Below are 248,870 nucleotides of genomic sequence, written 5' to 3' on the forward strand. Positions count from 1 at the left end.
ACACAGTCGTGACACACACGTCCACTCTGACGAGTATCACATGAGCCTCCCGGCTCTGTTAAAAAACTAAACAGCAGTTATCAGCTCAGCTGTATTAGTGACAGAGGCAGAGTTGGTCACTGGTCAGTCACACACATGGATCTAAATTAAGAATGGCCTTCAGCAAATGACATAGGACAATGTAATTGGCTGCACTATCAAAACAATTGCAGTCATGTATGACTCGCAACACAAATACTGTATCTGTTTACTCATAGTAGTGTGAGAACTATTGTGGTGTTTTGAACTAATGCATATGCAATGGCCTTGATAGGCTATCATATGTGGAGAATGGAATACAGATTTTTTTTCTACATGAAAGACTGGTACAATACATTATGTTCTGAATGTTTTGATTTACAGTGCCAGTCAAATGTTTGGACTTCTACTCATTCTACTCAAATACCAAGGTGGCTTAGCAGTTCAGACGTATTTTTCCGTGTTGTCGTGTCGTGTCCTGTATATATATATATTTACACCTTTTCTTCACATATCTTTTATTTATTTTATTATCCAAGAACTCAACTACAAAAGCTTTCCTGCAAAAGCTTTCCTGCAACCCGCTTCACCAATTACAATAAGTACTATTTACCTCAATCAAATCCATCGTGGAAGATAGCCAGGGGCTAATTCAGAAGCTAGCCTGAAAGCTAACCAGAGCTACTCCGATAGCTAGCCAGAAGCTAATCTGTAGCTGCCCCGAAATTAGCCGGTTTGCTGGCTAGCGTTGGTGTTTCAGCTGCCCACGTTTTGCGGTCATCAGCTATTCCTTTAGCTCGATAATCTACCGGCACTTTTGTGCAACGCGACTCGGACCGGAGCATTCCGGGACTTTTTTTCTCTCAGTTTCCCCGGATTCCAACCGCAGCCTCTGGACACTTGCACCTTGATTTCGCAGCTAGCTAGCTGCATACCGTGTGACTATTGGCTTACGTCGACCCCGGAGCTAACTCAAATCATGCTGGAGCTAGCCAGCTGAGGAGTTCCATCACCATCCGGACCCGTTTCTTTGTTGCTGCTGCAGATACGGAACCCCACCGGGCCTTCACGACTGACTGCCGACGTTATCTGCCCGAGGGATTTATCCAACCGGCACCTCCGTCCCGGCGTTACCTGAACGCTCATCTGAGGCCCGCTAATCGTTAGCTGTCTTATCGGCTGCTATCTGAACAAAACCCCACTACACGGAACCTACCGACGGAAACGCACGAGGTATCTACAAACAGACCTCCATCCTATGCTGCTACCGATAGCCATATACCCGGCCAGCTGTCTGGATCGCCACGACCCCAACCAACCTCTACTCACTGGACCCTTATTTATCACTCGATTAAGCTTGCCTCTCCTTAATGTAAATATGCCTTGTCCATTGCTGTTCTGGTTAGTGTTTATTGGCTTATTTCACTGTAGAGATTCTAGCCCTGCTCTCTATACCATATCCAACCCTGCAGTTCCACCACCCACATATGCGATGACATCACCTGGTTTCAATGATGTTTCTAGAGACAAGATCTCTCTCATCATCACTCAATACCTAGGTTTACCTCCACTGTATTCACATCCTACCATACCTTTGTCTGTACATTATTCCTTTAAACTATTTTATCGCCCCCAGAAACTTCCTTTTACTCTCTGCTCTGGTAGCTCTAGGCGACCAATTCTCATAGCTTTTAGCCGTACCATTATCCTACTTCTCCTCTGTTCCTCTGGTGATGTAGAGGTGAATCCAGGCCCTGCAGTACCTGGCTCCACTCCTATTCCCCAGGCGCTCTCTTTTGATGACTTCTGTAACCGTAATAGCCTTGGCTTCATGCATGTTAACATTAGGAGCCTCCTCCCTAAGTTTGTTTTGTTCACTGCTTTAGCACACTCTACCAACCCGGATGTTTTAGCCGTGTCTGAATCCTGGCTTAGAAAGACCACCAAAAATTCAGACATTTTTATCCCCAATTACAATATTTTCAGACAAGATAGAACGGCCAAAGGGGGCGGTGTTGCAATCTACTGCAAAGACTGCCTGCAGAGTTCTGTTATACTATCCAGGTCTGTTCCCAAACAATTTGAACTTCTACTTTTAAAAATCCACCTCTCTAAAAACAAGTCTCTCACCGTTGCCGCCTGCTATAGACCACCCTCTGCCCCCAGCTGTGCTCTGGACACTATATGTGAACTGATTGCCCCCCATCTATCTTCAGAGCTCGTGCTGCTAGGCGACCTAAATTTGAACATGCTCAACACCCCAGCCACCCTACAATCTAAGCTTGATGCCCTCAATCTCACACAAATTATTAATGAACCTACCAGGTACCACCCCAATTCCGTAAACACGGGTACCCTCATAGATATCATCCTAACAAACTTGCCCTCCAAATACACCTCTGCTGTTTTTAACCAAGATCTCAGCGATCACTGCCTCATTGCCTGCATCCGTAATGGGTCAGCGGTCAAACGACCTCCACTCATCACTGTCAAACGCTCCCTGAAACACTTCAGCGAGCAGGCCTTCCTAATTGACCTGGCCGGGGTATCCTGGAAGGATATTGATCTCATCCCGTCAGTAGAGGATGCCTGGTCATTTTTTTAAAATGCCTTCCTCACCATCTTGAATAAGCATGCCCCATTCAAGAAATTTAGAACCAGGAACAGATATAGCCCTTGGTTCTCTCCTGACCTGACTGCCCTTAACCAACAGAAAAACATCCTATGGCGTTCTGCATTAGCATCGAACAGCCCCCGTGATATGCAACTTTTCAGGGAAGCCAGAAACCAATATACACAGGCAGTTAGAACAGCCAAGGATAGCTTTTTCAAGCAGAAATTTGCTTCCTGCAACACAAATTCAAAAAAGTTCTGGGACACCGTAAAGTCCATGGAGAATAAGAACACCTCCTCCCAGCTTCCAACCGCCCTGAAGATAGGAAACACTGTCACCACCGACAAATCCACTATAATTGAGAATTTCAATAAGCATTTTTCTACGGCTGGCCATGCTTTCCACCTGGCTACCCCTACCCGGGACAACAGCACTGCCCTCCCCTCTGCTACTCGCCCAAGCCTTCCCCATTTCTCTTTCTCCCAAATACAGTCAGCTGATGTTCTTAATGAGCTGCAAAATCTAGACCCTTACAAATCAGCCGGGCTAGATAATCTGGACCCTTTCTTTCTAAAACTATCTGCTGAAATTGTTGCCACCCCTATTACTAGCCTCTTCAACCTCTCTTTCGTGTCGTCTGAGATCCCCAAAGATTGGAAAGCAGCTGCGGTTATCCCCCTCTTCAAAGGGGGGGACACCCTTGACCCTAACTGCTACAGACCTATATCTATCCTACCCTTCCTTTCTAAGGTCTTCGAAAGCCAAGTTAACAAACAGATTACCGACCATTTCGAATCACACCACACCTTCTCCGCTATGCAATCTGGTTTCAGAGCTGGTCATGGGTGCACCTCAGCCACGCTCAAGGTCATAAACGATATCGTAACCGCCATCGATAGGAAACAATACTGTGCAGCCGTATTCATTGACCTGGCCAAGGCTTTTGACTCTGTCAATCACCACATCCTCATCGGCAGACTCGACAGCCTTGGTTTCTCTAATGATTGCCTCGCCTGGTTCACCAACTACTTCTCTGATAGAGTTCAGTGTGTCAAATCGGAGGGTCTGTTGTCCGGGCCTCTGGCAGTCTCTATGGGGGTGCCACAGGGTTCAATTCTTGGACCGACTCTCTTCTCTGTTTACATCAATGATGTCGCTCTTGCTGCTGGTGATTCTCTGATCCACCTCTACGCAGACGACACTATTCTGTATACTTCTGGCCCTTCTTTTGACACTGTGTTAACAACCCTCCAGGCGAGCTTCAATGCCATACAACTCTCCTTCCGTGGCCTCCAACTGCTCTTAAATACAAGTAAAACCAAATGCATGCTCTTCAACCGATCGCTGCCTGCTCCTGCCCGCCTGTCCAACATCACTACTTTGGACGGCTCTGACTTAGAATATGTGGACAACTACAAATACCTAGGTGTCTGGTTAGACTGTAAACTCTCCTTCCAGACCCACATCAAACATCTCCAATCCAAAGTCAAATCTAGAATTGGCTTCCTATTCCGCAACAAAGCATCCTTTACTCATGCTGCCAAACATACCCTTGTAAAACTGACCATCCTACCAATCCTCGACTTCGGTGATGTAATTTACAAAATAGCCTCCAAAACCCTACTCAATAAATTGGATGCAGTCTATCACAGTGCCATCCGTTTTGTCACCAAAGCCCCATATACTACCCACCACTGCGACCTGTACACTCTCGTTGGCTGGCCCTCGCTTCATACTCGTCGCCAAACCCATTGGTTCCAGGTCATCTACAAGACCCTGCTAGGTAAAGTCCCCCCTTATCTCAGCTCGCTGGTCACCATAGCAGCACCTACCCGTAGCACGCGCTCCAGCAGGTATATCTCTCTAGTCACCCCCAAAACCAATTCTTCCTTTGGACGCCTCTCCTTCCAGTTCTCTGCTGCCAATGACTGGAACGAACTACAAAAATCTCTGAAACTGGAAACACCTATCTCCCTCACTAGCTTTAAGCACCAGCTGTCAGAGCAGCTCATAGATTACTGCACCTGTACATAACCCATCTACAATTTAGCCCAAACAACTACCTCTTTACCTACTGTATTTATTTATTAATTTATTTTGCTCCTTTGCACCCCATTATTTCTGTCTCTACTTTGCACTTTCTTCCAATGCAAACCAACCATTCCAGTGTTTTTTTAGTTTTTATTTTACTTGCTGTGTTGTACTCACTTCGCCTCCATGGCCTTTTTATATTTTTATTTATTTATACATATATCTGTTTGCCTTCACCTCCCTTATCTCACCTCACTTGCTCACATTGTATATAGACTTATTTTTTTTAATTTTTTATTTTTTTTTCACTGTATTATTGACTATATGTTTGTTTTTACTCCATGTGTAACTATGTGTTGTTGTATGTGTCGAACTGCTTTGCTTTATCTTGGCCAGGTCGCAATTGTAAATGAGAACGTGTTCTCAATTTGCCTACCTGGTTAAATAAAGGTTAAATAAAATAAAAAATAAAATTCAAGGGTTTTTCTTTATTTTTACTATTTTATATACTGTACAATAATAGTGAAGACATCAAAACTATGAAATAACACATATGGAATCATGTAGTAACCCAAAAAGTGTTCTTGTTCTTGTTCACTCTTGGCGATTCGCCTTCATGGTCGAATCGCTGCAAAGAAACCACTACGAAAGGACACCAATACGAATAAACTTGCTTGGGCCAAGAAACACAAGCAATGGACATTAGACCGGTGGAAATCTGTCCTTTGCTCTAATGAGTCCAGATTTGAGATTTTTGGTTCCAACTGCCGTGTCTTTGTGAGACGCAGAGTAGATGAACGGATGATCTCTATATAGACATCCGGTTTGGAGCGAGCGGTCGCATTTGCATTCGCTCTGCAGGTAGTATAACTTTTCATTACATTTCATTACATTTCATTATAGTACAACGGTTTAATTTGTCTAACCTTAGCAATTTCTTCTTAGCTAGCTACTTAGCCGTCTGTGTATAAAAGATAATTGCGTAATTATCGTATTTCGTCGCCTATCGTAGTCCACACTGCTATCTGCCCAGCAGCTAGCAAACGTCCACCGTCTACCGAATAGTAGTATAACTTTTCATTACATTTCATTATAGTACAACGGTCTGATTTTCATTTTCATTACAGTACAACGGTTTGATTTGTTTGATCTTAGCTAGCTACATAGCCGTCTTTGCATCAAACATAATTGTGTAGTTATTGAGGTTCGCCAGCCAGCTATTTTCGCCCTAACGTAACGCAACGTAGCCAACACTGCTAGCTAGCCAGCTTGCCACCGAATAGCAGCATTGTAGAAACGAGTGCATTACAACGGAACGACTTGATCAGTGTAGTGTTGGCTGACTACACAGTTGTCTTTGCTATCTTTGATTTGTATTTGTTCGATCTTAGCTAGCTACTTAGCTGGCTACATAGCCGTCTTTGTATCGGTGATAATTGTGTAGTTATCAAGGTTCGCTGAGGTTCGCTAGCCAGGTATTCTCGCCCTAACGTAACGTAACGTAGTCAACCCTGCTAGCTAGCCAGCTAGCCACCGATTAGCAGCACTGTAGAAACGATTACATTACAACGGAACGACTTGACTTGTGTAGTGTTAGCTAGCTACATAGTTTTCTTTGCTAGCTTTGTATCTAAGATAATTGTGTAGCTTTGAGTAATTATCGGTTAGCTAGCCAGCTATTTTTCGCCTGCCGCGCTGCCGTCCTCCTACCTAGCCAACACTGCTAGCTAGCCAACTTCTACCGAATAGCAGCACTGTAGAAACTTACATTACAACGGAACGACTTGATTAGCGTAGTGTTAGCTAGTTGTCTTTGCTGTCCTTGTATCCATGATAATTGTGTAGTTTAGAGAAATTTAGTGAAATTGTCGAGGTTACCTAGCCAGCTTCACTTTCAACAACGTAGCCACTGCTAGCCAGGCTACTTCACCAGCCAGCAGTACTATATCATTTTAGTCAATAAGATCTTGTATTTTATTTTTATTTTTTTGCAACGTAAGCTTAACTTTCTGAACATTCGAGACGTGTAGCCCACTTGTCATTCTAATCTCCTTTTCATTAGCGTAGCCTCTTCTGTAGCCTGTCAACTATGTGTCTGTCTATCCCTGTTCTCTCCTCTCTGCACAGACCATACAAACGCTTCACACCGCGTGGCCGCGCCCACCCTAACCTGGTGGTCCCAGCCCGCACGACCCACGTGGAGTTCCAGGTCTCCGGTAGCCTCTGGAACTGCCGATCTGCGGCCAACAAGGCAGAGCTCATCTCAGCCTATGCGTCCCTCCAGTCCCTCGACTTCTTGGCACTGACGGAAACATGGCTCACCACAGATAACACTGCTACTCCTACTGCTCTCTCTTCGTCTGCCCACGTGTTCTCGCACACCCCGAGACCTTCTGGTCAGCGGGGTGGTGGCACCGGGATCCTCATCTCTCCCAAGTGGTCATTCTCTCTTTCTCCCCTTACCCATCTGTCTATCGCCTCCTTTGAATTCCATGCTGTCACAGTTACCAGCCATTTCAAGCTTAACATCCTTATCATTTATCGCCCTCCAGGTTCCCTTGGAGAGTTCATCAATGAGCTTGATGCCTTGATAAGCTCCTTTCCTGAGGACGGCTCACCTCTCACAGTTCTGGGTGACTTTAACCTCCCCATGTCTACCTTTGACTCATTCCTCTCTGCCTCCTTCTTTCCACTCCTCTCCTCTTTTGACCTCACCCTCTCACCTTCCCCCCCTACTCACAAGGCAGGCAATACGCTTGACCTCATCTTTACTAGATGCTGTTCTTCCACTAACCTCATTGCAACTCCCCTCCAAGTCTCCGACCACTACCTTGTATCCTTTTCCCTCTCGCTCTCATCCAACACTTCCCACACTGCCCCTACTCGGATGGTATCGCGCCGTCCCAACCTCCGCTCTCTCTCCCCCGCTACTCTCTCCTCTTCCATCCTATCATCTCTTCCCTCTGCCCAAACCTTCTCCAACCTATCTCCTGATTCTGCCTCCTCAACCCTCCTCTCCTCCCTTTCTGCATCCTTTGACTCTCTATGTCCCCTATCCTCCAGGCCGGCTCGGTCCTCCCCTCCCGCTCCGTGGCTCGACGACTCATTGCGAGCTCACAGAACAGGGCTCCGGGCAGCCGAGCGGAAATGGAGGAAAACTCGCCTCCCTGCGGACCTGGCATCCTTTCACTCCCTCCTCTCTACATTTTCCTCTTCTGTCTCTGCTGCTAAAGCCACTTTCTACCACTCTAAATTCCAAGCATCTGCCTCTAACCCTAGGAAGCTCTTTGCCACCTTCTCCTCCCTCCTGAATCCTCCGCCCCCTCCCCCCCCCCCTCCTCCCTCTCTGCAGACGACTTCGTCAACCATTTTGAAAAGAAGGTCGACGACATCCGATCCTCGTTTGCTAAGTCAAACGACACCGCTGGTTCTGCTCACACTGCCCAACCCTGTGCTTTGACCTCTTTCTCCCCTCTCTCTCCAGATGAAATCTCGCGTCTTGTGACGGCCGGCCGCCCAACAACCTGCCCGCTTGACCCTATCCCCTCCTCTCTTCTCCAGACCATTTCCGGAGACCTTCTACCTTACCTCACCTCGCTCATCAACTCATCCTTGACCGCTGGCTACGTCCCTTCCGTCTTCAAGAGAGCGAGAGTTGCACCCCCTTCTGAAAAAACCTACACTCGATCCCTCCGATGTCAACAACTACAGACCAGTATCCCTTCTTTCTTTTCTCTCCAAAACTCTTGAACGTGCCGTCCTTGGCCAGCTCTCCTGCTATCTCTCTCAGAATGACCTTCTTGATCCAAATCAGTCAGGTTTCAAGACTAGTCACTCAACTGAGACTGCTCTTCTCTGTATCACGGAGGCGCTCCGCACTGCTAAAGCTAACTCTCTCTCCTCTGCTCTCATCCTTCTAGACCTATCGGCTGCCTTCGATACTGTGAACCATCAGATCCTCCTCTCCACCCTCTCCGAGTTAAGCATCTCCGGCGCGGCCCACGCCTGGATTGCGTCCTACCTGACAGGTCGCTCCTACCAGGTGGCGTGGCGAGAATCTGTCTCCTCACCACGCGCTCTCACCACTGGTGTGCCCCAGGGCTCTGTTCTAGGCCCTCTCCTATTCTCGCTATACACCAAGTCACTTGGCTCTGTCATAACCTCACATGGTCTCTCCTATCATTGCTATGCAGACGACACACAATTAATCTTCTCCTTTCCCCCTTCTGATGACCAGGTGGCGAATCGCATCTCTGCATGTCTGGCAGACATATCAGTGTGGATGACGGATCACCACCTCAAGCTGAACCTCGGCAAGACGGAGCTGCTCTTCCTCCCGGGGAAGGACTGTCCGTTCCATGATCTCGCCATCACGGTTGACAACTCCATTGTGTCCTCCTCCCAGAGCGCTAAGAACCTTGGCGTGATCCTGGACAACACCCTGTCGTTCTCCACCAACATCAAGGCGGTGGCCCGTTCCTGTAGGTTCATGCTCTACAACATCCGCAGAGTACGACCCTGCCTCACACAGGAAGCGGCGCAGGTCCTAATCCAGGCACTTGTCATCTCCCGTCTGGATTACTGCAACTCGCTGTTGGCTGGGCTCCCTGCCTGTGCCATTAAACCCCTACAACTCATCCAGAACGCCGCAGCCCGTCTGGTGTTCAACCTTCCCAAGTTCTCTCACGTCACCCCGCTCCTCCGCTCTCTCCACTGGCTTCCAGTTGAAGCTCGCATCCGCTACAAGACCATGGTGCTTGCCTACGGAGCTGTGAGGGGAACGGCACCTCAGTACCCTCAGGCTCTGATCAGGCCCTACACCCAAACAAGGGCACTGCGTTCATCCACCTCTGGCCTGCTCGCCTCCCTACCACTGAGGAAGTACAGTTCCCGCTCAGCCCAGTCAAAACTGTTTGCTGCTCTGGCACCCCAATGGTGGAACAAACTCCCTCACGACGCCAGGACAGCGGAGTCAATCACCACCTTCCGGAGACACCTGAAACCCCACCTCTTCAAGGAATACCTAGGATAGGATAAAGCAATCCTTCTGCCCCCCCCCCCCCCCCCTTAAAAGATCTAGATGCACTATTGTAAAGTGGCTGTTCCACTGGATGTCATTAGGTGAATGCACCAATTTGTAAGTCGCTCTGGATAAGAGCGTCTGCTAAATGACTTAAATGTAAATGTAAATGTAAATCTCTATATATGTGGTTCCCACTGTGAAGCATGGAGGAGGAGGTATGATTGTGTGAGGGTGCTATGCTGGTGACACTGTCAGTGATTTATTTAGAATTCAAGGCACACTAAGCTAACATGGCTACCACAACATTCTGCATTGACACGCCATCGCATCTGGTTTTTCGCTTAGTGGAACTATCATTTGTTTTTCAACAGGACAATGATCCAACACACCCCCAGGCTATGTAAGGGCTATTTGACCAAGAAGGAGAGTGATGGAGTGCTGGCCTCCACAATCACCTGATCTCAACCCAATTGAGATGGTTTGGGATGAGTTGGACCGCAGAGTGAAGGAAAATCAGTCAGCAAGTGCTCAGTGTATGTGGGAACTCCTTCAAGACTGTTGGAAGTGCATTCCAGGTGAAGCCGGTTGAGAGAATGCCAAGAGTGTGCAAAGTTGTCATCAAGGCAAAGGGAAGAATCTCAAATATAAAATTAATGTGGATTTGTTTAACACTTTTTTTGTTACTACATGATTCCATACGTGTTATTTCATAGTTTTGATGTCTTCACTATTATTCTACAATGTAGAACATTTACATTTAAGTCATTTAGCAGACACTCTTATCCAGAGCGACTTACAAGTACATACATTCCTACTTTTTTTGTACTGGCCCCCCGTGGGAATCGAACCCACAACCCTGGCGTTGCAAGCGCCATGCTCTACCAACTGAGCCACACTGGGCTGGTAGAGATTTTACTAGAAAATAGTAAAAATAAAGAAAAACTGTCCAAACTTTTGACTGGTACTGTATGCCAATTTGGAGAGACTATAGACTACAGAAAAAGTGTAATGATGTAAGTTCCCTTTCGAATGATATATCCAAATACATTCAAATAATATATAAGCGACATACATGTAAACTTCAGTGGAGGCGGGTGGGAGGAGGTATGGGAGGATGGGCTTATTGTAATGGCTGGAAAATAATAGATTGAACGGTATCAAACACATCAAACATACGGAAACCACATTTTTGACTCCATTCCATTAATCCCATTCCAGCCATTACAATGAGCCCGTCCTCCTATAGCTTCTCCACTCCAGCCTCCACTGGTAAACTTAAACGTGTAAGTGTGTGTGTGTGTGTGTTTGTGTTGATAGTAATTACTGTAGGTTGAGAGGGGTTAATGGTCAGGTGGGCCGGAACTGCATATGCTTTGGACTTGTGGGACCTGACACAGCTATTTGGAACCCTTACTGTAACTATTTGAAATGTGAACTTCAATGGGGTAGGGGACGTCCCAAGGATCCCAGATAGCAAAGACCGACGTAAAACTGTGGCAAAGTGGCGCATAGCCAACCAATATGCAAATCTTTACGAATCGCCAACGTTGTTTGGGTGTTCTGGTGACATTGATTGGTCACTGTAAAAACGTCACACATTTTATATACGACAAGAAGGGCGGTACCTCGGCGTGACGCAAGTCAAGTAGCCTATAAATTCAATGACCTGCGCAATTTTATCAATAAAATAATAAAATAGAGCTAGCTTGACCGGGAGACAAGCTGAAGGAGAATAAGACCAACACTTGAATAACTCTACAGAGTATTATTTTTATTCTTCACTGTGTTTGCTGTGAGTGTCACTTCAACTGGGACTTGGAGCAGAAGTCTCAAGAACACGACTCAAAATGAAATACGTTATAGGAATTGGCGGGTAAGTTGTAATTTGTCGTAAAAAAAATCGACATGTATTAGTTTATTATATAAAACACATTTTGCTTAGTAAAACATGTATAACCTCATTAGTTGATACACAACACCGACGATGTCAAAACAATAACACATGCCATGTGCTTAGCTAACTAGGAAACATAGCTAACGGTAACGTTAGTTGGCTACTATGAAAGTTGAATTTCTTGCCGGAATACTTTTTTTTTGTTTAAATAGCTCGAGAATCCAGACGAGGCTAATTTACTTACGGCATTAAGCTAGTTATCCGGGACTTGGTTTTGTAGCAAATCGCCTGACACGTTCGTGTTTTGTAGTCGGGCGGGAGATTTAAACTTCCAGCGCGGACTTTCACATGAAAAGTGGAGGGAGTCTGTTTTGAAATTGAGAGCCATACCACAGAACAATGTTTGGTCGTGCTGTAGTTACATACGATAGTAGGCTACACATGGCTGGCAACTAGTATTTATAAATGTTTATTTAAAACATTGATAGCTAGATTATAGACAAGCAAAGCTAACATTTTGCATGGCTGAATATTAGGTTAATAACTGGCTTGAATGTATGTTAATAATAACTAGCAACAGAATAACTCGCTAGAACTGTCAACATTTCGAGTTCTCGGCTAACCTCTGACTAAATTCAAAGATGCAGTTAGCTAACTACCTAGCTACACCCATTAAATGTTGTATTTGATTGCTATTCAAAGTAGTTAACATAAGCTGGCTAGCTAACACTATTTTCGTTAGCAATGTAATCAATTTGCCCTAGTAAAGCTGCCCAGTCCAGCCACAATGGCTAGGTTACAAGGTAACGTTAACTAGCTAAACTCAGCAAAAAAAAAGAAAAGTGCCTTTTTCAGGAGCCTGTCTTTCAAAGATAATTTGTAAAATCCCAAACTTCACAGATCTTCATTGTGAAGGGTTTAAACACTGTTTCCCATTCTTGTTCAATGAACATTTACATTTACATTTAAGTCATTTAGCAGACGCTCTTATCCAGAGCGACTTACAAATTGGTGCATTCACCTTATGACATCCAGTGGAACAGCCGTTGAACTATAGACAATTAATGAACATGGACCTGTGGAACGGTCGTTAAGACACTAACAGCTTAGACGGTAGGCAATTAAGGTCACGGTTATGATAACTTAGGGCACTAAAGATGCCTTTCTACTGACTCTGAAAAACACAAAAAGAAATATGTCCAGGGTCCCTGCTCATCTGTGTGAACATGCCTTAGGCATGCTGCAAGGAGGCATGAGGACTGCAGATGTGGCCAGGGCAATAAATTGCAATGTCTGTACTGTGAGACGCCTAAGACAGCGCTACAGGGAGATAGGATGGGCAGCTGATCGTCCTCGCAGTGGCAGACCATGTGTAACAAAACCTGCACAGGATCGGTACATCTAAACATCACACCTGCGGGACAGGTACAGAATGGCTACAACTGCCCGGCTTACACCAGGAACGCACAATCCCTCCATCAGTGCTTAGACTGTCTGCAATAGGCTGAGAGGCTGGACTGAGGGCTTGTAGGCCTGTTGTAAGGCAGGTCCTCGCCAGACTTCACCGGCAACAACGTCGCCTACGGGCACAAACCCACCGTCGCTGGACCAGACGGGACTCGTAAAAAGTGCTTTTCACTGACGAGTCGCGGTTTTGTCTCACCGGGAGTGATGGTCGGATTTGCGTTTATCGTCGAAGGAATGAGCGTTACAACGAGGCCTGTACTCTGGCGCGGGATCGAGGTGGAGGGTCCGTCATGGTCTGGGGCGGTGTGTCAAAGCATCATCGGGCTGAGCTTGTTGTCATTGCAGGCAATCTCACCGCTGTGCATTATAGCGAAGACATCCTCCTTCCTCATACCCTTCCTGCAGGCTCATCCTGACATGACCCTCCAGCATGACAATGCCACCAGCCATATTGCTCGTTCTGTGCGTGAATTCCTGCAAGACAGGAATATCCGTGTTCTGCCATGGCCAGCGAAGAGCCCTGGTCTGAATCCCATTGAGCACGTCTGGGACCTGTTGGATTGGAGGGCTAGAGCCACCCCCAGAAATGTCCAGGAACTTGCAGGTGCCTTGGTGGAAGAGTGGGGTAACATCTCACAGCAAGAACTGGCAAATCTGGTGCTGTCCATGAGGAGATGCACTGCAGTACTTAATGCAGCTGGTGGCCACCAGATACTGACATTTACTTTTGATTTTGACCCCCCCCCTTTGTTCGGGGACACATTATTCAATTTCTGTTAGTCACATGTCTATGAAACTTGTTCAGTTCATGTCTCAGTTGTTGAATCTTATGTTCATACAAATATTTACACATGTTAAGTTTGCTGAAAATAAACACAGTTGACAGTGAGGACATTTCTGTTTTTGTTGAGTGTAACTTCTGACAGCTGTATTTAGGATGCGTTCGTAAATTCACTCTGGCTATGTATGTACTCTGATTTCTGAGTGCAGAATGACTGATGCATTTACGAACACTGAACACCCGTTGAATATGGCCGGTGTCAGTAAGCATCGGAAAATAAGCACAAATAAATTGTTGCCAGCAGCACAGTCATCAACGCGCTGGATAACATACAGTCTAACCAGCCCTGCTAGGGTGACTAAAATTGTCAGAGATGTTCTCTCCCTTTGTCTGGCAGTAGCTAGCCAACGTTAGCTTGGGTGCTTGACTGCCGTTGTGAGGTCAGAAGGCTCGTATCAACCCTACTCATTGACCAGAGCCTCAAGTGTGCGCTCTGAGAGAAACGCTCCGAATTTGTAAACATACAATCTGATAATGCTCTGAATTGACTGCTCAAGATATGGCAGCCATGTTGGCGCCCCTTTTAACATTACATGGGAAATATTTAAACAATGCTATGCAACTGAATATCTAGAATTAGGACAATATTCTAAAAGTTGGCCTAACACTCAATTATTTGCACTGGTTAGGACTAGCTATGAGGGGAACCTAATATCTATTTATTATTTTTTGACATGCAATGTTGACTACTCAGACTTTCAATACACAGACCTTGCTAAATCAGACATTTGATGTTGATCTATTTTCAGTGTGACCAATGGTGGGAAAACAACTTTGACGAATAGACTGATCAAGTCATTGCCTAACTGTTGTGTGGTGCATCAAGATGACTTTTTCAGGGTAAGCGTTGTCCTCGGCTACAACATAGCTATGTGGTTATCTTTTTGCAATGCATGACCATGCCAAGGGAAGGGCTGCTACATTACCTCCTGGACTTTCTGTTTTAGCTAATATCCAAAACTCACAATATTAACCATGATGTATGCCAATGTAGATCATCTGTGCTCTTCCGCATGTTATTATCCCTGCATGTGTCAGCTGTGTGTCTGGCTTGATGTAATGGGATCTGCCCGTATACAGATCACCCTGCGGTTGCAGCAATGTGTTTTTGGTGACTGTTATTTCAGAAACCTGATCATATAGAAGTCGGGGCGGACGGCTTTAGACAGTGGGATGGTAAGCCTGGATTTCACTGTAGGAGAGTAACTGATCATCCAATGTATTTGGCCCTCAGTGTTACAAACCATCACTCAAAATGTCATTTGATAGTACATACAACATTAATATTGCCCCAAGACTACAATTCCCATTATTCAAGACTGAATAAATTGTCTCAGTCAGCTATATCCCTTCTGAACTTTGCTTTCCTTCCTGTCTTTCTATGTTCTGTGCAGTGATCACAGCATTGGACATGGATGCCATGGCGAATACAATACGAGGATGGGCTGAGAACCCAATGAAGTTTGCCTGCTCCCACGGTGTCAATGTGTCTCCTGCCACGGAGGTGGCTGACCCAGATCAACTGGTCCACATTCTGATCGTGGAGGGCTTCCTTCTGTACAATTATAAGTGAGTTCACCTGCACCACTGCTAACTGGAATTGTACTAGCTAACATGTCTTTTTTTTTAAAGGGGGGTGGTAATCTGATGGTTTGGTTTACATTGCGTAACAATCATTTAGCCCATTGCGTTTCGAAGGGCTTGCAAGTTTTAGTTGTCATGGTTAAGACTGTCAGGATTAGGTTCTGAGAATTGTATGAAAACAAATATTTGGGGCTGTCACATGTGGGTTGTTAGCAGCTAGCTAACTAAATGGCGCACTCCTTGCTGCTGGATTACGTGTTTCTCCAGAAGTGTGTTATCTGTATTACAGGCTGCAGACTACTAGTTAAATGCAGATCTAACCAATACTTAAGTAGACTCAGAACTGTACATTGCAGGGGAGTTTAGTAGAATTACAAGTGACCTTGTTCCCCACCCCAGGTCCCTGATGGATGTGTACAACAAGTGCTACTACATCTCCATTCCATATGAAGAGTGCAAAAGGAGGAGGAGGTGGGAACAAGGAGATCTCAGATCCTTAACATTCATATGTAGCTATAGTATGGGTGTTCTGGCTGAAAAGATTTGCATAATTTTGACTGTTGTGAAATTTGTAATTTTGTTTCCTTTTTAGTACAAGACAATACACCGTCCCAGACCCTCCTGGGCTGTTTGATGGCCATGTGTGGCCCATGTACTTAAAGCACAGGAAAGAGATGGTGGAAAGCGGTTTGGCCATCGGTGTGTTTATTTTAATTTTCTGTTTGTCAGTAAGCATTCTTGAATTTAAGCTGTACAGTTATGTAGATATTTTAGTGGTGTTAGGTAGTAGCGATCTCTTCTCTGGCAAATGTCCTGATCAGTGTTTACATTCTGCTACAGCGTATTTGGATGGTTTGAAATCTGAAGAGCTCTACAGCCAGGTCTATGAGGACATCCAGAATACACTGTTGAATCGTTTATAGGTAAGCGGTGACACTGGTTTGTTTTAGCCCATGTCCCCTTAGTGTTGCTTTTCAAATTGAGTGGTTATCTAACGTGGCCTTTCTGTTTGTACTTTACAGCAGGAACTTGCTCTCCAAACCTGTAAATAGCTCCAAGACTGAAGACTCATTGTTTTATACTTTTTTACGTTTTTCTCATTGTATTCCTTGTAAATAGTATTTGTAAGATGTACTTTCCAAGATCTCATTAATCTCCAATTAAATTGGGTTGTCACTATTCCAAGTGATAATGTTACTCCTTTGTCCTGTCTTTATTTACTGTTCTAAAATTAGGTGTGGTAGATGGGGCATGTATATAGACACCCCTTCAAATGAGTGGCTTTGGCTATTACAGCCACACCTGTTGCTGACTGATGTATACACTTTGGCAGTAGACTGGCCTTAAGCGCTCAGTGACTTTCAACGTGGCACCGTCATAGGATGCCACCTTTCCAACAAGTCATTCTGCCCTGCTAGAGCTTCCCCGGTCAACTGTAAGTGCTGTTAAGTGAAAATGTCTAGGAGCAACAACCTTGCAGAGGCAGACCACACAAGCGCACAGAAAGGGACTTCTGAGTGCTGTAGAGCGTAAAAATCATCCTGTTACAACGCTCAGTACTGAGTTCCAAACTGCCTTTGGAAGCAATGTCAGCACGAGAACTGTTGGTCTGGAGCTTCATGAAAGGGCTATCTATGGCTGAGCAGCTACGCAAGCCTAAGATGATGTGTACTGCCGCGTGTTGTATGGAGTGGGAAAGCTTGCTGCTATTGGACTGGAGCGGTGGAAATGTTTTCTGGCGGGATGAAACACTTAACCATCTGGGTTTGGCGGGTAGCCAGGAGAACGCTAATAAACATCTTAAGTGGCACAGCAGTCTAAGGCATTGCATCTCAGGGCAAGAGGCATCACTACAGTCCCTGGTTTGAATCCAGGCTGTATCACATCAGGCCGTGATTGGGAGTCCCATAGCGCCGCGTCGGCCGGGGTAGGCTGTCATTGTAAATAAGAATTTGTTGACGTGCCTAGTAAAATAAATCAGGTCAAAGAGATGAATCTTCGTTTCATCAAACTAGAGAATGTTGTTTCTCAGGGTCAGAGTCTTTAGGTGCCATTTGGCATACTCCAAGCAGGCTGTTGTGCCTTTTACTGAATAGTGGCCTTTGGCCACTACCATAAAGGCCTGATTGGTGGAGTTCTGCAGAGATGGTTGTCCTTCTGGAAGGTTCTCCTAGCGGCACAGAGGAATTCTAGAGCTCTGTCAGTGACCACTGGGTTCTTGGTCACCTCCCTGATCAAGGCCAGCTCTAGGAAGAGTCTTGGTGGTTCCAAACTTCTTCCATTTGAGAGTGATGGAGGCCACTGTGTTCCTGGGGACCTTCAATGCTGCAGAAATGTTTTGGTACCCTTCCCCAGAGCTGTGCCTCCACACAATCCGGTCTCGGCGCTTTACGGACTATTCCTTCGACCTCATGGCTTGGTTTTTGCTCTGACGTGCACTGTCAACCGTGGGACCTTATATAGACAGGTGTGCCTTTCTAAATCATGTCCAATCAATTTACCACAGGTGGACTCCAATTAAGTTGTAGAAACATCAAGGATGATCAATGGAAACAGGATGCACCTGAGCTCAATTTTGAGTCTCATAGCAAAGGGCCTGAATACTTATGTAAATAAATTTGCAAACATTTCTAAAAACCTGTTTTCGCTTTGTCATTATGGGGTATTGTGTGTAAATTGCAGAGGAATGTTTTTCTCCATCAATTTTAGAATAAGACTAACGTAACAAAATGTGGAAAAAGTCAAGGGTTCTGAATACTTTCCGGAGGCACAGTGCATTTTATTACATTCCAACCTCGTAAAATGAATTCTACACACAATACCCCATAATGACAAAGTGGAAACATGTTTTCAGAAAATGTTGCACATTATTAAAAAACTGAAATAGCTCATTTAGAGAGAGTGTGTGTGTGTCACAGGAGGTTGGTGGCACCTTAATTGGTGAGGATGGGCTCGTGGTAATGGTATGACTGGAATGTTATTCTATGTGTTTGATGCCATTCCATTCGCTCTGTTCCAGCCATTATTATGGGCCATCCTCGCCTCCACTGGTAGAGTGATAGAATCAAGACAGTCAGTGTACACTCACAAATATCCCCTCGGTCCTTCAACGGTTGATACTTTACAATGATACAAAGCATTGCACTTTTCACTGCATCTGAGCTCATTGTCTTGACACTGAAATTTAGAAAATGAAAAATTATACCTATGGACTAGTTTCAGGGCTTGAGCCAATTTATACAAAGGAAAGGCCATGTGAAACAACTATCCAGCCCTGTTACATATCAACATTATTGCTATGGAATGGTTTCAAGTGTGGGTCAGACTAAACATGAGATTTCACAACATTTCCACATATATAGGTTATTGTAATGTCTCATTTCTATAGGGAATACCTACAGTATAGTCCATATGAACCCCATATGCACATAATACAGTTAGTACAGGATACACATGATATACACCGTCCAACGAAGTGCTTACAAAGGTCCTTTGCCTTGTATTGTTTCTCACACCATTAGATTCACTAGATAGGCCTACAGTATATAATGACCGAGAGCCCTATATTTAGAGTTTTAGGACATTGAGGTTTCTGCGTTATGATGCATTTCCATGACATGGAAGCCATGTTAGATCCCCATGGCCAAAATTGGCCAATAGCAATTTAAATAATTTTCTGAACAATATTGCAAATTCTCATCATGAATGGATAAACGGAATGCTCAAATGCGCTAACTTGGCATCCATTTTAGAAGACATTAAATATATGGCTCTGGTATGATCTTATTCCTGTTCTAATGAAATGTGCATGTTGGTGCTGCCGGCCCCAAGGAATGATGCTGTAATATTGGGACAAGAGCTGCGGAGCCTTAAAGCCAATTTATGCTTGATCCGAAAATGTGGTCGGAGGCTCTGTCTGGAGAGTGTGATGCAATTGCGTAGCCTCCGGAGGCCTGCAGAGGCCAAACTGAGCTCTGTACCATATTGCCATGCACCTCCCAAATGTTCTAACAATACGGAGTGCTCCGCATTAACATGATTGGTTGACAGTAGGTTGGGGCGGGAGGTCCTATATAAACAAAAACTAACTTCCTTGACAACTTCCTTCACAATATATCTGCTCCGTTAAGCGCAATAAGTTTGAATGCCCTTCTACAGCGGCCATATCACCATAAATGCTGCACGGTCAGTGCAGATACAACGGCCATATCACCATAAATGCTGCACGGTCAGTGCAGATATCGGATTGACCATGCAGCGCCTTTAAGTAGGTGAAACTTGAAGTGTTGGCAGGCAACTTGTATAACCCCAGTTTACTTCTCAAACTTAGTGTCAAGATGATCAGCCTACTCATCTCCCTCTCTTTGAGGCCAATGTGTATGTCATGTTTGAATTCTCTTAATAGTACTGTAATAAATGCCACTTTTGGGTGCTTGTTGATGGGGCCCAAACATTTCCCTGGCTGTTACCATTCAAACAAGTGTTTCTGTCGAACATAGGACTAGTAACCGAAAGGTTGCAAGATTGAATCCCGAGCTGACAAGGTAAAAATCTGTAAATCTGTAATTTTGAAAATAAGAATTTGTTCTTAACTGATTTGCCTAGTTAAATAAAGAAAAAATAAAGAAAAAATGTATCCCACCTTCATTACCTACTTGGGCCCTGCAGCCCACGTTGGCTTGCTTATCTTACAACTCAGAGAGGTCACAAGCACAGCTTTGGAGGCATCAAAAGCTCACAACGCGAAGAGCCTGACCACTCGGTTTTGAAGTTTGACCAGGAGTACTCACTTCAGTTAGAGGGTGCATTATCAGGTATTGGAGCCTTGAGAGATGACTCACAACGGTTTCTACCACGAAACCACGATTCCAATAACCTCTGTGGTCAAAATAATTGTAAAGTACATCGCCATCGAAACGACTACCGCTATGGCGACCTGTTCGCCTGCACCCAACCCACACAAAGTGTCAGAACACAAGGGTAACAAAGGGTTAAAGGACGATCAAAACGTAGACCAATGTTCTCTAGAAGTTCCACTACGTGAAGAATTATGGCCTCCCGGGTGGCGCAGTGGTCTAGGGTGCTAGCTGCGCCACCAGAGTCTCTGGCTTCGCGCCCAGGCTGGGCTGGGTTCGCGCCCAGGCTCTGTCGCAGCCGGCAGAGCCTGGTTAAAAGATTAAAAGATAAGTCACAAGGACTAGACTGGGACACCAGGTCTGCAGGAATTAATACCCTTTGCAAGGACTTTAAAATTCAAATTTCTCTCGCTCTCGCTCTCACTCGAGACCCTATCCAGGGCCCGCTTGATCAAGAAACAAGCCCACAAGCTTTGTCTATAGACACTGATACAAAGGCTGCGAAGACAAAGGTCAAAAGCTTCATTAAAGCCAAGCCTACTCAAAACCCGAAAGTCAATCTGCTTTCACCTTGAACAGAAATGGCACATCACGTCGTTGTGAACGACCACTCCACTTTGTGGGGAATATGTCCACTAAATGGCGATACCTGGAAACAGTCCTGGAGGACTGCTTAACTTGTCATGCACTAATTGATTTGGGCGCAACAATATCGCTAATCTCTCAAACATTGTTCGATGATCTCAAAAGGGCTTTGAAGTCAACTAAACGTTGGTTAAAAGTGGAACGATGCGACACTACACTTCGAGGTTTCACACCTCGCCTCTCACATTGAGAGTCATGCCGAAACTACACTTCCAGGACGTATCGCTTGTTCACCCCGTGTATGTTACTAGCCTCGAATCTGTACCCCTGCTACTTGGAGCAGACTTGATGGATTGGAAAACCAACCATGTATGGTCACAGGCCACAGTGCCTTCTCCACTGACCACACTGTCTTCCCATAACGCTAGCTGCAATGCAGTTATTCACGAGGGGTGTCTGTCGAAAGCACCCCTTGGGATAAAGACGCTTCGATAATATCTCTACACATTCCATCAGCAAAACTGATTGACCATTCTTTTCATGATTTCGAGCCAGCTGTCTCTGTGAATAAGCAACTTCCCTCCTCCTTGCAGTCATGCAATACCGTAGATGAGATGAACATCTCTTGCTCTTCGGACACTTCCTCAAGACTGCGGCAGTCTCAGCAAGAAAAACATCAATGCGCAGAGCGTAATCTGCTTCCGATGATACAGCCACTGAGCGTTTTGAAGCACAAACACTAGGAGATTTGGTTGAAGGGTTACAGCCATTCTCATAACAACGCGTCCGCTAACAACTCATACATAGGGCCCGACCTTTTTGTTTGTGACTCGAATACCAACACCACTCGCTGGTGGGGGCTCCCGAGACACAAAGGGGGGGAATAGTAGTCCGGACCCATGATGAGCCTCATTGAGGCCGGTGGGGGAGTCGAGACTATGTGCAACACCGTACGAGGCCGCCAAAGCATAAAACAAATCTAGTTGTAAACTCCCCTATGAGAACAATGAGGCGCAGACAGGCCCCTAGACGGGGATAATCTTAGAACACATCTAAGATATTACTGCGGTGTACCACACTGGTCGTAGAAGAAGTCCGGTGGACTTCCACCTCAAACAAATGGCAAAAATAGTCATGCCTTGCCATGTGTAGGTTCAACTACAATACAACTAGTAAAATGCTCTAATCATGTGTCCGGTAGGATAATATTTCAGAATAAATCGGTAGGATAACTGGTCCCCTTGAGTACCAGTACCAATGCCAGCAACAGTCAGTCCAGCTACAATCAGTAAGAAGGTTAGAGACCTAACAAATCAAATTACCCTTGACAACAGTGACAGAGTAGTTAGGAGTCACTCAGAGTGCAACACAGGGAAGGGAATCTCTAGAGCACTCTTCCAATGGTTAACACACATGGCACAAATAAAAGAAAGTTATTAGAAGTCATGAACCATGATCACACCACGTACGACTGGTCCAATGCTTAAAGAGTACTTCCGTCGTGAGGTAAGCTCCTCCATGGATAATATAGCTATGAAATAGACTTCATACCTATTGCCACTACAATAGTGGAAGACACAGGGACTCGTAGTAAAACCACTACAGACTCCCTCGACACCAATTCTGACTGACCTCCAGGCATTGACGTCAAAATTACATGATTACGTCAGACTCATTCTGAACAAGTTGTAGTTTGCCAGGATACTTGGTTTTCTTCTCTTGACATGCGCGCTTGTGTAAGCTTAAACGCACATGTACAACGGAACATCCAATTAGGATTTATGCTAGGATCACTTAAGGGTCAGAGCAAAATACCAGCCTTAGTAAAGTTGAACATTTACTTTGAGGCCTTTGATTCTACAGCTACAGTACTCACCAGTCCATAGGTCATCCCTGTAGACTGCCCGAAGCTGGTACCTTGCAGCTGTAGACTTATCATGTAGTTATCAACTTAGGATAGTGCCTAAGCAATACACCAAGTAGGAAAACCCTAGACATGGCATTAGAGACAATGCCATGATAGTCATTTTGCCAGGACCTTGGACGTATATAGAATACAGTCCAATTAGATGATTAAGGTGTAATAACTATATTTGGTATATCTTTTGTTTATGCTTTCATTCCTTGTCGGTTCAGTTCCTTTGACATTTAGGAAGTGATAGAGCAATAAACAAAGTCCCCATACAACCATCACTTAGTGCCACAACGCCGTTCATTTGGGAATTAATGTAATTATATATTTAATGAGTGTGTGTGCGTTGTTAACATCTGCCTGGTCTGCCTGGTCGTCCAGATCTTCCAATCTGGACGACCAGACAACGGTTCTGAAATGGCTATCACAATCCGGACACCCGCTGTCCATCCTTGTGCCGGCCTGTTCCATTTGCAGAAATCCTACCAAGGTAAACCACCAGAGGGGGTTATCGCAACGGCAATCATCAACCAGGCCATTCCTGTGGTACTTTGCAGCTTCCAGGAAACCCACCAAGGTAAACCACTAGAGTGGGACCGCAACGGCGATCACCAACTGGACATCCACTGCCAATCATTGTGGTGGACTGCTCCGCTTTCAGAAAGCCTACCAAGTTTAACCACCAGAGGGGGACTGCAACGATGATCTACAAACAGGACATCACATGGTCATTATTTTTATATTGATTTGTAACTTGCAGGATAATCACAAGATCCAAACCACCAGGGGGGACTGTCATGACGTGGCCCTTTCTGAGTGTAGATCGTGGCTTCTCCCTCTCTCACCGACCTCATGGAGGAGAGGAAACACACATAACTATATCTCTGAATGTGTACATTTTTTAATTTTGGGGTTTGCATCTAATTCTTGTATAAAATGAATGAGTAAACATGAAACTATTTGTGAAATGATGTAATGTGATGTTAACCTTTTAATTTGAGAGAATTTAATTCTCTGTAAAGTTTCACTAGTCAGCGGCCACGCCCCCGTGAGCACAGACATGATCAGGCGTCATGGAACCGCCCTTTTCTATTGTTACGAATAAAAACCCATCCTGAGGAAATCCTCTTCAGACTAAGCAAACCCACAGCGTGAGCTGTGATTGCGAATAGTTGAGTATCAAGACTAGAAAACCATACCACGTGGTGCATTGGCTACACGACTGGCAATGGTTAAACTCTGAGACTATCGATCCCTACAGAATAAGAGCAAATCTTAGATACTAATTACTAGTCTGCAGCTAGAAATTATGTAAACCTGGGATGCAAATACCGGCAACCGCCGAAAAATCTATTCTAAGAACAATGGACGCCTGACGTATCCATTACAACAGACACTATCAGGAGCCGCCGATAGACCTACATCCACTCTCTGATGAACTGACTCTCCAGCAGACGGACCAACGATTCCAACAGAGAAAACAACAACGACATATGAGCGTAAATATATTGATTGCAATTATTCCCGAATGAGCGAGCGTTCATGTGCAAAGGATTAGCATTTCAATTAATATAATTATCCACTGTGTAGTGAAGCCATTTTGTCTTTCCCGCCTCATTATTGGTCTACACCCCCTGTGTCCAACAAGCTGTCATATCGGCTTAGCCCACTAGGGAATCTTCCCTATCATTGTTAGTAACCAATATCTACTGTTTGTTTGTTTATGCATTTGTGATTATTTATTTAGTTAGTTAGTAAATAAATGATTAAGCCAATTGGTGTATGGATGATTCATGGTTTAGGCTGGGTTCGTGCAGATAACCAAGAATTCTACAACGTTTGAAATTAGACTGACGGAAGGTAATAATAATGAATTAATAGAATACTAATTGATCAGATATTAAAATATCTAAAGTTATATTCGGAAAATTATAAATTTGTAATCTGAAGATTTTCCGTGGTGATTTTCCGTGAAGATTTTCCGTGGTTTTCCCCGACTTCCTAGTTAATTACATTTACATGATTAATTTAATCACGTAATAATAATTACAGAGAATTGATTTGATAAAATAACAGTCTTCACCTTTAATTATACTAAAGACATGACACTATTTGTGTTGTCTTATGTCCCCTATATGAATTGGTACCAAGTGTCTTGCAGTGTTGTGTAACCTGGAGACCATACCGTGAGGACGTGATAGGTGTCGTTGTGTGAACTGTTCTCTCAACACCAACATGGACCCTGCTAAGATCTCTACCGATCTCATGGAAATATACATATGTCCATGGTACATAAGCCAGCTTTAATCAGCTTTTCCACACACACACCCTACAGTAACAGTGCTTGAATTATTCAAAGCTGCTTTACAGTAAGGTCTATATTAAATCTTAACCTAAGCAACAACAAATCCTGTCTAGACATTTTCCTGGAGGAACTTTTCAGAGGGAAAAGTGTATAAACTCTGTTGTACATCCATCATTCTATGCGTGCCTGAATAGCATCTACAGTACACAACATTCTGTATTAAATCAAGGGGAAACTGCATGCCAATAGTTTGTGGTATGATGTTTGGCATGTGGTTAAGCTATTGAAGCACCAATACAGACCGTTGTATGGTTTTAATAATGTCACTACATGACCATGGTCGCATCATCATTTATAGCTACCAAGCTTGTCAACAATTATAACAGTCGTTGTTATTATACCACAATGAAGTACCAAAAAAAATTCTGAACAAATGGCTACAACTGCACCTTGTTTGATATAAATATAAATATCTGATTACAGATGACAAGGGGAGCTGTTTGCATAGCATATTTTCTGGTTACATAATTTGTTTAATTTATGGTAACACTTTACAACATAGAATAAAGTGGATTATTGTTGAGTAATAAGATTGTTAATTATAAGGTTAATAAAATCCATTATGGATTGAGATCGAAAGATAGAGCTTTATTTGAGATGTACTTCGCCTTGCATTTGTGTATAACCACTCTGTTGTGTGTATGTCCATGATGGGTTTGGTGTCCTGATGCGCTTTAATGCTGAACTACACCTGACGTTGGTAGCCGCATGTATTGTAGAGTTTACCATTAGTTTCCTTTCCAAAGAAAAAAAATCAAGTTTGGATGAAGGACAAGGGAGGTTTTGTAAGGGTTTTTAATTATTCCTAGGAGCTGCGGACATTTATTTTATTTATTTTACCAGGTAAGTTGACTGAGAACACATTCTCATTTACAGCAACGACCTGGGGAATAGTTACAGGGGAGAGGAGGGGGATGAATGAGCCAATTGGAAGCTGGGGATTATTAGGTGACCATGATGATTTGAGGGCCAGATTGGGAATTTAGCCAGGACACCGGGGTTAACACCCCTACTCTTACGATGTACTCTGTATGTATGTACTCTTACGAAGTGCCATGGGATCTTTAATGACCTCAGAGAGTCAGGACACCCGCTTAACGTCCCATCCGAAAGACGGCACCCTACACAGGGCAGTGTCCCCAAACACTGCTCTGGGGCATTGGGATATTTTTTAGACCAGAGGAAAGAGTGCCTCCTACTGGCCCTCCAACACCACTTCCAGCAGCATCTGGTCTCCCATCCAGGGACTGACCAGGACCAACCCTGCTTAGCTTCAGAAGCAAGCCAGCAGTGGTATGCAGGGTGGTATGCTGCTGGCCATCACCTCCGTTATCCTTCATTGGAGTGCACAGAAGAACACGACATAAAAAGTGAAAGGTATGGTAACCACAAAAAGTGAACTACATAGTTGAGGTAAGTTACATGGTCAGATGTTTGTATTACAAATCCCTGCTGTGACCTTTAAATACCTGGTTTGACCTGAAGGCATAGGCCTATGTAGGCCTACTTTTTATCTAGTGTGCCAATAACAAACATTTGTTTTACAAAACTTAATTTATTTAATTACTTACTATTTTATTTCGTATTCGACTCGAGGTAGAATAACTGGTGACCAGTTGAACAACGTGATCTGTTGCTTTTATACAACGGATGCAGCCTTCTTTAGAACGACACTGCCGTAGACTTGACGATAGGTCGTATGGCAGGAATTGTGTAATTTTCCTTAACCAGGTCAGGCGCACTGCGTTTTTTAAACTCAGTAAATACTTTCCCTGTATGTCCACTGCCATCAGGTGGCAAGCAGGTTTTGTGGAGACGTGCTGTAATCGAGGGACCAGAGTGGAGAGTCATAGAGAAACAGAACTCGATAACCCCTATTCTTATCCCTCAGCTGCATGGTACTGTATTTCAGAGAGGTGGTGTGAGGTAATACAAGCCCCGCCCCACTATGTGCTTTTCCAATGTGGCATTTACCGTTAAAATAAACAGGATGAATGGATCTCAAAGAGCCATGCAGCAGCAACGCGCGCCACCTGCATGTGTGCTTATTTTCATGATGCAAATAGCACCTATTATAAAACACATTTTCTATTCCCCTTATTATGAAGGTTTCAATTTAATCCACGTATAGAACGTATTGCTTATGATGACTATCAGTCAGTTGTTGTGACAGAAGTTCCCAATTGCCAAGAGGTCAGTGCGTCATGACGCAAAAAAAATAGACAAAAAAGTTGGATGACTAATCAGGGACACATTTGTTTTTACTAAAACCACTTAATAAAAAATAAAAAAATCTCAACGTGCTCTGAGAAAGGGCTACCGCTTATGCGGAAAATGTACTTATATGCCTACTGAACAAATAGCCTAGTTGTATAGCACGCCCGATATGGTGACGAAACGGTTAAGTTAAACACGGTGTCTGTAAAATAAGCCCTTGCTCCTCTCTGTGCATGCGTAGACAAGCTAATTATATGAAAGTGAGTGCCTACATTTCCACTCCAAGTAGTTCACCTGAATTTCACTATGGAGATGTGGTGCGCAACTCCCTGACAGAATCAAGTGTGTGTACAAAACATCACCCGTACCCCAGCATCACTTAGATTACATTTTTACCGAAGTGACAAATTTACGAAGTGTTTTGTGTAGTTCAGATACTTTTTGCCATGGAGAGGTTTTCTTTTCTACTGTTTTGCCTGCTTTATGTTCTGGTTAGTTTAAGCACTGGACAGCACCATTTACGTGCGCGAATGGGGCCATGGAGACACAGAATCCAATGGGAGAACAACGGTCGGATGTATAGTTTACTCAGCACGGGGTCTGAATATCTCGCACCGGCACAGGCGAGGAAACTACCTGCTCAGCTCTATCTGACCACCAATAATGATTTCAATATACGTCACCCACCTTCTCCGAGGGACACGGTGCCGGTGGCGGGATACCCAGGAGCGCGTCCCCCTCCCCAAGGAGGCACCGGTTCCACTTCCAACGGTACCGGTACAGGGGCTCTCCAGGAGTTCTCAGGCAGTGGGATACCGAGGGGAGGACGAAACCCTACTCGGGTTGATGTCAGCCTGCCGGTTCGGCGACAGGTCTCTGTGTCACCGGTCAGGAGCGCAGAGATTACGCATGGTCGCGGCACGAGCCAAGCGCGACATGAGACCCCAGAAGCATCAGCCCACCCACCCACATCTGGCTACATGAATAATGCCGAGGATGCAGGCAACAGACAACGCACCCAGCACATTGCCCAAGCGGCGGATTCTATTCCCTCGTCCAGAAGCATTCCAGCTCCAGAATCAAATACATCTCCAACTGCGCTGAGTGCGCTTTCTAACAATGGCGTGGAGGCGCACATCACCCGCTCGCAGCCCCAGCAACCGAGGAGGGTTGAAAGTAATAATATGATAGGTGATTATGGTGATGATTCCACGGACCCAAATAAAAACCACCAAAATTCTGTTTTTTATAACGGAAGAACCAGAGAACCTGTGCTTCTTCCAGCGGGAACAGGCTATGGCACCAGATTATTTCATAACGGTAAGGTAGACAGTATGTGAGAATTAGGCTAGCTTTTCTATATCTTATATAGTAGGGTGTTCTTTTTTACCCAGGGCCATTTGCTTTGCATTATGCGGACATATTTTTACATCCAGATAAAAGTACCGAATATTACAAACAATACATAAAACGCTTCAGACTCTCTTGTTGATAAAAATACAAATGTGGTAGGTTACAACAACCCTCACACACCCTTGTAAATCATACAGCTAACACGGATGGATTGTGATTCCTCTTCCCCAGGTCTCCCAGACCTTGTCCCTGACCCCTACTATATCCAAGCTGCTTCTTATATCCAACGGGTACAGATGTATGCCCTGAGATGTGCAGGAGAGGAAAACTGTCTGTCACGGTAGGAGTTCATGATTTATTATTGATTACACATATCAATGTGTAAGATCAATACCACTAAACCATTTATATTGGTATCATCAATGTAATATAACACTAATGAATAATATTTGACATATACAGTCATTTGTTTGATTAGAGGTAGACATCAGGCAGGTTGTGTCGACCAGACTTCCTTGGCACTGGCCCATTTGGAAGTAACAGTATAATGACAGTACCATACAATCTGGCAGCCGACCTCAATTTTTCCCTCTGTATCTCTGCTCTGCCAAGTAAAATAAACTTCAAATGAAAGGCTGTGGATTCCTGAGGTGAATGTTAAACTGTCCCAAATACACCTCAAACCTCCTCCTCAGTGTCTTCTAAAGCATAATACGTGAACTGTTACTAACTTGTTATTAAGCTGCCATTAATGACAATTCAAATGACGGTCCATACACTTATCTGTAATAATTGGGGCCAGGAGTTTTTTCTGACCAAGAAAGTTATGGTCATGTGACATTGTCAGGAAAAACTCCTGAACCTAGTCATTATGTACAGTCTATTATTTGCATTTTTAATTTCTCACCCCCAAGGTCAGCGTATCGACCAGGTGTCAGAGACATCGACTACAGGACTCTACTGAGGTTTCCTCAGAGGGTGAAGAACCAGGGGACTGCTGACTTCCTCCCAGTCAAACCCAGACACCAATGGGAATGGCACAGCTGCCACCAGCACTACCACAGCATGGAGGCCTTCAGTAACTATGACCTGCTGGATGTCATCACAGGCAGGAAGGTGGCAGAGGGACACAAGGCCAGCTTCTGTCTGGAGGACACGAGCTGTGACCCGGGAGTCCGCCGACGCTTCGCCTGCACAGCACACACACAGGTTCTGATAGTTTAATTGATCAATCGATCAACCAATCAGTTTGTTATATGTTTTTAATCACATGTTTGGTACAGGGATTGGGTCCTGGTTGCTACGACACCTACAATGCCAACATTGATTGCCAGTGGATTGACATCACAGACGTGCCACCAGGAAACTATATTCTCAAGGTAACACTATAGCCACTTTAAGGAAGAGACAGATATACAGTGTGCTCCAAAAGTATTGGGACAGTATTGGCTCTGTAATTCAGCACTTTGGATTTGAATGACTGTCAGCTTTAATTTGAGGGTATTTTCATCCATATCGGGTGAACCGTTTAGAAATTACATCACTTTTTGTACATAGTCCCTTCATTTTAGGGGATCAAAAGTATTGGGGGAAATCCACTTATATGTATAGTAAAGTAGTCAAAAGTTTAGTATTCGGATAGTCCTGAATTAATCGTGAATAATGATGAGTGAGAAAGTTACAGACGCACAATATCATACCCCCAAGACCTGCTAACCTCTAACCATTACAATAACAGGGGAGGTAAGCATTTTTTGGGGTTATGATATTTGTGTCTGTAACTTTCTCACTCATCATTATTCCCAATAAATTCAGGATTACCTGTAATCATGGTAGCAACCACATTAGTGTAGAAGTGTTTAGAAACATATTCTATTCTTATTTACAATAAAAGTGACTCCAAAATGACACAATACATTATTTCACATTCATTTCCATTGGGCACAAAATAATCTGAAACACAACCAAAACAAACAGCAAATGCATCCAACAAGTTTGTAGGGTTACAAGCTTAACGTAATCATTACGAGCTAGAAATATGGGACCAAATACTAAACTTTTGACTACTTTAATACACATAAAAGTGAATTTGTCCCAATACTATTGGTCTCCTAAATGGGTGGACTATGTACAAAAAGTACTGTAATTTCTAAACGTTTCACCCGAAATTGAGGAAAATACCCTTAAATTAAAGCTGACAGTCTGCACTTTAAGCTCATAGTCATTGTATCATTGCAAATCCAAGGTGCTGGAGTACATAGCCAAAACAACAACAAATATGTGTCACTGTCCCAATACTTTTGGAGCTCACTGTAAACCAGATAGATACAGCTCTTTGTCACTGGAATTTTTCAATTGTCCAAAACATATAGCAAAACTAGCAACATGTCATTGACCCATCTTGTCTCACGATGTACCTCAGGTGATGGTAAACCCAACTATGCAAGTGCAGGAGTCAGATTTCTCAAACAACATAGTGAAGTGTGATATCAGGTACACAGGAAGCTATGTCCATGCCAGGAACTGTAGGATCACTGGGTAAGTCACAAAGACTTTCTGTATATAATTGATATATACATTTAATTTGTGATACTGTGAAATATGTGTTTGTTTATCATTGGTTTGTGTTGATTCTACAGGAGTTAACCCTAAATTGCTCTGATGGAGGGGGCCATTTTCTGCTACCATACACCTGCCAATGATAACCAAGCCAGACGAGTAACATGTATGGATTTGTATCAATATTTTTTGTTGAAGTCAGTATTGACACCTGTCTTTCCTTCAGCACTTTCTGGCTTTTGTAAATCATCCAATGCATATGTTCTTAGGTGTGAGCTGTGATGTACTTAGCTACAGTAAGTATTTAACAAGTTATCCTCTTTGTAATAAAGACATGTACGTCCTGCATGAGAGCAGCGGAGGTTGTATACAGTATGTCAAAGTTACAGTAGTATAATGCTAGGCTAAAATGTATACTATGGTGCTGTGCAAACATAGACATAACAAGTCTTCGAAAAGGCCATTTCAAATCAAACAAATTTGTTTGTTTTGTGTCCCAAGTTGGCGGTTATTCCAAGAAAGTCAATGGTGCTCTTGTCTCCTTTAGGACATTTCTATTTTGATGGAGAATAAATATAGTAAACCAGGCACTGACCCAAAAGTGTTATGCTCATTGAAATGAGCCACATGTATGTACTGTATTTATGTGATTAATGTACCATATATTCCTATGTATGGATAATAAAATGCATGGATTTCTTTGCATTCTTTTATAGATTCAAACTACTAAAGTAGGCATAAGAACATTAACTGCTACTGTCAAACAGTGTATATACTGGGTTTAAAAATATATATATTTGGTTATTTTGTAATGAAAATAGATACTGTATGTTTTTGAGGAGGTTTTTCATCAGTTCTTCGTTTTAGAATTTGTCTTTTGTAATAAAGTTTGCCTAAAAATGTTGAGAAAAATATCAAATATGACTGGAGCCTTATTCTAAACTCAGCAACAACAACAAAAAAATAATTTCAGGACCCTGTCTTTCAAAGATAATTCTTAAAAATCCAAATAACTAAACACATCTTCAATGTAAAGGGTTTAAACACTGTTTCCCATGCTTGTTCAATGAAACATGAAAAATTAATGAACATGCACCTGTGGACCGGTCGTTAAGACACTAACAGCTTACAGACGGTAGGCAATTAAGGTCACAGTTATGAAAACTTAGAACACTAAAGAGGCCTTTCTGCTGACTCTGAAAAACACCAAAAGAAAGATGCCCAGGGTCCCTGCTCATCTGCATGAACCTGCCTTAGGCATGCTGCAAGGAGGCATGAGGACTGCAGATGTGGCCAGGGCAATAAATTGCAATGTCCGTACTATGAGACGCCTAAGACAGCGCTACAGGGAGACAGAACGGACAGCTGATCATCCTCGCAGTGGCAGACCACGTGTTACAACACCTGCACAAGATCAGTACATCCGAACATCACACCTGCGGGACAGGTCCAGGATGGCAACTCCGAGTTACACCAGGAACGCACAATCCCTCCATCAGTGCTCAGACTGTCCGCAATAGGCTGAGAGAGGCTGGACTGAGGACTTGTAGGCCTGTTGTAAGGCAGGTCCTCACCAGACATCACCGGAAACAATATCACCTATGGGCACAAACCCACCGTCGCTGGACCAGACAGGACTGGCAAAAAGTGCTCTTCTCTGACGAGTCGGGGTTTTGTCTCACCAGGGGTGATGGTCGGATTCGCGTTCATTGTCGAAGGAATGAGCGGTACACCGAGGCCTGTACTCTAGAGCGGGACCAATTTGGAGGTGGAGGGTCCGTCATGGTTTGGGGCGTTGTGTCACAGCATCATCGGACTGAGCTTGTTGTCACTGTAGGCAATCTCAACGCTGTGCGTTACAGGGAAGACATCCTCCTGCCTCATGTGGTACCCTTCCTGCAGGCTCATCCTGACATGACCCTCCAGCATGACAATGCCACCAGCCATACTGCTCGTTCTGTGCATGATTTCCTGCAAGACAGGAATGTCAGTGTTCTGCCATGGCCAGCGAAGAGCTCGGATCTCAATCCCATTGAGCACGTCTGGGATCGGAGGGTGAGGGCTAGGGCCATTCCCCCCAGAAATGTCCGGGAACTTCCAGGTGCCTTGGTGGAAGAGTGGGCTAACATCTCACAGCAAGAACTGGCAAATCTGGTGCAGTCCATGAGGAGGAGATGCACTGCAGTACTTAATGCAGCTTGTGGCCACACCAGATACTGACTGTTACTTTTGATTTTGACCCCCCCCCCCTTTGTTCGGGGACACATTATTCAATTTTTGTTAGTCACATGTCTGTGGAACTTGTTCAGTTTATGTCTCATTTGTTGAATCTTGTTATGTTCATACAAATATTTACACATGTTAAGTTTGCTGAAAATAAACCCAGTTGACAGTGAGAGGACCCTTCTTTTTTTGCTGAGTTTATAAGAACCAACGCTGATGATGAGAAGCAGGTACGCCTCCGGAGTCTTTCTTTTTCCCAACGCAGTTTAGCCAAAACCACGCTCCGTTATTCAGAGAGACGTTCTACTACGCTCCCATTGGCTAGCTAGTGTTGTCTCACTCACTGTCGATCAGCACAGAGACAGTGACCTTCCAAGGTAAGGATGGAAAGTGTAATTTAACAATTATCTGCCTACCATAATGCAGGCCTATTATTATCATGTTTGGTAACTTTTGTCCATGTATTTATTTTCAGAGTTTCAATGAGTTGTAAAATTCCCTAAATTGAAGGTCAGCAAAGTTAACCTAGGCTACTTAACATTACTAGCTAAGTATTTGAAGTTGTTATATCATCGTTAGTAGTCTATTATCAGGTAAAAGCATATGCTTATTGTTCATAATTTCTCAAATATTTATTAGCTAATCATTCAGTGGAATACGCTATGCTACTGTCACGCCCTGACCTTAGAGAGCCTTTTATTCTCAAAATGGGTTAGGTCGGGGTGTGACTAGGGTGGGTACTCTAGTTTTGTTATTTCTATGTTGGCCTGGTATGGTTCCCAATCAGAGGCAGCTGTCTATCGTTGTCTCTGATTGGGGATTATATTTAGACAGCCTTTTCCCACTGGGTTTTTGTGGGATTTTTGTGGGACTGCATTTGACTTCACATTTTGTTTGTTCTGTATTGTTTTGGTGAGTTTCATTAATTAAACATGTGGAACTCTACGCACGCTGCGCCTTGGTCCGTTAATTCTACAAACGATCGTGACAGCTACAGCCATTGAATCTGTCTTTGAGTGTTAACGAACATTAATTCCTAGCTCGGTCCAAGACATTGTCATTATATTTTTCAATCTTGAAATACCAGGGCAAATGTTATTAATCAGTGACTGAAATTTCACTCTACGTGATATTCACTTCCGGACTTGGAGACGTGAAGAGCACTTAAAGCGTTGTAGAATGCCCCTCTGAATAACGGGGCGTGATTTTGACTTAGCTGCGTTGGGAAAAAGAAAGACGCGGTATGGAGAGTGAACATTTAACTAGCACAGACATGGAACAAGACAGGAACAGCATCAGAACAGGTGATTGAGTCCAGATGAGTCCAATGAATCACTGTTGCGTGTGATGAGGGAAGCAGGTGTGCGTAATGATGGTGGCAGGAGTTTAACTCAAGCTGAGCTCAAAACCATTTGAGGGCAGAGATGTTGATTTCTTAAATTATTTAAGAAAACACGGCATGCCTCAGAAATGTATGAAATTATCCAACTTAGCACATTGTGTTTCTTGGAAAGGGAAAGAAATTAAAGGCTTGAGCGTGGAAGCTGCTCTTGCGTGTGTTTTGCCAGGTTCTCCCTCAGTATGTCATTAAAGCTGTCTGGAGGACCCACTCCCCTGGTGTCAACTCCATGTCAAGTGCCTAAGATTTCTTGAAATGTGTTTACATTCAGCCGCAGTGTTAACCAGAGCCTCTGTCTGATGGGTCCCATTCAGGAATGGAAAAAGTTTAACAAGTTCCGAATATCCTAGAATTATTAATGACAACAATTTGGGTGAGGTAATAATGTAACAGGTAGTGCCTGTTCTTTATTTTATAACAGGAGAATACTGAGCATGAGTTAAATTGAAAGGACTACGCGTTAAGCACATTGCCTCATGTCCTTGTCATCTTAAACATGCCATGGAAATAAAAGAGGCTCCGGTTTGTTCAGCTGGATGGGGTTCATTTATTAAAAGCAAATGGTCTATGGAATGGCTCTGTTGCCACTGCTTAACTTGCTCCATGAAAAGACCTGCTCCATGAAAAACCATCAACACATCCCCTTTCAGGACTTGACAAGAGGAAATACCTCTGCAGTATTTATGATAACCTTCTTTCAAAGGTGTGGAGGTCACAGAGTACATCTAGTCTCGCCCCATATCCCTAGTGAAACAGTGAAAAGCTACTTATTTTTATCATTAACGCTATTTTGTAACAAACCATCATTCAAGAAACACACAAATAAGTATAAGGGTTACTCACTCTGGACGAGTACATAGGGAAACTAACTGTATGCTTGAACTCCGTCCACAAACCACCAGAGGGATATTTCTGTCATCTTCCATCCAAAAATGGCCTCTCAGTTGTAGCTCACGCCATCTTTGGTAAAAACAGAGATGCTGATGTGAATTGAAGTGTGACAGAATGTCAGAGAGAGAGAGAGCGATGGTGCTGGTTGTTTGCCCAGGGAGCCCAATGTGCTAAGCCCCAGTAACGTGCTGCAGTTTAGGATGCTCCAGCCTGCCCTTTGGGTAATGGCGAGGAGCAGAGAAATTTCACGGCTACAGTGTCAGCCAGGAAACAGGCCAGATAACTGCTGAGATCAGCAGCAGGACTGATCCATCCTTCACGTACTTTCCTGTACACAGCCATCCCAGAGCAGACCAGACCTGGGGGAGACATTGGTCAAATGTACAGTAGTGGTTACTATACTGTCAATGTACAGACAACATCCTCAAAGATAAATAATCAATATTTGGGCTTGGGCTAAATGGTTATACCTATATGATAGGCTTGGGCTTTCAATAGGCTATTACTCATTGTATCAGTAAGAATGTAAAAATAAAGTAATTGCACCTTTTTGTAGAATATCTAAAAAACATGGAACATTGGGAACTCATGGTGTTTTTAAATGTAATAAATGTCTTATTTGTTTCTTTAGAGTTAAACAGCTGAGTGTCTGATGCCTCATAAAGAGAGTGTTTACTTGGGCAGAACAAGGGATTCTATTGGTTAAACCCATTTGCACATCAATAGAGTTTAACAAGTAGCCTGTTTGAAATAGAAAAATGTGCACTTATTAATGTCCCTGTACTTTTCCTTCAGAGCCCCTGTGCAAATACCAAACAGTCAATACGCCATCAGGGTCATTTATAGTCTTTTTTACCGTGGTGAAATCCTGTTATTCTATTATTTTTGGGCAGGGAAGAGGACATGGGGGGGAGACCAGCAGGATGGGGCTGGGGAATTCTTCAAACTGAACTGAAACGAATGATCCTGTTATTTTTTGTTTATATACAGTTCTAAATACTAGTGTTGTTCCACATTTATAGCATACAAATGAGCGTCTGCCAAGAAGTCTCCCACCTGTCTAATACGCTCAATGAAGAGGGCCATAGAGTCAGGTGAGTGCTGCACTTGTGTCTGGCTCAGGCTCTTGCTCTCTCTCAGACATAGCAGGGTAGTGCTGAAGAAGTGAAGACACGCAGGTTTGTTATTGAGCTTGGACAGGAATACACTTGTTTAGAAATACCGTAATTGTTAGCTTTTGGAAGCAATAAGAAAGTGTGACTCTTCTTCTACACACTTAAGCACAGTGTGCATTGTATTCTTGGCATTCATTCTGTCACATCCTATGGCCCTCGCCATATGTCATCACCACATGAATCATGGACAAGATCACAGTGAAGTATCCCTGAATTAGCAGTGCAGTTTCAGCCAGTGCACGGGAGGAACCTGAAACGGGCTGGCCTTCTATAGAGTGGAGGGAGAGGGGCTTGTAGGGGTGAGTGTATGAAAGTCTCAGACAAGACTTAAATAAACAGAGACGCTGGCCAGTGCAGATCCAGAAATACATACAGAGTCAACTGCTATACCACTGTTAGTTCCTATTACTATAGAACCAGGGCAGATGGGTTCATAACGTTGAATAGTCTACTTTCACAATACTTGTTTTATCATTTTCTTTACATTAATACTTATTTTATATTAAAAGTGGTAGAATTCTTGCAAAGACAGTTGAACTATTCATAATTGAGCTGTGGGCTGTTTTTTTCTCGATGATTTGTAAACAATAAAATACAATAATGTTTTATCTCAATGAGATCAAATAACAAACAATCAAGTAAAATAGAGGATAAATAACCATAAACAAAAAGGTTGAAACGTGTGGGTTCTCCTGTAGATGAACTTCAGAACAATCAGCTTAGTCACCAGTGCAAGATGAGACAAGAACACAGCCTCAGTATTCTTAGAAAATGGCGCCCTCGTGTGGTGAAAATGATATATCGCAGAGAGATACTGATTGGATATTTAGATTTATGCAGGGTGAAAAAGAACAATACATTAAACTGTTTAACCACATACGTGTTTGTATTTGAAAATATCAGGAAGTTTCGCGTATTTGAGAGCAAACGCGTGTTTTTCCCGAATTCCCTCATCACTTGAATTATTTAGAGTTCCCTGTGACAACACTCGGCAGAGCACTCGCACGAGTTGTCGGTCAGTAGCAGTAGACCAAAATGGCGCAAAATAACTTTGCATTTCTTGCTTTGTTGGTTGTAACGTCAACAGTTACATTGGCTAGTGCCGATGAGCGAACGCAAACTGTGGAATTCAACGTAAAACCCGGCGGAATGGTGCACACGTTCTCTGAGAAAATGGTAAGCAATATAGCTAGCCACAACATCCAGCCAACAAACAGTACTGTACTACTAGACAGCTAGTGAAGTCGTGTATGTTGCATTGTAATGTTGTAGTGGCACAAATATGCATACGAATTTCCCGAGTAACGTTATAGTTCCCTGCAAACTATCTTGCTGTTGATTCACATATGGTAGCTAATTCAAATAACAACCAAGAACATGATGGCACCGCTCACAAATTACATATAATTGAAACTCTATGTAGATAAAACATTTTTTTCTAAAGTTTCTGGTCGTCTCATGATGATGAGGAAACGACCTCTGATATGCTGACACGTCAGTACCGGAGTACCACAAGGAGGCTATTCATTGGTCTAGAATAGATCTACATTTTCCGACAGACGCAATCCATGTTGTCTTTTTGTTAAATCACAAATATACAATAGTAGCCTATGCATGTGAAAATAAAGTGTCCCGTTTTATTACAAATTGCAGATGTTTGAAATAATAATGAGCTAAAATTGTTTGACTCCCAAACATCCGATTTGACTTCCAAACACTTAGGCCTACAAATAAATAATGTGTTTTGTCTTTTAATGATCATTCCAGGCTCAATTTAATCAAGAGAAATGTAGATGTCTTAAATTCCTCCTACTTTCACAGAGAGAATATGAATGTTCATTCACGTATGCATCACAAGGGGGAACCAACGAGGTAGGTTGTATCCTGATCTAAGTTTAGGTTGTTTCAACCTAATAAATAGGACACTTTATTCTAGTCTAGAGTTGAAACATATGCTACCTGCGGTAAACTGATTCATAGGTTTTAGTGTGCAGTTTAAAAGTACATTCCAAAGTAGATCAACAGAAAGTACATTTCAACCTGTGCCATACTACTCACATACCTAAAGAATAAATGATCAAAATAATAATATTATAATAACAGGTTTTCATGTTATGTTGTTTTAACAGCAATGGCTGATGAGTGTGAGCCTGAGCGAGGACGACAGTCTGTTCTCCTGCTCTTTGTGGAGGTAAACTGTAATCCCTGGTGTGAGGTCACACTGAACAATAGAAGTTAGACTGCAGAGATTTCCATGTACACTGAATGACTTATTCAACTGTCGCTTGGTGGTCATTCACCTGAGAAATCTCAGGTCAATCAGTTCCAGTGTTTCATCTTGGCTTTGCCTAGTGAATAACTAATAGCAGAGTCAACAATCGTGCTTTATCTTGGCCAGGTCGCAGTTGTAAATGAGAACTTGTTCTTAACTGGCCCACCTGGTTAAATAAAGGTGAAATTGAAAAAATCAAATAAAACATCAGTAGTGATTTAATCCCTATCTTAATTTGTGTTGATTTCTCTGTTCCTCTATGTTGATAGACCCCAAGGGAAGTCCTACCTGTTTTTCACACAGTTCAAGGCTGAGCTGAAAGGAGCCAAGATTGAGTATGCCAGTGCATATGTAAGTATCCACCATATACAGATGGATCATGTAATTTGCTCACCTGTCAGCATTTCTACATAATAATGCATTGGAGCACAATCTTTGCTAACATGTTTTGTGGTGTAAAGTAGATAAGGTCCAATGTCAGCATATTGTCACAGCAGCATTGACCCGTCTTCTCCTCTGGTCTCCTGGTTCAAGTGCCCTTCTGTCTGTCTCAGTGATAATGATGTAGAACTGCATATCCCAATGGAAACATGTCTTCTACATTGACTGTATGTACCTACCTACACATTTTTAGACTTCGGTATGTTTTTATCCTGATTTACTGGCAAGCTACAGTTGAAGACGGAAGTTTACGTACACTTAGGTTGGAGTCATTAAACTAGTTTTTCAACCACTCCACACATTTCTTTTTAACAAACTAAAGGTTTGGCAAGTCGTTTAGGACTTTGTGCATGACACAAGTAATTTTTCCAACAATTGTTTACAGACAGATTATTTCACTTATTTTTATTTATTTATTTCACCTTTATTTAACCAGGTAGGCTAGTTGAGAACAAGTTCTCATTTGCAACTGCGACCTGGCAGTTAATTCACTGTATCACAATTCCAGTGGGTCAGAAGTTTACATACACTAAGTTGACTGTGCCTTTAAACAGCTTGGAAAATTCCAGAAAATTATGTCATGGCTTTAGAAGCTTCTGATAGGCTAATTGACATCATTTGAGTCAATTGGAGGTGTACCTGTGGATGTATTTCAAGGCCTACCTTTAAACTCAGTGCCTCTTTGCTTGACATCATGTGAAAATCAAAAGAAATCAGCCAAGACCTCAGATAAAAAATTATAGACCTCCTCAAGTCTGGTTCATCCTTGGGAGCAATTTCCAAACGCCTGAAGGTACCACGTTCATCTGTACAAACAATAGTACGCAAGTATAAACACCATGGGACCAAGCAGCCGTCACACGGATCAGGAAGGAGACGCGTTCTGTCTCCTAGAGATGAACGTACTTTGGTGCAAAAAGTGCAAATCAATCCCAGAACAACAGCAAAGGACCTTGTGAAGATGCTGGAGGAAACAGGTACAAAAGTATCTATATCCACAGTAAAACAAGTCCTATATCGACATAACCAGAAAGGCCGCTCAGCAAGGAAGCCACTGCTCCAAAACCACCATGGAAAAGACAGACTACGGTTTGCAAATGCACATGGGGACAAAGATCGTACTTTTTGGGGAAATGTCCTCTGGTCTGATGAAACAAAAATAGAACTGTTTAGCCATAATGACCATCGTTATGTTTGGAGGAAAAAGGGGGAGGCTTGCAAGCCGAAGAACACCATCCCAACCGTGAAGCACGGGGATAGCAGCATCATGTTGTGGGGGTGCTTTGCTGCAGGAGGGACTGGTGCACTTCACAAAACAGATGGCATCATGAGGAAAGAAAATTCTGTGGATATATTGAAGCAACATCTCAAGACATCAGTCAGGAAGTTAAAGCGTGGTCGCAAATGGGTCTTCCAAACGAACAATGACCCCAAGCATACTTCCAAAGTTGTGGCAAAATGGCTTAAGGACAACATTCAAGGTATTGGAGTGGCCATCACAAAGCCCTGACCTCAATCCCATATAAAAGTTGTGGGCAGAACTGAAAAACCATGTGCGAGCAAGGAGGCCTACAAACCTGACTCAGTTACACCAGCTCTGTCAGGAGCAATGGGCCAAAATTCACCCAACTTATTGTGGGAAGCTTGTGGAAGGCTACCCAAAACATTTGATCCAAGTTAAACAATTTAAAGGCAATGCTACCAAATACTAATTGAGTGTATGTAAACTTCTGACCCACTGGTAATGTGATGAAAGAAATAAAAGCTGAAATAAATAATTCTCTCTGCTTTTATTCTGACATTTCACATTCTTAAAATAAAGTGGTGATCCTACCTGACCTAAGATAGGGAATTGTTACTAGGATTAAATGTCAGGAATTGTGATAGAGTTTAAATGTATATGGCTAAGGTGTATGTAAACTTCCAACTTCAACTGTAAATCAAAGCTAATATAGGGCTTTATATGGGTAGAGATGATAAAATAGATTGTCATGGCAACACACAGTACCAGTCAAAAGTTTGGACACAGCTACTCATTCAAAGGGTTTTCTTTATTTGAACTATTTTCTACATTGTAGAATAATAGTGAAGATATTACAACTATGAAATAACACATCTGGAATCATGTAGAAGAAAAAAAAGTCTAAAACAAATCAAAATATATTTTATATTCTTTGAAGCAGCCATCCCTTGCCTTGATGACAGCTTTGCATACTCTTGGCATTCTGTCAACCAGCTTCACCTGGAATGCTTTTCCAATTGTCTTGAAGGAGCTCCCACATAGGCTGAGCACTTGTTGGCTGCTTTTCCTTCACTCTGCGGCCCAACTCATCCCGAACCATCTCAATTGGGTTGAGATTGGGTGATTGTGGAGGCCAGGTCATCTGATGCAGCACTCCATCACTCTCCTTCTTGTTTGAATAGCCCTTACATAGCCTGGAGGTGTGTTGGGTCATTGTCCTCTTTAAAAACAAATTATAGTCCCACTAAGTGCAAACCAGATGGGATGGCGTATCGCTGCAGAATGCTGTGGTAGCAATGCTGGTTAAGTGTGCCTTGAATTCTAAATAAATCACAGACTGTGCCACCAGCAAAGCACCCCCACACCATCAGACCTCCTCCATGCTTCACTGTGGGAACCACACATGCGGTGATCATCCGTTCACCCACTCTGCATCTCACAAAGACACAGCGGTTGGAACCAAACATCTCACATTTTCAGACCAAAAGAGAGATTTCCACCAGTCTAATGTCCATTGCTCATGTTTCTTGGCCCAAGCAAGTCTTCTTCTTATTGGTGTCCTTTAGTAGTGGTTTCTTTGCAGCAATTTGACCATGAAGGCCTGATTCACGCAGTCTCCTCTGAACAGTTGATGTAGAGATGTTTCTGTTACATGAACTCTGAAGCATTTATTTGGGCTGCAATTTCTGAGGCTGGTAACTCTGATGAACTTATCCTCTGCAGCAGAGGTAACCCTGGGTCTTACTTTCCTGTGGCGTTCCTCATGAGAGCCAGTTTCGTCATAGCGCTTGATGGTTTTTGTAACTGCATTTAAAGAAACTTTCAAAGTTCTTTAAATTTTCCGAATTGACTGACCTTCATGTCTTAAAGTAATGACTGTTTTTTGTCTTTGCTTATTTGAGCTGTTCTTGCCATAATATTAACTTGGTCTTTTACCAAATAGGGCTATTCTGTATACCACCCCTACCTTGTCACAACACAACTATTTAGCTCAAACGCAGTAAGAAGGAAAGAAATTCCACAAATGAACTTAACAAGGCACACGTGTTAATTGAAATGCATTCCAGGTGACTACCTCATGAAGCTGGTGGAGAGAATGTCAAGAGTGTGCAAAAGCTGTCAAGGCAAAGGGTGGCTACTTTGAAGAACCTCAAATATAAAATATATTTTGATTTGTTTAACACTTTTTTGGTTACTACATGATTCCATATGTGTTAATTCATAATTCTTATGGCTTCACTATTATTCTACAATGTAGAAAATAGTAAAAATAAAGAAAAACCCTTGAATGAGTAGGTGTATCCAAACTTTTGACTGGTACTGTAGGTATTTGAGAGAACATTTTATTGCAGTCAGAGAGTACATTGTTAACATGTTGCATTCAGATCTAACCATGTATTCTTCTCCCAAGTGAATGCTGCTGTGTTCAGAGTACAAACAACTCTCAGACTAGTGTCACATCACATGTAAGTTGCACACAGAGTTCTAAGGCAGTGGTTCTTAAACCAGTCTGTCCTGTGTCCATCCCACCATAAGTTTTTTATATCTCCCTCTGATCTACTATTTAAACTAGACTGATGTTTGTAGTCATGACGCAGTTTATTGCCACATCTTCACACAAATCAATGGCAACCCACCAGTGTTTACCGAAACACCATACAGGGAAACACTGTTCTGAGGAGTCTGTCAGGCGAGGAGGCTTTGTACATCGCCACACATACACTGCTCTCCCACAGGCCTCTTCTTGACCATCCTCCCTCGCAAGGACAAAGCCTCAGACAGACGCTGTCGTCAGAACAAAACCGTTCAACTTCTCCTCCTGACGGCACTGTCCCCTGTGAAAAGACAGAGAAAAAAACAACACTCACTAAACATTGGGATAAAAATAACCAGCACTCCTGAGAAGCAGAGCGTCTCCTCGACCTTGTCACTCCACTGTAACTCTCCTTGCCTCTGTCGTGATGAGTTTCTCTCTTTTCCATTCACACTTACATCCCCTTGTTTGTTATCCCTTTTCTCGTCAATCCCCTGCTCTCATCTCTCCCCGTCATCGTCTCCACAGTCCCAGACTGCGGCGGGAGGACAGAGGGATGTGACTTTGAAGGAAGATGAATTCACTGTGGGGGATTCTACAGGTGAGATGACTAGTCTGCTTGAGGCTGAGCTACTGCATTCCCGTATGTCTGTCACAACAGATCAAAACTCTTGTTTTTTACCTATTTGTCTGGAATGAAGCGTTTGCAACAAAAGTAGATAGAATTGATGATGGATCTATACTTTGGCACAATGTCAACAACAGCAATCTGAAGATTATATCAACCTACTAACCACTGGCTTAGCATATACCTCCGTGGGGGGTGGGGCCATGGGTAATAATATCTTTGGAGGAGGGAGTTGGCCCCCCCCCCCCCACATAGCATATGAACACGTTTTAAGCCATGGCCAAAAATATAGAATTACAGGAAATTTGCTGTCAAACTGCAAACATTTCAGGGGGGCCCTGCTAAATTGTGGTATGCCACAACTGAATGTTGTTTTTTCATTGAATGTTGTACTTGTGTTATGATGTTGTAGTAACTCGTTTCCTCTCCCATCACCCTTCCAGTGACCCACAAAGATGGGAAGTTCCGCGCTGAGCTCTCCAAACTGACTATTATTGGCCGGACACGACGCGATGAGCTTTGATTGGCTGGAAATCCGAATGACTGTTGTAATATCATCAAATGGTGACATCCAGGCGTGCTCTTAAGGCAGGCCATTGTGCTCTAATGTCGACAACAGTGGCAATTGAAGGACGATATTCAAGCACGAAGGACGATACAGTAATGAGTGACAGCTATGCTGTTGAATAAATCTATTGTTTTTTATGTTGAGGATTATGGCTTTATATTGAAAATTCATTATGTTCCATACTGTATGAGAATGCATCTTGGGATGTCTGATCTTAACGGGTGTAGAGAGATATAGGTTCAGAGGATTTATCGGTCTTATGCTAAGCCAGGGAAATGTGAGTAATCTTTCTCTTCATCGTGCGCACGTTAACAGATATACATTTTTCCAATTTGCTTCTTCTCTAAGCAAGTGAATGGTTAGTACAGACACTGTAGAGCATGGAGCCCCAGTTTCTCTGTTCTTTTGATCTAGATAGAGCACCTGATTCAACCAACCAATCATCATTCAATGCAGTTGATTTAGTTTTTCTCCCTCTCTCACTCCTACCAACAGTCTTAATGAAGCTAGGTGGAGCTTTAGAACAGATGCTTATTTGGCCCACCAGGATTAGAGACATATTGCCTTGATGTAGAGGATAGTTAGCTTGCCAGCACATACCAGGTTCATCCCTGTCTGTCTAGAGGAGGCCCTCACTCAGCATTGATAGTGGAGTCCCTTGGCTCCCAAAAGGAAATACCACCGGGCACTTCTTTTTTAAATATTTTATTTTCTACTCCTTGGCTTTCTAAATCACAATGTGCTCCAATAAAAGTCATGTTGTCTGGGAATGTGAAATGTGTGTTCTCATGTTTTGTTTTGACACAGCTAATTGATCAGAATGTCCTTGCTAAGAATTCACACTGCTGTCCATGCTCAGGTTTGATGGTTTTCAGCTTGGATTACTTTCAGAGTTCTGTGTGCTGATCTCATGCTCTTGTTTTATATTATTAGTGCACACATTTTCAGTTCAGCAGATTCCATAGCCATGAGTTACATTATCCAATATAACATTATTACGTTCCATATGAAAATATAGCTATTACACAAATACGAAATTTGACGTGCATAACGTTTTTGGACAGTTTGCAAACAATGTAAAAAATAAAATTTAAAAAATGATCGTTGAGTTAATAAAGCATAACACAAACATGGTCTCTTTTTTGCTTTCTTGAGTAAGGCAGCTCCAAAATGCAGGTGTTTCAGCCTAGCTCAGTGCTTTCTGTGGTGGTGGGACATTCAGCGGAAAATAAACTCCCCTTTTCAGGACCCTGTCTTTCAAAGATAATTCGTATAAATCCAAATAACTTCACAGATCTTCATTGTAAAGGGTTAAAACACTGTTTCCCATGCTTGTTCAATGAACCATAAACAACTAATTAACATGCACCTATGGAACGGTCATTAAGACACTAACAGCTTACAGGCGGTAGGCAATTAAGGTCACAGTTATGAAAACTTAGGACACTAAAGAGGTCTTTCTACTGACTGAAAAACACCAAAGAAAGATGCCCAGGGTCCCTGCTCATCTGCGTGAACCTGCTTTAAGCATGCTGCAAGGAGGCATGAGGTCTGCAGATGGGGCCAGGGCAATAAATTGCAATGTCCGTACTGAGACAGCGCTACAGGGAGACAGGACGGACAGCTGATCGTCCTCGCAGTGGCAGACCACGTGTTACAACACCTGCACAGGATCGATACATCCGAACATCACACCTGCGGGACAGGTCCAGGATGGCAACAACAACTGCCCGAGTTACACCAGAAACGCACAATCCCTCCATCAGTGCTCAGACTGTCCGAAATAGGCTGAGAGAGGCTGGACTGAGGGCTTGTAGGCCTGTTGTAAGGCAGGTCCTCACCAAACATCACTGGAAACAATGTTGCCTATGGGAACAAACCCACCGTCACTGGACCAGACAGGATTGGCAAAAAGTGTCGCAGTTTTGTCTCACCAGGGGTGATGGTCGGATTCGCGTTCATTGTCGAAGGAATGCGCTTTACACCGAGGCCTGTACTCTGGAGCGGGATCGATTTGGAGGTGGAGGGTCCGTCATGATCTGGGGCGGTGCGTCACAGCATCATCGGACTGAGCTTGTTGTCATTGCAGGAAATCTCAACGCTGTGCGTTACAGGGAAGACGTCCTCCTCCCTCATGTGTTACCCTTCCTGCAGGCTCATCCTGACATGACCCTCCAGCATGACAATGCCACCAGCCATACTGCTCGTTCTGTGCGTGATTTCCTGTAAGACAGGAATGTCAGTGTTCTGCCATGGCCAGCAAAGAGCCCAGATCTCAATCCCATTGAGCACGTCTGGGATCTGTTGGATCGGAGGGTGAGGGCTAGGGCCATTCCCCCCAGAAATGTCCGGGAACTTGCAGGTGCCTTGGTGGAAGAGTGGGGTAACATCTCACAGCAAGAACTGGCAAATCTGGTGCAGTCCATGAGCAGGAGATGCACTGCAGTACTTAATGCAGCTGGTGGCCACACCAGATACTGACTGTTATTTTTTATTTTGACCGCCCCTTTGTTCAGGGACACATTATTCCATTTCTGTTAGTCACATGTCTGTGGAACTTGTTCAGTTTATGTCTCATTTGTTGAATCTTGTTATGTTCATACAAATATTTACACATGTTAAGTTTGCTGAAAATTAACACAGTTGACAGTGAGAGGACCCTTCTTTTTTTGCTGAGTTTGCGTAGCGTAAGGGTTGGTAATGTTCTCTACTTGCGCCGTGATTGGCTCAGTGTTTTGTCAGCTCGAAAATTCAAGCCCCTTGTGTGCTGCCATAGAGTTACATTAGAAGTGCCCATCCAAGAAGGCTCAATGTCATTGGCCACAGATAAAATTACGTCAAATCATGTTATATCTACAGTACCTTTGATTGGACTGATCATGTCAACATCATACTTTCAAAATCTTTGCTCGCAGTCATCATCATGAATCAAGTCGACAATCTACTGGCAAATCTTTTTTAAGCCTTGTCATATGAAGAGAAATAATGAAGAGAATTTATAGATAAAACATATCGGTGCTCATCGACCATTGGACATCAACATTACACAACAAGTCGGACGTTGCAAATTCAACAATGAGTGGTTTGGAAGGAATTAGTGGCTAACTGCAAGCATTGCAAAGCAATCACTAGCCTGCTATTCAGTGGAGTGATTGTGTGGTCCCAAGTCTGGGTTTCAGGGTCTCTTTTCCAAGCTTAAAATTATAAACATTCAACATTGGCCATGCTGTCAATGAAGCATGATTTGTGCCGCGCTCAAAACAACTTAACTCGGACTGGGAAATCTGACTACAATGAGTTCAAGACATCTGGGAAGTCGGGAAAAAATTTGCTCTGACTGGGAAAATACATTTTGAACGGTCATCCATCTCGGAATTGTAAGTCGGGATTCAGGCCTCTTTCTAGAGCTACGACCTGAAGATCACTGATATCATCATGATTCAACCTTGTTTTTCCCCCCGAGTTCCCAGTTGTCTTGAAAGCACCATAAATCCGGAGAATACCAGATTTTGATGACAAAGTTTGATGCAAAAATTTGCCCACGAAGGACCTTCCTGTTCAAAAATGTATTGTATGCTGCTGCATAAATTACGTAATATGCCAGGGAGATATGTATACTGTAGCTAAGAAAGTAATATTAAGTGTATGTTGTGTAGTAAGCTGTTAGTAGCCTATGTGCATCACCCTAATCATTTGGTCTATTTTTCCCTCTTAATTTTGCCTACTGTTCTGACTTGGTTGTGTATAACCTATTTTAGAGAACTGTAATCATCGAATATTGTAAGCGCTTTCATTGTCTGCTTATATGCCCCCTTTATTTATCCTACGGTTCTGACTTGGTGTACAGCCTAAGTTCTGAATTCTATCGCTGTACATTTCAAAAGTGCTGAACAAATAGTTATATTGACTACGTCCGTCATAGCTCTCTCATTAATGTCTTAATCGAAATTATGGATTGCCTCTTAGCCGCTTGTCGTTCCCTTATGCGATAGTTTTTACATCTCAGTTGTCAATAGAAACCACATTTGTTTCAGAAAGTCATCCATATCAGCTAAGTTTTTTTAAACAGCAGTAAATGAGACTGAATGAACTTTTCCGCTGCCAGATAAGGCTCCGCTGATAGCCAGGTGTAGCAGTGGTAAGGTGTTGGGACTGCTTTTGGGACTCTGCTGTTGGGACAGCTTTATGTAGGCCCTAACAGTTTGTGGGCACCGTTTGTCACTGTTATAGTGCGATTAATGTATTGTTTAGTGTTGTGTTGTGTAGTGGCTTTGCTGGCATGCATCCTCATTTTTGTTTTGTTTTTGTTTTCCCAAACAAGATGTACATGCTGAAATCGCCACTGCTTAAGTGTATTTAAAATCAAATACTTTTAGACTTTTACTCAAGTAGAATTTACTAGGTGACTTCTACTTTTACTTGAGTAATTTTTTATTAAGTTATCTTTACTTTTACTCAAGTATGACAATTGGGTATTTTTTCCACAACTGGCTGAAATAAAAGATCCCAGAAATGTTCCATATGCATAAAAAGCTTATTTCTCTCAAATTTTGTGCACAAATTTGTTTTCATCCCTGTTAGTGAGCATGTATCCTTTGCCAATATAATCCATCCACCTGACAGATGTGGCATATCAAGAAGCTGATTAAACAGCATGATCATTACACAGGTGCACTTTGTGCTGGGTACAGTTAAAGACCACTCTAAAATGCAATTGGCCAGCTGAATCTAGGAATGGCCACCAAGCTGTTGCCAGAGAATTGAATGTTAATTTCTCTACCATAAGCTGCCTCCAACATCGTTTTAGAGAATTTGACAGTATGTCCAACCGGCCTCACAACCGCAGACCACATGTAACCACGTCATTGGCAGTAGAATGGCAGTAGAGCACAGTGACTTTGAACGTGGAACCGTCATAGGATGCCACCTTTCCAACAAGTCAGTTCGTCAGATTTCTACCCTGCTAGAGCTTCCCCGGTCAACTATAAGTGCTGTGAAGTGTAAACATCTAGGAGCAACAACGACTCAGCCGCGAAGTAGTAGACCATATAAGCTCACAGAACGGGACAACCAAGTGCTAAAGCGCATAGCGCATTCAAATCGTCTGTCCTTGGTCACTACAGAGTTCCAAACTGCCTCTGGAAGCAACGCCAGCACAATAACTGTTTGTCGGGAGCTTCATGAAATGGGTTTCCATGGCCGAGCAGCCGCACTCAAGCCTAAGATCACTATACACAATGCCAAGTATCAGCTGGAGTGGTGTAAAGCTCGCCGCCATTGGACTATGGAGCAGTGGAAATGCGTTCTCCAGAGTGATGAATCCCGCTTCACAATCTGGCAGTCCGACGGACGAATCTGGGTTTGGCGGATGCCAGGAGAACGCTACCTGTCCCAATGCATAGTGCCAACTGTAATGTTTGGTGGAGGAGGAATAATGGTCTGGGCTGTTTTTCATGGTTTGGGCTAGGCCCCTTAGTTCCAGTGAAGGGAAATCTTAACGCTACAGCATACAATGACATTCTAGATGATTCTGTGCTTCCAACTTTGTAGCAACAGTTTGAGAAAGGCCCTTTCCTGTTTCAGCATGAAAATGCCCCCGTGCACAAAGCGAGGTCAATACAAAAATGGTTTGTCGAGATCGGTGTGGAAGAACTTGACTGGCCTGCACAGAGCCCTGACCACAACCCCATCAAACACCTTTGGGATGAATTGGAACGCAGACTGCGAGCCAGGCCTAATCGCCCAACATCAGTGCCCGACCTCACTAATGCTCTTTTGGCTGAATGGAAGCAAGCCCCCGCAGCAATGTTCCAACATCTAGTGGAAACCCTTCCCAGAAGAGTGGAGGCTGTTGTAGCAGCAAAGGGGGGACCAACTTCATTTTAATGCCCATGATTTTGGAATGACACGTTCGACGAACAGGTGTCCACATACTTTTGTTCATGTTGTGTATCTGTGACCAATAGATGCATATCTGTATTCCCAGTAATGTGAAATCAATAGATGAGGGCCTAATGAATTCATTTCAATCGACTGAATTCCTTATATGAACTGTAACTCAGTAAAATCTTTGAAATTGTTGCATGTTGCATTTATATTTTTGTTCAGTTTATGAACAGGTCGTTACTATTGGCCATCTGTTACTACTATAACTGTTGACTTTTAACTTCCCATCAGAAAACATAGCCAACATTGTCTAAAAATTGCATTGGAAGGTATTCCTAAGATCCCTGATTAGAACAATGTTTTCAGTCCAAATGTATCTGCTGAAGTACATGTCAAGTCCACAAGATGGCATCAAATTAACTACAAATACAAATTATCTACAACATGCAATGGCACGTTACAACCACTGTGATACAGGCAGATTGATTCTGAACTACGGGCACCATGATACGACCCGATGAGTGCGTCATCATTTCTCTCTTGTAAATGCTCTCGGCCAGTTTGGACTGCGTTCCCCCATCTCTCTCTCTCTCTTCCTCTGTATTTCCTGATTGACATTTACAGGGAGCAGATGGAGCTTGTGGATGAGGAGGATTGGGTTAGGCATCACCACCAAGGGCCCTTTGAAGGGTAGGACTAATGGCCAGCTGCCCCGCTGTCTCTCTCCCCCTCTCCCCCATCTCCCCCATACACACTTCCAAGCACTGGGTGACCAAGTCAGCCAAGAGACATGGTACGCCAAAGAAATGCTCTCACTTCCTATTTGGTTGTCATCATTCTGCTAAGTGGGCATCTGCATCGGGCCCTAGTAGTTACAAGTGCGCCGAGCCAGGTGTTGCTGTCTCTTATCCTGTCTCTTATCCTTGGTCAGAGCCAAGCCAGAAAGGTGGACAGGATGTCAGCACAAATGCAGCAGAACTCTGCTGACATATACCTACCCCGAGACACCTCTCATCACCTTGGAAACGTGGACTCTGCTCAAGTTGGTGAGCCTTAAATCACCCTCTGCTCCCTCAGCTCTGTGGCAGTTGCTCCATTGATCCAATCACCTCCCTCTCACACCGTGGTCGAGAGCAGTCTTCTCTTCACAGGATACGGGGGAGCCTTCCTGGGGTCCTTGCCTTTACTTGCCCCCCGATCAAAGTGCCCATCGTGCGGGTAAGGAGGCGGCTTGCGGCCCTTGGGCCCTGGAACTCTCCCTGGGCCATGTGGGACTGTCTGGCCCTGGGTTAGCCTCAGTGATTTAGCAGATGTTGTCCTCACTCCCTCCACCATGGTCTGGGTCTTAAGGGCTCTGGGTGGGCTGACAGGGAGAGGTGACCTCATGGGTGACCCTGTTTGGGTTTCTAAGGTGACAGAAGGACCGAGAGCAGAGGGGTGAGGAGGGGGACTTATTTCATGGGGGGAAAGTCCCAGGATGTGAAAGAGAGCAGAGTTAGATGCAGGGTTGAGGGGGTAATGTAAACTCTTGCTCTTGACTGAGGGATCATGGGTGTTGGGGTGAGGTGGGTTGGTGCTGATGGGGGACAGACCAGGGGTGGGAGGGCGAACAGGGCTACTCCTGTGAGGCCTGGGAGCATGTTGGTGGGGGAGGCGGACCGGGCTGGAGGCAGGGTTGTGACGCTGGGGTGAGTTAGTCCTGATGAGGGAGGACAGAGCTGCGTCCCCCTGCCTGGTCTCCTCACCCCCTGGGCCTCTGGGCCTCTGATGGCTACTGCCCATCGCGACTCCACTGGAGGTGGAGCTACTGTCGCTGGGCAGGCTGGGGCTGGCTTCCCTTTCACTCAGGTCAATGGACGAGGTCAGCAGCTCAATCTGCTGCACCACCTGTGAAAGAGATTAAGATACATGTTAGAGATGGGGCTGGAGAGATGCGAGAAAATGAGATGGAGAAAATGTTTGATCTGCCTCAACCTTTGCTGTGTGTGGTCGTGCTGTTGCTAGGCTAATTGTTTTTCTCACTTAACTACTCAAGTTCTCTGGTGTCTTCCTTCAGGTCCCTGACCATCTGGTCCAGTAAGAGATTTTCCTTGCACCACACTATAAGAACAGCATCGTTGGATGTTACTCCATACATTTATTTAACGTTCTACTATCATTTGCAATACCCCCGTGGAATACCCTTGCTCTCGGACTGCACTTATGTGGAACTTTCCACCTGGCACGGCAGGAGTGCCATATACAGTACAGTAATGCAGCAAGATAACGTGAGAGGGGCCGATTTACATGTCACTTTTATGGGATGAGAATATGAGCCAGGGCTCAGTCGTTTCCATAAATGGATTAAAAGCATGGTTCCAGCTGCTCCCCTGTCAGCATCTGGTGGTGGAAGGACTGGAGAGGAGAGGGTACCGCTGCTGAGCATCACTTTAAAACATTGCAGACATTAGGTAAATGGAGCATAGCAGGGTCGTTCCACGAAAAGAGTGCCTTTTGCGTATCTTTGATATTTTAAGCAGAAATTGTGCACCAATAGAAATTGTGCCCTTTAATATTGACCACATGGTAAATTTAATACATCAGATTTTTTTTTTATGAATAAAGACTTGCTAAAGTGCCCAAATTCAGTATTTTAACATGTTCCTCTGTTCACCCCTTCTAAGAAGATTTCAACCCACTTAACCCTAAAACGTTTTCACCATCATTGTAAAGCCCTAGTTATTTTGTTGATTTGACAAAGTCATTTCTGAAGATTATTATTTATTTCATGTGATTAGTGATTAATAAAATAAAATACAAAAACCACCCTGTTACGTGAACTAAACTTTTGCTTTAATATTTATTTCAAAATAAACATTGAACATTTAATAGTCAAATCATAGTGTAAAAGCAGTGAGCTGGTTCTACTCTTTTTGGACATTTTTTGGTGTTTTGATGATGGGAAAGTGAGAGTGTCAAGCATAACACATTAACGCTGTTACCAATAGATAGACAGGCTAGAAATGTCTCAACAATTTCATTTTGTAAAGTTTGCATTCAATTACCCCTCCCTGTTGCACACAGCAAGCTTCCATTCCCCTTGTCACAAAGGGATTTATGGCTGATTTAAGAGGAAATCAACAACCCTGTAACTTTATTTGGAACTGAATTTTTGTAATTAATTATCTTCTTGAGATGGGAAAGTTGTTTTTCATTAAGTTTAACATGTGCTCTTTATAACAGAATGTTAAAATGAGATGGGGGAAAAAAATGGACGAAGTTACACTACCCAGAAGGTTTTCTCATTTGATGGAACCATAGAGAATGATAGAGGCCTCTACTAGCCAAAAGCCTGTATTAGCATGGGCAGCACGATTGAGGACTTTCACCATTTTGAAGTAGTCAAGTGGGTGGGACGTCCAATGGGTTAAGGAAGGATCATATGATTCCATCTGGGTCATCAGGAGGGATCAGCCAATGAATATACTCGTGAGAAGAAACTCCATAACTGCAGGTGGCAGTAAATCGGCAATCTTGGCTTTATACCTGTTCAAACAACACACTACAAGTGGCAGAATGTATTCCTTTCAGTTTGTTTGCCAACAAAAGAGAATGGTGTTGGAATGTATAAAGGCCGTTTTACGGGCTCCTGACCAACTCTGCTATTTTGTATGTTTTTTTGCGCTGATCGGAACTTTTACGCCATCATTTGCTATGACCGAAAATAACTTCTGTACATCAGAACAGCGATCACTAACCTCGATTTGGATGAAGATTTCTACTTCAATGAGTTGGCGGCAGAGGGCGTACTGCTCACCCCAGACCAGGCCGTAATCCCGACACTCGGAAGAGAAAGAGACGACAATATAAAGGCTGATTTGCGGGGAACCCTGATGAAACTACGGACAAGTCAATAATCCGCCTCTACCCTCTGTTCTATTGGCGAATGTATAATCACTGGAGAAGATAGTGGACAAGCTCCGTTCGAGACTATCCTATCAACGGAACCTGAAGAACTGTAATATCCTAAGTTTCTCGAAAACTTGGCTGAACAAGGACATGGATAATATTCTCTGGTTTTCTATGTATCGACAGGACAGAACGGTAGTGAAAGTTAAGCTCAAGGGGGGTGGTGTGTCTCTTTGTTAATTAGTAGTTGGTGCTCAATCTCTAATATTAGGTTTCAAGGTTCTGCTTGCCTGAGTTAGAACACCTCATGATAAGCTGTATACCATACTATTTACCAAATATTTACCATATTTTTCGTAGCTGTTTATTTACCACCACAAACTGAGGCTGGCACTAAGACTGCACTCAACGAGCTGCAGGGGGCCATAAGCAAACAATCAAATGTTCATCCAGAGGCGGCGCTCCTGGTGGTCGGTGATTTTAATGCAGGAAAACTGAAATCCGTCTTACCTCATTTCTACCAGCATGTCACCTGTGCAACTAGAGACAAAATAACTCTAGGTCACCTTTACTCCACACTCTGACGCTCGTTGGATGTGGCAGTGTTGCAAACTATCACGGATTACGAAGGGAAACTCCGCTGCGAGCTGCCCAGTGACGCGAGCCTACCAGACAAGTTAAATGCTTTCTATGCTCGCTTTGAGGCACGCAACACTGAACCATGCGTAAGAGCACAAGCTGTTCCCGGATGACTGTGTGATCATGCTCTCCGTAGCCGATGTAAGAACTTTAAACAGGTTAACATTCACAAGGCCGCAGGGCCAAATGGATTACCAGGACGCATACTCAGATTATGCACCGACCAGCTGGCAAGTGTCTTCACTGATATTTTCAGCATCTCCCTAAACCAGTCTGCAATACATACATGTTTCAAGCAGACCACCATAGTCCCTGTGCTCAAGAACACCAAGGTAACCTGTCTAAATGACTATCACACCATAGCACTCACATCTGTAATCATGAAGTGCTTTGAAAGGCTGGTCAAGGCTCACATCAACACCGTCATCCCAGACACCATGGACCCACTCCAATTCGTATACCGCCCCAACAGATCCACAGATGATGCAATATGTATGGCACTCCACACTGCCGTTTCCCACTTGAACAAAAGGAAGACCTACGTGAGAATGCTGTTCATTGACTATAGCTCAGCATTCAACACCATAGTGCCCTACAAGCTCATCACTAAGAGTAAGACCCTGGGACTGAACACCTCCCTCTATAACTGGATCCTGGACTTCCTGATGGGATTCCCCCAGGCGGTGAGGGTAGGCAACAACCCATCTGCCACAATGACACTCAACACGGGGCCCCTCAGGGGTGCGTGCTTAGTCCCCTCCTGTACTCCCTGTTCACCCACGACCGCATGGCTACGCATGACTCCAACACCATTATTAAGTTTGCTGACAACACAACGGTGGTAGGCCTGATCACCGACGATGATGAGGCAGTGTGGTGCCAGGACAACAACCTTTCCCTCAACGTCAGAAAGTCAAAGGAGCTGATCGTGGACTACAGGAAACGGATGGCCAAGTACGCCCCCATCCACATCACTATGGATCTATCATGGTCCAAATACGCCAACACGGTCGTGAAGAGGGCACAACAACGCCTTTTCCCCTTAGTAGGCTGAAAAGATTTGGCATGGGCCCTCAGATCCTCAAAAAGTTATACAGCTGCACCATTGAGAGCATATTGACTAGCTACATCACCGCTTGGTATGGCAACTGATTCGTCATCCGACCGCAAGGCTTTACAGAGGATAGTGTGGGCAGCCCAGTACATCATTGTTGAGCTCCCTGTCATCCAGGACCTCTATACCAGGCGATGTCAGAGGAAAGCCATAAAAATTGTCACAGACTCCAGCCACCCAAGTCATAGACTGTTCTCTCTGCTATCACACGGCAACGGTACCGATGCACCAAGTCTGGAACCAACAGGAACCTGAACAGCCTCTACCCCCAAGCTATAAGACTGCTAAATAGTTAGTTAAATAGTTAACCAAATAGCTACCTGGACTATCTGCATTGACCCTTTTTTGCACTAACTTTTTTGACTCATCACATCCGTGCTCCTACCGTTTACTATCTAGCACTTTATTCCTAGTCATACAGTGGGTATAGAAAGTCACCATCCCCTTTCAAAATGTTCACCTTTTGTTGCCTTACAGCCTGAAATGAAAATACATAAAATTATACTTTTTCCAGCTTTATTTACACACAGTAACCCACAATATCCATAAAAAAAATTATATCCAAAACAGTATAATGCCCTATTTGGATAAGTGAACCCCCCCTTAGAATTTAAATTGCAAACTTGCTGAGGTATAACCAACTACAAATCAAGCTAATTGGCTTCCATCTGTGATCAGTTGTAGGGACTTTGATTAGTTCAGAATAAAAGCAGTTGTTCATAGAGGACTCCACTGCTTAGTAGTGCAATTCAAAACAAATAATCCATTATGGGTGGTACTTTCAAAAGATCTATGAGATAAAGTTGTGGAAATGACAAGTCAGGGGATGGATATGAAAAGATTTTAAATGCTTTGTCTATCCCTGGGAGCACAGTTATGACCATTATTACAAAGTGGAAGGCGTATGGCACCACCCAGACCCTGCATAGACCAGGCCGTCCCTCCAAACTGGATGACCTGGTAAGGAGGTGACTGATCAGAGAGGCTACCAAGAAGCCAATGGTGACTTTGAAGGAGCTTCAGGCCGTTATGGCATATATTGGTCAATGTGTGCATGTGACCACAATACCACAAGCGCTCCACAAATCTGTCCTCTATGGGAGGGTGGCAAGAAAAAAACACTCCTCAAAAAAAGCCACATCAAGTCTGGTTTGAGCTTTGCCAAAACGCACATTGTAGATTCCGAGGCCAAATCAAATCAAATTTTATTTGTCACATACACATGGTTAGCAGATGTTAATGCGAGTGTAGCGAAATGCTTGTGCTTCTAGTTCCCGACAATGCAGTAGTAACCAACAAGTAATCTAACCTAACAATTTCACAACAACTACCTTATACACACAAGTGTAAAGGGATGAAGAATATGTACATAAAAATATATGAATGAGTGATGGTACAGAACGGCATAGGCAAGATGCAGTAGATGGTATAGAGTACAGTATATACATATTAGATGAGTAATGTAGGGTATGTAAACGTATAAAAGTGCCATTGTTTAAAGTGGCTAGTGATACATGTATTACATAAAGATGGCAAGATGCAGTAGATGGTACAGTATATATATATGAGATGAGTAATGTAGGGTATGTAAACATTATATTAAGTGGCATTGTTTAAAGTGGCTAGTGATACATTTTTTACATTAATTTTTCCATTATTAAAGTGGCTGGAGTTGAGTCAGTATATTGGCAGCAGCCACTCAATGTTTGTGGCAAAAGATGCTGTGGTCAGATGAGACCAAAATTGAACTTTTTGGCCTGAATGCAAAATGATATATCTGGCGAAAACCCAATACATCTTTCCACCCAAGGAACACAAAGTCTATAGTAAAGCACGGTGGTGGCAGTTGTAACGATGTGCGCTGAGAGTCGGGAAGCAAGTTCAGGGAGTATGTGTTTTAATAAATAAACACAACATAATATCAAATAAGAAACATTGGCAACGCACAGACATGACACAGAAACAATGGCGCCTGGGGAAGGAACCAAAGGAGTGACATATAAAGGGCAGGTAATCAAGGAGGTGAGGGAGTCCAGGTGAGTGTCATAATGCGCGTAACGATGTTGACAGGGGTGCGCCATGATGAGCAGCCTGGTGACCTTGAGGCCGGAGAGGGAGCACACGTGACAGCAGCATCCTGTTGAGGGGGTGTTTCTCTTCAGCAGGGAGCACTTGTCGGGATAGAAGGGAAAATGGACAATGCAAAATACCGACAGATTTATGAGAACATGCAGCCCTCTGCCAGGAAGTTGAAAATGGGAAGATGGTTCACGTTTCAACATGACAATGACCCAAAGCACACCGCCAAAGTAATTGCACAGTGGCTGAAGGACAAGAAGGTGAACGTCCTTGAGTGGCCTAGTCAGAGCCCCGACCTAAATCCCATCCAGAATCTGTGGAATGACTTAAAGAGAGCGGTCCATGAGCGGTCACTATGCAATTTGACTGAGCTTGAGCAATTCTGCAAGGAAGAATGGGCAAATATTGCACAGTCTAGGTGTGCAAAGTTAGTAGAGACGTATTCAAAGAGACTTATGGCTGTAATTCAAGCAAAAGGTGGTTCCACCAAGTATTAACTCAGGGGGTTGTTCACTTATCCAAATATGGTATTTTACTGTTTTAATTGTGGGTTAATTTTTCTCTGGATATTGTGGGTTACTGTGTGTAAATAAAAAGTCTGATTTTATGTGTTTTCATTTCAGCCTGTAAGGCAACAAAAGGTGAACATAGAATTACCTCGTACACCTGCACATCGACTTGGTACTGATGCTCCTTGTATATAGCCAAGTTATCGTTACTCCTTATTTATCTATTAATACTTTTATTATTACATGTTTTACTTTTCTATTATTTATCTATTTTCTTTCTCTCTGCATTGTTGGGAAGGGCCCGTAAGCATTTCACTGTTAGTCCACACCTGTTGTTTCGAAGCAAGTGACAAATAGCATTTGTCCAGCTGTTCCATGGACACAATATGCGAACTGATTGCCCCCATCTATCTTCAGAGCTTGTGCTGTTAGGTGACCTAAACTAGAACATGCTTAACACCCCGGCCATCCTACAATCTAAGCTTGATGCTCTCAATCTCATACAAATTATCAATGAACCTACCAGGTACAACACCAAATCCGTAAACACGGGCACCCTCATAGATATCATCCAAACCAACCTGCCCTCCAAATACACCTCTCCTGTCTTCAACCAGGATCTCAGCGATCACTGCCTCATTGCCTGCGTCTGTAATGGGTAAACGGTCAAACAACCACCCCTCATCACTGTCAAACGCTCCCTAAAGCACTTCAGCGAGCAGGCCTTTCTAATCGACCTGGTCTGGGTATCCTGGAAGGATAGTTCCGTCAGTAGAGGATGCCTGGTTATTCTTTAAAGGTGCTTTCTTCACCATCTTAAATAAGCATGCCCCATTCAAAAATGTAGAACCAGGAACAGATATAGCACTTGGTTCACTCCAGACCTCACTGCCCTCGACCAGCACAAAAGCATCCTGTGGCATTCTGCATTAGCATCGAATAGCCCCTGCGACATGCAACTTTTCAGGGAAGTTAGGAACCAATATACACAGGCAGTTAGGAAAGCAAAGGCTAGCTCTTTTCAAACAGAAATTTGCATCCTGTAGCACTAACTCCAAAAAGTTCTGGGACACTGTAAAGTCCATGGAGAACAAGAGCACCTCCTCCCAGCTGCCCACTGCACTGAGGCTTGGAAACACTGTCACCACCGATAAATCTGCGATAATTGAGAATTTCAATAAGCATTTTTCTACGGCTGGCCCTGCTTTCCACCTGGCTACCCTTACCCCGGTCAACAGCCCTGCACCCCTCACTGCAACTTGCCCAAGCCTCCCCCATTTCTCCTTCACCCAAATCCAGATAGCTGATGTTCTGAAAGGGCTGCAAAATCTGGAACCCTAAAAATCAGCAGGGCTAGACAATCTGGACCCTCTCTTCCTAAAACTATCCGCCGAAATTGTTGCAACCCCTATTACTAGCTTGTTCAACCTCTCTTTCGTATCGTCTGAGATCCCCAAAGATTGGAAAGCTGCCGCAGTCATCCCCCTCTTTAAAGGGGGTGACACTCTAGACCCAAATTGCTACAGACCTATATCTATCCTACCCTGCCTTTCTATGGTCTTCGAAACCCAAGTTAACAAACAGATCACCAAACATTTTTTAATCCCACCGTACCTTCTCTGCTATGCAATCTGGTTTCAGAGCTGATCAGGGGTGCACCTTAACCATGCTCAAGGTCCTAAACGATATCATAACTGCCATCGATAAGAGACATTACTGTGCAGCCGTATTCATCGACCTGGCCAAGGCTTTCGACTCTGTCAATCACCACATTCTTATTGGCAGACTCAACAGCCTTGGTTTCTCAAATGATTGCCTCGCCTGGTTCACCAACTACTTCTCTGATAGAGTTCAGTGTGTCAAATCGGAAGGCCTGTTGTCTGGACCTCTGGCAGTCTCTATGGGGGTGCCACAGGGTTCAATTCTCGGGCCGACTCTTCTCTTTATACATCAATGATGTTGCTTTTGCTGCTGGTGATTCTCTGATCCACCTCTACGCAGACGACACCATTCTGTATACTTCTGGCCCTTCTTTGGACACTGTGTTAACTAACCTCCAGACGAGTTTCAATGCCATACAACTCTCCTTCCGTGGCCTCTAACTGCTCTAAAATGCAAGTAAAACTAAATGCATGCTCTTCAATCGATCACTGCCCGCACCTGCCCGCCCGTCCAGCATCACTACTCTGGACGGTTCTGACTTAGAATATGTAGACAACTACAAATACCTAGGCGTCTAGTTAGACTGTAAACTCTCCTTCCAGACTCACATTAAGCATCTCCAATCCAAAATTAAATCTAGAACCGGCTTCCTATTTTGCAACAAAGCAACTGACCATCCTACCGATCCTCGACTTCGGCGATGTAATTTATAAAATAGCCTCCAACACCCTACTCAACAAATTGGATGCAGTCTATCACAGTGCCATCCGTTTTTTCACCAAAGCCCCATATACTACCCACCACTGCGACCTGTACGCTCTCATTGGCTGGCCCTCGCTTCATACTCGTTGCCAAACCCACTGGCTCCAGGTCATCTACAAGTCTCTGCTAGGTAAAGCCCCACCTTATCTCAGCTCACTGGTCACCATAGCAGCACCCACTCGTAGCACGCGCTCCAGCAGGTATATCTCTCTGGTCACCCTCAAAGCCAATTCCTCCTTTGGCCGCTGCCAATGACTGGAACGAACTGCAAAAATCACTGAAACTGGAGACTCCTATCTCCCTCACTAGCTTTAAGCACCAGCTATCAGAGCAGCTCACAGATCACTGCACCTGTACATAGCCCGTCTGTAAACAGCCCATCCAACTACCTCATCCACATACTGTATTTATTTATCTTGCTCCTTTGCACCCCAGTATCTCTACTTGCACATTCATCTTCTGCACATCTACCATTCCAGTGTTCAATTGGTATATTGTAATTACTTCGCCATTGTGGCCTATTTATGTTTGTTTATTTCATGTGTAACTCTGTGTTGTTTGTGTTGATCTGCTGTGCTTTATCTTGGCCAGGTCGCAGTTGTAAATGAGAACTCATTCTCAACTAGCCTACCTGGTTAAATAAAGGTGAACTAAAATAAACAGACGTCATATTGGAAACGATATAGGGATGCTATCTCTATCATTCTCTATGGGTGGAACGACCCAGCAAACACCACTTCCTCCCTTTAAAAGTGCAGTGAAATCTTCACTTCTATGCTGTTTCATAGATAAGACTGTAACACTGTGGTGGAGAGACGCTTTGCAAGCAGTATAACAGTGTATATCAATTCAGACGCCTCTTTAATGCATGTTAAATTATCAAACGTATGAACTGGTATTATGCTCTTTCTGGGAAGTGCAAAAGTAACACACTGTACAACTGCTCTTCACAGTCCCTTCAGGACCTGAAATAGCATGATAATATGTTTATACAAATATCAAAAGAACATCAAAGAAAGCAGCTGAAATATTTTGAAGGCTATATGACAATACCAGGGTATTGCTCACTATCCCCTCCCAAAACAACTTTTTTTTTAAAAGTATTTGACACTTATTGAGACAGTTTGGAAATCAGAACAGTGGGATGCGGGGATTGAACCCCAATCTCCGTTGTACATGTGACTTGTGCCGGGGAGTGGTACCACTATACCACAGTTCTGCACGAGAAACAGCTTTAAATCCTCCCATCAAAGATAGACCCTATCTGTAACTTATTGGCAAACAGAAACGTCTTTACCTCCTTCATCTCCTGATGGATGTCCTTCAGGCCTCCTAGAACCTCCTCCAGGTTCTCCACCACTCTCCGGATCTGATCCCGGACCACCTTCCGGTGGCTCCTCTTCGACCCAGTCAGCCCTGGCCCTCTCCTGGAGCCATGGTGCCCGCTGGCGGGCCTGGTCTGGACATCCTCTGGGGTGGGACAAAGCTTACTGGGACTCTGCTGGGGTCGGAGAGTGGGACCTCCCATATTTCTCTGAGGAACCTCTGTAGAGAATATGACCTCATGCAGAGAGCTGGGTCCATTGTAACCCTCCACAGGTTTAGTCAAGTATTTCTGTTCTCTTCTGGTCTCTGGTCCGCCTACTGGTCTAGTCAAGACTCTCTGGATGTTTCTCACTTTTTTGGGGGTGGAACTCAAGGTAGAACCAAAATTCTGGTGTCTGGGTAAGCCCTGTTTGGCTGTGGCTGAATCCACCCAGCTGGATTTATGAAGGTTTCTCTGACAGGTCTCTCTGGGGTAACCCCAAAGCTGGTCCTCCAAACAAACAGGCACTTTACAGCTGTCTTGACCTTTGAACTGTGTTGGTGGAGCAGGGGCAGTCACGTAGTTCCTGACTGAGGTATGTGGTAACGTCTGGCGGTGGTTCCAAACAAAGGAGCGTTCTGTGTAGTGGTTCCTGACAGATGCGCTGTGTCTCAGGCCTGGCTCTGGAGACGGGACCTGGCTCCACCTGGAAGGACTGCCAACTTGGCTTCTTAAATCTAGCTCCTCCAGTCCCAGTCCATTCAAATTGGGACCCATCCTTTCCTTCCCATGTATATTGTTGATTACCTCTTGTGATTTAAAGCCTACCTCTTTGGTCCTGTTGGGATAGGTAAGGTTGGCATCAGTCCGCCTGCGCTGCCCATTGAGTCCCATGTCGCTGTGATGGGCCCTGAATCTATTGTGGAGCCAGAGGTTGAGATGAGGGTTGCTGTCCTGAAAGCCTCTGTGCTCTCCAGGTGCTCTGGTGTCTGAGAACATGATGGAAGCAGTCCAGCAGCCACAGAGGAAGACTCCTTAAAGAATTAGCTTTTTTCCCTCCAGCTTCCTGCCCTTGACATTCACATGGAATGTTTTTCTCATTGACTTCTCCTTCTCCCGTTCTTTTCCTCTCTTTCGAAAACTTTCTTCCGCTTAATTCTCCTCAGACCCCCACCCACTCGCTCCCCTTTCCTGTCCAAGCCTGTTTCTGATTGTATCCCTTTGTTTTTTCTCTCTTTCTCTTCCTGGTCCTCCCCCCTCACTCTCCGTCTCCGCGCGCTGTGATCCTTCCTGTCTCCCCCCTGTTGCCCTCTCTGCTGCTCATGGCCTCTCTGTCTTCCTCTCCCTGCGTCTCTGGCTCAGTGGCTGTGGCACGCTTCCTGTCTTCCCCCCTCTCTGTCTCTCCCTCACACTAATTCCCCCTGCCGCCCAGCACTGCGCTGTCTCCCTTTCTCGCTCTTTATTCCTCCCACTCCTTCTCACTGCTGTACCTCCCTCTGTACCTTTCTCCCTCTTCCCCTCTCTCTCTCTGTATCTGTCTCTCTCTCTCTCCCATTTAACCCGCTTGTAGAGTGAGACTAGTGGAACTTCAATCAAGATTCTTGTTTTTTAATCCCTGGTAGACGCTGTGTCCCCACGTGAGCCTCCCCACTCCGCCTCTCATCTGATTACTCCTGTTCAGCTTGGGATACCAGAAGGGGCGAGAAGGGGATAAGGAGGGGGTGGGGTGGGTGCACAACACTGCACCCGTAGCATACAGCAGTTAGCTACACAGACATAAAAGCCCTGAGCAGATACAAGCTGTAACACACCTGTCCCGGCCCGTTAACTACAGTATTGTCAGCTATGGAGCTGAGGCACCTCTTGTTGTTTCATGTTATGTTCTGCTTCTCTGACTTCTATTTGTTCCAGTTATGCAGTGGCAGCTGCTATTTGAAGCTTGATTCAAATCCCATCTTGGCTTGGCAACTGTCTGGATTAGTTGTGATGTGTCTGACAAACCCAGAGATGCCTCCTAGGGGTCTTTTTACTCACTGTGCGACTCCCTCCTTGGATGCACCCTAAACAAGACAATGACAGTCACTGAGAACACTGACAGTGTCTGTCATTCAGGAAGAACAGTTTCAGCATTTGCCATAAGCCTACTCAGCACAACAAACTACCTCTGAGAAATCCTCTTTAGTGACAATAGGAAAATGAATGGAGAAATACTGCAGAAAGACCACGACATATTCTAATAGATACATGTACTCAAAGTGATGGGAGGGGGGGGGGGGGGGTAATCCCCATTCCAGGGTAAGAAGATTCCTTCTCAAACTCGAGCGCCTGTGCTTAGCTGACCACTGCTGTGTGGATAACAACTAACCCTGGAAGTAATAGAGGAGGCTGTATTAATCCATCCAAAGCTCTACTTGAACATGGCTTACGCTCTCCAATACCCCAGCTGTTTCCAATGACTGTTTCCTTTGTTTCAGTAAACACTTCTGCTGCACAATCACTCCATTCCCTATTGTTCCCAAGGTCACTCATGTGAATGTAAACAGATCCCCAAAAATATGTTTTGTCCTCAGATGTTGACCACCCCACTCCCACTCCCACAGACGCACACACACACACACACACACACACACACACACACACACACACACACACACACACACACACACACACACACACACACACACCCCTGAATTGTAGGGCTCTCGTGTGCTGGACTTTACTCATCATGTACCTCTGGCTAAAACTCTCGGCTTTCAACCAATCACCCACCCACTGTGTGTGGATCATAAATAACGTCCAGGCTGCGAAAATGCACAATGGTAGCTCATTTGAAAGTCAATGTGGAATAATAAGTACCTGTCGCTGTTGCTCGTCTAACAGCAGTCGACGTACGGTGGAGCCCAGTTGGAGACCTTCACTCCATCCATTACATTATGGTAATGTCTGTCCTTATAGAGCCACCACAACTTTACAGGCACTACATAGTAACAGAGCCACAGTAGACTAGCTATATATCCTGGTGGAGCTTCTGTCTCTGTCTACACAGCACAGCGCCAGAGAGAAGCAGAAGCAGCGTTATGTAAGCGTGTGGCGGAGATTGTCGTCTGGACAGACCCCATATGTTGTCAAAGCTCTGTGAAAAAGGTGTTGTCACAGTCTGAAGCCCCTAAGGGCATTTTGGTAACTTTAGAACTATAGCCTTTTAAACAGCAGAGATGCTTCAAGTGCAATACACTATAGGAACTATTGAAATATATATATATTTTTGCTCTCTTAGAGAATGACTGACTACATTGCAGGAAAAAAACATAGTGAGTCAACTCCCTCAGTTCTCATTAAAGCACTGGCATTCCTGAGTCCAGCATGAGGTCTTACCACCGTGTAAAAGAACAGCATGCTTCAGTCTGTTGTGTATTTTTTACATTGTTTTCCCTTTTGATGTCTTTCGGCTTTCATCTTTGAAATAACACGTCAGTCAGGTGCACTCAGAGGATTCACCAGAGCAAGAGAAAAGAGGGTTTGAAAGACTTCAAGTCCCAGGTAACTGTCATAGCTCCACTTGCCAGAGGGGAGAGCCTCTTTAAGCATACAGGATGAGGCAAAGAGTTCTGGATGTGAAGGGAATACAAATGAATGACAAATATAGCAGTTTTCTAACCCTGGATCTACTGACAAAAGAAACTCAAGCATGTATGAAACTCAGTGTTGGGGAAGCTACTCTAAAAAATATATAGTTTACCGAGCTACCAATTACTTTACACTGGAAGAAGTTAAGCTACCCTTAAGAAAAATATACTTTGAAAAAGTAGATCACTACTACCAAACTACTTAATATGTAAATCTGAAATGTCAGAATAAAAATTGCAAGACAGATAACTTTGGGGTCATATGTTAACAGAATGTGTAATTTAGCCGATTAAACACAAAAACAAATGTTGTAAATGAGAATTAGGCAGGTCTGATTCTGAAAAAGGAAATTATTACATACTTATATATTTCATTTTATTTGTGCAAAAACAGATGAAACTCAAGAACAATTCAGCAAATGAACTGGAACGTTGCCATACAGTGTATTGTGCCATTTACCGCATACATTAAAATCAAGTAAAGTGCTTTGTGGATTTCTGAGATTCACCTGTATACTGTATAAGAGACAATACTGCTGGTGCATAACCATTTTTTGAATTAATGATACCACATTCTGATCCATAAATGGAAACGATAAGCACTGAATAAATCTGTAAAATTAGATGCTGCCCATCTTTCCCATTCATTTGATATTGAGGCATAGCTGGATCTACACCATGGATATGTGGGACATGATCACAACATTGAACCGCTTTTGAGATCTGAAAACATTATTTGGAGTGATGTGGACCTTTAAAAACCTATCTTTATGGATGCAGTTCATAAGGATGTCAACCTGTGGTGTGTCTGGTAATTGGGACAGGGTTGGGGTAGATAGACTCTTTCCATACATACAGTATAGTTAACACATGGATTGAGTGAATGTGAGTGGACTGACTAATGTCTTCACAGGCCTGCACTGTTCAGCAGGGGCTGCTGAGGGGAGGATGGCTCATGATAATCTCTGGAACAGAGTAAATGGAATGGCCATTCCACATATTCCGCTCCAGCCATTTCCACAAGACCATCCTCCCCAATTAAGGTGCCACCAACCTCCTGTGTTCAGCTTTCCTCCTTTTTAAGATGCAGCACTTCTCCTTCATAGCTGGCTCATTATGTAAACATTATTGTCATGCCCCAATGGAAGGCGGCTTCATACAAAAATGTATTAAAGTTTACATTAATATCCACTTTGATAAACAAGTCAGGGACTGGCAGTTTCAAAGTAAACATTTTAGCCTGACCATTAAAGCAAGCCACACTGGACTAATCAACTGGACTGACTAAAATAAATAAGTATTACAGAAACCTTTAGAAATGTGTGCCACCCATTTTCTGTGAGGCTTCGATGTCTCCTCTGTCCACCCTGAAGAGACCATTATGTTTCTTATCATGATAATGATTCAGAAAATGATTGGCCACTTACCAGTACACGTAAGTCTTTACAATCATTTCTTTGTCAAAAATAGCTAGACCGGATAATCTATCCTGACACTGTCTTTCGGAAATGATCAAAACCAATAGCTACAAATGAATTCACACAGCTGGCATTTGAGCTTGATTTGAGCTTTGACCTTTCCATTCACAAGCTGATAGAACATTTCCTGAATCCTGACCAATGTAAAGAATTACTGTAGCCATGTCAATTCTGAGTGGAAACGCTTAATTTCCACGCTATTGGCCTCCACCTTCACCTTTGACCTGGGCATGTCCGTTTGGAAATTAAGTTCAAGAAAAAAAATGCACAAAAACAAAATTGTTTGTCAAATAGGAAGTTAGCCATGTTCCTAAAGTAAACACAAGCCTAACAATGTCCTGACCAGGCAGAAGGGATTTGGCTGACCCAATCCAGGTCAGACGCACACAGATTACATTCTGATCTAGCTGCTGAAATTTAGCATCGAGCTGGAAAGAGACTGGTGCTTCAATCAAGAAAAGACAAAGAATTTATTGATTTAAAAAAGAGTATTCATTTATATTTATCATATCTAGTAAGGGAGAAGGGACACTAAAACAATATGTACATCACAATCCAATTTCACAATCCAACGGTAAAAATATTACATGACTTAAGACTCGTGAGCTTATCTGAAATGTATGAAGCCAAATTGGTCAAATTGTTTCATGAAGTTTTTCATGAGTACAAGCTCTCTAAGACTTAACCCTGAGAAGTGTTGATATTGGGAAGAATGGAATCTTTGACATTTAAGTTCTAAGCTAGCTCAAATATTCTAGGACTTCAATGTTCTAGTCCTGTGAGCATTCACTTACTACATCTCCCCCAGACGTAGGAGGATTAAGTCAAAATGGAGACAACACAAAAGTTACGGAAAAAAACGTAATGTAAAATTTGAAAACATGACATTCATCATCTTGTGCATACTGTTTTCCTTAGTAATGTTCCTTTAGAAAATATCATTTTCACAATTGTGAGATTGCTTTCCTCTTTGGCAAAGCTGCTAGAGTACAGAAGATGGAGGTTTCTGTGACAGAGTAGATCCTGGAGGACACAGTGCTCATTACAACTCTGCTGCTGCTCCTCACAGGTATACACGGTCACTGAGAATACTAAATGAGGCCACAGCACAAACTGTCTCCTAGACAAGCTCAGCCATACAAACACGCAGAGATAGGTCTAGATAAAGAAAAAGAACATACATTATGTGCAGGATTGTAGTATATAACTCTAAATAACAATTTAAATTGTTCATAAAAAAGACAAAAAAACTTCACCCCAAATAGGACTTGCATCAAGCAGAGATGGGGATCTCAATCACATTAAATGGGGATGGGGTGTTGGAGCCAAGTGGATTATCTGTATTATTGGCACAGAGTAGAGGATTCATTATATGGAATCATGGAAGGTACAATCAGGTATTGTTTTGGTCTCTGCTCTAATCTATAATACCCGGTCTCTCCCTCTGCTATGTGACGAAACAGCCTAGATCTCACCAACAAAGAGAACCTCATCTAGGAAGCTACTTCCCTTTCCCATATCCTCCATTCATTAACATGACTGTACATGGAGTCTCTCGCCTGTGCAGAGACATTCTTTACAGAAATCAAAGTATTTTCTGGGCGGTGGGTTCTGTACAGCTCAGATGAGGTTAAAGAGCTGATGAGTCAGCAGCTCAGTGACAATAAGGACTCACAGCACAAATCAACTCCCTCCATGTTTATATCCCCATGACCCACGCTTTGGTGTGGCTGCAATAAAAATAAAAAACACAGGTTATTGGGGCCAAAGCAGGCAATACAGGTATTTTGATCCAAACACAGTACAGACTTCCTTAGGATATGGAGGCTATGTGGATGGTGGTATGAGTGTTAAAGTGATGCTGAATCTGGATTATTGGTCTTATGTTAACTGTGACATAAAAATAAGTAACACCTCTGCAAATCTACAAATATTTTTGGGTGTGCATCAGCTCATGATTTTCACTAGAATGTTTATTACAAACAAACTACAGTGCTTGTTTAACCTCAAGTAGCACTCCTGTTTCTAAGTACAGAGTCCCTTATAGTTGTCCTGAAGAAGGTTAAAATCTATAATTGTCCTCTTTCTTTTGCTCTAAAAGCATTTCAGCTCATTCAATTCACCACTCACACATACGACCTTTACGCTGTGGTTGGATGCCTTGTTGCCAGGGGGAACAGACACCCCTTGGTCTATATAGGAAAAAAAGACATTGCCAAGGCACTGGTGAAGTCCTCAGTCCAGAAATGATTGACAAGAGCTTGTGTTCTACATTCACTGGAGAGGTCGATGTTTTTACTTTAAATAAAGAAGCTTGAAGAAACTTCGGACTAACGACAGCATCCTTCAGTGTTGTACAGTAATGTCGGAAGGACACACAAGAAAACAAAGTACAGTTGAAGTCGGAAGTTTACATACACCTTAGCCATATACATTTAAACTCTATCACAATTCCTGACATTTAATCCTAGTAAAAAATCCCCGTCTTAGGTCAGGTAGGATCACCACTTTATTTTAAGAACGTTAAATGTCAGAATAATAGTAGAGAGAATTATTTATTTCAGCTTCTATTTCTTTCATCACATTCCCAGTGGGTCAGAAGTTTACATGCACTCAATTAGTATTTGGTAGCATTGCCTTTAAATTGTTTAACTTGGGTCAAACGTTATGGGTAGCCTTCCACAAGCTTCCCACAATAAGTTGTGTGAATTTTGGCCCATTCCTCCTGACAGAGCTGGTGCAATTGAGTCAGGTTTGTAGGCCTCTTTGCTCGCACACGCTTTTTCAGTTCTGCCCACAATTTTGCTATAGGATTGAGGTCAGGGCTTTCTGATGGCCACTCCAATACCTGGACTTTGTTGTCCTTAAGCCATTTTGCCACAACTTTGGAAGTATGCTTGGGGTCATTGTCCATTAGGAAGACCCATTTGCAACCACGCTTTAACTTCCTGACTGATGTCTTGAGATGTTTCTTCAATATATCCACATAATTGTCCTTCCTCATGACGCCATCTATTTTGTGAAGTGCACCAGTCCCTCCTGCAGCAAAGCACCCCCACAACATGATGCTGCCACCCTCGTGCGTCCCGGTTGGGAGGGTGTTCTTCGGCTTGCAAGCCTCCCCCTTTATTCTCCAAACAAAACAACGGTCATTATGGCCAAACAGTTCTATTTTTGTTTCATCAGACCAAAGGACATTTCTCCAAAAAGTACCATCTTTGTCCCCATGTGCAGTTGCAAACCGTAGTCTGGCTTTTTTATGGCGGTTTTGGAGCAGTGGCTTCTTCCTTGCTGAGCGGCCTTTCAGGTTATGTCGATATAAGACTCGTTTTACTGTGGATATAGATACTTTGTACCAGTTTCCTCCAGCATCTTCACATGGTCCTTTGCTGTTGTTCTAGGAATGATTTGCACTTTTCGCACCAAAGTACGTTAATCTCTAGGAGACAGAACGCGTCTCCTTCCTGAGCCGTTTGACGGCTGTGTGGTCCCATGGTGTTTATACTTGTGTACTGTTGTTTGTATAGATGAACGTGGTACCTTCAGGCGATTGGAAATTGCTCCCAAGGATGAACCAGACTTGTGGAGGTCTAACTTGTTTCTGAGGTCTTGGCTGATTTCTTTTGATTTTCCCATGATGTCAAGCAAAGCAGCACCGAGTTTCAAGGTAGGCCTTGAAATACATCCACAGGTGCAACTCCAATTGACTCAAATGATGTCAATTAGCCATTCAGAAGCTTCTAAAGCCATAACATAATTTTCTGGAATTTCCCAAGCTGTATAAAGGCACAGTCAACTTAGTGTATGTAAACTTCTGACCCACAGAAATTGTGACAGTGAATTAAGTGAAATAATCTGTCAGTAAACAATTGTTGGAAAAATTACTTTGATGTCCTAACCGACTTGCCAAAACTATAATTTGTTAACAAGAAAATTGTGGAGTGGTTGAAAAACAAGTTAATGACTCCAACCTAAGTGTATGTAAACTTCCGACATCAACTGTAAATGTCCACATACAATATGCATAACGTCAGTCTCTTAAAAAAACAAAACAAGCCAATAAGGCAACCACGTGGTGGATTTCACACCACCAGGTAATGCCTCAAAAGGTTAATGGGGGAGGGGTCAAAGGGTCCTGGGGAGAGGTCAAAGGTTGCCCTCGTCCAGCATCTTGTTGACGCCGTCACAGATCCTCTGCAGGTGGCCGCGGTACACCTCAGACGGCCCATAGAGCGCCGCGAGGAAGTCACAGTCGGCAAAGTGGTTGAACACGTGGTTGACCCGCGAGTGGCTCTTGGCCGTCAGGTGGCGGTTGATGGCCTGGTGCAGCAGCTCGCGGCACTCGTTCAGGATGGCGCTCATCACGCGCCGGTCGAACGTGAACTCGATCTGGTGAAAGCTGACAGCCGTCATAGCCAGTGTGTGGACCTTCTTCCTGGAAAGGGGACACAGTAGAGTTGTTATGCATGATGGCTTAACTACAGTAGCTGGCAAACCACATGCCATTTATCTGAGGGCCACAGCTTTTGTTCAAGCCCAAAACAATGATTATTTTTATCAGGGCTGGAATAAAAACCCGTGCTAATTAGCCCTCAACAACCATGGCTGGCAACCCTTAATCAAAGACCATTATAACCCTGTTAATGCTCTCTATTGCCATAATATAATCATATAGCATAATCTACCTGAAGCTCTCAACCAGCACCAGCTCCTCCCCGCTGAACTGGTTGTTGCGGTAGAGGACTCCCAGCTTCACCACCATCTTGATAAGGTTCTTGATGATCTTCTGGGCCTCCTTGCGGTTGCGCGTGTACTCCTTCGTGACGCGGTAGAGCTCGTCCAGCACCTCGCTGCTGGTGTCGTCGATGAAGAGGTTAGCCATGCTCTTGGTGGCCATCTTGCTCATCAGCTTCTTCTGGGCCTGAAGGGCCAGGCTCTTAGTACTGAAGGAGTCCATAATGACGTCTGTAGGGCGAGAGAAGGAGAAAAGAGATTTGGGTCATACAGATGCACACTCACTGAAACCCGATGGTGGATTTTCTTCCTTCTTAATTATATACTGTACAGAGAGGAAATAACAGATGTTTATTTGGATGCATTCCTAACAACATATGGGAAACCCATATTTGCCTTTTGCATTTCTAGCACCAGCAGATCATGCAGAATTAATAATTTGAGGAAACATACTGCAGACAGTCAATGAACTGTTTATGCAAATTATCACATTTAATTATTTCATTTTCTCATCTGAATGAAGGCATTGAAGAGTCTTGCTACCGGTGTGCAATCCCTTAGTATAACTATGTCATGGGACATAAAGACCCAGTCACCAATTAAAATAGAATCTAAGATACAAGAATGACATCATGTAGGAGTGATGAGACTCACTGCAGTTCTGCAAAGCAGCCAATGATAGGACTGTCTCTGCAGCTACTGGCTGAATCCACATTTAGAAAAAAAGAGGTTTATGTGTGAGGATGGGCTATAGCGTACGTGTGCACATTTGAGGAGGCTAGCTCCGAGCTGTGGGTGTTGCCTGCCAAAGCACAATGACTCAGAGGAAGCCTCAACACATTGTGTCAGCTCATAAACAATGGGTCAGGGGGACACAGGCTTTCATATCTTCTGCATTTCCTCAGACAGATGAGCCCGTTCCCGGGCCCGACAGTACTGCAGTAGCTCCGCAACAAGAACCCAGGAATGACAGGTTCAGGTTCAGCCTGTCTTAATCCCTAAGCAAGTAAGATGAGGTTACCTCTAGAGACGGAGCCAAGGTCAGCGGCTCATTTTACCCCCCAAAGGCTAAAGTTATAAGTTAGGGAAGGTAAGCTGAGCCTAGATCTGTACCCATCTCTAGCATATCCTAGCAATCATTACTCCCTCCAAGATTAAAACATAAAACCTTTATTAAAATCCTAAATGTGACTGGATGCTAATCCAAATGCTCATATTTACCAACAGTAATATCTGCTAAGTATTATTACTGTAAAGCAGCTGACCGACTGCAGAATGAAAATGTGCCTGCTATGTGACTCATGTGATTCTACTCCAAGCCGCATTGTCTCTCCAAGAATAACAATTGGTCTCCTTCGAGTTTCAGCGGGACGCTTTTTCTTCCAAGGGAGTACCCACGTCAGAAACCAAAGACAAGCTTTCCCTACAACATTGTCAGAGGGATGTAAAGAAAAACACCACTTTGCCTGCTACATTCAATCACAATGTGTCAATGAGAATCTGAACAGAGATGCTTTGAGGATAGAGACAAGTACAGCTTGCGACACTGCGCAAAGAAATCAAAGTTCACAAGCCTCTCTCTGCTGGAAGTATGAAAAAACTGATTCAGTGGATTAAAAAGAAACCTTTCAGAGCCTGGAGAGTGAAGTGATTTTCAGGGGGCTCATTAGATTTCTCTCCTGTCAAAGAGAATAACTTTAATGGAGTCAGTGGCTGTGATGACTAATACTGCTGTGAAGAAGTAAAAAGAAAAAAGCCTGTATTTGTCTTTCACCACAGTGAATGAAAACTTAAATTCAGATGTGATGGATACTCAGGAGCGTCTGTAGTTTTCCTCAAAGCCAAAGAAAGACAACAAATTCTTCCTGGAGCTGGCAATCACAAATGTAGGGAGATCCTCTCTCCCTACACCCTACTGTCTTACTGTCTCTCTCACGAGATGGGAGGCGTCATGAAAGGACAAGCGCTTAGAATGATGAAACACTTTTCTATCAAGGACTCCTGCCTTGTAACTGTGCAGTGGGAGTTATGGCCAAATATAAGCTGCTGTGTGAACTGGGCCCAGGCAGGGAAAGCTTGGCCAAGCTTGGATCCCATCTCAGCACTATTTATATTGGCGCTGCTGGAATGGATTGAAAACAGAACGAGACATGACAGTGACAACATTACTGTGTGTTCAGCCAATATATATATATCCCACATACAACAGAGCAATTAATACTGGTTTTCTTTGAGCTGGGCAGGCACTCTGGAATGAGAGACAAAGTGCTGGCATATCAACTGGATTTACTTAAACCAACATCAGTGCAGTGTAATCCAGAGAGTGCTTAAACTATATAGTTTAAAAAAACAAGACCTCAGTCAAAGTAGAACAGGTAGGTAAACATGACTCATGGAAATGAAACACGACCCTGGGCCTCTTTGGCAGCCAGGGACTCGGACTGGCCGGCGTCCCCAGAAGCACTTACCCTCCTGCAGGTGAAAAGTGGCCTCCAGAGGCTCAATGCTGGGTGTGCAGAGTGGCTCAGAAAGGGACTGGAGGTATGATGGCCAAACATGTGTCTGAAAGTCTGTCAGGCTAGTATGATTGGGTCAGGTGAGAGAGGACCAATGATTGGATACACCTGGAGCTCCCTTTCCTGTCCACTCTGCCTCAGGCCCCACCCCTCTCCTAAGCCTCAGGGAAGATGATATGAATCCCCACCCAGTCTCAATACTGCTCCCCCAAATCAAAACTAGATTGGCTGGCAGAAACCTGTATAGACATTTCTGTGAAACTACTTCAAAAGATCAAGGTGGAATAGCTAAGCAAGCATGTCTGGAAATACTGTAACTATATAACTTTGAACAAGAGTTTATATTATTCAAGAGTGAATAATATGTTTTAGGCTGTGTGGCTTGCTTATAATTCCGATTGCATAGCCTACCCTACATGTATAACATTAATTCAAAATAGGGGGAAATCCCCACACACTTCTTTAGTATTGTAACATGTCTCAGCAACTTAGATTTACAGAAATGTATGACATCACCCTTATCTACAATAAGAGACAATGCACAATGGTTATGTAAAATGTATCCGTGCTTTGTGTTGGGTCTGAACTGATCACCTCACAATCAGCTCTTCACATGAAACATTTATTCTTTCTGGTAATGAACAGGATCAATTAGGATTACTGCCTGCTACAATTTCATCAAGTGTAGTTTTTACTCCTCTCTCTTACTCTCCTACTGTCCTCTAATCTCTCCTACTCTTGAGCTGTTGCATAACAGTGGAGGCGCTGATGAGTGCTGGGAACTCAGTTTTGTATGGCTGTGATGTGTGTATCAGTGTGTGTTTGTGTGTGTGTCGCTCCATCATCCTCCCACACAGTATCAGGGGTTGTGCACAGTGCCTAAGGGGGAGACAGTCCCTTTTTTATAGTCTTCTCAGATCTGAAAGAGCCTGCTGCGGGATTAATAATTAACGTGGCAGCATTAAATGGATCACAGATTAATAATTCATATGACCAATTTGAAAAAATAGACCAGGGTAAGAGAAGTCTGCCTTGATGCCACCGGTGAACCAGGAAATGTGGGACCTGGCTGAGGGGTCAAACAACATCAGGGACAAATGGTGGAAAATATTATGACAAATGTGAATGGATAGGGTACTGTATGTGCAACTAAAAAAGAATATGTGCAGGTGTGATGCAACAATGGTATCCTTGTCATAGACATGACATTGCATTAACATTATATTGAGTAGGTTGAAAGTAAATACAAGCCGAAACCAGTTTAAAACAATAGACCCATAGATAAAGGTAGATGACTTGTGGATGACTAACTCGCCTGTTATCAGTTTTTGACAATGGCACCACCACATGGACTTTGAGGAAACATGGCATGCCTACAAAGGAGTTTTACATCAAAAAAGTGTTTTATTGACCGACTGATAAGCGATCAAAGACACACATCTCTCACACACACACGAGTGTGGGCTCAATTCAGAATTGAAAATACCTCAAATTCCAATAAAATTCAAATTTAAGTAGTAAACAGAATCCAGAATTGCAATTCGAATTAAAAAGGAAATGGAATATAGTGAAATGCCTCTTATAGTCTATATTAGGTGCAGTCTATACAAATATACTGTACATAAAACACATTATATACATGCATAGAAAATATTGTTGAAACTTAAAATAAATGATCAAGGAAAACAAAACCTTATAATAATAACTTTGAATATTCGCATATTTCATTAAATATGGGAAAAATACTACATCTCAGAATGCATTAGTTTAACCCTCAAGTTGACCTTGAAGCCTTCAAAAACAAGCCAAACAAATCAAATGGACAGTGAACATCTAATTGGCTATTCTAAGCACTAAGGTTAAAAGTATATGAACATTGCTTCCTGAGAAAAGTTATATATTCTTTGGAAGTGTGACCTGTTAGATTCAATGAAACTCATGTTCTATAGACGGGCTGGTTGTTTAGCAACAAAACCGACGCGTGTGCAACTATGGGGCAAAACAGACAGGGTTGGCTTAGACTTAAGAACATGTCAATTATATTTTGTCTCCAATGTATATTGAAATAATAAATACATTTTCAAAATGAGCACTTGTTGTCTCTCAAATACATTGTTCGTTACAGTTGTTGGTTAGCTAGCAAATTTTAGCATTGACATGAAATCAGTCAAAACAGGACATAGTATCAAGAACAAGATAAAACTAGCTGAAACGAGCAACTTATGATTCCCCACATGGCAGTTTGTCATTGTTGTTAGCCATCTGGCCATCCAGAATCACAACTAATATACTTCTGCCCCATGGAAGCATTGCTTTGGTGACGTTGACAGCCAACCCATCTATGATTGAGTGGAATTTCTTTGAATAGCACAACATTTTATTTCCTACCACACAAAATCCTGTGGGTGTGGTCAATTCAAATTTTAACAAAATTTGGAATATAGACACATGGCGAGGTGTGGATTAACATGACCACACCCCCGAGTAGGGTACAGAGTAGGGTCCTCCCATTACTCCCATGTAATTATCCTAAATATGGCATCATCCTAAACAAATGGACACTTTTTTTGTCGATTCAATAAACGTTTTCACGTGTTGTTATTAACATACTTGGCTGTCACAACAACAAATTATTTGCATGATATGTATTCTGCCACTAATGCGTTACTTGACCTGCTAACACGGACAGTAAAGCTAGTAAAGCTGTCGCATTATACTTACAGTACCAGTCAAAAAAGTTAACACCTTCTCATTCAAGGGTTTCTTTATTTTTTCTATTTTCTAAATTGTAAAATAATAGTGAAGATATCAAAACTATGAAATAACACATATGGAATCATGTAGTAACCTCAAAAATGTTAAACAAATCAAAATATTTTAGATTTCAAAATTAGGCACCTTTGCCTTGATGACAGCTTTGCACACTCTTGGCATTCTCTCAACCAGCTTCACCTGGAAAACTTTCCAACAGTCTTGAAGGAGTTCCCACATGCACTGAGCACTTGCTGGCTGCTTTTCCTTCACTCTGCGGTCCAACTCATCCCAAACCATCTCAATGGGTTGAGGTTGGGTGATTGTGGAGGCCAGGTCATCTGATGCAGCACTCCATCACTCTCTTTCTTGGTCAAATAGCCTTTAACACACCTCCAGGCTGTGTGGATCATTGTCCTGTTGATAAACAAATGATAGTGGGACTAAGGCCAAACCAGATGGGATGGCGTATCACTGCAGAATGCTGTGTTGGCCATGCTGGTTAAGTGTGCCTTGAATTCTAAATAAATCACATACAGTGTCACCAGCCCCACGCCTCTTCCTCCATGCTTCACGGTGGGAACTACACATGCAAAGATCATCCATTCACCTACTCTGTGTCTCAAAGACACAGCGGTTGGAACCAAAAATCTTAAAATTTGGACTAATCAGACCAAAGGACTGATGTCTATTGCTCGTGTTTCTTGGCCCAAGCAAATCTTCTTATTGGTGTCCTTCAACCATGAAGGCCTGATTCACGCAGTCTCCTCTGAACAGTTAAGCATTTATTTGGGCTGCAATATCTGAGGCTGGTAACTCTAATGAACTTTTCTTCTGCAGCAGAGGTAACTCTGGGTCTTCCTTCCCCGTGGCAGTCCTCATGAGAGCCAGTTTCATCATAGCGCTTGATGGTTTTTGCAACTGCACTTGAAGAAACTTTCAAAGTTCTTGGCTTAAAGTAATGATGGACTGTCGTTTCTCTTTGCTTATTTGAGCGGTTCTTGCCATAATATGGACTTGGTCTTTTACCACACAGGGCCATCTTCTGTATACCACCCCTACCTTGTCACAACACAACTGCTTGGCTCAAACGCATTAAGAAAGAAAGAAATTCCCCAAATTAAGGCACACCTGTTAATTTAAATGCATTTCAGGTAACTACCTCCTGAAGCTGGTTGAGAGAATGCCAAGAGTATGCAAAGCTGTCATCAAGGCAAAGGGTGGCTATTTGAAAAATCTCAAATATTTTTTGATTTGTTTAACACTTTGTTGGTTACTACATGATTCTGTGTGTTATTTCATAGTTTTGATGTCTTCACTATTATTCTACAATAGTAAAAATAAAAATAAAAACCCTTGAATGAGTAGGTGTGTCCAAACCTTTTGACTGGTACTGTACATCTCCATTTCTTTAAATCTAGCTTTTTCCTCAGGTTAATTGACATTAACTGGCTGGCGTGTGAAAGAAGTTAATCTCAATCTAAATCGCTAGACTTACATATGCCGCGTAACTACTTCCCGTCTTTGCCTGCCTTTGAACGGTTTAGGTATTTAGGACTTCCTATATGTACTTTCCACTTGCCTGAGACCAGCTGTGCAGACAACCCTACCAAATGGCCCAAAATAGCCTATGGCAAAATCTACACCTACTTGGTGGAATTTCCAGGTTTACACAGGCAATACACATAGCTACAAAGAAGCATTAGCTGGTGATTTACCATGAATTAAGTGCTTTGAACTCACAAATGTATTGCGTAACCAGAGCCTACATATTTCCATCATCATCATCATCGCGGCATATAGCCTGAAACCAAGCGGTTCGTTTATCCTAGTCCTTGGGCAGTTGAAACTTTTCTTACGAAAAAAGATTGCAGCCAGAGTGCAGTATTTTTTACTGCAGTAATTTTGCACTTAACTGCAGTTAGAGTGCAGTATAACTGCAGTGATTCTGCAATTTCTGCATCCAAAATACCCCAGTCGACTGCAGTTACAAAAAGGCTATCTTTTTTGTAAGGGTTGATTTGGTGGTCTTTTCTCCTACTATTGTTCAAACAAAACGGTGTGCAAGAACTTTTCGGCATCCTAGTTATAAAATCAGGGTAAGTTAGCTAGTTGAAGAAAGTCCATTGGAATCGGCTCTTTGGCTGATAATGGTGACATACAGTCAACGCTACAGTTTCTGTTAATGCTAACATTTTTACATTTGCTTCAAAGTGGGTTCAGGTTCAGGTATGATGTAGTTTTTGATTAAAATGACATGGAAGTACGTTAAGAAACAACCAACCAAGCATATCCAAAACTCGGCAAAAAAAGAAAACGTCCCTTTTTCAGGACCAGGTCTTTCAAAGATAATTCGTAAAAATCCAAATAACTTCTCAGATCTTCATTATAAAGGGTTTAAACGCTGTTACCCATGCTTGTTCAATGAACCATAAACAATTAATGAACATGCACCTGTGGAACGGTCGTTAAGACACTAACAGCTTAGATAGTAGGCAATTAAGGTCACAGTTATGAAAACTAAGGACACTAAAGAGGCCTTTCTACTGACTCTGAAAAACACCAAAGGAAAGATGCCCAGGGTCCCTGCGTGACCCTGCCCTAGGCATGCTGCAAGGAGGCATGAAGACTGCAGATGTGGCCAGGGCAATAAATTGCAAAGTCCGTACTATGAGATGCCTAAAGACAGGACGGACAGCTGATCATCCTCACAGTGGCAGACCACGTGTAACAACACCTGCACAGGATCGGTACATTCGAACATCACACCTGCGGGACAGGATGGCAACCACAACTGCCTGAGTTACACCAGGAATGCACAATCCCTCCATCAGTGCTCAGACTGTCCGCAATAGGCTGAGGGAGGCTGGACTGAGGGCTTGTAGGCCTGTTGAAAGGCAGGTCCTCACCAGACATCACCGGCAACATCACCTAAGGGCACAAACCCACCATCGCTGAACCAGACAGGACTGGCAAAAAGTGCTCTTCACTGACAAGTCGCGGTTTTGTCTCACCAGGGGTGATGGTTGGATTCGCATTTATCGTCAAAGGAATAAGCGTTACACCGAGGCCTGTACTCTGGAGCGGGATCGATTTGGAGGTGGAGGGTCCGTCATGGTCTGGGGCGGTGTGTCACAGCATCATCGGACTGAGCTTGTTGTCATTGCAGGCAATCTCACCGCTGTGCTTTACAGGGAAGACATCCTCCTTCCTCATGTGGTACCCTTCCTGCAGGCTCATCCTGACATGATCCTCCAGCATGACAATGCCACCAGCCATACTGCTTGTTCTGTGCGTGATTTCCTGCAAGACAGGAATGTCAGTGTTCTGCCATGGCCAGCGAAGAGCCCGGATCTCAATCCCATTGAGCACGTCTGGGACCTGTTGGATTAGAGGGTAAGGGCTAGGGCCATTCCCCCTAGAAATGTCCAGGAACTTGCAGGTGCCTTGGTGGAAGAGTGGGGTAACATCTCACAGCAAGAACTGGCACAGTCCAAGAGGAGGAGAAGAACTGCAGTACTTAATGCAGCTGGTGGCCACACCAGCTACTGACTGTTATTTTTGATTTTGACCCCCCCTTTGTTCAGGGACACATTATTCCATTTTTGTTAGTGACATGTCTGTGGAACTTGCTCAGTTTGTGTATCAGTTGTTGAATCTTATGTTCATACAAATATTTGCACTTTAAGTTTGCTGAAAATAACCGCAGTTGACAGTGAGAGGACGCTTATTTTTTAGTTGAGTTTGTAATGATAAAAAAAATAATACAGCCAGTCAGGTTCTGAGTAAAGTAGACAATTAAACATTGGAGTAAAGGGAGTACCCCACGTCTGTACCCTACTCGGGGGCGTGGTCATGTTAAGCTATGCCTCGCCATGTTATCTATTGAGCCCAACCCTGGCACACACACGTTTTGTTCTTCAATCCTTGTGGGGACCTACAATTCACACACACACACAGAGAAACAAATGTCCCAAAGGCATACTCTGTCATTTGTCCCTAGTCTGTCACATATAGTCTTCTTTCTAGGAAGGTTTCACTGCCCTTCCATGCACAGACTGTTTCATATTTCCTAGGTAACAACTGAGGCTGCTGGCCAACTGAACTTTGCAGTCTTGTAAATCAGGTAAAACATCTCTGTACTGCTCTTGTCAATGAGTTACCTTTCATCTCCACAGGGATAATCATACATTTCCAGCAGTGCTTGAGTGTCAGAAATCATGACAAATAGGTTTGACATCAATTAATGTTTAGGATTTTGGAGCTGGCTTCCTGGCCAAAGTGGACCTTGGTTCTCAGTTAGCCGAGCAACCAAACGGTAGTTGTAACTGACTCACTTGTTTGTCAGCCATAGCCATAGCCAAATCAAATCAAATCTTATTGGTCACATACACATGGTTAGCAGATGTTAATGCGAGTGTAGCGAAATTCTTGTGCTTCTAGTTCCGATAGATTACTTGTTAGATATTACTACACTAACAATTTCACAACAACTACCTTATACACACACAAGTGTAAAGGGATGAATAAGAATATGTACATATAAATATATGGATGAGTGATGGCCGTGCGGCATAGGCAAGATGCAGTAGATTGTAGAGTACAGTATATGAGATGAGTAATGTAGGGTATGTAATCATTATATAAAGTGGCATTGTTTAAAGTGACTAGTGATACATTTATTACATCCAATTATTAAAGTGGCTAGAGATTTGAGTCAGTATGTTGGCAGCAGCCACTCAATGTTAGTGATGGCTGTTTAACAGTCTGATGGCCTTGAGATAGAAGCTGTTTTTTAGTCTCTCGGTCCCAGCTTTGGTGCACCTGTACTGACCTCGCCTTCTGGATGATAGCGGGGTGAACAGGCAGTGGCTCGGGTGGTTGTTGTCCTTGATGATCTTTATGGCCTTCCTGTGACACCGGATGTTGTAGGTGTCCTGGAGGACAGGTAGTTTGCCCCCGGTGATGCGTTGTGCAGACCGCACTACCCTCTGGAGAGTCTTACGGTTGTGGGCGGAGCAGTTGCCGTACCAGGCGGTGATACAGCCCATCAGGATGCTCTCGATTGTGCATCTTAAAGTTTGTGAGTGTTTTCAGTGACAAGCCAAATTTCTTCAGCCTCCTGAGGTTGAAGAGACGCTGTTGCGACTTCTTCACCAAGTTGTCTGTGTGGGTGGACCATTTAAGTTTGTCCGTGATGTGTACGCCGAGGAACTTAAAACTTTCCACCTTCTCCACTGCCGTCACATCGATGTGGATAGGGGGGCGCTCTCTTTGCTTTTTCCTAGAGTCCACGATCACCTCTTTTGTTTTGCTGACATTGAGTGAGAGGTTATTTTCCTGACGCCACACTCCGAGGGCCCTCACCTCCTCCCTGTAGGCAGTCTCGTCATTGTTGGTATACAAGCCTACCACTGTAGTGTCGTCCGCAAACTTGATGATTGAGTTGGAGGCGTGCATGGACACGCAGTCATGGGTGAACAGGGAGTACAGGAGAGGGCTGAGAATGGGCCCCAGTGTTGATGATCAGCGGGGTGGAGATGTTTCCTACCCCAACCACCTGGGGTTGGCCCGTCAGAAAGTCCATGACCCAGTTGCACAGGGTGGGGTCGAGACCCAGGATCTCAAGCTTAATGACGAGATTGGAGGGTACTATGGTGTTAAATGCTGAGCTGTAGTCAATGAACAGCATTCTTATAGGTATTCCCCTTGTCCAGATGGGTTAAGGCAGTGTTCAGTGTGATTGCCTCGTCTGTGGACCTATTGGGGCAGTAGGCAAATTGGAGTGGGTCTAGGGTGTCAGGTAGGGTGGAGGTGATATGAGCAAGGGTAGCAACGTAGATGCACATACACAGTGGGGTAGCAACAATTGTTTAGAAAAACAAAATCCATAAATAAAACAATATAAATAAATATCACAACTATTTCACTACACCCGCAATAACATCTGCTAAATATGTGTATGCAACCAATACAATTGGATAAATAATTTCTTCAGACACAGCTGGTTAAAGCTGCAAGAGGCAACTCATTCAAGACCGCAATTCATGCAAACTGAAAACGTTCTGATTCTCCTTTTACTAGTGACATAAACAGTTAGTGCTGTATAATAAAGTGTACTACCTGCCAGAATACATAGAGGGTATTCATACACATACTAGTAGAAAAGCTTTCATCTCGATTATCTCAATAATAACAAAGTCACATATAAAAACCTACTTTTCTGTTGCTACATTTTGTATGTTATATGGGGTAAGATGCGGAGTAGGCCTCAAGCAGGCACATCAACAAATCGCTTGATATACACTTCATACAGAGATGAAATAAATGGCTTGTGGAGGAAAGAAGGCTTGCAATCCGACAGTGGCGTTTGAAACGCAAGAAAGGAACATGATAACACTAGGCTTCACCTTTTGTGGGGAATTCCATTGAAAACTATTGATTTGTAAACCATTTTTTTAAATTAATTTGGATTTGTAAGGATTAAATCATTCACATCATAAATGTATTCGTTTTGAATGACAACTGTCAAACCAAAATACTGACCAAACACAAAATACTGACCAAACACAAGGAAATAAAAATATAATTATCTTATGTTGGCAAACTAGGTTTATATACAATATACAATATAGATTTATTATTGCATTTAAGGTCGAATGACATTACACTACCTATTCTAGTTATGACTAATGTAAATGTTGTGGGAAAATTGGGCTTCAGCCTTCCTTTATCCAATTCTGCCACCTCCCATCCTCCATTGTATAGTTTCAAAGGACTATGTAACCTATTATTTGTTAAATGTTTCTCAAAGACTGGTCAAGCATAGGCTAAAATACCATCTAAATTGAATTTACCTTTCGTTCAAATCAAACCGGATACGGAGGGTGAGTAAAGGGACCGTGGATTACGCTGCTACAATTTGACAATTTAATCTAGGCAAAATCTCGAGTCTTCATTATGGCAACCCATAGCAAATCCATGTACATCACCATGAGTCGGGTCTTCGTCTTTACTTGCGGTTCTTTGTCTTCCATGTAACTGTATTTTGTATCAGGTACTGGTGTGTAAATAATTGAAAGACTGTTTCTTCTCTCCCTGCTGAGCTCGGTTACAGGAGTGTGTAACCTGACTCCTCCTCACAAAAAGTTTCAAATTTGAGGGATTTCGAAAATTCGAGATTGATGTTACTCTGGACCAATGGAAGAGCCCAGTAAAAATGTATCAAACCAATCATACTGTGGGAAATTCCTTATAACTCCCAACATCCGCTGCCCCCATTCGGTTTCCAGTAATTAGCCTCATCTAGCTCCCAAATCCAAGGTTGAAAATTTCCCAAAGGAAATGGCATTATGTGAACAATGATCGGGAAAAATGAGTTGTTTGTCATACACAAAAAGGCTAGTAGACGGCACAATTATTTAATCATAAATCATAAAGATTAATTATTTGACCTAATTAATGGAAAATATTGCCTCAGTAGATGATTTCGGCAACGTTATTGATCAAAATTGATTTATATAGGACACACAACAGCGAGAGAACGAGATATAGTAAACTAGACATCTAGGTGTTTTACAGCGGATGTTTTCTGGACCGGACAGCACCGTTTCCCCCGGTCTATGAATGAATGGGTTTAGCAGGAATTCCGGAGGGTTATGGTGTTCATTGTGAATCACATGTGTTAAACAATCAACAAACTATTTTTCTCTTATGGTCTGGATGTAAATGGATATAAATAGGCCTAACTCAAGACAGATTTGACAGGGCTATTTTAAACATATATTGTAAATTAAAATACATAATATTATAGAATAGCACCACATTTACATAGCCTAGTTAGTTCATAGTACTCTGCAATCCAGTCGTCAATATTATTGCATTTTATGCTTAGCCTACTGTCATCCTTATCACAAGGTAGTTTACCTTCACCCGCAACCTGCAAATAGTAGGCCATTTAGTGAGAAAGCTTGTTAAGAAGCGCTGTTCAGTGGAGCATTTGGATATTGCAATTTTGTAACCAATGCGAGATACTGTAGCAAGCAGTGATACATTAGCTAATCTCTGAGCCACACTATAGAGATACACACTCTATTTAGCTTGAATATACACGATCATTTTTCTAATAAGTATGCTATATAAAACATTTTAACAACCATAGAAAGGTGACCGAATAACGATTTACTTTCCATATTCTCTGTGATTAGTAGGCAAAAGACAAATATTTTCGTGTAAACAGAAACCAATGGACACACATGAGCATAAATTATGTAATGTTGTGTATTAACTGGATTTTTTATATAAATAAACGAATGTAATCAAACATGGTAACAAGACAACATTTCAAAAACATAGCCCATAGGGGATCGAATGGACGAGTGAGAGGTCGAGGCGACCGGACGACGAACGAAAGATGGCGGAATGAGATGATGGAGTGGATTCTGAATACAATAGTGGTAGAATCAAGGATAATTTGAGTATTGTCCAAAATAAAGGAAAACGGAGCAAAGTGGTATACAGTGATGAGAATGACCCTTCGTATCTAGTAGGAGTACGGTTTGTTAATGAGGAGCAGCTGAGCAGAGAACCAGTCTTTAAGAAACCATTTCAGTTATCCAAACTGGTGGAGAGAGTGCTGGGTAAAGGCAAGGCTGTGCGGATCCCGAGAGGTGGGTTTGTTTAGATTTTTTATGTGCTTCTGTGGATCAGAAGGAAGGTGCGTTGTTGTCTTAACCGATTTGATAAGTATGAAGTGTCGTGTGTGTCTCTTCAAAACAGGGCACCCCTCAAGGTTTTTTTTAAATCTGGCGTCTCGTGGAAAGTTGATTTTGAAGAAATAAAAAAATATTCCTGGAGTGATTGAAGCACGTCGGATGAATCGTGTTATGAATGGTGAAAACGTGAAGTGTATCTGTTTTTTAAAAATATGTTTCTCCCTACTCAAGTGCAGTTAGGGTATATTAACTACAGAATCAGAACATTTATCCCAAGACCAATGCACTGCGATCATTGTAAAGCTTTTGGTCATGTAGCAAGTGTTTGCAGAAGGGAGAAGCCGATATTTACATTTACATTTACATTTACATTACATTTACATTACATTTACATTTAAGTCATTTAGCAGACGCTCTTATCCAGAGCGACTTACAAATTGGTGCATTCACCTTATGACATCCAGTGGAACAGCCACTTTACAATAGTGCATCAAGATCTTTTAAGGGGGGGGGGGGGGGGTCAGGAGGATTGCTTTATCCTATCCTAGGTATTCCTTAAAGAGGTGGGGTTTCAGGTGTCTCCGGAAGGTGGTGATTGACTCCGCTGTCCTGGCGTCGTGAGGGAGTTTGTTCCACCATTGGGGGGCCAGAGCAGCGAACAGTTTTGACTGGGCTGAGCGGGAACTGTACTTCCTCAGTGGTAGGGAGGCGAGCAGGCCAGAGGTGGATGAACGCAGTGCCCTTGTTTGGGTGTAGGGCCTGATCAGAGCCTGTGGGGACTGAGGTGCCGTTCCCCTCACAGCTCCGTAGGCAAGCACCATGGTCTTGTAGCGGATGCGAGCTTCAACTGGAAGCCTGTGGGGGGAGCGGAGGAGCGGGGTGACGTGGGAGAACTTGGGAAGGTTGAACACCAGACGGGCTGCGGCGTTCTGGATGAGTTGTAGGGGTTTAATGGCACAGGCAGGGAGCCCAGCCAACAGCGAGTTGCAGTAATCCAGACGGGAGATGACAAGTGCCTGGATTAGGACCTGCGCCGCTTCCTGTGTGAGGCAGGGTCGTACTCTGCGGATGTTGTAGAGCATGAACCTACAGGAACGGGCCACCGCCTTGATGTTAGTTGAGAACGACAGGGTGTTGTCCAGGATCACGCCAAGGTTCTTAGCGCTCTGGGAGGAGGACACAATGGAGTTGTCAACCGTGATGGCGAGATCATGGAACGGGCAGTCCTTCCCCGGGAGGAAGAGCAGCTCCGTCTTGCCGAGGTTCAGCTTGAGGTGGTGATCCGTCATCCACACTGATATGTCTGCCAGACATGCAGAGATGCGATTCGCCACCTGGTCATCAGAAGGGGGAAAGGAGAAGATTAATTGTGTGTCGTCTGCATAGCAATGATAGGAGAGACCATGTGAGGTTATGACAGAGCCAAGTGACTTGGTGTATAGCGAGAATAGGAGAGGGCCTAGAACAGAGCCCTGGGGGACACCAGTGGTGAGAGCGCGTGGTGAGGAGACAGATTCTCGCCACGCCACCTGGTAGGAGCGACCTGTCAGGTAGGACGCAATCCAAGCGTGGGCCGCGCCGGAGATGCCCAACTCGGAGAGGGTGGAGAGGAGGATCTGATGGTTCACAGTGTCGAAGGCAGCCGATAGGTCTAGGAGGATGAGAGCAGAGGAGAGAGAGTTAGCTTTAGCAGTGCGGAGCGCCTCCGTGATACAGAGAAGAGCAGTCTCAGTTGAATGACTAGTCTTGAAACCTGACTGATTTGGATCAAGAAGGTCATTCTGAGAGAGATAGCAGGAGAGCTGGCCAAGGACGGCACGTTCAAGAGTTTTGGAGAGAAAAGAAAGAAGGGATACTGGTCTGTAGTTGTTGACATCGGAGGGATCGAGTGTAGGTTTTTTCAGAAGGGGTGCAACTCTCGCTCTCTTGAAGATGGAAGGGACGTAGCCAGCGGTCAGGGATGAGTTGATGAGCGAGGTGAGGTAAGGGAGAAGGTCTCCGGAAATGGTCTGGAGAAGAGAGGAGGGGATAGGGTCAAGCGGGCAGGTTGTTGGGCGGCCGGCCGTCACAAGACGCGACATTTCATCTGGAGAGAGAGGGGAGAAAGAGGTCAGAGCACAGGGTAGGGCAGTGTGAGCAGAACCAGCGATGTCGTTTGACTTAGCAAACGAGGATCGGATGTCGTCGACCTTCTTTTCAAAATGGTTGACGAAGTCATCTGCAGAGAGGGAGGAGGGGGGGGGGGGGAGGAGGATTCAGGAGGGAGGAGAAGGTGGCAAAGAGCTTCCTAGGGTTAGAGGCAGATGCTTGGAATTTAGAGTGGTAGAAAGTGGCTTTAGCAGCAGAGACAGAAGAGGAAAATGTAGAGAGGAGGGAGTGAAAGGATGCCAGGTCCGCAGGGAGGCGAGTTTTCCTCCATTTCCGCTCGGCTGCCCGGAGCCCTGTTCTGTGAGCTCGCAATGAGTCGTCGAGCCACGGAGCGGGAGGGGAGGACCGAGCCGGCCTGGAGGATAGGGGACATAGAGAGTCAAAGGATGCAGAAAGGGAGGAGAGGAGGGTTGAGGAGGCAGAATCAGGAGATAGGTTGGAGAAGGTTTGAGCAGAGGGGAGAGATGATAGGATGGAAGAGGAGAGAGTAGCGGGGGAGAGAGAGCGAAGGTTGGGACGGCGCGATACCATCCGAGTAGGGGCAGTGTGGGAAGTGTTGGATGAGAGCGAGAGGGAAAAGGATACAAGGTAGTGGTCGGAGACTTGGAGGGGAGTTGCAATGTGGTTAGTGGAAGAACAGCATCTAGTAAAGATGAGGTCAAGCGTATTGCCTGCCTTGTGAGTAGGGGGGGAAGGTGAGAGGGTGAGGTCAAAAGAGGAGAGGAGTGGAAAGAAGGAGGCAGAGAGGAATGAGTCAAAGGTAGACGTGGGGAGGTTAAAGTCGCCCAGAACTGTGAGAGGTGAGCCGTCCTCAGGAAAGGAGCTTATCAAGGCATCAAGCTCATTGATGAACTCTCCGAGGGAACCTGGAGGGCGATAAATGATAAGGATGTTAAGCTTGAAAGGGCTGGTGACTGTGACAGCATGGAATTCAAAGGAGGCGATAGACCGATGGGTAAGGGGAGAAAGAGAGAATGACCACTTGGGAGAGATGAGGATCCCGGTGCCACCACCCCGCTGACCAGCTGCTCTCGGGGTGTGCGAGAACACGTGGGCGGACGAAGAGAGAGCAGTAGGAGTAGCAGTGTTATCTGTGGTGATCCATGTTTCCGTCAGTGCCAAGAAGTCGAGGGACTGGAGGGAGGCATAGGCTGAGATGAACTCTGCCTTGTTGGCCGCAGATCGGCAGTTCCAGAGGCTACCGGAGACCTGGAACTCCACGTGGGTCGTGCGCGCTGGGACCACCAGATTAGGGTGGCCGCGGCCACGCGGTGTGAAGCGTTTGTATGGTCTGTGCAGAGAGGAGAGAACAGGGATAGACAGACACATAGTTGACAGGCTACAGGAGAGGCTACACTAATGCAAAGGAGATTGGAATGACAAGTGGACTACACGTCTCGAATGTTCAGAATGTTAAGCTTACGTAGCAAGAATCTTATTGACTAAAATGATTAAACTGATACAGTACTGCTGAAGTAGGCTAGTTGGCAGTGGCTGCGTTGTTGACACTACACTAATCAAGTCGTTCCGTTGAGTGTAATAGTTTCTACAGTGCTGCTACAGTGCTGCTATTCGGTGGCTAGCTGGCTAGCTAGCAGTGTTGATTACGTTACGTTGCGTTAAAAGAACGACAATAGCTGGCTAGCTAACCTAGAAAATCGCTCTAGACTACACAATTATCTCTGATACAAAGACGGCTATGTAGCTAGCTATGTAGCTAGCTACGATCAAACAAATCAAACCGTTGTACTGTAATGAAATAAAAATGTGATACTACCTGTGGAGCAAGCGGAATGCGACCGGGTTGTTGAGTGCGGAAGTTCTATTCGGTAGACGTTGGCTAGCTGCTGGCTAGCTAGCAGTGTTTCCTACGTTAAGGACGACAAATAGCTGGCTAGCTAACCTCGGTAAATTAAGATAATCACTCTAAAACTAAACACTCTGAACTACCCAATTATCTTGGATACGAAGACAGCAAAGACAACTATGTAGCTAGCTAACACTACACTAATCAAGTCGTTCCGTTGAGTGTAATAGTTTCTACAGTGCTGGTATTCGGTAGACGGTGGACGTTTGCTAGCTTGCTAGCTGGCTAGCTGGCTAGCTGCTGGGCAGATAGCAGTGTAGACTGCGTTAGGACGACGAAATACGATAATTACGCAATTATCTTTGATACAAAGACGGCTATGTAGCTAGCTAAGAAGAAGTTGCTAAGATTAGACAAATCAAACCGTTGAAATGTAATGAAATGTAATGAAAAGTTATACTACTATTCGGTAGACGGTGGACGTTTGCTAGCTGGCTAGCTGGCTAGCTGCTGGGCAGAAAGCAGTGTGGGCTACGATAGGACGACGAAATACGATAATTACGCAATTATCTTTGATACAAAGACGGCTATGTAGCTAGCTGAGAAGAAATTGCTAAGGTTAGACAAATCAAACCGTTGTACTATAATGAAATGTAATGAAATGTAATGAAAAGTTATACTACCTGCGGAGCGAATGCGAATGCGACCGCTCGCTCCAAACCGGATGTAGTTCCGGATATGTCCAAGATGTGGAAAGGATCATATTATGTGTTATAAAAGTGATAAATATGACATGTTGCTATTTTTATTTTAACTAGGCAAGTCAGTAAAGAACAAATTCTTATTTACAACGACGGCCTACCCATTGAAGCCACGTCTTCCGAATGCCCCACAAGGGTGAAAGAGAATGAGGTGGTCAAAGTCAGGGTTTTACAGAGCATTTCACATGCAGCAGGGAAAAGGGTTGAGGGTTTGAATGGTGCCCCAGAAGAGTCCATGGTAGTGGATAGGCCTACGATGCAGGGGTTGCCTTTCACCAGCAGGATCCTGACATTTTAAAGGTTAAATAGGTAGACTTTGTGGCATGTATAGCTATGGTAATTACTGAGGCATGCATGAGAGCATCTGCTGTTCCCGAACGACTGTGTGATCATGCTCTCCGTAGCCAACGCGAGTAAGACCTTTAAACAGGTCAACATACACAAGGCTGCGGGGCCAGACGGATTACCAGGACGTGTGCTCCGGGCATGTGCTGACCAACTGGCAGGTGTCTACACTGACATTTTCAACATGTCCCTATTGAGTCTGTAATACCAACATGTTTCAAGCAGACCACATTTACATTACATTTAAGTCATTTAGCAGACGCTCTTATCCAGAGCGACTTACAAATTGGTGCATTCACCTTATGACATCCAGTGGAACAGCCACTTTACAACAGTGCATCTAAATCTTTTAAGGGGGGGGGGGGGGGTCAGAAGGATTACTTTATCCTATCCTAGGTATTCCTTAAAGAGGTGGGGTTTCAGGTGTCTCCGGAAGGTGGTGATTGACTCCGCTGTCCTGGCGTCGTGAGGGAGTTTGACCACCATAGTCCCTGTGCCCAAGAACACAAAGGCAACCTGCCTAAATGACTACAGACCCGTAGCACTCACGTCCGTAGCCATGAAGTGCTTTGAAAGGCTGGTAATTGCTCACATCAACACCATTATCCCAGAAACCCTAGACCCACTCCAATTTGCATACTGCCCAAACAGATCCACAGATGATGCAATCTCTATTGCACTCCATACTGCCCTTTCCCACCTGGACAAAAGGAACACTTATGTGAGAATGCTATTCATTGACTACAGCTCAGTGTTCAACACCATAGTACCCTCAAAGCTCATCACTAAGCTAAGGATCCTGGGACTAAACACCTCCCTCTGCAACTGGATCCTGGACTTCCTGACGGGCCGCCCCCAGGTGGTGAGGGTAGGTAGCAACACAAATGCCACGCTGATCCTGAACACTGGAACCCCCCAGGGGTGCGTGCTCAGTCCCCTCCTGTACTCCCTTTTCACCCACGACTGCATGGCCAGGCACAACTCCAACACCATCATTAAGTTTGCAGACAACACAACATTGGTAGGCCTGATTACCAACAACGAAACAGCCTATAGGGAGGAGGTTAGAGACCTGGCCGGGTGGTGCCAGACTAACAACCTTTCCCTCAACGTAACCAAGACTAAGGAGATGATTATGGACTACAGGAAAAGGAGGACTGAGCACGCCCCTATTCTCATCGACGGGGCTGTAGTGGAGCAGGTTGAGAGCTTCAAGTTCCTTGGCGTCCACATCAACAAACTAGAATGGTCCAAACACACCAAGACAGTCGTGAAGAGGGCACGACAAAGCCTATTCCCCCTCAGGAAACTAAAGAGATTTGGCATGGTTCCTGAGATCCTCAAAAGGTTCTACAGCTGCAACATCGAGAGCATCCTGACTGGTTGCATCACTGCCTGGTACGGCAATTGCTCGTCCTCTGACCGCAAGGCACTACAGAGGTAGTGCGTACGGCCCAGTACATCACTGGGGCTAAGCTGCCTGCCATCCAGGACCTTTACACCAGGCAGTGTCAGAGGAAGGCCCTAAAAATTGTCAAAGACCCCAGCCACCCCAGTCATAGACTGTTCTCTCTACCACCGCATGGCAAGCGGTACCGGAGTGCCAAGTCTTGGACAAAAAGGCTTCTCAACAGTTTTTACTCCCAAGCCATAAGACTCCTGAACATGTAATCAAATGGCTACCTGGACTATTTGCATTGTGTGCCCCCCCAAACCCTCTTTTACTCTGCTGCTACTCTCTGTTTATCATATATGCACTTTAACTATGCATTCATGTACATATGTACATACTACCTCAATTGGCCCAACCAACCAGTCCTTCCGCACATTGGCTAACTGGGCTATCTGCATTGTGTCAGTGCTAGAGGCATCACTACGGACCCTGGTTCGATTCCAGGCTGTATCACAACCGGCCGTGAATGGGAGTCCCATAGGTCGGCGCATAATTGGCCCAGCGTCGTTAGGGTTTGGCCGGGGTAGGCCGTCCGTTGTAAATGTTCTTTTTTTTTTTTTTTTTTTTAATAGATTTTTTAAAATTTGTATCCCATTTTCGTGGTATCCAATCGCTAGTAATTACTACCTTGTCTCATCGCTACAACTCCCGTACGGGCTCGGGAGAGACGAAGGTCGAAAGCCATGCGTCCTCCGAAGCACAACCCAACCAGCCGTACTGCTTCTTAGCACAGCACGCCTCCAACCCGGAAGCCAGCCGCACCAATGTGTCGGAGGAAACACCGTGTACCTGGCCCCCTTGGTTGGCGCGCACTGCGCCCAGCCCGCCACAGGAGTCGCTGGAGCGCGATGAGACAAGGATATCCCTACCGGCCAAACCCTCCCTACCCCGGACGACGCTATGCCAATTGTGCGTCGCCCCACGGACCTCCCGGTCGCGGCCGGCTGCGACAGAGCCTGGGCGCGAACCCAGAGACTCTGGTGGCTCAGTTAGCACTGCGATGCAGTGCCCTAGACCACTGCGCTACCCGGGAGGCCCAAGAATTTATTCTTAACTGGGCAAGTGCCTAGTTAAATTAAAACGAAACTGACAGGAGAAGAAGAACATCGCCCATGCACCTTAGTAAATACGTTGTGTGATGACGCGTCGGCACTACATGTCCAGGAAGTCATCCAGTCAACATGGCGGCGCAACAAGGAGATGTTGATGAGCTCTTCGATGTGAAAAATGCTTATTATATCAGCAGTTATCAACAATGTATAAATGAAGCCCAGAAAGTTAAGGTAATTATCTGATGGTAAACCGTTTGTACAATGTGGCTAAGCCTATATCTTTTTCAAGTGTCGCTGTATGACACTGAACTGTATAGCTAACAAATCAACTAGCTAACATCTCTATAGTAATGAACTAGCTAACGTTAAAACGAAAAAGTCAACTACTTATTTTCCTCTTTGCAGCCATCAACACCTGAGAAGGAGGTTGAGAGAGACATGTTTCTGTACAGAGCCTACATTGCACAGGTAACATAGCCGGGACAGTCAGTTTATAGGAGTGTACATTTTTGTTCCACCACCTATCAGCATGTGCAATTAGCGAACACGCCTCATTCTGTCTTGTTTCAGAGGAAGTATGCTGTGGTGATGGATGACATCAAGGCCAGTTCCTCGCCAAAGCTCCAGGCTGTCAAGATGTTTGCTGAGTATTGCTCCAACGAGGGCAAAAGGTCTGAACCCATTCGTTTTCAGAATTGTTATTGTAAACTGTCAATACACAACTCAAGATGAAATGCTCTTTGTTGACTCCTTAGCTGGCGTTACAATATTGTTGTTTTTTTTGTGCAGGGATGCCGTTGTGGCTGAACTTGACAAGAAGATGGCCAAGAGTGTAGATGCGGCCAACACAACCTTCCTGGTCATGGCTGCGTCCATTTACTAGATGAACTCTGACGCTGCCCTGCGTTCCCTGCACCAGGGAGGAAGTCTGGAATGGTAAAGACAATCACAGGATACTATTAATGTTTGTAGCCCCTGTTATGGGTGATTCAGTACGTTTACGTCCCTCTTGTTCTTTTCAGCATGGCAATGACCATTCAGGTGCTGCTGAGTTTAGAACGTGTTGATATGGCAAGGTATGTCCGCTCAACACGGCATCTGATTTAAATTCCTTTTAAATACTTTTAAATAAATTGACCTAAAAGGATTCAGCAAATTTAAGTGTTGATCAAATATGGCATTGTATACTTATTTTAACACCTGCCATTCAAAGGAAAGAGCTGAAGAAAATGCAGGAGCAGGACGAAGATGCCACACTGACCTAACTATCCACGGCTTGGGTCAACATCGCTGTTGTGAGTGTCAGCCCATAGTGAAGACCAGGGCATAAAATGAACACCAGCCACCTGCCAAATGCTGGTATATTTAGGTATTGGCGGTCAAGAATGTCTATTTCACAAGCCACGTAGGCGGGTGGTCAATTTGCTGGGTGGTCATCCCATTCGCACATGCAAATAAAAAGTGAGCACATGTGCGAGTTGTGATTTATAGCAGACAAATGCTGCAGTAGCTGTTTTCAAAATATTTATGCCATTTTGTTTCATAGCTGCTAATCGCATAAAGAAATACAAATCTATATCCCACCTCGCACAGCAACACTGCCTGGCTTTGTGCACTGTGGTGATAGATTCATTTTTGGAGGTGCTGCGCACAGGCATAAGTTTGTCTAGTTTACTTGAAAGTGTACAAAGTGAGACTTTGTCCTTGTGTTTCTTTTATATTTACATTGTTTTGTTCACAAGCAAGGTTGTTTTTTTAATGTTAGTTTGAGTCTGCTGCTTCAACTGATAGCGAAGAGATGCCGTCTACTACTAGTGCGATTTTAAATCACACACACACACACAGATGCACCTGACAGACTCGAGTGGCCCCGTTACCACGGTAACCTCCCACTCTGAAATTTAGCAATATATCACATTACTTCTTACTAATAATTGTTTTGGCAAGATTACAAAGAATGGTCATCTGTTTTTTGTATGGTGGAAAACGTTTTTTGGCTGGTATTAAAAAAATCAGAGTGGCAGGTAGATTTTTCAATCTACCTGCCACAGTGGCTGGTGGACCAAAAAGGTCATTTTAGGCCCTGGTGAAGCCCTCCTACATGCTAGAATACTTCAGTGCAGCGGGCCCCATATGCCTTCCACCTGAAATAAATGGGCTTTTATTGACAGATCACCACTCTCACTCTAAAAGTAGTCATCACTTTAGGATTGAATTCAGCTTTTTGTGCAGTCATTAAGAATAAAACTCAATTTCAGTTTTTCATCTGAACAGAAAAGAAAACTGGACTCATGCTTTTTTCCTTTTTTAAAGGGAGGAGAGAAGCTGCAGGATGCTTACTACATCTTCCAGGAGATGTCGGATAAGTACTCCCCAACTCTGCTTCTGCTTAATGGCCAGGCTGCCTGCCATATGGCCCACAACAAGTGGGAGGAGGCAGAGGGAGTTCTCCAGGAGGCACTAGACAAGGTCATTACTTGCCTCAAATACACTCTAATATCTTATTCTACAGAGGAATCTGTAGAGATTTGTAAAGGGTTGTTTTTAAATAAAGATTAACACTAACTGATAGCATAACATTATAGGACGTTACAGTGACTTGAATAATACCATTTGAATTAGTTTAACCAATTGGTGATGTCTGTTGTCTCATCCAACCACAGAGCAATACAAGTTTAGTGTCATTTTAAGGGAAATACTTGCAACTTTTTCAATTGAACAGTAGGTAGTGCCAAATGCTATATTTTTGTCCCCGTGGCCTGCAGTTAATCTGAGATGAGAAAAAATGTATTGGCCAGAGCATAACCAGTACCTTGTTGGGGTGTCATGGAAGACTGATCCTTGGTTAAATACTTACACAAAAAGATCATCTCCCACATTTTACGCTCTTGTTTAGACTATGACCAGTAATTGATGTGAATACACTATTATTAAAGTTGTCATATACACATTTCAAAACGTGTGGTTGAACATGTGTGAAGGAAGCAGGGTAGTGAGTAAGGTCATACAGTGCATTGAGACACTGCTGTGAGAAACTGGGTGTTTTCCAAACTCTGATTTTCCCCATAACAGGACAGCAGCCGCCCTGAGACTCTGATCAACCTGATTGTGCTGACCCAGCACTTGGTCAAAGCTCCTGAGGTGAGACTTTGGACCTATATCGGTTTATGGGGATTCCTCAGGTTATTGTGCTCTTTTTAAACCGCAAGTACAACTCAAGAACACTATTGTAGCGATAAAGCTTTCAAAAAATATTTTCTGTGCCAGATTGAGGTGATAGTGAGTAAATTATCAATAGAATTGTTATTGTCTACAGAATGCTGTCTTCAATGGGTTCAATCTAATTACTGATAATTACCCAATCAAGGATATCTACAACTGGTGTATAAAGAGTAGACCTTGTTCTAATGATTTATGATAAATTATTTTTGGCATTAACTTCCTTAAAAGGATTCTCTGGTACTTTTCTATACTTTTTAGCCAGTAGTTCTGAAAGTAGCAATCACGAGTCAAAAGTGGTCCCCAAAAATTGCATCACATACAGTGCATTCAGGAAGTATTCAGAGCCCTTGACTTTTTCCACATTTTGTTACGTTACAGCCTTATTCTAAAATATATTAAATAGTTTTTCATCAATCTACACTTCTTTTTTTTGTGTGCAAATGCATTAAAAATATAAAATAATCCCATTTACATAAGTATTCAGACCCTTTACTCAGTGCTTTGTTGAAGCAACTTTGGCAGTGATTACAGCCTTGAGTCCTGGGTATGACGCTACGAGCTTGGCACACCTGTATTTGGGGAGTTTCTCCCATTCTTCTCTGCAGATCCCCTCAAGCTCTGTCAGGTTGGATGGGGAGCGTCGCTGCGCAGCTATTTTCAGGTCTCTTCAGAGATGTTTAATCAGGTTCAAGTCCGGGCTCTGTGTGTGCCACTCACAGACATTCAGAGACTTGTCCCAAAGCCACTCCTGTGTTGTTTTTGCTGTGTGCTTAGGGTTGTTGTCCTGTTGGAAGGTGAACCTTTTCCCCAGTCTGAGGTCCTGAGTGCTCTGGAGCAGGTTTTCATCAAGGATCTCTCTGTACTTTGCTCCGTTCATCTTTCCCTCGATCCTGACTAGTCTCCCAGTCCCTGATAAACATCACCACAGCATGATGCTGCCACCACCATGCTTCACCGTAGGGATGGTGCCAAGTTTCCTCCAAATGTGACACTTGGCATTCAGGCCAAATAGTTAAATCTTGGTTTCATCAGACCAGAGAATCTTTTTTCTCATGGTCTGAGTCCTTAGGTGCCTTTTGGCAAACTCCTGTCTTTGAGCTCTATGGACAATTCCTTCGACCCCATGGCTTGGTTTTTGCTCTGTCATGCACTGTCAACTGTGGGACCTTATATAGACAGGTGTGTGCCTTTCCAAATCATGTCCAATCAATTGATTTTACTACAGATGTACTCCAATCAAGTTGTAGAAACATCTCAAGGATGATCAGTAGAAACAGGATGCACCTGAGCTCAATTACGAGTCTCATAGCTTATGTAAATAAGGTATCTGTTTTTTTTTTTACATTTTATACAATTGCAAACATTTCTAAAAAACTGTTTTCGCTTTGTCATTATGGGGTATTGTGTATTAAAAAAATACAGTTTAATCCATTTTAGAATAAGGCTGTAATGTGGAAAAAGGGAAGGGGTCTGAATACTTTCCGATTACACTATGTGCACCACGTCATTGTTCTCACACTGCTGTGGGTGCATCTTGTTAGCTGCTAGGAGGCTGGCCCACGTTTGGGAAAATGTAGCACAACTTCCAGAAAAATAATTGCCTTCAAACTAGGGATTTCCTGGCTAATTGAGGTAAAACAGTAATTCTGCTCTTAGATTATGCATGTATGAACTACACAGTGACTGTTTCCATGTACACTAATAATTCAATGTTAAACGGATTCATGCCAGTAGGCAGATTATGCAATAGTCATGTAAACACTTATCTTAACTGGCGTAAGGTCCACATTTTAAGTAAGCATACGCCGATTAAAACATATGGTTTTCTGAGCAGTCTTTCAAATTATTAGGACATGTAAACACCTTAATTGGCATTCCAGCTGTGTATTTGATTTGCGAATATGCCAGCGCCATCTGAGCGAGCCTCCCCTTTTAGCGCGAGTGAAGTGAGTTCGAAACAACAATGTACGTTTTAAAGTAGTTTTCGCATACAAACTCAGAATCAAATAGGCTTCCCAAAAATAACATGTTCCCTGTGGTAGAACGTTTATTTTGATAGGTGATTTTCTACATTTATCAGTCCCATCAGGTAGCCTGATTTCAGAAGTGTTCATGTAAACAGGGTTATTAGGGAAATCGTCCTTCTTGCAAAGCATGTAAACGTTTTATTGGAATATTATATTAATCTGACTTCTCAATAATCACATGATTGTGTGCATGTAACCGTACTCATTGACACATCCAGCCCAAAGCGGAAAGTATAAAAAAAATACTAAGTAGTTGCCGAAGTTCAGGGGCATGTCTTTAACATCAATCTGTCTCTCTCAACTGAAAGACGCCCATAGAGCTCACCTCTTCCTTAAAGATTACCTGGCCAAGGTATGTTGATTACATTTGCTCGTACACAGTTCTGCTACATCTTGAATCAATGCATTCTACAGCTGTTGGTCAGTCTTTGCTCTCTTGGAACTAAATCAAATGATTTGATTGGTAGCACTGCAGGATATCTAGTCCAATGAGATCATTTAAAAACTGTCTGATTTTGACTCAGAGTTCACTACACATAATTACCCAATAAAGAAGTGTAAGTAAACATTAAAATGTCAGTTCGTTTCACTCAACGGACCAGGTTATTGCAGTGCACAACAGTTTTACTAGTTAAACATGTTCTACTGTGTGTTAAATGTAATTTTTTTTTCTTGCCTCAGGAGAATGAATTTGACAGACTGGCGATGCAGTACGCTCCCACTGCGACTGTTTGACACAATGGAGGAATCTGTTAGGATCCCAAAACATTATGAATACTCGACACACAAATGATTTCGCCATATCTTTTTTGTCTATCAATATGGCAAACTCTAAATTGAATGGATTAAAATTGACATGCACATTTAGACATTTTTATATATATTTTTTTAAACTATTTTTTTGCAGAACTTTATCATAATAATATGACCTTTTATGTGGTGGACACAGATTTTATTTATACTCTGAAGTAGTTGTAGTACATGAAATGTCCCTTTTGATAATGTCTCTGTTTGTAACATTTGCATTTCTCTAAATTGTAAAATGCCTCCTGTGTAACTGTTTTCTATAAACATTTCTCTGAATTGACAATACATGTTTTATGACCCTGTTTACACTCAGTGTGTGTCAGTGTGAAACTTTCTGTTGAAATTCTTGAAATGCGGCCCGTTGATACTTGCTGGAGGTAGACCATCTTTTCCCACTTATGTCTCATTCAAATCAAATTAATTTATATAGCCCTTCTTACATCAGCTGATATCAAAGTGCTGTACAGAAACCCAGCCTAAAACCCCAAACAGCAAGCAATGCAGGTGTAGAAGCACGGTGGCTAGGAAAAACTCCCTAGAAAGGCCAAAACCTAGGAAGAAACCTAGAGAGGAACCAGTCTATGAGGGGTGGCCAGTCCTTCTGGCTGTGCCGGGTGGAGATTATAACAGAACATGGCCAAGATGTTCAAATGTTCATAAATGACCAGCATGGTCAAATAATAATAATCACAGTAGTTGTTGAGGGTGCAACAAGTCAGCACCTCAGGAGTAAATGTTAGTTGGCTTTTTATAGCCTATCATTGAGAGTATCTCTACTGCTCCTGCTGTCTCTAGAGAGTTGAAAACAGCAGGTCTGGGACAGGTAGCACGTCCGGTGAACAGGTCAGGGTTCCATAGCCGCAGGCAGAACAGTTGAAACTGGAGCAGCAGCACAGCCAGGTGGACTGGGGACAGCAAGGAGTCATCATGCCAGGTGGTCCTGAGGCATGGTCATAGGGCTCAGGTCCTCCAAGAGAGAGAAAGAAAGAGAGAGCATACTTAAATTCACACAGGACACCGGATAAGACAGGAGAAATACTCCAGATATAACAAACTGACCCTAGCCCCCCGACACATAAACTACTGCAGCATAAATACTGGAGGCTGAGACAGGAGGGGTCAGGAGACACTGTGGCCCCATCCGATGATACTCCCGGACAGGGCCAAACAGGAAGGATATAACCCCACCCACTTTGCCAAAGCACAGCCCCCACACCACTAGAGGGATATATTCAACCACCAATTTACCATCATGAGACAAGGCCGAGTATAGCCCACAAAGATCTCCGCCACGGCACAACCCAAGGGGGGCGCCAGCCCAGACATGAAGACCATGTCAGCGACTCAACCAACTCAAGTGACGCACCCCTCTTAGGGACAGCATGGAAGAGCATCAGTAAACCAGTGACTCAGCCCCTGTAATAGGGTTAGAGGCAGAGAATCCCAGTGGAGAGAGGGGAACCGGCCAGGCAGAGACAGCAAGGGCGGTTCGTTAAAGGTTGAGATCGAGTCTGCGTCTCTCACATGGGTAGGCAGACCATTCCATAAAAATGGAGCTCTATAGGAGAAAGCCCTGCCTCCAGCTGTTCACAGATACATTTTTATTTTGCATGTGAAATTATCTATTTTGTAAATGAGTGGGCCATTCAATTCATGTAGAAATTCCTCTACAGTATCAACGTGTTTTCTGGGAAAGTCGGCATCCTGTACTTGTTGTGCATCGTGCTGCTGTTACATGTTGCATTGTCGCTTTAAATTATCTCCGGTTTTAATCCCAGCAGTTGAAGAAGATAGCTGCACATAATTACGTCACGGCAACGCTGCTTTTTCTACAATAAACTCGAATTTTAAATTAAAGTGGCATTCGGAGCGGGTGGTGAACACCCGCTAGTCGCGCCGGTAAAAACGTTTACTATACTTGTATTATTATAACCGGATAGGTTTCAAGTGACTGCCATATGGAATTATGTTCTTCATTGATTCCCATTAAAACAGCGCGCATTTTTCTGTCACTTGTCAAGAGGCAGAGAGCGCAGACACAGCCAGGACACGACGTTGATCACCAGCAGTGGGACGGCACAGGAAACCGAACATTGAGGATATATACTCTAGATTTTTGTCGGCGTTAATTAAAAAACAGTATTAGAAAGGTTTCAATTCCACTGGTTTGGTGTCTGGTATGACTAGGTTATTCTAATTGATGAAATGACGGCGAGATGTTATATAAAGCGAGTAACGGAGATGAGATTATACAGAATATAACGTTAGGTTCACTAGAATCACATGTGATACTTCGACTGTACCGATCTTTATGGCACATTAGGTAGCCAGATAATACTTGCTGGATTTTTTTCTTGTAATTTAAAGGTGATTTGACAGCTATATCTAATCTCAGAAAGATTCAGCTAGCTAGTTTGGTAGCTGTTGTAAATGCTGGTCTATCCAGTAGTGTGCATTTAATTTAGCTAACCGTAGACGGCTGACAAACTAGCTAAAATGATGAGGTAGTAGGCGTAGAATAATCCCCACCATTCTGAACAATGTTTACTGGATCATAGAATATATGTAATATTACAATATAGATAGCTAATTACGTTGGCTATTAAATAAAACGACCCGGCTATTACCCTTGGTTTTTGTGGGCCTATATTCCAATCTGACATTAATTGTTACCTATGCGAAATGGGCCCACATTTTAAATTAGAAAACAAAGAATTAGGCAGGCTACTTGAGAGGTTAAACTGATTACAGTTTTTCCGCGTTTTTAGGATAGCTGCTGGCTAGCTAGTTTGGAAGTGTAGGAGCTTGCCGCTCTGTGTTCCTAAACCAGGGTCAGTTTTCTAAATCGACGTTTTCAGTGCCGCCACAATGGACAGTCATACCGGGGACGACATGAGTGTCGGGGAGGTGGAACCCATGCCTGGCTATGCGGATCTCATAACGAGAGCATCAACAGTGATGCCCAGTGCCTTGAGAGGCTGTAGCACTTGCGGTCTAGAGCTCTCCAAAAGGACGCTCCTGGATAACGCTTATATTACCTGGACCGAAATCGGCCTTTTCTTCATCTGCGCTGTTATGTGGACGCAGATACGACGGAGACTAACAGAATGTCTGTTCCAGGTACATACAGAAGCATTCTCAACCGTCCACTCATTTTTGAATACTATACATCCACATATACACATTTCCCCACAAATGCATACATTCCTTCTTCAAGCACCATGAGCCATATTCCCTAACTATAAGGGCCTTCTTTCAGAGTGCAGCCTTCATGGCTCACTATAAGGGTGTTGTTAATGTCCCATGTTTCATGTACCTTGCAGTATTAGTGGAATAAGAATACTTTGATTTCAATAATGATTAATCACATTTGACTTGTGAAGCCCACCACAGGATATGAAACACTGGTCCCTTTCTCTGGTATAATAACATTAATTATTCTCTTGCTGAATTCAACAATTGTTACTGGGACTTGTCCTCTTGACAAGTTCATCATGATGCCCATTAAATTGAAGCATATTAGGAAGACCTTCATTCTGAGGAAGGCTATGCGTAAGGCCTATATACTACGTTCAGATACCTTGAGTCTCTGTGTGTGTCATGTGGCCAAGATGAAGATCAGATACCAGGTTTAAGGTAACTGATTCAGTCAGATTACAAAAACCCTTTACCCCAGCTAACGAGGCTGCTATAGAATAACAACTCCCAGGTTACAAAGACCAGAGCAGAGATGGAGAAAGCAAGCTTTGCAGAGGGGATTAAGGACCCATACACGGAAACCACAGACCTCCCTCATCACTGGGGATTGACTTAAGACAGTAGACTGATTAGGAAATCAATTCATGTGAGATCTAGTCTACTACAATATTGTCTCACAAACTGCTGTCACAGCACTAACACACGCGGGCTGTTTCTTAATTCCATTATTTTACTTTGAGATTTGTGTGTATTGTTGTGAATTGTTAGATATTACTGCACAGTTGGAGCTCGGAACACAATCATTTCGCTACACCCGTAATAACATCTGCTATCTACACTACCGGTCAAAAGTTTTAGAACACCTACTCATTCAAGGGTTTTTCTTATTTTTTTTTTACAATTTTCTACATTGTAGAATAATAGTGAAATAACACATCTGAAATCATGTAGTAACCAAAAAAGTGTTAAACAAATCAAAATATATGTTATATTTGAGATTCTTCAAATAGCCACCCTTTGCCTTGATGACAGCTTTGCACACTCTTGGCATTCTCTCAATCAGCTTCACCTGGAATGCTTTTCCAACAGTCTTGAAGGAGTTCCCACATATGCTGAGCACTTGTTGGCTGCTTTTCCTTCACTCTGCGGTCCGACTCATCCCAAACCATCTCAATTTGGTTGAGGTTGGGGGATTGTGGAGGCCAGGTCATCTGATGCAGCACTCCATCACTCTCCTTCTTGGTAAAATATCCCTTACACAGCCTGGAGGTGTGTTGGGTCATTGTCCTGTTGAAAAACAAATGATAGTTCCACTAAGCCCAAACCAGATAGGATGGCGTATCGCTGCAGAATGCTGTGTTGGCCATGCTAGTTAAGTGTGCCTTGAATTATAAATAAATCACTGACAGTGTCACCAGCAAAGCACCCCTACACCATGCTTTACAGTGGGAAATATACATGCAGAGATCATCCGTTCACGCACACTGCGTCTCACAAAGACACGGCGGTAGGAACTAAAAATCTAATAGGAACTAAAAACCATAATAACATGGTCTAGAATGGTCCACCACCCTAAGGACATCTAGCCAACTTGACACAACTGTGGGAAGCATTGGAGTCAACATTGGCCAGCATTCCTGTGGAACTTTTTCGAAATTTTGTAGAGTCCATGCACCGTTAAATCGAGGATGTTCTTAAGGGAAAAGGGGTGCAACTCAATATTAGGAAGGTGTTCCTAATTTTCTGTATACTCATTGTAGACGGATTGTCTGACAAGGTCACGAAAATGATGCACGCGTATCGATGTGGCCAGAAGCTGTGCGTTGTTGCCGTGTGTTGCGTCATTGTAAATAAGAATTCGTTCATAATTGGCTTGCCTGGATAAATAAAGGTAAAGAACAAATTGTGATTTTGAACATGCAGATAGCTAGCAACAATGACAAAAATCTGCCATGTTGGGAATCGGAAGGGGCTCGTTTCAGCTAGTTTAATCTTGTTCTTGATGCAATGTCTTGATTTTAGGTGTTTTGACTGATTTCATGACAATGCTAATTTGGCAAAAAAAATTGCTATCTAGCTAACCAACAACTGTAAAGATGTATTTGAGAGACAAGTGCTTATTGTGCAAATGTATTTATGTTTTCAATAAACATTTGGAGACAAAATATAGTTACATCGTGTCAACAATATAAGCCAAACGCATCTGTTTTGCCCCATAGTTGCACACGTACAGGTTTTGTTGGCACAGATGTGGTCAGAGAATACAGGGAATGGGCTGTTTTTCCTCTTAGTCACCATTACTATGGACGAGAAATGGCTTGAGGATTGAAAGTTAAAATGATTCCCACCCATGAGTCACTAAACTATTACAAATTGATGCAATGCTATGGGAGTATTTCTCCAATTCCGTGTTTTGTGTGTATTGCGTAAAATGCACCATACAATGATCGAGAAGTGGGTTCAGTGTCAGGTAAACCATGTTAATGAAAATGAGCATCCGGTGATGCATTGAGGTTAACCTGCCGCCTTAGCTAGCTTTCATCTGAGAGGAATGGGTCACTGTGGACTTCAATATATCAGAACAACTACAGCCTCTTGTAGAATTAAGGTACGCCATAAATAAAACACAAGGCATATGATTAAAGCTCCTGGGTGCTCCTGCTCCACTACTCCTTAAATATTTGAAGCTGTCAGCAAACAATGCCCACAACCTCTGTCTCTGTGGCAGCATGGGCTTATAAAGGAGCATCTGAGCTGGAAATGGAGAAGAGAGAGAGATGGTGTTACAGCGATAGGACCCACAGTGAACCTACTGACTGACTGACTGACTCTCATGCAGTTACAGTAGTCTCTCTGTACCCCTACAAACCCCCCGACCACGCAGGAAAAACTCTTGGCACTAGTGAGCTATAATTAGAACACATACCTCTATCCCTGAAAATCTGATATTGAGTCTGACATTGTGGCTCATGTCTTCACATAAGATGGCCTTTGACTTTACTGTCAAAAACTTCTTTTAAGGACTTTCTATTTAGAGGATAGATACGCACATTGGTTGGGTGTCTCATATTGGTTGGGTGTCTCATATTATTATTGTTTATTATAGTGAACTGAGTTAGATCGGAAGCTTGTGTGGTAGAGCTTTGTAAACAAAAAGGGAGTAATGAAGTGATCTACGGGACTTTAATGAGGACCGGCCAACATTTTGATAGAGGATGCAGTGGTGCGTATTTAAACTGGGCGCTATTTTACATTTTTTAATTTGATTTATTTTACCTTTGTTTAACCAGGTAGGCAAGTTGAGAACAAGTTCTCATTTACAACTGTGACCTGGCCAAGATAAAGCAAAGCAGTTCGACACATACAACAACACAGAGTTACACATGGAGTAAAACAAACATACAGTCAATAATACAGTACAAAAACAAGTCGATAACAAACAAGTCGACAATGTGAGCAAATGTGGTTGAGATCAGGGAGGTAAAGGCAAAAAAAAGCCCACGGTGGCGAAGTAAATACAATATAGCAATTAAAAACACTGGAATTGTAGATTTGCAGTAGGTGAATGTGCAAAGTAGAAATACTGGGGTGCAATGTGAGCAAATGTGGTTAAGATAAGGGCGGTAAAGGCAAAAAAAAGCCCACGGTGGCGAAGTAAATACAATATAGCAATTAAAAACACTGGAATTGTAGATTTGCAGTAGGTGAATGTGCAAAGTAGAAATACTGGGGTGCAAGGGAGCAAAATAAATAAATACAGTAGGGGATGAGGTAATTGTTTGGGCTATTTATCGATGGGCTATGTACAGGTGCAGTGATCTGTGAGCTGCTTTGACAACTGGTGCTTAAAGCTGGTGAGGGAGATAAGAGTTTCCAGTTTCAGAGATTTTTGTAGTTCGTTCCAGTCATTGGCAGCAGAGAACTGGAAGGAGAGGCGGCCAAAGGAGGAATTGGCCACGGGGGTGACCAGTGAAATACACCTGCTGGAGCGCGTGCTACGGGTGGGTGCTACTATGGTGACCAGCGAGCTGAGATAAGGCGGGACTTTACCTAGCAGGGTCTTGTAGATGACCTGGAACCAGTGGGTTTGGCGACGAGTATGAAGCGAGGGCCAGCCAACGGGATCATACAGATCGCAGTGGTGGGTAGTATATGGGGCTTTGGTGACAAAACGGATGGCACTGTGATAGACTACATCCAATTTGTTGAGTAGGGTGTTGGAGGCTATTTTGTAAATGACATCGCTGAAGTCGAGGATCGGTAGGATGGTCAGTTTTACGAGGGTATGTTTGGCAGCATGAATGAAGAATGCTTTGTTGCGAAATAGGAAGCCAATTCTAGATTTAACTTTGGATTGGAGATGTTTGATGTGAGTCTGGAAGGAGAGTTTACAGTCTAAGCAGACACCTAGGTATTTGTAGTTGTCCACATATTCTAAGTCAGAACTGTCCAGAGTAGTGATGCTGGACGGGCGGGCAGGTGTAGGCAGCGATCGGTTGAAGAGCATGCATTTAGTTTTACTTGTATTTAAGAGCAGTTGGAGGCTACGGAAGGAGAGTTGTATGGCATTGAAGCTCGTCTGGAGGGTAGTTAACACAGTGTCCAAAGAAGGGCCAGAAGAATACAGAATGGTGTCGTCTGCGTAGAGGTGGATCAGAGACTCACCAGCAGCAAGAGCGACATCATTGATGTATACAGAAAAGAGAGTTTCTTATCGATGGAGGTTAAGATATCGTTTAGGACCTTGAGCGTGGCTGAGGTGCACCCATGACCAGCTCTGAAACCAGATTGCATAGTGGAGAGCGTACGGTGGGATTCGAAATGGTCGGTGATCTGTTTGTTAACTTGGCTTTCGAAGACCTTAGAAAGGCAGGGTAGGATAGATATAGGTCTGTAGCAGTTTGGGTCAAGAGTGTCCCCCCTTTGAAGAGCGGGATGACTGCAGCTGCTTTCCAATCTTTGGGAATCTCAGATGACACGAAAGAGAGGTTGAACAGGCTCGTAATAGGGGTTGCAACAATTTCGGCAGATAATTTTTAGAAGGAAAGGGTCCAGATATTCTAGCCCGGCTGATTTGAAGGGGTCCAGTTTTTGCAGCTCTTTCAGAGCATCAGCTGACTGGATTTGGGAGAAGGAGAAATGGGGAAGGCTTGGGCGAGTTGCTGTGGGGGGTGCAGTGCTGTTGACCGGGGTAGGGGTAGCCAGGTGGAAAGCATGGCCAGCCGTAGAAAAATGCTTATTGAAATTCTCAATTATAGTGGATTTATCGGTGGTGACAGAGTTTCCTATCCTCAGTGCAATGGGCAGCTTGGAGAAGGTGTTCTTATTCTCCATGGACTTTACAGTGTCCCAGAACTTTTTTGAGTTTGTGTTGCAGGAAGCAAATTTCTGCTTGAAAAAGCTAGCCTCGGCTTTTCTAAGTGCCTGTGTATATTTGTTCCTAACTTCCCTGAAAAGTTTCATATCTCAGGGGCTGTTCGATGCTAATGCAGGATGCCACAGGATGTTTTTGTGCTGGTTAAGGGCAGACAGGTCTGGAGAGAACCAAGGGTTATATCTGTTCCTGGTTCTAAATTTTTTGAATGGGGCATGCTTATTTAAGATGGTGAGGAAGGCATTTTTAAAGAATAACCAGGCATCCTCTACTGACGGGATGAGGTCAATATCCTTCCAAGTGTTTCAGGGAGCGTTTGACAGTGATGAGTGTAGGTCGTTTGACCACTGACCCATTACGGATACAGGCAATGAGGCAGTGATCGCTGAGATCTTGGTTGAAAACAGCGGAGGTGTATTTAGAGGGCAAGTTGATTAGGATGATATCTATGAGGGTGCCCGTGTTTACGGCTTTGGGGTTGTACCTGGTAGGTTCATTGATCATTTGTGTGAGATTGAGGGCAACAAGCTTAGATTGTAGGATGGCCGGGGTGTTAAGCATGTCCCAGTTTAGGTCACCTAGCAGCACGATCTCTGAAGATAGATGAGGGGCTCACATATGGTTCACATATGGTGTCCAGAGCACAGCTGGGGGCAGAGGGTGGTCTATGGCAAGCGGCAACGGTGAGAGACTTGTTTTTAGAGAGGTGGATTTTTAAAAGTAGAAGTTTAAATTGTTTCGGTACAGACCTGGATAGTAGGACAGAACTCTGCAGGTTATCTCTGCAGTAGATTGCAACACCGCCCCCTTTGGCCGTTCTATCTTGTCTGAAAATGTTGTAGTTAGGGATGGAGATTTCAGAGTTTTTGGTGGTCTTCCTAAACCAGGATTCAGACACGGCTAGGACATCCGGGTTGGCAGAGTGTGCTAAAGCAGTGAATACAACAAACTTAGGGAGGAGGCTTCTAATGTTAACATGCATGAAACCAGAAGTCAACAAAAGAGAGCGCCTGGGGAATAGGAGTGGAGCTAGGAACTGCAGGGCCTGGATTAACCTATACATCGCCAGAGGAACAGAGGAGGAGTAGTATAAGTCATCTAGGACGTCCGGAACAGAGAGTAAAAGGAGCAGGTTTCTGGGGGCGATAAAATAGATTCAAGGTATAATGTACAGACAAAGGTATGGTAGGATGTGAATACAGTGGAGGTAAACCTAGGCATTGAGTGATGATGAGAGACAGCATCCACAGTTTTAAGAGTAGTGGCTGCTGCATTCCCATAAACTGTGTCACCAAAGTCAAGAACTGGCAGGAAAGTTGACTGTACTATCTGCTTCCTGCTGTTTAGGGAGAGGCATCTATTTCAATAAAAGAAGCCTACTTTAAATCTCAGCTTCTTCACTACAGTAGCTCATACATATGTTTTTTAAACGTCAAATTATTGTCAATCTAAAAGCCTAGATATTTATAGGCAGGAACCTGCTAGATGAAATAACCATCCAATGCATAAATGTTTAATCCATCTGAAATATTTATACGAGAATTAAAAAACTGCATACATTTAGTTTTTCCCGCATGAAGTTCCAATTTTTTATCAACAAGGACTTTCTGCAAGGTGACAAAATCAGATTGCAGCTCTAACTTAGCCTGTTCAGCCGTAGGGGCAATAGTGTACATAACAGTGTCATCTGCATACAAATACATGTTACAGGTTTTTGCAGATAGACCAATATTATTCACACTGAGTATACAAACATTAGGAACACCTGCTCTTTCCATGACAGACTGACAAGGTGAATCCGGGTGAAAGCTATGATCCCTTATTGATGTCACTTGTTAAATCCATCCACAATCAGTGAAGACAGGGTCCGGGTTAGGTAAAGAAGGATTTTTAAGCCTTGAGACAATTGAGACATTGATTGTGTGTGTGCAATTCAGAGGGTGAATGGGCAAGACAAAATATGTAAGTGCCTTTGAACGGGGTATTACAATACCAATTGCAACATTGTTGGGTTTTTCATGCTCAACATTTTCCCATATGTATCAAGAATGGTCTACCACCCAAAGGACATCAAGCCAACTATGGAAGGCATTGGAGTCAACATGGGCCAGCATGGGGGGAGGGGGGTTAAATAGTGGACAGGTCCCAAAATCAATCCCTGCGAGACACCTTTAGTAATAAATATTGAGGTAACTTGACCTGACTCAATCAGTAAGCACACATCGTGTCCCATCTGACAGATAGTTCCCAAACCACTTGTAGGCTAACGGTTGGCCATGCTGTGTTTTGGTTACACAACAGAAAGGAACCAGCCTGTGCATGGTACTAAGGTTCTGTCATGTCTCACTGAACACGACGCATCTTCGGCAGCTGGTACTGGCACTGACCGACCCGCACCGCGTCCCTGTGTGTGTGTGTGTGTGTGTGTGTGTGTGTGTGGGGGGGGGGGGGTACTGTCACGGATCCCTCCGATACTGTTGCTCATTCCGTGAACCAGTTCCGGAGGTCTACGTCACCGGCCTCTAGGCATCACTGAACTGTTTCATTACGCACACCTGGTTCCCATTTCCCCTGATTAGTAATTGTTTAATTCTGCCCTCTGTTCACCATTGTCTTGGTCAGTTATTGTTCCCTTGTCCGTTGGTCTTGTGAGTACCTGTGCTTTGTTGTTTCGGCTTTGGTGCTGCGTGTATTGTGCACTTGTGATTACGGGTCTCGTCCCGGGTATTGTTGTGTACTTGTTATTATGGGTCTCATCCCTTGTATTTATTAGAGGTTTTACCTCGCTCTTTTGTGTGGGTTAAATCCCCTTGTGTTTTTGTATACGTGTTTGTTTTGGGCTTCGTCCACGTGCCTTTCATGGCATGTTGTATTTTTGGGTGTAGTATTAAAACCCCCTATTATGTATACCTGTCTATAATAATTTATACAACGTGACAGTATGAGTGTGTTACTGTGTGTGTGCGTGACTTTCACGTTCACTTCCTGCTGCTGTGCGGTGCCTCAGTTGCCACTCAGGAGGAGAAGACTTGGGCTGCAACTGGGGACAAGGCTCAGCCATGCTGGCTCAGCACACCAAGCTCCTATTATCGCGGTCAATAGGGCCCTGATACATGGCCTGCCTGCTTCTCAACAGCCACAGCGCCTCAGGGCCCAGCCAAATGCGCCAGACCAAAGTGAAATGCACTCAGCAGCAGTTTATAACCCCTATTATGAATTCCTCACTCCCTTCCCTCCCACTGCCACACACAGCTAATACATGTAGGTGAAGCATTAACCTGGTTTGAGGGCTTATCAGCGTCAGGCTGTCTCAAAATCACTTGAGAAGGTGCCCTCAACCGCAGGTCTAGAATCAGATTACCCTACCCCATGATCCTAATCTTAAGGTGCTGTCACGCCCTGACCGTAGATATCTTGTTATTCTCTATGTTTGGTTGGTCAGGGTGTGACTCGGGTGGGAAACTCTATGTTCTTTATTTCTATGTTTTGGCCGGGTATGGTTCTCAATCAGGGACAGCTGTCTATTGTTGTCTCTGATTGGGAATCATACTTCGGCAGCCTGTTTTGCCACCTTAGTTTTTTGGGATGTTGTTTTTTTCTTAGCTCTGTGAAGCCTACAGAACGTGACGTTCGTTATTCTTTTGTTGTTTTGTTTGGTGTTCTGAGTAAATAAAGTATCATGAACATGTACCACGATGCACCTTGGTCCACTTCTTCCGACGAGCATGACAGAACTACACACCACAAACGGACCAAAAAGCGTGGTAAGGAGGAATGGACATGGGAGGACATCCTGAATGGGAAAGGATCCTGGACGTGGGAGGAGATCCTGGCGGGAAAGTATCGCCTGCCCTGGGAGCAGGTGGAAGCAGCGAGGAAAGCGGAGGCAGCGAGTAAAAGGGCCCAGAATTACACAGGGTCACGGCTGGCACGAAAGACCGGGAGGCCACTCCCCAATTTTTTTTGGGGGGGGGGGCACACGAGGAGATTGGCTGAGTCAGGTTGGAGACCTGAGCCAACTCCTCGTGCTTACTGTAGGGAGCGTGGTACTGGTCAGAAGCCGTGTTATGCGGTGGAGCGCACGGTGTCCCCAGTGCGCGTTCACAACCCGGTGCGCTACATTCCAGCTGTCCGCATCGGCCGGGCTAGAGTAGGCATCTAGCCAGGACGGATGGTGCCGGCTCAGCGCATCTGGCCGCCAGTGCGTCTCTACGGCCCAGGATATCCTGCGCCGGCTCTACCCACTGTGTCTCCGGTTCGTCTGCACAATCCATGGCACGAAGCCTCCGCCGACGGTCCCCGGTCCGGAGCCTCCTCCGACGGTCCCCGGTCCGGAGCCCCCGGCGATGGTCTCCGGTCCCCTGTCCGGAGCCTCTGGCGACGGTCCCCAATCCGGGGCTTGCAACGAGGGTCCCCAGTCCGGGGCCTGCAGCAAGGGTCCCCAGTCCGGGGCCTGCAACGATAGTCTCCAGTCCGGGGCCTGCTACGAGGGTCCCCAGTCCGGGGTCGGCGACGAGGGTCCCCGCACCAGAGGCGCCACCAAAGTGGGGGGAGCCAGAGGTGGAGCGGGGTCTGCGTCCCACACCGGAGCTGCCACCAGGATAGATGCCCACCCGGACCCTCCCCTATAGTGTCAGGTTTGCGGCCGGAGTCCGCACCTTGGGGGGGAGGGGGGGGGGGGGGGGGGGTACTGTCACGCCCTGACCGCAGAGATCTTGTTATTCTCTATGTTTGATGGTCAGTGTGTGACTCGGGTGGGAAACTCTATGTTCTGTATTTCTATGTTTTGGCCGGGTATGGTTCTCAATCAGGGACAGCTGTCTATCGTTGTCTCCGATTGGGAATCATACTTCGGCAGCCTGTTTTTCCACCTTAGTTTTGTGGGATGTTGTTTTTTTGTTAGCTCTGTGAAGCCTACAGAACCTTGGTCCACTTCTTCCGACGAGCGTTACAGGTGCAGCTAATTTTGAAGCACATGTTGTGCCCTATAAACTAATATGTAACACTGTAAAGACATTAGGTCTCTACATCGTGCCTCATCCCGATGATGACAAAGATGATTCTGGCCTAGTGGGAGTGAGATTTTTGGAGAATGTATCCTTGACTTGCAGATCCATGTATGGTGTCAGGTTGGTGGAGATGAGGTTGGGGACTGTTGAGTCTGTGAAAGTAACTCAAAGTGAACTTGTGGTTATTTTTTGCATTTCTTCCATCCACAGGGACAAGAACTGTGACTTAATTTGCTCTCTGGGGCAGGGTGCCGCTGAAAGGACTGATAACTGGGTTGGCTTTGACTGTTGAGGAGGGTCAACTGAAATTGATTATTCCCGTTGTCTGTGACGCCCACCGTTTGGTGCGATGCAGACCCAGTGAAGACCTGGTGAAACAGAAAACACTGTCTGTCCTGTTGAATTTTGATGCAGAGTCTTTACCCGACAAAGTTCAAATTAGGATATGTCAGTTATCCCGTGAGAGCTTTTGTCCCGAACCCATTAGGTGCCAAGCTTATGGTCATGTTGCAGCAGTGTGCATGAGGGATATTCCGAGATGTGAGAAGTATGCAGGAGGGCATGAGACAAAGGAATGTGTAGTATTGGTGGAAAAAGTTGTGTGTGTTTACTGTAGGGGTAGCTATGGTGCTGGAGATCAGAAGTGTCCGGTGAGAGGAAGACAGGTTGAGGTTGCCAGGATCAGAGTAGTACAGGTATGCTGAGGCAGTGAAGAGAGTAGTAGAGGAAGGTCCAAGGTGAGGGATGCTAAGAGGATCCCTGTGAGTAGGCTGAGAGCAATAGAGAGTGATAGGAATAACGTGCTTCAGTGAGGTTGGTTTCTTAGCGTTCATGGCCATGGTTATCAACTATACCGCAGACATGGAACGTAAATTACTGAAAACAGATGTTGTGGCAGCTGCAGAGAAGTACTTGGGTGTAACAGATTTTACTGCAGAAGTGTTACAAGGTATTGAACGATAGCGCCCCGTCCTCCCAGGCTGCCGACCTGGTTTAGGGTCAGATAGGACCAAGTAGTGTAAAGGTGGTGAGGTGTAGGGTTAGTTGGTAAGGCAATTTTATTTCCTTTTTTCCCCTTCCTTTTTATGTTACAAAGAATAGGGAGGCCGTGACCAGCCTCACACTTTAGTACAGTAGGTGGTGGTGTATGCACCTTTCAGTTGGTTGTTGTCCGGCAAAGCAAGTTTGAAGAAGAAGAAGCTATCCCTTTTCTTTCTGTGCCACCAAATGTTTGCATATATTGGTATAGTTAGCTAGCTAGCCAAGATCGTTTGACTTGTTTGTGCTAGAAGCAAGCCGTTTTTGCTGTATAGTCATGCACCCATGATGCTATTGAATCGGCACTCTTGTTTTCTCCAGGGCACTCGGAAACAATGGTACAGCGAAGCCTTATCGTTACATGAATTATTATCTGGGAGATGTTTTTTCCTAGTCGCACAGTGCTCCCAAATAGTCTCACAGAAAAATGTTTTGTCGCATATGCAACCAAATTGGTTGCACTTTAGATCCCTGTTAACAGGTAAATGTAGGAGTGAGCTGTATTAGTATAGTATAACTAACTTTGTCTAAATTCAAAGTCCCAACAGCCCTAAATTTAAGAGATGATCCTTACATGTTCTCATATAAAGCTTAATTAAGTGTTGATATATAACTGGCTTCAACCAAATAGCATATGAAGAAGCAGCTCCAAAACCTCTTTAGACAACACTCAAATCATTACCAAAGCAGACAGGCAGTCCTTTATAATGATTCACTAACCAAATCCCATAAATCACTTGTGTTTGCATCATGTCTTTCCCCTGGCAAGCGGGAATGCACAGCCTTGACCACAACAGCGTTTTCTCCCTCTCTCTTCTCTTCTCATGGCAACCACTTGGTACGTAGACAAAAACACATTGTGGCTGTTCAACTGGGCAGAGCTCTGTAACCCCAACAACAAAGCTACTCTATGACAATACGATTGAGAGGGCAAAGGAAATGTGAGCTCATTGTCTCCTCAGGACACTGTAGCTCTGCAAAGGCCAGAGTCTGAAAGAGTCGTGGTGGGAGTGAACCTTCATTAGTAGTAGGCAAGAAACACATGGCTAAGCGCTTTAATCACCACTTCATTAAGTCAGGATTCCTATTTGACTCAGCCATGCCTCCTTGCCCATCCAACATTTCCTCATCTCCCACCCCTTCTAATGCAACTAGCCCCAATGTTCCCAGTGCTTGGAAGGCAGCAACAGTTTGTCCTTTATTTAAAGGGGGAGATCAAGCTGATCCTAACTGTTATAGGCCTATTTCTATTTTGCCCTGTTTATCAAAAGTGTTGGAAAAACTTGTCAATAATCAACTGACTGGCTTTCTTGATGCCTATAGTATTCTCTCTGGTATGCAATCTGGTTTCCGCTCAGGTTACGGATGTGTCACTGCAACCTTAAAGGTCCTCAATGATGTCACCATTGCCCTTGATTCTAAGCAATGTTGTGCTGCTATTTTGTTTGACTTGGCCAAAACGTTTGATACGGTAGACCATTCCATTCTAAGGGGTATTGGTGTCTCTGAGGGGTCTTTGGCCTGGTTTGCTAACTACCTCTATCAAAGAGTGCAGTGTATAAAGTCAGAACATCTGCTGTCTCAGCCACTGCCTATCACCAAGGGAGTACTCCAAGGCTCAATCCTAGGCCCCACGCTCTTCTCAATTTACATCAACAACATAGCTCAGGCAGTAGGAAGCTCTCAAATCCATGTATATGCAGATGATACAGTCTTATACTCAGCTGGCCCCTCCCCGGATTTTGTGTTAAACGCTATACAACAAAGCTTTCTTAGTGTCCAACAAGCTTTCTCTACCCTGAACACCTCCAAAACAAAGGTTATGTGGTTTGGTAAGAAGAATGCCCCTCTTCCGACAGGTGTGATTACTACCTCTGAGGGTTTAGAGCTTGAGGTAGTCAACTCATACAAGTACTTGGGAGTATGGCTAGACGTTACACTGTCCTTCTCTCAGCACATATCAAATCTGCAGGCTAAAGTTAAATCTAGACTTGGTTTCCTCTATCGTAATCGCTTCTCTTTCACCCCAGCTGCCAAACTAACCCTGATTCAGATGACCATCCTACCCATGCTAGATTACGGAGAAGTAATTTATAGATTGGCAGGTTAGGGTGCTCACGAGCGGCTAGGTGTTCTTTACCATTTGGCCACAGATTTGTCAGCAATGCTCCTTATAGGACACATCACTGCACTCTATACTTCTCTGTAAACTGGTCATCTCTGTATACCCGTCGGAAAACCCTCTGAGGTCTCAGTCCCCCCTTTCTGAGATATCTACTGCATCCTTCACATACAACACCCATTCTGCCAGTCACATTTTGTTAAAGGTCCCCAAAGCACACACATCCTTGGGTCACTCGTCTTTTCAGTTCACTGTAGCTAGCGGGTGGAACGAGCTGCAACACACACTCAAACTGGACAGTTTTTTCTCAATCTCTTCATTCAAAGACTCAATCATCGACATTCTTACTGACAGGTGTGGCTGCTTTGCGTGATGTATTGTTGTCTCTACCTTCTTTCACTTTGTTCTGTTGTCTGTGCCCAATAATGTTTGTACCATGTTTTGTGCTGCTACCATGTTGTTGTCATGTTGTGTTGCTACTGTACCATGCTGTGTTGTCATGTGTTGCTGCCATGCTATGTTGTTGTCTTAGGTCTCTCTTTATGTAGTGTTGTGTTGTCTCTCTTGTCGTGATGTGTGTTTTGTCCTATATTTTTATTTAATTTATTTTTATTTTTAATCCCAGCCCCCGTCCCCGCTGGATGCCTTTTGCCTCTTGGTAGGCCGTCATTGTAAATAAGAATTTGTTCTTAACTGACTTGCCTGTTAAATAAAGGTTAAATAAAATAAAATGAAGAATATATATCAAGCCTGTTGACAAGGAGTTCCCCACTTTCCATGGTTTTCAAAGGTAGGACCGTAGTTGAATACATTTCAGTGTTTTTATAACAGGATTTAGGCCTACATGGAAGTCTCTCGTCAGGCAGTTGAAGGGCTGGTTTAGAATCATAGGAAAATAGAATCATAGAATCATAGGAAAATAGCAAATGTTTCTGTAATTGCCATCCAGTGTTGTTGTTTGTCTCCTCCTCCATCTCTCGCTCCGCTGTCAGACCAGCCTCAGCCAGAATCTGTCGGTTAGCATAGCAACAGGCTAGTTAGCCCTACATGAGCTACACATCTGACAGCTATTAGAGTCTCTGTTTTACAACGACAGCCTAGGTATTACTCTGTTAGCACAAACACAAGGGCAGCTGAGCAGACGCTACCAGGTTTGTTTGAGCTGAACCCACTGCCCCCCACCCCCAGTGTCATGTGGTCTAAGCGTCGCTAATAGAATCAACACTAATCAGCTAGCCTCTCCTTTAGATCCTACTACATGACCGCCTGGCTCGGCCCGGCAGGCAGCAACATTGTTATCACAGTGACCTCATAAACCACAGGCTCCTGACTTTATGTACAACCGCTCTTAGTGTTGCAAATTTCTTGCCTGTTGAATTATGGATAACGCCCATATGCCTACATACACACCGGGAGAACAGAACAGCTTGTGAAAAATACATACAAAATATCAGTATTTTCCTGCTAGCACTGACTACTTTATTGAGGGAAAATGTACTTACTACGACTGTGACATCAAGACCAGGATTCTCCTGCAGTATGGGAACACCCGAGGAACCATTTTTGGTTCTAGATAGCACCTTCTTTTCTAAGAGTGCATTGTTCCTCAATTATTCACTTAACATTTACATTTTAGTCATTTAGCAGACACTTTTATCCAGAGCGACTTACAACTAGTGCATTCATCGTGACTTTGGGACAATGAGGTTCTATCTGCAAAGCATAGTTCTGAGATATTGAGCATGAAAGTTTTCACACCCCAGATCTCAGAACTGTTTTGTTGTGAATTCTTCTTTCATAACCAATTAGGTCCTTACCTTAAAATGTACCTAAAATGGAAAGTATCAAAATCATTATTCCCGCACCACACACTTGACTACTGTAACACTGTTTCCCCTGTCATAAACTCTCACATTGACTACTGCAACACTGTTTCCCCTGCCATAAACCCTCACATTGACTACTGCAACACCGTTTCCCCTGCCACAAACCCTCACATTGACTACTGCAACACTGTTTCCCCTGCCATAAACCCTCACATTGACTACTGCAACACTGTTTCCCCTGCCATAAACTCTCACATTGACTACTGCAACACTGTTTCCCCTGCCACAAACCCTCACATTGACTACTGCAACACCGTTTCCCCTGCCACAAACCCTCACATTGACTACTGCAACACTGTTTCCCCTGCCATAAACCCTCACATTGACTACTGCAACACCGTTTCCCCTGCCACAAACCCTCACATTGACTACTGCAACACTGTTTCCCCTGCCATAAACCCTCACATTGACTACTGCAACACCGTTTCCCCTGCCACAAACCCTCACATTGACTACTGCAACACTGTTTCCCCTGCCATAAACCCTCACATTGACTACTGCAACACTGTTTCCCCTGCCACAAACCCTCACATTGACTACTGCAACACTGTTTCCCCTGCCACAAACCCTCACATTGACTACTGCAACACCGTTTCCCCTGCCATAAACCCTCACATTGACTACTGCAACACTGTTTCCCCTGCCATAAACCCTCACATTGACTACTGCAACACTGTTTCCCCTGCCATAAACTCTCACATTGACTACTGCAACACTGTTTCCCCTGCCATAAACTCTCACATTGACTACTGCAACACTGTTTCCCCTGCCATAAACCCTCACATTGACTACTGCAACACTGTTTCCCCTGCCATAAACCCTCACATTGACTACTGCAACACTGTTTCCCCTGCCATAAACCCTCACATTGACTACTGCAACACTGTTTCCCCTGCCATAAACCCTCACATTGACTACTGCAACACTGTTTCCCCTGCCACAAACCCTCACATTGACTACTGCAACACTGTTTCCCCTGCCACAAACCCTCACATTGACTACTGCAACACTGTTTCCCCTGCCATAAACCCTCACATTGACTACTGTAACACTGTTTCCCCTGCCATAAACTCTCACATTGACTACTGCAACACCGTTTCCCCTGCCACAAACCCTCACATTGACTACTGCAACACTGTTTCCCCTGCCACAAACCCTCACATTGACTACTGTAACACTGTTTCCCCTGCCACAAACCCTCACATTGACTACTGCAACACTGTTTCCCCTGCCATAAACCCTCACATTGACTACTGCAACACCGTTTCCCCTGCCATAAACCCTCACATTGACTACTGCAACACCGTTTCCCCTGCCATAAACCCTCACATTGACTACTGCAACACCGTTTCCCCTGCCATAAACCCTTTACATTGACTACTGCAACACTGTTTCCCCTGCCATAAACTCTCACATTGACTACTGCAACACCGTTTCCCCTGCCATAAACTCTCACATTGACTACTGCAACACCGTTTCCCCTGCCATAAACCCTCACATTGACTACTGCAACACCGTTTCCCCTGCCATAAACCCTCACATTGACTACTGCAACACTGTTTCCCCTGCCATAAACTCTCACATTGACTACTGCAACACCGTTTCCCCTGCCATAAACCCTCACATTGACTACTGCAACACTGTTTCCCCTGCCATAAACTCTCACATTGACTACTGCAACACCGTTTCCCCTGCCATAAACTCTCACATTGACTACTGTAACACTGTTTCCCCTGCCATAAACTCTCACATTGACTACTGTAACACTGTTTCCCCTGCCATAAACCCTCACATTGACTACTGCAACACTGTTTCCCCTGCCATAAACTCTCACATTGGTGCCACAAAAGAGAGATGATGATGCGCAGGTTCACTGAAAAAACGTGCTGTTTCTGGATATTGTTTAGCGATTGTCAAGGATGCACAGAAATTCCAAAATATGTGAGTTTTTAGTTCAAGATTATTTGTTTGCAATATGTGATCTATAGGCTGAAAGCTTCATAAGTTGTTTATTCAATATTGGGGTTTGAATAGTGTGAGAAGACAGCATATTTGATGAGAATCATGGGCAGTTGCCTACATTGGGTGTACAATTTTCAATTACAGCATTATTTAATCTGCAGTTATAATTCTGCTATTTATTCTGTTACCAATAATATTTGCATGTTAATATTATCTACTGATTACAATTATTATGTCTCATATTTTAACTAAATGCAATCTATAAGCTTCCAAAATGTAAGTAGGTATATTTAGCTATAATGTTCTGACGGAAGGGCTTGTCCTGCACTTTGTAAAAACCCAGAGTGAATTGAGTGAATGTTAGAAAGAGATCTTGGTTCCTTTCTAAACCTAACAATGTGAATGCAAAGAGGACTCAGAACACAAAATGTGAACTGAAGTGAACTGGAAAAAGAGTTGAGTCCTCATTCAAAGGCAAGGGCAGTGTGAATACAAAGATAACTGAGTTATTTAGCTTTTTTTTACCCAAGAGTTCACTTTAAAGAGGACTGAGATCGGTTCTTTTTAAGAGGAATATGTGTGAAAACACCCTAAGAGTGTGTCCTCTGTATTGTGACATGCAGGCAAATATGTCACGTAATAGGCATGTCATGTTCTAATATGATGTGTGTTGTTGCGTGCGCGAGTGTGTGTGAGATGTGTGTCTCTTTCTCCTCGTCATGATATTTCCTGCTGTGTTGGCCCGTCTGATCTGGTCGACTCTGGTTCCTCTGTACTGAGACAAATTCAGGATCACAGGCCAGATGCAGAATGCCTTTCATTCATCAAATCATAAACACCAGATTAGCCTTAAAACACTACATTTCTCAGGGTGCTTTGCAGTTGTTAGGCAGAGGGGTCGCAGTGAAATGACCTGAGAAGTGTGAGATGACAAAATTATGGAAGGGCGGGAGCTTTGTGGTGGGATGGAGATGGTGTGGTACAATGCCTTGCAAAAGTATTCATCCCCTGTCACGCCCTGACCTTAGAGAGCCTTTTTATGTTTGATAGAACTGTCTGATAGAACTCAGTGAGCTCAATTTGATGGGCTTATGTCTGTTAAATTGTCTGTCCTTAATGGTGTGCCCCAAGGCTCTGTACTTGGTCCTCTCTTATTCACTATTTATGTAAATGATTTAGACAAAAATGTCCAAAATGCACAACTTCATTTTTATGCTGATGATACTGTTATTTACTGTTGTGCCTCGTCTCTTACAAAAGCTTTCCAGAATTTGCAAACTGCTTTTTATACTGTTCAACATACCTTGTGTCAATTGAAGCTTATCCTCAATACTGACAAAACTAAACTAATGGTGTTTTCTAATGCAAGAAATAGACCTCTGAACCTTTCACCTATTACTACCTGTCAGGGCAAGGTGATTGAGGTTGTAACCTCATATAAATTTCTTGGAATTCTAATTGATGACGGCCTCTCTTTTAAATTGCATATTCAACAACTTACAACAAAAATTGAAGCTGAAATTGGGATTTTATTTTAGGAATAAGGCCTGTTTTTCTTTTGAAGCCAGAAGGAGGCTAGTATCAGCTACATTTATGCCTTTACTAGACTATGGGGATATTTTATATATGAATGCTTCTGCTCAGTGTTTGAGATCAATTGACACTCTTTACCATGGAGCATTGAGATTTATTTTAAACTGCAAAACCCTTATGCACCACTGCACTTTGTATACCAGGGTTGGCTGGCCTTCTCTAGTCACTCGTAGGCTCAGTCACTGGTATACTTTTATTTACAAAGCCATTTTGGGTTTACTACCTTTTTATTGGGCATTTTTATTGTTCAGAAATGTGGTGGGTACTCTCTTCGTTCGCTGGACTTTATCCTGCTAACTGTTCCAAATGTCCGAACTGAATTTGCTAAAAGGGCTTTTATGTACTCTGCGCCATCGTCTTGGAACACCTTACAAAATAATTTTAAACTGGAAGAACTTGTCCCGATTGGTGTTTTTAAATCATGGATGAAGGATTTTGAGGCTGATTCCCTGACCTGTCAATGTTTTTAATTTGCTGTTTTTGCTTTTGTTATACTCTTGTGAATTCAATGGTTTTTACTAGATTACTTATAGTTTTTCATGTTGTCTGTCTGTAATTTTTGTAATGACTTGGTGCTGCCTATCTTTGCCAGGACGCTCTTGAAAAATAGATTTTAAATCTCAATGAACCCTTCCTGGTTAAATAAAGGTTAAATAAAATATGTCTCTATTTGGTTTGGTCAGGGTGTGATTTGGTGTGGGCATTCTATGTTTTGTTTTCTATGTTTCTTTATTTCTATGTTTTGGCCGGGTATGGTTCTCAATCAGGGACAGCTGTCTATCGTTGTCTCTGATTGGGAACCATACTTAGGTATCCCTTTTTCCCTCATTTCAGTGTGGGTAGTTGACTTTTGTTTGTGGCACTTAGCCCTGTAAGCTTCACGGTTGTTTTCTTCGCTTGTTGTTTTGTTGGCGTCATTTTCTCTAAATAAAAGGAATATGTACGCTCACCACGCTGCACTTTGGTCCACTTCCTTTGACAGCCGTGACAGAACTACCCACCACCAAGGGACCAAGCAGCGTACGCCAACCTGGAGGACGAGCTGGACCGGGGAGGAGAGAATGGCAGGGGACAAGACCCGGTCACGGAAGCCCGAGAGGCAGCTCTAAAAATATGTTGGGGGGGGAGGGGGGGGCACACGGGGAGATTGGCGGAGTCGGAGTTTAGACCTGAGCCAACTCCCCGTGCTTACCGTGGGGAGCATGTGACTGGTCAGGCACCGTGTTATGGGGTGATGCGCACGGTGTCTCGAGTGAGCATTCACAGGCCGGTGTGCTCTGTGCCAGCGTCCCGCATTTGCCTGGTGGAAGTGGGCATCCAGCCAGAACGTGTTGTGCCAGCTCTGCGCTCGAGACCTCCAGTGCGCCTCCACGGCCCAGTGTATCCGGTGCCAGCGCCAAGAACCAAGCCTCTAGTATGTCTCCCCAGCCTGGTGAGTCCTGTGAGCGCTGCCAGAACTAGGCCTCCTGTATGTCTCCCCAGCCTGGTGAGCCCTGTGGCAGCTCCACGTACCAGACTGCCCATAAGTCTCCTCACTCCAGTGATGATCCATGGCAAGAAGCCTCCAGTGATGATCCATGGCACGAAGCCTCCAGTGATGATCCATGGCAAGAAGCCTCCAGTGATGATCCATGACAAGAAGCCTCCAGTGATGATCCATGGTAAGAAGCCTCCAGTGATGATCCATGGCAAGAAGCCTCCAGTGATGATTCATGGCAAGAAGCTTCCAGTGATGAACCATGGCAAGAAGCCTCCAGTGATGATCCATGGCACGAAGCCTCCAGTAATGATCCATGGCACGAAGCCTCCAGTGAGGAGTCATGGCACGAAGCCTCCCACGACGGCCTTCAGCGACGGCCTCCAGTCCGGAGCCTCCAGCGAAGTTCTCCAGTCCGGAACCTCCAGCGACGGCCTCCAGTCCGGAGCCTTCAGCGACGGCCTCCAGCCCGGAGCCTCCAGCGACGGTCTCCAGTCCGGAGCCTCCAGCGACGGTTCCCTATCCGGGGCCCGCAACGAGGGTCCCCAGACCGGGGCCCGCAACGAGGGTCCCCAGACCGGGGCCCGCAACGAGGGTGCCCAGTCCGGGGCCCGCAACGAGGGTCCCCAGTCCGGGGTCGGCGACGAGAGTCCCCGCACCAGAGGTGCCACCAAAGTGGGGTGAGCCAGAGGTGGAGCGGGGTCTGCGTCCCGCACCTGAGCCGCCACCGCGGATAGATGCCCACCCAGACCCTCCCCTATAGGTTAAGGTTTTGTGGCCATAGTCCGCACCTTGGGGGGGGGGCGCTGCACTTTGGTCCACTTCCTTTGGCGGCCGTGACATCCCCTTGGTGTTTTTATATATTTTTTGCATTAAAACCTGTCATTTAAATGTATTTTTATTTGGATTTAATGTAAAGCAACACTTGAGTGGTTTAAAGGGAAACATTTAAATGTCTTGGAATTGCCTAGTCAAAGCCCAGACGTCAATCCAATTGAGAATCTGTGATATGATTGCTGTACACCAGCAGAACCCATCCAACTTGAAGGAGCTGGAGCAGTTTTGCCTTGAAGAATGGGCAAAAATCCCAGTGGCTAGATGTGCCAAGCTTATAGAGACATACCCCAAGAGACTTGCAGCTGTAATTGCTGCAAAAGGTGGCTCTATAAAGTATTGACTTTGGGGGTCCTAGGGGATGGGTTAAGGAGTAGGGGGTCTTAGGGGAGGGGTTAAGGAGTAGGGGGTCTTAGGGGAGGGGTTAAGGACTAGGGGGTCCTAGGGTAGGGGTTGAGGAGTAGGGTGTCTTAGGGGAGGAGTTGAGGAGTAGGGGATCCTAAGGAAGGGGTTGAGGAGTAGAAGGTCCTAGGGGAGGGGTTAAGGAGTAGGGGTTCTTAGGGGAGGGGTTAAGGAGTAGGGGGTCCTAGGGGAGGGGTTGAGGATTATGGAATCTTAGGGGAGGGGTTATGGTGTAGGGGGTCCTAGGGAAAGGGTTAAGGAGTAGGGGGTCCTAGGGGAGGGGTTAAGGAGTAGGGGGGTCCTAGGGGAGGGGTTAAGAAGTAGGGGGTCCTAGGGGAGGGGTTAAGGAGTAGGGGGTTCTAGAGGAGGGGTTAAGGAGTAGGGGATCCTAGGGGATGGGTTAAGGAGTAGGTTGTCCTAGGGGAGGGGTTAAGGAGTAGGGGGTCCTAGGGGAGGGGTTGATGCTTACGGAATCTTCGGGGAGGGGTTATGGTGTAGGGCGTCCTAGAGGAGGGGTTAAGGAGTAGAGGGCACTGGGGGAGAGGTTGAGGAGTACGGAATCTTAGGGGAGGAGTTATGGTGTAGGGGGTCCTAAGGGAGGGGTGAAGGGGGGGTCTTAGGGGCTTGGGGATACGACTGGAGGAGCTCTGGTTCCTTCTGTCCCCGTCTGGGGTGCAAGCTGTGCCCACCGCTGACAGCTGTACCTCCCCTCCCAGCCCCACAAAGAGGGAGGAGAGAGAGAAATAGATGGAAAGGAGGGGAGGAGGGGAGAAAAAGAGGGAGGAGGTGGAGAGGGAAAGAAGGGGAGCCTTATTAAATAGACCCCTACATCAGCACCCTGACTCACTGGCTCTGTTCATGCCCCGTTATATAACACTTCACTGTGGCACTTTCTCATTCATTCACTCCCTTTCCTCCCTCGATTTTAAGCGAGGCAGAGGGGTGAAATACAGAGATGGTGAGAAAGTGACAGTGAAAGAGCGAGCCGTGGGGTGCAGTTGGTGGAGGGAGGGGAAGCGAGGAAAGGAGTGGGACACTTTTTCGTCATGAAAGATGACTCTCTCTTCGTCTCTCAACTCTCTCTCTCACAGACAACCTGGATGGTAAATTACTGAGGTTGGTAGCGGAATACATTGTGACTTCTGTTTTCCACATCTTCAATTTAAGCCTAGAAGACAGTGTGTGCCCTCAGACATGGAGGGAGGCAAAGGTCATTTCGCTACCCAAGAATAGCACCATTAAATGGTTTAAACAGCCAACCGATCAGCCTGTTACAAGTGCTTAGCAAGCTTTTGGAAAAAAGTTTGTTTGATCAAATTTTACAGAATACAAATGAACAACAGACTTTCAGCATGCTAATAGGGAAGGGCACTCAACATGCTCTGCACTGACACAAATGACTGATGATTGGCTGAAAGAAATTGATAGTAAGAAGATTGTGGGAGCTGTTCTGTTAGACTTCAGTGCATCTTTTGATGTAATTGATCATAACCTATTGCTGAAAAAATATAGGCGTTATGGATTTGCATCCTCTGCCTTATTATGGATTGAGAGTTACCTATCTAATAGAACACAGAGGGTTTTAGTTAATGGAAGCCTCATGCAAATTCAATTGAGTGTGGTGTACCACATGGCAGCCAGCTAGGGCCATTATTGTTTTCTGTTTTTTCAAATGACCTTCCACTGACCTTGAATAAAGCCTGTGTGTCTATGTATGCTAACGACTCAACAGTATACACGCCGGCTGCAATGTCAAAATATACGAGACATTTAACATAGAGCTCCAGTCAGCTTCAGAATGGGTAACTAAATATCTAAAAACCGAAAGCATCATTTTTGGGACACATCAATCGCTCAACGCTAAACTTCGTTTAGATTTATTATTGAATAATGTGGCTATTGTGCAAGTTTAGGAGACTAAACTGCTGGGTGTAACCCTAGATAGCAAGCTGTCATGGTCAAAGCATACTGTATAGACTCAATGGTTGCTAAAATGGGAAGAGGTCTATCCATGACAGGGCGTTGCTCTGCCTTCTTCACATCTTACAAAGGGGCTTGTGAATAGACACAGCCATTTTATATATCTTGTATTGTAATTTGCACTGTACTATGTATTATACCTAGATATTGTGTGGATGTACTGATATGTAGGCTATATGTGACCTTTTAAATGTATGTATTTCAATCCTTGACTAATAATGTTCTGTACTATGTATTATGTCATTTCATGTGGACCCCAGGAAGAGTAGCTGATGCTTTTGCAGCGGCTAATGTGGATCCTAATACACACCAAAAATACGAAATACCTCTCTCTTTCACCATTTCTCTCTTTTCTTTGTGGCCCTGTGAGAAATGGAGCAGAAGAGAGAGCCACTGAATGCCAGTTTAGCCGTGAGGTCAGGGCAGAGGAACGAGTGCCTGAAGAGAAATCACTTGTTCGGCAGCATCAGCTGAAAGGCCAGAGGAAACCATTATTTTAGAGTCCAGTTCGGAAATTACTGAAGTGTGGGCTGATATGAAAGGACAACCAGGACTGATGGGTTTATGGGAGAGATACTGTCCTCGCCAAATATGTCTGCTATGCAGAGCATGACTTATGTATTACATGGGCATTACAACTCATATGTTGTCAGATCTATACATGCCTTTATTGTATGGTGGGGGGGGGGGGCATTGCGCTGACAGCTGGCTTCTATAAATAAACGTTGTAGGCAGGGGGGTCCGAGAGGAAGGACATGGAGGTCTGAGGCATGCAGTGGATATCCTATCTGAGGCGTGTTCGGTGTGGGCCGGCCGGTCGCAATGAGAGGTACAGCTCCTCTGTCATGAGGAAAGATAAGGAGTCAGGGTTTGGTTTCTCATCTGGCACGCCAGCCGATGGATCGTCTGAGCCCAGCAGCTAGTGCTCCTCTGGCCTTGTGGAGGGCCTGGTTTATCACTAGTTACCACAGTGACAAAGTCATAAGGCCCACATTCTCGACCAGTCAGATGAGGGAGTGTGATAACACGTATGCCAGCTTGCAGTTCGTGTGAAACGACCAATCAGACGAGGGAGTGTGATGACACGTATGCCCACCGGCATGCAGGGGAAGACGAGAGACATGCATATATTTTATCTAGTGATCTGTCAATGATTTGGTTATTTATTAGCTGTAATAAAACCAAACGTTCTACATGCAAAGTGGAAATTTTATGCCTTATTCAAACTCTGCTTGCAAGCTTATCATGATTTTTGCCCTTAGTTACTTGTCTTAACCCAAAATAGGTTTACTCCAAAGCTGCATTGTGTTTAAGATGGCTTGTAGACAAACAAATTGACACATCTTGATTTTAGATTTTTATTTTGAAAATCCACAAGCAAAATGTACACAGTTTCATAGAAATGTAACAGATATTTCTCATTTTGAAATTGTCTTTCTGTCTGATTTAAGATAAAATTCAACTTTATTTGGCACTTACTTTACTTTATTTATTTCACTTATTTAACATTTTGAGATGAGATAACATGTTAACAAGTTGAACTCTTTTTGACAGAATGTTAAAATTAAGTGAAATAAAAGTGACTGCTCAAAAGGTACTCAATTGGTGGAACGACCCGCACACTGTCCTCCTCCCTTCCACCCTAGACTCCCTGCCAACAAGGTATCTCACGCCACACTCAGTTTGGCTCTCCGTTACCCTGCCTGTCAAAGGGTGTGATGCTCTCTTGGTTGGTAGGGTGTCCATGGCCTTCTCAGCTTTTCTCTTCCTTGGAGAAAATGCCAGTGTGAGGCCTTTATCCTGTGGAACATGTGCCTTTTTCTGCAGTAGGCTTTGCAGAGATGAAGACAGGTTAAATCAAATCAAATGTATTTATATAGCCCTTCTTACATCAGCTGATATCTCAAAGTGCTGTACAGAAACCCAGCCTAAAACCCCAAACAGCAAGCAATGCAGGTGTAGAAGCACGGTGGCTAGGGAAAAACTCCCTAGAAAGGCCAAAACCTAGGAAGAAACCTAGAGAGGAACCAGGCTATGAGGGGTGGCCAGTCCTCTTCTGGCTGTGCCGGGTGGAGATAACAGAACATGGCCAATATGTTCAAATGTTCATAAATGACCAGCATGGTCAAATAATAATAATCACAGTAGTTGTCGAGGGTGCAGCAAGTCAGCACCTCAGAAGTAAATGTCAGTTGGCTTTTCCTAGCCGATCATTAAGAGTATCTCTGCCGCTCCTTCTGTCTCTAGAGAGTTAACAACAGCAGGTCTGGGACAGGTAACACGTCCAGTGAACAGGTCAGGGTTCCATAGCCGCAGGCAGAACAGTTGAAACTGGAGCAGCAGCACAGCCAGGTGGACTGGGGACAGCAAGGAGTCATCATGCCAGGTAGTCCTGAGGCATGGTCATAGGGCTCAGGTCCTCCAAGAGAGAGAAAGAAAGAGAGAGAATTAGAGAGAGCATACTTAAATTCACACAGGACACTGGATAAGACAGGAGAAGTACTCCAGATATAACAAACTGACCCTAGCCCCCTGACACATAAACTACTGCAGCATAAATACTGGAGGCTGAGACAGGAGGGGTCAGGAGACACTGTGGCCCCATCCGATGATACCCCCAGACAGGGCCAAACAGGAAGGATATAACCCCACCCACTTTGCCAAAGCACAGCCCCCACACCACTAGAGGGATATCATCAACCACCAACTTACCATCCTGAGACAAGGCCGAGTATAGCCCACAAAGATCTCCGCCACGGCACAACCCAAGGGGGGGCGCCAACCCAGACAGGAAGATCACGTCAGTGACTCAACCCACTCAAGTGACGCACCCCTCCTAGGGACGGCATGAAAGAGCACCAGTAAGCCAGTGACTCATCCCCTGTAATAGGGTTAGAGGCAGAGAATGCCAGTGGAGAGAGGGGAACCGGCTAGGCAGAGACAGCAAGGGGTGTTCGTTCCTCCAGAGCCTTTCCGTTCACCTTCACACTCCTAGGCCAGACTACACTCAATCATATGACCCACTGAAGAGATGAGTCTTCAGTAAAGACTTAAAGGTTGAGACCGAGTCTGCGTCTCTCACATGGGTAGGCAGACCATTCCATAAAAATTTAGCTTTATAGGAGAAATCCCTGCCTCCAGCTGTTTGCTTAGAAATTCTAGGGACAATTAGGAGGCCTGCGTCTTGTGACCGTAGCGTACGTGTAGGTATGTACGGCAGGACCAAATCGGAAAGATAGGTAGGAGCAAGCCCATGTAATGCTTTGTAGGTTAGCAGTAAAACCTTGAAGTCAGCCCTTGCCTTAACAGGAAGCCAGTGTAGGGAGGCTAGCACTGGAGTAATATGATTATTTTTTTTGGTTCTAGTCAGGATTCTAGCAGCCGTATTTAGCACTAACTGAAGTTTATTTAGTGCTTTATCCAGGTAGCCGGAAAGTAGAGCATTGCAGTAGTCTAACCTAGAAGTGAAAAAGCATGGAATAATTTTTCTGCATCATTTTTGGACAGAAAGTTTCTGATTTTTGCAATGTTACGTAGATGGAAAAAAGCTGTCCTTGAAACAGTCTTGATATGTTTGTCAAAAGAGAGATCAGGGTCCAGAGTAACGCCGAGGTCCTTCACAGTTTTATTTGAGATGACTTTACAACCATCATGATTAATTGTCAGATTCAACAGAAGATCTCTTTGTTTCTTGGGACCTAGAACAAGCATCTCTGTTTTGTCCGAGTTTAAAAGTAGAAAGTTTGCAGCCATCCACTTCCTTATGTCTGAAACACAGGCTTCTAGCGAGGGCAATTTTGGGGCTTCACCATGTTTCATTGGAATGTACAGCTGTGTCATCCGCATAGCAGTGAAAGTTAACATTATGTTTTCGAAAGACATCCCCAAGAGGTAAAATATATAGTGAAAACAGTAGTGATCCTAAAACGGAACCTTGAGGAACACCGAAATGTACAGTTGATTTGTCAGAGGACAAACCATTCACAGAGACAAACTGATATCTTTCCGACAGATAAGATCTAAACCAGGCCAGAACTTGTCCGTGTAGACCAATTTGGGTTTCCAATCTCTCCAAAAGAAAGTGGTGATCGATGGTATCAAAAGCAGCACTAAGCTTTAGGAGCACGAGGACAGATGCAGAGCCTCGGTCTGACGCCATTAAAAGGTAATTTACCACCTTCACAAGTGCAGTCTCAGTGCTATGATGGGGTCTAAAACCAGACTGAAGCGTTTCATATACATTGTTTGTCTTCGGGAAGGCAGTGAGTTGCTCCGCAACAGCTTGTTTTTTTTGAGAGAGAGAAAGATTCGATATAGGCTGATAGTTTTTAATATTTTCTGGGTCAAGGTTTGGCTTTTTCAAGAGGCTTTATTACTGCCACTTTTAGTGAGTTTAGTACACATCCGGCAGATAGAGAGCCGTTTATTATGTTCAACATAGGAGGGTCAAGCACAGGAAGCAGCTCTTTCAGTAGTTCAGTTGGAATAGGGTCCAGTATACAGCTTGAAGGTTTAGAGGCCATGATTATTTTCATCATTGTGTCAAGAGATATAGTACTAAAACACTTATTTGTCTCTCTTGATCCTAGGTCCTGGCAGAGTTGTGCAGACTCAGGACAGCTGAGCTTTGGAGGAATACGCAGATTGTTCTTTTTTTCCTCAATTAAGTTGGAAAAATAGGATGATCGAGCAGCAGTGAGGGCTCTTCGATACTGCACGGTACCATCTTTCCAAGCTAGTCGGAAGACTTACAGTTTGGTGTGGCGCCATTTCCGTTCCATTTTTCTGGAAGCTTGCTTCAGAGCTCGGGTATTTTCTGTATAGCTTGGGAGCTAGTTTCTTATGACAAATGATTTTAGTTTTTAGTCTGGAAGGGCATCAAGGAATCTTTGTGTTGTCTGAGAATTTATAGCACGACTTTTGATGCTCCTTGGTTGGGGTCTGAGCAGATTATTTGTTGCGATTGCAAACATAATAAAATGGTGGTCCGATAGTCCAGGATTATGAGGAAAAACATTAAAACCCACAACATTTATTTAACGGGACAAAACTAGGTCCAGAGTATGACTGTGACAGTGAGTAGGTCCAGAGACATGTTGGACAAAACCCACTGAGTCGATGATGGCTCCGAAAGCCTTTTGGAGTGGGTCTTGTGAGGCATCTGTTTCACAAACTAGACATTCTAATAAACTTGTCCTCTTGCTCAGTTGTGCACCGGGGTCTCCCACTCCTTTTTCTATTCTGGTTAGGGCCAGTTTGCGCTGTTCTGTGAAGGGAGTAGTACACAGTGTTGTACAAGATCTTCGGTTTCTTGGCAATTTCTCGCATGGAATAGCCTTCATTTCTCAGAACAAGAATAGACTGACGAGTTTCAGAAGAAAGTTATTTGTTTCTGGCAATTCTGAGCCTGTAATCGAACAATTGCTGATGCTCCAGATACTCAACAAGTCTAAATAAGGCTCGTTTTATTGCTTCTTTAAATCAGAACAACAGTTTTTAGCTGTGCTAACATAATTGCAAAAGGGTTTTTCTAATGATCAATTAGCGTTTTAAAATTATAAACTTGGATTAGCTAACACAACGTGCCATTGTAACACAGGAGTGATGGTTGCTGATAATGGGCCTCTGTACGCCTATGTAGATATTTCATTAAATATCAGCCGTTTCCGGCTACAATAGTCATTTACAACATTAACAATGTCTACACTCTATTTCGGATCAATTGGGTTTTATTTTAATGGACTAGAAATGTGATTTTCTTTCAAAAACAAGGACATTTAAGTGACCCCAAAGTTAAAAGACTGACAACCTCATAAATACAGGCGGATGCTAAACGCTTCTCTTCTTGGAGAAATTGATTTTTAAAAGGTTATTAAAGCTGAACTTACTTTTTGGAATTTAACTCAACAGCCGACTCTCTTCTCTGTATACATCAATGATGTCGCTGTTGCTGATGGTGAGTCTCTGATCCACCTCTACGCAGATGACACCATTCTGTATACTTCTGGCCCTTCTTTGGACACTGCGTTAACAGCCCTCCAGGCGAGCTTCAATGCCATACAACTCTCCTTCCGTAGCCTCCAACTGCTCTTAAATACAAGTAAAACTAAATCCATGCTCTTCAACTGATCGCTGCCTGCACCTGCCCGCCCGTCCAGCATCACTACACTGGACGGTTCTGACTTAGAATATGTGGACAACTACAAATACCTAGGTGTCTGATTAGACTGTAAACTCTCCTTCCAGACTCACATCAAACATCTCCAATCCAAAGTTAAATCTAGAATTGGCTTCCTATTTCGCAACAAAGCATCCTTCACTCATGCTGCCAAACATACCCTCGTAAAACTGACCATCCTACCAATACTCGACTTCGGCAATGTCATTTACAAAATAGCCTCCAATGCCCTACTCAACAAATTGGATGCAGTCCATCACAGTGCCATCCGTTTTGTCACCAAAGCCCCATATACTACCCACCACTGCGACCTGTACGCTCTCGTTGGCTGGCCCTCGCTTCATACTCGTCGCCAAACCCACTGTCTCCAGGTCATCTACAAGACCCTGCTAGGTAAAGTCCCCCCTTATCTCAGCTCGCTGGTCACCATAGCAGCACGCGTTCCAGCAGGTGTATTTCACTGGTCACCCCGTGGCCAATTCCTCCTTTGGCCGCCTCTCCTTCCAGTTCTCTGCTGCCAATGACTGGAACGAACTACAAAAATCTCTGAAACTGGAAACACATCTCCCTCACTAGCTTTAAGCACCAGCTGTCAGAGCAGCTCACAGATTACTGCACCTGTACATAGCCTATCTATAATTTAGCCCAAACAACTACCTCTCCCCCTACTGTATTTATTTATTTTGCCCCTTTGCACCCCATTATTTCTACTTTGCACATTCATCCACCGCAAATCTACAATTCCAGTGTTTTACTATATTGTATTTACTTCGCCACCATGGCCTTTTTTTGCCTTTACCTCCCTTATCTCACCTCATTTGCTCACATTGTATATAGACTTATTTTTCTACTGTATTATTGACTATATGTTTGTTTTACTCCATGTGTAACTCTGTGTTGTATGTGTCGAACTGCTTTGCTTTATCTTGGTGTAACGCTCGTCGGAAGAAGTGGACCAAGGTGCAGCGTGGTACGTGTTCATGATTCTTTATTTAAATCAGAACACCAAACAAAACAACAAAAGAATAACGAACGTCACGTTCTGTAGGCTTCACAGAGCTAACAAAAACCAACATCCCACAAAACTAAGGTGGCAAAACAGGCTGCCTAAGTATGATTCCCAATCAGAGACAACAATAGACAGCTGTCCCTGATTGAGAACCATACCCTACCAAAACATAGAAATAAAGAACCTAGAGTTTACCACCCGAGTCACACCCTGACCAACCAAACATAGAGAATAAAAAGATCTCTACAGTCAGGGTGTGACACTTGGCCAGGTCGCAATTGTAAATGAGAACTTGTTCTCAACTTACCTACCTGGTTAAATAAAGGTGTCACGATCGTTATATGGTGGAAGAGATGGAAGGACGAAAGAGCAGCGTGGTTTGAATACATCTTCTATTTTTAATGAAGACGAAAACGAAGAACACTTTACAAACTACAAAAAACAACAAACGAACAAACATGATGCTATAATCCAAAATAGTGCTGACACCAAACACTACACATAGACATAGACAATAACCCACGAACTACCCAATGAATATGGCTGCCTAAATATGGTTCCCAATCAGAGACAACGATAGACAGCTGTCTCTAATTGAGAACCAATCTAGGCAACCATAGACATACATACACCTAGACTAGACACTGCCCCATAAACATACAAAACCCCTAGACAATACAAAACACACACATCCCCCATGTCACACCCTGACCTAACTAAAATAATAAAGAAAACTAAGATAACTAAGGCCAGGGCGTAACAGTACCCCCCCCCCCCCCCCCCCCCCCCCCCCCAACGGTGCGGACTCTGGCGGCAAAACCTGACACAGAAGGGGAGGGTCCGGGTGGGCCTTCTTACGGCGGCGGCTCGGGTGTGGGATGTGGACCCCACTCCACCATAGTCAATACCCGCTTTGGTGGCGCCTCTGGAGCGAGGACGCTTACAGCGAGTCCCGGACTGAAGACCATCCTAGAGGGCGCCACTGGACGGAGGGGCGGCTCCGGACTGAGGGGCGGCTCCGGACTGAGGGGCGGCTCCGGACTGAGGGGCGGCTCCGGACTGAGGGGCGGCTCCGGACTGAGGGGCGGCTCCGGACTGAGGGGCGGCTCCGGACTGAGGGGCGGCTCCGGACTGAGGGGCGGCTCCGGACTGAGGGGCGGCTCCGGACTGAGGGGCGGCTCCGGACTGAGGGGCGGCTCCGGACTGAGGGGCGGCTCCGGACTGAGGGGCGGCTCCGGACTGAGTGGCGGCTCCGGACTGGAGGGCGGCTCCGGACTGGCGGGCGGCTCCTGACTGGCGGGCGGCTCCTGACTGGCGGGCGGCTCCGGCGGCTCCTGACTGGCGGGCGGCTCCTGACTGGCGGGCGGCTCCGGCGGCTCCTGACTGGCGGGCGGCTCCGGCGGCTCCTGACTGGCGGGCGGCTCCGGCGGCTCCTGACTGGCGGGCGGCTCCGGCGGCTCCTGACTGGCGGGCGGCTCCGGCGGCTCCTGACTGGCGGGCGGCTCCGGCGGCTCCTGACTGGCGGGCGGCTCCTGACTGGCGGGCGGCTCCGGCGGCTCAGGACAGACGGGCGGCTTTGACGGCTCAGGACAGACGGGCGGCTTTGATGGCTCCGGACAGACGGGCGGCTTTGATGGCTCCGGACAGACGGGCGGCGCAGGCGGCGCTGGGCAGACGGGCAGCGCAGGCGGCGCTGGGCAGACGGGCAGCGCAGGCGGCGCTGGGCAGACTGGCAGCGCAGGCGGCGCTGGGCAGACGGGCAGCGCTGGGCAGACGGCAGACTCTGGCCTGCTGAGGCGCACAGTAGGCCTGGTGCGTGGTGCCGGAACTGGTGGTACCGGGCTAAGGACACGCACCTCAAGGCTAGTGCGGGGAGGAGGAACAGGGCATACTGGACCCTGGAGGCCACTGTAGGCCTGGTGCGTGGTGCCGGAACTGGTGGTACCGGGCTGAGAACACGCACCTCAGGGCGAGTGCGGGGAGGAGGAACAGGGCATACTGGACTCTGGAGACGCACAGGAGGCCTGGTGCGTGGTGTTGGCACTGGTGGTACTGGGCTGGGGAGACACACCTCAGGGCGAGTGCGGGAAGCAGGCACAGGACGTACTGGGCTGTGGAGGCATACTGGAGGTCTGGAGTGTAGAGCTGACACAACCCTTCCTGGCTGGATGTTTCTACTTGCCCTGCAAATGCAGGGCGCTGGCACAGGACGCACAGGGCTGTGCAGACTCACAGTACGCAGAGCCGGCGCAGGATATCCTGGTCCAAGGAGGTACACTGGAGACCAGGAGCGCTGAGCCGGCACTCTCCTACCTGGCTGGATGCCCATTCAATGCAAAGAGCTGGAATAGAGCGCATCGGGCTAGAATAGCGTACTGAAGACACCGTGCGCATCTCTGCATAACACGGTGCCTGACCAGTTACACGCTCCTCACGGTAAGCACGAGGAGTTGGCTTAGGTCTCCTACCTGACTCAGCCAATCTCCTCGTGTGCTCCCCCCAAAAAAAATCTTGAGGCTGCCTCTCGGGCTTCCGTGCTAGCCGCGTACCTTTATATCGTCTCCGTTCCTCCATTCTCCTGTATCCCTCCTCGCACTGTTCCATTGAATCCCAGGCGGGCTCCGGCACTCTCCCTGGATCGATCGACAAACTCTCTATTTCCTCCCAGGTTGTTTTCCACTCATCCTTCTCCCGGGTCCATTTTTCCACCAAATGCTGTTCCTCCCTTTCACGCTGCTTGGTCCTTGTTTGGTGGGTTATTCTGTCACGATCGTCGTATGGTGGAAGAGAGGAGGACCAAGGCGCAGCGTGAAGTGAATACATACTACGTTTAATGACACGAAACGAAGAACACTTGACAAACTAAACAAAACAACAAACCGACGAACGTAAAGCTAAACAGTGCAGACACAGGGAACTGACATAGACAATAACCCACGAACTACCCAATGAATATGGCTGCCTAAATATGGTTCCCAATCAGAGACAACGATAGACAGCTGTCTCTAATTGAGAACCAATCTAGGCAACCATAGACATACATACACCTAGACTATACAAAACACATACATCCCCCATGTCACACCCTGGCCTAACTAAAATAATAAAGAAAACAAAGATAACTAAGGCCAGGGCGTGACAAAAGGTGAAATAAATAAATATATAAATAACTGGGCAACGCAACTTAATCACATAGCATCACGGATTCAACAACCGAAAGATTTGTCATAGCTTGAAATTGAGAGTCAACATTGTGATATGCCTTTACATTGTCTTGTCTTTATAGCAGGCCCTATTTCTATTGACAGGATTTAACAAAACACAGTTATTACTCTTACATTGAAGACATGGAGTGAGGTTCAACGCCAATATAAGCTGAGAAATTACATTTCTAGACACTCGCCTATATTTCACAACCCAGCCTTTCTCCCTGCTACTGTGTCCCAAGGATTTAGGGAATGGGAAGAGAAGGGCTTTGTAGAGTCTCAACTATTCAAAGGCTCAATTTTTTTTATAATTTCAAGAAATCCAGAAGGAATTCATTATATCCCAAACACATTTTTATAGGTACCTTCAAGTATGGCAATTCACTGTTAAAAAAGGGATTGTTACAAAAAATGACTGAGCAAATTATGCCTATTGACGAGATGATTGAATCACTTTATCAAAGGGAAAACATTAGAAATGTTTATCATGGTATCCTTAACATGCAAATATTATCTTTAGATAATCTTAGGAACTCGTGGCAGGTTGAATTACAGGTGCAGATATCAGAGGAGAGCTGGGGGAACATATTGAAAACACTATTTAAAGCCACTACATGTAACCGAACAAGGGAGTTTCAGTTCAAAGTACATCATCATTTTTTTATAAGCCCTAATGAACTTAATACATTGAAAAAAAGGAATATCTGCTACGTGTTGGAGGCAGTGTGGACAAATAGGTTTATCACATATTTATCACATATTTTGGCAATGTTGCAAATCCATTTTTTTTTGGTCTGAAATTCTCCATTTTATTCAGGACATCACAGGTATTATTATTCAACCAGACCCATGTCATCTCCTTTTAGGTATTATTCCTGTGGATCCTCTCCAATGCTCTCCACTTAAATTGATAGTCTTCAGACTTACATTTCCCTCACTAACTTTAAACATCAACTATCTGAGCAGCTAACCGATCGCTGAAGCTGTACATAGTCCATCTGTAAATAGCCCACACAATCTACCTACCTCATCCCCATATTGCTTTTTTAAAACTTTTCTGCTTTTTTGCACACCAGTATCACTACTTGCACATCATCATCTATCACTCCAGTGTTAATCTGCTAAATTGTGATTACTTTGCTACTATGGCCTATTTATTGCCTTACCTCCTCACGCCATTTGCACACACTGTATATAGACTTTCTTTTTTCTTTTTTTTCTCCAATTGTGTTATTGACTATATGCTTTATTCCATGTGTAACTCTGTGTTTGTGTCGCACTGCTTTGCTTTATCTTGGTCAGGTCGCAGTTGTAAATGGGAACTTGTTCTCAACTAGCTTACCTGGTTAAATAAAGGTGAAATAAAAAAATTGATCATCTTTTAGCAGCAGCAAGGAAATGTGTAACAAAATGCTGGGAAAATTAACATGCACCTTCAAAAGATATGCGGTTAGGTCTATGCGGGGAACTTGCTGACGTGGAGAGAATTGCATCAATCTTGCAACATAGACAACATAGACAGTATGAAGGTGTCTGGTCAGAGTTCCTAACATATCGTACAGGTCTTATTCTGTCATTTTTGGGCTTTTTGTTTGTTTTGGTTGTTTTCGTGTGGCTTAATCCAAATTGTATACTTATTCAGACTCTTGAAATATTTGCTCTATACAGCCAAAATGTACCCTTAACATGTGAATGTAATTTCGCTCTTTAGTAAAGACAGCAAAGATAAGTTGTGTATGGTACATGTAAAAAAATAGGATTTTCATGGCACTAGACACCCAAAGTTCTTTACATTGTAAGGGGAAACTCACTACCCTAACCCCACTTACAATAAGTACCATGGAATCTTTAGTGATCACAGAGTTGGGACACATCTTTAAAATTACATCTTGTTCAATTTTTATTAATGAACATTCCATTGTTAGTTACTACTTCAACATTATTCAAATTCAATTAATGTTTTAAAAGTGTATGTTATAAATTAGTGATCTATTTTTGAAGTTACTTTCTCGTTCATTTCAGCAGGATACTGTGCATTCTGAACGTATTCAGACCCCTTGACTTTTTCCACATTGTTACGTTACAGCCTTATTCTAAAATTAATTTCAATGGTTTTTTTCCATCATCAATCAGCACACAATACCCCATAATCACGAAACAAAAAGTTTGACATTTTTGCAAATGTATAAAAAAAATACTGAAATATCACATTTAAATAAGTATTCAGATCCTTTACTCAATACATTATTGAAGCACCTTTGACATCGATTACAGGGTCGAGTCTTCTTGGGTATGATGCTACATGCTTGGTACACCTGTATTTGGGGAGTTTCTCCCATTCTTCGATGCAGAGCCTCTCAAGCTCTGTCAGGTTTGATGGGGAGCATTGCTGCACAGCTATTTTCTGCACAGCTATTTTCTGCACAGCGTCTCCAGAGATGTTTGATCGGGTTCAAGTCCCGGCTCTGGCTGGGTCACTCAAGGACATTCAGAGACTTGTCCCATTCAATCTTGGTTTCATCAGAACAGAGAATCTTGTTTCTCATGGTCTGAGAGTTCTTTAGGTGCCTTTTGGCAAACTTCAAGTGGGCTGTCATGTGCCTTTTACTGAGGAGTAGCTTCCGTCTGGCCACTCTACCATAAAGGCCTGATTGGTGGAGTGCTGCAGAGATGTTTGTTCTTCTGGAAGGTTCTTCCATCTCCATAGAGGAATTCTGGAGCTCTCATAGTGATCATCAGGTTCTTGGTCACCTTCCTGACCAAGGCCCTTCTCCCCCGATTACTCAGTTTGCCGGGCGGCCAGCTCTAGGGAGAGTCTTGGTGGTTCCAGACTTCTTCCATTTTTGATTAAAAAAGAAAATGTATGAACGATGGAGGCCACTGTGTTCTTGGGGACCTTCAATGATGCAGAAATGTTTTGGTACCCTTCGCCAGATCTGTGCCTCAACACAATCCTGTCTTGGAGCTCTACAGACAATTCCTACGACCTCATGACTTGGTTTTTGCTCTGACATACACTGTCAACTGTGGGATCTTTTATATAGACAGGTGTGTGCCTTTCCAAATCATGTCCAATCAATTGAATTCACCACAGGTGGATTCCAATCAAGTTATAGAAACGTCTCAATGATGATCAATGGAAACAAGATGTACCTGAGCTCAATTTTGAGTGTCATAGCAAAGGGACTGAATACTTATGTAAATAATGTATTTTTTTTTATTATCAAATTTGCTAAAATTATGGGGTGTTGTGTGTAGATAGATAAGGAACTTTCATGTAATCCATTTTAGAATAAGGCTGTAACGCAACAAAATGTGAAAAAAATTCAAGGGGTCTGAACACTTTCTGAATGCACTGTATTTCTCTTTGGCTTTTGTTTGTCTGTCATATCTCTTCGTGCCGACAACTTGAAAGGGAACACCACTGAATGGGAGACTTGTACTCTCCCAACTGAGTTTTTTTCTTGTCAAATGTTGTGCATCTGTTGAATGTCAAGAATATGATATATTAGTATTAGAATGAAAGGCTTAAGGAAACTGCACATTAATCTAGCTAATATAATTACTCCTCTAACAGGAGGCAGCTGAGGGGAGGACGGCTATACTAATGGTTGGAATGGAGTGATTGAAATGGTATCAAACACATGGAAACCGTGTGTTTGATGTGTTCGACACCATTCCATTCATTCCGTTCCAGCCATTAGTATGAGCCTGTTCTCCCCAATGAAGGTGCCACCGACCGCCTGTGACTCCTCTGTGCTTGGAATGGAATCCCTTATGCTAGCTAGCTAGCTCATTTTTTATGAGTGTAGCAAAAGTTAGCTACCAGTTATGTAAGAAAGAAAACAGCCAACTTACCCTTTTACCCAAAACTTTTGTCCTTTCTCAATGTAATGAATTTGAGTGACGTTGCCAATTCTTGTTCCCAAATGTACTTTGCTATTTGGTCCTCAAAGTTGAACTCGAGATATGCCATTCTGAGAATGTGGCGCTTCCAGCGAACACTCCCTCATCTGATTGGCTCGGGTACGCGGGCCTTCTGAGCCAGTATGCATATCACACTCCCTCATCTGATTGGTCGAGTAGGCAGGCCTTCTGACTTTGTGGCTATGGTAACTAGTGACTACCTTGGACATGGGGAGATTTGCATGAGAAGACACGTTTCCGCTAAACATGAAAAGGTGGTATCTGGATCCCAATATGGCGACCGGAGTATGGGCGAGTGGGTGTGTCAAAAGGAAAGTAGTGGGCGTGTGGAAAGGAGTGTGTGTGTTGAAAGCAATGCAGTCGACGTGTGTGTAGGAGTGGTGTCAAAAGCGCTCTGCTATAGGTTAGACAGTTTTGATTGAGCTGTGTTTTTTTTCTTCTGTTTCTTAACACACAACTACCATACATTGAGCTGCCGTAACTCAAGAGTCTGTACTTCTGTTGAAGCCAGAGGATGAGTGTGAGTTGTATTTCACTCTTAGTTTAAAACAAATAATTCTACATTTTCAGTTATAAATGTCACGGTTTTCTAAAGTTGAACCCAGAAGCAGACCAGGACAAGGAGAGTAAGACAAAGGTGAGTATTTATTTACAAGTTTGAATGTAGTGATAGAAAAATCCAAGTGACGGAGCGGGCAGCGGAGGTGAGTTGATGGGATTGAATAGGCAGATCCAATGAAGTAACTGAAGTCACCGACGACCAGGTAGGGATGAGATGAGTGTTCGGGGTGAATGACTGTAGACAGAAAAAACGGAGGTGAGTTCAAGGCAAGCAAAACGTACAAAACAAACTCTATCAAACTGGAGGCTGATACACTGGCACAACATACTGTTCATGGCTAACGATCCGGCAGGGATGATCAGGACCAGGTGTGCAGATAGCGGATTGGAAACAGGTGCGGCAAATCAGAGATCTCCCAACCAGCTACGTCGCCCGGCAACCAGACAGGGTGCGTTCCAGGACACCGGAAAAAACACTCCAGGACAGAACACAGGCAAAAACAGACTCAGGAAGCGGGATTCGTGACAATAAAACTGACGATTGTTTATTTTTTATTAAAAGTTGGCCCACTCCATTATGGGTGTACTGTTGCTTCATGCCTTATATGGGTGTGCTTACTGTGACTGTCACCCTGATATTGGCAGCGATGCACTGGTCGCCGGCTTATCGACTCGTGCAGCCCAACCAGCGGATTCGCTTTCCATACACCCACTCCTTTCGACACCTGCTTGCCCATACTCTGGTCGCCATTTTTGGCTGCAGCTACCCATACAAGAGATATAACAATGACCTAGATGTTTTACCGGATGTATAAATCTGAAGCATCCGATTGGCATTTCCACTCACCACCAAATATGGTGATGAGAGGAAGTCCAGTGGCAGAAGATGGGGCGATATGGATTTTGGCCAACATTCTGCTAAATTTGATCTCCATACAGTTTTGTTCCCAAAACTAAAATCTGGACTAAACAGACTAAGTTTTGAAGACTTTACCCTTTTCCAAAGTTTACATTTTTTGTTGTTGTTTAGAAGGAGCGCGAAGGCAAATGTATTTATTGCACACGCGCACTTCAGAGTAGGCTTTGCCTAACGCAACCTACAGGGTAGAATGCTCCAATAAGATCATGCTAACTCGTACTTGGCTCTGCCCACCTCCTTGCTTGTGCTGCCCACTATGATTAATTTGCTTCCATTGGAAACAACATGCTGTGGTCTATCTTGAGTTAGTTATACAAATATTTCCCCATACTTGCCAGACGTTTGAAATCACGTGTTTGTAGTAGTGCACCCACCATGTGTTTCACGTCAGCTAAGCAGCCCCATTACTTATCAATGTGCAACACTAATGCATTTTTTTATTTAACCTGGTAAGCTAGTTGAGAACAAGTTCTCATTTGCAACTGCGACCTGGCCAAGACAAGCAAAGCAGTTCGACACATACAACACAGTTACACATGGAATAAACAAACAAACAATAATACAGTAGGAAAATCTATATACAGCATGTGCAAATGAGGTAGGATAAGAGAGGTAAGGCAATAAATAGGCCATGGTGGCAAAGTAATTACAATAGAGCAATTAAACACTGGAATGGTAGGATGAATGTGCAAGTTGAGATACTGGGGTGCATAGGAGCAAGATAAATAAATACAGTATGGGGATGAGGTAGATTGGATGGGCTATTTACAGATGAGCTATGTACAGGTGCAGTGATCTATGAGCTGCTCTGACAGCTGGTGCTTAAAGCTAGTGAAGGAGGTAAGAGTTTCCAGCTTCAGGGATTTTTGCAGTTCGTTCCAGTCATTGGCAACAGAGAACTGGAAGGAGAGGCAGCCAAATAAAGAAATTGGCTTTGAGGGTGACCAGTGAGATATACCTGCAGGAGCGCGTGCTACGGGTGGGTGCTGCTATGGTGACCAGTGAGCTGAGATAAAGCCCCGCCTTACCTAGCAGAGACTTGTAGATGACCTGGAGCCAGTAGGTTTGGCGACGAGTATGAAGCGAGGGCCAGCCAATGAGAGCATACAGGTCGCAGTGGTGGGTAGTATATGGGGCTTTGGTGACAAAACGGATGGCACTGTGATGGACTGCATCCAATTTGTTGAGTAGGGTGTTGGAGGCTATTTTGTAAATGACATTGCCGAAGTCGAGTATCGGTAGGATGGTAAGTTTTATGAGGGTATGTTTGGCAGCATGAGTGAAGGATGCTTTGTTGCGAAATAGGAAGCCAATTCTAGATTTAACTTTGGATTGGAGATGTTTGATGTGAGTCTGGAAGGAGAGTTTACAGTCTAACCAGACACCTAGGTATTTGGAGTTGTCCACATATTCTAAGTCAGAACCGTCCAGAGTAGTGATGCTGGACGGGCGGGAAGGTAGCGATCGGTTGAAGAGCATGCATTTAGTTTTACTTGTATTTAAGAGCAGTTGGAGGCCACGGAAGGAGAGTTGTATGGCATTGAAGCTCAACTGGAGGTTAGTTAACAGTGTCCGAAGAAGGGCCAGAGATATACAGAATGGTGTCCTCTGTGTAGAGGTGGATCAAATAATCACCAGTAGCGAGAGCGACATTGATGTATACAGAGAAGAGAGTCGGCCCGAGAATTGAACCCTGTGGCACCCCCATAGAGACTGCCAGAGGTCCGGACAACAGGCCCTCCGATTTGACATACTGAACTCAGAGAAGTAGTTGGTGAACCAAGCGAGGCAATCATTTGAGAAACCAAGGCTGTTGAGTCTGCCAATAAGAATGTTGTGATTGACAGAGTCGAAAGCCTTGGCCAGGTCGATGAATAGGGCTGCATAGTAATGTCTCTTATCGATGGCGGTTATGATATCATTTAGGACCTTGAGCGTGGCTAAGGTGCACCCATGACCAGCTCTGAAACCAGATTGCATAGCGGAGAAGGTGCGGTGAGATGCAAAACGGTCAGTAATCTGTTTGTTAACTTAGCTTTCAAAGACCTTAGAAAGGCAGGGTAGAATAGATAGGTCTGTAGCAATTTGGGTCTAGAGTGTCTCCCCCTTTGAAGAGGGGGATGACTACGGCAGCTTTCTAATCTATAGGAATCTCAGACGATACGAAAGAGGTTGAACAGGCTAGTAATAGGGGTTGCAACAATTTCGGTAGATAAGTTTAGAAAGAGAGGGTCCAGATTGTCTAGCCCGGCTAATTTGTAGGGGTCCAGATTTTGCAGCTCTTTCAGAACATCAGCTATCTGGATTTGGGTGAAGGAGAAGTGGGGGAGGTTTGGGCGAGTTGCTGTGGGGAGCGCAGGGCTGTTGACCGGGGTAGGGGTAGCCAGGTGGAAAGCATGGCCAGCCGTAGAAAAATGAAATTCTCAATTAATCAAATCAAATACATTTACATAATTTCCATCAATTCCCATTATTAAAGTGGCTGGAGTTGAGTCAGTATGTTGGCAGCGGCCACTAAATGTTAGTGATGGTTGTTTAACAGTCTGATGTCCTTGAGATAGAAGCTGTTTTTCAGTCTCTCGGTCCCTGCTTTGATGCACCTGTACTGACCTCGCCTTCTGGATGATAGCGGGGTGAACAGGCAGTGGCTCGGGTGGTTGTTGTCCTTGATGATCTTTATGGCCTTCCTGTGACATCGGGTGGTGTAGGTGTCCTGGAGGGAAGGTAGTTTGCCCCCGGTGATGCGTTGTGCAGACCTCACTACCCTCTGGAGAGCCCTACGGTTGTGGGCGGAGCAGTTGCCGTACCAGGTGGTGATACAGCCCGACAGGATGCTCTCGATTGGGCATCTGTAGAAGTTTGTGAGTGCTTTTGGTGACAAGCCAAATTTCTTCAGCCTCCTGAGGTTGAAGAGGCGCTGCTATTGTGGATTTATCGGTGGTGACAGTGTTTCCTAGCCTCAGTGCAGTGGGCAGCTGGGACGAGGTGCTCTTATTCTCCATGGACTTTGAGTTTGTACTACAGGATGCAAATTTCCGTTTGAAAAAGCTAGCCTTAGCTTTCCTAACTGCCTGTGTATATTGGTTCCTAACTTCCCTGAAAAGTTGCATATCACGGGGGCTATTCGATGCTAATGCAGAACGCCACAGGATGTTTTTGTGCTGGTCAAGGTCAGACAGGTCTGGAGTGAACCAAGGGCTTTATCTATTCCTGGTTCTAAATTCTTTGAATAGAGCATGCTTATTTAAGATGGTGAGGAAGGCACTTTTAAAGAATAACCAGGCATCCTCTACTGACAGGATGAGGTCAATGTCATTCCAGGATACCCCGGCCAGGTCGATTAGAAAGGCCTGTTCGCTGAAGTGTTTTAGGGAGCTTTTGACAGTGATGAGGGATGGTCGTTTGACCGCAGACCCATTACGGATGCAGGCAGTGATCGCTGAGATCTTGAATCAAAACAGCAGAGGTGTATTTGGAGGGCGAGTTAGTTAGGATTATATCTATAAGGGTGCCCGTGTTTACGGATTTGGGGTTGTACCTGGTAGGTTCATAGATAATTTGTGTCAGATTGAGGGCATCAATCTTAGATTGTAGGATGGCCGGGGTGTTAACCTTTACTTAACACCCATCCCGGATCCGGGAGCATCCTCATCAGTAAAAGCTGACTAGCATAGCCTAGCGCCACAAGTAAATAATAGCATATAAATATCATGAAATCACAAGTCCAATACAGCAAATGAAAGATAAACATCTTGTGAATCCAGTCATCATTTCCAATTTTTTAAGTGTTTTACAGCGAAAAACACAATATAGCATTATATTAGCTTGCCACAATAGCCAAACACACAACCGCATATATACCATTCGCAAAAACCAGCAAAAGATATAAAATTAATCACTAACCTTGACCAACTTCATCAGATGACAGTCTTATAACATCAGGTTATACAATACACTTATGTTTTGTTCGAAAATTTGCATATTTAGAGCTGCAAACCGTGGTTATACATTGTGAATATGTAGCATCGATTCACCAGAATGTCCAGAGCTATTTTGGACACTCACCTAATCTGACCAAAGAACTCATCATAAACTTTACATAAAAATACTTGTTGTATGGCAAATGAAAGATACTGGTTCTTAATGCAACCGCCATGTTAGATTTATTTAAATAACGCAAGCTGTTTGTTATGGTAAAGTTATTGCGAGACAGCGCCCGCCAAAATGGCAGAGAATAGGAATCAACATTTTCCACAGAAATACGAAATAACATCATAAATTGTTCTTACTTTTGTTGAGCTTCCATCAGAATCTTGTACAAGGAGTCCTAGGTCCAGAATAAATCATTGTTTGGTTTTAGAATGTCCTTTACTCCTGTCGAATTAGCAACCTTAGCTAGCCATGTGGCGCGAACATGCCCATCTTCTCGACGCAAAGAACGGAAAATTCCAAAAGTCCCAATAAACGTTGAATAAACTGATACAACTCTGTTGAAAAAAAACTACTGTATAATGTTATTATCACATGTATCAAATAAAATCAGAGCCGGAGATATCCGCCGTGTATACCGAACGCTTTTCAGAAGCCAATGTCGACGTACTTCGCGCCAGAGAAGACAAAGAAATTTCCAGACCTGTCACTCCAAAAGCTCTTGTTCGGCCTCAGATCAAGCTAGACACCCCATTCCACCTTCCACTGCCTGTTGACATCTAGTGGAAGGCGTATGAAGTGCATGCATATCGATAAATATTAGGCAATTGAATAGGCAGGCCCTGGAACAGAGCATCGTTTTCAGGTTTTTCACTTTCACTTTTTCACTTGCTGCAAAATGAGTTCTGTTTTACTCACAGATGTAATTCAAACAGTTTTAGAAACTTGATAGTGTTTTCTATCAAATAGTAATATGCATATTGTACGATCTAGAATAGAGTACGAGGCAGTTTAATTTGGGCACGATTTTTTCCAAAGTGAAAACAGCGCCCCCCTATTGACAAGAATTAAGCATGTCCCAGTTTAGGTCACCTAGCAGCACGAGCTCAGAAGATAGATGGGTGGCAATCAATTCACATATGGTGTCCAGGGCACAGCTGGGGGCAGAGGGTGGTCTATAGCAAGCGGCAACGGTGAGAGACTTGTTTTTGGAAAGGTGAATTTTTAGAAGTAGAAGCTCGAATTGTTTTGGTACAGACCTGGATAGTAAGATAGAACTCTGCAATCAATCTTTGCAGTAGATTGCAACCCTGCCCCATTTGGCAGTTCTATCTTGGCGAAAAATGTTATAGTTAGGGATGGAGATTTCAGGGTTTTTGGTTGTTTTCCTAAGCCAGGATTCAGACACGGCTAAGACATCTGGGTTGGCAGAATGTGCTAAAGTAGTGAATAAAGCAAACTTAGGGAGTAAGCTTCTAATGTTAACTTGCATGAAACCAAGGCTTTTACGGTTACAGAAGTCAACAAATGAGAGCACCTGGGGAGTGGGAGTGGGACTAGGCACTGCAGGACCTGGATTAACCTCTACATCACCAGAGGAGAAGTAGGATAAGGGTACGGCTAAAGGCTATAAGAACTGTCCGTCTAGCACGTTCGGAACAGCGAGTAAAGGGAGCAGGTTTCTGGGCACGATAGCATAGATTCAAGGCATAATGTACAGACAAAGGTATGGTAGGAAGAGAGTACATTGGAGGTAAACCTAGGCATTGAGTAATGAGAGAGATATACTCTGGAGACGTTTAAACCAGGTGATGTCATCGCAAATGTGGGAGGTGGAACAACATGGTTGGTTAAGGCATATTGAGCAGGGCTTGAGACTCTACAGTGAAATAAGACAGTAATCACGACAGTAATAAACAAGGCATATTGATATTAGGGAGAGGCATGCGTAGCCAAGTGATCGTATGGGTCCAGTGGGTGGTTGGGCTGGCTGGGTACACAGCGATTGACAGTTAGCAGGCCGGGGATAGCAAGCTAGCAGTTAGCAGGCCGGGGCTAGCAAGCTAGCATAAGGGCCTTAGAAGGACGTTGCGATGGGGGAAAGTCTGTTTTTGCCTCCTCGTGCGGTGACGTCGATAGACCAGTCATGGAATTAGTAGGGTTCCAAGTAGCAGAGGGGTCCAAGTCCAATTGGCAAAATAGGTATAGTGGTTCAAGAAACTGGCTGATGGATCCGCTAACAGTCCAATATGCTCTAGATAGCTAGCAGGCCGCGGTTAGCATAATGGGCCTTCAGGGGACGTCGCGCCTGAGGGGCCTGTTTGGATCCTCGGACAGATTATGTATTCCGGTCGTGAAGGATCGGCGGGGTTCCGTGCCCGTAACGGCAGTAGAAGGGGTCCGGATATTGTAGCCGAGGAGTGGGCTTCAGGAGTAGCCCAGGAGCCCTAGCCAGGAGATGGGTCTAGCACGGGTTAGCTCCAGGCTAGTTGGTGCTAGCTCCGGGACAGAAACTTTAGCCAGGAGTAGTCAACCCGGGTTGCTGTTAGCAAGCTGTGAATGTCCAGATGAAAAGGTTCAGAGTTTGCGGTAGGAATCCGGGGATATGGAGAGAAAAATAGGTCCGGTATGCTCTGGTTTGAAACGCATTGTACGAACTGGTGAGAGCTTTCCGAGCTAAAGGTTAGCTGATGACCGCTAGCAGTGGTTAGCTGACTGATAGCTGGTAGATAGATAGCTAGCAGCTAGATAGCTTCAGTTGAGGTATTCCAGTTGAGGTAAATAGAAATACTTCAGAAAAAAAACTGATCCACACGCATTGGGTGAGGCAGGTTGCAGGAGAGTATTTTGAATTTGAGGTTTAGGAGAAATATTAAAGAATGCGAAGAAAAAGATATAAAAAAAGATATAGATATACATGGGACGAGACAAGACGTCTGACTGCTACGCCATCTTGGATCATTGCATACTTAACATTCCATTGAGTTTTGAAACAATCTGAAAGCAGAGTTTCCCCAGCTGAGTTTTGAACAATAAACAGTATCCTGTGATTTGTGTTGCAGCCGTTTGCACAATGGTGTAGTCTCCAGCCCAAAGATTCTGCCAAGATGCCAGAGAGCTCGTGGAAGCTGGTCTTCTACACCATGTCCTGGTCGTACAGCACCTACCTGCTCTTCTTCACCAACTACACCTTCTTCCACGACCCGCCCTCCGTATTCTATGGTAAGCCATACAAATAAAAAAAGCTGCACAATTATTGTCAAGTGATACGTAGACCTAAAATAGTCAGCAGTGGAACTCAGTCGGGCATTCAACTGCTGTTGAGAGTTGTCATCGAATAATGCACAAGGTGCAATTTTCAAAATGTGGTAGTAAATGGGCAGTTTCTCTTGTTATGTCATTCAACGACAGACCTTAGAGTGCTACACTACATGACCAAAAGTATGTGGACACCTGCTCGTCAAACATTTCAATCCAAAATCATGTGCATTAATATGGATTTGATCCCCCTTTGCTGCTATAACAGCCTCCACTCTTCTGGGAAGACTTTCCACTGTTGGAACATTGCTGCGGATACTTTCTTCCATTCAGCCACAAGAGCGTTAGTGAGGTCTGGCACTGATGTTGGGCAATTAGGACTGGCTCGCAGTCCGTTTTCCATTTCATCCCAAAGGTGTTCAATAGGGTTGAGGTCAGGGCTCTGTGCAGGCCAGTCAAGTTCTTCCACACCGATCTCGACAAACCATTTCTGTATGGACCTAGCTTTGTGCACGGGGGTATTGTCATGCTGAACAGGAAAGGGCCTTCCACAAAGTTGTAAGCACAAATCTAGAATGTCATTGTATGCTGTAGCGTTAAGATTTCCCTTCACTGGAACCAAGGGGCCTTGCCCAAACCATGAAAAACAGCCCCAGACCATATTCCTCCTCCACCACTTTACAGTTGGCACTATGCATTGGGACAGGTAGCGTTCTCCTGGCATCCGCCAAACCCAGATTTTTCCGTTGGATTACCAGATGGTGAAGCATGATTCATCACTCCAGAGAACGTGCTTCCACTGTTCCAGAGTCCAATGGAGGCAAGCTTTACACCACTCCAGCCAAAGCTTGGCATTGCGCATGGTGATCTCAGGCTTGTCTACCATGGAAACCCATACATATTTAGCAGATTTTATTGCTGGTGTAGCGAAATGCTTGTGTTCCTAGCTCCAACAGTGCAGTAGTATCTAACAATTCACAACAATACACACATCTAATATTAAAGAATGAAATTAAGAAATGTATAAATATTAGGACCAGCAATGTCGGAGTGGCATTGACTAAAATACAGTAGAATACATTATATACATAATTTTATTGTTTTTAATTGAATCTTTATTTAACTAGGCAAATCAGTTAAGAACAAATTCTTACTTAAAATGACGGCCTAGGAACAGTGGGTTAATTGCCTTGCATAGACTTCAGGAAGTGTACAACACCTACCTCTGCAACATCTATCAGAGGTCAGAATATAGAGATTGTAGAGGAATACAAATACCTGGGTGTCCTCTTGGACAATAAGCTTCAGTGGAGTAAATGTACAGACCTGATCTACAAAAAGAACCAACAGAGATTGTACTTTCTCAAAAATCTGGGATATTTTAATGTAGACTGTACTATACTGACTCTGTTTTACAAATCTTTCATTGAGTGTATTTGAACTTTTTGTATTGTTTGTTGGTTTGGCAATGCCACTGTCAGCTAGAGAAATATGCTGAGAAGGATTATCATCACAGCAAGCAAGGTACTTGGAGTCAAACAGACAGGCCTGGATGATATCTTTAAGGTCAGGGCCCTCCGCAAGGCTCACAAAATCATTTTAGACCCAAGCCACCCCCTGTACCTTGACTTTGAACTGCTCCTCTCTGGGCGCAGGTATAGGGCACCCCTCAGCAGGAAAAACAGAACTAATCAATCATTTGTGCCAGGTGTGATATCTCTCCTAAATAGATCGGGCTAGTCTTTAATTTCAAAAAAATGTTTTATTGGTATGTAACCGTTATGAAAAGTTGTATTGTCAATTTTGTTTTGTATTTAAACGTGTACATGACACTGCAACAAAACTTCCCCATGGAGACAATAAAGTCAGTAAATTGTTCAGGGTCAGAAGGACAGATTTTTACCTTGTCAGCTTGGGGATTTAATCTAGCAACCTTTCGGTTACTGGCCCAACGCTCTAACCACTAGGCTACCTGCCACCCCAAAATGAATATGAAATGAGTAAAGCAGTATGTAAATACTATTAAAGTAACTTGTTCCATTATTAAAGTGACCAGTGATACCATAAATATGTACATTGGGCAGCAGCCTCTAAGGTGTAGGATTGAGTAACCAGGTGGTAGCTGGCTAGTGATAGCTATTTAACAGTATAATGGCCTTGAGATAGAAGCTGTTTTTCAGTCTCTCGGTCTCAGCTTTGATGCACCTGTACTGACCTTGCCTTCTGGATGATAGCGGTGTGAACAGGCCGTGGCTGGGGTGGTTGATGTTCTTGATGATCTTTTTGGCCTTCCTGTGACATCGGTTCTTGTAGGTGTCCTGAAGGGCAGGCAGTGTGCCCACGGTGATGCCTTGGGCAGACCGCACCACTCTCTGGAGAGCCCTGCGGTTGCAGGCGGTGCAGTTGCTGTACCAGGCGGTGATACAACCTCACAGGATGCTCTCAATTGTGCTTTTGTAAAGTTTGTGAGGGTCTTAGGGGCCAAGACAAATTTCTTCAGCCCCCTGAGGTTGAAGAGGCGCTGTTGCGCCTTCTTCACCACACTGTCTGTGTGGGTGGACCATTTCAGATTTTCCCTCATGTGTAGTCCAAAGAACTTGAAGCTTTTCACCTTCTCCACTGCTGTCCCGTTGATGTGGATAAGGGCATGCTCCCTCTGCTGTCTCCTGAAGTCCATTATCAGCTACTTCATTTTGTTGAGGTTGAGGGAGAGGTTATTGTCCTGGCACCACTCCGCCAGGGCTCTCACCTCCTCCCTGTAGGCTGTCTCGTCATTGTTGGTATCAGGCCTACTGCTGTTGTGTCGTCTGCAAACTTGATGATTGAGTTGAAGGCATGCATGGGCACGGGTGAACAGGGACTACAGGAGAGGGCTGAGCACGCACCCCTGTGGGGCCCCAGTGTTGAGGATCAGTGAAGTGGAGGTTTTGTTTCCTGCCTTCACCACCTGGGGACGGCCTGTCAGGAAGTCCAGGACCCAGTTGCAGAGGGCGGGGTTCAGATGTTGGGCCCCAAGCTTAATGATGAGCTTACTATGGTGTTGAACGCTGAGCTATAGGCAATGAACAGCATTCTTACATAGATATTCCTCTTGTCCAGATGGGATAGGGCAGTGCAATGGCGATTGCGTCGCCTGTGGATCTATTGGGGCGGTATACACATTTAAGTAGGTCTAGGGTGTCAGGGAAGGTGGAGGAGATATGATCCTTAACTAGCCTCTCAAAGCACTTCATGATGACAGAAGTGAGTGCTATGTGGCGATAATCATTTAGTTCAGTTACCTTTGGCTTTCTTGAGTACAGGAGCAATGGTGGACATCTTGAAGCAAGTGGGGACTATAGACTGGGATAGAGAGAGATTGAATAAGTCCGTAAGCACTCCAGCCAGCTGGTCTGTGCATGCTCAGGACCGAGGGAACGATGAAGGGAACAAAGTACAGAAAGATCTTTGATGAAAACCTGCTCCAGAGCGCTCAGGACCTCAGGCTGGGGCGAAGGTTAAACTTTGATCAGGACAACAACCCTCAGCACACAGCCAAGACAATGCAGAAGTGGCTTCTGGAAAAGTCTCTGAATGTTCTTGAGTGGCCCAGCCGGAGCCCGGACCTGAACCCGATCGAACATCTCTGGAGAGATCTGAAAATAGCTGTGTAGCGACACTCCCCATCCAACCTGATTGAATGGGATAAACTCCCCAAATACAGGTGTGCCAGGCTTGTAGTGTCATACCCAAGAAGACTTAAGGCTGTAATCGCTGCCAAAGGTGCTTCAACAAAGTACTGAATACTTATGTAAATGTGATATTGTAATGGATCTCCTCTTCGTCGGATGAGGAGTAGCAAGGATCGGACCAATGTGCAGCGTGGTAAGTGTTTGTCATATTTAACTAAAACTGAACACTACACAAACCAACAACGAGGGAAAATTAAACAGTTCTGCCAGATGAACATACACTAAACAGAAAACAATCACCCACAACACACAATGAAAAACAGGCTACCTAAATATGGCTCCCAATCAGAGACAACAATAGACAGCTGCCTCTGATTGGGAACCACACCAGGCTAAACATAGAAAACCAACAACCTAGAAAAAAGAACATAGACTGCCCACCCCAACTCACGCCCTGACCAAACTAAAATAGAGACACAAAAAAGGAACTAAGGTCAGGACGTGTCAGATATTTCTGTTTTTTTCTCTCGTTTTTTTGCAAAAATGTCTAATAACCAGTTTTTGCTTTGTCGTTATGGGGTATTGTGTGTTGATTTAATTTAACCCATTTTAGAATAAGGCTGTAGTGTAACAATATGTGGAAAAAGTCAAGGGGTCTTGCGCTGTAATGCTAATTCATAGGCCAACACTACAATTTAAACACAATTTTACACACCTGATTAGTAGGCTATATAATCAGTTCAATTTCATTAACATATCCTAATCTGATTTCACTGATAAAATCACCAATGTCTCTATTAATTCGTTTTTTAATATTTCTTTGTGCGTTGATTTTGAAAAACAGCTTGCAATAAAGAGAAAATGTTGCTCTGAAAAAGTTTCAAAAGAAAGGTGAATAATGAAAATATACATTTCAGGGAAGAATGGACAGAGAAATATGCATTCTTACCATATTTCTCCAATGGCAAACCAGTGTCTTGTTTGCAACGAAACGTTTGCTGTTTGCAAATAATTCAATATAAGATCTTCATGAATCGAAGCATGGCACTTTGAAAAGTTACACTATACTGTATATACAAAAGTATGTGGACACCTCTTAAAATTTGTGGATTTGGCTATTTCAGCCACATCTGTTGCTGACAGGTGTATAAAATTGAACACACAGCCATGCAATCTCCATAGACAAACTTTGGGAGTAGAATGACCTTACTGAAGACTTTCAACGTGGCCCTTTCCTAAGATGCCCGCTTTCCAACAAGTCACTTCGTTAAGTTTCTGACCTGCTAGAGCTGCCATGGTCAACTGTAAGTGTTGTTATTGTTAATTAAGTGGAAACGTCTAGGAGCAAAGTGGTAGGCCACACAAGCTCACAGAACGGAACCGCTGAGTGCTGAAGTGCGTAGTGCATAAAAATACTCTGTCCTCGGTTGCAACACTCACTACCGAATTCCAAACTGCCTCTGGAAGCAACGTCAGCACAATAACTGTTCGTCGGGAGCTTCATGAAATGGGTTTCCATAGCCGAGCAGCCGCACACAAGTCTAAGATCACCATGCGCAATGCCAAGCGTCGGCTGGAGTGGTGTAAAGCTCACCGCATTGGACTCTGGAGCAGTGGAAACACGTTCGCTAGAGTGATGAATCACACTTCATCTGGCAGTCCGACAGACTAATCTGGGTTTGGCCAGGCGAACGCTACCTGCTCCAATCCATAGTGCCAACTGTAAAGTTTGGAGGAGGAGGAATAAAGGTCTGGGGCTGTTTTGCATTGGTTTGGGCTAGGCCCCTTGGTTCCAGTGAAGGGAAATCTTAACGCTACAGCATACAATAACATTCTAGACGATTCTGTGCTTCCAACTTTGTGGCAACAGTTTGGGGAAGGCCCTTTCCTGTTTCAGCATGACAATGCCCCCGTGCACAAAGCGAGGTCCATGCAGAAATGGTTTGTCAAGATCGGTGTGTAAGAACTTGACTGGCCTGCACAGAGCCCTGACCTCAACCCTATCGAACACTTTTGGGATGAATTGGAATGTCGACTGCGAGCCAGGCCTAATCGCCCAACATCAGTGCCCGACCTCACTAATGCTCTTGTGGCTGAATGGAAGCAAGACCCTGCAGCAATGTTCCAACATCTAGTGGAAAGCCTTCCCAGAAGAGTAGAGGCTGTTATAGCAGCAAAGGGGGGACCAACTCCATATTAATGGCCATGATTTTGGAATGAGATGTTCGACGGGTAGGTGTCCACATACTTTTGGTAATTTAGTGTACGTTTCCACCCAGACAGAGGCATAAAATTGTAATCTTCAACTGCTGGCTACTCGTCTGTTGCTTAACCCAACAACAGAAGCTGCTTGGGTTGAAAGATATTCTGTGAAAGGCTCAATTAATAAGGACAGAATAGCAAAGTCCATTTTTTGTCTCCTCAAATATTGAAGGATGCAGCTCAGCTTCAGAATGTCATATAGACTAATCAATACATACCAATATGCATCAGATGCGTCTTTTGTGTCCATTTTAAAGCTTGTTTCTAGCATAGCATGGAGTTAAGCATTGTTATAGAACGCTTTATATTATCTGAATACTTTTAGTTTTTATTTATTAAAAAAATATAAAATAACAATAGTTATTCTTTTTGGCATTTTCTTTAAGAAAGGTAACGGCATACCCTCACTCAATTTGTAATGCTTTTGCAACAGTCTTGAATGAGTTCCCACATATGCTGAGCACTTGTTGGCTGCTTTTCCTTCACTCTGCGGTCAAACTCATCCCAAACCATCTCAATTGGGTTGAGATTGGGTGATTGTGGAGGACAGGTCATCTGATGCAGCACTCCATCACTGGCCTTCTTGGTCAAATAGCCCTTACGCAGCCTGGAAGTGTGTTGGGTCATTGTCCTGCTGAAAAACAAATGATAGTCCAACTAAGCGCAAACCAGATGGGATGGTGTATCTCTGCAGAATGCTGTGGTAGCCATGCTGGTCAAGTGTGCCTTGAATTCTAAATAAATCACTGACAGTGTCACCAGCAATGCACCATCACACCACCTCCTCCATGCTTTACGGTGGGAACCACACACGTGGAGATCATCAGTTCACCTACTCTGCGTCTCACAAAGACACAGCGGTTGGAACCCAAAATTTCAGATTTCCACCGGTCTAATGTCCCTTGCTCGTGTTTCTTGGCCCAAGCAAGTTCCTTCTTCTTATTGGTGTCTTTTAGTAGTGGTTTCTTTGCAGCAATTCGACCATGAAGGCCTGATTCACGCATTCTCCTTTGAACAGTTGTTGTTGAGATGTGTCTGTTACTTGAACTCTGTGAGGTGCAATCTGAGGTGCAGTTAATTGCCGATTTCTGAGGCTGGTAACTCTAATGAACTTATCTTCTGCAGCAGAGGTAACTCTCGGTCTGTGGCGGTCCTCATGAGAGCCAGTTTCATCATAGCGCTTGATGGCTTTTGCGACTGCACAAGAAGAAACATTCAAAGGATTGACTGACCTTCATGTCTTAAAGTAACGATGGACTGTCATTTCTCTTTGCTTATTTGAGCTGTTCTTGCCAAATAGGGCTATCTTCTGTATACCACCCCTACCTTGTCACAACACAACTGATTGGCCCAAATGCATTAAGAAGGAAAGAAATTCTACAAATTAACTTTTAACAAGGCACACCTTAGTTGAAATGCATTCCACCTCATGAAGCTGGTTGAGAGAATGTCAAGAGTGTGCAAAGCTGTCATCAAGGCTACTGGCTACTTTGAAGAATCTCAAATTTTAAATATATTTTGATTTGTTTAACACCTTTTTGGTTACTACATGATTCCAAATGTGTTATTTCATCGTTTTGATGTCTTCACTATTATTCTACAATGTAAAAAATAGTAAAAAGTAAAGAAAAACCCTTGAATGAGTATGTGTGTCCAAACTTTTGACTGATACTGTATGTGCTGTATGTACTGATACTGTGTGTGTATGTGTGTGTCAGCCAGCATGTTTGTTGTGTCTATGCCAGTGTGCGTCTGTGTTTGCATGTGTGTATGTTCCAGTAGGCATGTTTGTGTGTACGTGCGTGCGTGTGTGTGTGCCAGCATGTGTGTGCCAGCATGTGTTTGCCTTTCTCCTGTGGAGTTCCCCCAGGCCACTCTTCTAACCCTTAGCCTCTCTCTCTGTCTTCTCCCTCTCCCAGAATGGAAGCGTGGCATGACGGTGCCCACGGACATCGCCATCGCCTACCTGATCCAGGGCAGCTTCTACGGACACTCCATCTATGCCACGGTCTACATGGATGCCTGGAGGAAGGATTCTACCGTCATGGTGGTGCACCACGTCATCACCCTGGCCCTCATCACCTTCTCCTACGCTTTCAGGTAGCTGACCACTGCCTGCCTGCCTGCCTGGTGGCCCCAGGTTTGGGAAACACTACCGAAATGTGATGCTTTGTAATCTACTGCCTTTCAGGGACATTGATGAAATATTGGCAACATATCCTCTTAGCAATAGTTGTAGATGATAGTTGTAGATGTTTTTGTCGAGTTGTCGAATCACACTCTTAGAAAACAATATTGGGCCCCATAGGAGAACCCTTTGAAGAACCCTGGTTGGTTCCAGGTATAACCCTTTTGGTTACAAGAGGAACCGTTTTGGGTTCCATGTAGAACCCTTTCCACAGAGGAAAATGGTTCTACCTAGAACAAAAAAGGGTTTTTAAATGGAACCAAAAAGGGTTCTCCTATGGGGACAGATGAAAAGCTTTTTTTTAACCCTTTTTTCTAAGAATGCAGAATGCTGATTTGTCATAGTGTAAAAAGGATCTAGGTTATTTGATGTTGAAAAAAACCCGGTGTAATTTGATGACTGTAAGACTATTCCCTTGCTTTAAACAATATTTGTTTCAAAGTCAATCCGTGTCATTGACTAAGACTAACCCCTTGGCTTTCACATTGCACCATCCAGATAACAGCACAGCTATGTCCTCGGCTAATATTGTTTGTGTACTGACACTGTGCTCCCCACTGCTCTCTCCTCTCAGATTCCACAACATTGGGTTGCTGGTGTTGTTCCTCCACGACATCAATGACATCCAGCTGGAGTTCACCAAGCTCAACGTATACTTCAAGACCCGTGGAGGGGGCTACTACCTCATCAACGACATCCTGTCCAACATGGGCTCTGTCAGCTTCAGCATCACCTGGTGAGGAGAGAGAAGACACACACAGACAGGCACCAGTGTTGGGGAGTAGTGAACTACATGTAGTTCAACTAGTGATTTAACTACATGTTTCAGTAGCTTGGTGGTAGTTGAACTAAACTCAAATCTAAGTAGTGTTTCAGTAGTTAATTACTTGTTTTGCCATTTAGTGGTTTAGCTAACTACTGGAACTACACATAACTTTCTTTGCAAATATAAAATAAAATATGGGTCAAGTAGGAAAGAATATCCTTTCTTTTTCAGCATAACCCCTTTCTAATTTAAACTTGAAACATAGTTTTTGTGTTTAATATGCTAAACTACACATTCTGTTAACATTTTACTCCAGAGTGATCTGACCTTGCAATTTGTAGTCTAGGACATTTTAGATTTAGATATGATAAATTATCACAAAGTAGTTTGGATGTAGTGAACTGTTGTGAAAATTCTTACACAGGGACAGTCGAAGTCGATCTTAAATTAATCATTGTTTATTTTCAGTTAACTGGAGAGATTCCAACAAACCTGATGCACCATAGTGAACGTCTGTCAGGAGCTCTAACGGGGTAGTCCCGTTTAGTTCCCTTATATACTGGTTACAGACAGGTTACATAGGCGTTGGTTCCGGGATGTGTCTGGCACCGTCTCCTACCTTAACTTAAAGAACATATTCTGGGTGTTCTGCCAAATAGTCTAAAGGAGGAGGTCATGACGCCCCCCCCCCCCCCCCCTCATATCTTTACCAGGCACAGGCAGGAACCAAGGATTGTTTATGACACCAAAGACAAGATGTACAAAGTAAAATTTCGTTCACAGAATTACTTTTTCAAAATAGTTTAGTATAGTAAACTATATTTTTCTTAAGGGTAACTTTAGCGTAACATAACTTCTTCCAGTGTGAATTAATTGGTAGATTGCAGGGCTCTACTCTGACGTTTTTTGACGAGGAACACAAATTTAGGAGCACAATGAAAAATATTTGCAGTAACAAGACGTTTTCTTTGTAGTAATGGTACAAGCATGAAATCATTAATCTGCGCTCGGTGTATTCTCCATGATACTCAGGGGCTGTTGTATAGTGAAGTAATCATTGCAATAATTATCATCTGGGTCATTTTTTTCTAGGTGCACTGCTACTCCCAAATAAAGAAATCCAGGTCGCACAGAAAAATATTTAGGTTCATATGCGAGTAAAATGGTTGCACTATAGAGCCCTTGCTTGGTAACTATATGTTTAGAGTAGCTTCCCCAATACTAACAAGCACACACGCCTGCATGCCTGGATATATATATATATATATATATATATATATATATATATATATATATATATATATATATACATACACACACACACACACACACACACACACACACACACACACACACACACACACACACACACACACACACACACACACACACACACACACACACACACACACACACACACACACACACACACACACACACACACACACACACACACACACACACACACCTCTGTCCTGACAGATAACAAGGGTGTTTGAAACCCTGAATAACACTGTTCCTCTGTGCAGGTTTTGGTTTCGTCTCTACTGGTTTCCTCTGAAGGTTCTGTACGCCACCTGTGTGTCCAGCCTCCAGTCCGTCCCAAACATACCCTTCTACTTCTTCTTCAACTCACTCCTCTTGACACTCCTCTGCATGAATATCTACTGGTTTTTGGTGAGTGTTGGACCTCCGTCTGCAGCAGGTCACAAATCTCACAGTGGTGTGCACACATACTGTAGCTACCTCATTAGTCAGACTCTAGGTAAAACAAGACTAATCTAATTCAGAGAGGGCAACCACTCACAGATATGTGTTCCCAAGAAGTAAATAACATGTCTTGACAGTTTTATGACTATTACCTGGTCTTCTACATTCATATTAGCCTAATATGTCTAATGCCTCTGTCAGGGGTTGATACATTCAAAATAAACTGGACTGAATATGTGACATCAAACCTCTCTCCCCTCTAACCCCTGATCCCCATCCCCCCTCTCTCTCCCTACAGTATATAGTGGCATTTGTGGTAAAAGTCCTGACGGGGCAGATGAAGGATGTAAAAGACCTGAGGGAGTACGAGGGTGAGGACGGAGCCATGAGGGCCGCAACCCTGCTTAAGGTTCACCAGCAGAGTAAAGATGCAGGACATCTCAACAATTCTGCTGAAACTCAACTCAACAACTCTACTGAAGGGTGAGGAAACACAGTCACAACACACTACTTTACCATGCTGATTCAACATGTGTATATAAATCACCAAATCGTATGTATGTATTAGGTCTGCTAAATTACTCAAATAGAAATTCACAAATATAACTTTTAAAATGTATTTTATTTTTTATTATTAACCCCCACTCTTTTGAGGGGGAAAAAATGTAGGTTTTTTTACAGCTTTTTTGCAAAATATACATACGTTTTATGTATACATTTTACATACACACTTTACATACATGGTATTTAATATAAAGCAGTTACTTAACAATAATACATTACCAAACATCAGCTCTTTAATCCCAACCCTCAGCCACTCTCAGCCCATCTCACCTATCACCATAGACCACCCTCATTTGGTTTCCATGTGCCATATATTTTTCAATTGTGCTGTGATGTTTGACAAATTTTTTTAACCTTTCTAATCGTACATTATCCACATATTGTGAGCTAAAGATGATAACCTTTCCTACGAGTATTATTATATTATTTATTGACTGACTATGGCTTTCCAAATCGCCCAACACTGCTATTTTAAGTGCATGTTGTGATTTTTTTTAACCATTCCTGAACCTGTAACCAGAAACAAGCTACATAGGGGCAATACCAGAATAATTGATCTGTTGATTCTGTCTCGTCGCAGCAAAATCTACAGAGCTGAGATTGTCGCATGCCCCATATATAGCATTCTGTTGCTGGCAAAAATGTTCTATAATAATTTAAATTGAAAAGGTTAGTGTTAAATCAAGTGTAGTTTTCTAAGGTCTTCGGAAGCCAAGTTAACAAACAGATCACCGACCATTTTTTTTATCCCACCGTACCTTCTCCGCGATGCAATCTGGTTTCCGAGCTGGTCATGGGTGCACCTCAGCCACACCTAAGGTCCTAAACGATATCATAACCGCCATCGATAAAAGACAATACTGTGCAGCCATATTCATTGACCTGGCCAAGGCTTTCAACTCTGTCAATCACCACATTCTTATCGGCAGACGCAACAGCCTTGGTTTCTCAAATGACTGCCTCGCCTGGTTCACCAACTACTTCCCAGACAGAGTTCAGTTTGTCAAATCGGAGGGCCTGTTGTCCGGACCTCTGGCAGTCTCTATGGGGTTACCACAGGATTCAATTCTCGGGCCGACTCTCTTCTCTGTATACATTAATGATGTCGCTCTTGCTGCTGGTGATTCTTTGATCCACCTTTACGCAGACGACACCATTCTGTATACTTCTGGCCCTTCTTTGGACACTGTGTAAACTAACCTCCAGACGAACTTCAATGTCATACAACTCTCCTTCCGTAGCCTCCAACTGCTCTTAAATGCAAGTAAAACTAAATGCATGCTCTTCAACTGATCGCTTCCCGCACCAGAGTATCACTACTCTGGACGGTTCTGACTTAGAATATGTGGACAACTCCAAATACCTAGGTGTCTGGTTAGACTGTAAACTCTCCTTCCAGACTCACATCAAGCATCTCCAATCCAAAATTAAATCTAGAATCGGCTTTCTATTTCACAACAAAGCATCCTTCACTCATGCTGCCAAACATACCCTCGTAAACTGAATATCCTACCGATCCTCGACTTTGGCGATGTCATTTACAAAATAGCCTCCAACACTGTCCTCAACAAATTGTCTGCAGTCTATCGCAGTGCCATCCGTTTTGTCACCAAAGTCCCATATACTACCCACCACTGCGACCTGTATGCTCTCGTTGACCCTTGCTTCATATTTGTCACCAAACCCACTGGCTCAAGGTCATCTAAGTCTTTGCTAGGTAAAGCCCCACCTTATCTCAGCTCACTGGTCACCATAGCAGCACCCACCCGTACCACGCGCTCCAGCAGGTATATTTCACTGGTCACCCCAAAAGTCAATTCCTACTTTGGCCGCCTTTCCTTCCAGTTCTCTGCTGCCAATGACTGGAACGAATTGCAAAAATCACTGAAGCTGGATACTCATATCTCCCTCACTAACTTTAAGCATCAGCTGTCAGAGCTCACAGATCATTGCACCTGTACATAGCCCATCTGTAAATAGCCCATCCCACTACCTCATCCCCATATTGTTATTTATTTATTTATTGCTCCTTTGCACCCCACTCTCTACTTGCACATTCATCTTCTGCACATCTATCACTTCAGTGTTTAATTGCTAAATTGTAATTACTTCGCCACCATGGCCTATTTTTTGCCTTACCTACCTAATCTTACCTCATTTACACATACTGTATACAGATTTTTTCTATTGTGTTATTGACTGTACGTTTGTTTATTCCATGTGCAACTCTGTGTTGTTGTTTGTGTCTCATTGCTTTCCTGTATCTTGGCCAGGTTGCAGTTGTAAATGAGAACTTGTTCTCAACTGGCCTACCTGGTTAAATAAAGGTGAAATAAAAATGTTTAATAAAATAGCCTACCTCAAATTTTGAAATATAATTTTAAAATATTGCTCTAACAACAATGCATATGCAGGGATATTCAAGCAAAGCCAATATGCGTTGATAATGTATTGGGCCTATAGCTTATTGCACAAACGTCATTGTTACAGTATACAGTTTTTAATAGGTTAATGTTGCATAGGCTTACGTAAAAAAAATATAATTATCATCTGAGCAGTAGATCTCGGGTTGCAATTTGACTCAGTGATCTTGACTCAAAAGAGGTTGGTGACCACTGCTGTAGAGGCAGGCACTACTCATGTACACAAATCTTCTCTAGCTTCATCCCTTTTGGTTAATGGCAATAGAGGAAGGTGAGTTAAGACGTTATTGCTTGGTTACAGCGCCGACAGAGACCTACATACAGTATAACTGGCTAGAAGGTAAGAATAAGTGTTTGGTTTTGGTTGACTACTTGGCTAGAGGCTAGGGCAGGGACGGGCTACAGGCTAGGGCAGGGACGGGCTAGAGGCTTTGGCAAACACAGGCTAGAGGCTAGAGCAAACACAGGCTACAGGCTAGGGCAAACACGGGCTACAGGCTAGGGCAAACACGGGCTACAGGCTAGGGGAAGGACGGGCTACAGGCTAGGGAAAGGACGGGCTGCAGGCTAGGAGAAGGAAAGGCTACAGGCTAGGCCAAAGAAGGGCTAGAGGCTATTGGAAACACTGGCTACAGGCTATGGGAAGGATGGGCTTGAGGCTAGGGGAAGGATGGGCTACAGGCTAGGGGAAGGATGGGCTACAGGCTAGGGGAAGGATGGGCTACAGGCTAGGGGAAGGATGGGCTTGAGGCTAGGGGAAGGATGGGCTTGAGGCTAGGGGAAGGATGGGCTACAGGCTAGGGGAAGGATGGGCTTGAGGCTTGGGAAAGGAAGGGCTAGGGGAAGGAAGGGCTACAGGCTAGGAGGAGGCAGGCTTGATGCTAGGGGAAGGAAGGGCAACAGGCTAGGAGAAGTCAGGCTTGATGCTAGGGGAAGGATGGGCTACAGGCTAGGGGAAGGATGGGCTTGAGGCTAGGGGAAGGATGGACTTGAGGCTAGGGGAAGGATGGGTTACAGGCTAGGGGAAACACTGGCTTGAGGCTAGTGGAAGGATGTACTACGGGCTACAGGCTAGGGGAAGGACAGGCATGAGGCTAGGGAAAGGAAGGGCTAGAAGCTAGTGGAAGGAAGGGCAACAGGCGATGGAGAAGGCAGGCTTGAGGCTAGGGGAAGGAAGGGCTACAGGCTAGGGGAAGGATGGGCTTGGGGCTAGGGGAAGGATGGGTTACAGGCCAGGGTAAACACTGGCTTGAGGCTAGCGGAAGGATGTGCTACAGGCTAGGGGTAGGAAGGGCAACAGGCTAGGAGAAGGCAGGCTTGAGGCTAGGGGAAGGATGGGCTACAGGCTAGAGGAAGGATCGGCTACAGGCTAGGGGAAAGATGGGCTTGAGGCTAGGGGAAGGATAGGCTTGAGGCTAGGGGAAGGATGGGCTTGAGGCTAGGGGAAGGATAGGCTTGAGGCTAGGGGAAGGATAGGTTACAGGCTAGGGGAAACACTGGCTTGAGGCTAGCGGAAGGATGTGCTACAGGCTAAGGGAAGGATGGGCTTCAGGCAAGGGAAAAGACTGCTTGAGGCTAGGGGAAGCACGGGCTTGAGTCTAGGGAGGGGAAGGACTCGCTTGAGTCTAGGGAGGGGAAGAGCTGGCTTGAGGCTACGGAGGGGAAGGACGGTCTACTGGATAGGAGAACGATGTGCTACAGGCTATGGGAAATACGGGCTACAGGCTATGGGAAACACGGGCTACAGGCTATGGGAAACACAGGCTACAAGCTAGCATGGTTCTTGAGGCTAGGGGAAGGATGGGCTTGAGGCTAGGGGAAGGATGGGCTTGAGGCTAGGGGAAGGATGGGCTTGAGGCTAGGGGAAGAATGGGCTTGAGGCTAGCGGAAGGGTGTGCTACAGGCTAGGGGTAGGATGGGCTACAGGCTAGGGGAAGGACAGGCATGAGGCTAGGGAAAGGAAGGGTTAGAAGCTAGTGGAAGGAAGGGCAACAGGCTAGGAGAAGGCAGGCTTGAAGCTAGGGGAAGGAAGGGCTTGGGGCTAGGGGAAGGATGGGCTTGGGGCTAGGGGAAGGATGGGCTTGGGGCTAGGGGAAGGATGGGCTAGGGGAAGGATGGGCTTGGGGCTAGGGGAAGGATGGGCTTGGGGCTAGGGGAAGGATGGGCTTGAGGCTAGGGTAAGGATGGGTTACAGGCTAGGGGTAGGAAGGGCAACAGGCTAGGAGAAGGCAGGCTTGAGGCTAGGGGAAGGCAGGCTTGAGGCTAGGGGAAGGATGGGCTACAGGCTAAGGGAAGGATGGGCTGCAGGCTAGGGGAAAGATGGGCTTGAGGCTATGGGAAGGATGGGCTTGAGGCTAGGGGAAGGATGGGTTACAGGCTAGGGGAAACACTGGCTTGAGACTAGCGGAAGGATGTGCTACAGGCTAGGGGTAGGAAGGGCAACAGGCTAGGAGAAGGCAGGCTTGAGGCTAGGGGAAGGATGGGCTACAGGCTAGAGGAAGGATGGGCTACAGGCTAGAGGAAGGATGGGCTACAGGCTAGGGGAAAGATGGGCTTGAGGCTAGGGGAAGGATGGGCTTGAGGCTAGGGGAAGAATAGGCTTGAGGCTAGGGGAAGGATGGGTTACAGGCTAGGGGAAACACTGGCTTGAGGCTAGCGGAAGGATGTGCTACAGGCTCAGGGAAGGATGCGCTTCAGGCAAGGGGAAAGACTGCTTGAGGCTAGGGGAAGCACGGGCTACAGTCTAGGGGAAGGACGGGCTTGAGGCTAGGGAGGGGAAGGACTCGCTTGAGTCTGGGGAGGGGAAGAGTGGGCTTGAGGCTAGGGAGGGGAAGGACTGGCTTGAGGGGAAGGACGGTCTACTGGATAGGGGAACGACATGCTAGAGGCTATGGGAAATACGGGCAACAGGCTATGGGAAACACGGGCTACAGGCTATGGGAAACACAGGCTACAAGCTAGGGGAAGCATGGTTCTTGAGGCTAGGGGATGGATGGGCTTGAGGCTAGGGGATGGATGGGCTTGAGGCTAGGGGAACGATGGGCTTGAGGCTAGGGGAACGATGGGCTTGAGGCTAGGGGAAGGATGGGCTTTAGGCTTGGGGAAGGATGGGCTAAAGGCAAGGGGTAAGACTGCTTGAGGCTAGGGGAATGATGGGCTACAGGCTATGGGAAGGACGGGCTTGAGGCTAGGGACAGGAAGAGCAACAGGCTAGGAGAAGGCAGGCTTGAGACTAGGGGAAGGAAGGGCTACAGGCTAAGGGAAGGATGGGCTTGAGGCTAGGGGAAACACTGGCTTGAGGCTAGCGGAAGGATGTGCTACAGGCTAGGGGTAGGACGGGCTACAGGCTAAGGGAAGGACGGGCTTGAGGCTAAGGGAAGGATGGGCTTCAGGCAAGGGCAAAGACTGCTTGAGGCTAGGGGAAGCATGGGCTACAGTCTAGGGAAAGGACAGGCTTGAGGCTAGGGAGGGGAAGGACTGACTTGAGTCTAGGGAGGGGAAGAGCGGGCTTGAGGCTAGGGAGGCTAAGGACTGGCTTGAGGCTACAGAGGGGAAGGACGGGCTTGAGGCTAGGTAGGGGAAGTACAGGCTACAGGCTAGGGGAAGGATGTGCTTCAGGCTAGGGGAATGATGGGCTTGAGACTAGGGGAAGGATTACCTTGAGGCTAGGGTAAGGATGGGCTACAGGCTAGGGAAAACACTGGCTTGAGGCTAGAGGAAGGATGGGCTCCAGGCTAGGGGAAGATTAGGCTTGAGGCTAGGGGAAGGATGGGCTTGAGGCTAGGGGAAGGGTGGGTTACAGGCTAGGGGAATCACTGGCTTGAGGCTTGCACAAGTATGGGCAACAGGCTAGGGGTAGGACGGGATCAAGACTAGGGGAAGGACGGGCTTGAGGCTAGGGAAAGGAAGGGCTAGAAGCTAGGGGAAGGAAGGGCTAGAAGCTAGGGGAAGGACAGGCTTGAGGCTAGGGGACGGATGGGTTACAGGCTAGGGGAAACACTGGCTTGAGGCTAGCGGAAAGATGGGCTACAGGCTAGGGGTAGGACGGGCTACAGGCTAGGGGAAGGACGGGCTTGAGGCTAGGGAATGGAAGGGCTAGGAGATAGGGGAAGGAAGGGCTACATGCTAAGAGAAGGACGGCCTACAGGCAAGGGGAAAGACTGCTTGAGGCTAGGGGAAAGATGGGCTACAGGCTAGGGGAAAGACGAGCTACAGGCTAGGGAAAGGACGGGCTTGTTGCTTGGGAAAGGAAGGGTTAGAAGCTAGGGGAAGGAAGGGCTAGACGCTAGGGGAAGGAAGGGCTAGACGCTAGGGGAAGGAAGGGCTACAGGCTAGGAGAAGGCAGGGCTACAGGCTAGGAGAAGGCAGGCTTGAGTCTAGGGGAAGGAAGTGCTACAGGCTAGGGGAAGGATGTGCTACAGACTAGGGGAAGGATGGGCTTCAGGCAAGGGGGAAGACTGATTGAGGCTAGGGGAAGGCCAGGCTACAGTCTAGGGGAAGGACGAACTTGAGGCTAGGGAGGGGAAGGACGGGCTTGAGGCTAGCGAGGGGAAGGGAAGGACTGGCTTGAGTTAAGGGGATGGACGGTCTACTGGCTAGGGGAACAACGTGCTACAGGCTAGGGGAAACTCTGGCTTGAGGCTAAGGGAGGGATGGGCTTAAGGCTAGGGAAAGGAAGGGCTAGAAGCTAGGGGAAGGGCTACAGGCTTAGAGAAGGATGGGCTTGAGGCTAGGGGAAGGATGGGCTACAGGCTAGGGGAAACACTGGCTTGAGGCTAGGGAAAGGAAGGGCTATAAGCTAGGGGAAGGATGGGTTACAGGCTAAGAGATGGCAGGCTTGAGACTAGAGGAAGGGCTACAGGCAAGTGGACAGACTGCTTGAAGCTAGGAGAAGGATGGGCTACAGTCTAGGGGAAGGACGGGCTTGAGGCTAGGGAGGGGAAGGACCGGCTTGAGGCTAGTGAGGGGAAGGACAGGCTTAAGGCCAGGGAGGGGAAGGACGGACTTGAGGCTAGGGAGGGGAAGGACGGCCTTGAGGCTAGGGAGGGAAGGACAGGCTACAGGCTAGGGGAAGGACTGGCTAGGGGAAGGACTGGCTTGAGGCTAGGGGAAACTGGCTTGAGGCTAGAGGAAGGAGGGGCTAAAAGCTAGGGGAAGGACGGGCTACAGGCTAGGGGAACGACGGTCTACAGGCTAGGGGAACGGCGGTCTACAGGCTAGAGGAACGACGGTCTACAGGCTAGGGGAACGACGGTCTACAGGCTAGGGGAACGACGGTCTACAGGCTAGGGGAACGACGGTCTACAGGCTAGGGGAACGACGGTCTACAGGCTAGGGGAACGACGGTCTACAGGCTAGGAGAATGACGGTCTACAGGCTAGGGGAACGACGGTCTACAGGCTAGGGGAACGACGGTCTACAGGCTAGGGGAACGACGGTCTACAGGCTAGGGGAACGACGGTCTACAGGCTAGGAGAACGACGGTCTACAGGCTAGGGGAACGACGGTCTACAGGCTAGGGGAACGACGGTCTACAGGCTAGGAGAATGACGGTCTACAGGCTAGGAGAATGACGGTCTACAGGCTAGGGGAACGACGGTCTACAGGCTAGGGGAACGACGGTCTACAGGCTAGGAGAATGACGGTCTACAGGCTAGGGGAACGACGGTCTACAGGCTCGGGGAAGGACAGGCTTGAGTCTAGGGGATGTAAGGTCTACAGGCTAGTGAAGTAATGGCTACAGGCTAAGGCATGTAAGGGCTTGAGTCTAGGGGATGGACGGGCTTGAGGCTAGGGGAAGAAACGGGCTTAAGGCTAGACGAATGAACGGGCTTGAGGCTAGGGAAAGAATGGGCTTGAGGCTAGGGCAGGGACGGGCTAGAGGCTAGGGCAAGGACGGGCTAGAGGCTAGGGCAAAGACGGGCTTGAGGCTAGGGCAAGGACGGGCTTGAGGCTAGGGCAAGGACGGGCTTGAGGCTAGGGCAAGGACGGGCTTGAGGCTAGGGCAAGGACGGGCTTGAGGCTAGGGCAAGGACGGGCTTGAGGCTAGGGCAAGGACGGGCTTGAGGCTAGGGCAAGGACGGGCTTGAGGCTAGGGCAAGGACGGCTTGAGTCGAGGGGAAGGATGTGCTACAGGCTAGGGGATGGAAGGGCTACAACAAGGGTCTCCGACCCTTTTCTTGGAGAGCTACTGTCCTGTAGGTTTTCACTCCAATCCTAATCTAGCATAACTGATTCTAAGGTTAGTTACATCTGTGGTTGTAGTGAAAACCTACATGACGGTAACTTTCCAAGATCAGGGTTGGAGAGCCCCATGCTAGAGTCTAAACTAGGGGCAGGAAGGGCTAGAAGCTAGGTAAAGGAAGTAGGGTTTGTTTTTGAACCAGGCCGACCTGTAGACAGTCATTCATCACAACGTAAACCTTATGCCTATAACGAGCGCTTTCCAAACAATCCCTACGCACTTCAGTGTGTGCAGATCTGAAATAACCAGATACAGTAGGTGTGATAAATATGGCGGACTACAGTCGGGAAAAACATCCACTTTTTAAGTGAAAGACCACCCTACATTGATGAATAGCGTTGTTCCAGTCCATCCTTGGGTGTAGCTGTCCTCCTCAATCTTCTTGGAATTCTGCGTAGTATTCCTTTGAGCCGGTGGTGGTGCCATCATTATGTCATTATATTGCTATCTGGTCGTATTGCTATCTGAAGATTGCCGTCCACACACCCTGTTAAACCTCCAGTGAGCTCTCCCCTGGAGGAAGTGCCTCTGCTTTAGCGTGACACACATTGATTTGTTCACTGTCCCCTCTTGTAACCCCAGTAACCTGTGTTCTGTCAGTCCACTCAGTACGACCTCAGACCAGCAGACCTCCTGTGTGTTGACCTTGTCTTGTGTAGCAAAGATAGAGAGGAACCAAGAGCTGAGCTTATTGAGGTGTGCTTACGCGGTACAGCTTGACACTGCCCTTATCTGGTGCCCTTGAACACCAGTGATATATTTTTGATATTACCATGTGTGCATAGCTGATCACCTTTTCTCTGGCTGACGATTGGTCATTTTTCTTCTCTCCTCTCCTCACAGGAAGCACTTGCAGAACGGGATCACCAAGGAGAAGCATCTATAATGGCCTCTCTAGCTCTATCTCCTGGCACTTAACTCTGAATGCAAGCAACCTACATTTAGGTCTAAGTGAATCGCAAAAAGGTTGAAAAACATCAAATTAGAAAAGTGATAATTTTTCATTCCGTTTTGGCATTGTTTTATTATATCACTGTGAATGTTATTTCAGGTGACCTTTGTCTTATATTAACATTAGATTTAAAGAAAAAGAAAGATGTGAGTTATGTGAATGTCCTCTCGTGTAGTCTACAGGGGCATTTAGCAGTCGTGTCAGCTCTAACAAACATAAGACAAGGTTGAGCTATTGATTTTGAAATGTCTAGACCTATAAAAAATAAAATTATAACGTGCACACGTTGGAGGACAGTGCTCTATTCAGTCTGCGTCGCTGAAGCACTACAGATTGCGATAAAAAAATGTAAAGGTAATTTTTAATTGAGCCGACATGCAGAGTTTACCGTGAATGCACTCTGCTAACGCGGAAACGTTGCCTTTAAATTTAATCACAATGTAATGCTGAACCGCAATACGGATAGATTAGGGCCTTAAAGCACTCACACAGTCACCATGTGAAAACTCCTCTCTAGTATAGTATCGGGTTTCAGGTAAGACCCAAGTGCAGACTGTGTAGAAGTAACAATGTTTAGTGTAACAGGGGCAGGCAAACGACAGGTCAAGGCAGCCAGGGGTTGATAATCCAGAGTAGTGGGGCCAAGGTACAGGACGACAGGCAGGCTCAGACAGAAGGTCGGTAATCCAGAGTGAGGCAAAGGTATAGGACAGCAGGCAGGCAGAGTGGTCAGGCAGTTAGGCTCGGAGTAAGGACAGTCATGGGTCAAAACCAGGAGAGCGAGAAAAGAGCGACTGGAAACAGCAGGAGCTGAGCCCCAAACCACTGGTAGGCTTGCACAAATAAGACAAACTGGCAAAGACAGACAGAAAACACAGGGAAGATGGGTGACACCTGGAGGGGGGTGGCGACAACCACAAGGACAGGTGAAACAGATCAGTGTGTGACATCTGGAGAGAACTGGATCTGCGTTTTTAAAGATCCTTCCTCTAAAAGCCTAGTAGCTTTTTAAAGTTTATACCCCCTTATTTCAGGAGTGAAGGCTAAAATACTAAAGGGAACTATTGCATCATGTCACCATTGTGGGTGAGAGGTTGCATGTAAAGGGGCTGGTTTTGTTTTCCAAAAATGTATTCATTTTCTTATCATCGCACAGGTCGAAAGTGACCACATGTACATTTCCTCAGCCTGACTGGCAATATTTGAAGAGCCACATCGGTGTAGTATAGATGTCTTTTAAATGTGAATGACTTGTGAACCAATTACATTTTTTTTTTTTTTTTGCTGTCGTTTGATAGGCATTAGAAATATTGCTTGCATTCCTGTATGGAAAATGCATTGTTGAGTATCATCCTTATGATTTTGGTAAAGATATGGATTTGAATAATACTTGTGTAAAAGAAGATACAAATCAAATATGAAAAACATGCAGATATGGTATTCAGGAATGCATGTCATTGCAATGGTTTTGGAATATGCTGTGAAGTCATAAGCAAAAAAACACAAATTAAGAAAACTACGAACTACGTAATCTTAACCTTTATCAATGTGCAGAACTGACCTTAAAAAAGTTAAGTAATTAGAGCAGACCGTCACACAGTCCAAATGGTTCTGTCCTTACATTTGAATGTGCCACTGGTTGTGTGTGCCTGTGTTCCGCAACTCTCCAGTTTTTCTCTTTGCTGTGCCTGTGACGCAAGGGGTGCTGACCTTTTCGATCAAATTCAACCTCTTTCGTTTTGATGAACTGTATGCTTGTGCTGGAACAGGCCACAGATGTCGGCAGGTAGAAGTGTCCATAGTTGTGGATGTGTCTTCCAGTCCCCAGCACTAGCTACCACTAGTGCCAGTGCCTGGGATTACCTAGATTTTGATATTACATGCAATTATCATTATAGATTTTTATAAATTGCTGCTGTTTCTGAAAACACTGTAATCCAGTCGTGTGTCCCTTTTTCTGTGTATGCGTCAGTTAATGGTTTGTACAGATGTGCCCAGCCATCTACCATGGTACTGTCCACAAAGGTGTGCGCACTTTTCCTCCATCTCTGTCCAGCTCTCTCCTGGTCTGTCTGTCCTCTCCACCACAGACAACCACCAACAACCAGATTGGCTTTGTGAGGTGAAACTACCCACAGCAAATTCCCTTTGTTCAAGAAACAGTATACTCCCCTTTCCCCCCCAAAGAAAATACATTTGTGTCAGAAAGACTAAGGTTATAGAGTAGTAATCACTTTTGTAAGTTTTATTTTGAGGCAGATCTGGCAGTTTGTGACTAGCATTAAATATATAGAAGTCCATCCACAGTTCAAAATGAAAATGTGGAAGAATAATGATTCTATGCGTTGCATTAATGATTTAAGAATGTGCCAAAAATGTTGATCTTCATCACAAGAAGTATTCTGAGAGGCCTGGCCTGGACCTGGGTGGCTAGAAAGAGCTGTTAGAATGGATATGAAGGGTGTATGCCTCACAGGTGTTTCTTACAAATTGCACTGTCATTTATTGCTGTTTTTTTGATTGTCAGAAAATAGGAATGCAGGTAGATTTGGGATTTTTTTATGAAGGTATGTTAATTGGTTTTAGGTAAATATTTATTGGACCACTGCAAGATCTCTACCATCAGCCCCAAGTTTCAATTTGACCACTTGGGTATGACAGGTACTGACTTGTACCTTGTATAAAACAATGTTAATAATTCCATTCAACCAGTGTTATTGTATCATGTTTTCCCATAAAATAAAACGTGTTCATTTGAAAAAGAAACAGACTTATTTCAACAAATTCATTTATTTTTGATGTCATTGTTGCAAGAATCAAGTTGTCGATCAGGTAAAACAAAGGGGTTGGACAAAGAGTCTCAGAAATGGGAGAGTTCAATTCAGTGCACAGTTAAGCATAGTCTGCTTCAATAAATACAAATTCAAAGATATGTCCCACACAGCTTTTTCCATTGTGTAGATAGGTGAATCTCGCCAGTCCATTTGCCCTCACTGACTGCAGGAGTGACATGGCATGCAGTATGTAATTATACCAAATACAGCACTCAAGCACCGTCTCCTCATCTCAACATCAAAGACTGTCAGGGATAGACAAAGACACAGATCAACACATTGACATTATAAGACTCCCTTCGAAGGTCCAATTCGATCTACCAACACGTCTTGCCTTTCTTAACATTTTAGTTGTTGATAAGCAGAGCAAGGGGGGATTTGCACATCGATGTGGAGCTAACCATGTTGCAATAGACATGTCCAGATAGATGAGGCAGAATCGTGTTGGTAGACCAACACTGCATACACCTCATTAACATTTGTGTGAGTGGTGGGCCTCGTTTTTTTCACATTTTAAAATCAAAACTGTCACATAGTAACACTAGTAAACAAATGTGTCTCAAAGGGGTGAAACCCAAAATTGATGCATTTCCATTCTATAACCGTACTTACTCTTATGGCAATAGGAAGTATGGGGGAAACTATCATTCTTATTCATACATTTATTTCATTAGTTCAGTCAAGGCCATGAATCATGTTATCGACACACTATTCAACATTTAATTTAAACAATAAGAAAACTAATTTGGGTTAGAGAAAAAAACTAAAAGAAATCTAGTCATGATGACCAAATACATTGAACATCCAAACAAATATTACCAAGTCTCACTGCTGCTACTCCATAGCTGCCCAAGAAGATGACGTTTGGCAAAATACACACTATAGGGCACTGAGTGAGCCGTGGATTTAGAAATGCCCAATCCCACATCAACCCCTAGTCCCTCCCTACTTCTTATGCATTTGTGTAGAACGGAGAGGATTGGTTGAGTGTAAGCAAACTGGTGAAAATCGCACTTAGCCGATCAGAGAGCCAGGTGACGTTATTACTATATTGCTGACACCTATCGAATTATCTCAGATCATGGGGGAAATAGGGGTTAATGTGGGACTGGGCTTACGAGGTGGTAACGTTTGACATCTGTTTTCAGGGGGACAGGAAGACTAAAGGAACCGACTAAATGGCTAAACTTGGCAGAGAGAAATGATTCAACATGTTTCATTTCCAAAGAGGGAAAAAGGCGATATAAAAACATTTTACCACCCAATATATCATAAGAGCTGCTTGGTCCGCCCCCGTTTTGTTATTGGCTAGAGCTCGTCGCTGTGAGGAGAGGAGGAGTCTGGAGGATAGTAAGGGGATGGGCTTAATGCTGCTTGGTCTTGGGTGCTGTGATTCTGCGCACCACACTGTAGAGAACTCCAAAGTGCTGAAGAGAGAGAAAAGCGAGAAACATTATTAACCCCTAAATAACAAGGTAAGCCGGCTGAGAAGACAGCAGTCGTCTGATTTACAGCAATGACCTGGGTAGGAGTTACAGGGGTGAGGCTAGGTCAATAAACTAATGACCATACATCAAAATAACATTAGTGACCCTCAGAATGGCAATGTTGGATCAATACATACCTGAATGGCCAGATATATCACTCCGAGGTAAGCTGCGATGCAGACCGCCAGAAGCAGGTCAAAGATGGCTGGTTTCACCCTGTTAGGAAAGCAAAATGTGACACAAAAGCAAGCTGAAGGTTTGAAGTGAAAAATCAATAAGCTATCGCTCTATTGCACTAAAGCCCAGCACTGTGAGGGCTAAATAGAGTGGGCAGCTATCACCTACCTGTAAGCATTCATGGTCTGTTTGAGCTGATCATAGAAGACAAACTCTGGGTCTCTGAGAGGGCGAAAACAGATGACATCTGTCACTGAAACTTCAACCATTAACTTTCATAAGGTCATTGGATCAATAAACAACAGTAAATAGAAAGTGTACAACTCTCATTAAAATCCCATCCGCCCCAGACAATTTGATCCATACAAATCATCTTCTACAACACAAGTAAAGGAGTGGTTCTGTCACAGTTTTGACCACTACGAGCGGTCTTAGTGGCTTTGTGATTCCTCACAAGGCAAACACGGCAGAACCACTAGCGGTGACCAGTCTAGAGGACCAGCGACACCTTGTATTAGCAGTAGCACTGTGGTCAGTGAATGGTCACCTCTTGTCAGCCTTGACGTAGTGCCTGCGGACGTCCTTCAGGTAGTGTCCCAGGTGGTACTCCAGGGTGCTGACCACGCTGCTGTCTTTGTCCACCAGCTGGGCAGCCCGCGGCTGGGCTGTCAGCCAGTCCACCACCGACGACAGCTGCTCCTCCTGCACCTGCTGGACACAAACACACAGTCGCACACTCATCATCAGTGGTCTTATAGTACACACCTTGATACACACTTGTCTTGTTAAGACACACACATTGTGACCCTGACTTTAACGGTCCATGCTATGACAAAACTAACCACACAAACACACACTAGCCTAAGAGTCCTGGTGTGTAGAGCAGCCTTCAAAGAGGCTTGGTAAAGGTCACGTCAGAGACAGCCTGAGAGGGAGGAGACAGCAGGGTACAGTCACATTCAACCACTCACCATTTGCTCAGTGAAGATCTGCAGGTCTCCTGGAGCACCCTGGACACACACACGAGAGAGAGAAAAGTCAAACCTCTGTACAGTTCAAAAAGGTCAACTTAAATATCAAAAGCAAAATGAAAAATATTGACTTTCATTATATGGCTTTGAATAATGAAACGTCCTATGGTGACGACACATTGTACATATCTTTACCTTCTCTGTGAGGTTGTAGATTACTCTCGCCAGTGACTCTGCAATCAGCTTTGTGTTCCTGCTGAGCTTTCTCAGATCCACATAAGGTCTGTAACAGTAATTCACAGTTAAATTAACCAGCAATCAAGAGCAGCTCAACTAAGAAAAAAAACTAATGGAGGAGAATGGAAGGGGAACAGACAGTCCACTGGGCTGGGAGGAGGGGAGGTGACAGTCCACTGGGCTGGGAGGAGGGGAGGTCACAGTCCACTGGGCTGGGAGGAGGGGAGGTGACAGTCCACTGGGCTGGGAGGAGGGGAGGTGACAGCCCACTGGGCTGGGAGGAGGGGAGGTGACAGTCCACTGGGCTGGGAGGAGGGGAGGTGACAGTCCACTGGGCTGGGAGGTGACAGTCCACTGGGCTGGGAGGTGACAGTCCACTGGGCTGGGAGGTGACAGTCCACTGGGCTGGGAGGTGACAGTCCACTGGGCTGGGAGGTGACAGTCCACTGGGCTGGGAGGTGACAGTCCACTGGGCTGGGAGGTGACAGTCCACTGGGCTGGGAGGTGACAGTCCACTGGGCTGGGAGGTGACAGTCCACTGGGCTGGGAGGTGACAGTCCACTGGGCTGGGAGGTGACAGTCCACTGGGCTGGGAGGTGACAGTCCACTGGGCTGGGAGGTGACAGTCCACTGGGCTGGGAGGTGACAGTCCACTGGGCTGGGAGGTGACAGTCCACTGGGCTGGGAGGTGACAGTCCACTGGGCTGGGAGGTGACAGTCCACTGGGCGGGAGGTGACAGTCCACTGGGCGGGAGGTGACAGTCCACTGGGCGGGAGGTGACAGTCCACTGGGCGGGAGGTGACAGTCCACTGGGCGGGAGGTGACAGTCCACTGGGCGGGAGGTGACAGTCCACTGGGCTGGGAGGTGACAGTCCACTGGGCTGGGAGGAGGGGAGGTGACAGTCCACTGGGCTGGGAGGTGACAGTCCACTGGGCTGGGAGGTGACAGTCCACTGGGCTGGGAGGTGACAGTCCACTGGGCTGGGAGGTGACAGTCCACTGGGCTGGGAGGTGACAGTCCACTGGGCTGGGAGGTGACAGTCCACTGGGCTGGGAGGTGACAGTCCACTGGGCTGGGAGGTGACAGTCCACTGGGCTGGGAGGTGACAGTCCACTGGGCTGGGAGGTGACAGTCCACTGGGCTGGGAGGTGACAGTCCACTGGGCTGGGAGGTGACAGTCCACTGGGCGGGAGGTGACAGTCCACTGGGCGGGAGGTGACAGTCCACTGGGCGGGAGGTGACAGTCCACTGGGCGGGAGGTGACAGTCCACTGGGCGGGAGGTGACAGTCCACTGGGCGGGAGGTGACAGTCCACTGGGCGGGAGGTGACAGTCCACTGGGCGGGAGGTGACAGTCCACTGGGCGGGAGGTGACAGTCCACTGGGCGGGAGGTGACAGTCCACTGGGCGGGAGGTGACAGTCCACTGGGCGGGAGGTGACAGTCCACTGGGCGGGAGGTGACAGTCCACTGGGCGGGAGGTGACAGTCCACTGGGCGGGAGGTGACAGTCCACTGGGCGGGAGGTGACAGTCCACTGGGCTGGGAGGAGGGGAGGTGACAGTCCACTGGGCTGGGAGGAGGGGAGGTGACAGTCCACTGGGCTGGGAGGAGGGGAGGTGACAGTCCACTGGGCTGGGAGGAGGGGAGGTGACAGTCCACTGGGCTGGGAGGAGGGGAGCAGACAGTCCACTGGGCTGGGAGGAGGGGAGCAGACAGTCCACTGGGCTGGGAGGAGGGGAGCAGACAGTCCACTGGGCTGGGAGGAGGGGAGCAGACAGTCCACTGGGCTGGGAGGAGGGGAGCAGACAGTCCACTGGGCTGGGAGGAGGGGAGGTGACAGTCCACTGGGCTGGGAGGAGGGGAGCAGACAGTCCACTGGGCTGGGAGGAGGGGAGCTGACAGTCCACTGGGCTGGGAGGAGGGGAGGTGACAGTCCACTGGGCTGGGAGGAGGGGAGGTGACAGTGATGAGGTTGGGAGGACAGACGGTGCCCTACAGCAGGATGAAGGTGTCCAATCCAAAATCAACCCAGTAGCCCAGTGTTTCTTAACCTTTTCTATTCCAGACTGACAAGCTATGTTCCATCCTCCTGGAGGAACCGCTAACAGTCAAACTACTACAGTATTCGTGTCAGTTAAGCATCTCAGAGACCAGCCAGAAACAGCCCTTCATCAGATTGAAGCAACATGGTAATAGCTCCACCTTGCTGTGAAATCAGATCTCTACAAGTCCCACATCTACGGTCCCAAAGGCAGGGGTGTGGGCAATACGGTCCTGGAGGGCAGCAATGTGTGCAGGCAAAAGTGTGCAGGCTTTTGTTCTAGCCCAGCACTTACACACCTGATTCAATTGATCCTATTGAGCAGTTGATTATTATTTGAATAAGGTGTGTTAGGTTAGCTGGGCCTAGGCAGGGGTTGGGGCTTGTGGTGTGGTTTGGGATCGGCAGGGCAGAATGGGGGGGGTGTAGCTAGACAGTTGCGGGCGACGGGCGGTTGGTTGGATGGATGCTTGGTCGGACTGCAGTAATAAACCCACCCAGCAGGGGGCTCTCCCACTCCGTGGCGAGAAGAGGGGGACACTGACCGCACGTCCATGATGCTGGAGCGCTGCGCCTCACGGTGGCTGTTGAGGTGGGACAGGGTGAAGGCCGGCAACCGGCGGATCCCGAAGCGCTCGTGCTCCCACGCCAGCGTGTCGTCTGCTAGGTTGATCTTCTTGTGCACCATGGAGAACTTGACCTCTGGGTACTGGCTGGATATCACCTGGGAAGAACACAGAGGAGATTAGAGGTCAGGAGAACTTGACCTAATGAGAACAGTAGGGATCTTTCAGTGTAATGTGTTATATGTGGTCAATACATGTTAGTTTGTATCAGTGGTGTGTATCATATGAACTTCAATACTAAAAAACTGTGGTCCTTACAGTCTCCAGCTCTTTGAGCAGGGCGTACTGGGTGGTGCCTTCTTTAGGGGGTTTGGACACATGGAGGTGCAGACTGTCCCCGTTCCCCAGGGTGTCCAGACACAGCACAAATGCCACATTGTCCTGAAGCAGACTGGAGTCTGCAGAGAGAGAGGGAAGAAAGGATAGAGGAAAAGAGAAACTGTTTAAACTGCAATATGAATTTCCATGACTCATGTACGCCCATTGTTTTGCATGCAGGACCACAATTTCACAATGTTGCCGGTATCACGTTTCATTCCCATTCATTTGCAGTGTGTACTCTACAGGTGTTCTCTACAGTGTCCCACTGTGGCAATCATAATACCTGTCCAGTAACTGAGTCTACAGCCTTCTGAGCTTAGTGTACCTGTATGATCCAGGTTGTCCTCCAGCCAGCGCTTGGTGCCTTGGTAGTTAAACTTCCCTCCTCCAGAGACAAAAAACAGGAGGTTGTATCTAAGAAGACAGCAGGTGTGTTAGAAATGACAGGAGAGTACATTCTTATCAATGTGGATGTTCACTGGCCTCCATTAGATCAACAGACTTGTACAGTCTGGTAGCTACATGTTGGGAATTCCAAACATAGAATATCAGAGGAGAAAAGGCTAGTCAGTTGCAATAGTGTTTCTGAATTCAGAGGTCATGAAATCTGCAACACGCAGCTGACTTGTCTTTACCTTGCTTTACCTGTCCTGTACTTTTGCTTCCTGACGACTGCACCCTTTCCCCCTACCCGCTCTATGGTAGGGTGGGGCTTCTTGCTCTCTCGTTCCTTTTTACTAGTGATATGCAAACAGCCCTTATTCAAAGTTAGCGGTGGTTGCTGGTTAGCATTTTGATTGATTCCGTCTGATTCTGTCTGTATGGAGAATAAGTTGATACCAGAGTTCTGCCCAAATCTGCCCACAGATTTACATTCATTTCAAATCAAATTGTATTTGTCACATGTGACCTTACAGTGAAATGCTTACTTACACGCCCTTAACCAATAATGGAGCTTAGAAAAATAATTGTTAAGTAAAGTATTTACCAAAATAAACTGAAGTAAAAAAGAAATAGATAAAAAAGAAAATAGAAAAAGAATTAAAGAACAACAAAATAACAGTAGCGAGGCTATATACAGGGGGTACCGGTACAGAGTCAATGTGCCGAGGGCACAGGTTAGTCGAGGTAAATTAGGTAATATGTACATGTAGGTAGACGTGACTATGCATAGATAATAAACAAAGAGTAGCAGCAGCATAAAAATGGGGGTGGGGGGAGACAATGTAAATAGTCCAGGTGGCCATTTGATTAATTGTTCAGCAGTCTTATGGCTTGGGGGTAGAAGCTGTTAAGGAGCCTTTTGGTCCTAGACTTGGCGCTTTGGTACCGCTTGCCGTGAGATAGAGAACAGTCTATGATTTGGGTGACTGGAGTCTGACAATTTTTTTATCGTTTTTTGGTGATGTGAACACCGAGGAACTTGAAGCTCTCAACCTGCTTTACTACAGCCTAGTCAATGAGAATGGGGGCGTGCTCGGTCCTCCTTTTCCTGTAGTTCACAATCATCTCCTTTGTCTTGATCACGTTGAGGGAGAGGTTGTTATCCTGGCACCACACTGCAAGGGCTCTGACCTTCTCCTTATAGGCTGTCTCATCAGGCATACCACTGTTGTGTCTTCGGCAAACTTAATGATGGTATTGGAGTCGTGCTTGGCCATGCAGTCGTGGGTGAACAGGGTGTACAGGAGGGGACTAAGTACACACCCCTCAGGGTCCCCAGTGTTGAGGATCAGCGTGGCAGACGTGTTGTTGCCTACCCTTACCACCTGGGGGCGGCCCGTCAGGAAGTTCAGGATCCAGTTGCAGAGAGGTGTTTAGTCCCAGGGTCCTTAGCTTAGTGATGAGCGTCGTGGACACTATGGTGTTGAACGCTGAGCTGTAGTCAATGAGCAGCATTCTCACATACAGTTGAAGTCGGAAGTTTACATACACCTTAGCCAAATACATTTAAACTAAGTTTTTCACAATTCCTGACATTTAATCCTAGTAAAGATTCCCCGTCTTAGGTCAGTTAGGATCACCACTATATTTTAAGAATGTGAAATGTCAGAATAATAGTAGAATGATTTATTTCAGCATTTATTTATTTCATCACATTCCCAGTGGGTCAGAAGTTTACATACACTCAATTAGTATTTGGTAGCATTGCCTTTAAATTGTTTAACTTGGGTCAAACCTTACGGCTGGCCTTCCACAAGCTTACCACAATAAGTTGTGAATTTTGGCCCATTCATCCTGACAAAGCTAGTGTAAAACTGAGTCAGGTTTGTAGGCCTCTTTGCTCGCACACACTTTTTCAGTTCTGCCCACAATTTTTCTATAAGATTGAGGTCAGGGCTTTCTGATGGCCCCTTCAATACCTTGACTTTGTTGTCCTTAAGCCATTTTGCCACAACTTTGGAAGTATGCTTGGGGTCATTGTCCATTTGGAAGACCCATTTGCAACCAAGCTTTAACTTCCTGACTGATGTCTTGAGATGTTTCTTCAATATATCCACATAATTGTCCTTCCTCATGATGACATCTATTTTGTGAAGTGCACCAGTCCCTCCTGCAGCAAAGCACCCCCACAACATGATGCTGCCACTGAGTTTGAAGGTAGGCCTTGAAATACATCTACAGGTACACCTCCAATTCACACAAATGATGTCAATTAGCCTATCAGAAGCTTCTAAAGCCATGACATAATTTTCTGGAATTTCCCAAGCTGTTTAAAAGGCACAGTCAACTTAGTGTATGTAAACTTCTGACCCACTGGAATTGTGATACAGCGAATTATAAATGAAATAATCTGTCTGTAAACAATTGTTGGAACAATTACTTGTGCCATGCACAAAGTAGATGTCTTAACCGATTTGCCAAAACAATAGTTTGTTCACACATTTGTGAAGTGGTTGAAAAACTAGTTTTAATGACTCCAACCTAAGTGTATGTAAACTTCCGACTTCAACTGTAGGTGTTCCTTTTTTCCATTTGGGAAAGAGCAGTATGGAGTGCAATAGAGATCGCATCATCTGTGGTCCTGTTGGGACGGTATGCAAATTGGAGTGGGTCTAGGGTTTCTGGGATAATGGTGTTGATGTGATCCATGACCAGCCTTTCAAAGCACTTCATTGCTACACACGTGAGTGCTACGGATCGGTAGTCATTTAGCCTGGTTGCCTTGGTGTTCTTTGGCACAGGGACTATGGTGGTCTGCTTGAAACATGTTGGTATTACAGACCCGGTCAGGGACAGTTTAAACATGCCAGTGAAGACACTTGCCAGTTGGTCAGCGCATGCTCGGAGTACACGTCCTGGTAATCCGTCTGCCCCTTCGGCCTTGTGAATGTTGACCTATTTAAAGGTCTTACTCACGTCAGCTACGTAGAGCGTGATCACACAGTCATCTGGAACAGCTGATACTCTCATACATGCTTCAGTGTTGGTTGTCTCGAAGCGAGCATAGAAGTATATTAGTCCGTCTGGTACGCTCGTGTCACTGGGCAGCTCGCGGCTGTGTTTCCCTTTGTAGTCCGTAATAGTTTGCAAGCCCTGCCACATCCGACGAGCATCCGAGCCGGTGTAGCAGTATTCAATCTTAATCCTGTATTGACGCTTTGCCTGTTTGATGGTTCATCGAAGGGCATTGCGTGATTTCTTATAAGCGTCCGGGTTAGAGTCCCGCTCCTTGAAAGCGGCAGCTCTACCTTTTTAGCTCAGTGTGGATGTTGCCTGTAACCCATGGCTTCTGGTTGGGGTATGCACGTACGGTCACACTGTGGGGATGTCATTGATGCACTTATTGATGAAGCCAGTGACTGATGTGGTGTACTCCTCAATGCCATCGGAAGAATCCCTGAACATCTTCCAGTCTGTGCTAGCAAAACAGTCCTGCAGCTTAGCATCTGTGTCATCTGACCACTTCCATATTGAGCAAGTCACTTGTACTTCCTGCTTTAGTTTTTGCTTGTAAGCAGGAATCAGGAGGATAGAGTTATGGCCAGATTTGCCAAATGGAGGGCGAGCTTTGTACGAGTCTATGTGTGGATTAAAGGTGGTCTAGAGTTTCCCCCCCCCTCTGTTTGCACATGTAACATGCTGATAGAAATGAGGTAAAACGGATTTAAGTTTCCCTGCATTAAAGTCCCCGGCTACTAGGAGCGCCGCTTCTCGATGAGCATTTTCTTATTTGCTTATGGCCTTATACAGCTCTTTGAGTGCGGTCTTAGTGCCAGCATCGTGTTTGTGGTGGTAAATAGACAGCTACGAGAAATACAGATGAAAACTCTTGGTAAATATGTGGTCTACAGTTTATCATGAGATACGCTACCTCAGTTGAGCAAAACGTCAAGACTTCCTTAATATTAGATTTCATGCACCAGCTGTTATTTACAAATAGAAACAGACCACCACCCCTTGTCTTACCGGAGGCAGCAGTTTTATCTTGCCGATGCACCGAAAACCCAGTCAGCTGTCAGCCTCGACTCAGTGAAACATAAGATATTACAGTTGAATGTCCAGTTGGTAGGATAGTCTTGATCGGAGCTCATCCATTTTATTATCCAATGAATGCACGTTGGCTAATAGGACTGAAGGTAGAGGCGGATTACTCACTCGCCGGTGGATCCTTACAAGGCACCCCGACCTACGTCCCCGATATCTCCGTCTCTTCTTCATGCGAATGACGGGGATTTGGGCCTTGTCGGGTGTCTGAAGTAAATCCTTCACGTCCGACTCATTAAAGAAAAAATCTTCGTCCAGTACGAGGTGAGTAATCGCTGTCCTGATATCCAGAAGCTCTTTTCAGTCATAAGAGACAATGGCAGAAACATTATGTACAAAATAAGTTACAAAAAACGCGAAAACACACAGACAATAGCACAATTGGTTAGGAGCCTGTAAAAATGGCAGCCATCTCTTCCAGCGCCATCTGGAGATCTGGTTCCTCATCTCAAACAGCTCTCACTCCTGGGTGTTTAGAGTACACTTCTTCTAGAAATCGACAAATACCTTTTAAGAACCACATCCGTTCTACTTTATTATTACAAGTACTACTGAAAAGCGTTTTAAACACAAGGTCTCCATCTTCTGAATATTGTAAGAGGTTTATTCTTACATTTGTACGTTTTACACATTTTCCTCGGCTGTGGGTGCCTAGATGCCGGAAGGAAAGGTGTGGATGGTTATAACCTTGTAAGAAGCGTGATTTCTCAGAGTGGCTGGGGATGTGTGTTGCTCACCCAGCGTGTGTCCTCTTGTAGGTGTAGAGTCTGGAGAAGAGCCTGGCTAACTCCAGCAGCATAGACACCCCACTGCCGTTAGAGTCTGCTCCATAGGACAGCCACTGGACAGGACAACACCACAATCATACAGAGAACACATTTACTTAGCATCTTCACTTCTAGTGGATTACTATAAGAATATTTTAAGATTAATACACAATGCAGAAGACTAAAAGGTCAAGAGGACTAAAAGTCAATAGAGTACTAACGATCAACGGAAATAGTGTTTTTTCCGTAATAGGGAATTAATGAGCAATGGGTCAGAGACATGAGGAATTTGTCTATACATTGAGCCTGAAATAGGATACTTGTTATTTGACTATTGACCCAGTTTAATTGCAAGGAATTCTAATTGGTCAACCACTCGGCTAGGGTTGGGTTATAAAACTACATCCTGTCCCTTTGTTCTGTGGAAAGAATCACTGAGGACAGGGGAGAATGAACATCTACCTCTCAGCATAACATCTATGATCTGTCCTCTTTGAATAAAACAATTTTTCTCCCGATTTGCTTTGGGGCTTGAGTTATTGAAGAGTAAAATCAACTGCTAACACCACAATGCCGCTATGTAAATCAATCAATCAATAAATACAGTGCCTTCAGAAGCACCCCTTGACGTTTTCCATATTTTGTTATGTTATAGCCTGAATTTGAAATGGACTACATATAGATGTTTTGTCACTGGCCTACACACAATACCCCATAATATCAAAGTGGAATTATGTTTTAAGAAATGTTAAATTCATTAAAAATGAAAAGCAGAGATGTCTTGAGTCAATAAGTATTCAACCCCTTTGCTATGGCAAGGCTAAATAAATTGAGGGAAAAAAATTGCTTAGCAAGTCACATAATAAGTTGCATGGACTCAGTGTGTGCAATAACAGTGTTGAACATAATTTTTGGATTACTTTCAGTTGAAGTCGGAAGTTTACATACACATTAGCCAAATACATTTAAACTGAGTTTTTCACAATTCCTGACATTTAAACCTAGTAAAGATTCCCTGTCTTAGGTCAGTTAGGATCACCACTTTATTTTAAGAATGTGATATGTCAGAATAATAGTAGAGAGAATGATTGATTCCAGCTTTTATTTCTTTCATCACATTCCCAGTGGGTCAGAAGTTTACATACACTCAATTAGTATTTGGTAGCATTGCCTTTAAATTCTTTAACTTAGGTCAAACTTTTCATGTAGCCTTCCACAAGCTTCCCACAATAAGTTGGGTGAATTTTAGCCCATTCCTCCTGACAGAGCTGGTGTAACAGTCAGGGTTGTAGGCCTCTTTGCAAGCTTTTTCAGTTCTGCCCACACATTTTCTATAGGTTTGAGGTCAGGGCTTTGTGATGGCCACTCCAATACTTGGACTTTGTTGTCCTTAAGCCATTTTGCCACAACTTTGGAAGTATGCTTGGGGTCATTGTCCATTTGGAAGACCCATTTGCGACCAAGCTGTAACTTCTTGACTGATGTCTTGAGATGTTGCGTCAATATATGCACATAATTTTCCTTCCTTATGATGCCACCTATTTGGTAAAGTGTACCAGTCCCTCCTGCAGCAAAGCACCCCCACAACATGATGCTGCCACCCCCCTCCTTCACGGTTGGGATGATGTTCTTTGGCTTGCAAGCCTCCCCCTTTTTCCTCCAAACATAACGATGGTCATTATAGCCAAACAGTTCTATTTTTGTTTCATCAGACCAGAGGACATTTCGCCAAAAAGTACAATCATTGTCCCCATGTCCAGTTGCAAACGGCTGCGTGGTCCCATGGTGTTTATACTTGCGTACTATTGTTTGTACAGATGAACGTGGTACCTTCAGTACAATTTTTTTCTGAGGTCTTGGCTGATTTCACCATGATGTCAAGCAAAGAGGCACTGAGTTTGAAGGTAGGCCTTGAAATACATCCACAGGTACACCTCCAATTGACTCAAATGATGTCAATTAGCCTATCAGAAGCTTCTAAAGTCATGCCATCATTTTATGGAATTTCCCAAGCTGTTTAAAGGCACAGTCAACTTTGTGTATGTAAACTTCTGACCCACTGGAATTGTGATACAGTGAATTATAAGTGAAATAATCTAGTCTGTAAACAATTGTTGGAAAAATTACTTGTGTCATGCGAAGTAGATGTCCCAACAGACTTGCCAAAACTATAGTTTGTTAACAAGAAATTTGTGGAGTGGTTGAAAAACGAGTTTTAATGACTCCAACCTAAGTGTATGTAAACTTCCGACTTCAACTGTACCTCTGTACCCCACACATACAGATAATTCTAAGGTCCCTCAGTCGAGAAACGAATTTCAAACACAGATTTAACCACCACGACTAAGGAAGTTTTCAAATGCCTTGCAAAGGTGGTCACCTATTGGTTGATGGATAAAAAAAACAAAGCAGACATTGAATATCCCTTTGAGCATGGTGAAGTTCTTAAAATTTGGAGTGTGTATCAATAAACCCAGTAACATAGGTACAGGTGTCCTTCCTAACTCAGTTGCCGAAGAGGAAGGGAACCGCTCAGGGATTTCACCTTCAAATCAAACTTTGGTCACATGCGCAGAATACAACAAGTGTAGACCTTACCGTGAAATGCTTACTTACAAGCCCTTAACCAACAGTGCAGTTCAAGAAGAGTTAAGAAAATATTTACCAAATAAACTGAAGTAAAAAATTATAAAAAGTATCAAAATAACGAGGCTATATATAGGGGGTACCGGTACTGAGTCAGTGTGCGGGGGTAACGGTTTGTTGAGGTAATTTGTACATGTAGGTAGGGGTGAAGTGACTATGCATAGATATTAAACAGCGAGTGGCAACAGTGTACAAAACAAATAGAGGTGGAGCGAGGGGGGGTGTCAATGTAAATAGTCCGGTGGCCATTTGATTAATTGTTCAGCAGTCTTATGGCTTGTGGTAGAAGCTGTTAAGGAGCCTTTTGGTCCTAGACTTGGCGCTACGGTACCGCTTGCCATGCGGTAGCAGAGAGAACAGTCTATGACTTGAGTCGGACAATTTTATGGGCTTTCCTCTGAGGTCCTGGATGGCAGGAAGCTTGCCCCCAGTGATGTACTGGGCCGTACGCATTATCCTCTGTAGCGTCAGATTCTGAGCAATTGCCATACCAGGTGGTGATGCAACCGATCAAGATGCTCTCGATGGTGCAGTTGTAGAACTTTTTGAGGATCTGGCGACCCATGCCCATGTGACCCATGTCTCCTGAGGGAGAAAAGGTTTTGTTGTGCCCTCTTCATGACTGTCTTTGTGCGTTTGGACCATGATAGTTCGTTGGTGATGTGGACACCAAGGAACTTGAAACTCTAAACCCACTCCTTTAGCTCGATGCGGATGTTGCCTGTAATCCATGGCTTCTGGTTGGGATATGTACGTACAGTCACTGTGGGGACGACATCGTCAATGCACTTATTGATGAAGCCGATGACTGAGGTGGTATACTCCTCAATGCCATTGGATGAATCACGGAATATATTCCAGTCTGTGCTAGCAAAACAGTCCTGTAGCGTAGCATCTGCGTCATCTGACCACTTCCGTATTGAGCAAGTCACTGGTACTTCCTGCTTTAGTTTTTGCAGGAATCAGGAGGATATAACTATGGTCAGATTTGCCAAATGGAGGGTGGGGGAGAGCTTTGTATGCATCTCTTTGTGTGGAGTAAAGGTGGTCTAGAGTTTTTTCCCCTCTGGTTGCACATGTGACATGCTGGTAAAAATTTGGTAAAACTGATTTAAGTTTGCCTGCATTAAAGTCCCCGGCCACTAGGAGTGCCATTTCTGGATGAGCATTATCTTGTTTGCTTATGGCCTTATAGAGTTGGTTGAGTGCGGTCTAAGTGCCAGCATCGGTCTGTGGTGGTAAATAGACATCCTCGAATAATAAAGATGAGAACTCTCTTGGTAGATAGTGTGGTCGACAACTTATTATAAGGTACTCTACCTCAGGTGAGCAATACCTTGAAACTTCTTTAGTATTAGACATTGCGCACCAGCTGTTATTGACAAATAGACACACACCACCACCCCTAGTCTTACCAGACGTAGCTTCTCTGTTCTGCCGGTGCATGAAAAATCCCGCCAGCTCTATATTATCCGTGTCGTCCTTCAGCCACGACTCAGTGAAATATAAGATATTACAGTTTTTAATGTCCCGTTGGTAGGATAATCGTAGGTCATCAATTTTATTTTCCAATGATTGCATGTTAGCCAGTAGAACGGATGGCAGTGGGAGTTTACTCACTCGTCTAAGGATTTTCAGAAGGGAGCCCGACCTGCGCCCCCTTTTCCTGTCTTTTCTTCACGCAAATGACGGGGATTTGGGCCTGTTCCCGGGAAAGCAGTATATCCTTCTCGTCGGACTCGTTAAAGAAAAAAGCTTCTTCCAGTTCGTGGTGAGTAATCGCTGTTCTGATGTCCAGAAGTTATTTTCGGTCATAAGAGACAGTAGCAGCAACATTATGTACAAAATAAGATTCAAAAAAATAAGTTACAAACAACGCAACAGTAGGTTAGGAGCATGTAAAACGTCAGTCATCCTTTTCGGCGCCATCTTATAGCCAATGGCCAACCTTGAGGCCAATGGTGACTTTAAAACAGTTACAGAGTTTAATGGCTGTTATAGGAGAAAACTGAGGATGGATCAACAATATTGTAGTTACTCCACAATACTAACCTAATGAAAAGAAGGAAGCCTGTACAGAACAAAAGAAATCAAAAACATGCATCCTGTTTGAAACAAGGCATTAAAGTATTACTGCAAAAAAAAAAAAAGAAGGCTTTTGTGCTGAATACAAAGTGTTGTTTGGGGCAAATCCAATACAACAAATTAGTGAATACCACTCTCCATATTTTCAAGCATAGCGGTGGCTGTATCATGTTATGGGTATGCTTGTAATCGTTAAGGACAGAGAAGTTTTCCAGGATAAAAAAGAAACGGAATGGAGCTAAGCACAGGCAAAATTGTGTATAGATAGGTGAGAAGAAAATAAGATAAATCCATTTTGAATTCAGGCTAACAAAATTTGGAATAAGTCCAGGTGTATGAATACTTTACGAAGGCACTGTAATAAAGTGTATATTGAGGTGCATGAAGGGAGAGCTGGGCGTACCGGAGCCACACCAAAAGAGTCATAGTGAGCCACCAGGACAATGGTGGGCAGGTCCTCTCCTCCAGTTCCAGCCAGTCGCCCCTAGGAGAGGATGGGGCTACAATGATTAGACAACAGTATATTGTATTAGGATTTACATTTTATACATCAGTTCTAAAACATCTCAAAACATTCGCTGTCATCTTGTATGAAAGTAAAGAATGTACCTAAGGGTATGTCGAAACTTAAGACATATCAATGAAGTCAGGCACGGGAGGCCTCTCACAATGACTTCAACTAAAAACCATTATACAGTGCCAGTCGGAAGTTTGGACAAACCTACTCATTCAAGGGATTTTCCTATATTTGTACATTGTAGAATAATAGTGAAGACATCTAAACTATGAAATAACACACGGAATCATGTAGTAACCAAAATATATTTTAGATTTCTTCAACATAGCCACCCTTTGCATTGACGACAGCTTTGCACACTCTTGGCATAGTACATGATACCATGTGTTATTTCATAGTTTCATTGTTTCTACAATGTAGAAAATATAACAAATAAAGAAAAACCTTTGAATGAGTAAGTGTCCAAACTTTTGACTGGTACTGTATGTGAAACAAGGCCATTGACTGGTAGTGGCCGTATGCATTAAGGTTGGGCTCAATTTGAATGTAACGCTTTCAGGAAGTGATTTGAATTTAACATTCAGAAATATAAAAACTTTTCAAATAAATTTCTTCTACTTTTCAGTTTATTGAGAAGACATGAAAAATAAAATGTAATTTTTTATTGAATTGCAATTTTAGTTTACTTCCTGAATGGACTGTCTTAATTTAGAATTGAGCCCAACCCTGGTGTGCATTATGTAAAGCTGAACAATTGATCCATCTCAGAGTCAGGAGTCTCCTGATCCCCTACTGCATGGCTAAGCCCATTATTCCCCTGGGTTTGACACCTAGCTTAATTCAAAACACACATGCACACGCAAACACTTTCTATCTAGAATATCATACAGTGCATTCGGAAAGTATTCAGACCCCTTCCCCTTTTCCACATGTTGTTATGTTACAGCCTTATTCTAAAATTTATTAAATAAATGTTTTCAAAAAATCTAATCTACACACAATACCCAATATTGTCAAAGTGAATACAGATTTTTTTTTTTTTATGTTTGCAATGTATTAAAAACAAAAATACCTAATTTATATAAGTATTCAGACTCTGCTATGAGACCCGAAATTGAGCTCAGGTGCATCCTGTTTCCATTGATCTTCCTTGAGATGTTTCTACTACTTGATTGGAGTCCACCTGTGGTTAATTCAATTGATTTGATATGATTTGGAAAGGCACACACTTGTCTATATAAGGTCCCACAGTTGACAATGCATGTCAGAGCAAAAACCAAGCCGTGAGGTCGAAGGAAATGTCCGTAGAGCTCCGAGACAGGATTGTGTCGAGGCACAGATCTGGGGAAGGGTACCAAAACATTTCTGCAGCATTGAAGGTCCCCAAGAACACAGTGGCCTCCATCATTCCTAAATGGAAGAAGTTTGGAACCACCAAGATTCTTTCTAGATGGCCGTCCGGCCAAACTGAGCAATCGGGGGGAGAAGGGTCTTGGTCAGGGAGGTGACCAAGAAACCGATGGTCACTCTGACAGAGCTCCAGAGTTCCTGTGGAGATGGGAGAACCTTCCAAAAGGACAACCATCTCTCCAGCACTCCACCAATCAGGCCTTTATGGTAGAGTGGCCAGACGGAACCCACTCCTCAGTAAAAGGCACATGACAGCCTGCTTGGAGTTTGCCAAAATGCACCTAAAGGACTCTCAGACCATGAGAAACAATATTCTCTGGTCTGATGAAACCAAGATTGAACTCTTTGGCCTGAATGCCAAGTGTCACGTCTGGAAGAAACCTGGCACCATCCCTACGGTGAAGCATGGTGGTGGCAGCATCATGCTGTGGGGATGTTTTTCAGTAGCAGGAACTGGGAGACTAGTCAGGATCGAGGGAAAGATGAACAGAGCAAAGTACAGAGATCTTTGATGAAAACCTGCTCCAGAGTGCTCAGGACCTCAGACTGGGGCGAAGGTTCACCTTCCAACAGGACAATGACCCTAAGCACACAGCCAGGACAAAGCAGGAGTGGCTTCGGGACAAGTCTCTGAATGTCCTTGAGTGGCTCAGCCAGAGTCCGGACTTGAACCCGATCGAATCTCTCTGGAGAGACCTAAAAAAAGCTGTGCAACGACGCTCCCCATCCAACCCGAGAGCTGAGAGGACCTGCTGAGAAGAATGGGAGAAACTCCCCAAATACAGGTGTGCCAAGCTTGTTGCGTCATACCCAAGAAGACTTGAGACTAATCGCTGCCAAAAGTGCTTCAACAAAGTACTGTTGGATTTAGGGTAAACCTTGACCATTGAGATACTAAAGACATGATAGATCCGAAGCAGTATATAAAGGAGTGAGAGAGACTGGGTTTTATGTCAGAAGTTAATGCTTCTCTGTAGAAAGACAGAGTGGCTGTGAAATGTGCTGGGCGTCACGTGAGTGTGATATGTGATACGGGAGGACATCTGTGGATTAGGCGAAAGAGGGGTTGAGGTCAGGTCAGATCCCCTGAAAGTAATAAGTCAGATCCCCTGAGTAATAAGGGTTTAGTATCCAGTCATGCTCTTCCTGTGGAACCATAAGATGTAAGGATTGGAGAAAAGGAGGAGTGTCCGAAGTGCTTCCAGGAACAGGAACATGTTTTGGTCTGAATACAGCCGTGTCGACCCTTTAGGGAGAACTAAACTTGGTTAAGCTTCTCTAGTGTCCGTGAGTTATTTACTCTGAAAAATAAGAACCTAACAGTACTTAGTAAAGGGCCTGAATACTTATGTAAATGTGATATGTTCTTTATTTTTAATACATTTGCAAAAGTTTCTAAAAAACTGTTTTTGCTTTGTCATAATGTAGATGAGGAAATTGTATACATTTTAGAATAAGGCTGTAACGTAACAAAATTAGGAAAAAGTCAAGGGGTCTGAATACTTTCCGAATGTACTATAGAGTCGAGAATTACTTAAGGTTAAGAAAACGAACAAGTTAGCTGCTTATTAATACCTTTACACCCAAAGTGTGAGGCAGTGTGCTAATTAGAGTACTGGTCTACTGGTGGCCTAATAGACAGGTTGGTTGTTTAGCAACAAAACTGGATGCTTGAGCAAGTATGTGGCAAAACAGATGGGGTTGGCTTAGATTGTTGATAACATGTACACTATTTATTTGCCAATGTTTATTGAAAACATATAAAAACATATATAAAGCAAAGAAAAAGAAAACATATATATAAAGTTGCACAATAAGCACTTGTCTCTCAAATCCATTGTTACAGTTAGTCAATTTTTGCCAAATTAGCATAGACGTGACAGTCAAAACAAGACATGGTATTAAGAACAAGATCAAACAAGCTGAAACGTGCACTTAAGATTCACCACATGGCAGTTTGTCATTGTTGCTAGCTATCTGGCCATCTAGAATCACAACAACACACAGCCTTCTGCCCTTTTGAAGCGTGCGCATCATTTTGGTGAATTTGTCAGTTAACCTATGATAACTCTTGGTAAATAGTATGCTCTACAGTTTTTAATCTATATTTTTCGTAGCTGTCTATTTACCACCACTAACCGATGCTGGCACTAAGACTGACTTACAACAAACTGTATAGGGCAATGAGCTAACAACAAAAATGCACATCCAGAGCCAGCGTTTCTCATGGTTTGTGATTTTAATGCTCAAACTGAAAAAACTAGAGGCGACAAAACTCTAGATCTCCTTTACTCTACACACAGAAACGCATACAAGGCAAATCAGACCAAAACTTTATCCCCCTGGTTACAAACAAAAACTCAAACAGGAAGTGGTTTGATAAAGCAGATGCTAAGCTACAGGACTGTTTCGCTAGCACAAACTGGAATTTGTTTCGGGATTCATCCAATAACACTGAAGAGATCACCACATCAGTCACCGGCTTCATTAATAAGTGCATTGACACTAATCCAGGACACATACTCAGAGCATGTGCTGACAAGCTGGAAAGTGTCTTTACTGACATTTTTCAACCTATCCCTAACCCGGTCTGTAATACCAACTTGTTTCAAGCAGACCACCATAGTCATTGCCCCCAGTAATGCCAAGGTAACCTGCCTAAATGACTATTGCCCCGTAGAACTCACATCTATAGCCATGAAATGCTTTGAAAGTCTGGTCATTGTTGCCATATTAGCATAGACGTGACATTCAAAACACCTCATAACAAGACATGGTATCAAGAACCTCAGTCGAGCTGAAACCATCATCCCAGGCACCCTGGACCCACTCCAATTTGCATCCAAAAGATCCACAGATGACGCAATCTCTATTGCACTCCACACTCCTGTACTCCCTGATCACCCACGACTGTGTGGCCTCGCACATCTCCAACACAGTTATCAAGTTTGTTGACGATGGTAGGACTGATCACCGACGACAAGGCAGCCTGGGGGCAAACTACCTTCCCTCCAGGACACCTACACCACCCGATGTCACAGGAAGGCCATAAAGATTATCAAGGACAACAACCACCCGAGCCACTGCCTGTTCACCCCGCTATCATCCAGAAGGTGAGGTCAGTACAGGTGCATCAAAGCAGGGACCAAGAGACTGAAAAACAGCTTCTATCTCAAGGCCATCAGACTGTTAAACAGCCACCACTAACATTGAGTGGCTGCTGCCAACATACTGACTCAACTCCAGCTCACTTTAATAATGGAAATTGATGGAAATTGATCAAAATGTATCACTAGCCACTTTAAACAATGCCACTTAATATAATGTATATGTATATACTGTACTCTATATCATCTACTGCATCTTGCCATCTTTATGTAATACATGTATCACTAGCCACTTTAAACTATGCACTTTTATGTTTACATACCCTACATTACTCATCTCATATGTATATACTGTACTCGATACCATCTACCTCATCTTGCCTATGCCGTTCTGTACCATCACTCATTCATATATGTTTATGTACATATTCTTTATCCCTTTACACTTGTGTGTATAAGGTAGCAGATATGGAATTGTTAGGTTAGAATACTCGTTGGAACTAGAAGCACAAGAATTTCGCTACACTCGCATTAACATCTGCTAACCATGTGTATGTGACAAATACAATTTGATTTGAGCCTTATAGGGAGGAGGTCAGAGACCTGGCAGTGCGGTGCCAAGACAACAATCTCTCCCTCAACGTCAGTAAAACAAAGCTGATCGTGGACTACAGGAAACGGAGGGGGCGAGAACGCCCCCATTGACACCGATGAGGCTGTAGTTGAACGGGTCGAGAGCTTCGAGTTCCACGGTGTCCACATCACTAAGGCATTAACATGGTCCACACACACCCACACAGTTGTGAAGATTGCACGACAACGTCTCTTCCCCCTCTGGAGGCTAAAAAGATGTGGCATGGGGCCTCAGATCCTCAAAAATTCCTACAGCAAAATCACCGCTTGGTACAGCAACTGCAAGGCACCCGACTGCAAGGCGCTACAGAGGGTGATGAGTACAGCGCCCTGCATTCCAGGATCTCTATTCCAAGCAGTGTTAGAGGAAGGCCCCCAAAAAATGTCAAAGCCTCCAGCCACCCAAACCATAGACTGTTCTCTCTGCTACCGCACAGCAAGTGGTACCAGTGGACCAAGTCTAGAACCAACAGGACCCTGAACAGGTTCTATCCCCAAGCCATAAGACTGCTAAATAGCTAATCAAATGGCTAACCGGACTACCTGCATTTAGCCTTTTTTTGCACTAACTCTCCTGGATTGAATATGCACACACTGGACTCTACCCACACACACATAACACACCCACACATGCATACTGACTCCACACAAACTTTCACACTCACCACATACGCTGCTGCTACTGTCTATTATCTATCCTGTAGCCTAGTCACTTTACCCCTACCTATAAGTACATAGCTACCTCAATTACCTCGTACCCCTGCACAGACTCAGTACTGGTACTCCCTGTATATAAGCCATGCTATTTTTACTCGTTATTGTTATTCACTGTGTATTTATTCCTTGTGTCACTATTTTAAGAGATGTATACAATTCATTCTGTATTGACCCGTAAGTAAGCATTTCACTGTTATTCTACACCTGTTGTTTACGAAGCATGAGACAAATACAATTTTATTTAATTTAACCCGTCTATATTTTAAAATGTCACCAATTAACAGAAACTTGGATTAAATGTCACAATGCTACATAATCATTAAACAGCTACAGAACAGTAGTTTAACCATAAGGATTCTCACCTCTAGACTGGTGATGGCCCAGTCACTCACTGCCTTGCTCTGAGCCCCACTCGTCACCATCTGAAAGCCATTGGCCGTGGCTGTGTGTATCAGCACTGAAAAGACATGAGGAAAATGCATTAGAGTGCTAAAAAGAAATTCACTAGAAATAATTATATTTATCATGGTTTACACCAGGGCTATTAAACTATATTCTTATGGGTGCCAGATGTGAAAAATACATTTTCTACATGGGATTACTCTTCCTAAAACAGGTATAAAAAACAATGCAAACACAATAATAATCCTATGAAGCCATTTTATTAAAATGAAATGTCGCTAAAAGTATATGTTAAGTGGTTTAAGATTAGCAAAATTATTTATTTTATAATGGAACATATTTGTACTTAACAGTTGACCTGCATAACATACATTTTTACTTTTCTGTCCGTTTTACATAGCCTCATCTTTTGTTTTCATTTACACATGGTATATCTCACTTCACTAGTTTTTGCAGAGAAGTCTCTCGCTCCCCCAGCATGAGTAGAGAACGGGTCCCTATAACAAACTGCACTACCTCTGTTAGATTTCAGTTTATCTAAAAACTTGTGGGGGTGATCTGTACTGATGATTATTGAATATAGTTGCACAATGTAGGCTAATGGAGCGTTTAGTTTGGGCTCAAATCAGAGGAGAAAATAAATTTATTTAGAAAATATTTTTTAATCATGTCAACAACTGCTTTATCCATCCCCTGTAGTCCCAAATTAAGTTCATTCAATTGATTGAAAAACAAACATCTGATTCAAACTCCTTATCAAGCATTTTCACTAGATACGTGTTGGCTTTCTTGTGGTGGCAATTGTGGCGAAACGCAACTATTTCCTCCCTATGCTCACATAGGCTGCTCTCTCTCAAGAGAGCATTATTACCCTTGCTTAGCCACCGAAAATCATTGTGGTAGATCACAGGTGTCAAACTCATTCCACGGGGGGCCGAGTGTCTGCGGGTTTTCGCTCCTCCCTTGTACTTGATTGATGAATTAACATCACTAATTAGTTAGGAACTCCCCACACCTGGTTGTCTAGCGCTTTATTGAAAGGAAAAACCAAAAGCCTGCAGACACTAGGCCCTCCGTGGAATGAGTTTGACACCCCTGTGGTAGATGATGCTCAGCAGCCTACGAAACAAGCCATGTATATCGATCGGATAAAGTTTATGATAGCCAGAAGCGAGTCCATGGTATTTTTTTAACTCACCGCAAAGCACGCTCTGCTGTATCAGGCAGGGTAGTGATGTCATCTGCGGTGAAAGAGCCGATAGGTGGGCAGAAACACTCTGTACCCCTCTTAGCAGCTCTGATTGGCTGTAACTGGTATGTTGGATGATATTTATTGGGCGGGACTACAGGAAAACAGATTCTCCCATTGGAGAATATTGAATGAGGGCTCCTTTTGGCACTAAATATCGGATTTTTGAAACAATTCTTTTCTTTTTTTTAATGTTCAGAATTTATCAAAGGGACATTCTAAATTGACAAATGGGCCGGATCTGGCCCGTGGGCTTCAAGTTGAATAACCCTGCTTTACACAATTTAAATAAAAAATCTCCTGTACCTTCGGCTGCAGAGGAGGACCCCTGGGAGGAGGAGGTGGTGAGGGTCTGTGTGTAGATGGAGAGCAGCTCATCATCCTCCAGTGCAAAGTACACTGGAACGATGGTCTCTGTGGCCAGCATCTCTGGCTCCAGCTCCATGAACTGCTACAATGTGGAGGAATACTGAATGACTGGTTATCATTCACAAGACTATTACACCATCAGAATGTGAACGTGAAACAGCATAATATTTTCATCTTTCGCCTACTTCACTCCAGCAAGTCTGGTTTATCAAGTTTTTCTTTGAGTGGGTCACAACTGATAAGGAGGGAGTGTTGTGACCGCCGCTTTCTCTAAGTGTAACATAAACATACCTTACATGGACACAAACAGCTCTGGAAACACAGGGCCTTGTCTCTTGATTTGACTTCCAGGGTTGTTTGCTGTACAGTTATAAACCCACTCATAAGACATTATAATGCTTATTACCTGTACTATGTCCTGTGGCATGGTGGACATATTCTTGGGGAGAATTATGACCACAGCCCCAGCGGACTGGCGCAGGGCTTTCTGATATCTCTCATATGAGAAGTCCACGAGCCGCATGATGACACAGCGCCGGCTTAGCACCTCCGCCTCCACTGTGCGGGCCTCTGTGTTCAATATGGCATTCCTGGTACCTGGGAATCACAAGTGGGATCAGATCAGTCGGGAGAGATAAATGGAAACACCGTTCAGTGACTAGCTAGCTGACATGATTGATGCAATGCTATAGTCTACTAACGTTAGCTATCACACAACACATCGTATTTGAATTCTATGGTTTGAACTAAATACGACATGGTTATAACCTGATGGGTGTCGCGTGTTTATGGTTGTGGTGAGGGGCACTCCCTAGGGCTCTGAGGGTTTGTAGCTGCTCGCGTTAGCTTTTAGGACAACTTATCATTGAAATGGTAACGATTGGTAGTAAAGATTAGCTAAGATAACGTGGTATTGCCAGTGAATAACAACCATAACACTAACTAGTCCAGTGTATATACATATGAATAGGAGGAATGAGAGAGAGCTCTGCCGCATGAATGAAGGAGGACCTGGGTTGACAGCTAACTTAGCTAGCTAACAGCCGTCATAGCAAGCTTTTTAGATAGCTAACAGTCCCTGGCTAGCACGCTAACGTTGGCTAGCTAGAATTTTGCAGTGACAGACAGCGTTTACTTGACGAAATATATGCCTTATATCAGGATCGCAAACCACAGAACAGCATTACAATTTAATACTTGCACAACATACATAGTTAGCTAGCTAATTTAAACGCTTACCGTACGGTTGTCCCTGCAGGTCATACTGCTGCATGCGGTACACGGTGAATTCATGTGCCGCTTCGGTTGGAAGGGGTGAGACGAGAATCAGCACCGCAGGGATAAACACAATGAAAGTCAAGGGGAAAGAGGACTTAAACATGTTATCGAACACCTCACTAGCCTCCTCAAACATCTTGACCTTAGTATTGAGGTCTAAACAAGAGACAATTGTAATCTGTGCAGTTTCTGGAACGATTCTAGTCTATGCACAAAGCGCAGCAGCAACAACCAACACAACTTAATTTTAATATGGCAAAAAGCTTGGCCACCTAAAGTAAGCACGCACGAGCTTACATTTTGATTGGCATGTACACATTATTGTAAAATGTTTCATAACTGTAATTTATATTATTTATTATAAAATAATTCTGTCATTCATTGATTTATTTAACGACAATATTCTCTGCCTCTGAGGGTCCTACAGGGACTCTCAGAGACAGCTTCATGAATTTCAGGGTAGGTTGTGCAGTTGATGAATTCAACGACAGGGGTCAGTGTAGACCGATGTTAAACCCAGAAAAAGTAACGAGAGAGGATCGTCAACGTGTGCTTCTACTAGTGACAGAGATTGTTTCTGACAGGTGAAGTATGTGCTAAGAAATGTTTGACTTTTTAGGATCTTTTTGACTGGCAGTAATGCTATTGTTGTATGATTAGCCCTTGACTTGTAGCCTACATCTAACTCATGCATTATAATAGACGACATGTCCCTAGGAGGACATTAGCCTACACAGGGGGGTGAAGGCATATCCTTGATGTGCAAGTCAGCAAAAAAAGGCACTCAAGAGCATGATAGAATAATTAATTATATATTCTGTAGACTATAAAATACCAATTTTCTTTCAATATCCTATACAACACTCTCCTCTGTCTTGTGGCCCACCACACTAATCCTCATATGTATCTGATTTGTGGCATAACATGAAAATAAACCAAATAATCTGATTTAAAAGTGTATATCCATCATCAAACAAACCACTTGTCATTCCTTAATACATTAATACAAACATCACCATTAAGAAGGAATCAAAAAGAGGTTTTAATGTCTGACAGTGCTGAAAGCCAAGGAAGGAGGAGGAGATGTAATTATGTCATGTCATCTCTCTCTCTCAATTCAATTCAATTCCAGGGGCTTTATTGGCATGGGAAACATATGTTAACATTGCCAAAGCAAGTGAAGTAGATAATATACAAAAGTGAAAAATAAACAATAAAAATGAAAAATGAACATTACACTCACAGAAGTTCCAAGATAATAAAGACATGACAAATGTCATATTATATATACATACAGTGGTGTAACGATGTGCAAATGGTTAAAGTACAAAAGGGAAAATAAATTAACATAACTATGAGTTGTATTTACAATTGTGTTTGTTCTTCACTGGTTGCCCTTTTCTTGTGGCAACAGGTCACAAATCTTGCTGCTGTGATGGCACACTGTGGTATTTCACCCAGTAGATATGGGAGTTTATCAAAATCGGGTTTGTTTTCAAATTACTTGTGGATCTGTGTAATCTGAGGGAACTAAACTCAGTAAAAAAAGAAACGTCCCTTTTTCAGGACAATCTCTTTGAAAGATAATTCGTAAAAATCCGAATAACTTCACAGATCTCCATTGTAACGGGTTCAAACACTGTTTCCCATGCTTGTTCAATGTACCATAAACAATTAATGAACATGCACAGGTAGTTAAGACACTAACAGTTTACAGACGGTAGGCAATTAAGGTCACAGTTATTAAAACTTAGGACACTAAAGAGCCCTTTCTACTGACTCTGAAAAACACCAAAAGAAAGATGCCCAGGGTCCCTGCTCATCTGCGTGAACGTGCCTTAGGCATGCTGCAAGGAGAAATGATGTGGCCAGGACAATAAATTACAATGTCCGTACTGTGAGACGCCCAAGACAGCGCTACAGGGAGACAGGATGGACAGCTGAATGTCCTCGCAGTGGCAGACCATGTGTAACAACACCTGCACAAGATCGGTACATCCGAACATCACACCTGCGAGACAGGTACAGGATAGCAACAACAACTGCCCGAGTTACACCAGGAACGCACAATCCCTCCATCAGTGCTCAGACTGTCCGCAATAGGCTGAGAGAGGCTGGACTGTGGGTTTGTAGGCCTGTTGTAAGGCAGGTCCACACCAGACATCACCGGCAACACCGTCGCCTATGTGCACAAACCCACTGTCGCTGGAACAGTGAAGTGAAGAGCAAAAAGTGCTCTTCACTGACGAGTCGCGGTTTTGTCTTACCAGGGGTGATGGTCGGATTCGCGTTTATCATCGAAGGAATGAGCGTTACACTGAGGCCTGTACTCTGGAGCGGGATCGATTTGGAGGTGGAGCGTCCGTCATGGTCTGGGGGGGTGTGTCACAGCACCATCAGACTAAGCTTGTTGTCATTGCAGGCAATCTCAACGCTGTGCGTTACATGGAAGACATCCTCCTCCCTCATGTGGTACCCTTCCTGCAGGCTCATCCTGACATGACCCTCCAGCATGACAATGCCACCAGCCATACTGCTCGTTCTGTGCGTTATTTCCTGCAAGACAGGAATGTCAGTGTCCTGCCATGTCCAGCAAAGAGCCCAGATCTCAGTCTGGGACCTGTTGGATTGGAGGGTGAGGGCTAGGGCCATTCCCCCCAGAAATGTCCGGGAACTTGCAGGTGCCTTGGTGGAGGAGTGGGGAAACATCTCACAGCAAGAACTGGCAAATCTTGTGAAGTGCATGAGGAGGAGATGCACTGCAGTACTTAATGCAGCTGGTGGCCACACTGAATACTGACTGTTACTTTTGATTTTGACCCCCCTTTGTTCAGGGACACATTATTCGTTTTCTGTTAGTCACATGTCTGTGGAACTTATTCAGTTTATGTCTCAGTTGTTGAATCTTGTTATGTTCATACAAATATTTACACATGTTAAGTTTGCTGAAAATAAACACAGTTGACAGTAAGAGGAAGTTTCTTTTTTTGCTGAGTTTATGCGTCTCTAATATGGTCATACATTTGGCAGGATGTTAGGAAGTGCAGCTCAGTTTCCACCTCATTTTGTTGGCAGTGGGCACATAGCCTGTCTTCTCTTGAGAGTCAGGTCTGCCTACGGCAGCCTTTCTCAATAGCAAGGCTATGCTCACGGAGTCTGTACATAGTCAAGTTGGGTCAGTCAACTTAAGTTTGGGTCAGTCACTAGGGTCAGGTATTCTGCCACTGTGTACTCTCTAGGGCCAAATAGCATTCTAGTTTGTTCTGTTGTTCTGTGAATTCTTTCCATTGTATCAAATAATCATCTTTTTGTTTTCTCATGATTTGGTTGGGTCTAAGTGTTTTGCTGTCCTGGGGCTGTGTGGGGTCTGTTTGTGTTTGTGAACAGAGCCCCAGGACCAGCTTGCTTAGGGGACTCTTCTCCAGGTTAATCTCTCTGTAGCTTATGGCTTTGTTATGGAAGGTTTGGGAATCGCTTACTTTTCGGTGGTTGTAGAATTTAATGGCTCTTTTCCGGGTTTTGATAATTAGTGGGTATCGGCCTAATTCTGCTCTGCATGCATTATTTGGTGTTTTACGTTGTACACAGAGGATATTTTTTGCAGAATTCTGCATGCAGAGTCTCAATTTGGTGTTTGTCCCATTCTGTGAATTCTTGGTTGGTGAGCGGACCCCAGACCTCACAACCATAAAGGGCAATAGGTTATATAACTAACTGATTCAAGTATTTTTAGCCAGATCCTAATTGGTATGTCAACTTTTATGTTCCTTTTGATGGCATAGAATGCCCTTGTCTCTCAGATCGTTCATAGCTTTGTGGAAGTTACCTGTGGCGCTGATGTTTAGGCCGAGGTATGTATCGTTTTTTGTGTGCTCTAGGGCAACAGTGTTTAGATGGAATTAGTTTTTTTGGTCCTGGTGACTGGACCTTTTTTGGAACACCATTATTTTATTGAGATTAACTGTCAGGGCCCAGGTCTGGCAGAATCTGTGCAGAAGATATAGGTGCTGCTGTAGGCCCTCCTTGGTTGGTGACAGAAGGACCAGATCATCAGCAAACAGTAGACATTTGACTTCAGAGTTTAGTAGGGTGAGGCCGGGTGCTGCAGACTTTTCTAATTCCCTCGCCAATTCGTTGATATATATGTTGAAGAGGGTGCGGCTTAAGCTGCATTCCTGTCTTACCCCACTTCCCTGTGGGAAGAAATGTGTGTGTTTTTTGCCTATTTTAACCGCACACTTGTTGTTTGTGTACAGTACAAGGATTTTATAATGTCGTATGTTTTTCCCCCAACACCACTTTCAATAAATTTGTACAGCAGACCCTCATGCCAAATTGAGTCGAAGGCTTTTTTGAAACCAACAAAGCATGAGAAGACTTTGCCTTTGCTTTGGTTTGTTTGTTTGTCAAATAGGGTGTGCAGGGTGAATACGTGGTCTGTCGTACGATAATTTGATAAAAAGCCAATTTGACATTTGCTCAGTACATTGTTTTCACTGAGGAAATTTACAAGTCTGCTGTTAATGATAATTCAGAGGTTTTCCCCAAGATTGCTGTTGATGCATATCCCACGGTAGTTATTGGGGTCAAATTTGTCTCCACTTTTGTGGATTGGGGTAATCAGTCCTTGGTTCCAAATATTGGGGAAGATGCCAGAGCTAAGGATGATGTTAAAGAGTTTTAGTATAGCCAATTGGAATTTGTTGTCTGTATATTTTATCATTTCATTGAGGATACCATCAACACCACAGGCCTTTTTGGGTTGGAGGCTTTTTATTTTGTCCTGTAGTTCATTCAAGGTAATTGGAGAATCCAGTGGGTTCTGGTAGTCTTTGGTAGTTTATTCTAAGATGTGTATTTGATCATGTATATGTTTTTGCTGTTTGTTCTTTGTTATAGAACCAAAAAGATTAGATAAGTGGTTTACCCATACATCTCCATTTTGGATAGATAATTATTTGTGTTGTTGTTTGTTTAGTGTTTTCCAATTATCCCAGAAGTGGTTAGAGTCTATGGATTCTTTAATTACATTGAGCTGATTTCTGACGTGCTGTTCCTTCTTTTTCTGTAGTGTATTTCTGTATTGTTTTAGTGATTCACCATAGTGAAGGCGTAGACTCAGGTTTCCTGGGTCTCTATGTTTTTGGTTGGACAGGTTTTTCAATTTCTTTCTTAGGTTTTTGCATTCTTCATCAAACCATTTGTCATTGTTGTTCATTTTCTTCGGTTTTCTGTTTGACATTTTTAGATTTGATAGGGAAGCTGAGAGGTCAAATATACTGTTAAGATTTTCTACTGCCAAGTTTACACCTTCACTATTACAGTGGAACATTTTGTCCAGGAAGTTGTCTAGAAGGGATTGAATTTGTTGTTGCCTAATTGTTTTTTGGTAGATTTCCACACTTCCATCTATAGCATTTCTTAATATTACTCAGTTCCTTTGACTTTGATGCCTCATGATTGAGTATTGCTCTGTTCAAGTAGACTGATTCAAGTAGACTGACTGATTTTACTGTGGTCTAATAGGAGTGTTAGTGGGCTGACTGTGAATGCTCTGAGAGACTCTGAGTTGAGGTCAGTGATAAAGTAGCCTACAGTATTACTCTCTGTCTTTCTCTCTCTCTATATATCACTCTCTCTGTCTCTCTCTCTCTCTTTCTCTCTCTCTCTCTCTCTCTGGCGAGCTGCTCTGCTAAGTGGAAGATTAATGGTGAGATGATGTCCTGCCATCCCACTTAATGGACCTTGGAGTCATTATTTCCGTTGTGTGAGAAATTCTGCCCAGGCTTATGCGAGGGCAAGAAGCAAACAAAGCATAAAAACCAATTAGGTGTGGGCATATCAATTCTTTGTCGTGATTTCACATCTACTCTGGCAATTATTGATCGGAGTTCAGCTTAATAAGAGGGCCTGTTTCTGATAATTGGAAAAGGGATTTTTCAAGCAAACAAGCAATAGCTTAAAGACAAGAAATGTAGATATGAAATAACTAGCAGAGTTTAATATTTTATTGTAGGGCAAAAACATGTTTATATTCTCTTCTTAGATCTGATTGCTCACAAACAAAAGCATGCCATTGTGGTGGAATCATCAGACCCAGTTATCCAATAAAAGTGGATGTAGTCAAATTTTTAATAAATTTTCCAGTTGACAATAAGGGCACTCACTCTACTGTAACATTACATTGTGGACCCAATGCCTGCTCAATGGGAATGTGAGTGTATGTGCTTTGAACACATGCAGTGGACATGAATGTGGGTGCTGTTCTGTGTCCCCGACTCTCTCCACTGGTCCCTGGGAATGTTCTGAACTGCTCCAGCTTTCACCCTGCCGAAAAACACTTTTTTGTGACTAAACAAAAGATGCAGTCAGTGTGTGAGTAAGTACCATGATGGATTAGTGAGAGATTAGCTAGCCAGCAGTAAGTAAGCAATTTCTGAGCATTTTGTCTCCACGTCCCCCTACTACTCTCAGGAGATGCTCTCTCCTTCTCAGCAGTTGGAAGTTGAGCTGCACACTGGAGCATTTAGGAAACAAAGCGTTGTTTGAATCATAGAATACCAAAGAGATATAGTAATATGAGTGTTCTTCTTCCCAAGTTTATTTTGTCAGCTTCTCTCTCACTGGAACCTTGAAGATTTCCTAGATTCTCAAGAGAAGTATGATACCATATTTCCAACACATATCCATATATCTCCATTCTGACTTGGACCGTTTGTCTGATTCTTCAATATACTCTTAGTGAGGGAATTAGATGACTTCTACCACCTGTTAATAAACAAATTAAAATCAAATCAAATTGTATTGGTCACATGCACATATTTAGCAGATGCCATTGCGGGTGTAACGAAATGCTTGTGTTCCTAGCTCCAACAGTGCAGTAGTATCTAACAATTCACAACAATACACACTAATCTAAAAGTAAAAGAATGGAATTAAGAAATGTACAAATATTAGATCGAGCAATGTCGGAGTGGAATTGACTAAAATATAGTCGAATAAAATACAGCATATACATATGAGATCAGTAAAGCAGTATGTAAACATTATTTCGACATTATTTAACTGACTAGTGTTCCATTATTAAAGTGGCCAGTGATTCCAAGTCCATGTATATAGGGCAGCAGCCTCTAAGGTGCAGGATTGCGTAAGAAGGAAGCCGGCTAGTGATGGCTATTTAACAGTCTGATGGCCTTGATATAGAATCTGTTTTTAGTCTCTCAGTCCCAGCTTTGATGCACCTGTACTGACCTCACCTTCTGGATGATAGCGGGGTGAACAGGCAGTGGCTCGGCTGGTTGATGTCCTTGATGATCTTTTTGGCCTTCCTGTGACATCGGGTGCTGTAGGTGTCCTGGAGTGTTGGGCAGACCGCATCACCCTCTGGAGAGCTCTGCGGTTGCGGGCGGTGCAGTTGCCGTACTAGGCAGTGATACAGCCCGACAGGATGCTCTCAATTGTGCATCTGTAAAAGTTTATGAAGGTTTTAGGGGCCAAGCCAAATTTGTTCTTTCTTCACCAGACTGTCTGTGTGGGTGGGCCATTTCGATTGTAGGTATGTGTACGCCGAGGAACTTGAAGCTTTCCACCTTCTCCACTGCGGTCCCATCGATGTGGAAATGGGCGTGCTTCCTCTGCTGTTTGAGGTAGTCAAACATGGAACACCATCTAGTTTAAACAGACAGGTAAGAGGAAAAAATGTCTCTGTGGTGGATGAGCTGTAGGAGTAAGTGAGAGGGACTGGGATGGGCCCTCTGGTGGGGAGAGGCAGCCGTCTGAAAGGTCAGTGTATAAGACAATACAGTGTGCCTGTCTGTGCCTGCCCTAGCTCTGCGGAAAGGTCTAAACGGGATCCTTGGAACGTCCCAACTCTGATGTCACCCCGTTGAAGTTCACATTTAAAACGGTTAAGGTTAGGTTTAGGGTAGGGGTTAGAGTTAAGGGTATGGATGTCCTAAGGATTTGAGATTGCACTTACCCTAGCTCTGCTGAGCCACAGAGTTAATGGATGGGGAGGCCTCATGGAGCCAGCCATTCTATTGAGTTGCATTAATGTGGTCAGGGGAGACTCAAATCAAATCAAATGTATTGGTCACACACATATTTAGCAGATGCTATTGCTGGTGTAGCAAAATTCTTGTGTTCCTACTGTAGCTCCAACAGTCGCATGGCACATCCCTTCATATCCACTTTCAGAGCTGCTCAGCCTTCAGAGTGCTGGGCGAGCTGAACCCCCCCTCCTCATCTCTCTCTCTCTCTCTCTCCTCTCTCTCTCTCTCTCCTCTCCTCTCTCTCCTCTCTCCTCTCTCTCTCTCTCTCTCTCTCTCTCTCTCTCTCTCCTCTCTCTCTCTCTCTCTCTCTCCTCTCTCTCTCTCTCTCTCTCTCTCTCTCTCTCTCTCTCTCTCTCTCTCTCTCTCTCTTCTCTCTCCTCTCTCCTCTCCTCTCTCTCTCTCCTCTCTCTCTCTCCTCTCTCTCTCTCTCTCTATATATATATATATATAAATATATATATATATATATTTATATATATCCCTCTCTCTCTACCATCCACAGGATCAGATCTTAGCATCAGAGCAATAACTTGGTTCATCTTTGTTTTGTTGTTCTACCTCAGCTTTAGGCAGTGGTTTGAGTACCATCACGCTATCTGTCGTGAGAACAGGTTGGTCTTCTCTGTATTACAAGGGATTTTATAGCTTCACATGTTTGCAATACAATGTGTTGTTACCCAATCAAATTAATCTGTCCATGTGTAGCATGTTGAAGACAGTTCCCACAGTGCACAGTCATTGTTGAAAGGTGTTGAAACATCTTTAAAACAAGATAAGGGTGTGTAAGTTGTTGTATGTGGTTTCACTGATTTCCTGCTATGCTGACTTGACTACCTCAAGTTAGAGTACATTCAAGGATACTACTTGAGTTCAGAGATTTTGAAATGGCATGTTCCTAATGTGTTCTGAGAACTCTGATTGTGAAACAGAGTTGCGTTGGACGGCCATGTCTTCATATAGATTGAATGAGAGGTACATAGTTTATGAATGGAGCACAGTGGCTTTAGGGGCAGTCAGACTGGCAATCTTCTCAGCATAATGACAGGAAAGGATGTTGTTTAATGCTTCCCTCCAACCCACAGGAACCACTTCCACTCTCTGACACTTCTCCACTCCCCCAGATATCACTCTATCAAAATGCCTCAAGAGGCATGACCAATCCATCACAGACCCATATTGTAAGATGGCCTCTTACACTGCCTAATGCTCTCCTATGTTTAATATGGCTGTTGTGGTTGACTGACCTGTAATTGGGGTAACAAGTGCAGTCAGGTTCACCTCCACATTCTTGACATTCAAGTTTGTCTCAGTCGGGTATTAACAAGGCCTTCAAAGATGTTACGTTTAGATTATTTTTTTGTTTTAGAGTCACACCCCAAAACACTGTTTATTTATAGTAACACATTAACACATTTATAGTACACATAAAACATTCATAAAACCTTCATTAATCCCCCTAATATTGTGTTTACACTTAGTTTGAATGAAGGTTGCATCCAACATTCCCCCCAACATTCCCCCCAACATTCCCCTCAACATTCCCCTCAACATCCCCCTCACCATTCCCCTCAACATTCCCCTCAACACCCCCTCAACATTCCCCTCAACATTCCCATCAACATTCCCCTCAACATTCCCCTCTGCCCCCTTGCATTCCATGTCTGTTCCTCTTGTCATGTTTTCATTCGCCTGCGGATCACTGACTCTGTGTTTGTTTTGGTTGTTTGATTGCGCAGATTGCTAATGGCTGGTCAGTCAGAGGGTAGAAGATGGATGTACAGACTTTTGTTCTGATTTCAAAAGTATACCTACTTGTGGTTCCATGGTGTTGTTAGTGCAAGTATAGATTAATTATGTGAGGGTGAGTGTTATTTAAATTTCATTCAATTACCTTTTCCCAATTGTTATTTGGGATAGGCAGTACTTGGCTACTAAATGTGTACCTAAAGCAGTAGGCTGTCCATATAGCTAGATCCACATAGCCATCTGTATTACCATGCAGTGTACAAAACATTAGGAACACCTGTTCTTTCCATGACATAGACCGACCAGGTGAATCCAGGTGAAAGCTATGATCCCTTATTGATGTCACCTGTTAAATCACATGATAAGTGTATGTGTGCCATTCAGCGGGTGAATGAGTAAGAAAAAATATTTAAGTGCCTTTGAATGGGGTATGGTAGTAGGAGCCAGGCACACAGGTTTAAATGTGTCACTCAGTGTATAACCCCACAATATGATTCATTGATAGATTCCAAGCAGGTTACCACCTGCAGTATTGCTTGTAGTGTATCCAAATCAAACTGGAGTCAAAATCAAACATTTGACACTGAGCTGCTCCAATCAATGAGGCCTAATCCCGGACTTTAACCATACATCTGTTTGGTAATTGGTTGGGCTACTAGAGGGATGAACCATGGCTGGGGGAGACTGTGGTGGAGTGTTCCATTCTGCAAATAACCCATTCCTGTTCTCAGATTCAAAGAGAAGCAATTCTGGCAGCCTCCTGGGCCACATTGTCTGTGATATTCTCTCCCCCTGTGTGTATTTTCCTCATGGATACATTATTTGTTCTGAATATAAATAACAGTCATGGGCCAGATGCAGGAGGTAGACACAATTTAAATTCTAGTAAACTTCCAGGGAGTAATCGGGAGCAGAGGGGACGGTTTCCTCCCAGTTCACTTTATACTCACGTAGAGATTTTTATGGAATGGGACATACTTTCACGACCTCACCTCATCTGCATTGTGACCGGCAGCTTATCCGTATAGCCTTCTTTTGGGGGGAGGGGGGGGGGGGGGGGGTAGCGGATAGATCAGCTATGAAACTAGCAGACAGATCAAATAACATTACATGCATTATTTCTGATCCCCTTTTTATTTTCATTTTTTTTGCCCCTGCCACCCTCTCCTCCGGTTGGAGGACCTGGTGGAAAACATAAAAATGCAATATATATACATATATTGAGAGAGCTCTTGAGTTGAACCAGTAAATCTCAGAGCTTTGAGGTTCCAGTAGCCTACCAGGAAGTGTTCTCACAGTGCTGATGACATGCAGGCCGAAGCCCAGACTCAAATCTGCAAGCTGTGCAGTCAGGAAATGAAGGAATCAAGCTGCCACGAGTGAGGAAAGTGGTGTGAACTTCACAGGGCATAACTACAGCATTTGCTATTGTATAAATCTGATGCATGTGTGTAATGACAGAGTAACATTGCATCTCATTGACCAACATTTAGATACAGTGCATTCGGAAAGTATTCAGACCACTTGACTTCTTCCACATTTGGTAGGTTACAGCCTTATTCTAAAATGGATTAAATCGTTTTCCCCCCTCATCAATCTACACACAATACCCCATGATGACAAAGCAAAAACAGGTTTTTAGAACTTACATGAGTATTCAGACCATTTACTAAGTACTTTGTTGAAGCACCTTTGGCAGCGATTACAGCCATCGAGGCTTCTTGGGTATGACGCTACAAGCTTGGCACAACTGTATTTGGTGATTTCCTCCCATTCTTCTCTGCAGATCCTCTCAAGCTCTGTCAGGTTGGATGGAGAGCATTGCTACACAGCTATTTTCAGGTCTCTCCAGAGATGTTAGATCGGGTTCAAGTCCGGGCTCTGGCTGGGCCACTCAAGAACATTCAGAGACTTGTCCCGAAGCTACTCCTGCGTTGTCTTGGCTGTATGCTTAGGGTTGTTGTCCTGTTGGAAGGTGAACCTTCGCCCTAGTCTGAGGTCCTGAGCGCTCTGGAGCAGGTTTTCATCAAGGATCTCTCTGTACCTTGCTCCGTTCATCTTTGCTTCGATCCTGACTAGTCTCCCAGTCCCCACAGCATGATGCTGCCACCACCATGCTTCACCGTAGGGATGGTGCCAGGTTTCCTCCAGACGTGACACTTGGCATTCAGGCCAAAGAGTTCAATCTTGGTTCCATCAGACAAGAGAATCTTGTTTCTCATGTTTTAGGTGCCCTTTTGGCAAACCCCAAGCGGGCTGTCATGTGCCTTTTACCAAGGAGTGGCTTCCGTCTGGTCACTCTACCATAAAGGCCTGATCGGTGGAGTGCTGCAGAGATGGTTGTCCTTCTGGAAGGTTCTCCCATCTCCACAGAGGAAATCTAGAGCTCTGTCAGAGTGACCATTGGGTTCTTGGTCACCTCCCTGACCAAGACCCTTCTTCCCCGATTGCTCAGTTTGGCCGGGTGGCCAACTCTAGGAAGAATCTTGGTGCTTCCAAACTTCTTCCATTTAAGAATGATGGAGGCCACTGTGTTCTTAGGGATCTTTAATTGTCACGCCCTGATCTGTTTCACCTGTTCCTGTGCTTATCTCCACCCCCTCCAGGTGTCGCTTATTTTCCCCAGTGTATTTTTCCCTGTGTTTCCTGTCTCTCTGTGCCAGTTCGTCTTGTATGTTTAGTCAAGTCGACGAGCGTGTTTTTCCCGTTCTCCTTTTTCTAGTCCTCCCGGTTTTGACTATTGCCTGTTTCTGGACTCTGTACCCGCCTGCCTGACCATTCTGCCTGCCTTGACTACGAGCCTGTCTGCTACGCTGTACCTCCTGGACTCAGATCTGGTTTTGACCTTTTTGCTTGTCCACGACCATTCTCTTGCCTACCACTTTGGATTATTAAACATTGTAAGACTCAAACCATCTGTCTCCTGTGTCTGCATCTGGGTCTCGCCTTGTGCCTCGATATCAATGCTGCAGATTGTTTTTTGTACCCTTCCCCAGGTCTGTGCCTCAGCACAATCCTGTCTTGGCGCTTTACGGACAATTCCTTCAACCTCATGGCTTGGTTTTTGCTCTAGAAGAAAAAAGAAACGCACACCTATGTAGGCGAGGTGCTGGCTAGCGGAGTAGAAAACTAGAAAATAAAGGAGAGCCGCACACTCTAGGAGCTCAGATGCAAAAATATTTAATTACCAACGTTTCGACAGGCAAGCTGTCTTCATCTGGTTTTTGCTCTGACATGTACTGTGCGCCTTTCTAAATCACGTCCAATCAAGTGAATTTACTACGGGTGGACTCCAATCAAGTTGTAGAAACATCTCAAGGATGATCAATGAAAACAGGATGCACCTGAGCTCAATTTTCAGTCTCATAGCAAAAGGGTCTGAGTACTTATGTAAATAAGGTATTTAAAATAAATAAAAATTACATTTGCAAACAATTCTAAAAAACGTTTTCCGCTTTGTCATAATGGGATATTGTGTGTAGATTGCGAAGCATTTTTTAAATTTATTTAATACATTTTAGAATAAGGCTATAAACATAACAAAATGTGGAAAAAGTCAAGGGGTCTGAATACTTTCCGAATGCACTGTACGTACAGAAGCAATGATTGAATTGATCAGGCACATTGTGTTGATGTTAAATTAGGTTGTTTATTCATCATAAATAAGCAAATGTATTTATCCACCATAAAAACAAGAATCCACAATGTTTCCGTGGAATCATTAGGCTAAATGTAAGTCTGATGTTTGAGTTAAATGGTTTGAAGACTGATTTGCAGCTTTGCCTATTTCTGGGACTCTGCGGCCCATGCATTTTTAAAAGCTTTTCCATTGGCGATCATCATCCATCCTCTTTGTTCAACAGTTCAGCAAACTCCTCCCTGGAAACACACTCACCATTTTCCCATTACTTTCTTGATAAAGGGCCAACGGTTGTAATGATCTCCTTATTTTACAGCAGTACATCTGCACTCTACATGGCATGAGCATGACCCTCTCCTATCACTTTGTGTGTGTGTGTTGGTGTGTGATTCTGCCCAGCGCAGTGCCACAGCCTGCTGATGGGGATGAATGAGCTGGAGGGGATGATGAAGTGGCTGGAGTCAGGCCCTTATCTGATGCAGCCTTGGGAAGAACACCACAAGGCCGGCCCCACACTATGCTAAACATCCTGGTTCATTTGCACTGAAGCAGCAGGAAGCACCTCCCTCAGGGCCAGGGTCCAAGGTTTGAATTATGAAGACACCCAGGGATGGTGGGTGGGTGGGTGGGTGGTTGTGTACTCCAATAGCAAATAATTAACAAAATTGATCCAGAGAGGCATATTTTTAGGGGGCCTGTCACCCCTAAGAGTTAGTGTGTAATTTTAACCCTACCGGGGTTCCCATCTCGGGGCAAGGTGCACTCCCCCAGAGTTACATCCAGTCAGGATGGCCTTGGTCTGGCCCAGGGGTTAGGAGTCAGAGTTATTGGATGGGGGTCTCTTTGGGGTGGGAAAGGTGGGTGTTAGGAGCAAGAGGTACTGTGGGTGGCCAGGGCTGTGGGGATTTGGGGAGTGTGAGGTGCGGTGAGGGGCTAGAGGTACTGGGGGTTGGAGGCTGAGGGACTTTGCCAAGGCCATGGTGGAGGTGCTCCAATCAAGTGGGATTACCATGCCACCTGTCTGCACGTTGCTGCCCAGCCTTGATATACTGTGGCGGGGTGGCAGCCAGATGTGGAGGTGCAGCTGTGGATCAGACCTGGAGAGTTTACGTAGTCCCTCTGGATTTCCCCCTAAGCCTCTCCACAGGACAGACGGCCATTCAGCTAGGAACCACATGTTTCTTCCTCCTTCCCTCCCTCTCTCCACCCTCCTCAATACCAGGATGCAACAGATCCTCAGAGGAATCTATTACCCCCTCTTCATCCCCACTGGTCTTGGTTATTCGATTCATTACGTGGGAAGGAATAACTCTGGCCACTCAACATCTACCCACCTATCTATTGTCATGGGCTATCTCATTAGGGTGTACTGTATGTGTTTCCATAGATGTTCTCCACTAAATGTAAGATCTGTGAATAGGTAGTGCAGGTATATTGAATCAGAAAGACCACATTGACTTGACGTGTTTATTTTTTTCCATGTCTGTCAGTTGTGACTGGGGTGAACATGACCTTATTACAAAGCCTTCAAAGAAAAAGCCCTTGAAAGAACACACAGAGCTCCGAGCTCACAAGGCAATATGCACCATGCTCCCCCTCTTTAACGGCTTACTGTAAAATTCTCAAAGCTTTAGGAAACATATGTGTCTATTTTTATTGGCAAAAGCAATTGAGCAGCTCTCTGCGTGTGTTGGCATAGATCGGACAAGGTTTCTGCCATGGATAATTCCATCTAACATTTCAGAACCGATGACTAAAAAGGGTTTTCTAGAGGTCATTATATTTGGGATTCTTTTTTTTAATCAATTTGTGCCTATTTATTTTTATTTTCTAATGTCAACCACAATATGGGCACTTATGGTCATTTCAACAACACCCACTTTTGTAGCGATTGAAAAGGAAATTAAATAAAAGATCTAAACACATGCAGATATCAGGACAGACAGACATCCTTCGACATTGTGATCTGCCGTTCCTCCATGCTCTCCCTGGTCGCCCAACAAAGAGGCAGGCTCTTGTCGGGAAACCGAGCGTGGGCAGGAGAGAGCTGGGTATCTGCCACATGCTGTGTAACCACTCCCTACGGGTTGAGAATGGTGCCCATATGCGTAGGCTGTGTGTGTAGGTGTGGCTTTATGTGCCCTTTGTGTGTGCCCTTTCCCTGTGTGCCTTGAGTGGTGCCGGTTACGTAGGCATCCCTTCCCAGCACAGGCAGCACCGTGTCTGGCATCCCCCATTGGCACTGCCCACAGCCTACCCTGACAAAGCCAGCCCTGGCCTGCCCTGCCTGCCCAGACCCTCCTGCCCTGGCACCGGACCCTGGAAAGTTAAAATGCGCCAACTCAGGATAAATAAACAAATCCCCCATAAACAGAAAACCCAGGGTTTTCTGATTATTAATAGACTACCACCTTTTGAAAGCCGGATTGTGTGCACTGTCTATCTGAGAGGACAACAACACAATGATTTAGGGATAAAGAGGAACAATACAGCTCTGTGTGACAGATAGTCACATTGAGATGCTCTTTTGTTTGAAATTAACTCAAACGGATCAATGCCTCAGTGTCTTCTGTTTAATGAACAAAATCACCCCATAATGCATCAGAAAACCTAACTTAGGAAGTAGTGGTTCTTAGGACGAACACATCATCTAATTTGTGTAGTTTGATTCATTATGACACAGAAGTCATTTCTCAGTATAATTATTCTGACACTGCTTTTCTCCCACCCACCGCTTTTGTGAAGCATTATGTAACTTAAAGTAGTCTTTCATGAGCAGAACCTGTCTTGACAATCTGCACAGTTAGAAATCCAGTTGTTTCTTTTGATAAGTGTGGGGTCATTGCAGGAGAAAACGGAAACGGCTGATTTTTAATGGAATATCTACATAGGCGTACAGAGGCCCATTATCAGCAACCATCACTCTTGTGTTCCAATGGCACGTTGTGTTAGCTAATCCAAGTTTATAATTTTAAAAGGCTAATTGATCATTAGAAACCCTTTTGTAAGTGTTAGCACAGCTGAAAACTGGTGTTCTGATTAAAAAAGCAATACAATTGGTCTTCTTTAGACTAGTTGAGTATCTGGCGCATCAGCATTTGTGGGTTTGATTACAGGCTCAAAATGGCAAGAAACAAAAACCTTTCTTCTGAAACTGTCACGATCGTCTTGACGTGGAAGAGAGGACCAAAACGCAGCGTGTGAAAAATGCATTCTTTTTAATTATAACGACGAAACAAAAACAACAAACTGACGATCGTGAAGCTATTTAAACAAATCGTGCTGACACTAAACACTACACAATGACATAGACAATTACCCACAACAGCCCAATGCCTATGGCTGCCTTAAATATGGCTCCCAATCAGAGACAAATGAATGACAGCTGTCTCTGATTGAGAACCATTCAGGCAACCATAGGCATACCTAGAAACCTACACTCAACACTAACCCATACACTCTAACAAAACCCTCTAGACACTACAACCACCCAAGACAAGACAAAAACACAAACATCCCCCCTGTCACACCCTGACCTAACCAAAATATTACAGAAAATAAAGATAACTAAGGCCAGGGCGTGACAGAAACTCAACTGTCTATTCTTGTTCTGAGAAATTAAGGCTATTCCATGCGAGAAATTGCCAAGAAACCGAAATCTCGTACAAGGCTGTGTACTACTCCCTTCACAGAACAGCGCAAACTGTTTCTAACCAGAATAGAAAGAGGATTGGGAGGCCCCGGTGCACAACTGAGCAAGAGGACAAGTACATTAAAATGTCTAGTTTGAGAAACAGACGCCTCACAAGTCCTCAACTGGCAGCTTCATTAAATAGTACTCGCAAAACACCAGTCTCAATGTCAACAGTGAAGAGGCGACTCCGGGATGCTGGCCTTCTAGGCAGAAGGCCAGCATCAAACTAGACACTGCATATGTGTATCTTTCTACCAAGAAGTGACAGGCCTTTCAGCGAATTAAATAGTTAGGAGATATGCAGGTCTTTCCAGATTTCAGTGCGGTGGCTATGTCATGTAATTCGACAACAGAGTCACTTGTTACCTCAACTCATAAACTCACTTGCTGGGCTGAGACTGAGATTCAGAAGTGAATATACACAGACAGTCCCCGAATTGACCTTTATTGTAATGATGACTTGTGTTTAGTAAAAAGCACCGTATAAATGTCTAGTAGATAGCTTTTGCCTTACCTATGTGTTATCCAATCTAACAACTTGTTCGGCTATATTGCAAGTAGCCTAGTGTGTAAATGTTCCCCTGAATCGCCCTTCCCTTATTAGCCTACTATAGTAGGTATGAAATATATGCGAGTGTGTCTTTCTCTGTTTTCTTCCTAAATCGACTGCACCACAGCAGATGATCTGCCATTTCTCACAGACACAGACACAGCACTCGGACCAGCAGAACCAGAACCTTTAGCAAATAAGTCAGATAATTTCAAACATTTAGCAGTAACTCATTAACCTCATTAACTCTTTTTTGGTCTCCCTAACTGTTTTGGCTCCACCCTTCCATGTTTCTGTTTTGACTGAGTGACTGACAGAGTCAGAGTGGGTCTCACTCTCTTTGATGATGCGCGTTTGACTTTGAATGTGAATTTGCCCCACCTCAGCTCAGCCACTCAGAAAACCAGACTGTCCCATCTTAGTAAGGGGGCCGGCTGTTCCCCACTGGTCAGCCAAATGCTCAATATAGATGATTATGACAACAGAGAAATAGAGCAAAAGTCATTTAAAAAACAGGCACAATATCGACCAGCCCTTCTGGCATTTACTAGAATTGCCAGACTGCCAATCAAACCATGGATCAGGAAGTGTTTGAAGTCAGAGTTGAATTATTGATTTGGGGTGTAGCCGGAAGATAGACCTATTATAAACCCAATGGTTTCACACCATTAACATTAAGGGAACGGGCTATTTTGATGTAGCATTGATCATACATACGTTTCCATGGCACACCTCTGGTGCACTAGTGTGTTAGAAGTGAGGCAATGACACAGTGCACACACACAGTTAATGAGTTTCTCTGGTAGTAATAGGATACTGCACCTGGACTCTTTAATAGCACCTCAGAAAATCAGAGTCCTTGCCCCTTTAAGGGAAGAAAAGTCGGAAAAACAGGAGTGAGAGATATGTGTGTATGTCTGTGTGTACGTGTATAAGTCAGACTGATAGACACATACACTTGTGAGAGAGAGAGAGAAAGAGAGAGAGAGAGAGAGAGAGAGAGAGAGAGAGAGAGAGAGAGAGAGAGAGAGAGAGAGAGAGAGAGAGAGAGAGAGAGAGAGAGAGAGAGAGAGAGAGAGAGAGAGAGAGAGAGAGAGAATTCATTAGGCACTAAGAGCTATTCCTCTCTGGCGAAAGGCTAATGCAATTGCCACAATAAGAGAGTCTCAACGGAGCCTGGAAAAACACTGAGGGGGATGAAAGAAGAGGAGGGAGGGAATAAAGGAGGGAGGAGAACTGACAGCACTACTTCCAGACCCTCAGATAGACAGTGGATCTCTTGGGACCAACAGTTGAAAATCTTTCTCTCACTCTCCTTTTCTCTTTCTTTCACTCTCTCGCTCTCTCTCTCTCCCTCTCTCTCCTGTTACTCTGCTGTAAGTGGACGAGCTGGGGCTATGCATCTCCAGAGTGATTCATTCGGTTGAAGAAAGGAGACAAAACTACGCTAGCTGCCAGTCACCAGCCAGAGGGGTGTGTTAACTAGCTCCAAGTCTGACCTCTCCTCTGCTCTCCTCTTCTCTCCTCTTCTCTGTGGGAAACCGAACACAGGATAGGACAACCCTTCTCTCTCTCTCATCTCCTCTCCTCTCCACCACTCCACCACTGTGGGAACTGGGAACAAGACCGGTATAGCCCCCTCTCTACGCCCTCAAAAGAGACCTCGGCACAGGACAGACTGAGCTTCTGCTGCTGGATCTGAAATAGCACATTCCTTAGAGCAGTCTTCCCAGAAGGAACTCCTCCACTGACTGCTCCACTCCTCAGCTGAACTCAGTCCGCTCCACGCGGCACTGCTGGATCTGGGAGCATGGTGAGTGGCAGTTCTGTTCACTTTTTCAGATTATCTCTCTCTCTCACTATCTCACTCTCTCTCACTCTCTTATTAGGCCAAGGCAACTCCCTTGTCAGTCACTTAGATCAGACAACCATAGATCAGACAACCAGAAACAGCATCAGACCTGTCTAAAGTTACCCAAGTGCACTGAGCATCAGAGTAACTTCACATTGTCTACATCTCATCAGCCAGGCTCTGTTCTATTGACGGCGGTGCTATCAGGAAGAATGAAGCAAAAACGATTTACTGTACCGTGACTGTTTTTTCATCTGTTTATAGATTTTTGGTATTTGTCTGCTTATGTCATAAAAGGATTGAGGATATTCACATGTTGATAGGTTAGTGTTGGCCTGTTCACATATTTTATTTAGAACTTAAATTTTCGTACTGTCCAAGAAGAAACCTAATCCATGTCAGATTTCCATTTGAGACAGTGTTGAGACATACCAGCTGTGCACAAAGGATCAATCCTCTATCCTGTTAAATTGAGTGAAAAGAAAAATATACTACCAGCTAGAATTTCACACACCTGGTGCTGAATATTTACATGTCTTTGTGTCTCCACGCCCTCCTGTGAGCTTGTGAGCACTACTGTGTACTAAGGCTCTTCAAATGCCTCGTCTAGTCTTTATTTGGACATGGAATACTTTGATTCTATAAACTCAAATTCCTCTATTTCGAGACAAATAGTACAAATATTTGAATATGTTCCAAGATTTCTGGATTTACTCATCTAATAGTTCCAGACAGACCAGGACTAAGGTTTTACCAGGTCTGATATTTGTATTTCTTTAGGTGCATTTTCAAATACATGTCTATGTCCTGCTGGAGATGCATCTTTGGGCGTTGCCTGGAAGATGGGGAATAATGAACAGATGTGTCAATGATAGGGACATTTTGTTTATGTGTGTGTGTGTGTGTGTGTGTGTGTGTGTGTGTGTGTGTGTGTGTGTGTGTGTGTGTGTGTGTGTGTGTGTGTGCACATCCATGCATATGCGTGTGCACATTTGATTGTGAGTGCACGTGTTTTCTGTGCCTTTGTGTATTTATCTGTCTTTTGTTGTGTCGGTGTGTGTGTTCCTTCCTGCACAGATGAGTTGCCACCACACAGTGAAACAGGAATGGTGGTCTGAACCCTGGCAATTACCAAACACATCCAAGCCATGGATGAAGGAGCCTTTGATAGGCCAGACTGACGCATAGAATTTACTTTTACGACCCTCCAAGTAGTAAACAGCTTCCCTTGTTGGAGCTTAAACACATGCCTGCACACACAGGCACACACACACACACAGACACACACACACAGACAGACAGCACACGCACTCATAAACACCTACTGTGCAGTACAAAGTACCCAGTGGCGTCATGCACCCAATCATTTTAATAAGGCATTGTTTGATGATCAAATTCAATATCTTTTGCATTAATCCTGTGAATGTTTTTTTTTTTTTTTGGGGGGGGGGGGGGGGTCTTACATTTATCAAATTCAATGGACATGATGCCTCTGAGTAAACACAAACACTCACACCATCCCTTCAACACCAAGTGTGTGAAATTGCTGCAGTATCGTTGGCCAGGTCAATATGTTGTTCACCAGTCATTGAATAATCAGGTTATGAAAACGATGCTGTGCTTCATGGCGCAGTAGACTTACAGCAGCAACAACAGCCTACAATTGGAGACATCTGTCATGGAAAAACAGGCCTCAGTGTGGAGAGAAGAGATTGCATGCTTGGAATGGGGAGGGAGGGAGCCTCCCTGTGTCAACTCCTCCTGTCTTCTCACATGTATTGTTTTTTATGGTTGATGTTGCGTTATCGTTGGCATGGCTTCAGATAAACCAGCTGATATGGTTTTGTCTGGATCAGTATAGTTTGACCTTCTGACTGACATATACGCCATTGATGTAGTCAGTCTGATATTGTATCTATGTGCCAGGCCCAGGAATTTTGCCACTCCACTGTGACTTCTCTCTCTCTCTCTCTCTCTCTCTCTCTCTCTCTCTCTCTCTCTCTCTCTCTCTCTCTCTCTCTCTCTCCTCTCTCTCTCTCTCTCTCTCCTCTCTCTCTCCTCTCTCTCCTCTCTCTCTCTCTCTCTCTCTCTCTCTCTCTCTCTCTCTCTCTCTCTCTCTCTCTCTCTCTCTCTCTCTCTCTCTCTCTCTCTCTCTCTCTCTCTCTCTCTCTCTCTCTCTCTCTCTCTCTCTCTCTCTCTCTCTCTCTCTCTCATCAACTTTGAAGAAAATCTGTTTTTCAATCAATCAAGATTACTGCACCAGTCACCACTAAAGCAAAATACTTTAAGACTAAGACAACCAGCAGTGAAGGTCAAAGTGATGTAAATACTGCACTTAGAACAATGCATGTCTTACAATTCAGACTTTTAGGCCTGCGCATATCTATTTCATCTTCACACTAATCACCCATGGAATAGAATAGAACAGAATAGAACTAGCTTAATGGAAAATAATAGAATACAATGGAATAAAATAGAATGAAGTAGACTAATGAGACATTTATAAGTGGTTTATAAGCAGGAAGCTCTAAGTCCTCTCTCTAGCTGTCTCATTCTCTCCTGTGCAGGTTATGTTTTGCAAGAGCAGAGATTCGTGGAGACAAATCATTGTAGCGCCAGTGTGTGAGATGCTGGGTGACTTAAACAGTGCGTCACTGTGGTCAGATGCTAAACTTCCACCTGCAGTCACAACCATCAGATACACGCCATGTCTCCTATGTAAACACATGCGCTGTGGCTGAACATAAGGAGATGTTTTTTTACTTCCATTATGTCTGGGAAACATCGTAACCTTGTGCAAAATAAGCAGAAAAAGCAATCCATCACATTTTGAATGAGCTCATTTGTGGTTGTCTACTCGGGACATATCAGATCAGATCAAATCAAATGTTATTGGTCGCATACAGGTTTAGCAGATGTTATTGTGGGTGTAGCAAAACGCTTGTGTTCCTAGCTTCAAACAGTGCAGTAATATCTAACAATACACACTAATCTAAAAGTAAAAGAACGGAATTAAGAAATATTGAAATATTAAGACGAGCTATGTCGGAATCCGGAGTTTTAAAGCGAAATGGACACTATGTAAAGAATATTCCAATTAAAAGCTGATTAGCATATTACATGTGTAGAATGTCTCCAAATTATATTATATTCCATTCTATTGTATTCTATTCTATTGCAAGTTGTCATTCCAAATACAATTCCAATACATCAATGCATTTCCTATGCTGCATGGTCTTGGCTAATCCTTTGTTTGCTTACTAGAGCTGAACTGATATGACACAGAGTTTTGTCATTGTGCCTCTGTCACTTTCAACAGTCACTCTGTATACATTGATTTGTGGAAAATGTTATCAGCAAAGAAACATTTCCTATAGCACACCTATCAAACAAACACACTGACTCACAGGTCACAAAGAGAGAAAGACAACTCCCTTTCTCTCCATCCATCTCTCTCTCTCTCTCTCTCTCTCTCTCTCTACAGGCAATGAAGCACAACTTGCCTTTCACATCTATAAACTAGACAAACATATTTATTCATGATACCAGAGAAGGGAGGGAGTGGCCAAGTGTTAACATCGGGCTAGACAGATAGGACATACATATTTCCCTCGCCTGAAAAAATTCTGCACTACGGTGTTGTTAAAGGTACACTGCTATATACACTGTGCAGGATTGTAGCAATTTCCTGCTGAATGCCAAGTAGGATACGCAATACCCTGGCTGCTACAGAATGACAATGTATGGATGCAGGAAAAAATGTATGAATGCAGGAAAGAATGTATGGATGCAGGAGCAGAAACAGGAAATGGTGTTGTCGACACAGCTTAAAGCTCAGGGATAATAAACCTAATCTGGAAAGGTCAGTGATACGAATAATTATATGCATTGAATCAACTGTAATTTATTTGATTAATATAATATGAGGTATCTGATCAATTATTGCTAACTCTGAAATGTGAGTGCACTGATGGTCCTTATGTAGTGCACTACACTAGTTAGTGTGTACACTACACAATATAACAAGCATAGGGACTCATTTGAGCTGAAATCGGCCATTTAAATCTAGCTCTCTATGATCATTCTTTAATACCACCCTATATTTGAGCCCTGTGTAGTGCAAACCAGGCCTCCACCCCACACTACTGCACACTTGACCTCCTCACAACTCAACAATCCTGTCATTATGTAGTCCCCACAAGGGGACTCAGGAATTGGCCCAGGAATTTTCCTCTGGAGGAAAACAACAATAATAGTTATAATACATGACATTCCTCATACAGCATGAAAATGAAGTTGTTAAAAGAGAGGAGTTTGTTTGTGGTTTTCTTTTCCCGCCAAGTTCCGCCCACAAACTTGAACGTTCTAGAACAGGGTTCCCCAACTAGCGGCCCGCGGGACAAATTTGGCACACTGGTGGTTTTATTTGGTCCCACAAGTTTTCTTAGCAAAAAAACACACATATATATATATAATGAAAATCATTATTTTTATTGTTGAACATAAAAGCCTGTAGAAACACCAGGAAATCAGCTCCAAGTGATTTTAATTGAAGAAATCTGTTCCCAAGTATTCTCACACATAATAGAGAGACACGTGATTGTATACAGATGTAAGCAAGGTTTGAAATTATTATATTTTAGTCAAACATTATATCTGTTTGGGCTTCTTGCGGTCAATTTGCAGTCTACAAATTATTTGTAATTATGTTCCGGCCCCCCGACCATCCGCTCAGAAATAATCGATCCCTGTTCTAGAACATTTTAGAACTTGAAGCTTATTGAACGTTCTGCTCTGCTCTGTTCCATGACCAAGGGTGAAAACTTTTAATTGGGGTGGTCTCTCTGTGTCAAATTCGGCTATGCTTATTTGAAGTGGGGCTCCCGAGTGCCTCAGTGCTCTAAGACAATGCATCTCAGTGCTAGAGGTGTCACTACAGACCCTGGTTAGATTTCAGGCTGTATCACAACTGGCCGTGTGTCACGCCCTGACCTTAGTTCCTTGTTTATGTTTCTATTTTGGTTTGGTCAGGGCGTGAGTTGGGGTGGGCATTCTATGTTTTGTTCTATGTTTTGTATTTCTAGGTGTTTAGCCTGGTATGGTTCCCAATCAGAGGCAGCTGTCAATCGTTCTCTCTGATTGAGAACCATACTTACCATACTGTTCCCACCTGTGTTTGTGGGTAGTTGTTTTCTGTTTTGTGTATTGCACCTTGCAGAACTGTTCGTTTGTCGTTTTGTTGTTTTTGTTCAAGTGTTCGTATTTATTAAAAGTATTATGAATACTTACCACGCTGCACCTTGGTCCTCTTCTTCTTCTCCCGACAACATTCGTTACACCGTGATTGGGAGTCCCATAGGGCGGTGCACAATTGGCCCAGCGTCGTCCGGGTTAGGGTTTGGCCAGGGTAGGCCGTCATTGTAAATAAGAATTTGTTCTTAACTGACTAGCCTAGTTAAATAAAGATTAAATAAATAAAATATAAAAGTGGTCTATACTGTATGTTTGTCCATTTTTCCTCTAGTTCTGGTGTTATTGGGAGCATTGATGTCCAGTAGCAATAGCAGTGCTCTCTGCTCCAGCCATTCCAAACAAGAACAATGTTTTACCTCTGAGTCACTCCAAACAATGAGCTTTGACTGAGCAGCTGTGTCTGCATATTTCAACCAACCTCCACATCTGCTGCTTGCCTCCTTCCCTCTGACACAAACAGCATGCAACCAAAGTCTGCACAGCCATTCCTCATGTCCACCTACTTTATCAAAACCGCCTCTCGTTACGGAGATCAGACTATTGTCTTGCATTCCAGTGCAATCTGTATTGGATGGTAAACAGTGGGTCATCTCTCCCCCGGTAAGTGATGAGGTGGTGACGGCTGCTCTCTCCTTTCTTCTCTCCCTGCAGGGTGGGTCTGACTGGGAGCAGCCTGAGGACACAGGTGGACCACAGTTGGGGAGACATCTGGAGGCCGCACAGCCACTGGCCAGGGACGGGCAACCGGCACAGCTTGCTACCAGTCTGGCTGTGGTGGGGAGGGTTCCTGGTACCGTGATTTGGTGCACAAACATAAACGAAAATCACATTGCCAGGGATTTCCACCCTTTCACATGTAGTTCTCCAGGTGGGGTCTATATGTTCTGCCCGTCAGGAGGACTTTCATGTCTGTCTTCTGTCTTGGCCCTATGTGGTCTATGGAAACAATAACATGTCAAATATTAGAGCGAGTGGATAGGAAGGTTGAATGTCAGGAAGTTCAACTCCAGATATAAGCTGTTCTTAGCTCTCACAGTGATTTACAGATTACCTCCTGGTATTAGCTCCTTACAAACAAAACCCCAAACAACAAACAACTTTCCCCTGTGGAAAGCGTTTTTATTCCTCTAAAGCTGCAGATGAGAGTACAACCTGAAATCCAAACTGTTCTTTACAAATGGCCAGGAAGTAAATCCAATGCATTTGAAAGCAGGCCAGGTTTACACAATGTATCATATTTTGGGTAAAGATCATGTATCACCTTTAGGAATGCACAATGACATACAGCTTTAGAACTAAGGAGATTGTCTGCAGACTCTCTGTTTGAACTGTAGGAAACTGATTCTACTTAGGCAGCCTTTGCTTATAGACTTAAGGAGTGGTTAGATTTAAAGAACAAAGAGTGTTTTACCATCTATAGAAGTCTATAAAGTACCTATAGATTTAGAGCAGCCATACTCAACAGGCGGACCGCGGTCCGGATTTGGACCCAGAACGGGGTCAATACAGACCACGGGTCACAACAATTAGTTTTTTATAAAAGGGGCGCTAGAGTGGTTGTCTACTATGGACATATGGAAATTATCTAGAGAATATTAAAATTGAAAGCTGACCCCTGGTAACATTCGGGATTTGCTATTTTTCATGGTTCTAGGTCTATTTTCAAGCATTTTGAACAATTAGCTTTTTGGGAGCCAAATAATGCTGCTCTTTTACGTGAATGGAGTCAAAAGATGCGGCTCCCGGAAAAGACTCAGAAGGCCCATAACTAATATGAACACACATAAGACATGGTAAAATGTGTAGAATTGCAGAACATTTGTTTAAAACTCACGCCAACAAGAGGAGCATGTACAGTTTGAACAGTTTGGGGTCACATGGGTTGTGAGGTGGCAATTTCTTACGACACCGATAACTCACAATATCCATCAAGACCTTTGCAACCTAGGAAATGTGTGTGATCGGTCCTTTTCAAATAGAACCCCTGCTATAGACGAATCAATTAAAGTTTCTCCCAACTGTCTGCCAGTGAAAGTCTCTATTCTTTTCCTCATTTGCATCCTGTCATGAGCAGCCAATTGCTAAAGGCACAGAGCTTAGCTAATTGGTGAGCATTGATCCCTCTTATATGTTGTTCACAGTGGCTAAGTTCAGTGCCTGAGGTGAAATAGTTGATGTGGCGGGATGTGTTCCAAACGATGGCGATGAATGCAAAGAGCACTGGCTGATATCTGAGATGTGAAGATGAAGGAAGAGGGTGGAAAGAGAGGGACAGAGGAGTGCGGCAGTGGAACGCAGCACGATCCCCGATTAAAGAGCGGAGGAAGGAAGAAATGCTACTGAGAGAATGTCTGGCCAGCCCAGGCATGCCTAGTTCCACTCCACCTCAGTCAGTCAGTCAGAGCACAGCACCCCACCTTTGTCACTCAGCACGGGCACTAGTTTATGAGGCATGCCTCACCTCACCTCCTTCCCAGAGCTGTATGTGTGGGCTAGGCTGCCTGCCCAACATTCACACTCTGAGCTGTGGAGGACTGTGAGTGTTTGGTACTTGGCCAAGTAACTCTGAGGCCACTTTACGAGTGTGTGAAATTAACTTTATGAGTTAAGATACAGTGGGGTCCAAAATTATTGACACCCTTGATAAAGATGAGCAGTAATGACTGTATAAAATAAATAATTCAAATACTGAGCTAAATTGTACGCTCAACTTTTTCGGGGGAATATTATTATATTATTATATTATAATATTATTCTATTATTCTATACTAGTACAATTGCTCAGAGACAGAGTTTTTGCTTAACAAGTAACCTTTTAGGGTTAGGGTTCAAAATGATTGACACCCCTAAAGATTCTTATAAATAAAGTAGTGAAAAGTGTAGTATTTGGTCCCATATTCCTAGCACACAATGACTACGTCAATTTCTGTTAGTTATGGTTGTTTTTCTGATTATTTTCTGACCAATATTATACACTTTATTATAATTAAGAATATGATATGTTTCTAAACGTATATTAATGTGGTTGCTACCATGATTACTGATAATCCTGAATGAATTGTGAATAATGATGAGTGAGAAAGTTACAGAGGACAATATTGTTGGGAAAGAGCAAGCAAGAAAGACATGTCATTGTACTAGTGCACGTGTCACGATCGTCATATGGAATGGACCAAGGTGCAGCGTGGTGAGCGTACATTTTTCTTTATTTTGCAAATGTCGCCAACAAAACAATAATACACCAAAAACGAACGTGAAGCTCCGTAAGGCTATACATGCATAAACGAAGACAACTACCCACAACTACCAAAAGGAAAAAAGGCTGCCTAAGTATGATTCCCAATCAGAGACAGCTGTCTATTGTTGTCTATACCCACCACCAAAGGACCAAGCAGCATGGAGAAAGGGACTCATGGACATGGGAGGAGATCCTGGACGGTAAGGGACCCTGGAGGCAGGCTGGAGAATATCGCCGTCCAAAGGAGGAGATAAAGGCAGTGAAGGAGGAGCGGCAACGATATTAGTCATCGACATTAGTCATCGACGGAAGCCCGAGAAGCCACTCCCCCAAAAAATGTTTTGGGGGAGTGGCTTCTCGGGCTTCCGTTGGCAGAGCAAACTCCCCGTGCTCACTGCAAAGAGTGTGGTACTGGTCAGGCACCATGTGATGCGGTGAAGCGCACGGTGTCTCCAGTGCGTGTGCACAGCCCGGTGCGCTCAGAGCCAGCTCTCCGCAAGTGCCAAGCTAGAGTGGGCATCCAGCCAGGGCAGATTGTGCCAGCTCAGCGCTCTTGGTCTCCGATGCGCCAAGTCGGCCCAGGGTATCCTGCGCCGGCTCTGCGCACTGTGTCTCTGGTGCGCTGTGACAGTTCAGTGCGTCCTGTGCTTGCGCTCCGCACGTGCCGGGCTAAAGTGGGCATTCAGCCGCGAGGAGCGGTGCAAGTGTTAAGCACCAGATCTCCAGTGATCCCCCACAGCCCGGTTCGACATGTGCCTGCGCTCTGGAGGTGCCAGGCTAAAGTGAGAATTCAGCCTGGAGGAGTGGTGCCAAGGATAAGCACCAGATCTCCAGTGCTCCCCCACAGCCCGGTTCATCCTGTGCCTGCTCCACAGGTCAGTCCGGAGCCTTCAGCGACGGTCTCCAGTCCGGAGCCTTCAGCGACGGTCCCCAGTCCGGAGCCTCCGGCAACAGACCCCAGTCCGGAGCCTCCGGCGACGGTCCCCAGTCCGGGGCCTGCGGCGAGGGTCCCCAGTCCGGGGCCTGCGGCGAGGTTCCCCAGACCGGAGCCTGTGGCGAGGGTCCCCAGTCCGGGGCCTGCGGCGAGGGTCCCCAGTCCGGGTCCTGCAACGAGGGTCCCCGCACCAGAGGCGCCACCAAAGTGGGGGGAGCCAGAGGTGGAGCGGGGGCTACGTCCCGAGCCGGAGCCGCCACCGAGGGTAGATGCCCACCCGGACCCTCCCCTATAGGTTCAGGTTTGCAACCGGGAGTCCGCACCTTTAGGGAGGGGGGGGGGGGGGGGTGTACTGTCACGCCCTGACCTTAGAGAGCCGTTTTATTTCTCTAGTTGGTTAGATCAGGGTGTGATTTGGGGTGGGAATTCTATGTTGTTTGTTTCTATGTTTTGGCCGGATATTTTTCTCAATCAGGGACAGCTGTCTATCGTTGTCTCTGATTGGGAATCATACTTACGCAGCCTTTTTTCCTTTTGGTAGTTGCGGGTAGTTGTCTTCGTTTGTTTATGTATAGCCTTACGGAGCTTCACGTTCGGTTTTGTTGTATTATTCTTTTGTTGGCGACATTTGCAAATAAAGGAAAATGTACCTTGGTCCATTCCATATGACGATCGTGACAGCACGTGACAATAAAAACTTGAAACTTGTCTTGGGGGTATGATCTTTGACCCTCTGTAACTTTCTCACTCATCGTTATTCACAATTCATTCAGGATTGTCTGTAGTAATGGTAGCATTCACATTAATGTACAAGTCTTTAAAAACATATTCTATTCTTGTTTACAATAAAAGTGACTCCAAAATGACACAATAAATTACTTACCATTCATTTCTATTGGGCCCAAAATAATCTGTAATACAACTAAAACAAACTGCAAATGCATCCAACAAGCTTGATCTAGTCATTGTTTGCTAGGAATATGGAACCAAATACTAAACTTTATTTATCGGGTGCCAACAATTTTTACCCCTACCTTTTTTATTTATTGTATTTTATTTCACCTTTATTTAACCAGGTAGGCAAGTTCTCATTTACAACTGCGACCTGGCCAAGATAAAGCACAGCAGTTCGGCACATACAACAACACAGAGTGACACATGGAATAAACAAACATACAGTCAATAATACAGTAGAAAAAATTAAAATCTATATACAGTGAGTGCAGATGAGGTAAGATAGGGGAGGTAAGGCAATAAATAGGCCATGGTGGCGAAGTAATTACAATATAGCAATTAGACACTGGAATGGTAGATGTGCAGAAGATGAATGTGCAAGTAGAGATACTGGGGTGCAAAGGAGCAAGATAAATAAATAAATACAGTATGGTGATGAGGTAGTTGGATGAGCTGTTTACAGATGGACTATGTACAAGTGCAGTGATCTGTGAGCTGCTCTGACAACAGGTGCTTAAAGCTAGTGAGGGAGATATGGGAGATGTGATACCTGTTTGAGAAAGAAAAGTTTTACTTGTAAAAAAAATCTCTTTATCTGACTAATTGTATTAGTATATAATAATATAATATATTCCCTTTTTTTTGCTAACAACATAGCTCAGTACTTGAAATTGTTTATTTTATACAGTCATTATTGCTCTACTTTATCAAGGGTGTCAATAATTTCTGGCCCCACTGTATATGCAAAACATCTTGTGGAACAGTGCTGGACCATGTAGGCATTTTTTAAAGCATGTTTTTTATGCTTTAATGTGTGTTGTTGTAGTTATTTCTGTCCCCTTGTCCATTGGCCAGCTGGTGAGTCTGTCTTCTGGATAATTGTGATGCAGTCCCTGTGGCCAGTTGTTAGAGTGCATTCGGAAAGTAGTCAGACCCCTTCGCTTTTTCCACATTTTGTTACGGTACTGCCTTGTTCTAAAATGTATTCAGTTAAAAACTTTCCTCATCAATCTACATACAATACCCCATGATGACAAAGCAAAAACAAGTTTTTATACATTTTTGAAAAAATAAATAAACAGAAATACCTTATTTACATAACTATTCAGACCCTTTGCAATGAGACTCGAAATTGAGCTCAAGTGCATCCTGTTTCCATTGATCATCCTTCAGATTTTTCTACAACTTGATTGAAGTCCACCTGTGGTCCATTTAATTGACTGGACATTATTTGGAAAGGCAAACACCTGTCTATATAAGGTCCCACAGCTGACAGTGCATGTCAGGGCAAAAACCAAGCCATGAGGTCAAAGGAATTGTCCGTAGAGCTCCGAGACAGGATTGTGTCGAGGCAAACATTTTCTGCAACATTGAAAGTCCCCAAGAACACAGTGGCTTCCATCATTCTTAAATGGAAGAAGTTTGGAACCTCCAAGACTCTTCCGAGAGTTGGCCGTCCGGCCAAACTGAGCAATTGGGGGAGAAGGGCCTTGGTCAGGGAGGTGACCAAAAACCTGATAGTCACTCTGACAGAGCTCCAGAGTTCCTCTGTGGAGACGGGACAACCTTCCAGAAGGACAACCATCTCTGCAGCACTCCACCAATCAGGCCTTTATGGTAGAGTGGCCAGACGGAACGCCACTCCTCATTAAAAGGCACAAGACAGCCTGCTTGGAGTTTGCCAAAAGGCCCGTAAGGACTCTCAGACTACGAGAAACAAGATTCTCTGGTCTGATGAAACTAACATTGAACTCTTTGGCCTGAATGCCAGGCATCACGTCTGGAGGAAACCTGGTACCATCTTTACAGTGAAGCATGGTGGTGGCAGCATCATGCTGTTGGGATGTTTTTCAGTGGCAGAGACTGGTAGACTAGTCAGGATAGAGGGAAAGATGAACAAAGCAAAGTACAGAGAGATCTTTGATGAAAACCTGCTCCAGAGCACTCAGGATTTCAGACTGGGGCGAAGGTTCACCTTCCAACAGAACAACGGCCCTAAGCATACAGCCAAGACAATGCAGGAGTAGCCTCGGGACAAGCCTCTGAATGTCCTTGAGTGGCCCAGCCAGAGCTCGGAGTTGAACCCGATCGAACATCTCCGGTCAGACCTGAAAATAGCTGTGCAGCTACTCTCCCCATCCAATCTGACAGTGCTTGAGAGGATCTGCTGAGAAGAATGGGAGAAACTCCCCAAATACAGGTATGCCAAGATTGTAGCGTCATACCTAAGAAGACTCAAGGCTGTAATCGCTGCCAAAGGTGCTTCAACAAAGTAGTGAGTAAAGGGTCTGAATACTTATGTAAAACTAATATTTCTGGGGGGTTTTCAAATACATTTGCAAACATGCTTTGTCATTATGGGGTGTTCTGTATTGATGAGGAAAAACCCAATTTAATCAATTTTAGAATAAGGCCTAAAATGTGGAAAAAGTGAAGGGGTATGAATTCTTTCCGAATGCACTGCATGTCGTCTCATCAAGATGTTTAGACCTCTTGTGGTAATTGCTTAGTAAGGCATTGGACTGACAGTAGCGGGTTGAAGTCCTGCTCAGGGCTACCCATCAAATTGGCTGCAGTATCTTTTTTTTTTCTCCATCCGGTCTCAATGCAGTGTTGGAGTGTTTCTAAAGGGATGGACGTGGAGGGTTAAATACCCTATGGTTGGGGCTGTGCCCTCCTGTGCCTACTGAACTGGTATCAGTGTGAACTCTGAGTACTGGCTCAGTTCAGCAGGAACAGGAGTGAAGCCCATTGTGTGCCATTACATCATGATCGCCTTCCAATCAGCATGCAGCAAGATGCCCAGTACCTCATTGAACCCTAAAATATCAGACAGAGGCATTGCAGCCTGTAAGAATTGAATACATCTGCTTCAAGTATGAATCTTTCACAACCAGATTTATCACTTTGGCTAGTCTTGGTGGCAGGCAGCGCAGAGAGGGTAATTTAATTTTCTGCATACTAATGCAGTCATTCTCCACAGACTTCATGTTTATTTCAATATCGCATTCCTCCCTTGACAAGGCCGCAGACACGCACACATGACCTCTTTATTTCTCTGAGCCATCAGAGAGCAAACGAAGATACGCACAGTTATGACTATAACTACTGTTCCCTGAAGGAGGGAATTAGCTATAACACACTATGAAGAGTCAACGACCAATCCTATTCACCTGAAGAAAACTGAAATCAAACCCAACGGACCAATGGATCCCGAGCCCGCCCTCGGAAGCCCCGCCTTCCTGGCTATAATACCGGGGCTCGCAATCATTTCCTCGTTCCCTCGTTTAGGGGAACAGTGGTTATACACTGCTCAAAAAAATAAAGGGAACACTTAAACAACACAATGTAACTCCAAGTCAATCACACTTCTGTGAAATAAAACTGTCCCCTTAGGAAGCAACACTGATTGACAACAAATGTCACATGCTGTTGTGCAAATGGAATAGACAAAAGGTGGAAATTATAGGCAATTAACAAGACACCCCCAAAAAAGGAGTGATTCTGCAGGTGGTGACCACAGACCAATTCTCAGTTCCTATGCTTCCTGGCTGATGTTTTGGTCACTTTTGAATGCTGGCGGTGCTCTCACTCTAGTGGTAGCATGAGACGGAGTCTACAACCCACACAAGTGGCTCAGGTAGTGCAGTTCATCCAGGATGGCACATCAATGCAAGCTGTGGCAAAAAGGTTTGCTGTGTCTGTCAGCGTAGTGTCCAGAGCATGGAGGCGCTACCAGGAGACAGGCCAGTACATCAGGAGACGTGGAGGAGGCCGTAGGAGGGCAACAACCCAGCAGCAGGACCGCTACCTCCGCCTTTGTGCAAGGAGGTGCACTGCCAGCGCCCTGCAAAATGACCTCCAGCAGGCCACAAATGTGCATGTGTCAGCATATGGTCTCACAAGGGTTCTGAGGATCTCATCTCAGTACCTATTGGCAGTCAATGCTACCTCTGGCGAGCACATGGAGGGCTGTGCGGCCTCACAAAGAAATGCCACCCCACACCATGACTGACCCATCGCCAAACCGGTCATGCTGGAGGATGTTGCAGGCAGCAGAACGTTCCCCACGGCGTCTCCAGACTCTGTCACGTCTGTCACATGTGCTCAGTGTGAACCTGCTTTCATCTGTGAAGAGCACAGGGCGCCAGTGGCGAATTTGCCAATCTTGGTGTTCTCTGGCAAATGCCAAACGTTCTGCACGGTGTTGGGCTGTAAGCACAACCCCCACCCGTGGACGTCGGGCCCTCATACCACCCTCAAGGAGTCTGTTTCTGACCGTTTGAGCAGACACATGCACATTTGTGGCCTGCTGGAGGTCATTTTGCAGGGCTCTGGCAGTGCTCCTTCTTGCACAAAGGCGAAGGTAGCGGTCCTGCTGCTGGCTTGTTGCCCTCCTACGGCCTCCTCCACGTCTCCTGATGTACTGGCCTGTCTCCTGGTAGCGCCTCCATGCTCTGGACACTACGGTGACAGACACAGCAAACCTTCTTGCCACAGCTCGCATTGATGTGCCATCCTGGATGAGCTGCACTACCTTAGCCACTTGTGTGGGTTGTAGACTCCGTCTCATGCTACCACTAGAGTGAGAGCACCGCCAGCATTCAAAAGTGACCAAAACATCAGCCAGGAAGCATAGGAACTGAGAAGTGGTCTGTGGTCACCACCTGCAGAATCACTCCTTTTTTGGGGGTGTCTTGCTAATTGCCTATAATTTCCACCTTTTGTCTATTCCATTTGCACAACAGCATGTGAAATTTATTGTCAATCAGTGTTGCTTCCTAAGTGGACAGTTTGATTTCACAGAAGTATGATTGACTTGGAGTTACATTGTGTTGTTTAAGTGTTCCCTTTATTTTTTTGAGCAGTGTATTCATAACTGTACATTGCCTTTCAGTTGGTCACTCTGTATAACATACTATGGGTTACATACAATCACGCCCAAAGCCAGCTCAGAGGGTACCAAACTAGGAGGCTCACCGTAGCCCAAGCACACACAGGTTCCACCGGCTCCAAAAAGAGGTTACAGAAGACACCTTTTTCCCTACTACTTACTGTAACTGTGAAGCATGAACTGTTAGAGCCTCATTAGGCCTGAACTGTCAGATCCCCATATAGGGAACCGGAACCTGCTGCAACTTGGCTATAAGAATCGCTGCCACTGCAGCCCAAGTCCATAGATGAGAGAGACTATATCTCTCTCATCATTACTCAATGCCTAGGTTCACCTCCAATGTACTCACATCCTACCTTACCTTTGTCTGTACACTATGCCTCGAATCTATGCTATTGAGCCCAGAAACCTGCTCCTTTTACTCCATGTTCCGAACGTGCTAGACGGCCAGTTCGTATAGCATTTAGCCGTACCCTTATCCTACTTCTCCTCTGTTCCTCTGGTGATGTAGAGGTTAATCCAGGTCCTGCAGTGCCTAGCCTCACTCCCATGCCCCAGGTGCTCTCATTTGTTGACTTCTGTAACCGGAAAAGCCTTGATTTCATGCATGTTAACATTAGAAGCCTACTCCCTAAGTTTGTTTTACTCACTGCTTTAGCACACTCTGCCAACTCGGATGTCTTAGCCATGTCTGAATCCTGGTTTAGGAAAACCACCAAAAACCCTGAAATCTCCATCCCTAACTATAACATTTTCCACCAAGATAGAACTGCCAAAGGGGGCCGTGTTGCAATCTACTGCAAAGATAGATTGCAGAGTTCTGTATTACTATCCAAGTCTGTTCCCAAACAATTCGAGCTTTTACTTCTAAAAATTCACCTTTCCAGAAACAAGTCTCTCACTGTTGCCGCTTGCTATAGACCACCCTCTGCCCCCAGCTGTGCCCTCGATACCATATGTGAATTGATTGCCCCCCATCTATCTTCTGAGCTCGTGCTACTAGGTGACCTAAACTGGGACATGCTTAAAACCTGTTTGGGGTGCAAGCCCGACCTCGGACCGAAAATGACACCCCTGCAGAGCGCGAAATTCAAAATCTATTTTTTTAAAATATTTAACTTTTACACATTAACAAGTCCAATACAGCATTTGAAAGATAAACATCTTGTCAATCCAGCCAACATGTCCGATTTTTTAAATGTTTTACAGAGAAAACACCACATATATTTATGTTAGCTCACCACCAAATACAAAAGTGGACAGACACGTATGAATTATGATTATGAAGTATGAATTATGATTGAAGTAGCATGCACAACCAACCGAAATAAACTAAAACCAACCTAAAGAGCCCAGAAAAAACGACCTCCGATGACAGTCATATAACATGTTCCACAATAAATCTATGTTTTGTTCATAAAAAGTGCATATTTTAGCTATAAATCTGTTTTACATTGATGCTACCCAAAAATGCTAATACATAGCTACAGTCTGAATCCAGCCGGGAGTAGCCAGAGAAAATACATACACCAACGTCGGCTACTAATTACACCTCATAAAACATTTCAGAAAAACATATGGTGGATAACTAATGAAAGACAGATATCTTGTGAATACAGACAACATTTCCGATTTTTGAAGTGTTTTACAGCGAAAACACAATATATCGTTATATTAGCTAACATCATAAGCTAGCATAAGGCAGCATTGATTCTAGTCAAGCGCTAGCCTAGCATAGTTAGCAGAGTTAGCATTCAACAGTTCGACATATATATGAAAAAGCATCCCAAATTGGGTCTTATCTTTCTTGGTACTCCATCAGAATGTTGTAACGGGGTCCAATGTCCAGTAGAGTCTTTAGTTGGGTTCCAGAACGAATGATTTCCCTCTTTGGTTAGCTAGCACGGTAGCATTGCTGCGCCAGAAAGCGTTTCTTCAAAAAATTCTTCCGTCGTTTCACATCTAAAGTCCAGAATAAATTGCAATAATATAATTAAAGTATATTGAAAAAACATACTTTAGGATGATTTTGTGACATGTAGCAAATAATATCGTAGTCAGGCATCATATTCAACGTTATCTACCTTGTTCCAGAAGCCGAGATCAAATTATCCTTCGCGCCCGGATTTTTATTTTAACTGCGCAGGTCTCACAAGAAGTTCTGTTATTCAGTCCAGGGACGAGATATTCGACTCCTTTCAATTCTCACTTCCGCATTACAGTCTGACGTACGCCTCTGACGTGTCCCTATGGTCCCAAGTCAAATGGCCTTTTATAGAGAAGGTCTTAAAGAGACACATCGCATTTTGGGAAACTCAATTCGGCTGGGAAAATGGCTGTAAAAATATTTCTGTTCGACTTAGAGAAACAATTCAAACCCTTTTAGAAACTACAGACTGTTATCTATCCAACAGTAGTAAATATATGCATATTGGAAAATAAAAAGTTTCTTAGGAGGCCGTTTGAAAATGTGCACACATTTTCCAGTTTTTTCAATATTCAGCGTGCAGCCATAACAGGTTAACACCCCGGCAATCCAACAATCTAAGCTTGATGCCCTCAATCTCACACAAATTATCAATGAACCTACCAGGTACAACTCCAAATTCGTAAACACGGGCACCCTCATAGATGTCATCCTAACTAACTCGCCCTCCATATACACCTCTGCTGTTTTCAATCAAGATCTCAGCGACCACTGCCTCATTGCCCGCATCCATAATGGGTCTGCGACCAAATGACCACCCCTCATCACTGTCAAATGCTCCCTAAAACACTTCTGCGAGCAGGCCTTTCTAATCGACCTGGCCGGGGTATCCTGGAATGACATTGACCTCATGATGATGCCTGGCTATTCTTCAAAAGTGCCTTCCTCACCATCTTAAATAAGCATGCCCCATTCAAAAAATGTAGAACTAGGAATAGATATAGTCCTTGGTTCACTCCAGACCTGTCTGCCCTTGACCAGCACAAAAACATCCTGTGGCGTTCTGCATTAGCATCGAATAGCCCCCGTGATATGCAACTTTTCAGGGAAGTTAGGAACCAATATACACAGCCAGTTAGGAAAGCTAAGGCTAGCTTTTTCAAACAGAAATTTGCATCCTGTGGTACAACCTCAAAAAAGTTCTGGGACACTGTCAAGTCCATGGAGAATAAGAGCACCTCCTCCCAGCTGCCCACTGCTCTGAGGCTAGGAATCACTGTCACCACCGATAAATCCACTATAATTGAGAATTTCAATAAGCATTTCTCTACGGCTGGCCATGCTTTCCACCTGGCTACCCCTACCCCGGTCAACTGCCCGGCACCCTCCACAGCAACCCGCCAAAGCCCCCACCATTTCTCCTTCACCCAAATCCAGATAGCTGATGTTCTGAAAGAGCTGCAAAATCTGGACCCCTACAAATTAGCGGGGCTAGACATCTGGACCCTCTCTTTCTAAAATTATCTGCCGAAATGGTTGCAACCCCTATTACTAGCCTGTTCAACCTCTCTTTCGTATCGTCTGAGATTCCCAAAGATTGAAAAGCTGCCGCGGTCATCCCCCTCTTCAAAGGGGGTGACACTCTAGACCCAAACTGCTACAGACCTATATCTATCCTACCCTGTCTTTCTAAGGTCTTCGAAAGCCAAGTTAACAGATCACCGACCATTTCGAATCCCACCGTACCTTCTCCGCTATGCAATCTGGTTTCAGAGCTGGTCATGGGTGCACCTCCGCCACGCTCAAGGTCCTAAACGACATCACAACCGTCATCGATAAGAGACATTACTGCGCAGCCGTATTCATCGACCTGGCCGAAGCTTTCGACTCTGTCAATCACCACATTCTTATTGGCAGACTCGACAGCCTTGATTTCTCAAATCATTGCCTCGCCTGGTTTACCAACTACTTCTCTGATAGAGTTCAGTGTGTCAAATCGGAGGGCCTGTTGTCCGGACCTCTGGCAGTCTCTATGGTGGTACCACAGGGTTCAATTCTCGGGCTGACTCTCTTCTCTGTATACATCAATGATGTTGCTCTTGCTGCTGGTGATTCTCTGATACACCTCTACGCAGACGACACCATTCTGTATACTTCTGGCCCCTCTTTGGACACTGTGTTAACTAACCTCCAGACGAGTTTCAATGCCATACAACTCTCCTTCCGTGACCTCCAACTGCTCTTAAACACAAGTAAAACTAAATGCATGCTATTCAACCGATCACTGCTCGCACCTGTTCGCCCGTCCAGCAGGTGTCTGGTTAGACTGTAAACTCTCCTTCCAGACTCACATTAAGCATCTCCAATCCAAAATTAAATCTAGAATTGGCTTCCTATATCGCAACAAAGCATCCTTCACTCATGCTGCCAAACATACCCTCTTAAAACTGACCATCCTACCGATCCTCGACTTCAGTGATGTCATCTATAAAATAGCCTCCAACACTCTACTCAACAAACTGGATGCAGTCTATGACAGTGCCATCCGTTTTTTCACCAAAGCCCCTTACACTACACACCATTGCGAACTGTACACTCTCGTTGGTTGGCCCTCGCTTCATACTCGTCGCCAAACCCACTGGCTACGGGTTATCTACAAGTCTCTGCTAGGTAAAGCCCCGCCTTATCTCAGCTCACTGGTCACCATAGCAGCACCCACTCGTAGCACGTGCTCCAGCAGGTATATCTCACTAGTCACCCCCAAAGCCAATTCCTCCTTTGGTCGTCTTTCCTTCCAGTTCTCTGCTGCCAATGACTGGAACAAACTGCAAAAATCTCTGAAGCTGGAAACATTTATCTCCCTTACTTGCTTTAAGCACCAGCTGTCAGAGCAGCTCACAGATTACTGCACATGTACATAGCCTATCTATAATTTAGCCCAAACAACTACCTCTTCCCCTACTGTATTCATTTATTTATTTTGCTCCTTTGCACGCCATTATTTCTATTTCTACTTTGCACATTCTTCCACTGCAAATCTACCATTCCAGTGTTTGACTTGCTATATTGTATTTACCTCGCCACCATGGCCTTTTTTTCTTCTTTTTTTTTTGCCTTTACCTACCTTATCTCACCTCATTTGCTCACATTGTATATAGACTTATTTTTCTACTGTATTATTGACTGTATGTTTTGTTTATTCCATGTGTAACATATTCCATGTGTTGTTGTATGTGTCGAATTGCTATGCTTTATCTTGGCCAGGTCGCAGTTGCAAATGAGAACTTGTTCTCAACTAGCCTACCTGGTTAAATAAAGGTGAAAGAAAAAAAGAAAAAAAAAGACACAACTATTCCAAGAACAATTCTTACCATATGAGCCTGAAATGTCAGATCTACAAAACAACAGAACACCTGTCGGGACTTGGTAAAGCGTACACACGTTCTGCATAGCAGAACCCACAGGAAACCTGCAGTATCCTGGAAACGGTGTACTCGCACGCTGCCACGGCAGCCCAAGGCTCAAACTCACAGGGAAACTGTGGTAATACGGATACATGTGAAATCTGCACGCTGACTAACATGCACTCCCAGACCCAGTGATACAGTGTTGCTTCCGTCTCTCTCCTTGCCCTAACCTGGGCTCAAACCAGGGACGCTCTGAACACATCAACAACTGCCTCCCATGAAGCATTGTTACCTATCGTTCCACAAAGCCTCGGCCCTTGCAGAGCGAGGGAAACAACTACTTCAATGTCTCAGAGCTAGTGACGTCACTGATTGAAAAGCTATTAGCGCGCACCCCGCTAACTAGCTAGCCATTTCACAAACACTACATCAGCCATAAGAACAACATGAGCCACAGGGAGCAGTTACATCCAAGCAATAAAACCTCACAAAGGTATGTGGGGAACCCCAACTCGCTACACCACAGACATCACCAATCATCATACACCTAAACACTACCCAAGAAGCCGCCACACCCCTAGTAGAGTGAGCTTGCACACCACTAGGCAACCCTTGTCCTTTGTTGTCACAGGCCAGGGAGCCTCCACAATCCAATGAGAAAGACGCTGTTTAAAAAGCGCCCTACCCAGAGTTGGATTAGCGAAACAGACAAAAAGCTGGTCACAACGCGGATATCCTTGGTCCTATACATATACGTGCGTAAAGCGCACACCAGACATAGGCCATGCAACCTGCGTTGTTCACTGGAAGCAAATGGAGGAGGTGAGAAAGGGAAAGTTCGAATGCCAGAACCTGTAAGATATAGGCATAACCTTGGGAGCAAACTGCATTAGGACGTAACCTCACTTTGGAGTCAATACTGTAGAATATACTTGAGGAAGATCCCCAATGGCTGAGACATAGGCCATGAGCAGGGCAGTCTTGTAGGAAAGGACCTCCACGTCCACAGACTCCAATGGTTCAAACAGAGGCTTATACAGAGTATCCAGGACCAACGCCAAATCCCAGGTCTTTGCCATAGGCTTAGACCCCGATCCAAGCCTACACACGTCTTTCAGGAACCGCACCACCAGAGGATGAGAACCCAGGGTAGAGCCATCCATCGCTACCTGACATGTTGAAATGGCTGACATATAGACCTGCTCAAATAGCTCTTGCAAGAACATCAAAATGTCCACCAAAGAGCTCTGAAAAGGAGAAACTCCCTCACCTTGACATCCACCCTCAAACCATAAATATGGGATCTGAGGGTTTGGTGGCTAGGGGTTTATCCTCAAACCTGATTACGACTATACAGTCGACGCGTGCACCCTCTACAAGAGGTTTGTGTACATATAAGTGGCACGCGTCGACTGCATAGTCGTAATCAGGTTTGAGGATAAACCCCTAGCCATCAAATTCCACCTTTCAGGGGCCAAACCCACAGATCCCATATCTATGGTCATGGATGCCAAATCCTTCCGTGGGACAATAGATCCCAATGGCACAGAATTTCCCACAGGTCCCCGCCCAACAGGCGGATGCTCTTCGGGAACAGAGACTCCTGATGGACTTTCTCCACAGTGACTTGAATCAGGTCCACCGGAGGAATGCATAGAGCAGGGTTAGAGGCTATTGATATGCCAAAGCACTAGTTCCCAACAGAGTGCCCAGATCCCTTATTAAGAACAACAGACGACAATGTTTGTTTTCTCACGATGTGTAAAGTCTACGTCAGCCCTGCCGTACTGGTCCCATATCTGGGCCACCACTGAGGGATGCAGTCTCCACACCGTAGAGATAGGACCCCTCCTAGAAAGTAGATCCACACCCAGGTTAACAGATCTGGGAAGATACGTCGACCTGAGCGACAGGAAATGCGCAGTGCTCCATAAGAGCAGATAAAGGGCCAGATTTAGGAGAGAGTGAGACTGAGTCAATCCCTGTCTGTTGATGTACTCCATCACCGTCGGACCTTACCAACACATGCTGGCCCTCCAACATGGGAAAGAAACGCCTCAGCGCTAGCAAAACAGTCAGTAGCTCTAGGTAATTGATATGCAGCGCCCTTTGCGCTGTTGACCAAATCCCTCTTTCTGAGTAACCCACACGCAGCGTTACCCCTCTCAGTAAGGATGAGTCTGTTGTGATCACCCTGTGGTACACTACCTGGCCCATGAGAACCCCCTGCAACAGCAGTTGCGGGTCTCTCCAAGGAGTCAAGGCCCAAAGGCACGACAGGGATTTCTTGAGCGAGATGCATCCAGACACGTAGCAATCAACCAGCACTGAAAGAGACACATCAATTGAAGTCCCAGAGGGACCAAAGCTGTCATCAGACCCAATAACCGCAGGCACAAGCGAAAAGGCACCAAGTGCCCCAGCTGAAACCGTGCCAGACAGAGCTGGAATACGACCCTCCTCTGTTGGGACAAAAACGCATGATTCAGAACCGAGTCCAGAACTAGACCCAGAAACTGAATGCACAACTTTTTCTGTGATTTAAGATGAATCCCAGCTACTGAATATGGGAAACCAGCATGGAAGTGTGGAGCTCCAAGTTTTCCCTCGACGCCACTACGACCAGCCAAATGTCCAGATAAGCCAATACTCTTATCCCCTGGCACCGCACCGGTGCCAAAGCCACCTGAACCACCATAAAAAAGGTGTGGGCGATAGTGAGATGGGGAGGATGTATAACACATGAAAATATGCATCCTTAAGATCTATGGACGTGAACCAATCGCTGGGACACGCAATGACTGCAATAGCCGGCGAAGTGTGAGTATTTTGAACTCGCAACCTTGAGGTGCATGTTTAAAACATGCAAGGTCAGGATGGGACACAACGTTCCATCGCTCTTGGGAACTAAGAAGTACCGGCTATACCAACCGCTCTGTACTTCTGACACAGGGACCACCCGAATAACCTGCTTTTGAAGGAGATTTCCTCTCTCCAGGCAGGTGCTAGGACCTCGGGGACCGACGAAGTAATGACGCCACGAAAAGGAGGAGGATTCACAGCGAACTGCTGACTGTACACCCTCGTTTCCGTCCTCATCACCCATGGTGACTGCACATGCCCGCCACTGGATGGAGCACGCTGCCAGTCTTCCATACAGTATCTCAAGGGGCAGAGTGCTACCCTGAGAACTGGGATAATTTAGATTTTCTGTCAAGCTGTTTTCATATCCATCACTCTTGACAATCGTGTGTCTGAACGTGGGGTAGGAACTATGCGTTCTGATACCTGGCCCACAATGCGTTTGGGGACACCCATGCTTGGATTAGCCACCTTGCTAGACTCTGGAGCCAAATAACGTGCCACTCATCAGCAAAATATTTAAACATGAGTAAGCAACATTTCACAGCTGCCGGCACAGGAGGTAAATACCTTAAGCACCATCAAGGGCACATTCACCACCAATGGTTCACTCTCCCCCGTCAAATCCAAAGCCGGGACTTTAGGCTGCCCCGGTCTGATATCATCCAATTTACACTCTGAAATCCCTCCAGAACCAATCAGGGATAGTATATCATTCCATGGAATCCAGACTCTGAACATTGTCAGAGAAACCGAAATGAGCCTAACTCAGCTGAGATGACACCCATATCAACTCCAATCACCAATCTTCCTCACAAAGTCAGCCCAACGCCGAATGGAAGTTGAACTTAGCCAGAGCCGTGGTCATACGAACTGGTCCGAGCCAAGGCCTCCTGAGCGTGATTCCAATCAGAGGAAATGAAAACCACCTGCCTCTAATTGAGAGCTATATCAGGTCACCCTTATACAAACATAGAAACACATAACATAGACCACCCACCCAAACTCACGCCCTGACCGTCAAACACATATAAAAAAACTGAAAACCGGTCAGGAATTTGACACTTTGGGCATCATTTCAGTTTGCTTCAGGTGAATAGGATTGGTCTTTGACTCCCCATAATATATTATACAGAGTGATCGACTGAAAGGGAACTGAATTTCATTGTGAGGTAATCCAAGTGAAATTTCTTCTATGTCTATGTAATTGATGTTACCCTAGAAAGCCTCATTTTCAGCTGATTGGGAATGTCTGCTATGTTACTTTATGTTCCCCTGCCACAGAGATAATGTAGCACATTATAAATCAGGACTTGGAAACATTCTTCATCTTAAGAGTTTGTTACCATAGGATAAAAGAGGTTCATTAACTATACAATACATCTCAGCTCATCCAACAAGGTGTGCGTTGTAGATGACATTTGCCACCTCTTGAATCTTTTGCAATTATTTTTAACCTTGAAGAGATTACCTGAATGAGATCCAGTTTTGTAATATGAAAGGACTGCTGGAATCTTGTCCTCGGGACATTGTTCCAAAGTAATATTAATCAAATGCTATGGATCTTTTTTTCTTCATCTATTATGGGATAAATCGAGTCTAATCCATCAGACAGGAGATTAACGTTGATCTACTACTTAAAATGTCTTATTTGTGGTTTCTTAACTCTGAGACATGCTTGGTTTCTTTTGTTATCACAGGTATTTCTTTCATGCTGTTCTGTGAGTCACCACTTTTCCTGTAAATCTTGTGTAATCCTACCACAAAACCCATGAATAAAACAATTACGACTTCATACAATATCTGTTCTATTATTTATTTGTTTGAAGGTTCCCCATGTTTACTCTTGCATCTATGTGATTTACAAGGTATATAAAAATGTCTTAAAGGCCCAGTTCAGTCAAAAACATGATTTTTCTAAATGTTGTATATACTGATCAAAAATATAAACGCATGTAAAGTGTTGGTCCCAGGTTTTGTGAGCTTTATTTCCCATACACACAAAAACCTAATTTCTATCAAATTTTGTCCACAAATTTATTTACATCCCTTTTAGTAAGCATTTCTCCTTTTCCAAGATAATCCATCCACCTGACAGGTGTGGCATATCAAGAAGCTGATTAAACACCTTGTGCTGGGAACAATAAAAGCCCACTCTAAAATGTGCAGTTTTGTCCCCATACACCTCCTCCAACGTAATTTTAGAGAATTTGTCAGAACGTCCAACCGGCCTCACAACTGCAGGTCATGTGTAACCATGCCATACTAGGACCTCCACATCCAGCTTCTTCCCCTGCGGCATCGTCTGAGACCAGCCACCCGGACAGCTGATAAAACGGTGGGTTTGCACAACCAAAGAATTTCTGTACAAACTGTAAGAAACCGTCTCAGGGAAGCTCATCTGCGTGCTCGTCGTCCTCACAGGGGTCTTGAACTGACTGCAGATCGGCATCGTAACCGACTTCAGTGGGCAAATGCTCACTTTCGATTGCCACTGGCATGCGGGAGAAATGTGCTCTTCTCGGATGAATCCTGGTTTCAACTGTACCGAGCAGATTGCAGACAACCGTGTATGGCATCGTGTGGGTGAGTGGTTTGCTGATATCAACGTTGAGAATGAGTGCCCCAAGCAAAAGATACAGACAACAAACACACACTGCATGAGGCAAATGGTGGTCACACCAGATATTATTTTTTTTGGGGGGGGGGGGGGGGGGGTAGATCAGCTTTAATATTGTAGATAGATGTGGCTTCTATCAATGTAATTGTCTGCGTAATTTCCAATCCCCTATATTTTTTTTATGTACAGTATATATTATTTATATATATTTTAAATATATTTTCCTTTATTATTTTTCCCTATTATTTTTCCCTAACCCTACCACCCCTCCCCTAATTGGAGTAAACTAATGGACAACAACACTTAGGCTTCTACCTCCAGCTTATACATACTATATACATTTTACAGCTCAGCATTCAACACCATAGTACCCTCCAAGCTCATCATCAAGCTGGAGGCCCTGGGTCTCAACCCCGCCCTGTGCAATTGGGTCATGGACATTCTGACGGGCCGCCCCCAGGTGGTGAAGGTAGGAAACAACATCTCCACTTTGCTGACCCTCAACACTGGGGCCCCACAAGGGTGCGTGCTCAGCCCCCTCCTGTACTCCCTGTTCACCCACAACAGTGTGGCCTTGCACGCCTCCAACTCAATCGTCAAGTTTGCAGACGATTACCAACAACGACGAGACAGCCTACAGAGAGGAGGTGAGGGCACTCGGAGAGTGGTGTCAGGAAAACAACCTCTCACTCAACATCAACAAAACAAAGGAGATAATCGTGGACTTGAGGAAACAGCAGAGGGATCACCCCCCATCCACATCTAAGGGACAGATGGTTGGAAAGTTTTAAGTTCCTCGGCGTACACATCACAGACAAACTTAAATGGTCCACACCATACAGATAGTGTGGTGAAGAAGGCACAACAGCGCCTCTTCAACCTCAGGAGGCTGAAGAAATGTGTGTTGTCACTTAAAACCCCGACAAACTTTTACAGATGCACAATCGAAAGCCTCCTGTCAGGCTGTATCACAGGTACGGCAACTGCACCGCCCTCAACCGCAGGGCTCTCCAGAGGGTGGTCCGGTCTGCACAACGTATCACCGGGGGCAAACTACCTAGCCTCCATGAGACCTACAGCACCCGATGTCACAGGAAGGCCAAAAAGATAATCAAGGACAACAACCATCCGAGCCACTGCCTGTTCACACCGCTACCATTCAGAAGGCGAGGTCAGTACAGGTGCATCAAAGCTGGGACTGAGAGACTGAAAAACAGCTTCTATTTCAAGGCCATCAGACTGTTAAACAGCAATCACTAACTCAGAAAGGCTGCTGCCTACATTGAGACCCAATCACTGGACACTTTAATAAATGGATCACTAGTCACTTTAAATAATGCCACTTTAATAATGTTTACATATCTTACATTACTCATATCACATGTATATACTGTATTTTATACCATCTATTGCACCTTGCCTATGCCGCTCGGCCATCGCTCGGCCATATATTTACATGTACATATTCTCATTCACCTCTTTAGATTTGTGTGTACTAGGTAGTTGTTGGGATATTGTTAGATTACTTGTTAGATATTACTGCACTGTCGGAATTAGAAGCACAAGCATTTCGCTACACTCGCATTAATGTCTGCTAACCATGTGTATGTGACCAATAAAATTTGATTTACAGACACAGTATATTTTACATTAGTTATCTTTTGTTTGTTTTTAGTCCCATCCTTCAGCTCCACTAAACCCCTCCCATCTATCTCTGAACACTGAACACCATCAAGTTTTGATTTCTATTGAACATATATTTTTCCACTGTGCTGTGATGTTTCACAAAAGTTCTGAACCTTTCTATTCTCATAGTTTCTACAGATTGTAAATTTAAAGAACATTTATTTGCTAAGAGTATTATTATATTATTGATCAATTGACTATGACTTTTCAAATCACCCAGCAGTGCTATTTGCAGAGTTATGGCTAGGTAAATGTTGCAATTCTTCAGCCATTCCTGAACCTGCAACCAAAAACAAGCTACAAATGGACAGTACCAAAACAAATGATCTAATGTTTATGTCTCTTCATAGCAACATCTGCACCGCCGGGGTGGTTGTCTCCCCCATATATATAACATTCTCTTAGTTGCAAGAATTTTGTATAATAATTCAAATTGAAAAACTCTGTTTTGAATCCGGCGTCATTTTGTGTATCAGTTCATAAATCATGTGCCGTGGAATCGGTACATCGAAAATCTTTTTGCAAACCATTTCCTTATATGAATTGTAACTCTGTAAACAATTGAAATTGTTGCATAGTGCGTTCATATTGCTCAGTGTATATTTCCACACAATGAGGTTGGAATAATACTGTGAAATTGTGAAAATGGTGATAATGTCCTTTTAGTGTAAGAGCTTTGGAAAATACCGCCTAAAATTTCAGCCTATTTTGATGGGATGGAGTTTTGGCCTGCCTGGTGACATCACTGGGCGGTAATAGGCGGGACAGTTGTAAATCATGCAGCGCCGTGTGTCACGATGGCAGATTTTAGAGAAACAACAAATGTCGGTACATATAAGTGTCTTATATCGTCTGAAATCTTAAATTCTTGTTAATAGAACTACACTGTCCAATTTACAGTAGCTATTACTGTGAAAAAATGCCATGCTATTGTTTGAGGAGAGCTCCTAACAACAAAACACCTTTTTCACTGCAATATGTTTGATAAATTCACCTCTGAAGGTGAAATGTGTACTTACATTCTGAAATCTTGCTCTGATTTATCATCCAAAGGGTCCCAGAGATAAAATGAATTGTTGTTTTGTTAGATAAAATCCTTTTTCATATCCTAAAAAGGTCCAGCATGCACGATCAATTGCATGCACGATCGATTTTGTATTTCCACTCGTTCAATTTGCAAAGAAAGGAATCTGTGAAAATCTAAACCTAAACGTTGTTTCAACCAGTAAAATCACGTTTGTATTAATTCCTCAGAGATCCTAGAACGTAACCAGACTTCACTATATCATGAGGAGTGTAGTATATCCTATAGGACACCAAATTTGGTCAGAGAGCGACGCCTTCCTGGCGAGCCGATGACGCAGGCGGTCTTCACTTGATTGACTGTAACTTTGTCAAATAAGCACCAATTGGGGTCAAACAAAGCTAGCTAGATAGCCAATGAGCTGGGCTTTACGGGAGTATGCGGCAGATACTCTGTATCAGTCGCAAACCTTTGCTGCTAACCTTGTGCAACAGCAAGCCTTTTCCTTTTGGACAAAAATTACAAGAATATGGAGAGTTATGAAGTTATGAAAACTGGATGTTTTGTAAGTGTTGAACTTACAATATGGCTACTAATACTGGAAAAGCTGAATCAAAGTTCAAGTATAGAGATTTGACAATATTCTTGCAGAAAAATGTAATGTAAATATCGCCTTCACGATTTTCCCAAATGTACCTGGGTGACTTCACACTAAATGTCATGTAGTTTGCTCATACTTCAAGTTATCACTCTGGAACTTTGCACATACATTGCTGCCATCTTGTGGACACCATCTGAATTACAACCAGAGTGATGGATAGTACTGGGACCTTTCTGTTGCATTTCAAAGATGGTGGTAGAAAAAATAAGAAAGTGGTTGGTTATTTCTTTGTATTTTCTTCTACCAGATCTATTGTGTTATATTCTTCTACATTCAATTCACATTTCCACAGACTTCAAAGTGTTTCCTTTCAAAATGTACCAAGAATATGCATATCCTTGCCTCGGGGCCTGAGCTACAGGAAGTTAGATTTGGGTATGTCATTTTAGGCGAAAATTGAAAAAAAGGGGGCTATCCCTAAGAAGTTTTAATAGACCAATAAGAAAGAGTTCCAAACCTCTCTGCCAATAACAGCTAATTGTCCGTTTTCCCTCCCCATTCAGACATCTCCCAGTTAACTTGCATGCCTTATCCAACAGTGCAGTATTTAATATAAAAAACAAGATAAAAATGAGAGGAAGCTAAATACAGGGTAAATTTACAATGTGCAGGGATACTGGAGTATTTGAGGTAGAAAACAATTACTGTAAGGTACTTTATTGTTACCCAGAAATGAGTTGATATTCAGATAAAAACGGCTGCATTGGACCTTTAAAAGGAACCCAAAGGGTTTTCCAGGTAATTACAGAAGGTCACAGGTTCAAATACCCACCAGGATTACACTTGTTCCATCCAGTGGGCTGCCTACAACCCACACTAGAATCATAAATATGACAATACATACTCTCCAGCCCTCCTATACACGCACAGTCCTAAATGGCTTATCCAGACC

At 44.3% G+C, this 248,870-nt stretch overlaps 7 protein-coding genes, 1 long non-coding RNA gene and 1 pseudogene across 16 annotated transcripts; 6 read left to right on the forward strand and 3 right to left on the reverse strand.

Annotated features, from left to right (window-relative positions):
- Window positions 1–11,304: 11,304 nt before the first annotated feature.
- LOC129867304 (nicotinamide riboside kinase 2-like) lies at window positions 11,305–16,669 on the forward strand. 2 transcript variants are annotated; one of them, XM_055940619.1, is made up of 8 exons: window positions 11,305–11,559; window positions 14,638–14,728; window positions 15,016–15,064; window positions 15,283–15,457; window positions 15,872–15,943; window positions 16,065–16,171; window positions 16,313–16,395; window positions 16,495–16,669. In XM_055940619.1, the coding sequence occupies exons 1-7, from the start codon at window positions 11,534–11,536 to the stop codon at window positions 16,393–16,395; spliced, it is 603 nt and encodes a 200-aa protein (XP_055796594.1). In that variant the 5' UTR covers window positions 11,305–11,533; the 3' UTR covers window positions 16,495–16,669. The 2 variants fall into 2 exon arrangements, with proteins under 2 accessions (XP_055796594.1, XP_055796595.1); XM_055940620.1 differs by lacking the exons at window positions 11,305–11,559; window positions 15,016–15,064.
- Window positions 16,670–27,707: 11,038 nt separating this feature from the next.
- LOC129866512 (protein-lysine 6-oxidase-like) lies at window positions 27,708–31,302 on the forward strand. Its single transcript, XM_055939294.1, has 5 exons — window positions 27,708–28,727; window positions 28,992–29,100; window positions 29,675–29,969; window positions 30,044–30,139; window positions 31,183–31,302. The coding sequence occupies exons 1-5, from the start codon at window positions 27,854–27,856 to the stop codon at window positions 31,300–31,302; spliced, it is 1,494 nt and encodes a 497-aa protein (XP_055795269.1). The 5' UTR covers window positions 27,708–27,853.
- A 6,538-nt stretch (window positions 31,303–37,840) lies between these two features.
- On the forward strand, window positions 37,841–45,821 carry LOC129867307 (myeloid-derived growth factor-like). Of its 3 annotated transcripts, XM_055940622.1 has the most exons (6): window positions 37,859–38,183; window positions 38,829–38,879; window positions 39,137–39,198; window positions 39,549–39,630; window positions 44,025–44,097; window positions 44,568–45,821. In XM_055940622.1, exons 1-6 carry the CDS (start codon window positions 38,043–38,045, stop codon window positions 44,645–44,647), a joined length of 489 nt encoding a protein of 162 aa, XP_055796597.1. In that variant the 5' UTR covers window positions 37,859–38,042; the 3' UTR covers window positions 44,648–45,821. The 3 variants fall into 3 exon arrangements, with proteins under 3 accessions (XP_055796599.1, XP_055796597.1, XP_055796598.1); XM_055940624.1 differs by lacking the exons at window positions 44,025–44,097; window positions 44,568–45,821 and adding an exon at window positions 39,814–41,766 and having other exon boundaries at window positions 37,841–38,183; XM_055940623.1 differs by lacking the exon at window positions 38,829–38,879.
- LOC129867306 (uncharacterized) lies at window positions 43,199–64,191 on the reverse strand. Its single transcript, XM_055940621.1, has 3 exons — window positions 62,529–64,191; window positions 51,577–52,465; window positions 43,199–43,797 (listed from the first exon to the last, which is right to left on the reverse strand). The coding sequence occupies exons 1-2, from the start codon at window positions 63,534–63,536 to the stop codon at window positions 51,695–51,697; spliced, it is 1,779 nt and encodes a 592-aa protein (XP_055796596.1). The 5' UTR covers window positions 63,537–64,191; the 3' UTR covers window positions 43,199–43,797; window positions 51,577–51,694.
- Window positions 64,192–68,087: 3,896 nt separating this feature from the next.
- Window positions 68,088–84,775, reverse strand: LOC129867308 (tumor necrosis factor alpha-induced protein 8-like protein 1). The gene is made up of 3 exons (XM_055940625.1): window positions 84,500–84,775; window positions 72,327–72,606; window positions 68,088–72,076 (listed from the first exon to the last, which is right to left on the reverse strand). The coding sequence occupies exons 2-3, from the start codon at window positions 72,596–72,598 to the stop codon at window positions 71,788–71,790; spliced, it is 561 nt and encodes a 186-aa protein (XP_055796600.1). The 5' UTR covers window positions 72,599–72,606; window positions 84,500–84,775; the 3' UTR covers window positions 68,088–71,787.
- Window positions 84,776–94,051: 9,276 nt separating this feature from the next.
- On the forward strand, window positions 94,052–100,261 carry LOC129867312 (coatomer subunit epsilon-like; annotated as a pseudogene).
- Window positions 100,262–101,269: 1,008 nt separating this feature from the next.
- On the forward strand, window positions 101,270–173,387 carry LOC129867310 (ceramide synthase 1-like). 2 transcript variants are annotated; one of them, XM_055940632.1, is made up of 7 exons: window positions 101,270–101,506; window positions 149,646–149,805; window positions 157,694–157,874; window positions 158,537–158,698; window positions 160,258–160,405; window positions 160,737–160,921; window positions 170,513–173,387. In XM_055940632.1, exons 2-7 carry the CDS (start codon window positions 149,691–149,693, stop codon window positions 170,553–170,555), a joined length of 834 nt encoding a protein of 277 aa, XP_055796607.1. In that variant the 5' UTR covers window positions 101,270–101,506; window positions 149,646–149,690; the 3' UTR covers window positions 170,556–173,387. The 2 variants fall into 2 exon arrangements, with proteins under 2 accessions (XP_055796607.1, XP_055796606.1); XM_055940631.1 differs by lacking the exon at window positions 101,270–101,506 and adding an exon at window positions 101,701–103,098.
- A 5-nt stretch (window positions 173,388–173,392) lies between these two features.
- LOC129867309 (BOS complex subunit ncln) lies at window positions 173,393–199,226 on the reverse strand. 5 transcript variants are annotated; one of them, XM_055940629.1, is made up of 15 exons: window positions 198,947–199,226; window positions 198,114–198,304; window positions 197,645–197,789; window positions 196,050–196,144; window positions 189,707–189,787; window positions 184,543–184,646; window positions 179,643–179,731; window positions 179,255–179,394; window positions 178,916–179,094; window positions 176,286–176,373; window positions 176,091–176,129; window positions 175,667–175,827; window positions 175,288–175,341; window positions 175,080–175,158; window positions 173,393–174,882 (listed from the first exon to the last, which is right to left on the reverse strand). In XM_055940629.1, exons 1-15 carry the CDS (start codon window positions 199,119–199,121, stop codon window positions 174,820–174,822), a joined length of 1,683 nt encoding a protein of 560 aa, XP_055796604.1. In that variant the 5' UTR covers window positions 199,122–199,226; the 3' UTR covers window positions 173,393–174,819. The 5 variants fall into 5 exon arrangements, with proteins under 5 accessions (XP_055796604.1, XP_055796603.1, XP_055796602.1 ...); XM_055940628.1 differs by having other exon boundaries at window positions 175,667–175,830; XM_055940627.1 differs by having other exon boundaries at window positions 178,868–179,094.
- An 18,589-nt stretch (window positions 199,227–217,815) lies between these two features.
- Window positions 217,816–225,794, forward strand: LOC129867313 (uncharacterized). The gene is made up of 2 exons (XR_008761600.1): window positions 217,816–218,479; window positions 224,423–225,794. It is a non-coding gene; the product is annotated as an uncharacterized LOC129867313 (long non-coding RNA).
- Window positions 225,795–248,870: the final 23,076 nt, after the last annotated feature.

This window comes from Salvelinus fontinalis, chromosome 12, assembly GCF_029448725.1.
Source record: "Salvelinus fontinalis isolate EN_2023a chromosome 12, ASM2944872v1, whole genome shotgun sequence".
In the NCBI taxonomy this organism is placed as follows: domain Eukaryota; kingdom Metazoa; phylum Chordata; class Actinopteri; order Salmoniformes; family Salmonidae; genus Salvelinus; species Salvelinus fontinalis.

Coding starts and splice junctions, on each gene's coding strand:
- LOC129867304 (XM_055940619.1), top strand. CDS start 11,534: ATGAAATACGTTATAGGAATTGGCGG. Junction 11,560..14,637: donor TACGTTATAGGAATTGGCGG/GTAAGTTGTAAT, acceptor ATCTATTTTCAG/TGTGACCAATGGTGGGAAAA. Junction 15,944..16,064: donor GAGTGCAAAAGGAGGAGGAG/GTGGGAACAAGG, acceptor TTTCCTTTTTAG/TACAAGACAATACACCGTCC.
- LOC129866512 (XM_055939294.1), top strand. CDS start 27,854: ATGGAGAGGTTTTCTTTTCTACTGTTTTGCCTGCTTTATGTTCTGGTT. Junction 28,728..28,991: donor CACCAGATTATTTCATAACG/GTAAGGTAGACA, acceptor CCTCTTCCCCAG/GTCTCCCAGACCTTGTCCCT. Junction 29,101..29,674: donor GAGGAAAACTGTCTGTCACG/GTAGGAGTTCAT, acceptor CTCACCCCCAAG/GTCAGCGTATCGACCAGGTG.
- LOC129867307 (XM_055940622.1), top strand. CDS start 38,043: ATGGCGCAAAATAACTTTGCATTTCTTGCTTTGTTGGTTGTAACGTCA. Junction 39,199..39,548: donor TTCTCCTGCTCTTTGTGGAG/GTAAACTGTAAT, acceptor CTATGTTGATAG/ACCCCAAGGGAAGTCCTACC. Junction 44,098..44,567: donor CACTGTGGGGGATTCTACAG/GTGAGATGACTA, acceptor TCACCCTTCCAG/TGACCCACAAAGATGGGAAG.
- LOC129867306 (XM_055940621.1), bottom strand. CDS start 63,536: ATGTTCTCAGACACCAGAGCACCTGGAGAGCACAGAGGCTTTCAGGAC. Junction 52,466..62,528: donor TCCATCAGGAGATGAAGGAG/GTAAAGACGTTT, acceptor TCTCTTTCACAG/GTGGTGCAGCAGATTGAGCT.
- LOC129867308 (XM_055940625.1), bottom strand. CDS start 72,598: ATGGACTCCTTCAGTACTAAGAGCCTGGCCCTTCAGGCCCAGAAGAAG. Junction 72,077..72,326: donor GTGCTGGTTGAGAGCTTCAG/GTAGATTATGCT, acceptor TCCCCTTTCCAG/GAAGAAGGTCCACACACTGG.
- LOC129867310 (XM_055940631.1), top strand. CDS start 102,847: ATGGACAGTCATACCGGGGACGACATGAGTGTCGGGGAGGTGGAACCC. Junction 157,875..158,536: donor ACCTTCTCCTACGCTTTCAG/GTAGCTGACCAC, acceptor CTCTCCTCTCAG/ATTCCACAACATTGGGTTGC. Junction 160,922..170,512: donor CTCAACAACTCTACTGAAGG/GTGAGGAAACAC, acceptor CTCTCCTCACAG/GAAGCACTTGCAGAACGGGA.
- LOC129867309 (XM_055940626.1), bottom strand. CDS start 199,121: ATGTTTGAGGAGGCTAGTGAGGTGTTCGATAACATGTTTAAGTCCTCT. Junction 189,788..196,049: donor GGGCCATCACCAGTCTAGAG/GTGAGAATCCTT, acceptor ATCCTCTCCTAG/GGGCGACTGGCTGGAACTGG. Junction 175,159..175,287: donor CAGACCATGAATGCTTACAG/GTAGGTGATAGC, acceptor CTTTCCTAACAG/GGTGAAACCAGCCATCTTTG.